Source organism: Antechinus flavipes, chromosome 4 (assembly GCF_016432865.1).
Source record: "Antechinus flavipes isolate AdamAnt ecotype Samford, QLD, Australia chromosome 4, AdamAnt_v2, whole genome shotgun sequence".
In the NCBI taxonomy this organism is placed as follows: domain Eukaryota; kingdom Metazoa; phylum Chordata; class Mammalia; order Dasyuromorphia; family Dasyuridae; genus Antechinus; species Antechinus flavipes.
This window is the reverse complement of record NC_067401.1, coordinates 77,443,103-77,731,460: the sequence shown is the minus strand read 5'-3', so window position 1 is coordinate 77,731,460 and position 288,358 is coordinate 77,443,103. Positions and strand designations below refer to the sequence as shown.

General features: G+C 36.3%; 2 protein-coding genes and 1 non-coding gene across 7 annotated transcripts; 1 reads left to right on the top strand and 2 right to left on the bottom strand.

Annotated features, from left to right (window-relative positions):
• Window positions 1-33,619: 33,619 nt before the first annotated feature.
• On the bottom strand, window positions 33,620-35,786 carry CCDC185 (coiled-coil domain containing 185). The gene has a single exon (XM_051999469.1). The coding sequence runs from the start codon at window positions 35,651-35,653 to the stop codon at window positions 33,755-33,757; it is 1,899 nt and encodes a 632-aa protein (XP_051855429.1). The 5' UTR covers window positions 35,654-35,786; the 3' UTR covers window positions 33,620-33,754.
• A 30,646-nt stretch (window positions 35,787-66,432) lies between these two features.
• On the top strand, window positions 66,433-286,898 carry SUSD4 (sushi domain containing 4). Of its 5 annotated transcripts, none has more exons than XM_051993369.1 (10): window positions 66,433-66,690; window positions 67,626-67,829; window positions 176,871-177,083; window positions 205,821-206,000; window positions 221,143-221,331; window positions 274,482-274,673; window positions 275,704-275,848; window positions 281,061-281,443; window positions 282,204-282,411; window positions 285,949-286,898. In XM_051993369.1, exons 2-9 carry the CDS (start codon window positions 67,661-67,663, stop codon window positions 282,386-282,388), a joined length of 1,656 nt encoding a protein of 551 aa, XP_051849329.1. In that variant the 5' UTR covers window positions 66,433-66,690; window positions 67,626-67,660; the 3' UTR covers window positions 282,389-282,411; window positions 285,949-286,898. The 5 variants fall into 5 exon arrangements, with proteins under 5 accessions (XP_051849329.1, XP_051849332.1, XP_051849333.1 ...); XM_051993370.1 differs by lacking the exon at window positions 66,433-66,690 and adding an exon at window positions 66,933-67,021; XM_051993371.1 differs by lacking the exon at window positions 66,433-66,690 and adding an exon at window positions 67,255-67,454.
• On the bottom strand, window positions 205,189-205,295 carry LOC127563553 (U6 spliceosomal RNA). Its single transcript, XR_007954007.1, has one exon. It is a non-coding gene; the product is annotated as a U6 spliceosomal RNA (small nuclear RNA).
• Window positions 286,899-288,358: the final 1,460 nt, after the last annotated feature.

Here is a 288,358-nt window from a genome sequence, read left to right as displayed (position 1 = left end):
ATTAAGACTTTTATGCTGAAGTTAAAACATTGGAATATGCTATTAATTGAATTTAGAAAATAATTGCTGGGGTTTCAAGTTATTTTAGAGAGGAAAGAATTGGTATTGGTGGAAATTTTTATGAGAGAAATGAGAGAGGAGCTTAAGGACTGATTAAACAAACACATAGAACCAGAGGATTTTGGAGGGCTAATCAACTTGAATATACAGCTCAATGGAGGTGCAGAAGAGGTACTTCAGTTTATTTTAATTTTTATTAATTGTTTAATTTTTTGGTTATACACGTACATTAATTTTTTAAATAAACATTTCTATATGAGTCACATTAGGAGAGAAAAATCAGAACAGGGAAAAACCATGAGAGAAAAATAAGCCAAAAAAAAAATGAACATAGCATGTGTTGATTTATATTTAATATCCATAGTTCTCTTTTTGGGTGCATATGGTATTTTCTATCCAAAGTTTATTGGGATTCATTTGGATCACTGAACTGCTGAGAAGAACCATCGTGGTACTTCAGTTTTGTGTAAGAAATCATAAAGCAGACAGGAAAAAAAGTAGGAAAGTTGAGAGGTGATTAAAGATGTCCATTACCTAGGTGGTAAGAATATGGAAGAAGGCACAAGCTTTGTTCATGAAGTGAGGAAACAAATCACCAGGATGAGTACTACAAGCAGAGCCACTTTAGATGAGAATGGTACAGAGGGAATGATACTAAAATTCTTGGCTAGGGAGACAGAGCTCACCAAAAATCAAGAGGGGAATCCAAGTTGATTGAGCAACTTACCTACTATGTTTACCCCCAGGAGAAAAATGCTTTGAAGCTCCAGGAAAAGTCAAAGTAAAAATATCCACAAAGTTTTGATAAACTCTGCAACACTGGTGAAAGAGAAAACAAAGCGTATTCTACCATCAAAAGACAGTATAAGAATGTATTATCATCATGGAAGACAGACCTTTGGTGGAAGGAATATAAGGACAAAAATCCATTACACCTGGCAAGCAAAAAGAAGTCAAGGACAAATAATTTGGACAGTCATTGATATTTAGGTGATTAGGCTAGTATTTGGGCTACCATGATTATCATAAACTAAAATTTCAAACTAAATAAATTGCTTAAATTTCCCTGGGCAGGAATACCTCTGTCCAAATAGGAACCTACCAGGAATCTTTCCCTATGGGTGTTAGCTACAATGAAGAATAAAAAGACCCAGAATATTGGAATTTGCTAGCTGTATTTGGTAAAGACAAAGTAGATATTTTGCTTCTCTGCCAGAAATATTATTGATTGTCCTGTATATTTCTTTTTTAGGATGTCATCACTTTATGGGTGTGGTTTCATATTTTAAATGACTAATGTAATATAGGTATATAGTCTGGCAAGATATCAAGGAGTAGATTATCTAACCATTTTAATTGCCACTGAGTGTCTATTTTATTTGTTTTTTTAGAAGAGTGGAGGTGCAATCATATACTAGTAAATGAAGTTGATATGAATCTATTGCTTATTACCACTTATTTCTGACATCTTAGAAAGAATGTAGGTGTGTCATATTTGCATAAAACTAGCTTTGTAAAGGATTTATAATCTTATGATCATTCAGATTTGGGGTAATGAGACATAATTTCACTTGCCTCATGAAGGTAAGCCCATGGGACTCTTTTTGGACACTATGAATACTGGGTTATAACCTTTAGGCTAACTAGGGCTTGTAGAAATGAGGCTATTTCTAAAGAGGCATAAAAAACTTTTAGAGTAGAAGGGAAGATAAAGTAGTTAGGGGAGCCACTTAAACTTTTTTTGTCACTGGAATTGGCTCAAAGAGAGAAAAACATACACTCTCAGTTTGATATAGAAATCTATTTTATCCTATAGGAAAATAGGAAGTGAAGAGAAAATAGGAAGAGAAAGGGGGGAGACTGATAGAAGAAAGGGTGAATTAGGGGAGGCAAAACATTTTTGAAAATGGGTAGGGTGAAAGGAGAGAATAGGATAGAATCCAAGAAAATCAGATGGAGGGGAAAACACAGTAATCATAATTGAAAAAAAATTTGCAGCAAGTTTTTCTGATAAAGATCTCATTTCTCAAATATATAGAAAATAGGCAAATTTGTAATACAAGTCATTTTCCAATTGATAAATGATCAAAGGATATAAACGGGCAATTTTCAGATGAAGTAATCAAAGTCATTTATTATTGATTAGATGAAAAATGCTCTAAATAACTACTGATTAGAGAAATATAAATTTAAAAAATTCAGAGATACCATCCTACACCTATCAGATGGCTAATATAACAGAAAATAAAAATGACAGATTTCGGAAGAGATGGGGGAAAATTGAGGTATTAATGCATTGTTGGTAGAGTAGTAAACTGATTCAACCTTTCTGGAGAGCAATTTGGAACTATGTCCAAAGGGCTTTTAAACTGTGCATAATCCTTGACCCAGCAATATCCCTAGTATGTCTATATTCCAGAGAGATAAAACAATAAAAAAGGAAAAGGCCCTATATATACAAAAATATTTATAGCAACTCTGTAAATGGTGGTAAAGATTTGGAAATTGAGTGAATGCTCATCAATTGGGAAATGGCTAAACAAGTTGTGGCATATGATTGTGGTAGAATACTATTGTGCTCTAAGAAATGATAAGCAGGGTAGTCTTAGAAAAACCTGGAAAGACTTGAACTGATGAAAATTGAAGTGAACAGAGCCAGGAGAATATTGTACATAATAATAGCAACATTGGATGATGAAGAACTATGAATGACTTAGCTATTCTCAGTAATACAATGATCCAAGATAATTCTGAAAGATTGGTGATGAAAAAAATGCTATCCAATTATCTACCTTCAGAGAAAGAACTGATGGAATTCAAATATAGATTGAGATACACTTTTCCCCATTTTTTCTTGTTTGTTTTGGTATGTGTTTTCTTTCACAACATGGCTAACAGAAAAATGTTGATTGCACATGAACTGCCTATATAAAATTGTCATCTCAGAGAAGGGGAAGGAAAGTGGGAGAGAATTTGGAACTCAAAAATCTAAAAACAAATGTTAAAAATTGTTTTTACATGCAATTGGGAAAAATAAAATGTTTTTAAATAATAAGGTTATTTCTGGCTTTCTGGATCAATCTGTTGTAGCTGACCTGGATGCCATTTTGATATTTTTACACCATAAGCAAGAATAAGTCTTCCACCTCAGGGTAGTTTTCAGCCAGATGTAGCACTATGATTTATACAGCAAATTAGAGAAATAAGCCCTTCCACCAGCCCCAGGTAACTTTCCTGATATTCTTTTTAGTGCCAGATAAATTACAAATGCATGTAGAATATATACAGGACATATGAACTTGTATAGCATCCCCTGAAGTGAAACTCTTGTAGCTCTTCCTGGGAACTATTCACTTTTGACTGATAAAGGATAAAAGGAAACTGGAGTACTCACAATGACTTGAAGTCCCTGTCATTAATGATGAACCTGTGCTAAATTGCCCTGGGGTCTAGAAGCTTTCTAGACCCTGGAAAGCCATTAATAAGCCCCCAGTTCTTCTGGAATACACCTTTAAGTGAATCTTTACTATGGGGACAGATACACTGGGGCTGACCCTTTGTACAACTTTAATGCAGCTTTGAGAGAACAGAAGGTTCTAAATCTGGGGGCCATACCTCCTATTTGCTTAGGCTAACCGCTGAAGAAAGAAAGCATACTGTAATTAAGGTTGAATTCCTAGTAATAAAAGTGGCCTTTAATGGCAACAGTGTTTGGATGGGGTTCAGTATCTGGTAATTATGTTCAGAATAATTTAAAAAACAACATGTATTAAGGAATCATCCATCCTGTCTGGGTATTATGCACAACAGAAATTTTTATTCTCTGGATATTTCATGTATTAGAGTTAAACAATACCCCAGCAAACATATTCTCTGGAATTCTGACTTTCAGAACTCCTAACTCACTTCAAGGGTCAGTGTAAGACCCTTCCTGGTTTTGCATTTGTTAGGATTTTCCGCTTCTTTCCCACATTTACCTTCTCTATGCCTCATATTTATTTTCTATTTATTGTTCTATGTACAGGTCATTTCTCCCCAGTAGAATGTAAAATTTTGAGGTCAGGGACTGTTTGGTTTTTGTCTTTGCATTTCCAGTGTCTAGCATAATGCCTAGCTCACAATAAGATAAGAAAAAAGCTCACAAAAGATAATAAAAAAAAAGATAATAAAAGTTTGTTAAATTGAATTGAATGGTTGACCACTTGCTGGGTATATTATGGTGAGGATTCTTTCCTATATGAGTTCAATTAGATGATTTTGAATTCTATGATTCTGTGAAAAAGATTGGATATAGAAGATTCTATGGAACAGAAAAAGGTAAAAGCAATCTCTGTATTAGGGATTACTTCTCCCACATAGTTGTAAAACCATCTGTAAAGCTGAAGCTATGATTTTGCAAAGGGCAGGTCTCAGAAGAGGTCGTATGGATTCATCATGTTGTCTTGTTAGTAGCTTATCATTGGGAAAACCAAACAAGAGAATCAACTCTCTATAACTCCTGAGGGCCACATTCTGGGCTATGTGAAAGATAGTAACATATGCTGTCAGATCAACGGAGCCTCAAAAAACTTTCTCCTCCTCCTCCTCCTCCTCCTCCTCCTCCTCCTCCTTTTCCTCTTTCTCTTTTTCCTCTTCCTCCTCCTCTTCTTCCTCCTCCTCGTTCTTTTCTTCTACCTTCTCTTCCTTCACCTCTTCTTTCTCCTCCTCCTCCTTTTTTTTTCCCCTTCTCTTTCACCTTCTCTTATTCCTCCTTCTCCCTGTGGAACATCACTTTTATTTCCTGCAACATGGGAACCTTTTTCCCCAAAGTGAGTATTGTAGCTGACTTGGATGCCATTTTGGTATCCCAGCTTTATACTCTATGGAATGGGCTACAAACTTCCTTCTCCTTGATGAAACAGAAGGTAAAGAGGCAGAGTTCTCTCTCTAGGGAGTTCTTATCCTTTTTTTTTTTTTTGTGCCATAGATCCTCTGGAAGTCTGCTGAAACTTTTGGATCCTTTCTTAGAATAATGTTTTTAAATGCATAAAATGAAACATGGAGGATTAAAAAGTAAACCAATTGTACTGAAATACAGTTAACAACATATTTAAAAAATGTTCATAGAACCAAGATTAAAAAACTTTGCTCTAGAATCTAGGCTCTTTACCATTTTCTCTAATAAGGAGCCCAACTTGTATTTGGTCCACATATTACTTGCTACTAACAGAAACTAATAAAACATAATCTTTACATATTTGTCTTACATCTCTTTTACCCTTCAAACTTGATGAAACAGAGAATCTCAGTTTTCCACTGCTCTTGTTGCCAAATCTTTTTGTTAAATGCTATGGACTGCTGCTTATTTGTTATATCTCTTCAAACACTTGTCAATTTACCAGGGGCTCTATTTCCATGGAGCTTCTTAGAAAGTGAGTGTGTTTTTTAAGATATACATTCCTGCCTTTTTCTGTCTCTTCCTCCTCCTCTTCTTCCTCCTCCTCCTTCTCCTCCTTTTCCTCCTTCTCCTTCTCCTCCTCTTCCTTTTTCTTCTCCTCCTTTTCCTCCTCTCCCTTCTCCTCTTCCTCCTCCTCTTCCTCCTTTTCCTCCTTCTCTTCCTCCTCCTCTTTCCCCTCCTTTTCTTCCCCCTCCTTTTTCTCCTTTTCCTCCTCCTCCTCCTTCTCCTCCTCCTCCTCCTCCTCTTTCTCTTCCTTCTCCTTTCTTCTTTTTTTTTCCTTGATTCCTGAAAACCTCTTAATGCGCCTTAGCATTTTTGGAATGCTCCTTAATTGTTTTAGAGAAGGAATCCAACTTCCAGCCACCTCTTACATGTTTTTTCCTTTCTTTTCTCTTTTGATGAGAGTTCCATCTTTAGAATGCAAAGAACACTAAAGAAATATGTCACACAAGAGCCATTCCTCAACAGATTAGTAATAAAAGGACATGAAAAAGCAATTTTATAAGAATGGTATTGTGCTATCAAAAATCATGCAAAAAACGCTCCAAATCACTAATAAGAAGAGAAATGCCAACTGAAACAATTCTGAGGTTCTACTTAATACTTTATTGGTAAAGATGATAAAAGAGTTGAAAAGTGAATTATTGGAAGGACTATGGGAGTCCAAGTCCACTAATGCACTGTTGTTAGAACTAGGAATTGGACCTAGTATTTTGCAAACAATTTGTAACTATACCCCAAAAGCCACTAACTTTTTATGCTTTTTGATTCAGAGATACCATTATTAGGAATATATCTAAAGAAGCCAGAGAAAAAGAAAGGGACATAAACACACACACAAAAAAAATGTAGAGCAGCACTTTTTGTTGTAGCAAAAAAACCAAACAAACAAAAAGGAAATAAAGTGGGTGCCTATCAGTACGGAATAATAGTGGTATTTAAATGTAAAGGAATATTATTGCTTCATAAGAAATAATAATAGCAGATTTAGAGAAATATGAGAAGAATTGTATGAATTGATAAAGAATAATATGAGTAGAAACTCATGAGTAGAGAATAACATGAGTAGCCAATTAACATGGTTATCACAATAATGTAAGAGGAAACAATTTTGAAAGGTTGTAGAATTCTGCCTTTTTTCATAAGAATTACGTAAGATACACTGTCAAAAGTTTTCCTAACATCAAAATCATATCCACAGAATTCTTTTTTTTCTCTTGGTGTTTTAGTGATCTTAGTAAAAATGGAAATGAAGTCAGCCTAGCATGACCTGTTCATTGCTTTCCTTTCTAAATGTTAATCAACTAACCCTTTAATGATCCGTTTTAGAATTTTCCCAGGAATCCAAGTCTAACTCATTGGTTTATAATTTAAACACTATTTTATTCCTCTTTCTGAAAATTGAGATAACAGTTGCCCTTCTCCAATCTTAAGTGTTTCCTCAGCTATTTTCCATGACCTTTCAAATATCACTAATAATGGTCCTATAGTCAGATCTTCCACTTCCTTTAAGACACAGGAATTAATTTTCCTTCAGGCCAGGTGTTTTGAATTTACCAAGGTCACTTAGATTTTCTCTTTTTTTATCTTGGATAATAACTCCCTCTTAGTCATTTTTGTTCTATCATTTTCAGTATAAAGTTTGTTTTGCTTTGCAGAGGGAACAAAAAAATTGTTGTTAATTAACTGATGAATAAAAATAAAATCTTAACCTAAGTCTATGTGAGAACCCAATAATGGCAGGGTTAGTGCTTAGTGGTTTTCTGAGAAATCAGCGCTGACATTATTTTAAACATCTTGTTCCACTTAAAGAGAACCCCATATAACCAGCTGCAATAGCTTTTGATGGAGATCAAGGGCCCTGGGAAATGTTCCAAGAGACAGAGTTAATTAGCTTGCAGCAAATGGAACAGGAGGCTCATTTCTTGGGCTGCTGAGAGCCAGGCCTCTCAAAGCACAAAGTTAAGAAATCATGACTCCAGGCCATTTCAGGGCTGTGTTGATCAGACAGGGGGGCAAACCACAAGCCAGCCCAATTCTTGCCTGCTCATCTGCCAGCTAGTGGACTGCTTTATCAGCCCAACCATGAGATGAACACGCAACTCGTTTCAGGCCTGAGCTGATGGAACCAAATCATCTTGTGTGAACCTATAGATGGAGCTTCCACAAAGGGCTCACTTCTGATAATTAGACAATCCCCAAAAGTGAATGCTTGATTCTCAACTCTGAAACTTAAGGAAATCTCTCCCAACAGGTCCATATCAACTCTGTACTTGCCAGCAACCTGGTCAAAATGTATCAAAGGAAAATTTTATTTAAAAAAGGAAACCAGAAGCATTATATAATGTGGGGATTAAAATTATCCCACCTATAATAAAAGAAACTGAGGCAGAACCACATAGATTTGTGGTGAAGAAAGTGCTTTTTTGGATGATAAAACACTATAAACATGAGAAATCACATGTAAACTCCAAGTTGTGAAAGTTCCCACTATTAAGTATTTCCCAGGATTTCTTACAATTTCAAGATGTTAATTCACCTCTCTTATAATGTTCTCCCTGAGTTGCTCTCAAAAAATCTACTAGGTTGAAGTCTACTATGCTTCTTTGCTGAAGAGCTAACTGATGAGGTTTAGATTTAGGGAACCAAAATGAAATTAGGGATTCTAGTGGAGAGGGAGTTAAATAAGGTCTAGTGGCAGGTTCAGGGTTCCGGGAACCGAATGGAGAGGTTTGGCTCTTTTGCAACCCCTTGGGATTTGTTACAAGGATAGGGAGTTTTGGGGACTTCCTTCTAGCGGCGTGAAGGTTCTCTGTAAAAGAATTTACAAACCCGAAAACCTAGATTGATAAAAGGGTTTATTATTGGGATAGGGAGTAATGTTAGAAATCCTGACAGAGAGGCATAAAGTCTGATTAGGGAAATAGGTGAGGATAAAGAGAGGATGGCACTGGAAAGAGTATTCCAGTGGACAGAGGCTCTTGGCATACCATGGCATGTTTGGAACCTCTGCAAAGAGAGGGTTTAGTTTGGCTCTTTTATAATGAGAGATTTAGCTAAAGGGGGCAATGGATGGAGTCCCAAGCTGGCTTCTTTTGTGTGTATATTATAACTTATTTTTTTTATTATAACTTTTTATTGACAGTATATATGCATGGATAATTTTTTTTACCACATTATCCCTTGTACTCACTTCTGTTCCGATTTTTCCCTTCCCTCCCTCCACCCCTTCCCCTAGATGGCAGGCAGTCTTATACATGTTAAATATATTATAGTATATCCTAGATACAATATATGGGTGCAGAACCAAACAGTTCTCTCGTTGCATAGGAAGAATTGGATTCAGAAGGCAAAAATAACCTGGGAAGAAAAACAAAAATGCAAACAATTTATACTCATTTCCCAGTGTTCCTTTTCTGGGTGTAGCTGCTTCTGTCCATCATTGATCAATTGGAACTGAATTAGATCTTCTCTTTGTCAAAGATATCTACTTTCATCAGAATACATCCTCATATAGTATCGTTGTTGAAATATATAATGATCTCCTGGCTCTGCTCATTTCACTTAGCATCAGTTCATGTAGGTCTCTCCAGTCCTCTCTGTATTCATCCTGCTGGTCATTTCTTACAGAACAATAATATAACATAACATTCATATACCACAATTTACCCAACCATTCTCCAATTGATGGGCATCCATTCATTTTCCAGTTTCTAACCACTACAAACAGGGCTGCCACAAACATTTTGGCACATACATGTCCCTTTCCCTTCTTTAGTATTTCTTTGGGATATAAGCCTAGTAGTAGCACTGCTGGATCAAAGGGTATGCACAGATTGATAACTTTTTGGGCATAATTCCAGATTGGTGATGTATAAAAATGCTCAGGATTTATGTGGATTTATTTTGTATCCTGCAACTTTGCTAAAGTTGTGAATTATTTCTAATAGCTTGTGTAGTAGAATCTCTGGGGTTCTCTAAGTATACCATCACATCATCTGCAAAGAATGATAATTTGCTTTCCTCATTACCTACTCTAATTCCTTTATTCTCTTTCTCGACTAATTGCTGAGGCTAGCATTTCTAATACAATATTGAATAATAATGGTGACAGTGGACAACCTTGTTTTACTCCTGATCTTATGGGGAAAGGTTCTAATTTATCCCCATTACATATGATGCTTACTGATGGTTTTAAATAGATGCTCATAACTATTTTAAGAAAAAGTCCATTTAGTCCTATACTCTCAAGTGTTTTTTATTAGGAATGGATGTTGGATTTTATCAAATTCTTTTTCTGCATTGATTGAGATGACCATATGGTTTTGTTAATTTGGTTATTGATATAGTCAATTATGCTAATAGTTTTCCTAATATTGAACCAGCCCTGCATTCCTGGTATAAATTCTACTTGGTCATAGTGTATTATCCTGGGGATTATTTTCTGTAATCTTTTTGCTAATATTTTATTTAAAATTTTAGCATCAATATTCATTAGGGAGATTGGTCTATAATTTTCTTTCTCTGTTTTCAACCTAACTGATTTAGGTATCAAGTACCATGTCTGTGTCATAAAAGGAATTTGGTAGGACTCCTTCAATCCCTATTTTTTATTTTTTTGTTGTTTTTGTTTTTGTTTTATTTTATTTTTAATTTTAATAGCTTTTTATTTACAAGTTATATGCATGGGTAATTTTACAGCATTGACAATTGCCAGACCTTTTGTTCCAATTTTTCCCCTCCTTCCCTCCACCCCCTCTGCCTGGTGTGCTGTCACTTTCTGCCCTCAGCCTGTGCCCAATCTGACTGTCCCCACATGTGAGCAAAAACAGACCTTTTCTGGAGAATTTCAAGGATGTCTTCTCTTGGTAATTATTTATGTTTTTTTTTTCAGTCAAGCACTAATTCCAAAGCCTTATCATGAAATAAATTCTGAGAGCAAAGGCGGAGATTAAGTAGATGTGTCTGTGTCCTCTCTGCCATCTTGGCCAGAAGTCCCCCAAGTTGTCTTCTTGCTGGATTTCAGCTTGAGCTAGAATTTGAATTGAATTCAATGAGTTTCAGGACTAAGCTGACCCTACTCAGATAAGGATGAAATTGTTTGTCCTTTGGGGTAGGGTCCCTCACTGAGGTAGAGTTGAAGGAGATTTTCTCCTTTTAGAATTTTCAGAGTTTTGGGGTTCCCTCTTCACTATAGTATTTTTTAAAAATAGAAACTTCCTATTACTCTTACATAGGTGACAATAATAAAAATTACAACAATTGACACTTATATAAAGCTTTATTGTTTACAAAATACTTTCCTCACTTAAATCCAAATGTTTCCCTCCATTTTATAGATGAGGAAACTGAGATTGTGAGTTTAAGTGATTTGCATCATATTCTTCAGCTTAATGCATAAGGGGAATAAGGATTACTCACAATTCTAGCATTTTATCATTCAAAAAAGCACTTTCTTCATTATAAACCTATATGGCAAGTTGTACCAATAATATTATTCTTATTTGCAATTAAGAAACAGGGAGAAGGAGTAGCTGTATCACATAATTCTGGAGGTGAATTGTTGAGAAGGAATTTTGTTCCATTTGCACTTCATCAAGGACTTTCTCTTCAATGCAACAAAAAGGTGATCATCCAGCTTTTGTTTGCAAACCTATAGTAGAGGAGAACCTGCTGTATCCTAAAACAGCTCATCCCACTTGCAGCCAGCTTTAAGTGTTAAGAACCATAATTTTTGCCTCTGAACCACCTATTACTTCAAGTTTTGCCTTCAGGAACCAAGCAAATCCTTATTTAGGTTATTTAGGTTAGGAACTAATTTAACCCTTATTTTTCAGGACAGCTCTGCAATACTTAAAACCAATTATTTTCTCTTGTGCTAAATTTTTTTTTTTTATCCACCCTAAACATCCCTAGTGCCTTCAACTGATTTCATATAGCATGTTCTCCAAGACTATCACCAATCCTGGTTTCATCTTCTAGATTTGTTGAGGTTTATATTTGGGGTACCTAAATGAAATTAGGGTTTAGTTGAGGTCTAGTAGCAGGTTTGGGGTACAGGAAGTCAAGCAAAGCTCTCCTGCAAACCCCCTTGGATTCGGTGCAAGGATATGGTGGTAAATGAGGTCTAGTAGCAGCACGAGTCCCCAATAAAGGCATTTATTGGCCTGAGAGCTAGATTGATAAAAGAGGTTTATTATTAAGCATAATTACATTAACTGGGGGGGGGTTGGGAATCAAAGATAGGAATCTTTCCCACATCAGATTCTAAAATGTAGTCCTAGAACTAGATGTTGTATTCTGAGAAGTTGCTATAGTCATGACAGAGTACAGTCAGTCTGTTAAGTACCGACTATGTGTCAGGTAAAAACACCACAAGAAATTACATTCTAATGAGAAAAACAACATATAAACCATTATCTATATAAGGGATTCGTACAGAATAAATGAAAGATAATCTCAGAAAGAAGGCAATATCTTCAATATTATTTTTTATTTATTCTTTGTATAGTTTGCTTTATGTGTTGTTTCCCCTGTTAGATTGTAAGTTTCTTGAGAGCTTTTGCCTTTCTATATATTTCTAGCACTTAGTACAGTACCTGGTATATAGTAGGTACTTAAAAAATATTTATTGATTGTGTGGGAGTGTGGAAGTGGGGAGGTGAAGGAGAGATCTGGAAAAGGCCTCTTGCAGAAGACAGCATTTAAATCAAGTCTTAAATGAGACCAAAGAAGCTTGGAAGTGGATGTGAAGACAGGAAATATTCTAAGCATGAGGGGACAGTCAATGAAAAGTCAGAGATAAAATGAGAATTTAGTAGTTCTTCCCTTCCTCTATCCATTTTTATAATTCCATCCACTCCAAGCAGCAGTTTTACCCTTTCTTTAAAGCTCTTCTTTTTTCTGATATAGAGCCAAACCTCCCATTTGGGTTCTCCTTAACTTTCTTTGCCAGACACAGTACTGTCTGAGCTTAGCTTTCCTACTCTGGTTTTTACAGGACAAGGTCATACTTTGTATTCATCCTCAGCTAACTTACCTTTCTTCCATCTTCTGTAGAGGTTTTTAAATTTTAAATTGAATTCCTTGCCCATTCACATTCATTCATTCATTTATTTAAACACTGGGAATTGATCTCTTGATCTTATGCTTCAGCCACACAGTTTCCTATATATCTGTGTTCTCATCAGTGGTGAAATTGTGGTGGTATACCCCAGTTTTATGGAGACAAAATTTTTTTTCTTGCTACATTTCTATTTCATTAAAATGTTTTGCTTTGAGTTAATTGAATTCTTTGGCTCACTATGATTGATCACTTTGATATCTTTGGACAGCTCCTGAATTGTTTACTCTCTCGTTTTCACAGTTTCATTCTTGAAAGTTTCCCTAGGATTCTTTTGGACTGACTTCGCTTTTACAATTATAGTCCGTGGAAATCCTATCTATTCCTTTTCTGAATCTTTTGAAATCTCCTCTCAATATCTAGGATTTGTGTCTGACTATCCCTTTTTTCTCTTTTTTCTAACATTAATTCTAAGGTGGTCACTTCCCTCCATCCAAAAGTTTCCATTGTTTCTTTAAGAATAATCAATTCTTCCTTGTTAACTAGCTTGCTCAGGGTCACATAGATTGTAAATGGTAGAGTCAAGATTTGATCCCAGAACTATTAACTCCATTTTAGTTCTCATTCCCCTCCATTGCACTGCCTCCAACTCCTCACAGAGTCAGCCCCTAGAGTAATTCATTCATTCTCCATGGTCTAGTTTGGATGTCAGGAAAATCAGCAGCACTGACTTTGCAGGAAGAATACTCAAAATTCCACCCCTCTTCTGATGTGGTTTTTACTTCTCTTCAGAAAGGCCTGAGTGTTCCAGGGTGCTCCAAAAATCACCACTTCTGGTTTCTAACGGTTCTAAGGAAACTGAATTGTTTCCCAATTTAGTCTCTTTAGGCACTTGGGTGGATTAGTTGAATTAAACTAATAAAGTCCTTTTTGATAGTATTATTTAATCCCCAAGCTACATCCCAGGTAATGATAAAGCAGGAGTTGTATCTTACCTTTCTTTGTATCTCCAGTGCCTAGTACATGATAGGTACTAAATAAATGTTTATTAATGGAAGGAACCTTAGAGATTATCTGGTTCTATCTTCTCCCCCACCCTGACATTTTACAGATGAGGAAACTGAAGCCTCATCTTCAGTAAGTAAAGTAAAACAACTGACCCAAATTTGTAGTGTGGCAGAATATTTCTGAAATTTCCTAAAGTTCACATATCATGCAATTCCACTTGAGGAAAAGTCAGAGCACAAATTAATATATATTATATTATTAATTGATTGATTCATTCATAAAGCAAATATTCATTGTGTACTATGTTAAAGATAAGGGAGCATCACTCAGCTTTGTTACCAGTATGACCCTGGGCAACTCAGCCTCCTGGAATTGAAGGTCTTCATCTAAAAACTGAGGAAGTTGGACTAGTTCTTCTCTAAGGTCCTTTTGTAGGAAAATCCTGTCATTCAGTTTAATTCAACATAGACTCTGCTTTCAAGGCGTTTACAATGTAAGGGGAAAGGCAAAAGAGTGATTGTACAAAGGCAGAAAGAGATAAACGAAAAGAAATCCAGATAAAGTGACTGCATATTGAGTTAAACTTATTGAGAAACACAAGAAAGTCCTATCCCTTTCTACCCTAGAGGCAAAATAGTTTTTGTGATATATGCAGTAGAGTCCTAGAGTCTGAGAATGTTTGTTGAGAAGGAACTTTAGAGGTCAATTAGCCCAACTTCTCTATTTTTCATATAGTGAATAGTTATGACAAGTTGCATTGTAAAATAGGGTACATGAAAGACATCCTCCTGAGTTTAAATCTAGCTCAAGTACTTATTAGCTGTGTGACCCTGGGCAAGTCACTTACTTTAGTTTGCCTCAGTTTCCTCATCTGTAAAATGAGCTGGAAAATGGCAAACCACTTAATATCTTTGCCAAGAAAATCCCAAATGGTGTCATGAAGAATTGGATACAACTTTACAGTGACAACTGAACCTGAGGTTTAGAGAGAGGAAATCACATGCTCTAGGTGGCAATAACAATAATAAGAAGAACAATAGCATTTACTTAGGTTTACCATGTGCTTTGCATGTTATCTCAATTGTTCTTCATGCCCGTCCTATAAGGTAGATGTTAATATAACTCCTATTTTGTAGAAGAGCAAACTGAGGCAAATTAAGTGACTTGTCCAGGGTCACACAGCTAGTAAGAGTTTAAGGCAGATTTAAACACTAGATTTCCAAATTCCAGATGCTGTAAGTGGTGTTCTATCCTGAACCACCTCACTGCCCAAAATGCCTACTTAGAAACTGGAATTAGAATCCAAGACTTTTTGCTTCTACTTCAGTAAATCTTAGTTTCTTCTGTTTCCAGAAAATAATGGGATCTTCTTAGGCTATTTATGAGAAGAACATCCTATAAAGCAACTCTTTTGGAGGTGTGATGATATAAAAATCCCATCTAATTACAAAATGGAGGTTCTGACTGTATCATATGTATCATATAGGGATAGGAGAAATTAAATTGGTATTAATTCCATCAGAAGGCATTTGAAACTGAATAGGTAGATAAGTGTTCATTATATTAAAATCTTTTAGGCATATACATAGTTTTTTGTCTATCATGTAGAAGTATTAAGCTCCTAGGTCTAATAATAGCTGGCATTTATATGCATTTCCTCCAACCAAAAGCACCTTCCTGGGCCTCGTTGACTTACCTGTTTAAAAAAAAAAAAAGGCTGTATCTGTTGATAAAGCCTCTCCAGTTTTAAATCTTATGAGCCAATACTTGTCTGTGCATTTTCAAAGCCTGTGATTATTTACACAAATTTCCTTTAAAAGAAGACCTACTACATTATGAAGTATAAAGATCAGAGGACAGTCTCATAGGTTAAGAATCAATGAAGCAAAATAATACACTCTAGTACCAGCTGAAACAAGGAACTGGCTTAAGAAACCTCTCTTTAGGTTCTATAAACCTTTGTAGAAGAGGAAACTGAGGCAAATTAAGTGACTTGTCCAGGGTCATACAGCTAGTAAGAGTTTAAGGCAGATTTAAACACTAGATTTCCAAATTCCAGATGCTGTAAGTGGTGTTCTATCCACTGAACCACCTCACTGCCCAAAATGCCTACTTAGAAACTGGCATAGTGGGAATTAGAATCCAAGACTTTTTGTTTCTACTTCAGTAAATCTTAGTTTCTTTTGTTTCCAGAAAATAATGGGATCTTCTTAGGCTATTTATGAGAAGAACATCCTACAAAGCAACTCTTTTGGAGGTGTGATGATATAAAAATCCCATCTAATTACAAAATGGAGGGTTCTGACTGTATCATATGTATCATATAGGGATAGGAGATCCCCTTGAGCAGGGCCAAGAGTCCCCTAATTCTATACCTACAAAAGCATCTACTCTCAAGAGATGTTGGGGATAGGTTGGAACCTATTCAAAGTGATCTTGACTTGCTTTGAAATTTACCAGAGGTACCTGGTCTGCATTGAAAAACTAGAATTATTACTAGAATATGATATGGCAATCTCCAGTCTACAACACTGCAAAAACCTCTTCCACAAGGGCATTTAACAGGAGAGCAAGCTAAAAGGAGGAGGAAGCAGACATAACCTCATGCAGACCCTGAATGCAGGATCCAAGGAAACTCATGCCTTCAGGGGTATATTTTTTTTAGCCTAATCCGACTTTAGAAGATTACTCAGCTTTCATAAAAAACAAAGAACAGAAAATGGAAAGGTTTTCTGTGATGCCAAATGTCAGCAGACACTCCAGCAATTTACAATTTGTAATGCATGTTTCAAGTTCTGTGGAAGGATGGGGTCACCCCTTTCCTTTGTTCCTTTGTCCAGGTTCTGTACAAAGTTCTGATTGCTTCTTGCTGCCTTTAGTTCACTGTCCTGTTAAGCTTCCTTCTTGAAGAAGTGGATGCTACAGGATAGAGTTTGCCATAGCATATGTTCACCATTGGAGACTAAGCGTAGTGATATATTGCAGAGCAGGAGAAGGTTGTTTTTTGGTAGACTCCAACTTCTCCAAAAGCCAGAGAAGAATAGACGCTGAAACTCAAGCTATAGATGAGAAATCTTGCTTTTATCCAACCTCAACTCCAAATTATAGTCAGGGGAAACTGGAACTACCTATAATGAAGACTAGAGAGGAGACCCAAATTGGGTTCCCTAAAGAGGGCTGGTTTCAGATGACATGAAAGACAGTGAAGGATTCTTTCCTAGGTCACTAACAAGGGGAAAGATTTTAAAATAAGTTCTATCTCAAAGCCAGAATAGAAATGAAGGATAAATGTGAAATTGAATGGCTAGATAAGAAGTTAGGGATTAGACTATGCTAGACAGTTAATCAAAGGGAAAAAAAATGAGAGTAGTGAAAAGCATGCATAAAGAATGCTGAGGAAATCTGGAAAAGACTGGAAAAGAGATATTTTTGAGTGGGGGAGAAGAAAGAAGAATAATGGAAACACAGAAGATGCAGATAGATATACATATATATAACTATATATATGTAAAGCATACATATCTGTCTGTATGAAGAGAAAGATAGATAGAAATAGACAGAAGGGTAGATGAATCCATATATGTGATAGGGGTAAACCCTGAAACTGTCCCCTTTGACTTTTGGGGGGAAGCAATGGGGGTGAACTTTGAAACTCTCCTCTGACAGAAACCCACCCTTCAGGGTAGTTAAGTGGTTTCTCTGTGTTGGAAATCTTGGCGGGGACTAGTTGCACCCTCAAGTGAATTGAAAATTAGCTCAGGACCATTCCCAGTAGCTCAAACTTAAGTGGTCTCATTCAGTTGGAGATCTGAGCCTAATATTCCTATTGAGTGGCTTGAAACTCCAAGATAAGTACTCTCTTTTCTTTTTTTTTTCTTTTTTTTTTATTATAGCTTTTTATTTACAAGTTATATGCATGGGTAATTTTACAGCATTGACAATTGCCAAACCTTTTGTTCCAATTTTTCCCCTCCTTCCTCCCATCCCCTTCCTGCAATGGCAGGTTGACCAATACATGTTAAATATGTTAAAGTATAAATTAAATACAATATAAGTATACATGTCCTAATACTTATTTTGCTAATACTCTCTTTTCAACTGGAAATTTAGGCCTGGGGGCGCTGAATAGAAGCCCCAGACTCAGACTTCTTATAAAAAGACACTTTTGAATTCCAGATGTCTGCAGGAGTCCGAAGTAGGATTATGCTTTGCCAAGGGACCTCTCTTCTTGGCATAGTTGCCTGCCAAGATTCTTGCCCACTGTAAAGATACCCTCTTCTCAGTGATAACCTTTTGGTATTTTTCTGACAGGATCTTGCCACTGAGGAGTCTGTCTTCCTAGCAATGCTAATTGCTAGTGCAATAAAAATGTCTTTTGCCATTCAGACTTTTTGTGTTTGAGAATTCTTTTACATTGGATCTGTGTACAACCAGAGGGGATACTCACATCTCAATTCTCTACCACTAGATCTGCATCATATGGATATAGCATTTATTAATTACTTATTGTTTGTCAAGTACTATCCTATGGACAAAAAATATACAAGAAAATAAAGTAGACTCTGTTTTCAAGAAGCTTGTATTCTAATGAGGGAAGAGAGCACATAAAGAAGACCCGGAAGAGTAGTCAGTGGAGTGTGGCATAAAAGAAAAGCCAAGACCTACCAGAGTAGAAGGATCTTGGGCTTGTTTGGGTTACATGAAAGTAGAAGATGGAGGTCATGTGGAAGCCTGAGTATGCAAGATAAGCAAAAGAGAGTAGAGATAAAGAAAAAAGAAGAGTTTGAGGTATAAATGTGAGAGGACAAGAAGAAAAGATGAAAGGATTTAAGAAAAGAAGAAAAGCAAATTTTTGGGGAAAGTATTCTGGAGTCATTACAAGTTAAGGAAAAGTGGGGGGAGAGAGAGAGACAGAGAGAGAAAGAGAGAAATAGAGACAGAGAGAGAGAGACAAAGACAGAGAAACAGACAGACAGAGACAGAGACAGACAGAGACAGAGATAAACAATTGGGGGGGTGGGGAGAAGAGAAATCGAAGTGACTTAGGGCAGAATGAAGAAAGGAAGAAATGAAAGTAATTGTATCTAAGAACAACTGCAAAAGTCAGACATGAGGACATAGTTAAAAGGGTAGTGCTGAAAGCATCAATCAATAAGCATTTATAAAGCACCTATTATATACCAGGGGTAATGTTAAGTCACAGGGATACAAAAAAAAAAAATGGAGGAAGGAGCAGAGTTCACACATAAGGAATCTCTTCTCATTTTCAAAAGCTTGAGCTATGCCATACCGCATTTTTTGGTGGGGACTTTTGGGAAATAAAACCACTAATATTAGGCAGGAAGGATCATATCTCTAAAAACAGGTTGGGAATTCTAATTGTGGACTTTCATTTGGGCCTGGAGATTTGATCATTTTGGTGTTCCATTTTGCCAAGTTAGTTAAGGACTAGTTTTCTTGACCCAGTTTTCTCATTCCTTGCTTTTTAGCAGTATCTCGCTTAACCTGTGTAACATACCCTGAAAGTCTTCCAACATTCTCTCAGCATCCCCAAAGAGAAGGTGCTGTATTAGGTGCTTAAACACAGAGATTAAGAAATTGAAAGATTTTTAAGGGACAGTTTTGACAATAAAAAATATGGATGTATTTTTCCTCTACTACCCCCTAGGAATATATCCATTCATATCTTTCATTTAATTTAAGAATGAAATATTATCTTTGGCATTTGATAAAAGGGATCATAAGGAAAGTTATAGTGGTAGTAATTTATCACTGACAAGTAGCTAGCTTGAGAAAGTATGGCACCACACTTCAGCAGTATTTGGGTATCAAATCAAATCACATTTGTTTCCAAGATGGAAGAACTAACATACTAAGAAAGCTTGATTTGAAATGCTTGATGCATTTTGCATTGTCTGCTTTCCTATTTTTCATTTGAAAGTTGCCAATGGTACAGTGTTTTCTATTACACAGTCTATACCAAAGTATCAAAAGCTGCCAGTTTCCAAATACTGACTGGAGATTCTCTTCCAAACTGTTACTTTTTAAATGATTTTGTTGATACTTTAAATAAATCTATCTAGGCTATGTTCTATTAGTGGAAAGGTTGGATCTTCCCTAGAGGGTTGCAAAGTCCTTGGTTTGATATCTTATATGGTGTATTTTTGTGCTTCTACAAGGTAGAGAAGGAACTAACTGCTGGGTGGGGCCTATTACTCCTGAAAAATTCCCAGTGGTTTAGCAGCTTGCTGAACTCTTAGATGGGATTTCATTCTGAAAAGCCTGTTATATAAAAAGAGCTGTAAGGACCAGTGGAAGGCTTCTTGTAACAGGGTAGGGAAGCCTTCCCATCAACTTAGCCTATGTTGATATTACATATTCTGTATTCCAGAATTTGCTGTTCCTTACACATGATATTCCATTTTCTACATCTGTATCCTTGAACAAGCTGTACCCCATTGATGGTGATGAAATCATTTTGGATTTGTTCTGAGTTCTTCATATACACTTATATGTATGTATGTGGTTTTCTCCATTAGAAAGTAAGCTTATTGAAAGGAAGAAGCCTTTTAAACTTGTCAATTGCAGAGCAAATACCTTCCTGCAATATAGTAGAGGAAGTTTCCTGATCTGGGAATTTGTTATTAGCATTGAAATCACAGGTCTTCTCTCAGTCATTATCTTCAGTATCTAACAAAGTGCCTGGCAAGCAGTAAATACTCAAAAGTTTTTTGAATGCATAAGGGGTACCATCTGGATTGCAGCACATTTGAAAATTGAAAGAAGAAAAAGATATGGAAATTAGTGGGAAAAGTCCATTCAGATGTAAAGGAAGCACTATACACCTCAGAAAGGTTCTACAGTTTCAATGTCTCTAAGGCCAGGAGATACAATAATCTGGCCCGTAGGACCATATACTCTCTCCCTTGTCACCATTCATTTGTAATAAGATTGGAATATGGGATGGCTAATATAATTAAAGGTAAGTGAGAAGCATGGTTCTCTGAGCCAGCCCCAGACCTTTCCTATTTGCTGCCTGGAGGTTAATAAACCTCAGAGCTAAGGTACTGAGGAAGTCAAAAACACCAATCCCAGGCTATCGGTTATTACTTTTGCTAAAAATAGTACTGTAATATTAAGTCTAAAAAGAAACAGTAACACTCAGACAAGTCTTTAAAACCATTTTAGAGTTAATTAGGTATGAAATAATTACATTCAATTAGAGAAATAATAATAATTCAGCGCTTAACATATGTTAATTTCATTTTGGTCTTCACAACTGTAGGAGGTGGGTATCTTTATTATTTTTCTCCTTACTGATTAGGAAACTTGAGCAAATAAAAATAATACAACTTACTTATGATTACACTACTAATCAATTTCTGCAACCAGAACATAATTTAAATTTCCCTAAATTTTTTTAGAATTAAAAAAAAATCTCTATTAAGGAACCTGATCTGAGATGATATTGTTGTGATATTGTTGGATCAAAGGTATGTACAGTTGCACAGTACACACTGGACATATTTCCAAATTGTTCTCCAGAATGGCTGAATCAGTTCACAACTCCTTCACTAATGTATTATTTTCTTAATTTTCACACATCTCTAATATTTGTAATTTTCCTTTTCTGTCATATTAGCCAATCTGATAGGATATGAGGTGGAAGTAATTTCCATTTCTCTAATAAATAGCGATTTAGGGTATTTTTTCATATGGCTTTAGACAGCTTTGATTACTTCCTCTGAAAATTGTCTGTTAATATTCTTTCACCATTTATGAATTGGGAACAGTTTTTATTTTTACAAATTTGACTCAATTCTCTATATAACTGAAAAAGCAGGCTTTTATGTGAGGAATAAAGATGTGGGAGTTCAAATGTGGTGAGCTTTTTCTTCTCAAAACGCAACCAGTTTAGCTTAGAGCCCTCCAAGTGTCTCCACATCCAAAGGTTCTGTCCTTCAGCCTCTGCCTCTGCTTTCTTCAGCCTCCAACCAGCACAAAGATGGAATGAATCTCTTGTCTCCTTCACTTGGGGCTCGGCTAGCTTTCTGGTGAGTCTTTCAGACCAGCTTGGTCTCAGTGCGGGAGGTGCAGGAGCCCAGCCACCAACTACAGTGGTGTGAGATGAAGATGAATCTGGTTGTCCACTGAACTCTCCACTCGTAGCTTTTTCCTCTGAAAACGTCCCTGTTCGGGAGCCAAAATGTGGTGATTTTCTTCCCAAATGCAGCCAGGTGATAAAAGTTCAGATCTTTTATTATCTCCAATATAGCCCGGTTAGCTTAGAGATCTATCTCTTTGCTTGGTTCCAAGAGCTCCCTCCGAATGTCGCCAAATCCAAAGGTTTTGTCCTTCAGCCAAAGGTTAATGGGGAGAGGGAGAGGTGCTCTGACCTGGGAGAATTATAAGAAATCTTTGATTTGAACACTCTTTTCTCTTTTCAAGGAAGGGTTATTAGCAAGAGGTGTCAATAAAGTGCAAGTACCGTTTACCTATTTCCCCCTCCCTCTTCATTTTGGGATTACCACCAAACTAGCTATCTTCCTTCATTGTCCTAAAACAATGAGGTTATGAATCTTGCTATTTACTTTTAAAACTTTTAGATTTAATTCTCATTTTTCTTAAAACTCTTCAGAGTGGTACCTCAAAAGTTACTAAGATATTTCAGAAGGGAATGAGTTCCTGGAATTACCCCAAATCTCAGAAATTCTCTCCTTCAATCTTAAAAATGATAAATCTTCAAACATTCAAATATGCTAAAATGTTTTAGCAACTCAATAAACTGAATATCTGACTTTTTGGTAATCTCAGCATAACCAAACCTGAAATGACAAGGGGAAAATGCCTTGTGGGGTTTTTTTCTTCATAATCTGATCTCCCTTGGAAAGTCTAAAGTGAGAATTAGCCCTACTTACTGGGACCATTGCTTCAAATATGAAAGTTCATTAATCTTTCCCAGTGTTCTAAACTCTGGCAACAGCCCTTAGAAAAATTTCCTGGCTGCTTATATTTTAAATCTTTCTAGTTCACAACATAAACATGACACAGATATTTTACATTTTACAAAGAGAGACAGACAAAATGATAAGACAGATACAAACAGACTGAAGTAGTTTTTAACAAAGAATGCAATTACAATTCTAATTTTACAGAAACTAATTAAGGGAGGGTGGGTAATGCTTACTGTTTTTTGTTTCTTGGATTTGTGTATCGGTGCTTTGAAATTTCTAATAAATGTTCCTTTCTTTCTTCATTCAGTTATTGAGTTGTTCAGTATAAAAACAGCAGAATCATACAGTTGCAATTTTACAGAGACATGCAGTTTAAAAAGAGCAGAGGCATTCAGAAAAGCCAATTAACAGAGATGTGCTGTTTAATAAAGAATATCCTTACCAGAATGATCCAAGATGAATCAGGCCACCATAAGGGCTTTGGAGTTTTCCTTACAAAAAATGATGAACTCACCAAGGTGGGAGCTCAAAGGATTGGAACAGGGACAAGGGCAGAAGACTTGCCAGATGAGGGATGCCAGACACTAGAGAAATAAATCTCTGGTAGTACCTGGTCCATTCCTGTTAATGCTGAAGAGTTCAATGGGCCAGTTGCATGTCCCAATCCTACTCCAGATATCAATTAATGTCAACTAGATAGAAGTGACTTCTAACCTATGGACAGCCAAAGCCTAACAAAACAGGAAAGAAACGGGAAAATCAGGAATCAAATTTAATTTCCAAGTGAGAGAAATAGTTTGGAAACAGTTGCAGATCCAATTTATATGTATGTATCTGTGGGAAAAATTGCTCCTGGCTGATGCAACCCTGACTGCCAAATTTCCTTTAAAGAAAAACTCTAGCAGCAGCTAGAGAAATATTGGGATTGAATTTTATAGGCTAAAAAGAAGTAGTTTGTATCCCTTGGTTACTGTTTCTATACATCTCAGTGATTTTGATCAATGTCTCTATTCTGGAGTCCATCCTATTTAGGAAAACTATTTGTAATGAATGTCATTTGTAGACTGTGTGACTGGAAGGGGAGGAGAGGTCAAGGTGAAGAGTACAATTTATTAGCACATTAATACCTCATCATGACTGGGATTACCCAGATAGTCAAATATCTATTGACTATATTAACTGACCTGGGATAAGAGGATCACATCTCTTCCCTTCCCTCTCCTATCCCATTACCACCCCATCCCTATACCTTACAAGGTCATTGGTGCTAGTTTGGGTGCTGGCAAATGTTTTCTAAGAACCTAAGATTAATATCAGAAGAGATAATATCCAATACGATATGATAATTCTACTATGCTTTCCTAGTGAGAACTCTCCTAGAATACTGTGTTTACTTCTAGATGCGATATTATGGGAAGGTCATTAAAAAGAGGAAGTTGGGTAAGATGTAAAAGACTCCAAGATTATACTTTATAAGGACTGACTGCAGGAACTAAAGATGTTTATTCTAGAGAAGAGAACTCTGGGATAAGGGGCAGTTATAACTATCTTCAAGTATTTGAAGGGTTGTCATGTGGGAAGATCCAAGTTAAATCCAGTCTCAGATACTTATTAGCTGTGTGAGCCAAAGAAAGTGCTACAGTGAATGAATGAATGAAGAAAGAAAGGAACATTTATTAGAAATTTCAAAGTGCCAATACACAAATCCAGGAAACAAAAACCAGTAAGTGTTATCCACCCTTCCTTAAAAAAGCTCATAGTCAAGAAGCAGTTTGGTGGCTCAATGGATAAGGTTCATGTCTAGAGTCAAGAAGTTTTGAGTTTAAATCTTACTTCAGATATTTCTTAATATTTGTGTGATCCTGGGCAAGCCACTTCACCTCTATTTAACTCAGTTTTTTTATCTGTAAAATGAGGATAGTAATAATCTTCACCTCCTAGCCTGTTTTGAGTATATGATGAAATAATATTGTAAAGTTCTTTGCACATCTTAAAATCTTAGTTATTATCATTAAGAGAGCTTCAACTTATCTTACTTGATTCTAAAGATCTGGACAAAGAAGTAGATGGAAGTTGCAAAGAAATTCAAAATTAAGGAAAAACTTCCCAACAATTAGAACTATACAAAAGAGGAATAAGCTACTTCAGTAATTAGTGGATTTCTCTTGTTTACTGAAAGTCTTCACATAAAGACAAGATCATTGTCAGATATATGAGAGGGTTGTTTGCTTTTGGTGGAATCTGGGATGCTTTCCAACTCCAAGATCCTGTGACTTCACATTTTTATTGCATTTGATATTCATGTTTTCCTCAAGATTACCCTTTGAGGAAAAATGTAAAAATGTACAAGTGGGATCATTCCCATTTTACAAAGAGATGGAAAATTAGGTGATATTCTCACAATAGCACAATTAATGAACATGGGGGAAAGATCCTAAATTCTAAATTTAGGGTTCTTGTCACTAAATCATATCATTTCTCTCTGATTAGATAGGAGTGTTGTTGTTTGTTGTTCAGCTGATTTCACTTATGTCTGATTCTGCCTAACTCCATTTGGAGCATTTTTTTTTTTTTTTTTTTTTTTTGCTAAAGATACTGCAGTGCTTTGCCATTTCTTTCTTCAGCTCATTTTATAGTTAAAGAAACTGAGGCAATTAGGGTTAAGTGATTTTCTAAGGGTCACACAACTAGTAAATATCTGAGACTGGATTTGAACTCAGGAAAATTAATCTTCCTGATTCTTAGCCGGGTACCCCATCCACAATGCCATCTAGTTGACTGGATGGAATTGTATCATGATCCAGAATCAGATTAAAGCTTCAAAATTTACCACGTTTTCATCTCAGTTTAATCTAAAAGGTCTCATTTCTGAAACAATCTAGATATGGTCCAGGGCTTATAGTGGATATAAGCAAGACAAATATACCACTTTAGATAGTGAAAGTATCTTAGTTCAAAGAAAATTTTGAAATCTTCTCAGCAAATACACCATTAAAAACAACAAGGCTTAGGATAAGTTTAACTTTTCCTTGTGCTTTTTTGCATATCTATTTGCATAAACCTACTCTGTTCGAAAAGGAAATTTGAGCTTCTTCAAACCACAAGAATCATTTCTGCTGGAAATTGCTGTCTGAGAAGAATCTAGCAACTAAAGTGCTCTAGAATTAATGGGCTGTACAATGTCTTTAACCCGGGGAGGAAATAGGATAACTTTCCTTCTGTTCTGTCTAGTTGGTTTTTTGTGGTTTATGTAGGATCTTCCTTCTCTTTCCTCCTTCTCTCCCTCTCCCCCTCTTCTTTCAATTTATTTCATGAAATGGAGAAGGCTTGAATATTATTAGTGAATCACTTTTAGGGAAACAAAAAAATCTTCTGGAAATAAGGCAAATTCTTTATCTGCAAAGAGGGCTACTAGGCTAGAATCCGTAGATCATTCTCAGGCCCTCACATTCACTTGGCACTTCTTTCTGTGCATATGTGTGTATGTGTATATTTTCCCCCTCAATTATAGTGTCTTGCTAATAAAACTCAATTATCACTAATTGGTAAAACTATACTGATGCCTAGTTATTTGTGCTGATGGCTCAGTCCCAGATGTAGAAGCATTGCTGATCTTTTTGCCCTCTTTCTATCTCTTGTATTTGCAGTCCAATTAATATTCATCATATTTCAGGAGGTCCAATGCATTGTTTTAGTTTGCAAGTTTTATGCTTAAGACCCATCAAAAGCAACGTTCATCAAATCCTGCTCCTGTACCCAACAGGAAGACAAGAGCTATAGGATGAAAAATCTATAGCTGATGTTTTTATACAAAGCAGGAAGTGGAAGCACAAACAGTGTTCTATTCTTGTAGTGATCAATTTCTGCACACACAAACACACACACACACACACACACATACAAAGAAGAAAATATATATTTTCTGGAATGCTTTAAAAGAAAGTATGTTCTTTTAAGGCCCATTTCAAATGACACCTTTTTCATGAAACCTTTCTTGATTACCCCAGATAGATATAATCTCTTCTTTAAATAGCAAGTTTTTATTAGAATTTTTCTTAAGATATCACCTTTTGCTTTATACTATTGCTTTATTGTGCTTTTCTTGTCTTTTGTATTAGATTGTAAACTTCCTGAGAATAAGGGTGTCTTATTTTTGTTTGACCCAGAAAAGACACAAGCACAAAGTAGATACTGAAGCAACATTTTTTAAAACCCAATTTTCCAATGTGACAGTAAAATCTAAAAATATCTAAAAATGAGGACCAACAGTAATATTTGTTTTGTCTTCGCTAAGAGCAATTCACATTTTCATAGGATTTTAAAGTTTAAAAAGTACTTTCTTCACAACTTTGTGAAGATGTGGTATATGCCCAGAAACTATGAAAGGAATGGGTTAATTATGTGCAGGATAGCCAAGGATGATGATGTGGCAATTGAAGTTATGATAAATGGTGACTTTTAAAGCACTATGAAAAGCAGATGGAATATCTGCCAAAGGGATACCTTACTGAAAGTATTTCAATTGGGGGCAAGGTTAATAGCTTCTTTTTGTCTTATTGTATTTACAGGACTTCTCTTTTTCCCTAGAACTGAATCTCTGGTCTCCTGCACTTTACAAAGCAACTATCATCTCATTCTCTAGTTAACTTCTCAACAGCCACCTTGAAACGAACCAGAAACCATAACCTGTAGGAATTAAACTTCCTTCCCACCCAACACTTGCTCTGGGGTCCAATGTTATGATTGGTCATGGTGATTCCCTCATGTAAGCCATTATCATCTAGGTCCAAGAATTCAGTTTACTACCTAGCCATCTTCTTATTAGTTTTCCCAGTTTACTCAAACCTGCTCTCCCCAAGCAATTCAAATTCCGGGTCCATAATCAAATTGATTGTCATTGCTCAAGGAAGAGATATTCCAATCTATTTTCTTAGAGCTTTATTCATTTAGAGTAGTTCAATAATTTTCCAAATTTAAATAGCCTTCCTTAGCCACTAATCTCCTTTATATATTCTCTTCTATTAGAGTATAAGCTCCTTTAGGGCCAGAACTCTTTTCCTCTTTGTATTTGTGTTGCCAGAAAATGGTATTGTTGCTTTGCATATTAAAAGGTCATTCATTCCAAAATGAGATCATTGTCATAATCACCAATCTATATAGTAATATTTAATATCTACATAGAATACTATTGGGCACTAGGAGCCCAATACTGAAAGATAGTTCCCATCCTTTAGGAGCTTGTAATAGAATCTACAAACTACAACCCAGTGAGTTTGACTTTGATTCTTGTGAAAATTGCAGAATATGCAGAACAACTTCAAGATTTTACATCCCTCAAATTGGCAATATTAATAAAAGGTAGAAATAGTTTGTGAAGTGTATGTATGTATATATGTATGTGTATATAAAATAGATGCTCACATGCTACTGACAGAATTGTCAATTGATCTAATTCTTCTGGGAATAATTCTATAGTATTTGAGAAAAGTCATTAAATTGTTCATATCATTTGAACAAGAATCCCCAATCTCTTTGCATGCATGCTCAGGATGTCAAAGACAAAAAGGAAAAAAATGCAAAAATTAAAATATTTAAAACAGAATTTTTGTAGCAGGAAAACATAAGAAACAGAGTAGGTATGATTGATTCAGGAATGATTCAACAAACTGTGGTATAGGAATACACCCCAACAAGTAACAAATATAAGGAATTTAAAGAAACAATGGTAGATTTATATGAGTTAATGCAAAGCAAGGAAGCAGAATCAAGAAACCAATATATGTATAATAACCAAAACAACGTAAGTGAAATAACACTTATATTAATACATATAATCCTGATTGATGAAATGGGTGAAAATTCACCTAGACTATTTTATCTAGTAGATACCAGATGTAAGGACAAGGAGTAGCATCTTGCCATTTGCCTCACTGCCAAAAATCTCCTGTCTGCACCACCACACATACTACTTCTTGCTCTGGGAATATTAATCAAATCAAAAGAACTGAAACTCCTTCCCTAACCCACTATTCCCCTACATGTTGTCCCCCAACTAGAATGTAAGATAATTGAAAATTAACACTATGTCAATTTGTTTTTGTAACCCCAGAATCTAACACAGTGCCTGGCACTTTTTCATTCATCAATTCCATAAGCTCTCTTTCAACAGGAGATCTATCCAAAATGCTGGAGTATTTCCTCTAATTGTTTTAATATTCCAAGGACATTGATGTAACTCGTGGCTTTTTCTTCATTTTATTTCAACACATGTGCACCTATAATTATTGTCTTTTAATTACTCTTTGGTTATTTCATATATCAGTATCTTGTCTTTTCAAGTACCTTTTAAAATCCTTAACTTCAAAGTCTTAGTGTTCTCTCTGCCTACCTTATTATTTTTTTTTAAATCAATGCTGAGCACAGACGAGATGCTTAAGAAATAGATGACATATCCTGGAAGGACCATATTCAAATTTCTGTGAAAGAAATTAGTTGAATCAGTCCTACACTAATAATAAGCTTTAGAAAAAAATGTCCTATTAGGTCTGCTAATGGTGTGGGGCTGACCTAATAGCTCCTCTCAACCATTTTAAACACTGTTGACTGAACCACAGTACCTCTCAAACTTTAAAGAAAAACACCTCAGAATAGTCAGGAGAGCTGACCTAAAAGTCAGGAACACCTGGGTTCAAGCCCCATCTATAATAAATATTATGTGACCTAATCAAGTCATTTTAATCTCTCCAAGCCTCAGTTTCCTTAGCTACAGAATGAGGGGATTCCATGGCCTCTACATTTCTATAATTTGATTTCTCAGCACTCTTGGCAATTCTCTGGGATTATATCTAGCATAGAGGGTACCAATATATATTGGTAGAAGGAAATTTCCTTATGCAGTACCACCTTATACCAATGAAATCACATCTAGTTCTTGCCTATCACAAAAGAGAAAGAAAAATCCCTGCTTCCAGTGATTCAGAACATCTGTGAAGGACATTATATCTTGGATCCTGACAGATTAGATACCAAATAGAAAAAATTCTAAACTCTGAGTATCATTTGCTTTTGAGAACAGACCAACCTTTATTTAACCTCAAAAAAAATCATAAATTTATATCAAAGTTCATTTGATATAGAACTTCTGCCATATCAAAGCAAAACAATAACTGTATTTGGATTTCAGAAAAAACTGGAAACAGCTATTTGGGCTCAAAGTATAATTAGAAATTGAAACTGGGTCTGAATCTAACTAGATAGGAAGGTAAGAAATGCTCTGATATTTTTAAAGGCTCAAATGGTTAAACTTAAGTTTTTAAAATAATCAGAAATACCCTTTGTTGAAAGACTTGATTCAAGATGGATAATAGATGGATGGAAATAGTAAATGAATCAATGAATTTGCACCTTTGAGGTTTTTTGGTTTGTTTGGGAGTTTTTGTTTAGTGCAAAATTTCACACTGGAACATTTGCTAACTATTTGGCAAAGGATAAAAATAGAATAAACATAATCAATGAATGAGAAAACATTTCAATATTGCTAGAGGTCAGTGAAAAATAGCTTACTTTAAAACTTTCAGTTGGGAGAGGGTTGCCTGAATAAATAGTGACTAGGATTATTCTCAGGTGTAAATTGAACCCAGTCTAACCAAAATATTTTCCCCACAGAGTAATAAACAGGATCATAAATTATATACTTCCTCCATCAGATCACATCTTTATTCATTGTTCTTAAATCCTAAGCCTTCACAACTATCATACATTCTCCTGAAAACTAAAGCATTTCCAAATTACCTGGCCCACCTATTTGTGTTCCTACAGGTGTTAGATTTTGTGATCTGACATAATCAACAACCAACATTTCCTGAGTACTACCTACTTGTCCTGGTATGGTGGCATATATCATCTTGGGCACAAAGAAATCTAAGTTATAGTTCTGACCATTAAGGGCCTTGAAATTTAGTTAAAGTTATGAGATTAACATGCAAGAATAAATAATATAAAGGTACCAGGTCATAATACAAGATATCAAAATTAGAAATCAAAACTTGATTTCAAGTCCTGTCTTTGATAGATATATCCTATATATATAGATATATCCTATATATTGACTCCAGTCAATTCTCTAAGACCAAATGGTACAGATAAATTTCCATACAAAGTATTCTCTACACTGACAAAATCACATGTCCAGATCAAGACAGCATATATTAAGTGCAGAATGAGTAGTATAATCAGTTTCACAGGAACTCAAAAAAAGATTACTAAAGGCAAATGCTGTCTAAGGAAGTCTCACAAAGGAGATAGAACTTCAGTTGAGCCTGGAAAAGATAAAATTTAGAAAGGATGAAGACAGATATTCCAGGCAGATCAAATGAATCCCATTAGGAATGTAGGATACTGAGACAACTAGATGGCATGGTGGATATAACACTGGCTCTGGATTCAGGAGAATGTGTGTTCAAATCTGGAATGACACAACACTTAAGTGTATGATACTGGCCAAGTCACTTACCCCCAATTACCATACATGCAAAAATGGAATATATGATACTTTCAAATAGATTGATCTGGAACAAGAGAGTTAAAGGCTTTATGTGAGACTAGATCTAGAAATAAAAGTGGAAACAAGGAGAGGCTAAACTGTGGAAATCCTTAAATGCCAAGAAAGGGAATTTGAACTTCTTTCTGGGGAAGTTGGTAAAGATTTTTTGACCAAGAGAATAAACAAGAGAGATCGATTAAATAAGATTTACCTGTCTCTTAAGTCCTTTCTAATTCTTTGTTTATGATTTGATATTCTAGCAAGGTTGTATTTTATGTATTTAAAAAGGGAAGAAATTAGAGCCAAGGAGACCAATTAGGAGACTACTTCCATTAGAAGCATGGAGATAGGTTTTAACTAGAGTATTCAAGCATTATAGGGATTTCTCTATTATACTTCACTGCTATATTTGATTAGGAAAAAAACTTAAAAACCTTGATATCACAACAAACTTCCAATCTAATTCACTTTTATTTTTTCAATATCTCTTGAAGCACACTGTAATGCTGCCTTTGGGATGAAATGTTTATTTTTCTTGTACCATATTAATGGTATTTTTGATAAGTTAACTTGGATTTACATGTATTGTCTATATCATAAAATAGTCTGGCTTCTAATATAGAGAAGGAGCCTGCTGAATCATGCTTAAGACGGTCTCAGTGGATTAATTAGAAGCAGTAGGGGCAGACACAATGCTATTATATGCCTCTTTTATGAAGTCAGAAGAGAACTAGAGATGAGGGAATGCTGCTCCAGAAAACAGGGCAAAGAAGAATAAAGGCATCTGACTCTCCTGAGAAATAACCTGAAATTAAAAGAGATAGTTGAGACATCAAGGTTCAAACATACTGTATCTAGCAAAGTATTGCCAATGGACTAGTTATCTACTAAAACCATAAGATAAGCTAGAGCAAGCTGAACCAGTTAAAGGACTGACAGAACCATAGAGGAAAGTTGTTAAGACTCATAGAATCATGTGGTGCTAGATATGAGAATATAGTTCAGGTCAGGTTCCAAATCTTTTTGCAAATTGTCTGCCTTTTATCAAAAAATGGCTTTTGAATCCAATTCAACCAACAAATTATCATGTGATGACAGTTAGATACTAAGAATAAAAAGATGAAGTGACACCTGCAGCTGAGAAATCTAGTTTGTTGAGGGGAGTAAAACATGTACATAGATATGTAGATCCAATGCAGGTGATAAGAAGAATTGAGACAGTAGAAACTTCAAATCCATTTAGTAGGATATTACAATAATAAAGGTGAGAGAAGTGATTAGTGTCTGATTTAGGGACAATGGCTATGTGAGTCGACCAAAAGGAACAGATTTAAGAGATGTAGAGGTGGGGTTTGTTTCATCTCTCTCTCTCTCTTCTTTCTCTCTCTCTCTCTCTCTCTCTCTCTCTCTCTCTCTCTCTCTCTCTCTCTCTCTCTCTTTCTCTCTCTTTCTCCCTCCCCCCCCCGACCCCTCTCTCTGTCTTTCTCCCTCTCTCCCTCTCTCTCTTTCTCCTTCTCTCTCTCTAAGAGACAAACATTGGCAAATGATTGAATGTGGGAATGAGAGAGAATAAAAGATGATTGAAACAAATCTGTGTGACTAAGACTATCTTTGCCCTGGACAAGGTTAGGAAGTTTGGAGGAGATAGTTTTAAGTTTTGAAGTTATTTGCCTGTTACATCAGGAGCTGATGAGATTACAAAGGGTGTTTACGAATGGAATATAAAGGTCTAAAGATAAAGCTTTGAAGGACACCAATGCTGGGAGTTTAGAAGTAGAGATGAATGTTGAAAAAGCAAAGGAAACTGGTCAGATGGTAGAAAGAAAACAGAGAGAGAGAAGAGAGAGAGAGAGAAGAGAGAGAGAGAGAGAGAGAGAGAGAGAGAGAGAGAGAGAGAGAGAGAGAGAGAGAGAGAGAGAATGATGATGGAAGCCAAGGGAGAAAAGGGTTTTGTGGCCAAGGGTGGTTCAATGGTATCAAAATCAAAATATATATACATAAAAATGAGAATTATTTTCTCAGATTTACCAGGTAGAAGCCTGGATAGAGCAATTTCAGTAAATATAGGTCTGCAGCCAGATTGCAAGGAAGGGGTGGAGAAGTGAGTAAATAGTAAAGAAATGGAAATGATGAGTGCAAGTGACTCTTTCTACAAGTCTACTTGTGAAAGGGAGGAAAAGAATACATTTGAAGAAGTAGCAAGACCAGTGAAAGGTTTGTTGTTCGTTTGTGGTTTTAAGATTGGGTTTTAAGTTTTAAGAACTAGGTGTGCTGAGTAGAAGCTGGGAAGGAATAAGTAGAAAGGGAGAAAATGAATATGAGAGGGAAGCAGGAAATGACAGCTTAGACAACTAGAAAACACGAGGAAACTTAATCAGTGTTTTTCTATTCGAAATAAGGGTTATGTGAGACTAGATCTAGAAATAAAAGTGGGAAAAAATAAGGAGAGGCTAAACTGTGGAAATATAAAATATAAGATTAAATTTCCCCAAACTCTCCTTTGTCCCAACCTTTAAAAAGCTAATTTAAGTAGAATTTAAGAAAAGAAATCATAGTTAGAGGTTAAAAACCACTTTATATCAATGCCAGGTTATAGGCAGATTATAAAATGAATGCGTTACATTTTCACATCTTTTTTTTTTCTTTTTCTTTTTTTGCATATAGATTGTGAGGTCTTTCTTGCTAAAGGCTCAGTGAATCCCTCCATGCAGACTCGCACTTAGCTGAGCTTCCCAGGCCATGCGGTCAAAAGAAACTTGAAGGGCTTTCACTTTCTCCCTCATCTGCAAAGAGGCTTGAGCAATCTTTCGGGATTCTTCAATAGTGGCGTCTTTCTCTCTGGAGAGCTGGTTCATCTTCTGTTCCTTCCTCTTGATGGCTTCTTTGATTCCTTCAATGTGGCACTTGGCCTCTTCGTCAGCTTTCTGCTTTAGAAAGTAGTGGTTTTTCTCCCGAAGAAAGTTAAATTCCCTGATCCTGTCTGCCTTGTCTTTGATATTTTTGTGCACATTATCTCTAGCCTGCTGGATCTTCAGGTCCCCCAGCTCCACTAACATTTTTTTATGCAATTTTTTCTGCTCATCTGTCTCTTCAGCTCTCCACTTGGCCAACAAAAGATGTTCCTCCTCTTTCTGGGCCTTTTCTTTCATCTCTCTGTGTCTCTCCTCAATGAGGCGCTGGTGGATCTCCTGGGACCTCTGAGATCTTTGCTCCAGGGACAATCTCCTCAGGATTTCCTCGGCCTTGTTCTGGCTATCTAGCAGGACCTTTCGAAACTGGTGATTGGCTGAGGAAGCGAGGTTGTTCTCCTGAAGTTTTTTCCTGCCTTCCAAGTTCTTGAGTTGCCTCTTGTAGCAGGCCTGCACCATCTTCTCCTGCAGCTGCTGAATGTTCTGCTCCCGAAGGTCCTTCTGCATCACCTCCTTTTCTTTCAGCATCTGCTCCTGGCAATGCTTTCGGTACTCCGCTTGCTCCCGAGCCCTCTCCAACTTTTCCTTGCGCTGGCTCTCCCGTTCCTGGACCTGTCGCTTCCACTTGCTGTCTCTCAAGGCCATCTCCTTCTCCCAAGTCTCCAGCCGTTCCTGCTGTTCCTTGCTGAGGCGGGCCCGTCGCTCCTCTTTCTGCCGCTCCCACTGCTCCTTGCTGTGTGACAGCTGCTGCTGGCGCTCCCTCTCCATCATCATCTGGAACCTCTGATTGCAGCGCTTCACCTCCTCCCAGGCCTCGGCCGCCTGGTGCTGCAGCTCCTGTATCCTCCTGGCCTTCTTCAGCCGCTCTAGCATGAGGTTGACGATCTTCTTGTCCCGGGCGGGGATCATGGCCTCCGAATGCTTGTCCTTCAGGTTTTGGAAGGGCTCCAAGTCGGACTCCTTGTTACTCTCCGGACTTTGGGAGTACTGGGCGCCACGTTCCATCAGCGGGCTCATGGCCTTGCCACGCAGCTCCCCGGAGGAGGTTCGGACTCTGTGCTCTTTCGAGGGCAAGGCTGACTTCTCCAAAGAGGTGGAGGATGGGACCCAGTGACCCATGCTCCTGCGCACAGTCGTGGCCCATTGGTCTCCGCTGGGTTCCCGCTCCAGAGTCAGGGTCCCGCGCGGGGAGGTGTAATCCCCGCGGGGGGTGGGCGCGGGAGTGTCCTTTTTCCCCGAGTGGGGCCGCCTCTCTGGCGGGGGCTGCTGCCAGGCCAAGGTGTAACTACCGGCTCTGCCGTGCCGCAGAGACCTGGCGGCCGACTCGCGGTCGTCGTCGGGACGGCGGCTACGGGGTAGCTGCCTTCGCGCGCGGTCCGGGGGTCTCCGGCTCACGTCGGTCAGACTGCGGCTTTCCCGCGGTGAGTTGGGAAAGAGGCGCCGCTGCGGCTGTGGCGTCGGGGGGTGGTGCGCCTGCTGAGCGGCCGCCGCCACCGCCCCGCGGGCCTGGCAGCCAGGCCGGCCGGCCACGTCTTTGCCCGGCATCTGGCCCTCTCCCTTGAAGCCGCCCGGGCTGCCGTGGGGCCCCGCGAGGGACAGCGGCGTGGGTTCCCGGCCCAGCGGCTCGTGGTCGTAGACATCCAGGTGGGGCAGCGGCGAGAAGCGGCCCGTGCCCTCCATCCCTCGGGCGGCACCCCGGCCCTCTGCAGAGCTGCTCTCTTGGCCTCGTCTGGGGGTTCTGGCGGAGGCGCTGAGGAGCCTCCTGACCGTCCAGCAGGTCCTTTATGAATCCCGGTCACGCCCCGGTCAGGCCTCTGACCCCACCCCCACCCCCGGGGGCAAGCTGCGCCGCCTGTGACGCCCAGGCCACTTCACAATGGTCCTGCGTCAGCACCTGCAGCTCTGCCGCACATTCTGGGCAAGACCTTCTCCGCCCTGAACTCAAACGCCTCCTCTGCGAAGGGTGTCACATTGTGGCAGGTCCGAGCCCTCCCCGGAGGGCTGGTGCAGTCATGGTGGCTTCACTCTTAAGTGGCAGCAAATGTCGTCTAAATCCGGGTTCAATCACCCTCTCAGGAAACGTTTATTAAGCATCTGTTAGGCACTGTGCTAAACTTTGGGGGTGCGAAAGGAGGCACCTTCGCACCTTCGAAGAGCCTACCATGTAATAATTATTTGGTTGATAGCCTAGAATTAAAGTGATGGAGAAAAGGTCAGTAAACGTTTTTTAAAGCTCCCGATATGTGCCAAGCACTGTGTAAGCACTGAGGTTGCAAAAGGCAAAAGACGGTTCCTGTCCTGTAGGAGCGCAACTATCTAATTAATTATTTGGTTGATTGTCTAGACTTGAGAAAGTAAAGGAGAAAAAAATGTGAATTTTGCAGATTAAATTGAAAAGTCTGCTCTGTGTTTTGTTGTCATTTAAGTGATAGAGAAATGTTTATAATACAGATTAAAATGCGGCATTTATCACACCCCTGGGCATACAAGAGATGGGTAAAAACGAACACTTTGTTATAATGACTGAAGTGACTTGAGTCTGAAGTTAAGGAAAAGCTTCCTAACAATTAGAACTATCTACAAATGGAATGGATTTCTTTGGAAGCTATATGGGCTTCTCTTCACCTGAATAAAGTCTTCAAGTAAAGTTGGTTTAAAAACATTTATAGTGCCTTATGGGCCCAGGTGCTGTACCAAGTCAACTCTGGGAATACAAAGGGAAACAAAAACTTTTCCCTTGCCTTAGAATAGAATTACTATTCTAATAAGGGAGATGACAGACAAATAATTATGTATTATATATACGAAGTAGATGGAAGATAATCTTAGTAAAGGACATGTAGCTAAGTGTTGGATGTTGTGAACATAGTAATATGTTAGGGTCCAATGACATGGGTTTAAATTCTTAAGTCAATCCATGAATTCCAAAGATCTGGGAGCAGCTTATTTGATGTTAAAAACACTCCTACCTCTAATTGTGGTGGACACAGGCTTAGAGACTTGCACTACCCCTGTTTCTCGGCTTCCTGAGGTTTGTGTTGGATATACAGAGTATCTAGCACTAAATCTCAATAAAATTTGCATGCATGGGTTTTGTATATGGACTTTTCCTCTTTTCCCTTCCTTAGCATAGGTAGTGAGTTATTATCTTTCATCTGAAGTGATTAGAAAGTCAGACTGGTCCTGTGATTTTATTGGCATAGAGAACTCCCAGAGGAGGAAACTTCATCTCAGTGCAGGTGAGTATTTTCTTTGCAACTTATGTAGTCTTTGAAAAATGCCTACACTGATGGAGTTTGAATACAGATTAAAACATACTATTTTTTACTTTCTTTCTTCCTTTCTTTTTTTGGTTCCAGTTTTCTTCCACAAAATGACTAATATGGAAATATGTTTCACATGATTGCACATGAATAACCTATTTCAGATTTCTTACCATCTCAGGGTGGGGGGAGAAAGACATTTAACATTCAAAATTTTCTAAAGAAAAATGCTAGAAATTGTTTTAACATGTTATTGGAAAAAGAAATTTCTTTTTCCAATAAACCAAAAATATTGTTCAAAAAAAAAGAAAAGAAAATTACCTAGACTGTGGACTCGATAAATGATCTGCTTAGGAGTCACAGTCAGTTTGTGTCAGGGACAAGATTTGAAGCCAAATCTTCTTGACTTTCAGGTTCTATCCAATATGGCATCCTACCTCTAAAGAGGAATTTGCTATCGAATGTAGGAATTGCAATGGGTAGATCTTGATCAATTTTTTTGTTGTTATTCATTTCATGGAAGAAATCTAAAATTTTAGAGATACAGCACTAATTCAAATTGGTATCCGAAATGTGATTAATTCACACATCTTGATGCTATTCTGGGATGGCAGGAAAGTAATAGTACAACTGCAGATTAAACAGAAAGGGCAAAGTGTATCTTGGAAATATGATTTGAGAGTTCAGCCTGAATAAACTATCAACCAATCAAGAAGCAAACTAATTTCCAAGATGGATCCCTAAGGAAGGCCTGGGTTCCCAACCTGTAGATAGGGAGAGCAAGAGGGACAAAGGACACATACATTATTGAGATTCTCTCCTAAATTTTTCCTCTTTGACTTTTCAAGACTTGCCATTTATTGAACTGAAATTCAATGAAATGTCCATATTGAAATGAAATTCTTTACAGACTACTGCCAACTTTGGACATTTAGGTATATTCCCTGCTCACTGATAGCATAGAGCCCAAGTCTGACAGGAGAAATTAAAAGAAAGCATGTAGGCCAATGTTTTTCAAGGCCAGGTTCTCTGAATCTACTTGGTCAAATATTTCTCCATTGTGAAAACAATCAATTCCTTATCTCAGAGCAGGGGTTTTTAACTTGGAGTTCCCTTAGGCATATATGAATGAACTGGGGATAGTGCTGGATCCTTGAACTTGGAAAAAAAATACATCTTAATTTTCATTAAGGAAATGTAGCATTTTGTTCAATTAATGATCAAATGAAATAATATTTATAAAGCACTTATAATTCACGACACACATAAATGTTAGCTATTGTTATTGTGATTAATTATGTATTTTTAAAAATACCATTATTCTGAGGAGAGGTTCATAGGCTTCATTAAACTTCCACAGGGGTCCATGAACCACAAATAAATATATATATAAAATAAGAATCTTTTTTTTTTTTTTTTAAGAGGGAGAATACCTTCTGAATGTGAATATTTTTTTCCTGCTCTTCTTCAAACTGGAAATTATTTTCACCTCTAAATCAGCCACATAGAAAATTTGAAATTTCAATATGCACTCTTGAAAGGCAAACATGCTTACAAATACGTCTATTAATTGCTTACTTAAGAAAATGAAAATGGTTCAAAGTAGAACTGTTTAACTGTAAAGGAAGGAGTCCTAAAAAGGGGCCCTAATCAGGCTTCTCAAGTCTACAGATAATCATTCTTAATGTTGTAGATAAGATCTACTTGTGTATTGTACCTAGTGTCAGAAAGCTGTGGATTCCAAACTTGCCTCAGAAATTTCTTACCTTGGTAACTCTTAGTCATTAATCCTCTTTTTAGTCTCAGTTTCCTCTTCTGAAAATGGGGACAATACATAACACTTGTGGTATCTAATTCCCAGGGTTGTTTCAATGATCAAATAGGACTCTGTGTACAGGTCAAGCATTTTGAAACTGTCAAGCAATGTAAGAATGGCCTATGTAGTTATTAAGGCAATGGATTCTTCTCTGTGGTGTAGGCAAAATTAACTTGGTCATGTCCTCCATAGGAGTTTATGAAGAAAAAAGCAATGTTATTAACAAATATACACAACTGGGATATATAGCATTAGTTGGTTTTTTTTTTTTAATTACACCTCTGAGCTGACTGTGAATAGATTTCGATGGTAGAAACAAAATTTTCTAGAAAGTTATGACCAAAATGCAAATCTGGGGTTGTAACACAAATGACACTGTAGCACAGCTATAGCAACCGTTGCCATCCAGAAGAATTCCATCTCTCAGCAATGGATAGAATCTCATTTGCAGTAGTTAACATGTCTCTATTGGAAAAGGAAAAGAGGTTTCCACCCCAAATTTCTATTTGCAGTCACTTGTATCATTGTTGGAGATTATTTCTTGATGTGATAGCAATCCATTCTTGGAGGCTAGGGGAAATCAAACTAAATTTGAATGGTTTAACTGTAGTATCTAGACCATGAATACAGCAGTGATGACAGTTACAAATTATGTAGCACCTTTCAAGGTATTTTATAAAAGTGTTTTGACCTGGATTTTGGAATTGTAAAATCCTGGTTCAAATCCAAGCTCTGTTACTTACTACTTGTGTCACTTTGGACAAGTAATTTAATCTCAGTTTCCTCATCTGTAAAATGAGAGAGATGCATTAGGTGACTACTAATATACTTTCCAGTTCTATAACTATATAACTATAACTATAACTATCATATTGTCCAGATGTAACCTGACATTGCAGGCTTTGCATAAATTTATCTGAGACAAGTCATAATTGCTCTGGGCTTACATTTCCTCACTGGGTCCCTTTGTAACTCCAAGTTCTATGACCTTATGACTGAGTTTAATTATCCTAAATATCCCCATAACTTCTGAATATTAAATTACTTACATGGAAGAAATGACCTCCTGAAAGCTATTTAGGGCAAAGTACCTTAAACTGTGGGTTGCAGTGCCATATGGGATTATGTAACTGAATGTGGGGATCATGAAAAATTTGGCAACAATAAAAGACATCAAGTATTATGCCAAAATTTAATTTTTTATATGAAAGTAAATAAGCATATCTATCTCTTTAGTATGCAAATTTTCTTTTGTTTTTAATAAATGATACAATCATATGTCTATCAAAGAATTATTTTAAAATAAATTACTTTATGATTTATTATCAGGAAAGTTTAGTTTGCCTACCTATTTTATATTCTTATATAACCAGAGTCATGTGAAAATTTCTTGGGCAAAAGGGTCATGAATGGAAAAAGTTTGAGAAGCCTGGTCTAGAGCACTGACATTCATTAGTTATTTTAGATGCTTTAAAGTTCCATTTAGTGAAACATACTAGCAGAGCACCATAGGCAATTATATGTAGAAGAAACTGGACATTAAAGGAGATTACCCTCATTAGATGGCTACTGAACTACCTTCCTTCTCTAAATCTATGTATGTTCCTATGATAAATGTTCTAGTCCCATCCCTGTCACTGATTCACTGTCCTGATTTTGGCCAATCATTTAAGCAGCATTTTTGCCCAATCATTTATGCAGCATTATTAACTATTAACATTATTAACTATTAATAACATTAAATGTTTTCCCACCCATTTTATATGATTATTATGAGGATCAGAAGAGATTTGGAAGTACTTTGGAATAATAAGTACTTTGGAAGTAATTTGGAAATACTTTGAAAAATATAAAACTAGAAAAACAGGGAACTGAAAAAATTTTTGCAGTGAGTTTTTCTGATAAAGGTCTTATTCATATATAAAATTACACTTTTTAGCTGACTGTGAATCAATTTTGGTGGGGGAAGCAAATTTTCTACAAAGTTATGACCAAAAATTCAGAAAACTGATTCAAATGACCAAAAATTTAGAAACTAATTCAAATTTGTAAGACTAAGAGCCTTTCCCCATTAGATAAATGGTCAAAAATATGAACAGTTAATTTTCAAAGGAAGAAATCATATCAACAATCATATAAATCATATAAAATCATATAAAATACTATAAGTCACTATTAATCAGAGAGATGTGAATTAAAGCAGCTTTGAGGTTCAATTGAACACTTATCAGATCATCATAGAAATATAGGAGGGGATGAGGGAGAACAGGTACACTATTGGTGGAACTTTGGATTAGTCCAGTCATTCTTGGAAGCAATTCGCAACTTTGCCCCAAAACGTACCAGATTGTGATCATCGTTTGACCCAGTTATGCCATTACTATACCTAAACTCCTAAAGAAATTACAGAAAGATGAAAAAATATATGCACAAAAATATTTACAGCAGAATTTTTTTGTATAATAGTCAAAAATAGGAAGCTATAAGATTATCTTCCTATAAGGAGGGGTGGCTAAATATTATGGCATATGAATGTATTGGAATATTACTGTGCCAAAAGAAATAATGAAAATAGATACTTTCTGAACAAATTGAGGAGACTCCTATGAACTGAAAAGTAAATTGAAAATAGAAAAATTTATATAATGATAACAAGGCAGCTAGATGGTACAGTGTTTACAATCCAGACCTGGGATCAAAGGACCCTCTCTTCCTGAGTTCAAATCCAGCCTGAAATACTTATTATCTGGGTAACCCTGGGTAAGTTACTTAACCCTGTTTGTTTCTATTTTTCATCTGTAAAATGAGCTGGAGAAGGAAATGGAAAACTTCTTTAGTACCTTTGCCAAGAAAATCCCAAATGATGGTGTCAAGAAGAATTGAATATGACTGAATGACAATATTTCTGATCAACCCAATGATAAATAAGGAAGAATGAAGATGAAAAAAATCCACTCACCTCCTGGCCTTGAGGTGATGAATTGAAAATACAGATACACTCTTTCAGATATGCTTATTATGTAAATTCTTTTGCCAGACTATGTAGCTCTGTATCAAAGGCTTTATTTTTTATTTTTTGCTCACTAAAGGGGAGTAGGAGGTAAAGATTGACATTATAAATCCTTATTAACTGAAAAAATAAAACTATCAAACTATATGTATATTACATATATATTTAAAAGTATAAAATCTTTTGCAAATGTACGATGTCATTCTTATTTACATTATTATGGAGCAAGCAGGGCATGTAGCTAGATAATTACATTATTATTATTATAGCTAGTCTTCTCTAGTGTTTTAAGATTTGCAATGTGTTTTACAAATGTTATTTTATTATGATTCAAACAAAGGATAAACTATATTATCCGATGAACAAACCATGTATTGTGTCCCTTTGGCAACTACACAATGTGAAGCGATCAATAGAAAGGTCTTGGGCACATTGTATGGGCGCTCTATGAAGGATTTACAGGTAGACATGAATGAGTCACAAAGTATAATAAGACTGAATTCTGCTACCTTCAAAGACCCTACTGATGAAGTAATAGATTACCATTGCTGATTTCATCATCCAAAGGTATTTGAGTTCTCAGTTTGTATATGATACTCTGTGGTCATAAGTGGAATATTTGAAATCATAAATTCTAACCACTTTGTTTTGCAGATGAGGAAAGTGAGAGAGGTCACTGTCCAAAGACACAAAAATTCACAGCCTGTGATGTCAGCTCACTTTTGTGAAGAAAATACAGATAAAGAATAGATAAAGAGCTGGTACTTTAAAGGTCATTTCATTTTACAAATGAAGAAACTGGGACCCAGAGAGATTAAAAAGACAGGGTTTACTCAAGAATAATATTGGTAGTAAAGGATTCAAACTTAGATTGTGGGATTCCAGATTCAGTATTTTTTCCCCTCCTTTTACACATTCTGCCTATCACAAACAAAAAAAATTTACATGAACTTTGCCCTCAGAGATTCTAATTTTAAGTCAGATAAGACTGATGGATAGATCATGATGGCCAAGCATTTTTATTAAGTACCTTTATGTACCAGGTGCTGAGCTAAGCCAACAGGGATGCAAAGATGGATAAAAGTCAATTCCTGCTCTCAAGGAATTCACTAACTGAGGAGAAAACAAGATATATAGGACAAATAGGAAATGATCAACAGAGGGAAGGTGGCATTAAGGGAAATCTAGAAAGACATCTTGCAAAAGATGGGATTTTGACAAAAACTTGAAGGAAGCCAGCAGAATTGAGAATCAGAGATGAGGATGAAGAGAGCTCCAATTATGGGACAGACAGAGAAAATGCATTGAGTTGAAAGATGGAGTAGTTGTCTATCAAAAGTATAGGAAAGTCAATGTCACTGGCTTGCAGAATACATGGGAGTGGGATAGTTAGGAGTAATACATAAACAATAACATTTTAAATTGTAAAATGAATACAAAATCATATAATATTCATTATACATATGTGTACACATACAATAATGAAGGGATTATTTTGGAGCAGTAAGGACTATGGGAAAAACTCTATCAAGCAGGATGGGGAAGGGAGGGACCAGGTGTTTTCTGATAAATCTCCAGAAGCTCTGTGGAATTGGCTTACCCAAAAATAAGAATGGAAGTGTCATTGAAATTGGTAGTATAAAATGAGCACAATATCGCAACAGTAAACCCTATGCTGTCTCTGCCAGCAGGGTGATTACACTTACCAAAAAACCCAAAACAACAAAAACAACCATCACCAAGAGCAACAAAAATGACTTGTCTCTTTTGAGTTCCTTATAACTGAAATTCTTCTTCCAACAGCCAAACATTTAAAGAGATAGTAGAAGTTTTTGTATTTTATCTGTATCTTTGGGAAATCCATAATCAATTATTGATAAAAGTTGATACTAATATGGTACTTCCTGTATAGATGAATATACTTCATTTTTCAGGTGAGCTTCATTAGAAACCTCAAAATTGGTACTACAGTTACATTTTATGTACTAACTCCAACTCCCCCTCCCCCCCAAACAGATTGATGATCACTTAGCTAGTCAATGTCAGAGGCAGGATTGGAAACCAAATTTTCTGATGCCCAGGTGTAGCACTATTTCTACTGTTCTATTCCTCCACTCAACTGAGAAATGTGACTGGATGGACAACAATTATGGATTTATAGTTAGACGACCTGGGTTTGAATCCTTAGACCAGTGGTTCTCAAAGTCTGGTCCAGAGCATCCTGGGAATCTCTGAAATCCTTTCAGAGAGCCTACAAGTTCATAATTAGTTTTTATTTTTAATGTGATCAATATCTATAACCATAAACCACATAAACAAAAACTCTTTGGACAGATCCTCAATAATTTTTAATAGGATAAAGATATTGAGAACAAAAGTTTGAGGACCACTGCCTTAGACTGTATTTCTATAATACTTTTCTGACTTTGAAAAGTCAGCATAACCTCTCTAAGGCCTCAGTTTCCTCATCTGTAAGATGGGGGGAGGAGAGGGCACCGAATGATCTCTAAATTCCTTTCCAATTCTAGACATACTGTCTTATCTAGGACAACCATGAATGCAGTGCTCCATATTTTACTACCCTTAGCTTAACTCATCAACTTTCCTATGGAAAAAAGAAAGGATATGTTGGCAAATAATAAGCTAAGTGGCATTCTCTTGCTACTGATAGGAACTGCCTCTTTTGGAGGGACAGAGAGCTTAATGTATATCCACAGATGCTGAATGATGTGGGCTATATGCCAAGTGAAGACTGGGAGATTTTGTGAAACTTGGGAAAGGAAGTTAAATATTTTTGAACCCTTAAATGCAAATCCATCCATCATAAAACTCAATGCCCTATCACTGACTCACTGCTTTGTTTCAGCAGATGATGACTGAGAGACTCAATGATCTGCATAATCTAATTAAAAAAACAAAAAAAAAAAAACAATGATTTAGTTAGTTTTCATCACTATTCCACTTACATTTTCTTTGAGATGGAATTTGGGTAAAAATTGTTTTCTTTATTTCTGAATTTTAGGGTAAGTTTTGAACTTCTACAATTCATTTTTGAAATATATTTTAAAATGAGATTTCTCTTCTTTCTTTCCTTTTTCCCCTTTTCTAACTATGAAGGAAAACATATGGCTCTAAGTAGCATGTCTGAGAATATAGAAAAGAACATGTTTCTACATCTGCATCATATATGGGAACTCATTTAAAGTATCTGGCTTGTCAGAAAGAAAAATAAGAGGAATACCCAAGGCATTGAATATAAGCCTTATGTTAATGCAGTATGGAAAATGAAAAATATAAACCACTTTTTTTGGGGGGGAATTAAACTAAATGAAAGAAGAACAAGGAAATATGAAAGTTGAGGTTTCCATAGTAACTAACAGTCATTCAGTCACAATGCAAATACTGTATGTGTATGAGAAATCATATATGTGTGTGTCTAATTATAACTGAAGAATACTACGTCTGAACAAGTTAATTTGATAGTTCCATGAGAAACCTTAGCTTTTATATCTTTCAATTTTTATGTGACTACATTTGTAACCTGACTCAATTTTCTAAAGGGTTGATTTATTTAGAAGAGAGTTATTTGGAAATGGGAATGAACATTGGGTTCCTCTTTCCAGTGAAATAACAGGACCAAATGGTAGTTTGTTCAATTATTTGATAATAATGGTAAAGGACAGAGTTAACTAATAATGATATTCTTGTTTTTGAAACTAGTATCATCATGAAAATTGTGTAATACCAGCTCTTTATATTATTTGTACAGGAACCATTTAAAAATTTCTTAGTATCTAGAGCACCTCAGTTCCATCTCTAGTGCCTCTTCATGGGAAAGAGGTGACCCTATCCCAATTAAATGTAAGCCTATACACTTGTAAAGACTTCTAAGCATAGCCCATAGTCTTCAAGTCTTTGAGAATCAGCCTGGTTAAGGTAAGAAAGACTTGTCACAAGAATTCAGCCATGAAGTCAGTTATTCTCATCACAGAAACTCATTAAGACTATCTATTAAGGCAGAGAGCCATTGTTAACATCTTTTAATGTGTATGTACCCATAAAACATACTTAAATATTCAACTTCTTCAGTACAAATGTGAAAAATTAGTTACAGTTTTAAAAGTTAAACATTTTGGAGATAACTCCCTTGTAAAATGTGAACTTGAAGACAAAGACTACTGATCTTTATCTTTATTTGCCCAACTTCTATTACTGTGCTTGATAAATAAGAGATTTTTTTTGTTTGTTTTTGGAGGCAATCTGAATTAGGTGACTTGCATAAGGTCATGTAGCTATGAGTATCTGAGGTGATAGTTTAGCTCAAGTCATGCTGACTCAAGAACTAATGCTCTATCCACTGTTCCACTTGGCTCCCCAAAGTATAATAGATTTTTACAAATGTTGCCGATTCATTGATTAAAAATATACATAAAATACTTGAAAATAGTCCTTTTCATTTCCTCCAAAATTATACATGTATTACAAATCACATGTATACTTTTAAAAAAAGTCTAAGCCTTCTTTGTCTAAACTTTTTTACAATTACATTTAATGCCAAAAAACCCCTACCCATTATTATATGAATAAACATTTCTCAAAAGAAAGGTTGCTAACTAATAATAATCATATGTGAGAAGGGCAATCAACATAACCCTGAGGTTTATACTCAGCAAATTGGCAACGAAGACATAGGATGAGAATAACATGTATTGAAGGAGTTTGGAAAGAGTGCTAACTAATGTTTTTGGTGGAAGTATGACTAAATCAGTACAACAGCTATGGAAAGCAGTCTGGAACTGTGCAAATGAAGTGGCTAAAATGCCCTCTCTTTCAACCAGAAATTCTGTTGCTAGGCATATTTTCTAGGAAGGTCACTGAAAAATAAGAGCTCGTATACAACGGAATATTTATAGTAGTACTTTTTGTGGTAGCAAAGATCTGGAAACAAAACAGGCATCCATTGAATCAGTAAATCAATCAATCAGTGTGAACAGGGCCTCTACAGATCCTCAAATCAATCAGCATCAGAGATTTGATCAGTCCTAAGAACTTTATATAAAAGAGAAGAATTATCACAGAATCAGAAAGAAATTCCCTGAGTCTGGAAGTAAAAAGAAGTGGGATTATGAGGGCTAAGCCAAGAACTGAAACCCCTAGGACAATTAGTGGAAGGCAGGCTTGATCTGTGGTAGAGAGAGGAAAAGGGAGGAAGGGAGAGAGAGGCAGAGAGACAGAATAACAGAGACAAAGAAACAGAGAGAAAGAGACAGAGATAGAGACAGAGAGACAGAGACAGAGAGATTAAGAAAAAGTCATTCACTCTATAGGAATCTCAAAGCAAAAAACCCAAGTTGAAGCCACTAGTTTATTCATACACAGGAACTGAAGATTTCTGAAAAAAAGGTCTGCATTTACCTTTCCATCCTTTCCCAGGACCTGTCAGTATATAGACACTATAATATAATCTGCTACTCTGTTATTCAAACATTTTTAATAACCTGAATTTAGCCTAATGGAAATTAAGACAACTCTGAGATACCACTACACACCTGTCAGATTGGCTAGAATGACAGGGAAAGATAATGGGGAATGTTGGAGGGGATGTGGGAAAACAGGGACACTGATACATTGTTGGTGGAATTGTGAACACATCCAGCCATTCTGGAGAGCAATTTGGAACTATGCTCAAAAAGTTATCAAACTGTGCATATCCTTTGATCCAGCAGTGTTTCTACTGGGCTTATACCCCAAAGAGATACTAAAGAAAGGAAAGGGACCTGTATGTGCCAAAATGTTTGTGGTAGCCCTGTTTGTAGTGGCTAGAAGCTGGAAAATGAATGGATGCCCATCAATTGGAGAATGGTTGAGTAAATTGTGGTATATGAACGTTATGGAATATTATTGTTCTGTAAGGAATGACCAGCAGGATGAATACAGAGAGGACTGGCGAGACTTACATGAACTGATGCTGAGTGAAATGAGCAGAACCAGGAGATTGTTATATACCTCAACAACTATACTCTTCGATAAAGAGAGCCTTAATTGATCAAAGATGGACAGAAGCAGCTACACCCAGAGAAAGAACACTGGGAAATGAATATAAACTGCTTGCATTTTTGTTTTTCTTCCCGGGTTATTTATACCTTCTGAATTCAATTCTCCCTGTACAACAAGAAAACCGTCCGGTTCTGCACAAATATATTGTATCCAGGATATACTGTAACCTATTCAACATGTAAAGGACTGCTTGCCATCTGGGGGAAAGGGTGGAGGGAGGGAGGGGGAAAATCAGAACAGAAATGAATGCAAGGGATAATGCCGTAAAAAATTATCCTGGCATGCATTCTATCAATAAAAAGATATTAAAAGTAAAAAAAAAAAATTAGCCTCAGCCATAAAGAAACCGGTGAGATATAAATTTAGGCAGAGAGACCTCTGTCTAAATTTTAGAAATTTTCCTAATTGATGATATAAAGTGAATGATATAGAACTAAGAACTTTTTTTTTTCTAGAATTAACTCTCTAAAACATTAGAAAAATGAACTAAGTAGAATTTAGGGACTGTCATCATGCCTTTAGGCATAATGTGAGCTGATTATTGTAACTAAGAGTTACATAGTTAACAAGTGATTAAGTAAATTGAGTGAAATGACAAAGAATGAACATGTTGATTGAAGTTAATAATAATAGTTATTTGATTGACCAAATTATTGTTTCTTATCTTTTAAGGGCATGTTTTAATTTTGACTGATTAAAAAAAAAACAAAATTGCATGAATATATTTGTTCTTAAGAAGTCAATAAAAAAACCCTAGAGAAGCTTAATGGAGGCAACCACTTCTTGAATGGAGGCCATCACTGAAATTATCCAGCAGCCTATTCCATACTTATCTTTATTGAGCTTTGTTCATCTGCAACTTTGGTTCTTCAGAGGCAGTGGTGTTCCAAGATTCATATCCACATAGTATTGCCAAAAGAACATTTGTGTTGAAAAGATGGGTCTTTGTTCCAGTGAGTAGCTTGAGATTATTAAAAGCACCACACAATTTTCCAAATGCAATCCAGCCTGCTCTTCACTTACTGGGAGTAAGTGGGAGCCCAACTTATTGTCCATCTTCAATACCTATACTAAATATATGTACAGATTTGCTGATGCAATGAACTATCCACCGGAATGTCAAAATCTGAACAAGAGACATTTTTCATCAATTTGTTTTTGCCAAATAGATTTTTAAAAGATTATCATGTATCTTATTAAAGAGCAGTTCTGTAATGATCTAAGTTCTAATTACTCCCAGAGAGATATTAGGGGATTCATGAATTTAGACAGAAGAATATTCCTTTTCAGTCCCATAATTTTATTTTGTGGATTTGAAAACACTTCTGTATATTATTTCATAATATACAAAAAAGATTAAGATTTAATGGGAACAATATCATCTATAAATAGTAACATCAGGAGGCCCTTACCATCAATAGAGAATCCTTTTTCTATTTGGAGTCTTGTAAGATATTTTCCATGACTGCAGGAATCATTTTTGAAAATTCTATCTCTTGTTTTATGTCTCACTTGATAATGATAATCAAAGGGCTGGATAATATGTTTGCACTTATGAATTCATATGTGATCTGAACATACGCATGTAGGAGGACTTTAGACTTCATATTGTTTTACCAAGTCAAATGCATTTTGGTAATCAAACAATAAATACCCCTGGATCTTGTGCTCCCCATATTCCCACATACTTTATAAACTCTAAAAATGTAGAACTCTTTAGATTAATTTGTGAAAGACTACTTGTCTCTGTCTTATTTTCATCAAGGATACCCTTGATGTGAACATAGATCATTCATTTAAAGCTTTCAGAATATGAGGAAGTAGATATATATTTATTGCTATAGTTGGTAATTTTCCCACTTTAATTTTTTTATACTTCCCCCTTTCTGATCTGTTTTCAAAAGTGATCATTCAACATTTTAAAGATTGTATCACATCCCACATAAAGCACTTAGTGTATACTTGCCATGTCCAGTCATTCCTCCTGACTTTGTCTTCCTTTGTGCCATTTCTACTCTTTTTGAGTACCACATTGTAAAATGAGTAGAAAAAAATAGATCTATTCTAGGGATTGATGAAAAGAAATAATTTCAGATATAGTAACAGATTTGTTTCATTTTGTGTTTATTGTTGCCTTTTTGCCATTTTGACCCATAAACACAAACTTTCCATATGCTTGTTTTTGCTTCCACTACCTTTATTCTACTTTCAAAGGTGATACTACTCATAATTTTCTGCCATCCTCCTCCACAGTATTTTACAAATGCATTTGTATTCTAAGCTAGTGTTACCCTTGTGCTGATGTCTTTCGTTGCTTTTAAAAAAGACCAAACATTGCATGAGGAAGTGGTTTCCTGGCTCTTTGGGCCTCCTCAGTGTGATGTGTTATGTCAATTAACTTTTTTGGGAAATTGTAATTTGACTATAATAACATAATTACATTTAATTATTTCATTATATTTAATTACACTCAATATTGATTTTTTCCTTTTTTCCATTTCTCATTGGGGGGTCACTAATGATCTGTTTGAGTAGTTCTGATCAAGCACATACAGGCATAAATTATTATGCCACTATATACATATATATATATATATGAATATATGCATTCGTGTTTAGTATATACGTATATATATCTTGTTCAGTTTACAGAAAATATGTTTACTAATTATACTGAGCCATTTTTCAAGTGGTTGGGTCTACTATGAATTAGCAAATTCTTCACAGTAACTCCAGTGGCCCCCAGGAGGCAGAAGTCCACAGGTTGGGAACCAGTGTTCTACTTGTGTACTTATTTATATATTTTTTTATTTTTTTGAAATTTTAATAATGTGCCCTTCTCCCTTATTGAAAATGTAAGTTCATTCAGGGTACGGAGGAACCATACATAATAATCATTCCCCACAGATTTTTCCATTTAGTTAAGCTGTAGGATTGTTGTGGTTGTTTAGTCATTTTTAAGTTGGCTCTGACTCTGACCACTTTTGGGGTTTTCTTGGAAAAAATACTGCAATGGTCTGTCATTTCCTTCCGCAGTTCATTTTACAGATGAGGAAACTGAGGCAAACAGGTTTAAATGACTTGCCCAGGATCACACCACTGTCTGATTTCCATTTTATCACCTAGCTCTCCTGAAACTGTAGGATTAGGCTATAGAGTTTCAGAGATAGAAGGAATTTTAGAGACAATTTAGTTCAACCTTTTTCATTTTAAGGAAAAGAACTCTGAGATTCAGACAAGTGAAGTGAGGCCATTCTAACAGTAAGTAGTAGAGCCAGAATTTGAAATGAGATCTTTTTGGCTCCAAATCCAGTGCTTTCCCCACTACCCCCCACACTGCCCTTTTCCTCATATTGTGGAATTAAGTTCACAATATTTAGTACACAGTATGATCATTGATGGACCACTCTCTCTTGAAAACAAATATACATGAAAAAGCCTTATGTAGCTCTTGCAAAAATCAGCAAGACAAAATTCAGCCAGAAATAAAAAATGCAGTTAAGCTTGATGAATCTCGTGCTTTAGGGATTCAGCATTCTTGGCAGCAAGACCATAGATTTAGAGTCTCTTGTGTCCAACCTCTCATTTTATAGAGGAGGAAACTGAGGCTGAAAGAGATTAAATGAATTCCCTAGGATCATACAACCAATAAGTGTTTGAGGTAGAATTTGAACTCATTTTTCTTTAACTCCTAATCTAGCACTCTATCTATCCACTGAGACACCCTGAAGCAGTCTGGTGGGTTCCTCATGTGCTGATAGATTTACACCTGGCACAGCTACAACTAGTTTAAATCATGTCTCTGCAAAATTATGGGTAGTATTGAGATATATGATGACTTTTGCCATTTAAGAAAACATTGTGGAACCATTAGAAAGTGAAACAAGGAAGCCAAGTTGGCACAGGAGAAGGTAAAGCTATTCAAGAAAACATGAATATTTCCTTGTCAAGTCATATCATATAATAGGCTAAACAATAGACATTCTAAATTTACTTGGTCTATTGTAAATAGTTCAGATGGATTCTTGAGTGATTATGTCAATAAACATTTATTAAGCACCTATTATCTGCCAGTCACAGTGCAAAAGATACAAAGAAAGGCTCTTGGGGAGCTTACAGTTTAATGAGGGAGACAATATGCAAACAATTCTGGACAAACAAGCTATATAGAGGATAAGTTGGAGATAACCAACATAGAGAAAGCACTAGAATTAAAGATCTCATTTAGGAAGCTCTGCAGTACTTCAAGGATTAATGATCCCCGAAGTGAGGTCATTTGAATAGTAAGTCATTCACAAACAGAAGCATCTGTAGGGCATCACCAACTCTAAGAAATCCTTTATCCCATCAGAATCTTTACTGTGATCCTCCATGAAGACAGGAAAAAAAAACTTTTTTTCAAACATATATAAACCCCAAGAGTTGGTCTATTAAGTGAATAGACACTTTGCATGGATGGTGAACTGGTTCCCAAATTGGAGAGGATGAAAAAGAGTTGTGCATTTAGGAAATTGAATTGTGCTTTTAATTACTCCAAACATCTTCCCCCAAAACCTCTCTTTTCCTCTCCTCATCCCCCTTTTCCCCTCCCCTCTCTTCCTTTCTCCCCTTCTTCCCTTCCCTCCTTTCTTTTTCCCTGTTCTTCCCTCCTTCCCCCTTCCTTTCCCTTCCCCTCTTCTCCCTTCTTTTTCCCTTTCCCTCCCCTCTTTTCTATCTTTTCCCTTCCCCTCCTTTTTCTTTCCTTCCTTCCCTTCCCTTTTCTTTTCTCTCTTCCTTTTTCTTTCTCTTTCCCCTTCTTCTCCTCTCCCCTCTCTCCTCTTCTTTCTCCTCTCTAGTCTCTCCCTTTTAAACAAAACTCTTTGTGTGGTGCTATATTGATGCAAAGCATGTAATACAACAGTCTAGATAGTTAAAGTTGTGAAACATTCAAAAGACAATGGAAAGATCCATAGTAGGTGTTATTAAGCTAGAAAGAATGTGCTAGCCAGCAAGTGCTCAAGTGAAGAAGCATAAAGGAAGTGGTATAATCCAGCTAGGTGTGCAGTGGATAGAATTTGAGGTCAGGAAGACCTAAATTCAAATCTGCCTGATACTTACTAGCTATGTGACTCTGAGCAAGTCACTTAACTCTGTTTGCCTCAGTTTCCTCATCTGTAAAATGAGGTGGAGAAGGAAATAACAAACCATTCACTTCACTAAGAAAATCCCAAATGGGATCATGAAGAGTTGGACATAACTGAACAACTGTACCAACATAATCCAGTGGAAAGAGCCACTGGCTCTTGGATTAAATGACTTGGGTTCAGATTCTGCCTCTATTATTACTCATGTGTGACTTTAGGCAAATCACAATTTCCCTGGGTTTCAATTTCCTCCTCTTTACACAAGATTTGAAATCAATGACCTCTGAGGTCCTTTACAGTTGCAAAGCTTTGTCTCTATGCCCCTGAAGCACATGGGGCTGAGGGGAAGAATAACCCATGAATAGCCTGTGTGTTCTATTTGCTTTTACATATTGCCAAGAGAAATTGAGGAAAGCTCCTTTCATATTTGGTAGAACTGTTTTCAGATGATATGGACAAAGATTTCATAGTCTGTGACTGTATGCAAGGTGAATTACAGTAATGAGATACAGCATAGATGAAATCATGGATCCATTGATGTATCAATGTCATATAATTTTCATTTTAATTAACCACTGAAAATATAACAAAGTATTAGTTTATCTTTTACTTGCAAAACAACTGAAGTGGGAAGGTTGAGTAAAGGAGGTGTTATTACTGAGCCTGCTTGCTCAGAAGGTTGTTTGATTATCTCTGAACCAAATATTGTTACTCAGAGGCAAGGGCTTAAAGTTAATAAAAAATGTATCAAATTCATAATTAAATGGAAATGCTAAGAGCTCAGAATATGTTCTTTTGTTAGGCTCTTTTTTTTTTCTTCCCATGCCCCAAATTCAACCAACTGGAATTATTTCCTCAGCACCAGATATTTGCTTTGGGCTCTGAATTGACAGATATCTTTGCATATCAGATTTACTCTGTGGTGGGTTTAATGAGAAAAAGCAGTCAGTCAGCAACATATATTAAACACCCACTGTGTGCAAAGAACTATAAGTAAGTGATATTGTATAAAGGACAGAGAACATTATAGTTCCCCTTAAAAGAGGTAGGTATTTATTCACGTGGTGAAGAAGATGATATTGCAAGATGAAAACCTTTAAAAAATACCAAGAAAACAGAAATAAATACAGTTTGATGTAGTTTAGACAATTTAAAAAGTACATATCAGCTCTGAAGTCCATTTGTGGTGTTTCCACCTTTCAGTATAGTGATCTCTAAATTTTTTTGGTCCATGTATCCCATCACAACATTTTGAAAATATTTCAAAATGTGTATGTCTACTTCTATGAGAGGAAATGTAATAAAGAAAACAGAGTCAACTTTGAAATCATGACAACTTTGTTTATATTCAGTCTCTGCCATGCACTGGTTATGTGACCCAGATCTTCATCACCTGGGAGAGGAAGTACAAAGTGCTTTCTCTCCTCTCAATTTCAGCAGTGATGTTTAGAAGAAAAGCTCTTCCATAATACCTCATCCAATAGGAGGGAAGAAAATAAGCATTTGATAAATACCTACTATAGGCCAGGCATTGTGCTAAGTGCTTTATAAATATTATCTCATTTTTATCCTAACAATAATCCTAGGGGGAAGATGCTATGGTTATTCTCTTCTTATAATTGAGAAAACTGAAATAGACAAAAGATTAAGGGATTTTCCTCAGTATCACATAGCTATTAGATGTCTGAGGTCACATTTGAATTTGGGTCTTCCTGATTCCAGGCCCAGTGCTTTATCCACTGTTTCACCTAGCTGCCCACAAACTCAGTGAAGAGAGTTTGAGACATGTTGTAATTGTTGTGAAGATATTGCAATTATATCCAATTTTGTGAGATTATTTAGGGCTTTCTTGGCAAAGATACCAAAGCAATTTGTCATTTCCTTCTCTGGCTCATTTTACAGATACGGAAACTGAGGCAGAGTTAATTGATTCATCCAGGGTCACACAGCTAGTAAGTGTCTGTGACTGGATTCAAATTCAGATTCTCTTGACTTCAGGACTTGTATTCTATGTACTGTAGAACCTAGCTGAGATAAGTATAAGAAAAACAATCTGGCAATAATATAATTAATAATAACAATATCATTAATAATAATATAGTTACCATTTAATAATAACAGGTATTATTATTAATAATAATAGCTACCACTTATTTAGTACTTTAAGGCTTGCAAAGTTCTTTATAAATATTAATTCCTCTTATCCTTATAATAATCTTGAGAAATACATGCTATTATTATGCCCATTTTACAGATAAGAAAACAGAGGCAGAGAAAGACTAATTATTTGCCAGGGTCACAGATTTAGCAAATGTCTGAAACAGGATTTAAACTCAGATTTTCCTGACTGCAGGCCCAGTCTTCTAGCCTCTATATCATCTAACTGTCTCTCCATGGTACAGAAGGGTTCAAGAGTTCTTTATTATTTTATGGTGTCCTACCTGCAGATCATTTTCAACTGCCAAGGCCTTGAATATATAGTCATTTCTCTCTCTACTTTTCTGCCAAGGATCATAAAAAGGATCATGATCCTTAAAGATACTTCTATCCTCAAAGGAATACTTTTCTGAAACTGTCTTTTTGCCTCTGATCCCTACCTTCTTCAATTGTCCCCCCTCTCTATTAAGTCCTTTATTTTTTCCCCTTTCCCCCCCTACTTCCCTGTAGGGTAAGATACATTTCTATACACCACTAAATAGCTATGTTATTTCCTCTTTGAGCCAAATCCAATGAGAGTGAGATTCAAACAATGCTCACCCCCTCCCTTCCTATCCTCTACTGTCTCAATAGGTAATGGTGTCTTTTTGGAGGTATGTGTGTCTCTCTCCACCCTCAACTGTGCTTTAAATTCTCTCTCACTGATTCTCTTGTTGTTGGATGGAGTATCTCCTGCTGGCCAAGCAACTTCACTAACTACCATGAATGAGGGGGACGAAAAGAAAGAAAAATCCCTTCTCCTACCGAGAGCTGAAGAACTGAGTTTTTCCTTACTGCTGGCTTTTTTTTCTATCTACTCCAAACTGCCGGACTGACTTCAGGATCCATGACATTGCTTCTTCTGAGTTAGAGTTAGAGAAAGAGATATTCATATTTTCTAAAGGGGTGTTACCATGCTTTGTTAACATATTAATATTTCATCATTGAGGATGGATGGAAACTCAATCATCTCTTAGCCCATAGACAAGTAGTATTGTATTAATAATAATTAAGTACACCATAAAACTTACACAGAAATATAATTAGAAAAGGATGAAGTAATGATGAAATAATAATTGAAACTAGAATCAACAGGGAATCAGTGGGGGTTACTAATTAAGGAAGTGACATGATTGAGACTTATATTAAGGAAAATAACTGCCAGCTATATGGAGACTGGATTAGAGATAGGTAGGTAGGTAGATATGCAGATAGATAGATAGATAGATAGATAGATAGGTAGATAGATAGGTCATTCACTAAAATTTTAATGTACTAGGCACTGTGCTAAGATCTGGTCATAAAAGCAAATAAGGAAGTCCCTATCCTCAAAGAGCTTACATTCTACTGAGAGAAGATGGCACATAATGGGGAGCTGGAAAGATGACCTGACAAAGGGGTAAAGTACCCACATATGGGCAAGGTAGTTTTTGTTTTAGAGAGTAGGGCTGAAAGTAAGAAAGAGGGAGACACTTGAGGTAAAGAGTCCAATTACAAGGCTATTGTAATAGCCCAGGTGAGAGGTGATGAGGGCCTTAGCTAGGGTAGTGACTTTGTGAGTAGAAAGAAGGGGTAGATATAGACAGTATTATGAAGGGAGAAATGACAGTTGACAGTTGATTAGCTATATCTAATCAAAGCAAATCTAAAGATTTGAATCTGGCTCACTGGAATGATGATGGTCCGCTCACCAATTATAGAGAAGTTCAGAAGAGGGACTGGTTTAGGGGAAGACAATATAAAATCTTTGAAGTAGATGGCAGCATCACTATGCTTATCCTGTACAACTCTGTCTCTCCCAAGATTAAATAACAGGAGTGAAGCTCTTATTCACTGGTCACAGGGGGCAGACCCCTTAATCTAATGGATTTCTGTTCCAACAACATGATCTGGGTATGGATGATGGGGAGTGAATTGGTATGTTGGTGAGAATATTTCCCAATGGCACCTGCATAGCTACTGTTTTAAATGTCTGGGTGGCAAGTAAATTATAATTGTCCTGAGGAACAAAAGGGAAGTTTGGGAAGTTGATATATAAGTATGGATCATAAAGGTAGGTAGGTATGGGCATTGCAGTCAAGTCCTATGATTATTAATCTTAGAGAAGGGTGGCTCTTAAGCCATCTTCCCATAGTCTAACTTGTTGATCACACACCTCTTAAGATTATGGCATGACTACTATTTGGAGCCCACTGTTCTAATATCTTTCTCATCTCTAACATCTACTATAAAGTTACTAAAATTATCTTTCTAACAATCTAGTGATCGAATTTGTAAACTGTACTTTGAATTGTGTTCTTCTATAGTATTCTAAGTAGGGTGAATACGGATTATTTTTTAAAATTTCCAATGATGATATTTTTCCCTTCTAAAATCTTTAAAATATAATGATGCAGGTATCAAAAACACTATGTATGGCCTTTTAAGAACATATGACAACAAGCTGAATTTCCTATAACTGATGTGAGCATTCTCTCACCAGTGAAAATAGAGGCTCCTCCAGGGCATGGAAGGACATGACTCATATTTGTGTTGTAAGACCTATAGTAGTTAGACCATTGAAAAGGGCTCAATAAATACATATTGGGTTATTTAATTAGTCGCTGTACCTTTTATCTTACATTCATCATCTTCCTCTCCAAACCTGGGAAACTTGTACAACTCTGCCTCACTTAAATACAATTCACAAGCAAGTCAAAACATAATCCATGATGTTATTGGTCCTCTGAAAACAAACGACAAACAATAACAGCAACAACAATCTCCCTAAATTCTGTTTCTTTTAATGGTATTACCGTTCTCTGAGTTACCCAGGATTGGAAAATCTGGAATAATTTTATTTTTAAAAAAAGTTTTACTAATGGATTTTGTTTTGCATCAACCCAATCAAAAGAACTCTTTTATGATAGAAAGCAAAAGTAACACAGTACATCTAACAGTATATATAATAGTCTTCATCCCTAGCATTTCATCCCTAGATTTTGTCTCCCTCACTCCCCACATGAGGTCATTTGTTAAGTACTATCATGTCTATCTCCATAACACCTTGCTTCTGTTCACTCCTCTCCACTCATTTATGAAATTTATCATGAAATTTATACTTTTATGATTTTGTTAACAGTCTGGTCTCCTTTAATTTCAATCTCTAACATCCACTACACAGTTACTAAAATTATCTTTCTGATTCACAACTCTTACCATGTTGCTCTATTAAAAAACTTTAGTGGCTTCCCACTGTCAAGAAGATACAATAAAAATGTTAAAAATAAATGAATTTAAAATTAAAATATAAAATAAATTTATAAAAATAAAATTATATTTGTACATGTACATAAAAGAGTAAACAATATGAACTCTTTGGTCCATCATTGCCCTTCACAATTTGGCTTCAATCTGCCTTTCCAACCTTTCATTCTACTTCTCTTCACAAAATCTCGTCTAACTAAACTGGACCATGATCTATTTTTTTATCTTATTTTATGGTTTTCTGCCACTAGGTGCTATTCATGCAAGATCTCCTTGATGCTTGGAAGACCAGTCCCTTCTCATCTCTGTTTGCTAGAATTTTTCTCTTCCTTTACTGCCTTTCCTAATCCGTCTGGATCAAAGCTTAAGAGCTGCAAGTCCTTAGAGATCATCTAGTCCAACTTTACTCCTTTACAGATAAGGAAACTGAAGACCCAATATCTTTCTTTCCCATTTCGTATAGCAAGTTGTTTAGACATCTTCTCTGCCTTTATCCATTTTACTTACATTTGTTTACCTGGTCTATATGTCCTATTGGATCCAAGCTTCTATAATAGCAAGGACTATATCATTTATAAATTTTGCAATCCTTAGTAGACAGCACAGTGCCTCGAATGTGACAGACATTTAAGAAATGTTGGGTTTTTTTCAGTTGAAATGCACAACTGAATAAGCCAGAGACCAAATTAATTCACTCTTTAATGAAGCCCTTTTCTGTTTCTATTTTTAAACTGTTTTTATTTTTAAAATTTATTTAGTATTTTATTCTCCCTCAATTACATGTAAAACAATTTTTAATATTAATTCTTAAATATTTGAGTTGCAAATTCCTCCCTTCTTCCCTCCCCTTCTCTCCCCCCCCCAAACAATTTGATACAGGTTATACATGTGTGGTTGTGTAAAACATATTTCCATATTGGTCATGTTAAAGAAAACACAGACCATAAAAATTTCAAGAAAAACAAAGAAAGTTTAAAAAGTATGTTTCAATTTATATTCAGAGACCATCAGTTCTTTCTCTGGGGATAGATAACTTTTTTTATTGTTAGTCCTTCAGAGTTGTCTTGGATCACTGTATTGCTGGGAATACATAAATGATTCACAGCTAATCATCACAGTTTACTTTATATACTTTGACTTTGTATCAGTTTGGGTAAATGTTTCCAGGGTTTTCTGAGAGCATCCTGCTCGCCATTTCTTATAGCACAATAGTATTACATCACGAGCATATAGCACAATTTGTTTAGCCATTCCCTGAATGATGGGCACTGCCTTTAAAATAGCTGTAAATATTTTTGTACATATAGGTTCTTTTCCTTGTTTTTTTCTTTTTTGTTTTGTCTTTTGAGGTATAGAACTAGTAATAAAAGGTATGCATGGTTTTATAGCTCTTTGAGAAGAGATCCAAATTGTTCTAAGAATGCCTGAATCAGTTCACAACTTAATGTTTAATTTTCTCCCACATCCCCTCCAATATTTATCCTTTGCCTTTTCTGTTCCATCAGCCAACATAATAGATGTGATGTAATACCTCAGAATTGTTTTAATTTTCATTTCTCAAATCAGTAGTGAGTTGCAGTATTTTTTTTAATATGGCTATAGTTAGCTTTGATCATTTTATCTGAAAACTGTTCATATCTTTTGATTATTTATCATTTGGGGAATGACTCTTATTTTCATAAATTTGACTCAGTTTTCATTTGAGAAATGAGATCTTTATCAGAGAAAATTGCTTCAAAAATTTTACAGTTACTATTGATAACTGTATTTTTCTCCATCCCTACTCCCCACATTTATTCTATTCTCTCTTTCTGTTCACTCTATCTCTCCTCAAAAGTGTTTTTCTTCTGACTATTACTCCTCCAAGTTGCCCTTCCTTTTATCCCCCTGCTTCCCTTATTCCATTCCCCTCCTACTTTCCTGTAACAGAAGACTGATTTCTGTACCCAATTGATTGTATAAGTTATTTCCATTTTGATCTAACTCTGATGAGAGTATGGTTTACTCACCTTTCAAATCCTCCAGCTTTCCCTCTGTAAAAGCTTTTTCCTGTCTCTTTCTCAGTTCATTCATCTTTCTCCCTTCTTAATTTTATTTTTTCTTAGACATCTTCCCTTCGTATTCAATTAACACCTGCGTCTTCTTTCTCTATATATTCTTCTATCTGCCCTAATAAATGAGAAAGTTCTTACAAGTTACACATATCATCTTCCCACACAGGAATGTAAGTATAAGACCCGTATAGTTTCCCTTTCCTATTTGCCTTTCTATGCTTTTCTTGAATTTTGCATCTACAGTCAAATTTTTGATTCAACCCTGGTCTTTTCATTAAGAATACTTGAAAATTCTTTATATCATTTAATGACCATTTTCCCCCTGAAAGATTATACTCAGTTTTTCTGTATAGGTGATTCTTGGTTGTAATCCTAGCTCCTTTGCCCTCTGGAATATCATATTCTAAGCCTTCTGATCCTTTAATGTAGAAGCTGATAAAATCTGGTGTTATCCTCATTGTGGTTTCACCATACTTGAATCATTTCTTTCTGGTTACTTGCAATATTTTCTCCTTGATCTGGAAGCTATAGAATTTGGCTACAATATTCCTGGGAGTTTTCATTTTGGGATTTCTTTTATTATGTGATCTGTGATTTCTTTAAATTCCTTTTTACTCTCTAGTTCTAGAATATTAGGGCAGTTTTCCTTGATAATTTCTTTAAAGATGATGTCTAGCCTTTTTTTTTTTTTTTGATCATGTCTTTCAAGTTGTCCAACAACTTTAAAATGATCTCTCCTGGATTTATTTTCCAAATCAGTTGCATTTCCAAATAGATATTTCACATTGTCTTTTTTGGCTTTTGATTGATTTTGCTTTGTGGTATTTTGATTTCTCATAAAGTTATCAGCTTCCATTTGCTAAATTTAATTTTTAAGGAATTTTCTTCAGTGAGCCTTTTACCTCCTTTTCCATTTGGTCAATTCTACTTTTCAAGGAATTTCTTTTTCCAATAAATTTTTATGCCCCTTTTCCCCTTTGACCAATTGCAATTTTCAGGGTATTCTTCTCCTCATTGGTTTTTTTGCTCCTCTTTTTTTTTTTAATTATAACTTTTTATTGACAGAACCCATGCCTGGGTAATTTTTTTTACAACATCATCCCTTGCACTCACTTCTGTTCTGACTTTTCTCCTCCCTCCCTCCATCCCCTCCCCCAGATGGCAAGCAGTCCTATACATATTAACTATGTCACAGTATATCCTAGGTACAATATATGTGTGTGCAGAACCGAACAGTTCTCTTGTTGCATGGGAAGAATTGGATTCAGAAGGTAAAAATAACCCGGAAAGAAAAACAAAAATGGAAATAGTTTACATTCATTTCCCAGTGTTCTTTCTTTGGGTGTAGCTGCTTCAGTCCATCTTCGATCAATTTAAACTGAGTTAGATCTTCTTTTTGTTGAAGAAATCCACTTCCATCAGAATACATCCTCATACAGTATTGTTGTTAAGGTATAATGATCTCCTGGTCCTGCTCATTTCACTTAGCATCAGTTCATGTAAGTCTCTCCAAGCCTCTCTGTATTCCTCCTGCTGGTCATTTCTTATAGAACAATAATATTCCATAACATCCATATACCACAATTTACTCAACCATTCTCCAATTGATGGGCATCCATTCATTTTCCAGCTTCTAGCCACTACAAACAGGGCTGCCACAAACATTTTGGCACATACAGGTCCCTTTCCCTTCTTTAGAATCTCTTTGGGATATAAGCCCAGTAATATTTTGCTCCTCTTTTACTGTTACTCTTTTATTTTTTAAGGTGTTATTTTCTTCAGTGTTACAAAGCTGAGGACATATTTTTTTCATGATTTTCTTGCATCACTCTCATTTCTCCTCCCAATTTTTCCTCAGCTTCTTTTACTTGATTTTCAAAATCCTTTTTAAGCTCTTTCATGATCTGAGGCCAATCCATATTTTTCTTGGAAGCTTTGAATATTGAATCTTTGACTCTGTTATCTTCTTTTGAGTGTGCATTTTGATCTTTTTTTTGTCATCGTAGTTACTTTCTATGGTTAGAATTGGTTTTGTGTGTGTGTGTGTGTGTGTGTTGTTTGCTAATTTTTCATTCTTTTTCTTGGCTTTTAACTTTTTGTTAAAGTGATACTCTGTTTCCATAGAGGAAGGCCCATTGTCCCAAACTTCAGGGTTTTTTTGCAACTGTTTTCAGAGAGACTTCTAGGAACCTGTATGTTATCATTTTTTCTAGGTGGTATAATTTAAGGAGAGAGGTATTTACTACTTTCCTGGCCTGTACTCTGGTTTGAGAGTGACCACAAGCACTCTTTTTGGCCCTGGAATTGTGATGAAGCTACTGCTCCAATGCAGTAGTAAGCTATAGTGTGCTAGTGTTCCTCTTCACCCTGGGATTGCCAAGCAGAACTTTGACACAGATCTCATTATGGGCAAAGCAACCGAGTCCTGCCTCGGTGCTAGCAAAGAGAACCCTGTACTATTGACCAGTTGTTCAATCCCTTTGCTTTCTGTGGGTCGAGAACTCCAGAAGCAATCACTGTCACTGCTGATTCAATGGCTTTCAAGACCTATTGGTTTGCTGGGATCTGGTCTAGGTTAGCTCAGTCTGTTCTGTGTTCTATGCACAATGCACTCTTACCCAGGTGTGACACACCTTTCCTACTGACCTTCTACATTGTCTTTGTCTGGAAACTTATTTCATCCTATTCTTCTGTGGGTTCTGTTGCTCCAATTTTAAAGGGTAGATCACTGCCTTTTCCCACTCTCTTAATGAAGCATTTCCCCAGGAATTGAGTGACATTGATGTTTTCTTTTTCTATAGATTATGAACTAGTAGTGTTCCATTGTAAAGATCACTAAAGATCAAAGAATTATGTATTTTGAGCTATAAGGGACCTTAAAACCTACTTGAATCAAACTCTCTCATTTTACAGATGAAAAAACTGAGGTAGAGTAGTAAAATTATTTGACCAGGGTTACAAGGTAGTATTTGAACCCAGACATACAAGTCCAATGTCCTATTTACTACACTACTCTGGAATTTCTCTTGATATATGAGGGCTGCTTTTAATGACACAGTTCAAGATATCAGATTAGCTTAAGTGTAAGTTTTAGGGAATAAGAAGTAGGAGAATGAAAGGAAATACCAACACTGATTCCTCAAGATGAGGAAAGAATTGGGACAAATGAAAATTTTATAGTACAATATATTTGTTGATGACTGTTTAAGTCTTATTAACCAGAGGACTCAGCAGGAACAGGTGCTGTGAAAAGCTCTTCTCCCTAATCTTCCTGCCAATGCTTCTTTGTTTCCCCCTCCTAGCTAGATGCCACATCCTGGATTCCTCTCCTCCCTTAATGATAATCCTTTTCTTTTTCCTACTCCCAAAAGGACAAAATGTTGTCCAGGCTGCTTGATCAAACAAGAATTCCAATAACAAAGCTTCTAGTAAGATGACTTTGCCTTGCCACAGTGTCTTAAGGACCATGGTTTTACTATATGTCTGGCTTCTTTGTTCTCCAAACCTCCAGATTTTGCCATTTGACTTGCTGTAGAACATTCCAAGTGAGTTATCTCTCCCAATTAGAACAAGAGTTCTTTTGACAGCAAAGGTTGTCTTCCATTTGTTTCCCTAGGTCTGAACACAATAGCTTGACACATAATAAACCCTTACTGCATGCTTTTCCATTTATTTTTTTGCGTGCATGCTAAACCTAACCATGGCCAAGGAGATTCTAGTGGAGTTGGATTTGTTCTTTATGAGTCATCATTTTTGCCTTCTTTTATTCAAAAGTATTAAATCTACTTTGTAATAACAAAAAAAGTCTGGTAGGATTAACAAGCTACATTATACATTGTAGAATTTCTAAAAAGGTAAAATATTTTGAAGAAGCTCTTAAAATTATTCTTAGTCCATATCCAGACTGGTTGACAAACAAGATTTGAAGTAGGAAAATTGTAATTTTTGTAAATATCAAGAGACTTTATAACACTTCATAGAGGCAAAATAATCATTTAGTTACACTGATAGTATGTTTCATTTATTCAACAGTTTTCTACTTATAAAAAGGCAAAGTAACCTAAAACAATAAAACCTAAAACCTCTATCCTGTTGTCCTAGGTCTGTATAAGCACACTGCTTTGGGCAGAGCTGAGTTAAAGAAATGTTTGTTGAAATGATCACTTCAAATTTTGCCATTGTAACACTTTTTCCTGCAAAAAAAGATTATGGCTCCCTCTAAACCATATTGTATTTCCAAATTGAGGCTAGAGGGTAGAAAGAAAAGTCCTTAGAATTTTCGATGGAAGATAGTGTTGCAAGGGATAATAAAGACCAGTGAGTCCAAACTTCTCATTTTACAAATGAGGCAACTGAGGCTTGCCTAGGAACACAACAGCTTTGAAATACATTAGGCAAAATTTGAACCCAGATTTGATCTTCGGAGTAAGGGCTGGCAGTATCCACTGGAAGGTGCTATATCCACAGGGAAGATGGTGTGAATGAAATGAGCAAGGGTGACCATAATGACACTAATTGAAGCTTCAAGTATTCACTAGCTGTCTTGGTGATGAGTTGGGGAAAAGAGCATGAAGTCTGTGACATCCAGAGCCCTGAGGCCAGCCCTTTTCCATTAGGTACTCTGTCCAGAAGCTTTACTTATTACTCCTCCCGTTCCCCCTCCCTCCCAATCCCCCTCCTTCCCCCCCAACCCCCCCCCCCCCCCCCCCCCCCCCCCCCGCCCCGGACCTTTGGAAAAAGCCTTCTTGCAAATTCTCCATTTCAGACCTGCAGAGTAAGTAGATCTTCAGTCCATGGCCCAGAGGACGTCACTACTTTCTCTTCCTCTCTCTCGGTACTCAGAATTCAGCACTCCTCTTCTCTTATCCAGAGTAGTTAGTTGGAGTAGCTACTGATGGAATGAGGAAGTCAGAACTAGGGTAAGAGAAATTATTGTGGAAAGTACCCCCGCTCCACCCCATTCCCCTGGCAGTTTAGGTCACATCCATCAGGGAGGTGCGCTAACCGTGCAGTTCTCCCCCTTCCTCGCCCTCCGTTCCCAACCCGGTGTATTTTATTTCTGGTTGTTTGCTAAGGTTACGGAATGAGACAGGACAGACAGACACACATACACACATACAGATAGACATACACAGAGAGACAGACAGAAAAAGAGACAAACAGAAACAGAGACAGACACAGAGACATATAGAGACAACGAGAGACAGAGGCGGGGGTGGGGGAGAGACAGAGAGACAGAGAGAAAGAAAGACAGACAGAGACAGAGAGACAGAGACAGAGAAACAGAGACAGACAGAGAGACACAGACAGACAGAGACAGAGATAGAGAGACAGAGAGCAGACAGCATTCGGGTATATTTTTCTTCCCCCTTTCTCTTCTCCCCCCCCTCCCCCTTTCATTTAAAGAAGTTAACCGGGTTGAGAGTAAGGCTCCACTGGAATGGGCATAGGGAAGGAGGGAGAGAGTTTGATACAGCAAAGCCAACCACCACGGTTTGGAGAAGTGGAAGAAGAAATCTCCCTCCCTCCAGAACTGTGCACTGGGGGCACCAGAGTACGCTAGGTAGTGGCAGCGGCTGCACCCGCGGCTGGCACTTAAGCACGCGCGCAGCCAGGGGCGGGGAAGAGGGAGAGGATGGGTGGGGGGAGTGGAGGCAGCACACGTGTGTGGGAGCGGCGGAAAAGCGGCGAGTGCACAGGACAGGTGCAGGCGCGCAGCCTTCCCATTGGTCCCGGGCTGCGACCCTCCCGCCCCTGCTGCAGCTCCAGCTCCAGCTCCAGCTCCAGTTCCGTCTGTGGGTACGTGTGCACGCGCCCGAGCCGGGGAGGGGAAGAGGGGGCAGGAGGACGGCGCGTGTCCGTCCTCCTCCGGTTCCAACTCCCCCGCCCCTCTGCCCCAGACCCTGTACATCTTCCTCTGCTTCTGCTGCCGCCGCGCGCTCGCGGACACAGGTATGGGGGAGCGCGAGCGCCTCGGGCGCGCGCTGTATTTGCAATTCCTTCTTGAGCCGGCTTGGGGAAAGCGGGGAGGGAAATAAAAAGGGGGGGGGGGAGGTTGGAGCTATTGCTGCTACTGCTGCTGCTACTGCTGCTGCGGCTTTCGTCTTGCTCGCGCAGCAGCAGAGGTCGTGCACAGATGCGGGTTAAGCTTAGGGGGGAGGAGGAAGAGGAGGAGGAGGAGGAGGAGGAGGAAGAAGAAGAGAAAAAGGAGAAGGAGGAGGAGGAGGAGAAATAGAAGGAAGAGGAGGAGGGGGGAAGGAAACTGTATGCACAAAACCCACAGGTAAGATTTCCAGGCAGAAAAGGACATCCCTATCCGGGAGAAGGGGCGTGCGGAGAGAGAGAGAGTCGATGTTTTAGTACCCCCCTCCCCCGCCCCGGCTGAATGTGACAGCGCGGGGGTTATCTCCTGAAGACTGTGCTATAGGACACATTCTGATCCCAGAGAGGGAAATAAACTGAGAACTACCTGAAGGAACCCAGTGCCATACTGGGGGGTATTCTTAAGAGTGAAATATATAGGCCTAAAAGGGGAAGAAAAAAAGTATCTTCTTAGCTATGAGATCTGAGAGGCTTCATACTTTCCTGGCATGGTCATAACTGCTGAATTGCAGGGACGGGTGCAACACAGATTTGCATTAAATCCCTGCCCTCCCACACCTCCATTACTCTTGCGCTAGAAGAGCATCCCAGAGATTGGCACTCTCCGGACCTCAGTGAGTGTCGTTATTGCACAATGGGAAGAGGGGGTGAGATAGAATGAAGTGGGAAGGAGGAGGGCCCAGGGTGCGGAGCAGGGAAAGAGGGCGCTCCGGCTTAGTGGGAGCTGGAAAGGAGAGTGCCCCGAATGAGCTCGGGGTATTTTTATATTCTGCCTCTTGTTACAGACTCTTGCAAGCCGGATGCCCTCTGTGGATAAAAGATGTATCATGGAATGAACCCGAGCAGTGGAGATGCATTTCTAGAGCAGCAGCAGCAGCAGCAGCCCCAGCAGCAGCAGCAGCCCCAGCATCAGTTCCCCCCGAGACTCTTCGCAGTGGTTTTGTGGTTTCAGCTAGCGCTGTGCTTTGGCCCTGCACAGCTTACGGGTGGTGAGTGACTTCTTCATGTGACAGTGTAAAGGGAGCCGGGACAGCAGAAGGAGAGTCCCTGACAGGGTTGATGAGCCCTCCCTACCCTCCCTTTCAACCTCTGGGGAGTACTACTGAAAGACCCTTCTCTCTTGCGCCCTTCCTTTCATACACTTAGAAAAGAAAGCCTCCAGCATAAAAGCCAGGGACCGTCCTCCTTCAAACACATATTCCAGCTTGCTTAAAAAATCTTTTACTTACTACCTGACACAAATACACATACTCACAATGATACAGCAACACCCCAGCTCTTCTGAAGAACCAAACTGAATCTCCCCCTCCCAAGAAGATCCCAATCAATTCAACAGACATCCATTGTTAGTTCACTTTCCTTAGGGGTTGGGGAAGGGAGGAAAGTGTTGGGTAGCTTATGAATGACTATGGATCTCTTGGTTACCAGTGGCAGCTTTCAGCCGAGGGAGCTCCAACATTTCATCACTGGAGATTTAGGCAAGTGCTTTTATGGTCACTCAAAGGGGGCAAGTTGGAAATTAGGTTCAAAACATATGCCATTATTGCCCAACAATCATCTCTGAAGAAAAGTTAGGCTTTCTTTGCTTTATTTTTCTTCAGGTTTGAAAGGACTGTGTGTACAGAGATATGTCTAATCAAACTGCTTTGCCATGATTTCTCATTTTTGATTTTCAGTGAAAGAAAACATAACAAGTAAAGAGCCCTTCAGTGAGGTAGAAATTATATTAATAACCTCAGTTTCATGTTTCTAATCTAAGGCATATTTGGTTTTTGAAGTGAAAACATCTTTTGGTTGAATTTGCAGAAGACAGAAAAAAAGTAGTTTTTAGAATTTTAGAATTTTGAGTGTCTTAACTTGCCTATCATTACAGTTTGTCAAACATTTACTCTACAGGCTTTTTGATTTGGAAAGTTAAGGTGGAAGAAAGTAGGGAAATGTGTTTCTTTAGTTTAAATGCTGTTAACATTGATAAATTACTGTTGGTTAGGAAAAGTCTTGATTGCAATAAGCATACCTTGAAAAAAAAAAACTTTTCAACAATATAAACTTATCCAGAATCCTATGTTATAAACTCAGAAGATTTATAGTGAAAGAAAACATAGCAAGCCAAGAACCCCTATGTGATGTAGAAATAAGTGGAAATTACATTATTAATTTGTTTTATATGTTTCTAATCTAAGACATATTTAGTTCTTGAAGAGGGAACATCTTTTAGTTGTATTAGAAGACAGAAAGTCCTTGCTAGAATTCTAGATATTTCTGAGGTTCTTACCTTATCCATTATTGCTGTTCATCCAATATTTACTCTATAAGTTTTTTGATATGGATAATTAAAATGGGAAAAGTAGATTTAAAAAACACCTAAATACCATCAATATTAGTCAATTGCTATTGGTTAGGAAGAATCTTGACTACAATAAGCAAATCTTTAAAATTACTTTCCAACCATATAATCTCAGTAGAGTTTACAGTTGGGAACAAAAGAATTGGTGGCAATAAAACTCTTCCCATTCTACCTTCCTGAAAGGAAGGGAAAAAATGGGGGAAGAAGAAGAGGAAGATAACAGATGGAGTTATTATCAGAAAATCAAAAATTCAGATATTGCATTTGGGATCCTAAGTTGTGAGTGTAAAGAAACTTGCTATGAATTTGCATATCTGGTTATATTTGACTATCATATATACATTGCATTGATTTCCAAGCTGTGCCATTTCATTATCAATAAGTATCAGTGTCAACCTTTCTTCATTCTTGGTGGAAAAACTTTGTGAGGAAAGTGTGTGTGTGTGTGTGTGTGTATGTGTGTGATTTTGTTTCCATAACAATTCTTTAGGTGAGGATAGACCTCCTACTTATGTTGAGCAAGGTCAGAATTTCACAATGGTAGATCATGGGGATAGGGCATGGTCATAGAATATACAATTAAAATTCCTTTTGGATCAAAACACCTCTTTATAGTCCAAATATATAATATTGTTTTGTGAGTAAAAAGCAGGTGGTTTGAGCTGGGCTTTGAATGATAAAAGATTTTTCACTTTCCTTATCAGTTTATCTCTTTTTTTTCCTTCCTTCAGCAGTCTCCCTCCTTACATTCCCTTCTTCCAAATGAAACACTCTCCCTTCCTGGTAGTCCATTTCTGTCTCACAGTAAATGTGGAGTGCTAGATTTGAGATCAGGTGACTTGATTTCGATAAAACTATGATTCTTGATGGATTTTTTTTTTAGTACTTTAAATTGAGAACAAGATGAATTGTTGTTCCTTTCAAGCATTAAGTTTTTATTATACTGTCTCTGACACTAGTTGTGTGATTATGCACCTTAATCTCTGAGGTGAAAGAGGACATTTCTTATAAGTTTAAGGAAAATTCTTTGTTCACTTCAATGCACCATATAAATATGAGTTAGAATCAATGTAGATGTGTATTAATAAAACTAAAGCCAACTTTCAATTCTAGGATTATCCTCTTCATAAGATGAGAAATTTAAGAAAAGAGACCTTTAAGGTTCAAAGGCAGAAGTTTTTGTTTAGTTCTAATTCTTTGTGACCTCGATTAGGGTTTTCTTGGCAAAGATGCTAAAGTGATTTGTCATTTCCTTCTTCAGCTCATTTTTACAGATGAAGAAACTGAAGCAAATGGTTCAGTGGTTTGTCCATGTGACCTAGCTAGTAAATTCTTGAGGCCAGATTTGAACTTACAAAGATGGGTCTTCTTTATCCTAAGAATAATTTTCTAATCCATTGCACCACCTAGCTGCCCTCAAAGGTAGAAAACCCATATAGTATTATTGCCAAAGCATCTATTTGATGGATTTCATAGAATTTGGAGTGAATTCAATTCTGGGCTGTATTAAAAAGGTGATAACTTCCAAGAATAAGGAATATTCTTGGAATAATGGAAATTATAATCCTATTGTTTGCTGTCATTATGAGACTTTTGGACACTGCAGTTTAAGAAGGTCCTTTATAAGCTGTAGAAAATGCAGGAAAAAGCAACCAGGAGTTGCAAGAACTTGAGATCCTATCATAAGAAGAATGGGTTGAAGTCCTTGAACATGATTACTCTGGAAAAGAGAAGGGGGAATTATAGCTGGCTTCAAGTGTTGGAAATGTTGTCATATGAATTGATTAGATTTATTCTCTGTGGCCCAGAAAGTAGAACCACGGGCAATGGGAGTCAGTTTCAAAGAAACCAATTTAGGATTGGTGTTAGAAAAAACTTCCTAACAATTGGAACTGTCCACACGTACCTTGAGCTGTTTTGAGAGCTGATAGCTTTCCTTCCTTGGAGGTCTTCAAACAGAAGTCTTGAAACAATTGTTCCATCTAATTTTGTGGTAATTCCTTGGATCTATTTCATTTGTATATGGGTTGTAGATCATTGCTGCAGGTCCTTTCAGCTTTCAAAAGTCTTTGATTCCAAATCCAATCCAAGGCTTCTTAAACTATGGGTTTCAATCCTATATGGGATTGTGTAACTGAATATAGGAGGCAAAAATTATGATTTATTATCAGTGTTTGTATACCTATTTTATATAATTATACGCCTGGGATCATATAAAAATTTCTTGAGTGAAAAGGGGTTGCTGGTAGAAAAAGTTTAAGAAGGCTTGTTCCAGTCCAGTCTACTTGTTTGAAAGATGCAGAAACTAAGGCTCAGAAGTTAAATAACTTGCCCCCAAGGTAATAAATAGCAGAGCCAGAATTCAAAACCAGTCCCCTTCAAGGTTTTTAAGGTACTACTGAGCGTGTTATCTTAGCTCTAATGTTAAACATCTTTGAAATCGTAAAGCTGTTTTATCTCTGTATTCCCACTGAGGTTTGTATTAAAAGAAAATATCCAGAAACTTTAAAAGAATGCAATAGTATGTCACCTCCCATTTTTACATTCTCGTTTAAGAGAACTTCTTTTGGTCTGTTCACTTTAGAGGAGCAGCTTCAGCTCTTGTGCAGACTGAGAATGTCATTACTGGTAACATAGTCATTATAATTGAGTTCTCCTTCAAGCCAAGAATTGGGGTGCTCCTGTTGAGATCATTCTTTCCTATCATATCTGACAAACTAAGACTTAGAGAAGAAAGTTTGTAACTGGTTCCAATATTATAAAAATAATTCCTAATTTTTTGTGAACAAAGAACCAGGGGCAAATTTGCTTTCAGGAACCCCTTTTTGATCCCAGTATTTCTGATATCATGTTGCTCCATTACCAAACTCAATCTAAATGGAAAACAGACACTGAACCTGAAGCACAGTTAAGGCTGGAGTCGGGAGATAGCTTCCTACAACAAAGGACAAGAGGAGCAACACAACAAGGAATACTCGTAATGACTTTTTTTTTTTTTTTTTAGAAATGCACATTTTTATGTCAGAATATTATGCTTTCCATGATACATACATATTTATTTTGTTTTGTGTGTTTATGGTAAAGGCTCAGGACTTCCAGAATGCTTCAGTACACAGGGGGAACAGTTTTCAAATGCAAGAATCTGGTGGGGAAGAATATTAAAACTCTGTCTGGGACATAGAAATACCTTATTGTGGTTTGGACTTGAAGAAGTTTGGCTGGTGTCCACAGTGGAGGTGATTCACAAAACTGTGTACTGTACACCAGGTTCCAACAGACTCTTAGATTTTCTCTCATTCACCAAAAGGTGCAAATTTAATAGACAATCTATTTTTAAACTGGGAATTTTATTTTTGATTGCTTGCTGGAATAAAAAAAGCTCAACAATAGTGGATGTACAATAGCTTCATCCAGGAAAAAAAGGTCAAATGCTCAAATACTATAGCAAAATTTTGAATCAGAGAGGGAGAAATAAAGAATCAAACCAAAAGGAAAAGAAAGTTTTCCCTAAGATCCATAGATTTCAATATTAGGGTAATTTTTTTTTATCAACCTGACTCTTCATGTGGGTAGATTTCTCCAAGTTTTCTTTGTTAAGTGAGGAGCTAGTTTAAAAATAATAATCAGCATTTACACAATCACAGTAACTAGCATGTATAGATTGCTTTAAGGTTTACATGGCTATTTACACATTATTTTGTTTGATTCTTATAATAACCCTAGGATATAGGCACTATATTTATTCCCATTTTACAGATAAGGAAACTGAGCCAGACACAGACTAAGTAATTTGTTCAGGATCCCACCTCTAATAAGTATCTGAAGCTCATTTTGAACTCAGCTTTCATTGATTCTAAATCTAGCACTCTATTCACTGGCCCTTCCTAGTGGCAACTGTTGTGCTTTAAGAATTGCATAATATGTCAGCACAGAGGTGATTACAGACACTCCTGAGTACATTGAAATTAGATTAAAATGTAATTGGAAAATGTTGAACAAAATAAATAAAAATACATGCAACATAGATAATGATGATTTGTGATTTGTAAGTCAGTGTGTGACTACAGGGATTCGTTTCCATTTAAGTTTGACAGCACTGCCTCTAATTTTTACAACGTTGTAAGATAGGTCTTCAGTCTTTTTTTTTTTTTTTTTAATTCCTATTTTAGAGCTGAGGAAACGGTGTCTTAGAGAGATTAAGCAATGTACCCATAGATACATGACTAACACATCTCAGACAATATTTGAACCTTGGTATTCTGGATTCTGAAGTTAACACCCTATTCATTAAGCCAAAATTTAAGAACTTAAGAGGTTGTGTCACACTAAAAGTAAACCATTTCTCAGAATGGCATAGAATGACTGTTAGAATCTTTACTATCTTTAAATCCAAGAATGTCATCTAGCCTTTGCCTGAGTCTCAGAGGAGTAATCTCAATCATTTTGGAGGGGTGAACAAAAAACTTGGCCACAAGTAGAGCCAATGGAAGAAACTGCTGAAAACTCATTAGCATAACTTGGGTTGTATGTTATCCATTTGTCCCCCATCTCTTTTGGATTTTATTACAGTCCCAGGAAGATAAAACACTGGTTCAATAAATAGTGCTGATAAAAAAAAAAATATAGTGTGAAGAAGAGCAGTCTTAAAAGCAGGAAGAGATAGTTTCAAGTCTTGCTCCAGCATATCCTGGCTCTATGACCCTGGGCAAGTCACATAACCTATCAATGAATAGGTAGCTCTCTAAGACTACAGGTTGTAGAGAAAGTATCAACTATATGCAAGGAAGTGTTTTTCTCATTTGGAAATTCCCCCAGCTAGTGAACTCACAGGTCTAGGCTCTATCCCTTTGGCAAGTAAACCAGATGAATAGTTGATCAGGTGATTGGATCTTTTAGCTAGATCCATATTTCATTTGAAGGAGAATGCCATAAATAGAACATATCTATACTTCAAGAGATTCTTTGAAAAGTGTTTCATTCTATCATTGTGAACAAGAGGAGATACATGCAGTGGATATTAATAGTACCATTAAGTCAAATGAGTTCAGATCTGGTTGAGACATCAGACTAATAAAAAATAATTGATCCATGAAACCCTAAAGCAGGGGTTTCTAGTGAGTTGCTACAAATATTTTTGTACAAATAGATTTTTCCTCCTTTTTTGATGTCTTTGGGATACAATCCTAGCAATGGTGTTGTTGAATCAAAGAACAACCACAGTTTTATAGCCCTTTGGGCATAATTCCAAATTGCTCTCCAGAATGGTTGGATCAGTTCGTAACTCTATCAACAATGCATTAGTATCCCAGTTTTCCCACATCCCTTTAAAATCTAACATTTTCCTTTTTAGTCATATTAGCCACTTGGATAGGTATTAGGGGTACCTTAAGATTGATTTAATTGCATTTCTCTGATCAATAGTTTTAAAAAAAGAGCCATTTTTTCATATGATGATAGATTTGATTTCTTTGTCTAGAAACTGCCTGTTAATATACTTTGGCATTTATCAATTGGGAAATGATTTATATATTTATAAATTTGACTCAGTTCTCTATATATTTGAGAAAAGAGGTCTTTATCAGGGATGCCTGTTATCAGAGATACCCAGTCTAAAATTTTCCTTCAGTTTTCTGCTTTCCTTATAATTTCTGTTGCATTGATTTTGTTTGTGCAAAAACCTTTAATTTTATATAATTAAGACTATCTATTTTATATTTTGTAATGCTCTGTATGTCTTTTTTGGTTCTAAATTCTTTCCTTTTCCATAAATCTGATAAACTATTCCATGATCTCTCAATTTGCTGAAGCTATCACCTTTTATGTGTAAATGAGATACCCATGTTGACTTTAACTTAGTATATAGTGTGAGATGTTGATCTAAACCTAGTTTCTGCCATGATGTTTTCCTCTTTTTCCCAGCAGTTTTTGTCAAATAATGAGTTTTTGCTTCAAAAACTTGGGTCTTTGGGTTTATCATATTTTAGATTACGTCACTTACTATAATGTAATTTGTACCTAATCTGTTCCATTGATCTACTACTCATTTCTTAGCCAGTATCAGATTGTTTTGATAATTACCATTTTATAATACAGTTGGAAATTTAGTATAGTTAAACTACCTTCTTTCATCTTTTTTCATTGATTCCCTTGTTATCTTTGAACTTTTGTTCTTCCATATGGGTGTAATTTTCCAAGCTCTTTAAAATATATTTTTTGATAATTTGATTGGTATGACATTGAATAAATAGATTAAGTTGGGTAGAACTTTTTTAAAATTTTATTTTGGCCAGACAATTGGGGTTAAGTGATTTGCCCAGGGTTGCATAGCTAAGAAGTGTTAAATGTCTGAGGTTGGATTTGAACTCAGGTCTTCCTGACTCCAGATCCAGTGCTCTATCTACTGAGCCATTTAGCTGCTGCAGAATTGTTATTTTTATTTTATTGGCTCAGCCTATCCATGAGCAATTACTTTTCCCAATTGTTTTGATCAGACTAATTTTTTATCCCCACAAATATCTCTGTGGAGAAAATCTCCTTTTATATTCTCAATTTTAAGGCACATTAGGAAATTCTGAAAAAAAGGCCAAGATGTTGTAATCCTTTCATGAGCCAAATTTCCATTGTAACCTAGTGAAGACATGGGTTCCAAACCTCCCTCTGACATTTGTTATTTGTGTAACCTTGGAAGAATTACTTGATTTCCCTAGGATTCCATTTCTTCCTTGTGAAAATGAGGAGGTTGGTCCCTGATGTTTCATCTAGTTCTAATCTATGATCCCAGTGCCTTCCATATATAGTATAAAATTAATTCGTTGTAGGGTTTGGGGACTTTTGAGTTCTGTTTTTACCAGAATTCATATCTTGCTTTTGCTTGTGGCCAAAACATTCTTCCATGAAAGCCCACTGATCTAGGCTAAAGATTCCTTTTAAAAATCAAATTCTGATCTGATTTTTGGGTTTTACTATTATATTATACATTGTATTGTATGTATTGTGTATTATATAACAAAAATATATTATCTATGCAAATGAGAAATGTTGAAGAAACAATGAGAAAAGAGATGCTCTAGGTGCACTTTTCTTTCCTCACCCCCATATTTATTTGTACATCTTGCAAAAAGATGAACTCATATGCAAATGACACCCCCAAATGAATTGCAGAATGAGTGACTAGATTTGTTTATATGAATTGGGTAGACACAAAGAGAATAACAAAAGGCTGAGGGCTTTCTCTTTCATGGTTTAGAAATACATGAAAGAAGAATCATGAGTATACTTGATAAAATACTGACAAAATACACACAGAGACACACACTGCTTAGATACAACTTCTTAAATCAATTAAAATAAATAAAGAAAAATAACTTCCTATGATGGCCCTAAATATTTGAAGGTGCATCCTATTGAGGAAAAGGCTGCTTATTAGAAAACTCCCTCAGAATTATCATTTCTTCAGACAATGTTGCTAACCACAAAAAGATTGTGGGGGAAATGGGAACAATTTTTAATCTGTCACCATCTTAGAAATTGTTGTAAGTTTTAAAATAAAAGTAAAGTTATGCAGAGGCAAATAAAGAATCTGTAATATGATTTGCCATTATTAGGAATATAAAAATCATAACATCATAGAGTTTTAGAGTTTGAAGGAACCTCAAAGACAGTGCACTTTCATCCACTCTTTGCTTCAGGAGTTTTAGTGACATAAATCCACTGTCTCTGGAGGCAGTTTGTTCTACTTTTGGAATCCTGTAATTGTTGCGTCAAAACAGTGTAGAGAAGAGGGAGCTAAGCTTTGAAACCAGGAAGGCCTAGTTTCAAGTCCTACCTTGGATACATTAATTGTGTGACTCTGGGTAAAACCATAATTTCTCAGTGCTCTAGGCTAGTCATATCATATTCAAAAAGAAATAGGGCTACTGATCCAGACAGGAGCATCTCCATGGCTCAGTGAATGAAGTGCAAGGATGGGGTCAAGAAGATTTCAAATCTGACCCTGGACACGGTATAGCTATATGATCCTGGACAAGTCACTTAACTCTGTTTACTTTAATTTCCTCATTTGTAAAATGATCTGGAAAAGGAAATGGCAAACTACTCCAGTATCTTTGCCAAGAAAATCTCTAATGGGTCATGGAGAGTTGGACGTGACTGAAAATGATTGAACAACAACATCCATAATATAGATCTTTACCAGCCATATGTTGACTTTGTTTTATTGTATTTTTAAAATTTTGTTTACTATTTCACAATTATATTTTCATCTGGTTGGGGCTTTAGTTGGGAGTATTTGGGACTGTGTTTGACACTTTTGCTTTAGGCAAGTCTCTTAAGATTAGAAATTACAGAGAAGTTGCTGACCTGAATTGGTAAAGGAAGTTTTCTCACAAAAGTTTTTTATATCAATAAAATCACTAGACCAGTCCCTATGACCTTTACTTATTTTTTTCTAATATGTCTTTTTATTTTATCCCAATCTCAACCTTGATCCTTAGTTTTCCATAAAAAGTTAGTTATCTGTAAAATGAGGATGATCCATTTACCTCATGGAACTGTTGTGAGGATCAAATGAGAAACTATGCAAAGTGATAAAGAAACAAAGAAATGCCAACTTTCATTTTATACTTCTTCAGATGTAGGTGCTTCCTTCTTGATGTAGATCACAACCTATTTAAGCTCATCCTTGGCAATTCTAATCCATGTTTTTCCATAAATATTCATAACTAGTTCATCTAATGTGCTGGGGATCTTCTTTTAGATCAGGAATTTATAATTTTTTTGATGTCATGGCAATCAGTAATTCTTATGGAAGGAAACTTCTTCAAATAGTATTTTTTAAAGCATAAACATAAAGACATAAGGTTACAAAGGAAATCAGTCATTTAATTCAGTTATCAAAATATGAGAATCAAAACCAGGAACAAAGTTCATGATCCCCAGATTAAGAACTATCTCGAGTCCTTCTGATCTTATGTATAGAGCTGTAGAGCTTTGAAGTTTTCCATTATTTGTCCCCATGTGACTAACCTGTCTTTCTATGGGGCAACAAATGAAGTCAAAAGAATATTGGGTTAAAGAGATTAGCCTTTATTCCTGGGAGCTTTGCTAACTAACTAAAAATATCAAACAAGTCTTAAAACAGGAAGACATGCTTGTCAAAAATGTTTGTCACTGTCATGGCGGATGTACAGAATAGAATCCAAGTGAAGGAGGGATTCCCTCTAGATGATATTTCAGAGACATCTGTTTTCAGATGAACATTGTACCTCTTAATTCTGGAATATTATAGAGTCTCCTAGATGAGATCCATGTATGCTCAAATAGTCTAATTATTCATCCTGGAAAAGGATAGACTAGTTCTATAGGCTATTTATTTATCTAGATGGTATAATATCTTAGACAGATTCTTTAGATGGATAATGAATTAGGCCCAGAATTCAATAAGATAATGAAGTATATTACATTTGTGGAATGACCACAAGGTTTTCCTTAAAAAAAAAAAGGCCCAGCTGATTTAATAATAATTAATAATATTTTGAATCTATGAATCTATCCATGTACACAAACCACTCAAACCAAAATAGTATACAATGCCAGAAATTTAAGGAAATAAATAGAAGAAAATGATAAGAGGATCACTTGATGTATCAGACACTTGTTCTTCTGGGGAAAAGGAAATGGAAGCTGAATATCTCATAATTCCATCTCTCCCTTACTCTAAGAGTAAGTGCATTACTGAAAAATGGTCAGTCTCTAGATGACCTTCTACAACCCCATGATACATTTCCTACTCCTTCATTCTCTATGATCCCTTAATGTCCATGGCACACAATTTTATAACATGGGTTCAAATTGATTTGTGTTCTCATAAATTTTATGAAAAAGGTAGGCCAATTGTTAAATTAATGTTTCCACAACATTTATGCTGTAACTGATATCTTAATTTCAAAAAGGTGTCTTATTAATCTTATTAATAGATAGGAATTAACAAGCATCAAAAGCTAAAAGAGAAAAATTATAAAAGAGACGTATTTTACTTAAATTTGGTATAAGTCCTCAGAGTGGGTGCAGATTCCCCCCCCAATAGTTAATTTTTCAGCAACAATATGTGTTTCAGTGAGTTGTGTGGAGGCAAGAAACTTTAGTATCTTGGTTTATAGTTTAGTTTTGCTGGGTATGAATGGCATTGATTTAAGCTGTGTTGTTTAGAGAAAAATTTCCCCAGTGTTTTTCCTTCTTTAAGACAAGCCTGCTGTGGTGCTGAGAGAGAAGAAATTATTCACTCAAGAAGAAAAACAAATAGTAATAATTAAGTGTGTTACACATGAACTAGAATTAAAAGTGCATTTTAAAATAGCTTCTTAATTGAGAGTATTATAATTGCTTTATTAATCTTAAATAAGGTAAACTGTATGCAACAGAGAAGTAAAATAATTCTTAAAATTATTTGGAAGTGACAATAAATTTAGGAATGTACTAACTAGATAAATCCCACATTAATTTATTCCAAAAGAAGCAGCAATGATCCTAACCCAATTTCTGGAAGACATCATAAAGATACAGTCATAGCAGCTGCATTTGTCTGTTTATGTTGAATAAGTAAGTACATACCCCAGGAAGGAAAGATTTTTAGAAGAAAAAGAAGAAACCCCAAATCTCAGTCATCTGTATCAATAATGCATTACAAATCCATCATGCAGTAAATTTAACTTTTTAATAAAGAGGATGAGGAAGAGCAAATTTTGTTTGGAAATGATCATTTGACTTGGTGTCTCATGTTTCTATTTGGGAATGAGTGCTCTTAGATCTCTGTGAATCACTAGCGTGGGAGTTAAAGAACCAGTAGGTTGGTAGTATACTAGTCTATTCCATTTTCCACATTAGACTTGCAAAGAAAAGAAGACTTCATTTCTTTGGAAAAAATTTCACTTGAAAAAAGAAATATGTCTCTGAATTGGATGCAATGGTGAGAAATTCTTTAAAAAAAAAAGAAAATGAAATAAAAATGCATATTAAAAGTAGACATAATTAAATGGAATTTGAATACTTTTGATCAGATTTCCAATAAATATGAAGTGAGACACTAAGTTCTCTAAGCCCATGAATACAGAAAAATCTCATAGAGCTTTCAGGCTGCGGGAGTGAGGAGTGACAGAAGAACCTTTTTTTTTTTTTTTTTTTTTTTTTTTTAAACAATATGTTATGTTGCGGAGGAGTATCTATCTTTAAATCAATTTTGTAATTGTTATTGTCAAAGGCAACTTAATATCAGGTTTTGGCTTTTTTTTTTTTGTCTAGACCTTCTTTTTCACTGTTGTCAAGATCTATTTGAGTGTGGGAATGGAAAGGGAGAACCCCTTTACTGATATAGATTGACAACTATTGTGCAATTGATGATTTTAGTATTAGAGGTACTGAAAAGTCAAGTTCTCATTTAGAATAATCTCACTGAGTGAATACTATATCACACTGCACTTTTGTTGTTTTGTTATTAAAAGAAAATCTAATTTCAGATCTGCTTTCAGCTATTGCTTTATCAGTTCCATCCTCAGAGTCCATTTTCAAGTTTGGATCAGAACAGTTAGAGTTGGGTATTAGGAATGAATTTTTAAGTTGTAATGACTACTATTTAAAGTTGTACTGGGAAGTTCCTATTTCTGGAGAGTCACCCTTCATCTGATTAGAAAAATAGTCCTAAGTATACATAAGAGATTTAAACAAGTGTGTCATTTTCACAGACATTGTCAGGGCTGTTAAAAAGTTGAACATGTAGACTAGTTTGTCTTATGCACCTCTCTCTCTCTCTCTCTCTCTCTCTCTCTCTCTCTCTCTCTCTCTCTCTCTCTCTCTCTGCCTCCCTTCCGCTTCGTTCCTCTCTCTGTCTCTCTCCCTCCCTCCCTTCCTCCCTCTTCCTCTTCCTCCTCCTCCTCCTTCTTTCTCTTCTTCATTTTCTTCTTCATCTCTTCCTTCTCTTTCTTCTGTCTCCTCCATCTTCTTCATCATCATCTTCTTCTTCTTCTTCTTCTTCCTCCTCCTCCTCCTCCTCCTTCTCCTCCTCCTTCTTTTTCTCCTTCTCCTTCTCCTTCTCCTTCTCCTTCTCCTTCTCCTTCTCCTTCTCCTTCCTCCTCTTCCTCTTCCTCCTCTTCCTCCTCCTCCTCCTCCTCTCTCTCTCTCTCTCTCTGTTTTTGTTTTTGTCTCTGTCTTCCCCTCCATCTATCATCTTACTTAGACTTGTCTAGTTCTGTGCATAAGAAGGACAATCAATTATTTTTAGATTATGACTCTGTCATCTACATTTGCATATACCCCATAGCACATAGTGCAGTGCCTTTGGATACTTGCTACTCAATAAATGTCTATGGAACAAATGAATTATATTGGAGATGCTTTGATTTCATGTCAGGGCTAATCTGGAGCAGAGGGCTGATGAAGGATATGCTCTAAGGGAAAATGCACAAGGCCTGGAAGCCAGGATACTTTAATTTCAGTCCCTGCTCACTAACTTTCTGTGTGATCTGAATCTAATCTGTGACTCTGTTTCTTCTTCTGCAAAATTGGAATTAAGTTGTTTGGAGGAAGTAGTGAGATAATAGACTTTAAAGTATTTTTTTCCCCTGAAATGCCACATAAAATGTATTAGGTGCTAGGTAGTGTGGTGAATAGAGTTTCAGGCCTAAAGTGTGGAAAACCTGAGTTCAAATTCAGCCTCAGACATTTACTAGCTATGTGACTTTGGGCAAGACACTTTACCCTGTTTGCTCAGTAAAATGAGTGGAGAAGGAAATAGCAAACCACTTCACCATCTCTGCCAAAAAAAAAAAAAAAAAACCCAAAACAAAACAAACCCAAATGAGGTCATGAAGAATTAAGACTAGACTGAAAATGACTGAACAGGAACATAAAAAGCAAAGTGGGATTATCATTATCAACAAACCTTTATGAATATTTTAGATACTTGAATTTTCTGAGATTATAAGGATGAATAATATCTAAAGGATTTTAAAATACAAGACTTGACTCATACCCAAAAGAAAGAATAGGAAGTATGGTAGGCTAAGTGCCAAATTAATGATAATAAGTGCAGTAATAAAGTCATAGGAAAGAGAGATCAGCTAAATATATTCTACTCTTATTCATTCATTAATTCAGTTATTCAACAAACATTATTAAATGTCTAATGTTTGCAAAGCACTGGTCTAGGGATATACAACATGCATTTAAAAATATTAATATATTTTGTTTTTACATTATCTTCATTTCTTTCAAAGGCACATACCCCAAGGAATAAAAAAAGGAGAACCCAAGTTGAATGGTATATATAGTGTTGCCTACACATACTCCCCTTCCCCACAAAAGAGGAAGGGAGGTACATTTTCCTATCTCTTTTTGGGGGTGTAGTTGATCACTATAATTTCACAACATTCAGCTTAGATTTTTTGTTCTTTTTTCCCCTCTATTGTACATTGTTGCAATTATTGTTTGTATTGTTTTCCTAGTTCTGCTTAATTCACTTTTCACCACTTCATATACATTTTCCCAAGCTTCCTTGTAGTCTTCACCGTTTCTTATAGCAGTGGTATCTGATTTCTGTTTAATTGCTAAGCACATACTTTGTTTCAAGTTCTTTTCTACCACAAAACTACTGCTATGAATATTTAGTATATATGAACTTTTCTTTGTATTTTTGACCTCTTTATGGTATATGTCTAGTAGTGGGATCTCTACATCAGAGAGCTAACTACTGATAATTCATACTGCTCTCATGAAGATAACAATCTAATAGGGAGGCCTGTGTTAATGAATAGGAACAGTGGTAACAATGATGAAAAATTATTAATTTAACTTTTGTGTATATAATGTCATATTTTTTACCTATGGAACTTATGGTCACTTTCATGCCAATGAAGCAGTAGCATGTTAATAATCCTATTAGCAGAATGGTGTTTTGAAAACCCTGAGTTCTTAACAACCATAGTGGCAAATAACAAAATCTGGGAGGCTAGGAGGCAGCTAAATATGGTCAGGAAGATGATTTTAGAAAGATTTAAGTTCCAATTCAGCCTTAGACACTTATTTAGTCGTGTGACCCTGTACAAATCACTGTATCTCTCTCAGCCCAAATTTCTTATTCTGTAAAATGGTAATAATAACTAATTCACAAGATTGTTGAGAGCATCAAATGAGTTAACATATGTAGAGTACTTTGTAAACCTTAAGGAGTTATATGAGTACTAGCTATCATGATTATAATTGAGCCAGGAAAACTTTGAGTACAGGCCTAATGACAGACTGTATTCCTGTTTGATCCTCACTGCAAGTTGAGAAGCTTGTTAACAGATTGACTATAGGATAATGAATTTGTCAGCTATACCAATTCTTTAAAATTATTGTTTATTTAGTTTTTAATTCTGTCTGTTTTGAAAATTGTTTCAGACAATTATTAGATGAAAAAATTAATTTCTAGGCATATGAAAAAATACTCTAACGCACTATTGATTAGAGAAATGCAAATTAAGACAACACTGAGATGCCATTTTACACCTCTCAGATTAGCTAAGAACAAAAAAAAATGATAAATGTTGGAGAAGATGTGAGAAAACTGGATCAGTACTACATTATTGGTGGAGTTGTGAACTGATCATACCATTCTGGAGAGCAATTTGGAACTATGTACAAAGGGCTATCAAACTGTCACACCTTTTGATTCAATAGTGTTTTTCCGGGCTTGTATCCCAGAGATCATTAAAAGGGAAAAGGACTCACATATGCAAAAGTGTTTATAGCAGCCCTTTTTGTAGTGTCAATAAACTAGAAACTGAGTGGATGCCCATCACTTGGAGAATGGCTGGATAAGTTATGGCATATAAATGGAATGGAATGTTATTTTTTTCTGTGAGAAATGATCAGCAGGCTGATTTCAGAAAGACCTGGGGAGACTTACATGAATGAATGCTAAACAAAGTGAATAGAACCAAGAGAATTGTACATAGCAACTACAAGATTGTGTGATGATTAACTGGGATGGACTTGGCTCTTTTCAACAATGAGGCCAATTCAAACATACTTGTGATGGGAAGAACCATTTGCATCCAGAAAGAGGACAGTGGGAACTGAATGTGGATCACAACACAGTATTTTCACCTTTTTTGTTGTTTTTATTTGTTTCTTGTTTTTTTAAAGCATAATTTTCTGCATTAGCTTTTTGTATTTCTTTTCCTAATTTTTTCTCTTTCTCTTACTTGATTTTCAAAATCCCTTTTGGGGTCTTCTATGATCTGAGCCCAATTTTTATTTTTCTTGGAAGCGTGGATGTAATAGCTTTGACTTTTTCATCTTCTAAGTGTTTGTTTTGATCTTCCTTGTCACCATAATAACTTTCTTTTCTTCTTTTTTTCCTAGTAAATTTATTCATTTTTAATACACATTGCTTTATGAATCATGTTGGGAGAGAAAATTCAGAGCAAAAGGAAAAATCATGGGAGAGAGAAAAAAAAACAGAAAAAAGAAGTGAACACAGCATGTATTGATTTATATTTAGTCTCCCTAGTTCTTTTTCTGAATGCAGATGGCATTTTCTGTCCAAGGCCTATTGGGATTGCTTTGGATCACTGAACCACTGAGAAGAACCTTTCATACTTGATCCATAATAACTTTTAATGGTCAAAAACTTTTTTTGTTGTCTGATCATTTCCCTACCCTATTACTTGGCTTTTAACTCTTTGTTAAAGTAGGGTTCTATTTCCAAGGTGGAGGATGCACTATCCCAACCTTCAGGGATTCTGTGCAGCTGTTCTCAGAGATCCTTCTAGGGACCTGATCAAAAACATTCTTTTCTGCCCTGGAACTCCACTCCTGGAGTGGAGTGTCTCTGCCCTACTGTAGCAGTAAAGTCTAGTGTGCTGAATCAGCGGAGTTCTACTTTTTGATGCTTGGGCCCTGGGATTAGGGTTGGGATTGTACTGGGACTATATTGAACGGCACACTGGACTCCCACCCTGTTGCCACAGATCCTCTCCACTGACCTACTTCGTCCTACCTGGTGGTTCAAGAGGTCCAGAAGTCTTTAGCATTACTGCTGATTCAGAGGTCTCACCTCACTGACACTGGGGTCAAGAGAAAACTGGGATTAGGGAGCTGGACTGGACCATGCCAGAGGCTATGTTGGTGTAGTCTGTGCTTCCAACCTGGTTCCACAAATCTTTTCTGCTGACCTTCCAGATACAATTTGGTGTCCCCAGGCTGAGAAGTAACCAATACTGCCTTTGATTCAGAGATTGAGCTGGGGTCAGGCTGGGGCTGGGCTGGGGTTGGGTCCAGGGATGCAGCTGCACAGGGACTACATACTGGACTGCTACCCTGTTGTCACAGACCTTTCCTGCTATCTTTCTAAATTCTTTTCAGCTGGGAAATATTCTAGTCTATCTTTTGGTGTATGATGATGCTCTAAAATTTGTTTAGAATTATTATTTAAAGGAATTTGGAGACATTTAGGGGAGAGGTTGAGTGAGTTCCTGCTTTTACTCCATCATCATGGCTCTGCCTATTGCTTGTTTTTTTTCCTTTCTTATTTTCCCCCTTCTGATCTGATTTTTTTCTTGTTCAGTATGATAAAAGTGGGATATGTTTAGAAGAATTGGACATGTTTAACCTATATCTAGGGAAAGGGGAAGGTGGGAAGAGATGAAGAAAAATTTGGAACACAAGGTTTTGCAAGGATGAATGTTGAAAATTATCTTTGCATGTATTTTGATGAATAAAAAAGTTATTAATATAAAAAAATTAAGTTCCAAATTCTTACCCTTTCTCTTGTCCTTCTCACATCCACTGAGAAGTCAAGCAATATGATATTAATTATACAAGTGAAATCATATAAAATACATTTTCATATTAGTCATATTATGCAAAAAAAAAGAAAAAAAAGAAAGTGAGAGAAGACTACTTTAATCTGCACCCAGAGTCTATCAGATCTCTCTCTGGAAGTGGATAGAATTTTTTTTTTTCATAAGTTCTTTGAAATTTTTTTGGATCAGGATATTAATCAGAGTAGCCAAATCTCTCACAATCATCATTACAATATTGCTATTAGTATGTACAATGATCTCTTGGTTCTGCTTACTTCACTCTGTATTATTTCATATAGATTTTCTTGTGTTTTTCTGAAACCACTCCCTTTGTTATTTCTTGTAGCACAATAGCATTCCATCACAATTATATACTAAAACTTGTTCAGCCATTCCCCAGTTAATGGGCATCCATTCCCTCGACTTCTGATTCTTGTCATCATGAAGAGTTGCTATAAATTGTACCAACTCTTAAAAATTGTTCATTCATGAAGAGATTACTTTCTTTGTTGTCTCTGGGAGGGAGTTTCTATATAAGCAAAGTCATAGCTCCTAGAATCTTGTATATATTTGAAATACATACATACATATATATATATATATACACATAAATATCCATATATATGTGTGTGTTTATGTGATTACACATACTCATATATCTATGTATATTATATATGTGTATATGCATATATGTGTGTTTATATGTACGTGTGTGTGTGTGTGTGTGTGTGTGTGTGTGTGTGTGTAATTTGGTAGTGGATCTTACCAAAGATCCACTTTGGTAATTTTAGCTTGTGGATCTTAAAGCAGAAACTTGGTAGCCATTTGCTGTGGAGGTCCTTCTAATTCTCAAAGTCTGTATTTCTGTGTCCTTACAATATTATTCCCCATGAATTAATGTAGCAGTTGATTTGAATTCACTTGTGCACTAGTTATTTGGGTGACAGGAAGAGAGTCCATCAGAAGGAAGGAAGTAGTTCTAGGCATAGCTATAGGTATAATATTATTCTGAATCCCACATACATATATCTGGATATTTGTGTGTATGTTACATATTACATTTCACCCCTCCCCCAGGGTTCTTCAGTACTTTAAAGAGATTTGGGGGAGAGGTGTTTCAAGCTCCCCATGATTGTGTTTCTATAAGTTTACTAGTCTAAGCAACCCAGTTCATTTCATCCCCTTAAGAGTCATATGATCTTTTACAAAATACATTTTCTTCAAAGGTATAGCCAGAACAAGTGCATAAGCATCCATCCTGAGGAAAGGAAGGAAATTAGACTTGTAGCTTAACTCAGTTCCTGTCTGTTAGCAGTCCCACCTAGTTCAAGTTCAAAAACCACTCTGTGCTTGTCCCCTCCCAATTATTTTTTTGAAATAATTATAACTTTTTATTGACAGTACATATGCATGGGTAATTTTTTTTTTTTTTACAACATTGTCACTTGCACTCACTTCTGTTCTGACTTTTCCCTTCCCTCCCTCCATCCCCTCCCTTAGATGGCAGGCAGTCTTATACATGTTAAATATGTTATAGTACATCCTAGATACAATATATGTGTGCAGAATGGAACAATTCTCTTGTTGCACAGGAAGAATTGGATTCAGAAGGTAAAAATAACCCGGGAAGAAAAACAAAAATGCAAACAGTTGACACTCATTTCCCAGTGTTCCTTCTCTAGGTGTAGCTGCTTCTGTCCATCATTGATCAATGGAACTGAATTAGATCTTCTCTTTGTCAAAGATATACATTTCCATCAGAATACATCCTCATACAGTATTGTTGTTGAAGTATATAATGATCTCCTGGTTCTGCTCATTTTACTCAGCACCAAGTTCATGTAAGTCTCTCCAAGCCTCTCTGTATTCCTCTTGCTGGTCATTTCTTACAAAACAGTAATATTCCATAACATTTATATACCACAATTTACCTAACCATTCTCCATTTTATGGGCATTCATTCATTTTCCAGTTTCTAAGGGCTCTGGTTTTTTAAGAATTCCTACTGGGTGGGTTAGAACATCCATCTGGAATCCTTCCTCTGATGTCCCCATGACTTGAACTCCTGAGTCCTGGGGACTTTACCATCAGCACCTAGCACTGAAGAGGATTAATGAAACAAGATTAAAAAGCCAAGTCCATTCCTAGGTACTACATGGCCCAAAGGAAGGGAAAGGTACTTTTCCAGCACCCGTTTAATGCATGATATGCAGCTACTGTTGGTATCGCATCTGGATACCACTGTAAAGAAAAAGATAATGTCTCAATCTGGGTGTGTAAACCAATTCTGACCATGAAATTAATGAAGAGTCTACTCCCACATAGAGGACAACTGAATACATAATATATTCTCCCAGATGCAGGTTCCTGGCATCTCCCACATGGATGCCTCCATTCCTAGATGATTTGGGGATGTATCAAAGCCTCATTACAATGGGAATACAAATAGAGAAGCAAGGTTATCACTTAAGGCTCATGTGATTTTTGGCACTGATTGAATTCATCTGCATAGAATCTGTCATGAAATGTGCTCTATCTCTTTGATACATAAATGTAATTATTGGTGCATTACACTCTAGTAAAGGAATATTACCCTAAGGAGGATAGGTTGACCAGGAAAGGGTATTTTGGATCATTTTGTATTTCTTTGTATCCTCAGCACTTAGCACAGTGCCTAGCACAAACAGGCACTTAATAAATGCTTATTGACTGGTACAAAAGTCACTGAGACAATCAGCAACGTCATAGAGCAGTCAAATAACAAATATTTTTCAGAAATAATGTAAATATGTATTTGATTATCATTAGATGGCTTCCTTGGCTTGGAATTAGAAAGACACAAGTTCAAAACCTGCCTTAGTTGCTTTTCAGTTTGTATGTCCCCGAATATCATATAATCTCTTTTAGTCTCAGTTTCCTCAGATGTAAAATGGGGATAATCATATTAACCTCTTCATGTTGTTGTGAGGATAAAAGTAAATAATATAAAGTGTTATGTATACCTTAAAGCACTATAAGTTCTAGCTATTGTTGTTTTTACTGTTATTCTTAGAACAAGTGGTAGAACTGGGTATGGGATTGAGGGAAGGAGAACATGACACCTGGGTGAATTTGAAGGAGATGGATGAGAGAGATAGTCAGATGAAATATGAACCATGGTGTGAGATCTGAACCAGTTAGATCTAGTAGTCTTGTGCATTTTCATGGGCTGATTTCCAGTCAGGATACCATAACCTTAAAGTGTTGATTAAAGTAATATTAAGTTCTAAAATGATATTAAGTCATCTAGGGGATGGTTTAGTAGGTCCAGTGGTCTGGTTGGAGCAAAAGCTCATTCTGAATACTATGATAGCCTGGATAGATATACTTCATTGGGACATGAAACCCAGGATCAAAAAATGATTCTAAATAGCTTATTTGAAGAGAAAATAATTTTCATCCAAATGGTTGAAAGTTGACCAGACAATTTGAACACTTTCTATGTATCTTTCTGCATGCCCATAAAAGAAAAGGAAAAAAGAGCCTTAGTGGGAGAGGGGAGGAGGCCACATTTAAAATGATGTATTGCCCATCCTGAAAATCTTGGAAGGAGCAGCATAGGGAAGAGAGTGTCAGCATTGGAGTCAGTTCAAATTTGTCTTAGACACTTACTAGCGGTGTGACCCTGGGTAAGTCATTTAACCCAGTTTACCTCAGTTTCTGAGCTGAGCTGAGAAGGAAATGGCAAACCACTCTAGTATCTTTGCAAAGAATGGGGTGAGGGTCATGGAAAATCAGACAAGACTGAAAGAGCAAAATGGGAAAGTTTGGACATCCTATGACTTTATCTTCTACTTAGTACAATATGTTTGTCCTACCCCAAGTAGTTAATAGCCTGTCCATTAAGTCCTACATATGGCAGAATAAGGCAAAATGATACATGAAGTTCAAGTTTCCCAGACTGTCAGTAAATCCCAAAGGATGTGGTTGGGAGAGAATGACTCCTCTATCTCCCTTACTTCTCTTCTTGAACTGTGGCCAAGTCACAGCTTCTGCTCCTGCATATCAGGTCCAATACTGCTCACTTTTGGCTACTTCATCTGGAAAAGGAGGGAGAGAGATAACAGAGACATTGTCAGATGACAATGCATTTTATTAACATATATTTATGTGATCGCCTGTTTGGAAGGAAAAGTTCCTGTGCCGTGCTTTGGGCTATTCTTGCTTCTTGCCTCCCTCTGTACCAAATGAGGCTAAGGATTTTCTCCACAGCATGTAAATGACACCCCACATGTGGGTCCTGATCTTTATGAAAGCTTAATTTGTGCAAAGTGTGATGTTAGGCAGCTGGGAGAACTGCTCTGCTACAGAACACACTGTGCCAATCTGCTCTCACTCCCTGTTCTTGGGTGCTCAGTGAATGCCTGTGTCTAAAGATGGAGAAGGTCCTTGTTTGGTTGAGAGGAACTTCTCAATAGCTGTTTGGCCCAAGCCCAGTTAGCTTCTTTTGTGTGTGAACAGAAATCCTGAAAAGGGAAGTTAAGCAGATGAGGCAGGCTAGAAATTTATTTTAGATGCTGTGGAGGTACATGACTCTATTAGGAATTTTCAAGCACACAAAATTGCTGAAGTATTGCCTCCTCCCTCCCGACTTTACCTGACTTGGTAGGATTTTTCAGGCATGATTGGAGACATCTTTGCCTCTGAATGAATGAGAAGGTGACGAGTGCACAGAGCTAGAATTGGAAGGGATTTCTGAGGTCATGAAGGCCAGCAGATAAGGAAGCTGAAGCTGAGGAAGCTTCTGTGACTTGCCTATGGTCATGAGGCAAGCAAGCATCAGATATGGGATTGTAACTCAGATCCTTGGATTTCAGGTCCAGGATTCCTCTCATTGTACCATGCTGTCTGTGCCTAAACAGTAATCATGATGATGATATCTCACATCTGAGAGTGCTCTATAAAGCATCTGAGGAGATAGATAGAGGTAGAAGACCAGAAATTTTTATGAATGGATTTAGAGCTAGATGAGCTTTTAAAGAACATTTAGACCAAACTATTCATATTATAGATGATCAAAATTTGGTCCAGGGAGACTAAATAAACAAATTTAAGCCCAGGACCTCAGATAACAAATCCAGTAATTTTTCTAATATACCACACTGCTTCATTAAATGTATCATATTGTCAGATTTTAATATTTGTATTGTAACAAGGGGCTCTTTAGCCACTTTCACATGTTATTATATTGTGAATTGTAGTGTTCTTCTCTAAGATATAATGTACTCTGGGGGCAGGTTTCTTGGGGGGCTTCCAGAGGCAGCCTTCGTTTTAGTTCAAAGTAATAATCACATCAAATTCAACCAGGAGTTAAAGTCCAAATCCTTTATTGTTTCCTTTTAAGTCTTGTCTCCTTCCTTGGGCCCGGTTAGTTTTCTTAGAGGTCTATCTCTCTTCTTGGTTCCTGCCACTAGTCCTTTGCCTCTGCCAGCATCAGCCTCTAGCTCCCTCTGAACCTCCAGCCAGCACAAAGTTGGAATATGGAATATGGAGTCTGACTCCGCCTCTGAGAGTGGGCTTGTGTCTTAATGAGCTTGTCCTTTAGTGGGCTCTCCTTATATATGTTCTCTTAAAGGTGTGAATCTTGTGGAATTCTAATAAGTACTAAGTACATTAGTAAACTAGAGAACTGTTAAGTACCAAGCTAAATTAGATAATTATTGTCTCTAGTGTTCCAGTGACTTAGCACTTTGTAAGAATCCTAACAGTGAACATCCTATATTCCATTTTCTTGACAATCTGATGAAGAAGATAGATAACCTCATGAGCTAAGCAGAGCAGGTATGGATTTCCCCTTTTTAGAGATAAGGAAACTGGAATCCAATGAATAATAGAGAACAAATATGGGTGCAGCAGCCCAGAAGATTTGAGTTCATATTCTGCCTTAGACACTTACTAGATGTATGACCCTGGATGAGTCCCTTGATCTCTCTGCTTCAGTTTCCCTATAGAGATAATAATAGCTTCTATCTCACAGGGTTGTTGTGAAGATAAAGTGAGGCTCTTTGTAAGCCTAAAAGTTCTACATGTACATTCTGGTTATCGTTATTATATTGACCTTTTATTCAAATCCAGAGATAACTTAGGGATTCTTAACTCCAAAGTGCTTTTGCTCTCATGGCCAGTGATGTATTTTATGTATTTGGGCTTAATAATTTGGCAATAGAAAGACTTCCAAGAATTAATGTTGGTCTTGTTCATTATGTAGCCAGTCAGTATTTGGAGTCAGGTTATCAAATCTACCTCTCTCATTTAACACTGAGCCTTGTCCTAAGTTTTGTTGAAGAGTTTATGTGCATCTAATCCCTCATGTCTCTTCTCTTCTCTAATGTTTGTTATCTTCTTAAACAGTTTACCCATTGAATGAGATGCTACCAAACTAGATGATATTATTGGGCATTTAGAGTAACTTCAAGTACGTCAGACTTATTTATTAACCTGAGATGGACTTCAAGTTGGACGGGATCTCAACTGTCACCTAATCCAACCTCTACCTAAACCCTGAATCCCATATATGACATTCATGATGAGTGTTTGTCCTGCCTCTTTCTGAAGACCTCAAGGGACACACAACTCACTCCTCTCCTCTCCATAGCCCATTCCACTATAAAAAAAGCTCTAATGATAATTTTTTCCACGTGTTGAATCAAATCAGTCTCTCTGTGTAAATCCTGGTGCGTTGTTCCAAGTACAGTTGAAGAGCCAAATGATACATTAAGGAAAGCAGAATTAACAAGAATTTAGCATTAGATGATAGGAGTTAAGATCCTGATTCTGATACTTTCTGCCTATGTGAAACTGATAAAGTCATTTTTTGAGAAAATCAAAGAAAAGAATGCATAAGAAAAACTATTAAATTGTACACGATAACAAAAAGATTATATGATGATCAACTGTGAAGGACTTGGATCTTTTTGACAATGAGGCGATTCAAGGTAATTCCAATAGACTTGTGATAGAGCATGCCATCTGCACCCAGAGAGAAAACTATGGAGACTAATGTGAATCAAAGCATAGTATTTTCATCTTTTAAAAAAATTTCTCATATTTTCCCCTTTTGATCCAATTTTTCTCATGCAGCATGAAGATATGGAAATATGCTTTAGAAGAATTGTACATGCTTAACCTATTTTGCATTGCTTGCTGTCTTGGGGAGGTGAAAGAGAAGGGGTAAAATTTGTAATACAAGGTTTTGCAAAGGTGAATGTTGAAAACTATCTTTAAATGTATTTAGCAAAATAAAATACTATTAAAAGAGAAAAAATGTTAAGCAATATTCAAACAAAAGCTATGATTACCATTGTATCTATTAATTACAAAGCCATTTGGCATATTCTTCTATAACAGAAAAAACACAGGAGGTTGATGAGCTCTGCAGAAGGAAAGCAAAACCCAAAATGCTGGAAGTTCAGCTCCATCTATATTTTTATGAATGCCAGGGACAACTTTTATTGTATAACTTCTTGAAACTGTACTTTTCCCTTTGCCATTTCTACATGGCCTTATCTCTCCCTATTTCTCTATTCTCAATAATAATTAAAAGAAAAACTTTCATTGAAGCCTCAAAGAAGCTGTGTGTTTAGAAATAGGAAGTTAGGAGGGGAAAACTTCTTTCTTGCTCTGTAGAGATAAGGGGAGAAATGAGACTGGGTAGAAGCAATGAATTTAGGAAGGGAAATACATTTTCTAGATCTTTTGTGGGTAGGTGGGGAAAGTGAATTTTATATGGGCAGGAATCCCTAGACCATCACAAGGAAAAACCAAAAGAAAGAGAGAAAGCAAGAGAAAGAGAAACTACTAAGAATACCAAGCATTTTCTTTCCCATACATAATTTAACCAATCTGGGATCTTTCATTAGAGCCCTTTCCAGCTTCTCATTTCTTAGCTTGCTAATATTTTGAAAACATTGACCCAATAGCACAGTACTTGGCAAATCCCTGTTCCCTTTACCCAGAAATCCTAGCTCCAGGGCAGAGGCAGTAGGACTTATTACTAGATCGTGCTTTCCTATAGAACCAGGAGTTAAATTTTTATTATGAGCATTCATGCCTCAGAAATTAACAATGCTACCAATCAAGGGTTGATTTATTGTTTTGTTGATTGCCTAGACTTCAGAAGATAGAGAAAATGTTTATAAATGCAGATTAAACTTTTAAAATCTGTTGGTAATTTTTTTTTCTGGAGAGTTAGTTATTAAACATGTATTTAACCCATCTATGTTGACTTTGTGTTAAATAATGGTTAAGATCTAATGGTTAGGGTCAAATACTTATCAATTGGTTGTTGATTTAGATTAGACGAGAAAATCCCTTGCCAGTAAAAATACCATACCAGTTTAGTGTATTTATGGAGTCAAGGCATTTTGTTTTTTTCACACATAATCTTCTCTTCCTACTGTTTCTGCCACCTGGCAACCACTGTGGCAGTTCTGGCAGGAGGAGGGAGCCTTAATACAGCTATGTGATAACTCCTGCTGGTTGCTTCTTGGGTGACAGGGCTTTGGGAAAATTATTTACTTTAATGTAGGTTATTTGTTGAGAACTAATGGTCCTCAGTTTCTTTATTTGTTAAAATGCGGGGCTTGGATTAGATGGTTTCAAAGTTTTCTTCTGAAATTTAATAAATAGCCATTAAAATCAGTCTATTTCCAAATTTCTTATAGAATTAAATTCCTTTAGAATTCCTACAGAATTTAAATTAATAAATTTGAATTTGAATTGCAGGTGCCCCCCCCCAAGTCACTCAGTGAGATCATGCTAGTTTAGGTAATTAAATAGTGAATCCAAAGGGAGAGGTACAGTGAGAAATCAGACTTATCCTTAGGATAATAGCCCATCTCAAGACTGGTTTAGAAAATCATTTAACTTTACCTTTTGGAGAAATCCTGGTTTATAATTTTGGATTCTTCCTTTCCTTTACTGCTTTACCCCCGCCTCCACCCCCAATTTCACTATATACAGAGTAAAACAAGATTACTTTGTTCACATAATTTTCCCTCTTATTTCTGTTCTTTTCTATCCAAAATGGAGATAAGGAGTTATATGAGTCTATAAGTCCTAGTGTGCTGCCTCCTTAATAATGATAACCCACATTTATGTGCTATTTTAAGGTTTATACATTATCTCATGTAAACCTCAGATCATAGAGGTTAAGAAATTTGCCCATAGAAGTTAATGAGCTGGTGGATTTTGAAGGTAGATGTGAACCCATTTGAGAGTATGGTACAGTGGAAAGAACATCCACTGACTTCATTGTCTGAAAGACTGGGCATATCACTAACAACTCTGGGCCTCAGTTGCCTATCTTATAAAATGAAAGATTAGAATTGGCAGACCTCTAAGATCCCTTCCAGCCCTAAATCTAGGATTTTATATCCATGGTGCCAGGATATCTACCTTTCCTTAGACTACATTTATCATTAAAATTTTATCCACCCCACATCCATTTATTTAGAAAGAGTGGCTTAGCAATCAGCTATTAAGTCAATCACTCTTTCTCCCAATTACGCATTGCTTATAACCAAACAAATAAAACCCTGCTTTCTCTGAGGAAGGAAAGGTAGATAATGTACAAATAGTTGCTTTTGAGGAGGGAAAGGTAGATAATATATTAATGGTTGCTTTTGAGGAAGGAAAAGTAGATAATGTATAAATGGTTGCTTTTGAGGAGGGAAAGGTGGATAATGTATAAATGGTTGAAAAGTGGTGCTTGTAGTAGGCTTTGAGTCCAAAACAATCCAGGTTAATCTCCCAAACTAGTTTGTAGGCTCTCTAGGTCCTGATTTTTCATCTTTAGTGATAATAATGTTTAGAGGATGTATCCTTCAGAGTTGTGATGAAAACACATTGTAAATCTTTTAAATATCTATATAAATGTAAGATCATCATCATTACAACTACCACCACCACCACCACCACCATCAGCAGCAGCAGCAGCAGCATCTCTCTTCAACTTGGGGACTTAAATACCATTAGTCTAGGAAGAGAAGAACCAATTGGCCATTGCCAGAATAAGTTAATTTAGAGCTTATATTTCCCTGCACAATTGGAAATACATTTAAGAAAACCTATTTTTTTACTCTTCACTCTGGGATGATTTGCAGACAAGTTCCTGACTCTCATTCCCAATCAATTATACTTGCACTGCCAAAGACACAATATAAAGTTGAAAATTTTTTTCTATGCACAAAATTGCTGTTTCAAAGCAGGAAAACAAGTGTGGGCCTGCTGAGCACATACCTGGTATATTTGCATTGGAGAAGAGGGTGTTTATAAGGAGAAAACATTTTTCTTTTCTTTTTCCCTAAAAATATGGATTGAATGAGAAACATTAAAGTAAATAAATAAGAACCTAGCTTTTGTCTCAGTTATCTGAGTAATTTAGTGTGCTGATGGGACATTTTTATCACAGTGATTATGATAATATTACCTGACTTATAAGCTGATACTTTAGTTGGCCGTGAAGAGAGTTTTCTACCATAAAGAATGTCAGAACTATGAGACACACATACACAAGGTTAAACCTATGAACTTTTTGGTTAATTCAACTGAATTCAATAAACATGAATGCCTACAGTACATACTGTGCTGGGGGCTGGAGATACTAAGACAAGAATGAAACAGTCCTCACGGATCTTAACTCTGATAGACATAGGAAGAGTCATTTGGTGGGAGAGCATGCTGTGCCCTATCAAAGAATGGGTGGTGTTTTATGAACTAGAATTGTAGTTGCTTAACAAAAATGTGATATGTGCAAATTTAGATTCATCAACCATGTCTCTTATTTAAATTACTCCCAGCCTTGGACAATCTATTCAAAGAATTTATCACCAAATATGGGTAGAGCATAGTAGCTGCTGTACCTGAATGAGGTCTGGATAGAGGAGAAGGTTAGCTCAACTTTTAGACACTGTGGTTTTGGAATGAAGATAAAAGAAAATAAGGAAAATCAGAATCTTCTCAAATCATTAGTTATTAATAATCATTTCTCATATTCAGGTTTTCCTGGTATTCTATTCTTTTCCTTCCTTTCTCTCTGCTTCCTTCTACCACTATTTAACTGCCTCTACTAAGTAATAGGATGTTATTTCCCTTAGTGGAAGAGCTGATTTCTTTATGAAAATGTAGATTTTTTTTTTTTGCTATGGATTGATCATTCATTAGTTTTTACTGAATGGATTTTTATTTTCAGCCTGCACCACCTATTTGGGAATGTATTTTACAGACTTGCTATTCACCAGGTCATATAGAATTTTGTTTGCCCTTTTCTTTTATTTGATTCAGCAAAATTTTAAAATGCCATCTTATAGCTATTTTATAATACAGTATTTTTCTAATGTATTTTTTTGGGATGAGCTAATTAGGGTTAAGTGACTTGCTCAGGATCACACAACTAGTAAGTGTTAAGTATCTGAGGCTGGATTTAATCTTAGGTCCTCCTGACCCCAAGACTGTTACTCTATCCATTGTGCCATCTAACTGTCCCAATAAAATATCTTCTATATTCAATACATATATGAAGATCATCGGAGACTCACTGGAGAGAAGAACAAAAGAAATAGCTATCTTCTATGTCCTTCTGATAAGAAATGTCTGATGAAGCTTAAATAAGGTAGGGAAATGTCTGTTCAGTAAAGGTGTTCTTACTGTGATGGAGCAAGTCCAGTGTAGAGAATAGGCTAAGTAACAATATCCTTTGGATGGCAAATTCTTTGAGAATTTGTGTGCATCTGTTTGTGTGCTATCAGTATCAAGCCCTAGAACATTCTTGAGACTCCTGACAGAGATCTGTAATCACTCAAAGGAATTTGGCTTATTTTTATGATGTGGTCAAGATAGCAATACTTAGTTCAAAATAAACATGTGACAAATTCACAATGACCATTCTCTTTGGCAAAAGGCAGGTTTATTTAGGGGAATAGGTTATAGACAAAATGAAGGAGTAAAACAGGCCTTAGAGGTGGCAAATATGAAATAGAGTTGGGAGAACATAGAGTTAGCAAGGAAAAAGACAAGGTCCTCCAGGGGAACTGACAATTAACCAGAGAAAGGAAATACTCCATGAAGTTGGAGTAAGTCATTGGCTAGCAGATTAGACTAACCAGAGTTAGCTAGAATAAGGACAAAGGCATCATTAAAAGGGGGACACTATGAAGGAGAGAGAGAGAACTAAGGAATGACCCTGAATAAATCACTTTACTTCTGAATTTGTTTCTTTATCTGTAAAATGAAGCATTTAGACTAGATGATTTCTAAGGTTTCTTCCAGTACTGACATTTTAAAAAATCAATTTTTGAAACTTTGATATTATATCATCCAAATATTCAATACTTCTTTTTTTTCCTTCCCCTAAAAGAAACATTTCTTTATATGAAAAAACACAATAAAAGAAATAGGGGGAAAGTTAAGCAAAACTAACCAATCCATTAAAAATTTCTAACATCATATGTAGTGTTCTATACCCTAAGTATTTTTTTTTTACCTCTGCTAAGAATGGGAAAAATGCTTTTTTCATATTTCTTATTTGCTGCCAAACTTATTCATTATAATTTCTTAGTATTCAATTTTGGTCATTTTATTCTTCTTTCCATTTCTATTATCAGTATTGTTCCATATATTACTTATCTGGTTCTTATACTTTGTATCAGTTAACAGTTCTTTCTATGCTTTTCTATGTTCTTCATAGTAGTCTTTGTTTCTTAGAGTGATTTCAGTGGCTTTCTTGTATAGCAGTGTTTTAACTATTCCCCAAATTAGTGAATGTCTACTTTGTTTCCAGTTCTTTGCTGCTACAAGAAAAGCAGTATTGATACTCTGATTCTATTTGCAAAATAACTATCAAACAAAATTATATGCCAGAGTACTATAGTGTGGCTCTTTACAAACCTTTATATACTATAAAAATTTGGGATGTTATTATTACTAATTTAAACACTAATAGGAATTCAGAAGAGAAGGAAATCCCTTTTTGCTAAAAGGAACCAAAGAATTATGGAATCTCAGAATCAGAAGGGACTTTCAAATCACAAAAGAACAAGGATCTCCTCTGTAACATAGCTCACAAGTGGCCATCCAGCCTCCTATTACAGGCAAGTCCATCAGTGATGGAGAGTTTATTATCTCTCAGAGCAGCCCATTCCACTTTAAAAAAGCTCTTTTTGTGGGGAAGTTTTTCCTTATATCAGCTCAAAATCAATCTTTCTGTACTTTTCACTTATTGTTCCTAGTTTTGCCTTCTAGGCTTAAGTGGAATAAGATTAAAACCTTATCTATGTGACATCCCTTCAAATATTTTCATTTTCTTTTAGGACTAAGCATCCCCAGTTCATTCAGTCTGATATCATTGTTTTATTCTCCCATCTCACTTAATAGTATTTATTTCAATCATGTGTAAAGATTTTTAACATTTATTTTCATTCATTTATTTATTTTTGCTGAGGCAATTAGGATAAAATAACTTGTGCAGGGTCACATAGCTAGGAAGTGTTAAATTTCTGAGGTTAGATTTGAACTCAGGTCCTTCTGACTTCAGGGCTGGTGCTCTATTCACTGCACCACCTAGCTGCCCCAACATTTATTTTTAAAAATTTTCATTTCTAATGTTTTTCTTCCTATCTCTTCTTCCCCCTCCCCCAGATAACAAGCAATGTGAAATAGGTTATATATGTATAATCAGAATAAATACATTTACATATTAGTCATGTTGTGAAAGAAGAATCAGAACAAAAGAGAAAAGCCATAAAAAAGGGGGGGGGGGGAAGTGAAAGTTGTATGCTTTGATCTGCATTCAGACTCTATAGCTTTTTCTCTGGATATAAATATTCTCCATCATGAGTCTTTGGGAATTGCCTTAGATCATTGTATTGTTGAGGAAAGCTAAGTTTATCAAAGTTGATCATTGCACCATGTTGCCATTTTTGTGTACAATGTTTTCCTTGTTCTTCTCACTTCACTCAGCATCCATTCATGTAAGTCTTTCCAAAATTTTTTGAAATTTGCCTGTTCATCATTTCTTATAGAAAATAGTATTCCAGGGGGCAGCTAGGTGGCACAGTGGATAGAGCACTAACCCTGAAGTCAGAAGGACCTAGGTTCAGATCTGACCTCAGAGACTTAACATTTCCTAGTTGTATGACCCTGGGCAAGTCACTTTACCCCAATTGCCTCAGCAAAAAAAAAATAGTATTCCATTACATTTATATATCATAATTTGTTTAGCTATTCCTCCATTGATGGGCATCCCCTCAATTTCCAACTTTTTGCCACTACAAAAAACAGTTGCTATAAACTTTTTTGTGCATTTGGGTTCTTTCCCCCTTTTTATGGTCTCTTTGGGATACAGACCTAGTAGTGGTATTGCTGTATCAAAGAGTATGCACATATGTCACTGTTTCAAATCCCTTCAGTGTTATGACTATAGATTTTATATTAGGCCACATTAACAGAAGCATAGAATCCAGAACAAGGAAAGTTATATATATAATTTTGGGTATTTTGCCCTGTTTAGACTACAACTGTATAAGTCAGACTGTTTGGTCAGTGTAAAAATCAGTGTATCCTTTGGAAAAATTCTATACTATGTAACTAGAATTGGGATTATCTCCCATTTAAAATGTATGTCTTATTTTTCAATTCATTAGTCTTCCTCATTAGTCTGTGTGCTCTTTGAGTGCAGAGATGGTGTTTTTTTGCCTTTGTATCTTCAGCACCTGGCCCAAATAATAAGCACTTAATAAATGCTTGTTGACTGACTGATACAGTTATAGTCTAAGCAGAGTAAGGATACAAGATTATGTATAACTTCCCTCATTTTGGACACTGTGCTTCTGTTAATATGGGTTTAATATAAATTAATTTTTATTTTTGGTTGCCATGCCACACTGTTGACCCATTATTGATGTATCGTCCATTATAATTCAAAGTATTTTTCAAGTGAATTGTAGTTTAGTCATGTCTGTCCCATACTGTATTTGTGCAATTGATGAAAAAAAAATCTTTAAGTGAAAGACTTCATAATTATTCTTATATTCTCATTGTTCTAGTTTCAATTTTGCCCTGCGATGTGTTAGTTGTGTTACCTACTTTTGAGTCATTTGAAAGTTTGAGCCATATTTAGTCTCCATAGTTCTTTTTCTAGATGCAGATGGTATTTGTTGATTAAAAAAAACACTGAACCAAGGCCAAGAACCATGCTGGGGCACTCTAATGGAGACTTTCTACTATAACAACCCCTTTAAGGCTTCTTTCCTAATTCTCATTCACCTTTGAAATCTGAGTCCCCTCCTTTTCCTCTCAAGGTTCTAGAGGTAACCCCATTACTAGTACTGCCCAGACTCTGAGGCCAGCCTAACTTCCATGAGTTTTTAATAAAGGGTATTTACTAAGTAAAAAAATAACAACAGTTGGCATAAAATATTGCCCCCAAAGTCAACCCATGCAGAAAGTGAGCTCTAGTTGCAGAGCACAATGATAAAAAGAACACAAGCTTCTTCTTAAGTATGTAGTTAGCATTCTTCTCCAGTGCAAGGGAGATCATACTCCTTGAAACTCCTTTCCTCTGGATCTTTTTATACTCCATATTTGTATGTATTTTTTGTTGTATTTCTCTCTGCTCTATTTGCTTATGTTGTCTCCTATTAGTCCTTTCTCTCCAGCAATATGGTTAATGGAAAGCAGGGGGGAAGAAAGATCAGAAGAAACTTTTTCCTACTGAGAACAGTTCCCTCTCAGGACTTTGTCACGAACTGGAATTCTCAATTCCATAATTGCAAGCTTTTCTTATTTGTGCTGGAGCTCTCTAGATTGAAGTCATTAATGGATTAACTGATATTTTATACCCAGATCCCATGGGCTTGACATATTCTCCTCTAATCACATCATTTTCTTTCTTGATTCCAAGTGATTCACAGTTTCTAACCAGATCAGTGGGTATAAACCATGGTTTTTGGTATGCAAATCCTTATCAAACTGTTGGTTGGAATGGGTGGGAACTCTACCCTTATAGCTTCATTAAAACATCTAATTCTGAATTCAACCATATCATAATTGATAAAAGATATCAACCATATCTCTCTATCTTATCCACAGAGATATTGTGGCAGATATTTTATTTCTCTGAGCACTTAATAAACAATTTCTAGTCAATGCTTAGCACAGTGCCTGGCACACAAGGTGCTTAATAAATGTTTATTGACTGTGTCCCTTATGTCATCTTTGATACCCTATACCATTGTGTTGGAATTATGAAAATTAGTCTGCTTACTTCAGAAAGCAGCACAGCTTTCCTTCTGTTTTTAATTGTTGAAGCCTCAGTGAACTAGCAGAGCTCCCTTTGCCATTGTGTTTACCAGAAGGAGGGAAACATCTGGAAAAAGATGATGCAGAGGGAAATGTATTCCAATCAAATGAGGGTCAAGGGATCTGGAGAATGGGTACCATGGTCTTCAATTTTCAAAGGAGTCTCATAAAGAATTTTAAATCTTACTTCAGGCAGATTGAGTTTACTGATCAACTGAAAAACAAAGCTGATGCTAACCTTGGCAGCCTCTCAAGGGCAATCTTTATTTAGGAAGGAACAGTTCTTGAGCAATTCCTCCAAACATATTAGGCACAAACCAGTTCTTCTCTTACCATAAAATCAGCAGGCTAGTTTCATTCTGTAGGAAACATTTTGAACAAAAAGTTAAAGCTTTTTGGTATTGCTGGTGAATTTTATCTATCTGAACATTGAACCCTTACTTTAGGATGTTATTTTTTTGGCCAAGGCCCTAATATGGAAACTAGAAAGCTTAAAATTTATTTCTGATTCCATAATGACTTGCTTGAATCTGTTTTCTCATGTATAATAATGGCTAATATCTTTTCCTTATCTTCCTTATGTAGAGTATTATAAAGATGCATGGAATAATCATAGCCATTCAATTCAGCTAGCTATCTATAGCTATTATACAGTAGAGTCATAGAATGTTAGGCACCTTAGAGATCATCTATCCCGGAGTTTCTTAACCTTTTTTTTTTTGTGACATGATATATTTTGGAAGTCTGGTGAAGCTTACAGATTCTTCTTGGGAGAATAATTAACACATAAAGTAAAATATATGGATTTGCAAAGGAAATCAAAAATAGTGATAATAAAGAAATAAAATTTTTCCCCAGTTCACAAGCCTCCTGACATCTATCTATCACCCATCTATGTCCCTCTGTACCATTTATTTCCCATGCCTGAAAGACTGTCTTCCAGCTTCTAATTCTTAGAATCTTTGCTTCATTTAAGACTCAGTTCAACTGTCATCTTCTTCAGGAGATCTTTCCTGATTCCCTCCCCCCTTCTTCTTATATCTTCCCCTCTAAGATAATCTTTCATTGATTTGTATTTATCTGGTGTGTTCTGATATATCTCTATCTATAATATATGAACATATATTATATATAATATACAATAAACCTTATATAAAATAAATAGCATTATATATTCTAGAAGTAGAGACTATATATACATATATATTATATACACACACTTGAATGAAAGTTCCTTGAAGGCAGGTATTAGTGCTTAACATTGAGCACAGTGATTGATATATAATATTTAATAAATACTTCTTGATTGATTAGAATGACATCTGTACTACTTGGTCATCTTCTCTCTCTTTACAATGAACATAGAAGAGGGATTGCTCCCAGCTTCTGATTTTTAGAAGCCATTTCTTGAGTACATACCTGACAGTCTGTGGCTCAAAGGGGATCATGCTCCTTGAAGCTGTTTCCTCCATGATCTATGTCTCATGTTGATGTTGCTCTACCCATCTGCTAATTGCTTCCCCCTCCCAACTTTTGAAACACTTTTTAAGTTCCTTACTTTGTAGGGACTCCTCACCAACCATACATAGTTCTCTTCTAGTGATATTGCCATAGTATTATCTCATGCATAACTTATATGTTTTATTTTTCTTATATAACTACACATACACCCCCCCCCCAGTCAAAACAAAACAAAATGAAACTGAACAAGGATTTTTGTTTAACTCATCATGACAAGGAAAGCCAGATGAGCAATCATTTATTGTGTTTAGTATTTGCTAGGTACTGTGCTAAATCCTGGGGATTCAAAGAAATAATGGTCTCTGTCCTCAAGGAGTTCACAATCTAATGGAGACAAAATGCAAACAACTATATATGGACAGGATATTTACATGTTGAACTAAAGATAATTATAAAAGGAAGGCATTAGCATTAATGGGGGCAGGGAAAGGGTTCTTACAGAAGGTAAGATTTTAGCTGAGAGTCAGAAAAGCAGGTAAATAGAGATAAGAAAGGACTGAATTCCAGGCAAAGGAATTAACTAATGAAAATACATGGGATTGGGAAGAGAAGGTGTGTCTTGCTTGAAAAAACAGCAGGGAGATAAAAAACACGAGGACATAAAATATGTGAAGGTGAATATTAACGGCTTCTTTGGGGAACATCTATGCATACTGCAGTGTTATTGCCATTGTGTTTAGGATAATGATCAAAATGTTGTTTTTGTGGATTTGCTGTGTGTGTGTGTGTGTGTGTGTGTGTATGTGTGTGTGTGTGTATCCAATTGAAGGAAATCTTTAACCTTCTGGACACTTTGATGCTATCATGGGTAACTCAATCATTGCCATACTATTCAATGACCCCTACTTCTTTGTTGGTTTACTTAGGAGAACTACACATTTTATCTCTTGTTCTCCACATGGGAAAATTTAATCATAAGTTTCAGTGCTCTTCTACACTCCCACTCCCCCACCTCATCCCTTTGCAGCTGGCACCCTGATGCTTGGGAGGGCAGAGGGTGAGTGGGTGGCCCGGATGCTTTTCAAACATCCCTAGTGACAGCTGGAATGCCTTGGCATGTGGAGATCCGGCTAAGGAAATTCAGCCACAGCTTTGCTATTTTTAAGCTGTCCGCTATGCTCTGGTGGCGACTGCCTCGGCTTGGATGCTGAATCATGATCTAACTTGCTAATTGCGGCAGGGCCTGTGACTATCAAGCACCTGAGCACGGCATTCTGGCTGCATCCTTTGAGTCCCCTTGATATTTGGGGGTAGAGGGTGACAGGATACAGCTTCCCTGACAGAAGTACTAGCTGGCTTTGATACCATCAGTTATTTTCACAAACCACAGACTTTAATAAACAGTTTTTTTTTTAATGTGTTGGAGCAAGTCATATTTCCCCGAAGAATTCTACTGCATTAAAATACCTGCTTCAGAATAAGCGAAATGTTTTTTGGGTTTTTGCATATTAAGAGGCTTGTGTATTATAGTCATTAAAGCAACACTTTTTCTCTCCCTCTTGCAAAAGCAGCTCCACTTTCTAAGTCTTATTAAGGAGATTACTGTATATGTGCTATGAAGCCAAAGTTGTCCTTTTTTTTTTTTATTATTCGTTTATTTCATGTCAGAGAAGGGAATGTGTGTTTGTGTATGTGTATACACACCTAATTGATGAAGATTAAACACATATTTAAAGAGATATTAGAAGCTTTTAGCTTTTTGAACCAAAAGAGAGATGTATCATCTCCCTTTGCAATGGAAAACTTAAATGTTTAAAAACAGAGGTCTTATGTTCTATTCCCATCTAAACCTTCTCTCTTCCTAGTAGGAAATCTTTAGGAGCCACTGTTCTGCTCTTCTTGAACTGCCGAGGAAGGATGTATACTATATCAAGAGAGTGGGGGACGAGTCAGCTAGATGGTGTAGTGGATAGAGCAGCCCTGCAGTCAGGTGGACCTGAGTTCAGATCTTACCTCAGACACTTAACACTATCTGTGTGAACCTGGCCAAGTCATTTAACCCCAATTGCCTTGCCACAAGAAAAAATATTCCCTACCCCCCCACCAAAAAAAAAAAAAAAGAAATCTGGGAAGAAGCTTTGGATTTGCTTTCTTCATATATTCATTCAGCAAACATTTATTAAATTCCTACTAAACACCATACACTGCTATGTGTTAAGGTTGTAAAGACAAAAATAAACAGTTTCCATCCTGAAGGAGCTTTTATTGAGGGGGAGGTGATGAAGCTTGAACACAGATAAGTAAAGGCAAAAGTATAAACAAAGCATTTTCTGATGAAAAGAAACAAGCATTTATTAAAGACATCACATTTCAGGCACTGTGTTAAGTGATTTATAAATGCTATCTCATTTGACAAAATAACCCTGGGAAACAGGTATCATTATTTCTCCCATTTTACCGTTGAGAAAATGGAAGCAGACAGAAGATAAGTGACTGTTTTAGGTCACAAGTTAATAAGTATCTGATACTAGATTTGAATTCAGGTCTAAATGATTCCATCCCCAACACTCTATTCACTATTCTAACTCCTCAATTATGGGAAGGAGCGAGGAAGACAGGGATGATGCTTGCAACTGGAGGAAGTGGGAGAAGTTTTGTGTAGAAGGTGGCACTTGAGCTGAGCTATGGAGGATCCAAGATTCTGAGATAGATATGTAGTCTTGTGAGACAGTTATGCTAGAATGTGGAGATGGAAAATAGGATTTCATGTACGAAGAACAGTAAATCAGACAGTTTGGGTGAATTGTAGCATTCATGAAGGGGAGAGCAATATGCAATAAAACTAGAAAGTTAATGTGAATCAGATTATGACGAAGCTTTAAACACCAAACAGAGGAGTTTGTAATTTGATTTTAGAGGCAATAGGGAACTGCTGGAGTGCCTTGATTAGAGATTGTTGAACAAATTTGTTGAACATAACATTGTTGAACCCATGTTTTAGGATTATCAATTCATCAGTCATGTGGAGGGTGAAGACTGGATAGAGAAAGACAGAAGAATAATTATGAGGCTGCAGTAATAGTCCAGGCATAAAGTGAGGAATGCCTAAAGAAGAAAAGGACAGATTTGAGAGACTGAAGATAAAATTGCTAAGACTTAGCAATTAATTGGACATGGCAGGGAGGGAGCTGATAGTGCTTGAGAGAGTGAAGAGTCAAGGATGACTGAGGCTGAGAACATGAATGACTAGAAGAATGACAGTATCTTTAATAGAAATTGGCATTTGGGGGAGAAAGCTAAAGAGCCCTATTTTGGGCTGGGTCATTTTAAGATACCTGCAGGAAATTTAGAAGGAAATATACGATATGAATATGAAAGTAGACCTTAGGATAGAAATAAGGGATAGAAGTCATTTCAATAGAAATGATATTTGAACTGTGAGGTCTGATAAAAATCATACAGTAGATTTTCAAGGACCAAAGATTGGTAGCCTTAAGCCTTACCTTCTGAAAATGATATGTTAGTTTTTATATATTTTAATGCACAGGGATTTTTCTTCCTTATTTACTCTATTACATAATATTATAATTAATATGATATATATATATATAATATGTTACACATAATATAATTGGGAAGTTGCAGGTATATACTGTGACCTCATTACTCTAAAACCCTAAGTGAACAGCTTCTTTTGGTCCAAAGATGCCTCTTGTCTTTGGAGCTATCCATATACTTTCCTTGCTTTCTTTTAAAGCTGGCACAGAGTAAATTTGACAATGCACTGCCTCTTCTGGAGCTTCAGAGATCCTGGATTTCTGTCAATTTCCTGTCTGGGGGTAAAGTGTAAGGAAAATATATTTATAGCCTGATGGTCATTATGTTCTGTGGAACCACAGTCCTGTTGCATAAGTGTTTCATCTCAGGCAAGCTGGACAAGCTTCGACCTCCAGGGTTGTTTCCTCAGCATGCTGCCTAAAGAATTCTGCCTATATTACATTCAGGGCATTGCTTTCTTTTAGTCTTTTGGAATATGAAGCTCAATTTAGGGGACCTGAATTGAACCTCAATATAGCTATAGTTTTTGTTTGTCATTTGGTTGGTAACAAAGTCCCCATCAGTCGACAAGTATCTAATAAAGTCCTGATACGTACCAGGAATTGTGCCAGATTCCAAAAGTGAAAGACGCAGAGAAAAGTGAAACAATCACTGCCTTCAAAGTGTCTGCATTTCATTAATATTATATTCTTTTAGCATATATACATATATATATATAATATATATATATATATATATATATATATATATATATATATATATATAAATTGTAGACACAAAGTGACTTGGGGAAAAAGTAGGACTTTATTATGAGTATATTTTAATTTATATAAGGGTGAAAATTAGATTATAGATTCTTTGAGAGCAGGTACTATGTTTGTTTTGCCAGTCTTGGTATCTATAAGTTTAATATTGTATGTAGCACAGAATATGTACTTAATAAATGTTAATGACTGCCTGACCTAAAGAGAAGGAAGGATAAAATAGACTCTTGGGGTCTTGGTGGAAGTCAATAAAGGAAGAAACAGAAGTGATTTTGTTATTCACATTTACTACAGATCACCAGTACTAAAAGCAGAAATAGATGATGAACTTAGAAATCAAATTGTTGGACAAAGGCATGATATGATAATGATGGGGGACTTCAGCTATCTGGACATCTGTTACATTTCTCTTGGCCACAAAGCAGAGTGACCATCCCAAGGTGGATGGGATGGAATGGTGATGGATGGTGACACATGAAGATCAATTGAAAGAGCAGGAGAAGTTTAGCCTGGAGAAGAGGAGACTGAGGGAGGATATGATAGCTTTCTGCAGGTATTTTATAGGGCTATAAAAAGTAATAACAGACCCAGAAGGCAGAGTCAAGAAAAATGGATAAAGTTATAAAGAAGCAAATATAGGCTTAATGTATAGGAAACATCCTAAAAATTAAGGCTGTTCAAAAATGTAATTGACGGTCTCCCATCATTCTCTCTCCCCAATTTTCTGAGATCTTTAAGCAGAGACTGAAGAACCACTTATTGGGTATGTTATAGTAAGAAGTCTTTTGGATATGGGACCAACTCGATGACTCCTAAAATCTCTTCCAATTCTCAATTTCTGGAATTCATTGAGTAAATGTTAATCTACAACATCTCCAAAACAAGATATCAAACACATATTTTGCTCTTCTTTCTGCTCCCTTATATGCATTATGGCAAAATTTGGTTGCTTAGAAAAGATCATCAGTATTATAGTCCAGTTTCACAATGGTGTGCTTGCATAGGCAGTAGATAATGACTGATACTCTTAATTTTTCCAAGTCAGCAGTGGAGTGAATTAGGGTTATGTGCTTGCTCTCATGCTTTTTAACTTGATATTCTCATCAATGTCTTCAAAAAGGGTTTGAAAAACAGTTTCAAAGTCAGCTATTATTATACTGACAGCAAATTTAACTTGCAAAGGCTACAAGCCAAGACTAAAATAGAGGGGAATGTGATATCTGTTGGACAATTGAATAGAAAGTGCAAAGTGATGGATCTGCTTAGGTTATTTAGTTGAGATGGCAGAAGTTAAAAAGATTGTTGAGGGGAAAGGATTGGGAAAAAAAGAATGGCAAAGGGAAACTGGAATTTTATCTGTGGGTCTAATAAACAGGGATCAGCATTATGAAATCAAAAGCCAATCTTTTCTCTAAGTGGAGGATGTCTAGGCTTATATTGGGACCCTTGAATGCTCTATTCCAATGAAGAAAGAGGATTGTCTATACAATCAGACCAGGTCCAGAATGTTGTGGCCCTCATTTATCTTATAAGCACTTGACTTTGTTTCTTAAGACTTTCAATTTGCTTTAAAACCAAATATGTTTTCAATTTCTTTTTGTTGTTGTTGTCTTCTGAGATCATATGAAAAAAAAAACAGGCTTGTTTCTTGCAAAAAACCAGAGTGATGGCATTGTAAACTAATGCTGTAGCAGCTTTCCAGCTGGCACGTATATGGGAGGGGAAAATGTGGCCTGACAGTCTTGCACACGATGAGCAGATCAAAACATGTGGACGTGGGCTTGGAGTCTGTGGTGTGCTAATTGCTGTCTTTTGAACAGATAACTTGTGCTGTTATTATTAAGGTTGTAACATAGCTTTCATTGTTAACATCAAGTTGCATCAGGAGCTTCCAATACGAACAGTAGTTTTCAGCTGCTTATCTCTTAATGCTTAATAATATCTCTCCTCCTTTCTCCTTGTGTCACTCCTTTTCATCCCACTCCCACTTAAGTTCACTTGTGTCTTTTCATAGAGGTGGCTAGGTAGTGCAGAGAATAGTGTTGGACTTAAGTTTGAATCCTGCTGCAGTCACTTATGAGCTGGGCAAGTCACTTAACTTACCTCAGTCATAAAATGGGAATGATGATGTAAAGTAATTTTTGAATCTTAAATTGCTATACAAATGTAAGACATTAATATTTTAATGAAAGCTCTAGAAGGCATATTGTCTTAGTATGATCTCAGGGTACTAACCCTTACCAAGGTTTGGAGTTCTAGGCTGATTGTTCCTTGTACCAGGCAGAATAAAACAGTCCCAGATTTCTGCCTTCACTTGGTAGATCAGGATCAGACTTTTATCCTACTTCCATTCTGGTGTCAATTTCCAGCTTTGCTCTTCAGTATTAGCCTGATGAAAAATGAATGCATTGTTTCCTAAGGGATCACTTTAGCAATATCATTTATTTTCAAACAATAAATGCATTAATTATAAATCATTTTATCTAATTGTTAAAGCATTAAGGAAATATATATTTCAGTGTCTTCTTTTCTATAGATAAAATGTCTAAATTGTTTGGTCATTCAGTTATATTCAGTGCTTCCTGATCCCATACATCATTGGTATATCAGGCCCTTCTCACTTCCACTATCTCTTGAAGTCTTTTCAAGGTGATTTTCATTGTTTCCATGACACTATCTATCCATTTCATGCTCTGTCATACACTTTTCCTTTTCCCTTCAATTTTCCCCAATATCAGAGTCTTTTTCAATGAATCCCATCTTCTCATTATGTGGCCAAAATATCTAAGCTTTAGCTTTCATATTTGACCTGAATTAAATTCTTTAAGAATTGATGGATTTGACCTTCTTGCTGTTTAAGAAATTTTCAAAAGTCTTCTTTGAAGGCTTGTATTCTGTGATGCTCAACTATTATTATACTGACAGCAAATTTAACTTGCAAAGGCTACAAGCCAAGACTAAAATGGAGGGAGAGTTGATGGGTGACTTTTTGTTTGCAGATAACTATGCACTCCATGCAGCCTCTGAGGATGAAATGCAAAGGAATATGGATCTATTCTCTGCTGCTTGGGTTAATTTTGGTCTAATAATTAACACCAAGAAAACAGAGATTCCCCATCCATATGTGGTACTACTGATTACAGCAAATTAAGAGATTTTGAATTCTGGGATAAGATCACTTATCTTGGAAAGATACTTTCCAGGAATGTACACATAGATGATGAGATATTTGCATGCATTGTTAGAACTAGCCCATTGTTTGTAAGGTTCTGAAGGAAAGTGTGGGGAAAAAAAGAGGTATTAGGCTGCCAATCAAACTGAAAGTCTACATAGTTATTGTGCTGACCTCACTATTGTATGCTTGTGAAACCTGGTTTGTGTAACAGTGCCATTCCAAGAAATTGAATTGCTTTCATTTGAATTCTTTTAGGAAGAATCTGAAGATCACCTGGTAAGATAACATACTAGACACTAAAGTCCTTTGTGAGCTGAACTGCCAGACATTCAAACTCTACAGTAAAGAGTACAATTGTGATGGATTAGCCACATTGTTTGAACGTCAAACATAAGTTTGTCCAAAAGGGAAAGTGCTTATACAGAAGTAAAAAAAAAGCAATGCAAGGTCTCAAGGTCCTTTCTAAGAACTTTGGTATAGATTCTGAGAAATGGGAGAGACTGGCATAGGACTGCCCACATGGCATGTCCTCATCAGAAAAGATGCTGTGCTTTCTGAGGAAAGCAGAATTTCAGTAGTTCCAAAAAACATGATGTGCAAACTTATAGATCTCTTCACTCCAAATGTTCAAATAGACTACTTGTGTCTGATCCATAATAGAGTTTTTTGAGCTCTTCTTGGTCTGATCAGCCACAAGTGAATATACTATAACTTGATCTGGACATAATGATGTCATTCTTCAAGCATGATGGACAACCACATATTATCTTTTATTATTAGAATATAAGCTTCTTGAGGACAGCAACTGTATTGCTTGCTTATGCAATAATCCCAGCACAGTGACTGGCTAAGTTCTCTGTTCCTGTCTCTCTTTCTTGCCTTTTTGTCCATCTCTTGTCTTTGTCTCTCAGGATTAATGACAGAAGCAGTCACCTGGGGTTCTGGGATATTCAAATTAAGTAGAACTCTGACCACTTGTCTTAGTTGCTAGGGAAAGCCTGATATCTATTCTTCACACTAGGACAGCTTGGAGATAAGGTCAGGACTCTTGGTTTTTACGGTTTCACAGCACCATTATTGAAGGAAGATAGCAAGAGCAGACCTTAGTCCTTCAAGGTTCAATAGGGATGCTATTGCCTTCCGAGAAGATAGAGAAGCTGGAGAAACAACTTGTGAGGAATGTGATATCTGTTGGACAATTGAATAGAAAGTGCAAAGTGATGGATCTGCTTAGGTTATTTAGTTGAGATGGCAGAAGTTAAAAAGATTGTTGAGGGGAAAGGATTGGGAAAAAAAGAATGGCAAAGGGAAACTGGAATTTTATCTGTGGGTCTAATAAACAAGGATCAGCATTATGAAATCAAAAGCCAATCTTTTCTCTAAGTGGAGGATGTCTAGGCTTATATTGGGACCCTTGAATGCTCTATTCCAATGAAGAAAGAGGATTGTCTATACAATCAGACCAGGTCCAGAATGTTGTGGCCCTCATTTATCTTATAAGCACTTGACTTTGTTTCTTAAGACTTTCAATTTGCTTTAAAACCAAATATGTTTTCAATTTCTTTTTGTTGTTGTTGTCTTCTGAGATCATATGAAAAAAAAAAAACAGGCTTGTTTCTTGCAAAAAACCAGAGTGATCGCATTGTAAACTAATGCTGTAGCAGCTTTCCAGCTGGCACGTATATGGGAGGAGAAAATGTGGCCTGACAGTCTTGCACACGATGAGCAGATCAAAACATGTGGACGTGGGCTTGGAGTCTGTGGTGTGCTAATTGCTGTCTTTTGAACAGATAACTTGTGCTGTTATTATTAAGGTTGTAACATAGCTTTCATTGTTAACATCAAGTTGCATCAGGAGCTTCCAATACGAACAGTAGTTTTCAGCTGCTTATCTCTTAATGCTTAATAATATCTCTCCTCCTTTCTCCTTGTGTCACTCCTTTTCATCCCACTCAAGTTCACTTGTGTCTTTTCATAGAGGTGGCTAGGTAGTGCAGAGAATAGTGTTGGACTTAAGTTTGAATCCTGCTGCAGTCACTTATGAGCTGGGCAAGTCACTTAACTTACCTCAGTCATAAAATGGGAATGATGATGTAAAGTAATTTTTGAATCTTAAATTGCTATACAAATGTAAGACATTAATATTTTAATGAAAGCTCTAGAAGGCATATTGTCTTAGTATGACCTCAGGGTACTAACCCTTACCAAGGTTTGGAGTTCTAGGCTGATTGTTCCTTGTACCAGGCAGAATAAAACAGTCCCAGATTTCTGCCTTCACTTGGTAGATCAGGATCAGACTTTTATCCTACTTCCATTCTGGTGTCAATTTCCAGCTTTGCTCTTCAGTATTAGCCTGATGAAAAATGAATGCATTGTTTCCTAAGGGATCACTTTAGCAATATCATTTATTTTCAAACAATAAATGCATTAATTATAAATCATTTTATCTAATTGTTAAAGCATTAAGGAAATATATATTTCAGTGTCTTCTTTTCTATAGATAAAATGTCTAAATTGTTTGGTCATTCAGTTATATTCAGTGCTTCCTGATCCCATACATCATTGGTATATCAGGCCCTTCTCACTTCCACTATCTCTTGAAGTCTTTTCAAGGTGATTTTCATTGTTTCCATGACACTATCTATCCATTTCATGCTCTGTCATACACTTTTCCTTTTCCCTTCAATTTTCCCCAATATCAGAGTCTTTTTCAATGAATCCCATCTTCTCATTATGTGGCCAAAATATCTAAGCTTTAGCTTTCATATTTGACCTGAATTAAATTCTTTAAGAATTGATGGATTTGACCTTCTTGCTGTTTAAGAAATTTTCAAAAGTCTTCTTTGAAGGCTTGTATTCTGTGATGCTCAACTTTTCTTATAGTCAAACTCTCACAGCCATACATTGCTACTGGAAAACCATAGCTTTGAGTACACAGACCTTTGTTGGCAAGATAATGTCTCTCCTTTTTTAGTAAGTTGCCCAGATTTGTCATAGTTTTTTCTAAGGAGCAAAAGTCAATGTGTGTACTTTAACATAATGAAATGACATTTTATTTTTAAAGTTCTAAAAGTGAGATTTTATTAAGCACACTGATCTCATGTTAGTCATGTAACAAATATTATTCAGTGATAAGAGCCCTGAGATGAGTATTAGAAGTCTGGATGCAAATGCTTTATCTGATTCTCACCACTTGTAGCTTCTGGAAAACCTTTTCTTGACCTCAGTGTTCTCTCATCTGTTAAATGATTTGGGTTGGATTAAATAGCCTCTGAGTTTCCTCTTAACTCTGTATCTATGATCCTATAGTTTATTAGATATATTATGATTATAGATATTTATTTAATTTGTTGTTGTGTCAGTGTCCAGTTCTTAATGACCCCATTTGGTTTTCTTAGTAAAGATACTGGAGTAGTTTGCCATTTCCTTTTCCAGTTCATTTTACAGATGAGGAAACTGAGGCATATAGGGTTAAGTGACTTGCTCAAACTCCTCCTGACTTTAGGCCTTTATCTACTTTACCACCTAGAGGCCCCATTTTAAACAAGAGTCTTGCAGATTGGCATAGATCCAAAAGGCCAGGGTTTGAACATAAAGAAGTTAAGGCAAGTCAGAGCATGAATGAATACAGAAAGGAGTTTTATGATTGTACTACCATTTTCACTATATCATTCTGACTCAAGAAAATGTTGGTAGATTTGTGAAAATGTTGATCAGATGAAAAGTTCAAGCAAAGCCATAGGACTACTTTAAAGGCATGTTATACTGTCTGACTCATCATACCGAATTCAAACCCTGCACACATTTCTTCAATTTCAAGCATCCATGATTTTATTGATACAGGTGCTCATTCCAGTAGCACAGATCACAACCTCCCCAATAATTTATGAGATGGACACTGAGAGTTGTTAAGACTGGAAGATTCATCATCTTACAGTCAACTTCATGGTGGTCAATTTTAGAGAATAATCTTCTAACAAATAGACTCAGGATCTGTCACCAGACTTATATTCAAATTCTTTCTAGCATAGTAGGACCTTCTAGAGCTTATACAGTTTGAAGAGCCTTCAAGACCTCAGACTCAATTACAAGGCATTTTACAGCATCAGAGAAGGACTTTAGGAGACCCTGCATGAATAAAGGACAAAGTCTTCCTTACCCTGGGATTTTATATCCCAACCTACTGGTCTAGAGTTTGAATCCATTGTGCTTGATTTAGGACCACTTACTAGTGGGAAGTTGTGGGAGGATGTTTTATGAGATGGATTTGGGGCACAGTTGTCTTCAGAAAGACATCTGAAATTATAGTTGGTGAAAATGATAGTAAAGAATGTGCAATTTTTGTTTGCTAAAGTACCAGAGAGAGGGGAGAGGAGGAGACCTGGTTCAGAGGAGAATATTTGGCAGATCAAGAGGCTCAGAAAAAGAGGTGTGGAAGCAACCATTTTCCTGGGAAGACATAGTCCTCCCTCTCCTCCTATACCTATGCATATCTCATAGGTACTATAACAAGTATCTGACGGGGACTCCAGGAGCTCAGAGTCCATCTAACAGTGAGGCAAAAAGCATTTAAATAAATAAATGTTAGGTCCATTTCCCCTACCTAGTGATCCTTTGGTAATTTGTGCTAGTCACCCACTCCCAATTATTATTATTATTTGTTATTTTTAATAATATTTTATTTTTTCCAAAAACATGCAAAGATAGCTCTCAACATTCACCTTTGCAGAAGCTTGTATTCCAAACACCCTCCCTGTTATTGCAGAAGGATCAATATCAGTGTCTTCTAGACAAATTCAAGACTAATGATACTTGTGGTAGCCCCACAGAGATTCACCTCAATAGAACCCTAAGATGTTGCTGTAATTGGATGGAGGTGGGAGGAGGGGGAAGAGAAGCCTGAAATGGCTATCCATTGTTAGAGGTACTATATTACTTCTAAGTTTTATTATCATGGCTTTCCTATTTCAGGATCCATGCAGCCATTTCCCCAGATTTATCTTTGCTGGGTCATCGTTTGGGTGTCCTCCATCCCATAGGACACATTGATCTTTTAAAGAATCCTGTCATTAAAGCAAGACTTTTAAATCTTTTTTGTACATTGAATCCCTTTAGCCATCTGGTGAAACCTCAGGAGCCCTGTTCAGAATAAAAATTCTTGCTAGAAGTTCACAGTTGAAAAATATTACTTACATAGAATTGTAATAGCACGATACCCATCTTAAAGTGAGAGAAAAAAATCTTTTTGTGATAGTTCCCAAAGAAAGCAGCAAAGATACTCACTTAATACAACAGATCTGTAATCTCTTTAATTTGGGTGTTCACTCCAGCAATGCAGATCTTAGCCCATCTTATCCTGCTTACTCAGATGACTCTTGTTCATGTCTTCACATAGGTTTTCCAGTGTCTGGGATTTCTTTATTTTTTCTAAGATTAATGGAAAACTTCACTCTTAAATTTTGCCTTGGATGGGTTCTGCCTGTTTCCTGCTTCCAGAAATCTAGATCAGCTGTCTTAAATGTCAAGACTTGGATTTTACCTCTCCCATGTTGCCTAAAGTTCCAATAGTTGGGCATTTCTTTAGGTGAATAAGTGAATACTTCTGGGTGGAATAAAGTACAGAATTGGTAGGAAGTCATATTAATTATTAGGAATGTGATGTGATGGTGCTAGTACATAAACAAGGGATGGAACTGGGTAACTTCCTGGGTTTCCTTTAAATCATATTACTCAGTCCTAGAGCTTTGCTGATCACTTTGGAATATAGGTTATTGGTGTATTCTTTAAGAGAAGTAAAAAGACTTGGGTTCTGCTGATTTACAGATTTAGGGGTTTAAATGGGTATATCAATATAATTTTTCATTTTTCATCTACCTTCAGTACAATTGACCCCTGAAATTATGCTATTCATTTTTGTTGCTTTTTCTTTAAACCTTTGATATTTAGGGCAGAGTTATCAAAATGCTGTTCATGATACTCCTGAATACAGGAGTTAATCCTCAACACAGGATTAAAATGTAATTGGAAAATATTTACCAAAATAAATAAAAATGCAGTAAAACATAGATAATGTTAATATGTGGTTTTCTAAGACAGTATTCATTGGCAGGGATCTTTATATATGGTTTATTGGTCCTTATTTCTATCTGAATTCAACACTACTAGTACAGGGAACTCTTCAAAGTTTATTTCATCCAATTATTTGATCAATAGAGAAATCATTTTTATAATGTCAGAATATTAGGAATAACCATAAAATGAGGTATCAGAATAGAAAACAACGTCTAGGGCATAATCAGGTGATTGTACCAGTATTTCCCTGTTTGTTACCTGTCAATTTTAAGAAAAAAGCATTGAAATCTGGTTTTTCTTATTCAGCATTATAAATATGGAAATATGTTTAGAAGAATTGCACAGGTCTAAGCTACATCAGATTGCTTGTTGTCTTGGGGAGGGAATGGGTAAGAAAGGGAGAAAAATTTGAAACACAAAGTTTTGCCAATTTGAATGTTGAAAACTATCTTTGCATGTATTTGGAAAAATACAATACTATTAATTTTAAAAAATGAAAGAAGCATTGAAGGAACTTCTGGGGCATATTGTTTGGTTGAGTAGCAGTTTTTTTGGTTGTTGATGGACTGTGTACAAGGATGAAAGAGAGGAAGGAAGAGCCAGATAGGATGTCAGATATGGCTGAACAGTGGGATTTGGTGTTTCATGTTTCCTGGGCATATTTCTTTCATCTACAGTTTTCTGTCCTGTTGATCTTACCCTGTAGGAGTAAAAATCAAGAACACAGGGCATATTTTCCCCAGCATCTCCTTAGTATATGGCTATGGTTTTGCTATTTCTAAAACATGTAACTTATACCTGGAAAAGTGGCCTTTGATGACCCATATCTTAAATTCAGAAAATATTGCACTGTGTATATTCAAAAATCTTTGTCCTGTCCCTGGTAGGTTACCTTGCAGGGAGTCAATTCACTTAAAGTCTTTCTGACTCAGTTTCCTCAACTGTAAAATGGGAATAATAGTACTTACTTTTCAGAGTTGTTATGAGGATCAAAAGAGATAATATTTGTAAAATGCTAGCATAGTGACTAGCACATAGTAGGTACTAAAAATACATATTTCCTTTCTTCCTTTTAATAAAGGGATCAGAGTGGTAACATTAGTCAGAAAGACTTCCTAGAATAAATTGGAATCTATGGTTTCTAAGATAAAAATTATATGATTATAAATGAGTCTTGAATAGACTGTTGAAGGAAAAGAGGGCCAACTGGTGAAAATGGCTTGGGCAAAAGCATGGCTAAAATGACCATTATTTCACCACAGTGGATATGTAATTGTTGTTTGCCCAGTTCTTTTTAAGTTGTATACAATTTTTCATGATCCCATTTAGGGTTTTCTTGGCAAAGATATTGGAGTGGTTTGACATTTCCTTCTCTAGCTCATTTTACAATTGAGGAAACCGAGGCAAACGGGATTTGCCCAAGGTTATATAGCAAATTAGTATCTGTGGCTATATTTGAACTCATTTCCTGACCTGGTACCCTATCCACTGTTCTGTTATGAAAGTAGCATCATGAATTGTATAAAGCTCTGACTCTGAAGTTGTGAAGAGCTACCTCAGATAATTACTAACTGTGTGACTTTAACTCTCTGAGCCTCAATTTCCTCATCTATAAAATGGGGGTTAAAATAGCACCTTCTTCACAGGATTGTAGTCAGGGTCAAATGAGAGATAATATATGTAAAGCGTTTTGTAGTGCTTTGCTACACTTATAGCAACTGCACTTAACGGGCTATATAAATGTCAGCTATTAATTATTTTTATTGGCATGTAGGTTTGCTTATTCACACTAGATAGTCTGTGTTGAAGAGTAATAAAAAAGATTAATGATAGTGTTGGGGACATTTGGTACCAACGCTCAAAACTCAAGCTGTGGCGTTCACAGAGATTGAATTCCTCTGACCTTCTACCTTTCCACCAACATCTCAAGAATCAACTCAAGGAAAACATTTCAGTTGTGTTTGCTAGATTCCCTTTTGTGAGCCTTTATATTAGCTCTCTCGGTCAATGTGCCTGGGCCTTCTGATCATCAACTTCCCTAAAGTTGCCTTTACCTTGCCTACCTACAAATTAGCCACAATGACAAAAGTGGCATCTTTGATCTCAAGGGATAAAGGTTTCTTGGAATTTGACAGTGCCCTTCTCTTAAATAAGGGCATCCAGCCTATGATTAAAGGTAAACATTTAGAAGAGTATTTCCACTTCTTCCTTCTTATCCTGGATGCCAAATGCCAAATAATAATGAAAAACAGAATGATTCAGTACAGTATGGCCAGGTTCTCATGACTCAAAATTTCAGTATTTAAAAATGATTAGTGACTCAATTGAATTTAAGTGGACAGATCCTAACAAATGTTATGACTTAACTGTGCATTGAAACAGGAAAACAGATGGTAGGCAATATATTGTCTCAGGATATTATCACAGGATCAGTGGACAGTAAATGCCCAATTTTAGCCAGAAAGCTCCTGGAAGTAATTCACTCCCATTGATACTTATTGGAATTCAGATACCTTGCCTGAATATAGACATGTCATTTTTAAGTGTACTGTCATATTTTTCTGCAGATATGTGTATATATGATCACATATAAAACAAGTTGCTTTGAGGCAGTCTTGCCTTGCTTCCTAATAGCATACTCCAAATATTTTATGAATCATATTTTTAGTATTTTATGGCCACATATAGCATTGCTGACACATCATCCTGAATGCCTGTTTAAGTCAACAAGGGAGTCTTGAGTATTTGGCATTTTGACCAAAAGGATTGCCACTTGGATATTAGAGAAAACACTCTACCTTGTACCTTATACTTATTTTGACATTAAAGTCTTCAATTGCTCAGCACATTGTCAGTTCACAATGAAATTTTAAACTGGTAAGAGGTTCAGGAAGCATAAGAGTGTGTGTGTGTGTGTGTGTGTGTGTGTGTGTGTGTGTGTGTGTGTAAGTGTAAAGCCATGGGGAGGGGGGGGCAAAGGGTGCTTGAGATCAGAGTCAAAAAATCTGTTTTCATTCTGCTATTGACTAGCTCTATGAGTCTGGGTGAGTCATATCATCACAGGATTTAGAGCAGGGAAGGAACTTAGATCGTAACTATTCTCTTCCTCTCTTTTTATAGATGAGTTTCTTTGAGTTTCAGTTTCCTTCAAATGAGCATAATAGGTATGCTACCGACTGATTTTATAGGGATAAATGTATTAAAGTATAAATATAAACTTGAAAAAAAAGACAGTGGTGGTCCTCTGTAGTTGGTAAGTATTATGTAGTGCAGACTGGTGACCCATCACTAGCTTATAGTGTTACAGAGCTGCTTATGACACTGAGAGGTCCATGGAATTATGTACAGTCATATGTGGCAAAGACAGGATGTGAAGGCAGATCTTCCTGACTCCATATCATTTTACTATTTTAAACTCAAATTATCAATGAGAAAATAGTCCTCTAATGTTTTATATAGTTGTTTAATATCTCTATATATTTATGTTTATATATCTCTATATATTTATGTTTATATAGTTTTTTAGGTCATATCTGATTCTTTTTGACCCCCCTTTGGGATATTCTTTGCAAAGATACTGGAATATTTTGACCTTTCTCCAGTTTATTTTGCATATGAAGAAAATCTTTCTAGCTTTTTCATATTCATTTGTTATTGTTCAGTCCTGTCAAATTCTTCATGACCCCATTTGGGGTTTTCTTGGCAGAGATACTGCCATTTCCTTCTCTGGTTCATTTTACAGATGATGAACCTGAGGCAAACAGTAACTTGTCCAGAGTCACACAGCTTATAAGTATCTGAGATCAGATTTGAACTCAGGAAGATGAGTGGTCCTAACTCCAGGCTCAGCACACTATCCACTCTGCCACCCAGTTACCCTTAAGGTTTAATGTAAGATTTTGATAAATATAATATGATTTTTTTCTACAAATAGAACAAAAGCTTTTTGAGGGCAAGGACTATTTTACTTTTGCTTCTGTTTCTCTAATGCCTATTATATATAGTGGGCACTTACTAAATGCTTATTGATTGGTTAGTTCACTCTGCCTTGTTGGTAGGTAGCGGTTTTGCTTCTTTCAGAATTGCTTTTTTAAGATGCAGCCTGGATATTGCACCAAGTGGTGCTTTGATGTTTCCCACATGGCTTCCTAGTGAAGAGCAAACAAGGCCATATGGTATCCTTGGCACCCCTTGGTCAGAGACATTAGACCATAGCTAGTGTTCCTTAGTTCGCTTGCGCTAGGGCTTTGATTACAGAAGCAGATGACTTGGTCGTAATGTTTCCAGCCTGGTTAAAATAAAGACATGAGAGTTCATGTGAACTGGCTGCTTTGAGAACAGGCAGATTTTTTTCCCCTTAATATAATCTCAAGCCTCAACAATCTTGCTTTATGCCCTATACAGAAAGGGTCAGGGAGTTGGGAAATAAATTAAGTGCTTTTAGGTAAATGGATGGTACAAAATGACTCACTTCCAGGGCATGTTGGAAGTTGCTTTCTTTGATCTAACAAGTATTTTAGATTCTACCTTCCATATTCAAGACACTAAATTGTCTGCCAAGATCACAGAAACAAAAGAAAAAACAGTCCCTGCCTGACTTTCAGGAGTTTACTTTTGGACGACTCAAGGATATAGTATATATTGACAAAGAAGTATCTCCATGAGCATTAGAGAAGAGAGCATGATAGGCTTCTTGTAGGAAGTAATACCTTAGATAAGCCTTGAATGACATTAGGGATTCTAAAAGATAAAGATCTCCTATTTTTACAGATTGAATAGATCTTTGCATTCTCATTGCATCATTATCTTCTTCTGCCTCTCTGATTGGAAGGGAGAGTCATGGCCTCCAGGGCCTCCATATGAGAAGGGGAACTATCAGGCACAAACTGTTTTTGATTTCTCCATCTTGCTCTGTTGTGGGTATCTTGCTCCCCTCATCTCTCCATTCTTATCTTTTTTTTTTTTTTTTTTTTTTTTTTTACTTCCTTATTGTCTTCCCCCATAGAGGACAAAAGGCTGCCTTAAAAAAATAAAAAATAAAAAATTTGTATTTGTATTCTCACCACTTAATGTAGTCCCTAACACATAGTAGGTGCTTGATAAATGCTTACTGATTATTTTTGACTAGTTGAGGAGGTAATATACAAAAGAATGGAGGTGGATGATGGAATCTTCAAGTCAGGAATTAAGAGCTATTCATTCTCTGGCTTCTCACCTTCTATAAAAAGCTTTTCCCACTCTTCTTTAATATTCATGTCTTCCCTCTGTTGAATATCTCCAATTTATCCTGTATATTACTTGTTTGTACATAGCTGTTTGCATGTTGTCTCCCCCAATTAGACTCTGATTTTGAGATAAGAAATGATTTTTTTACTTTTCTTTGTATTTCCAGCACTTAGCCCAGACCTGTCAGTAATAGACACTTAATAAATGCTTGTTGACCGGCTAACAGTTGACTGACTGGCTACATTGTAGAGTATATTCTGAACTTTTTTTTAGTGGTATCTCATCCCAGCTGTGTATAACAAGAAATCTGGGAAGGATGGGGGGGAATTTTTATGTTTTTGGTTTCTTCAGAATTACTTTATAACCAGTTTTAAAAGAGAAGAAGAAAAGGCAAAGAAATGCTTCTATTTATTTGTAGCTGGAAGTTGTGAAGACAAAATGAGACAATATTTGGAAAGCTCTTTGCAAAGCTTAAAGCGCTATTTAAATGATAGTTATTATTATAGAGGAGTCACTTTCTACATCTATATTACAAGTTACAGCTGAGCTAACAGCATTTTAAGTTTTGCAGAAAGCATTATAAATATTGTCTCCTTTGGTCCTCATAACAACTCTGTGAGGTATTCCCCTTCTCAGATTCAGAACCAGGGTCAAGAAAGGTTAAATGATTTTTCAGAATCATACTGCTAATACAAGGCTAAATTTGAACCTGTTTTCCTGACTGCAGATCCAGGGAGTGCTCCATCCAGTGCATCACATAATTGGCTCTTTTTGATGTCTGTGTCGCTTCAGTCTAGGGCTGTGGATTTAGACTTAAAAGAGTTCTTAGAGGTCATTAGGTGCTTATTTTGTGAATGTTGAAATTGTACCAGATAAATTAAAGCACTTTCCCAACCTCACACAGGTAAATAAGTAGCAGAGACAGAATTTGAATTTGTTTCTCTGACTGTAAATCTTATATATTTTTTCATTTATTAATGATAATTGATATGGGCTGTCATCAAGCAAAGGGCAACTTGGTAGCTGGAGAGCTCAGCGGATAGAATCCTGAACCTGGAGTTAGGAAAATCTGAGTTCAAATTCATCCTCAGACACTTACTAGACCCTAAGTAAATCACTTAATCCTATTTGCCTCAGTTTCCTCATCTGTAAAATGAATTGGAGAAGGAAATGGCAAACTTTTCCAGTATCTTTGCCAAGAAGACCCCGAGTGGGGTCATGAAAAGTCAGAACTTACTGAAAATGATTGAACAGGTGGTGCAGGAGGTAGAACACTATGGCCTGATGTCAGGAATATCTGAGTTCAAGTTAGGCCCCAGACATTTACTAGCTATGTGACTTAGGAAAGTAATTTAAACCCTAATTGCTTTCATTCCTCCTCATTTGTAAAATGGGGATGCACTGGAGAAGGAAATGGCCAACAATTCCAGTATCTTTGTCAAGAAAACATAATGGATAATGACCATGGGTCTTGTAGAGCCAGACACAACTAAAGAACTGAACAACAACAGCAACAGTGATTGAGTAAGCAAGCATTTATAGAGTACCTACTGTGTGCAGATGCCATACTAAGCACTGGGGTTACAAAAACAACTGAAATGTCAACATGCACACATATAGGGAAATCCAAAGCAGACTTGTGCATCCAACCTTTATTAAAAATCTACTAGGCCTTGTGGTGATCCTGGAACCCTGCACACAAAAATTTATAGGATATAGGAGGTTATAATTTAATGGTGGAAAAGATATAATTAAATGATATGAGACAAAGGAGGGGAAAAGAAGTGGAGGCTAAATACTGTGAAAAACTTGAGGAGGAGATCTCTTTTGGATTTGATTGAGAGAAGGTCAGGGAAGACTTCTGTAGAAGAAACGGGTGAATTTATTGGGGTTCAGGGGCTCCCAAAATATTGGGATTCCAGACTGGTGATGCAGGTGTCCTAAAAGAATTTGGAGGTTTAGACTATCTCCAAGTCAAGAGGCATAATTTTATTATAATTATGATGCTAATTAAAGTGGGCTAAATTCTAAGAGAGGAAGACAGCCAAGAGCAAGGAACAAACATAAATATATAGGGAAAACTGTTAGAGGTGGAGTTGGGGAGTACAGAACAAAAAACAAAGCAGGGTAAATTACATCATGGAATTGGATTGGTGAGAAGTATGGTAATGGGAGCTAAAAATGACCCTCTTTCTTTTCTCATGAAACTAAGAAGTGCTCATTGTTTGAGTCCAGATATGACATAGCAGCCCAGACTTTTGGATGACAAATCAGATGTCCTTGAAGGATAGTTTAATGGATTATAGATAGTGGGCTCAACTCCCTTTCTTTCACACATATCACTTTCAATAGTCACATTCTTAAGTTGATTACATCATTTTCCAGGTCAGGGTCTCCACTGTTATTGGGGTTTTTTAGTACATCAAGTTAAAGTATTAGAAGTGAACTTATGAAGTGTCAGAAAAAGATGAAATTCTGGGCACGAGTGCACCTTTGGAATGACATGCACCACAAGTCATCAGTGGAAGTGGTGGGGTGCCTTGATGTAGTCTGGTAAAGTCTTAAAGTGATAGTTGAAAAACTTTTGCTCTGCTTTGGGTCATCAACTAGTGATATTGAGTGGGTTTTCAAGCCTCCCTGGGCCTCAGTTTCCCCATTTGCAAAATGAAGGTATTGGGATAAAAGATACCTAAAGTCCCCCTTCAGCTCCACTGTTCTATGATTCTATATGAATAAATGGGGAAAATAGCTAGCCACTATTTAGCAACATTCACCATCCTATATCCTTCTTCTTTTACCTTTCCCTGTTCATGCATAGATATTAGCAGGTCGATCCTCTTGTTGATATGTAGGGACTTGGTTGCATGGGAGTGCCTCAGAACAATTTATAGGATTTTTATATTGGAAGAGCTTCATTAGAAATCATTCCGGAAAAATGTGTCCCTCCTTTAATTATTATCATTATTATTATTTTTTTTTTTTACCAGATGAGAGAACTGAGATCCAAAAGATTTGTCCATTTTTTCTCCTCCTTTCTACATGGCTACTACCAGCTACAGTGATTGTAAATGCTAGATTCAATTGTATCTAGTCTGTTTGTTTGAATTTGTTCTCAGTCTACTTGAACTCTGTGTCTACCATTGCCTGGGGTGCTGACTGTATATAGGCTGCTGGAAGCTGGGGACATGCAATTTTATTTCACTTAATGCCAGGAGAGAGAAAGTTAAGAACAGTAACTAAAACAAATGTGACTTTTTATTGGCAGATATTTCTTTCGCCTTTGACTAACCTATTTTCTTTTTCTTGGTATGAAGTTTATTTTCTTGTTTTCTGTTTTCTGAATCCATGTCTGTGTTCTCTGCTTAAAATTAATAGTGGTGGTGGTAGGGGACGCATCAATTTGAGACTTAGGAAAGAGTGAAGATCTTTCAGAAGAACTAGAAAAGCATAATAAGCCACTGAAAGAATGCCTAAAGAATCTTACAGCCAAAGAAACATTTCTTTATTAAAAATAAAATTAAAGTAGTAACATCTGGTCTTATTTTTAATCTGAAATCTAACCTCCCTCCCCCAAAAGGCTAATATAATTTTAACTTAATGATAGATATAGAAAAATAACAAAATTTCAAAATTAGTAGTGTGCAAAGGAGTTAGATGAGTGTGATACTGAGGGGAACAGTTGTTTAAAAAACAACAGAAAAGGAGACAAGTATATCCTGGTAGTATATCCTGTAAGAAAGAGAAAAAATATTTCTTTCCTGAGAGTTGTGAGGCACAGGACTTTGGAGATAAAAGTCATAACTAGTTTAGGGAGTTTCTAATAATGCATGTTAAAATTGTGAAGGGGGAAAGGGGAAAAGACAAGGATGAACTACAGTCTATATAAATGAAGGATCCAAATAATGCATCCCCCTCCCCCAACTCTTCTGGATATGAATATCAAAATCCTCCATCAGAACTTTGAGAAGAATCACTGAAGATTTATTTACTTAACTTCCACTTAGTTCTCTTCTTTCCTTTTGGGAAAAAAGCTAATGTGATTTCCCAAAGCTCAGTTCTAACACATCACTCTCCTGTTCATAAAGCTCTAAAGGCTCTCTCTTGCCTCTAGGATAAAATCCCTCTACTTGATCCTTAAAGTCTAATTTTCCAGACCTGCTCCATATTACTCTCCTTCAAAAGCTTTCCAGTCCAAACAAACTGATCTACTTGCCACTTCTCACAAAGAAGATTACTGTTTCTTTGCCCTTGCAAAGACTATATATTTCATGCCTGGAATGCTCTTACTCTCATGTTTGCCTTTTAGAATAGCCAATTTCTTTCAAAGCTCATGTCAGATGCTATTTCCTACATAAGAGCTTCCTAGCTGCCTTCTTTCTTATTTATAATAGAATGGAAGCTTGTTGAGGGCAGAGATTGTTTCATTTTTGTCTTTGGGTCCTCAGTGCCTAGCATAATACCTGGCACATGGTGAGTATTTAATATTTGTAGATTGACTGGAGAGAAATAACTATTACTTATGGCAATAGATGAGAAGGGAGAAGAGGAAAAAGAATTGGTAGAGAAGGACAAAATTGGGACCATTAACTCTTGAATCACCAAGAGTTGTAGTTCAAGCAGTATAGAATGGCATGTGCTTTTGGGTAGAATATTGTCATTTGACAGATCAATTGATAAGGACTTTACAAAGTCTAGTGGGCCATATTGTACAAGTATATCATCTAACTCCAGACCAATATTTCAATATTTTTCCTAGAATAGTGGCAATGTCCAGAAACTTAGATCCTCCATGGAGTCTTAGATTGCTATCTTTAGAAGTTTCCTCAGCACTTAAAACATTATAATCATCAACGAGTGGCAATATAAAATGCCTGATAAGGTCTTGAAGAGCATGTGAATTTAGTAGTATAATGTGGGTGTAGTACCTCTCTTGATCTCTCATGGTGGCAAATAGAAGTGGTTCCTTAAAGGGGAGGCCATGGTGCTATAACTCTTTTATTTATTTTTTTAATTAAAGCTTTTTATTTTCAAAACATATGCATGGATAATTTTTCAACACTGATCCTTGCAAAGCCTTGTTTTCCAAAATCTTCCCCCTTTTCCCTCTACCCCGTCCCCTAGATGGCAAATAATGCAATGTATGTATAACTCCCTTATGGAGAAACTATACAACTACTACTCATAACTATAGTCCTTATGCCCCTACCATTGAATTAATTGCATTAATACTTCAACCAAGAAGATACTACTAATTCTTAATCACGAAACATTTTTATAATAATAATAAAAGTTATATAGCACTTATGTGCCAGCCATGATGCTGTGCTTTACAATTATTATATCATTTGCTTTTCACAACATCCTATAAAACTGAGTCACATTCTCCCACTAATGCACATAATGTCCATGGGGAAGAGTAGGCACAAACTTATAAAATCCTATCAGGGAAGCACTTGAATAAAAAAATCCATGTGAAAAGAATAACAATTAATGGACAATTAATAGGCTTAATTCATCTTGAATATTACACATTACCTGTTGGGTGGGGCCTGTCCGTCAGTCAGCAAGCATTTTTAAAGTGCTTACTGTGTGTTAGACACTATATTAAATACGAATATACAGAAAGTAAAAGTTCTACTTTCTTTGTGGGGTATGGCCAATTCTATGCTAGTTTTTACTCTAGGGCCACTGAAGCATTGATAAACTCTTTTGATGAAGGCAAAGAAAGACCCTAATTCTAGAATCTACGAAACTATTCAGGTCAGTTTCCTTGACCAAACTTTGAGGCAAGGTTAGCTCTCTCTCAGAAAAACTGTTCCTCTAAGTCTGGAGTTCATAAAGCTATTCAAATCTGGTTAGTTATCCCCTTCTCAAGTCATAGGCAGCATTTAAAAGCAAGATGTACCTCTGAGAGATTTCCAATTTTTAAGTTGTAGTAGCATTAAAGGAGAAGGCAGTCTAACCTTTCCTTTCCCCAATCATTTCTTTAAATGACAGAGGATTCTGCTTTCCTTCAATTAGTTTTTTTAAACAAGAGGGTTTTCCTTCAATTAGTTCTTTTAAATAAGAGGGCTTTCTTTCATTTAGTTCTTTTTAACCAAGGCTTTCCTTCAATTAGTTCTTTTAAATGGGAATGTTTTCCTTCAGTCAGAGTAACTCCCATCAGCAGCTGTAAAACCTACTTCCTTACACTTAGCAAGTCTTAGCTAGACTTAGCTTGAATCAGCTGTTCTTCTCATCTCCCTTCTCTGTTTTGCTTCAAACCACTGTGTTGTTATACTTAGATTTTATTGCTAACTTTGGTTGCGAACTGACCCTTACCTCTAAGTCAAGGTCTCCATATGTGAAGTGATTCATCTCTATCTTAAGTGAGAATAAAAAATTTTTATTGTTGTTGTTAAATTCCTCACAAATAGACAATGTACAATTGTCCCATAATTACCAAAAATGCTTAGTTGTCAGAGTTTCTCAATTGTCTTCTTCAAATCATATGTAGATGAGAACAAGACACTTTGTCATCTTTACCATCAGTAAATCCTTTTTTCTCTGAGTGGCTGTTTCGCTCAGGTTTCCTTTCTGCCTAACTACTGAAAGTCAGTTTTCTCAGAGGTTTCTCACAAAATGTCTTTCCTCCACTATCCCTTTCAATAAGTAAAAATTTCCAAATAAAAAGAGGGTTCAGTTTTATACCAAGAGAATAACAATTCTCACTTTAACACAACTTCTGGTGTGTGCTGTGTAGGGATTTGCATGTCGCAGGATTTAGGATATAATACAGAAATTTTCTCATTAACTAATTGCTGATACTTCTTTATCCACCTTCTTCCCAATAGTTCAAAGTATAAAATAGTGCATCTGCCTAAATGTCCTCTTAATATTTCAACCTCATGGCACAAGGAATTGCTATGATTTGACTTGAACCTTTGATACAAGTCAACAGGTCAAAGGAAACCCATTATGTCCTCCAGTACTATGGTCCTTGATACTACCGTGAGAGATGGAAAATACTCAGCTGGGTAGATCATAAATCTGACCTGGGATAATAGTTCTAAGGTGGAGAAACTAAGCTGGAGCAGACACCCTAAGGATCTGATGAAGTGTAATTTCAAATTGATGTGGTCTGGTTATAAAACAGTGAGAGAAAACAATGGCAAACAGATTGACTGATGTGTAGCCATCCAGAGACATGTCGTGCATTCTGAACAGACTGAGCTTGAAAGATAATAGTTACCAAGGTACGAGCTTGGTATGAATAATGAATTGGACTTTCTTGTAACTCAAATGGTGGCTATAGCTGCAGACTTTGTATGTGTGTGTTCAGCATGGCAAGGACCTCTGGTAACATCTAATTATCCCAGTCACACCTGAACTTTGGATAGTTTCCACCATCAGTCAGATTCTCTGTGGGGTGGGAAATCATGGTGAAAGTTAGTACTGTTGATTCTATTAGAGGAAATGTAATGGTTAGAATGCGGGTTCTGAAGACTGTGGTCAGATGTGGCTGTGTGACATTGGGCTTCTGCCTCAGTTTCCCCATCCATAAAATGGGAATAATAGCAGCATCTGCTTCCCAGCATTATTGTGAGGATTGAATGAGATGTTTTTTTTATAAAACATTTAGGAAATTGCTTGGCATGTAGTTAGCCTTATATAAATGTTAGGTGTTATTATTATTATTATTATTATTATTATTTAGCGAGGGTAGGCTTTGAAAGTCATTGATGAAGATCGTGAGACTGTCTGAATCCAGATTTTCAGGAGGAGAGATGGCTTGTGGATTTAAAACAGATTGGTGGTATCTTGCCTGGGTGTTCAAATTCAGGATTTTCCTCTAAGGTCCGCCTCAGGAGCCACCTTCTTTATGAAGAGTGTCCTGATTCCTCCTTCTTCCTATTCCCAGCCCCAGGGGCAAATGCTTTCTCCAGCATCCTCAGATTTTCCTAGAGCACTTTGTCTGGCTCTCTCCCTTGCTTTAAAAGTATCTTCCTGTGTAGCACCCTTATTAGTATACATATCTATCCCTGCTAAACAGACTTTTAGAGGGCAGGGATTGTTTGGATTTTCATTTGTTTATCCTTGACTCCTAGCATGATGCTTTGTACGTTAAATGCTTACTAATTTGAATGACCAATAGAGAAGTCTCTTCTAACCCTGTGAGTCTGGGATTGTTTTGTTTAGTAGTGTGATTAAGAGCCGTGGACCTCCCAAACAGAAACTTCAGAGAGGGCTTATTTATTCATTACAAATTGAGTTTATCTTCTTATTCTCTCCTTAGTATCACAGGGAGAAATATTTACTCCCATGTTTGTCCTTCCTTCTTGAAGAGGATCAATGACATCACTAGGGTGATTTCTTGACTTATGAGTGAATTGAATTTAAGTGAATCAGACCTATACAAGTCTTCAACTTCATTCTCTTCTCTTATGGAGGGAGATAAAAAAGGAAACTCTTTTAGTGGACATTGTCATCTTGCTTTGAAAAATTACTTCCCCTCAACAAACCTACTAACTCATATTCAGTATGAGATATTTTCTGCAACTTTAAAGTGCTTATAGTATTATAAGTTCATTCTTTTTATGCATTCTTGGAGAATATGACTCCCCTCTTTAGGCACCCCTGGCCATCCACAGCTTGTCACCATGCCCTGACTGGCATATGTTGGCCCATCATTCTGTTTGCTATTTCTGTCAATTTGCATCCTTGAGTTGGGGTCCCAGAGGGCATCTGATACTCTCAGGTCTTGGTGGGATATTCTGTAGGTCTTGACCTCCTCATATTATCATTCACAAGCCTCCATCAATGAACTTACCTTTAATGGCAAGTGAATACAATCAATTCAAAGCAATGACATTTATTATAATTACACAGAGACAAGAGTACTATATTTACAAAACATTCACTCCATAAACCTGGGGTACAGTCTCCCCCAAATATAGCATATATAGCCACGGGCAATCTTTTCCAGGCCAGTGACCAGACTCCACTTTCTATTAAGGAAAAACTAACTCTTTCACACTTTGTTAAAGGATGACAAGATGTTAACACTTTTTTGAACTTTTATATGTTAACATCTCACTTTTGATTATATCAATGAGGGGAGTATATGGGAGGCCCAAATTCCCTCTTGCATATACACATAGACACATATATGTGGTTATGAGAAAAGTCCTGAGTTTGAGTATTCTCTCAAATATTGACCCTTTGAATCTAGGTACGAATCTTAGCTACTCACTGCCTTGGGCAATCTTCCAAGTCCACAAGTTAAAGTATAGACTTGTGATTTCATTGGTAGAGAGATCTCCCAGATGAAGAAATTCCTTATAGCACCATTTTCAGACTTAAACTCTTAAAACTCATATGAAGACCTCACTAAGGAACTTTTGTCTATGTGAATTATTGTTATGAAGGTTCAATCTATCAGTATTCATCATAGTAGAAATTAAAATGGCATAGTATTATTTTGAAAACAGTTTCGATCTTGTTAACCAACTCCTGAGAAGTTTGAGAACTTTTCTTATGCCAACAGACACTTGCTCTGATATTAGTGATAATCCCCTGTCCTCCAACATCCACCTTCCACTCAACTCATATTCTCATACAGAATCTGAGAATTGATAGGGACCTCAATGGCTATCTAGTCCAACCCACTAACCAAAATATTCCTCAATATAAAATGTTTGATAAATGGACATACATTCTGTATTTTAATATAAATATGTATACATATAAACATATGTTATATATATGTAATATATGTGAAATATTATTTGCATTAAAATTCATGTATATTTCTACTTATATGTTATATAAATAAAAATTATGTATTGATATATATTCATAATTATGAAACTAGACGTATGATATATCTAATTATATATCATATAATTATATATATTGCATAAACCTTAGTAATTTATATTTGTATATAAATATATTATATCTATATATGCACATATTTTACCATATACATGCATATAGGATATTTATATATAAATACTTAAAATTGTATCTATATACAATTACAATACATGTAATGTAATATATGTTAATGCATATTTATATTCATGAATTATGTTTTTACATGTAAATATATTTATACCTACCCCCATATATCTTACTATACCATCATAAATGAGAGGCAGTATAAAACTGCTTCAGAAGCAAGAGACCTGGACTAAAAGTCCTTCCTCTGGAAACATACTGCCTGTGTGATCCTGGGCAAGTTACTGAATTTCTGAGCACCTCAGTATTCATTTCTGGAAATGGGGATAATAATAGTATGTACCTCCTAAGACTGTTGTAAGGACAAAAAAACTTTACAAACCTTTACATGACATATATATGCTAGCTAGCTAGTAGTTGTAGTAGTATTGTAATTGTTATTAGTCTTTTCCAAGTTGTTTTCCTAAACACATCTTATATTTTTCAACCTGCAAACTTTCAAACTGCTTAGGTTAGTTTAGCAGACAGCTACATACCTGGTGTCATGTAGATCTGACATTCATATCCAGCCTCAGACATATTTAGCTGTATGATCATCAGTAAATAACTTACTGTTTGACTCAGTTTCCTCAACTGTAAAATCAGGATAATAGCATCTATCTCTCAGGGTTCTTGTGAGACTCAGATGAGACAATACCTGCATATAATAGGCACTTAATATTTATTCTATTTTATCCCTACACATGCACATATAGATCTTATTTAATTAGCGGAATCTTTGGGAAGATGGCACTGTGGAGCAATCTTATAACAACCCCCTCTATGACACTGGAGACATGATGATATAGTGAAAAGAACACTGGATTCACTCCCAACACTGACCTGAGTTGACATCCCACCTCCACCCCTTCCTGGCTTTGTGATCTTGAACAAATTCCTTTATTTGTCAGATCCTCAATTTCCTTCCCTGTAAAATAGGTATAATCTTGTCTGTACTGGTTATTGCAAATGGTTGTTGTGAAGATCAAATGAGATAACACGTACAAAGCACTTTGTAAACCTTGAAATCATTATATAAATGTCGGCTATTATCCTTATCAGTTTATGAATTATTTTTCTATAACCTTCATGGTGATTTGATTGGAAAGCAGCTATAGCTATGCTTGTATCAATCTGCTATAGACAAGACCTCACTAAGACCTCATCATGAAATAGGAAAACTCTTTTCTCTGTTTAGCTTGTTCTCTCTAGTGAATGGGTGAAATTATATGATGAGTTAAAAATGATTTACAAGAAATTGTGCACACTGGTATGAGCTTGGCATGGATAATGAATGGTACTTCCTGGGAACTCTGTAGATGTACTATAATTTTTAAAATAAATTTCCCCCTGTCATTTACAATATATTTCTGTTAGACTCATGACTTTCCTGGGCTTCATCTCTCTCACAGCCAAATTAAATCAAATAACTGCATCATTGGGGATTTGTTTGTTTGTTTAAAAAATACAATGATTTCAGCAGAGTGGGAGATTTTCCAGCTCTTTTGAGGGGAAAACAGGATAGAAGACAAGCTCCATATGGAAAATTCTGCTTTTCATAGCAGCCTTGTCACTGTTTTTCATGAATAACATACTTTGGACCATGGCTTTGTTTACCTCAGTTTTCCCTTCTGAAAAATGAAAATGGAGAATTAGTTTGCTTGAATATTTGTGGAACTACAAGCCCCCTAGCTACAAAGTGATCCATAATGGTAGTAAAAGAGTTTGGGGTTGAGATTAAAAGGAGAGGTCTGTTGTCACAAACAGCCAGTGTCATAGGAGTAGACAAGGCTCATGGTTCTGCAGAGGAGAGAGAGAAGAAAGAAGAGAAAAGGGAACAGGGAGGGGTAGAGGAGAGAAAGAGAGAAGGAGGAAGTAAGGGGAGAAAGAGAGAGAAAGAGAGACAGACACAAAGATAGAAAGAGAGAGAGAAAGAGAGAGGGAGAGAAGGAGGGAGGGAGAGAAGAAGGGAGGAAGATGTTGATTTAGTTAGCTAATAACTTTTATATACACTTAGTTTCAACAGCCGATCAAAAGACTTTCCTATGGGCCCTCCCCTCCACTTTTCCATGGACTTCCAGAAACATGGTCACCCAACATGTATAGAAGACACTACATCAGGTGGAAGTAAGTCTCTATTGGCCACACACTCATTACACCTACGTAGCTAAGATTCATAATAAGATCACTGTTTTAGACCTTCAAGACCAACTGGTCCCACCTCATTACTCTACATATGAGGAAACATACCTAGGAGGGTTAAGTGGGTTAAGTGATTTTCCCAGTGTCACCAAGTAGTAAGTGAGTGAGGGGAGGTTTAAATCCATGTCCTCTGACTTCTCCTGCCACTGTAGAACTTTTTAATGCATCTCTTTAAACAGTGAAACTTTTGAAATGTTCACTATTTTAGATGAAAATCTTTCTAACGTGTATTATGCACTCCCTTGCCATCTTAAACATAGGAAACTTAATATAATTTAAGTTCTCTGAAAAAAAAATTAACGTCATCATTTTGAACACCCATTATTGTACCATGTTGTAATGCAATTTAGCTTTCAGGAGTTACTGAAGTATCTAAGACTATCTTCCTATAGACTAAGTGGTCCCAAACGAGCCTGTTTCTAGTTTTCCTCTTTCTTACTTTCTTGTTACTCAGTCATGGCTGATTCTTTGTGACTCTGTGAACTATACTGTCTATGGGGTTTTCTTGGCAAAGATACTGGAGTGGTTTACCAAGGCTACAGAGATTAAGTGTCCTGCCTAGGTTATAAATCAATCTAATCCAGATTTGTTTTCTATCTACTGCTATCTAGCTACCATCTCTCCCACACAACTAAATAATAGTTAGCACTTTTATAGTACTTTTATAGTACTTACTATGTTCTAGATGCATAAACAATTTTACAAGTATTGTTAATTATTATTTTGCAAAGCAATTGATTTATTAGCAATTACAACTAGTAAATGAGGTTGTATTTGAACTCATGTCCTCCTGAGTCCAGGGCCAATGCCCTAATCATTAGGCAATCTAGCTGCCCCAAGTATTATTTGATCTTCAAAACCACCCTGGGAGGTAGGTACCATTATTATCTCTATTTTACTATTGAGGAAACAAAGGTAAATAGATGTTAAATGACTTCTTGAAAATCACAGTTAATATCTGTGGCTGGAAATGAACCTATCAGCTTTTCTTGATTTCCAGGCCCACTACTTACTCCACCTATTCTCCTTTCTTGTTGTCAATCAATCAATAAACATTTATTAAGTACTGTCTGCTGAGCCATGAGTATAAATAAATAGCAGTGAAACAAGTCTTACCCTCAAGTAACTTGCATTCTATCCCTCAGTTGTAAATTTTCAGTCATTGTACCTGTTGCACCTCTAGCGTACCTCTTCCCCAAGTCTCTCCTATACGTGCATATATATTTGTTGTTTGTTTGTTTGTTGTTTTTTAACTAGATAATGAAGATTGAAGGTTTAAATAAGTGGTTCCCTCTAGGAAGGGATGAGCTAGAGCCAGTTTGAAGGAGTTCCCAAGAGGTTGATTGTTAATTTTTGAGAGACTATTTACACCTTAGAAATTAGCTAACAGTGCAAATGAGGGCTTAATTTATTGTTTTGTTGATCATCTAGCCTTAACATAGCTCAATAGAAAAAATGCTTATAATACAGATTAAATTTAAAAATATTGTGTGCCATCATTTTTCTCCCTAGAGAGCTGGTTGTTAAATATTTAGCAGCATCTTTCTCTCTGGAGGTATAGTCTCTGGATTCCACTGTCATGAGTGTTTATATTATTATTAAAAGCACAATTAGTATTTTTATTATGATACTTTATCATAGGAAGAAAGAAGGCAGGCAGGTAGATAGATAAAAGGGGGATACGCCTTTGTTGGATTTTCAACTTCCTCTTACAATGTGTTTAGTGTTATATTCCTTCCATGGAAGAAGGAAAAGTATAACAGAATTAGAAATAAGCCTAGAGAAGTGCAACTAAATATCAAGAACAAAGGGCGCATTGGGGAGAAGTAAAGGCTTAAGATGATGGTTAAACCCTTTGAAATTTGAGCAATGGCAGTCTAGGGCAAATCTTATCCAATATGGTCTACTTAAAGCAGTCTTCCAGTTCAAGATATTCCTTGCGTTAACATATGTTTAAATCCACCTGAGCTCCCATTTATTATTCACTTTTATTGGGCTAAACCAGAATACACATTAAGCAAAAAAGGCATTTAATTAAGCTGAGCATCAAGATAAGCAATAATAAAGGGCAGCAACCTTCCTTCCCCTATATAGTCACAGGATTCTAAGAGGTGGAATTCAGTCGGTCAACAATCATTTATTAAGGCCTACTATATATCAGATGCTGTGCTAATCTGGTAATACAAATATAAATGGAAAAAATTAAAAGGACAGTCCCTGTTCTTAAGGAGCTTACATTTTATTGGTGAAGAAGATAATATATATATTGTATCTAGGATATACTGCAACATATCCAACATATAAAGGACTGCTTGCCATCTAGGGGAGGGGGTGGAGGGAGGGAGGGAAAAAAAATCGGAACAGAAACGAGTGTCAATATAAAGTAATTATTAAATAAAAATTAAAAAAAAAGAAGATAATATATAAAAGAAAGCTGAAAATGGGAAGGGAAAGGGGAGGTGATAGAAAGGTAGCCAGAGCATGGAACATGGCAGAGGAAATCTGGAGAGAAGCCTGGAAAGGAATGAGATATGACTAATCTGGATACCTCCCTTACATGGAGGTTCTGGAAAGAGCCATCCAATTAGAGACCAGAGGGACAAAGGATAATTCCAATGCATGAATTCCAGGGCTGGTGAGGAGGGAGAGTCTTCTAGAAAGAGATCGGAAACTTGGACTATCATCATAGAAGAGTCCCCCAGGAAGAATAATCTGATGAAAGTTTGGAAAGCTAAATTGGGGCCAAAATGAAAGGCTTTGATGCCAAATGAAGTCATTTTTATTTTCTCTTAGGGACATTATAGCACTAATAGAACTTGAGCTAGGGGATCATGTAGTCACTGTTTTAGGGCTGTCACTGGAGAATAGATAAAAGAAGGAAGCTTGAAGAGACAGGGAGACAATTGTTTCAACAAGTCAGGTAAGAAATGATGAAGGCTTTCATCAAGGTAGGATGGGATTAGGTCTAGAGAAAGGGACAGATAATCGGGATAGAGATGTAGTGAATTTAGAAGCAATAAGTCTTGGCAACTAATTGAACCAAGTTGGTTTTTTTGTTGTTATTGCTTTTAGTAGGAAGCGTAAATTGATTCAATCAGGGTTTAAATATATATAACAAACAGCAGAACTATAAATGAATACCAAGAGAAGCTGGGTCAAGGTTGGCATCTGGAAGAACCTTCCAGTGGGGCTTGTCACTTGAGGCAGCTCTTGGCAACAGTTTACTAGGTTAGCACAACTCTTTTGGCCTGACCTTGTGGCAATGCCTTTGTTCTTATTATAGCAGAATTTATTAGCAAATGCTTCTGGAATGAAAAGCAACTCTTTCTTATAAGAGTGGACCAGTACTCCCTGAGGCAGATTCTTTGTGACCAATGAAGTGTCTTTCATTGCCCAATTTACAGGGCCCAGAGACTAAAAGAAAGCTGTTTTTGAATGCTTTCCTATTTGAAAAATGTTTAGTAAGTCCCCCAGCACATCTCTTGCTTCATTGCCCCTGTGCTTTTGCAGGGAAATGTTTATCTTTAGCAAGGAAATATAACCAAATTGGGACACCCACATTCTCTTGGCTCAGATGATTTTGTAGGGCCTCAATGCAACCCCACTGGTAACCAGAATGCCTTCTCAGCTTCCTGGCAGTGTCCCTGGAACCCCTGGCATATGAATAGGGAACATTTGCTAGGGTGAGAGAGAGCACTCAGCTCTGTGCTGGAGCCCTTGAGGTCTGGCCAAGAGGGAGTTCCTGAACTATCCAGGGATTATTCAGAGCTGAATGAGGAGCACACCTCGGCTCCTGGTTGGTCTGATGTAAGTGGTGTTATTAGCCTGGGTTTTTCTTTTATCACAGCTTCCCTTAATCTTTTAATCATGATTCCCTATGAACAGCCCAGAACTTCCTTCCCAGAGGAAGGGTTTAAAAACAGAATAGAAAGAACATGGAGGGGGAAAGGAGAAACAACATGAGTCATTTTTTTTTTTTAAGTTTTAATGTTGATTGTGTTAAGTGGTGATAAGGAATGGGAAGTCCTTTTTTTCCTAGTTTTCCCCCCACTTTGGGAAGCTATTCTGATTCTCCCCATATTGTCTTATACTTCTCCTATCTCAAGATATTTAGGAACAACCACTCTATCCTCCCTTGCTCTTTTCATCCCTTTCACATCCAAGATGGGAACTGAAGTCTTGGAAAAGGTTTACCATTTTTCAAAGGGAATTTTTCCCAGGGCTAGCATAAATCAGACAGTAAAACATTTGTTTTTATAAACTCTGGATTATTGTGTTTTTAGCATCCTGAGTACTTTAACTATGTCAAATAGGCATGAAGTTTTCGCTTAAATGTGCTTATTATATAGGAACCTGTTATAAGACTCTCTGCTCCCACTCCATTTTTCTTGCCATTTGATTTAGGGACAAGATGAGAAAAATCTCACCTCCTTAAACTGAGAAAAAGACAAAGACTGGCTCTAGGATTTAATTGGTATAGGGAGCTCCTAGGTAAGAGAGGTTCTCTATGAGTACAGGTCACCATCTTTCCTGAAACTTAGTCTTAGTTACCTTAATCATAAGTTAAATGATCAAACCAGGAAAAATGGACAGAATTTGCCAAACACAAACCCAAATTTAGATTTCCTTGGCTTCAAAGCCAACTCTCTAATCACTATGATTACCTTTCAGGACTGGCTGAGGAATCCACATGTCCTACTTTGAAATGGGTTAGTTAGTTCCCTACTAGCTGCCAGATCTCTGAGATTGGAAGAAACACCAACCTTCTTAAATTCCATCTCAATCCTTAATTCTATACCCTGAGCTGAGCTGAGATCTTAAGTCCATTCCTTGAGTCATGAATCAGAATATCAGAGCTCCTCCAGAATTCTGACATTTGTATATTATTATTGATCCCACCAGATTTTGGAGGTTCTTAACTGATTTTGTGTCATAGAATACTTCAGGATTTTCAGGAATCTTATGGACCCCTTCTTGGAATATAATTAAATGTATAAAACAAAACAGTAGTACCAAGGAAATCAATTATACTGAAAGAGGTTTTAAAAAGTTTATGGACCCTAAATTAAGATTCTCTGAATTAGAGCAATTAGTTAAATATCATATGGGTGCCTGGTATACTCTGAAATAATAGCATTTAGCATTCTGTCCTTCAGAATATGAGCAAAATATCAGGGTAGTATGGGACTCCTTACTGAGTGGTTTTTCAATGCCACTTTGTAATTAAATTTCATTCGATCCTCATAACAAACATGTTATATACTGATAACAGTACATAGGTACTACTAGTGTTTTAATTCCCATTTTAAAGATAAGGAAACTAAATTCAGAAATTAAATGATTTGGCCAAAGTTGCACTAGTTACTTTTTTCTTTTTAACCTGCAAGAGACTAGATTGAATTCAATGCAACAAGCATTTCATAATTTGTTTTGGCTGAGGTACAAAGAAAAAAAAACACAAAGCAGTTCCATTATCAAGAAGTTTAGCTATGTAACATATTTTTATTATTAACCTTCATTTTTCTAGATTCACAATTTAGTGTAGAATCTTGTATACTGTAACACTTAATATGTACTTGTTGAATATCACAACTTTAGAATGGCTTGTTGGCCAAGGGAATGCCCAACCAGAAGAGACAAGTGACTGCTGGATACAGTTACAATATATCAATTTCACAGGAAGGTTGTTGGATCCATCCTAAGTAAGTGGAATAAGATTTATAGTCTCATGTAGATAAAGCAAAATCTGACCATGTTACTTCCTTGCTCAATAAATTTCAAAGGCTGTGACTATAGAATAAAAGGCTAACTCTTTTGTATTCAAAGCTTTTTACAAGCTGGGTCCATCCTATTTTTCCATTCTTGTTGCTTATAATTGTCCCTTTAACCTATTTGTTGTTCCCAACACTTGGTGCCAGTGTCTATATCTTTGCCCAGGCTTTCTTTCATGCCTGCAGTGCATTCTATTTTGACTTTTGCCTACCTTCCTCCAAGACTCAGGTGATGATGTCCTGCTGTGAGCTTTTCCTGCTGCTCTAAATTATCAGTGCTTATTCCTTCCTTCCCGTTATATACAGTCTTAACTGACCTCCCCATAGAATGTTAGCTCCTTGAAGACAGGGATTATGTTCTTTGTTTTCTTTCCACATCTCCATCAGCCAGCATAGTGCCTTGAACATGGAGATACTTAATTAATGCTTGTTGCATTGAATTGGATGCCTACCATTTTGCGGCTATTTGTGGAATCAGGGCACCACCTGTGATCCCAGGGACATAGCCAAGTTAAAATGGGTCATGGTGCATGGGATTCATGATTTCATGAAAAATATTGATTAATTTTATTTTTCTAAAAAAAAGAAAAGAAAGAAATTCATTCTTCTAGAAGCATCCTTTCAGAGGTATTGGAGAAATATGAGTTGTTGCCAAAGAATGTTTACCTGAGGTTACCCAAGGGTTTCCTGAGAGATTAAATGTTATTTAGAAATAAAATCTTTCCAGAACCTGATTGAGATCTGGGAAGTACAAGAGGTCCTTTTGGAGCATCTGCAATATGGAATTAGTAACCAGGTCTTTCCTGGTTTTTTTTTAAACATCATTTTCCCCAAAAGCTTGTAATAATGATAGAATTTACAACATAAAGAAATGGAAAAGGTAATATAGATATGTATGATAAGATTAAGGAAGGAATAAAGGAATACATTCGGGGAAACTTTGGCTTATCTCTAGTAGCCTCAGGTGTTGTTATGTCTAAAGTTAGCTAGGACACATGGGGAATCAGTTTGGCATAATTGATTATTGATCCCAGTCTTTTCTCAAATACTTGCTATGTGATTGTAGATCAGTTAGTTAAATTCCAATCAGTCCGTTGTTAAATATTTATTAAGTTTCTACTATGTGCCAGAGATTGTGCTAAGTATTAAGGATACAAAAAAGAGTCAAAAAGACAGTCCCTGACCAAAATGAATTTACAATCTAATTTAAACAAATATATATGAAGCCTCCAACGTCATTATCTGGAGCATGAAAAGAATAGTACATATTTCATAGAGTTGTTGGGAGGCTCATATGATATTGTATATTGTCAACTTTCTGCCCATATTAAAGCTTTATGTAAATATGAGTTATTATTATTATTCCGTCTGCTGTTTAGCCACAGTGAGAAGACCCTGCCTGACCCCACAATAAGACAAATTCTTATCTTTTGGGATTCTGAATTGAGGAGTAGAAGCCAGGACTGCAGATATAATATGGAGCTGTGTTTATAATGAAGCTTTGAAGTCTGTCTGTGACTCTGAAGGATTCAGTGCCAACAATTCTTGGCACCTATAGAATTCTTCCCAACCCCCAAACCATAGAATTATAGATTCTCAGAGTTAAAAGCATCCTCAGATGCCATCTAATACCTGTGCAGGAATCACTTCCATAGCATCTTTAACAATTTGTCATCAGGCTTCCACTTAAAACCTTCTAGCAATAGGAAACTCATTAACTTTTGAGAAAACCCATTCCTCTTTTCAACTCATATAATTGTAAGGAAATTGTTCTTTTAAATCTGCCAGAAACCTGGCTCTATACCTTCAACCCACTGTTCTTTATTCTGCTCTGTGGGGCCAAGGAGAATAAATCGAATCCCTTTTGTATATGATATCCTTTCCAATACTTGAAAATTATATATTACATTTTCCATCTTAGTTTTCTCAGCTTTGAGTTCCAATTTCCCAGCTCTCTCAGCCTCTCTCCATTTGGCAGGGTTTTTGAGCCCCTTTCACTGTCCTGGAAGCTGTTCCTGAACATATTTAATCATATTGATTAAGGACATACTATGTGCAAGTTAGTGCACTAGGCTTTTCTAGCTTGCTAGTGATGTGAACTAAGAGAACACAGAGAACTAAGATTCTAATCAGCATCCTTCCAGAACAGAATACAAACCTGCCTCATCATCTTGCCAGATGAATGGAAAAAATAGTGGAAAGGGCTTCATAAACCAATATAAGTACCCACTCTTCATAAAACTATGTAAGTTACAATTCTTCCTCCTTTGAATATTATGCTTCTTTTAATATAGTCTGAGAACACAATAGAGGCAAAATGCCATACTAGATAGAGAGTTGACCCTTGGGTCAGGGAGTTTTACATTCAAGGACAGCTGGTTATACATTCTAGCCATGTGACCTTGGACAAATGTCCACTCAGTCCTTCCAGGCAGCTAAGCACTTGCCAGTTGCAGGAGGTGTTTCTTTACTGGTAGTTACCCCTACTAGTGAAATCACAAGTCTTGTCCAAAACCAGATCATTTTATTTTTGTTGACTGCCATATTGTAGAGTTGAATCATATTGAGTATGCCTGTAATTCAAGTGGATGCTATTCTAATTTTTGTTGTTCAGTTGTATTTCAGCCATGTCCAACCCTTTGTGACCCCATTTTGAGTTTTCTTGGCAAAGATACTGGATTGCCATTTTCTTCTCCAGCTCATTTTACAGATGATGAAACTCAGGCAAATAATGTTGAGTGATCTGTTTACTCATAATTAGGAAGTGTCTGAGGTCCAATTTGAACTCAGTCTCTTCCTGACTTCAGACCCAATGCTTTATTTGGTGTTGTTTGTCCTTTGTTCTTGAAGAGGACCATGATATCAGTGAATTGGATGTAAGAGAGGATAGGCCATGCAAGATCACCTGCCTCACTTTTCTTTCCAGAGCTATCTAGGTCCAGTGGTCAGAGATAGATCAGGATGATTAGAGATGACCCTGGATGAAATGGAAACCCTTGGCCTTTTTAAGCTAAGGTCTTTAACAGGTTTCAGTTCTATTGAGCCATTAGCTGTCTTCATATTCTATTTATCTCTAATAAATTCATCCTGTTAGGCTCATTCTGATCCATTGAAATCTTCTTATCTCAGGTCTGTCCTCCAATATAATAGCTATTCTAGTTGCAGACCATTCACAGATGTATTGGGCACATTATTTGTGCTTTCATTGAAGCCATCAGAGGAAATGTGACATAGTCTATTTGAAGTCAGAGCCCCTGGGTTTGAATTTCATCTCAACTAACATAGAAACACAGAATCTCAAGAGGTGAAAAGGACTTTCACAGCCATCTATTTCAACCCATCCTAATTTAGAATCCACTCTACAACATACACCTTGCCTTGGATTGAAGGTCTCAATAAAAGAGAACTTTCATTACACTTTCAGGATAGCTCTAATTGTTAGAAAGTTTTTCCTTTTATAGTATCTCTTTTGGGCTACTTCTCTAATTCCCATTTATTTTGGACAGTTAAGTTCCCAAAGGAAGGCTGATCGATATTCTCCTAGGGTTCTGAGAGTAACTCTGATGGTCACTAGGGCTTTTAATACTATTGGTCATAAGGCCCCATTAAAGTGCTCCCCATTGATTATTAATCAGAGTTAGTTTTCAGAAAACATATCTATTAAACAGTTATAGCAAGGAGGGATGTTATAGAACTATACCTCCAAACTGGAAACATACTCTCCTTTTACATTGTTCAGTGCATCATATCACTGCTATGATATATAGAGTGCTGAGTTCAAATCCAATCTCAGACACTTGCTGTGTGTCCCCAGAGAGCATCTATCTATCTATCTATCTATCTATCTATCTCTATCTATCTATCTATCTATCTTTTTTTTAATATTTTAAAAAAATTAACTTTTTATTGACAGAACCCATGTCAAGATAATTTTTTACAACATTATCCCTTCCACTCACTTCTGTTCCATTTTTTCCCCTCCCTCCCTCCACCCCCTCCCCTAGATGGCAAGCAGTCCTATATATGTTAAATAAATTGCAGTATATCCTAGATACAATATATGTGTGCAGAACCGAACAGCTCTCTTGTTGCACAGGGAGAATTGAATTCAGAAGGTATAAATAACCCGGGAAGAAAAACAAAAATGCAAACAGTTTACATTCATTTCCCAGTGTTCTTTTTTTGGGTGTAACTGCTTCTGTCCATCGTTAATCAATAGAAACTGAGTTAGGTCTCTTTGTCAAAGAAATCCACTTCCATCAGAATACATCCTCATACAGTATCGTTGTTGAAGAATATAATGCTCTCCTGGTTCTGCTCATTTCACTTAGCATCAGTTCATGTAAGTCTTTCCAAGCCTCTCTATGTCTGTCTGTCTGTCTGTCTCTCTTTCTCTCTCTCTCTCTCTCTCTCTCTCTCTCTCTCTCTCTCTCTCTCTCTCTGAGCCTTTTCTCCTCTGTGCTGTATTCCTGAAGTTCCCCTTAAGTCTGGCTCTTTGCTGGGCTCTGAGAATCAGTGCCCTTACAGAGAGTTCTTTTTTACCCCCTTTAGACTAAATCTCTCTTTCTTGCACAATTTGGAAGTATGATGTTCTGAGAGTCTTTTGACTTTCAGGACTCTTGGATTTTACCTGCCTATTGATGGCAGTTAGTGATAGTGTTGGCCAGGAAAGTAGTCACCTTTTCCATAGGAAGCTTCCCCCAAATTATAACTTCAATGGCTGAGGTGGGTACAGGACCAGAGATCTATGGGGTACTGCTATCCCCAAGGTGCTTAAACCCAAGTGTTCCAATGAGTTCTAAGGAGAGGTGTAGGGTTGAGGTGGTAATGGTGGTGATGTGCCTGGCATTTGCTAGCTCCCCTCTCTCCTATTGGTTTCTTTTGGTTTCAATAATTTTAGGTGAGAAACAGCCACAACAACTAGGACCAGAAAGGCATTCTCATAGGAGACAGCATACAAATTGAGTCTTAAATAAAGCTAAGGATCCTAAGAGACAGAGGTAAGGAGGAGGTTTATTGATCCACTGATTTTTGGATTCAGTCATTCCACCAGTTCTCATCCCAATAGCAATGCCATCTAGTTTACAACTTTTCCTTCTGTCTGCAAAGATATGGAAGACTACACAATGCTTGGCTGAAATCCACATATAGCAAGTCTATACACCCCCCTGGTAAGAAAGTAGTTAGTCTGGAATGACTTGTTCATAATGAAACTATGCTGCCTTGTACTGATCATGAGTTCTCTCCTTAAGTGCTCCTAAACTATTTCTTAAATGGAGCACTCTGGAATTTTGCCAGTATCACAGTAAAGCTTACTGGTCTAAAGTTTGAATAATTCACCTCCTTTACCTCTTTGAAAATTGGGACATTTGCCTTTCTCTAATCATGTACCTCTCCCGTTTGCCACAGTTTTCATATTTCATTGACATCAGCTCAGCATTGACATCCACAATGTCTTTCAGTCCCTGGAGTATAGTTCATTTGGGCCAGATGCCTAAAATGCATTGAGGGTAGCTACATGCTCTTTTATTACCTTCCCAATCTTCCTGGGTTTCATTTCACTGCTAATTATTTGTGTTCTACTTTCCTGGTCTGAAGATTATTCTTCAGGTAGAGGAATGGGAGCAAAATTGGCACTAAATAGCTCTCCCTTCTAACTATGGTCTTATTTTCATCGACTCTTCTATCCCAGGCAACAATCTTAATCCATCTTTTATCATTCTTTTGTCTTCGACATAGTTTTTTTTTTAAAGGGCCTTCTTTATTATCCTTAGCACTTATTATTATCTTTAGCGGTTAATCAATCAATTAGTAAACATTTTATTAAGTACCAGCTATGTGTCAGGCACGATAAGTGCAAGTGATACAAAAAAGAGGCAAAAAACCCCCCAAAAACCAAAACCAATTTCTATCCTTTAATGGGAGGAGATAACATACAAACAAATATACACAAAGCAAACTATATATATGATAAAAAGCAAATGATTAACAGAGGGAAGGTACTAGACTTAAGAGAAGAGAGAGAGATTTATTGCAATAACAGAATGGACTTTAGTTGGGATTTGTCACTGTTTATCCTTCATTTTCAAAGAGGTCCATGACAGTGGGGAGAAGATGGAATGAGGAGCAAGTGAAGTGGATTCAAGCGAGGATGGACTATGCAAGGTCACCGGCCTCATTTTCCCCTCGAGTCATAAGGGTCCAGGGGCCAGATATAGATCAGGATGACTGGAGAGGGCTCTTGGTTTCCTATTACCTTCAAGGGAGCAATACAAAATACTGTGTTTGGCATTCAAAGATTTGGATAATCCAGCCTCTATCTACTTAACTCTCAAATCTTCTCACACCTTACTCCCTGACACATGATCTTTGATTGGCCTCCTGACTGATTTCACAAACAAGACACTCCATCTCTCAGATCCTGGCATTTTCTTTGGCCATCCCATATGCCTGAAATGTTCTCTTTTTTTTTTCTTAGTACTGACCTCCTTGACTTCCTCTAAATCCCAGTTAAAATTCCGCTTTCTACAGGAAATTTTCTCTAACCCCCTTTTAATTCCAAAATTTTTTCTGTTAATTTAGCTCCTATTGTCCTGTACGTAGCTTGCTTCATGTATATTTGTTTACTATCTGTTTGCTCCCCTACTAGATTTAAGATCCCCAAAGTCAAGGACTTTATATTGCCTTTTTTGTGTATCCCCAACTCTTAGCACACTCCACAGTCCTTAGCAAATAGTAGGAGTATAATAAATGTTTATTGCTTAGTTAAACCTGGCCCTGGTACAAAGTTCCAATTTAGTAATTAAAGATGACCAATTCAAAGAAGAATCCCAACCAACATTAAAACAATTATAGAGCTGGAGATTCCCCCTCCCCCCCCCAAAAAAAAGAAGGAACAAGTAGCTCCAAAAAAAATGCAATCAGTGACTCAAAGAAGAAGAAAAAAATATTTTCCATATTTAATACCTACAACACAATTATCTTGTAGAAATGAAAAGAGAAATTTTCAAAATTGAATTAAAAGCTCTGCCCTTGATAGAACCTTCTTGGCAGTTTTCTCTTAATCTGATCTGGATGAGTTCCTGGCACAACCCCATCATTTTCCAGACCAGGGATTTTTAACTTTTTTCTGTCATGGACCCCTTTGGCAGTGTGGCAAAATCTGTGAACTCTTTCTCAGGATAATATTTTAAATGCATGAAATAAAATACATAGGGATTAAAAAGGAAACCAAAGGTTAGTGAAAATAAAGACATCATTTTTTCCAATTCAAATTTATAAATCTACATGGACTTAAGGTTAAGAACGCCTATTCTAGACATTTCTCTTTTTTTTATTGTTCATTGGAACAATTTATACTTATTAGAATTCTATTCTTAAGAATCTTGCATTCTTTTTGAATGACCTCAGATGTTGACTATAGGAAGAACTATGAAAAGAAGTCTATCCTTATCATCACTTTCCCATGCTTCTGATATACTGTCCCTCTCCAATATGTTATTATTATGAATAATTACTATATTAATTACCAAACTATTAGTGCATTTGTAAGAAGCAGCATGACCTACCATCCCCTTCTGTTGATTTATCTCCTACATTACTTAGCTAACTAGAGACCATCTCTGGAGGAACTTCTGCCTTGTTGTCCTGATTGGTGACTACTTCTGAACTATCATTTTAGGAGAACTACAGTCACTCTTTCTCACTTTACTCCATACTCTCTGGCTATGCCCTCCTCATCAAATTCCTTGCAGTCACACAGGTGTGCCTTTCCATTCTTTCCCACATCTTTTCATCTCAACCCGAATGTCTATTTTTTAATACCATGAACCAATGAATTGTGATCAAATCAATTCTGCTATTCCTCCTAGATGTGAGTGTATAAATCTATACAAATAAATAATCTTCCTCCCCCAACACCAAGCTCAGTACCTGAAACAGTAAGTTCCTAAACTATGTTGCCTTAAATTTAAAGGAGGCAGCTCATTTCCAATTTAAGTACTTATTGGTAAGAGAAATTTAAATATGAATCACCATTCATTCTCCCTTCCCCCACATCCTGAACTAGGACCTAGGTTGCTTCTATTTCCAATCCTCTCCTTTCTGGCAGTTAATGAGATGAATTGTGGGCTCCATACAAAATTTAATAGCAGCTGCTTCTTTCTCTGCCTACTGTACTTTGAATGATGATGGTCTTATTTGCACAGCAGCCTGAGGTATGAAAATATGGAATGGCAGGAGCCAGAAGTCTTTAAATTTAACCAGAATCATATGGTTTTTCAGATTGGCTTTTATAAAAAAAAAAATTGTGAGCACCACCTCTCATGCACTTAACGATTAGCACTGCAAATGGATAAATGATTGCTGTTCAACCTGTTGGCTGTTAATTAATAATACCTCACAGGTGTGGGTGCTACTAGAGGCTTTGTGTTGAATTAATGTTAAAGGGATGAAATTACAAAATGAAACAAGCATATAGAAAACCAGTGAATGGTTGAGATTCAGAACTAAAATACCTAAATTCAGTTCTAGACAAAAAAGAAATGGAAAATATGGATCTTGTTGATTTCAAAGCTCCAAGCTTAAAATTTTATATTTTTCCTGGCCAGTTATGATATTATTAATTCAGATAGTTGTAAAGAGAACATCTGCTTTCTTTTTTATTGGATCATATAAGAGAGAGAGAAAAACCCTAAGCTTGAATCTAACCTGAACAGGAGCCTTTGCTAAACAGACAAATATTTAGATCTTCAGGGATTTCTATCAGAGCAGCTTCTCTGTATGCTCGCATCTGGTCTCTATGATTTTGGGGGTAGTAGTGTTTGAAAATGTCAAGGCTTTCTGGCAAGTCTTTAGAGGTCACCTCTGTGCAACTTAGCAAGATTGGACCTTGGGTAACAACACCAGGGTCACCCTTAAAAGCTTGACAGGATCTGCCAAAGCATGTCCTACAGTGATGTGATCAAGAATCCAGATTCACCTCCAGGTATCCAAAGATTATTTTAATGATCTGTCAATCAATCAGCAAGCACTTATTAAGTGCCTACTATATCCTTGACTTTATTCTAGGTACTGAGGATTCAGACAAAAATGACAATCCTTGTTTTCAAAGAAATTCACATTTCTATCAGAAGAGACAATTTGTGCAAATAAAGATATTTACAAAATATAATCATAATAAACAAGAGGTAATTGGGAGGGGATATACCCACTTATAGCTGGAAGAAGTATGAGAGCTCTCATCTGGAAGGTGGTATTTGAATGGAGTTTTGAAGGAAAAGTAGATTCTAAGAGGAGTAAGTGCATTCCAGGCATAGGGAATAATTTTTATTGTTGTTTTATCATTTTCAGTCATGTCTGATTCTTTGTGATCCAATTTGGGATTTTCTTGGCTAAGACACTATAGAGGTTTCCCATTTTCTTCTTGATGAGGCAAACAGGATTAAGTGATTTACCTAGTGACCACTCAGCTAGTAAGTGTCTGAGGCCAGATTTGAACTCTTGAAGATGAGTCTTCCTGAGTCCTAGGCCTGGTGCTCTATGTACCACTTCATTGCCACCGGAGAATAATAGATTGTGCAAAAACACTGAGAGAGTTGTGTGAAGTCCATCAAGAAAGTCCATTTGCCTGGAATGTAATTGTAGATATAAGAAGGGAATCAGGTTATAAAGATGATTAGGTGCAAGCCAGAGGTCTGTATATCATTTTAGAGAAAATAGGGAGTCAGTAGAGTTTATTTAGCAGGAGAGGGACATGGTGAGACCTGTAGTTTAGGATAATTACTGTGACCTTTGAGTGCATTGTAAACTGGAAAAGGCAAGAAAATCAGTTAGAAAGTCATTGAAATAGTGCAGGCAAGAGGTGATGAGAGCCTGAACTAAGTTTATAGCTATATGAATGGAGAAGAAGAGAGGGGGGTGGTGCAAAAGAGTTCAGATTTGAAGCCAGAGAACCTGCTTTCACAACCCAGTTTTATCACTTACTTTCTATACATAAATCATTTAATCTTATTGGATCTCAATTTTTTATCTATAAAATGAGAGACAGATTCAGATGACTTCCAAAATTCCTTCTAGATTCTGAAGCAACTGTAACACAGTAGGAAGTTCATTAGATTTAGAATGAGAGGAACTTAAGTCTTAGTCCAAATAGATGGCTTTTGAAATAGAGATAGACATGTGGTCTTAGTACAGGAAAGACTCAAATGAGGAAATTTCCTCTACCAATATTCATTGGTACCTTCTGAGTAAAATATAGTAGGAAAATAGTTTTAAAAATTTAAGAGGCTAAGCACCTTTCCGGTAGTCACCCAGACAACTGTAGTAGGCAGTCAAGAAATATTTATTAAGCGTTATGCATCTGGCACGAGGAAATATAGGAAAGACCTTTTGAGGTGGAGAATAGTCAAGAAATATTCAAATATTGAAAAGACCCTTTGAGTGAAGAACAGTCAAGAAATGTTCAAATATAGGAAAGATCTTTGAAGTGGAGAATAGTCAAGAAACAGTCAAGAAAAGGAAAGACCTTTTGAGATGGAGAAGTCATTTCTCAGTCATTTATTAATCACTTTAAATGTGACCGACATTGTGCTAAGCAATGGAAATAACAAATACCAGAAAGAAATATAATCCTTACCTAAAGATAATTTATTCTAATTGGGCAAAATAACATTTAAAAAGGGGCTGGAAGTGGAGAGGAGGGCAAAGCTGGTGGGGAAGAAGGAAGAAAAGATCAGAGAGTTGAGAATTAGACTTGAACCCTAGACTTCTTGTTTTGAGACTAGCTCTCAAATTACATGAAGCTGACTTTATGAAATACCTTTTGAAAACAATTCTGTTTCCAATTCAAACTCCTTTCTTCTTTTATCCATTTGACTGCATATAGCCACACTGACTTCATTATTACAATAAGCTGTCATTTTTAATGAGCCTTCCAAAGCAGTAAATAAGAATGGAAACCTGCGGGTTGAAAAAGCTTCTGCTTAGGTGCCCTCAGTGAAGAGAGCTTTCTGAAGAAAAGCTTGTCATCATCCGTGCAGGGCTGCCTGAAAAAATTCTCACGTCATTAGTGGCATTTTCCTTTATCCTCTAGGTAGTTCTCAGACTCAGAGAAGGAGACATTTTCAAGGAGACTGACAACATTTTGTCAAACTACTTCTGATTCTCATCTCATCACAAACTGAATGACTCCAGCGACAGCATATTTATAACAGCATTTCTGAGATTCAATCATTTGGTAATGGCTTATAATGAACCTCAGACAGACCTTAGCATTTTCAGGAACCTTCTGTTTTGTTTCTTTATTATTCTCATGGACCCTCTTCACTCGTCCCCCTGATTGTTTTCTGTGTGTGATGGTCCCACTTGTGCAGGAAAGCAATAAGCTAAAACCAGAAGCATTCTCGATGTTACGGTCTACCTAAGGTAACATCTAAGATGTTAATTATGAGACACTCCAAGATGAACAGCAGTGTGCTCTTTGGAACTATCGTTCCATTGCAATGCATCCTGCAGCTTCTTTTTCCAGATCTGGCTTGCTTTTTACCTTTCTTGTGTGTGCAAAGAAATAAGGAGGACTTGGAATCAGGACAATTTGAGGTCGAATTCCATCTTAGGTACTTACCATGTGACCCTGTGCAAGTTAAAATCTCTCTAAGACTTGATTTCCTCATCTGTGAAATGAACATAATAACAACTACTTTACAGGATTTTTGCAAGGATCAAATGAGATAATATGTATAGAAGGCTTTGCAAGCTAAAAGTTAGCTAAATTAAAATACAAATAAGAGCAGTAGATGAAATGCTCAATAGAGTCTTAGACTTGGAATCAAGAAGCCCTGAATTCTAATTCAACTTCAGAAATTTACTACCTATATGTGATCGTGGGAAAATCACTTAACCTCTTTCTGCCTCAGTTTTTTTTTTTTTATTTGTAAAATGAGGATAATAATATCTATCTCTCAAGATTGTCATGAAGATTAAATGAGAGAGCATTTATAAAATGCTTTGCAAATTTTAAAGTGGTATATAAATGCTTAAAATAGAAAAGTTCAAACATATATAGTGATTACTGGCTTAGAACATTAGTTCCTTATTTTTGTTTTTTCTTTGCATCCCTAGCACCCAGTATAGGGCCTGGCACAGAGGTATTTCTCAGTAAATGTTTATTGATTAATACAAGAGCATTTTCCTTAAATAGCCTTGTAAAGTCCATAGTGTATTATTAATTCCCATTTTGCAAATGAGGAAACTAAGGTTCAGTGTGATTAAGTGATTTGAAGGTTAGGTAGAACCATAGGGCATAGAGCTTTGGGCCTGGAGCCAAGAAAACTTATCTTCCTGAGTTCAAATCCAACCTCAGACATTAACCACCCATGTGATGCTGGGTAAGTCACTTAACCTTGGTTGCCTCAGTTCCCTCACCTGATCTGGAAAAGAAAATAGCAAACCATCCCATTATTGTAACCCAAATGAGGTCACAAAGAGTCAGATTTGAATGCAATAACTCAACAACAATAACTATCCATGATCACAAATATTAATTGCCTGAACCATAGCTTAACTGAGGTATTTAAACAATAAACTCTAAATCTCTTTCTATTACCAGATTGTATCATCAACATGGATTTCTCTAATAAGTAAAAGAGAGAAAACATATTTGTGTAGCTTGCTTTTAGTATTAGATGGGCCTATGATGATGATGTATCTCCATTTCTTGCTTTAGTTCCTAATTGCTTTGTATATATCTTATTTAATATTCATAGTAGATTTTGGAGGTCTGTTATTACTATCTTTTTTTTTGTTTGTTCTTATTTTTACCGATAACAACACAATACATTTCTTATTGACAAGTATTGCGTCCTATTAAATCAGGTCAACTTTAAGGAAGTATAAATCCACTTTTTTGTGTAATTTAATCTTTTTATTTTCCTCCCTATTTTTTTTTATCATTTTTATTTAAAGTTTTGAGTTCCAAATTCTATCTCTCACTTTCACCCTACCCCACCTCTTTCTCTGAGACAGTAAGCAATCAGATATAGATTATACATGTGCAATTATGTAAAATATTTCTGTATTTGTCATTTTATACAAGAAGATTTGAGTAAAGAAAAAAATGAAAGTGAAAAATAGCATGCTTCAGTCTGGATTCAATCAATATCAGTTCTTTCTTTAGACATGAATAGTATGCTTTTTCATTAGACCTTTGGAATTTTCTTGGATCATTGTATTGCTGAGAATAGCTAAATAAGTCATAGTTGATCATTGCACAATGTTGCTGTAACTTGTACATATTCTCCTGGTTCAGTTCACTTCACTATGCATCAGTTCATTTAAATCTTTTCAAGTTTTTCTGAAGTCATTCTGCTAGTCATTTTGCATATCCCAGTTAAATTTCATTACAATCATAGACTACTGCTTATTTAGCCTTTTCCCAATGGATGGGCATCCCTTTGATTTCTAATTCTTAACTATCACAAAAAGCACTGCTTTAAATATTTTTAAATAAGTTCTTTTCCCTGTTTTTTATATCTTTGGGGTACAGACCTTACAGTGGTATTGCTGGTTTAAATGGTATACACAATTTAGCCCTTTGGGCATAATTTCAAATTGCTCTCTAGAATGGTTGGATCAGATCACAACTCCATCTTTAGTGCATTAATGTCCCATTTTTCCTCTATCCCTTCCAACATCCATCATTTTCATTTTTTGTCATATTAGCCACTCTGATAGACATGAAATGGTACCACAGATGTTTTAATGTTTTAATATGCATTTCTCTGATCAATAGTGATTGTCACTATAAAATAATCATTTTTTTTTGTGACTATAAATAGTTTTGATTTCTTTGTTTGGAAACTGCCTATTCATATCCTTTGTCCATTTATTAATTAGGGAATGACTTGTATTTTTATAAATATGATGCAAGTCTCTAAATATTTGAAAAATAAGGCCTTTATCAGAAATATGCATTACAAAATTTCCCCCCAGTTTTCTATTTTCCTTATTAATTTTGGTTGTATTGATTTTGTTTGTGTAAAACCTTTCAACTTTATATACTCAAAATTATCTATTTTACATTTTGTAATGCTCTCTATATTTTCTTTGGTTCTAAATTCTTCTTTTATCTGCAAATATGAGAGACAAATTATTCTGTGCTCTTTAAATATGTCAATGGTGTCATTCTTTATGTGTAAGTCATATACCTATTTTGACCTTATCTTGGTATATAGTCATCTTTCTTCAAGAAAAGAGCATAAAAATGTTGGATATAACCAGCACCAAACAATATCACACAAAAATTGAACTTAATTCTTTCTTAATAGATAAGAAATAATTATTGACATTAATTACTGACTGTGTGATCTTGAACTAGTCATTTTACTGCTTATATCCTAGGTCAAACATTGCAATATAAATAGGAAAGTTTAAAAGAGAGTTTAGATGCTAGTGGCAATTCCCTCCCCCTATGCCTTCAATATATTCTGTTTTCAATTTAATTTTATTATATTTCTTCATACCAGTATGGCTAGGACCCTGAGTTCTCAAAAGCTATGCCAGAAAAACATAAGCTCTTACAGATCCCACCAAGCTGGAACAGCTTTGGATTGCGTCCTAGTGACACATTAGGCCCGCCCAGAGTCTGAGGACCAGTCTGGCTAAGCATGTCACTAGAACACTAACAACTGTGGATTGAATGGCTTTGGAAAGCTATGAGCCAATTTAAAAAAATACAAAATAGTGCCCAGTCTTTCAGTGATAGTGGCAGAATAGTAGAAAAAAGAAAAAAGAATACTAAAAAATTATAGGATTTCTATCTAATCTATGACTAGATTTAATTTTTGGTACTATGAGAATGTTTTTTAAAAAACAGAACAATGAATTATATTATTCTGATAATAATGTGTTTAGCTTTTAAAGCTTTTGCCATCTGCCTCAGGTCTGCCTTTCCAGATTTGTTCCTCGTTCTGTCTCTGAGGTCCAGCCAAACTGACCCATGTATTGTCACTTCTCAGTGACTATTTCCAAGCTTTCCCTTGCACCTGGAATGCACTTCCTCTCTATCTCTGCTTATTAAAATTAATCCCCTTCTTCAGCACTCAGCTCCAGTGGCTGCTCCTGTATAAGACTGTTTCAGCACTCCCAGGTGCTAGTGCCTCCCTCCCTGAAACTACCTATGTTTCCTTGTATATATTTTGCTTCTACTTCCATATGTACACATGCTTATAAGCAACTTCAAGGCAGGGATTATTTCATTTCTGTCTTAGTGTCTGTAGCAACTAGCACAATGCCTCACATATATAAATACTTAATAAGGGTTTGCTGATCTATCAACAAATGCTGCTGGATTGACATTTGTATTAGTGAAACCAGAGGACATTGCAACTAACCAAAAGGATAGCTCACAGGTCCTCCTTAGAGAGGGCACAAAGAAGTTGGCAGTTAGTTTCATTATGTGCCCAAAGGCCGCAAGAAACAATTTTCAGCTATGTCACCTTTTGGTGCTCATGATGAATATAAAAGAATGCCATGAGGATAATAGCAGCTTATGTTTCCAACATCTGCTTCAGAAAGCTGGGGAGATAGAGAAATTCTCTGAAGAGCTTGGCAAGATACTCTCAAGAAAGACAACACACACATTCTTCCTCAATAACTTCAATATGAAAATACTCCCAGAACAAATAGATTGAAAAAAGTTGGAAAATAGAAATCAAGATTCAGAAGAAAAAGATACTCGAAGACTTGTAGAATAATTAATAATTTTATAACTCAAGTTCTTGAATTATTTTTTGTTGTTGTGGCAGTTGGGGTTAAGTGACTTGCCCAGGATCACACAGCGAGGAAGTGTTAAGTGTCTGAGACCAGATTTGAACTCAGGTCCTCCTGACTTCAGGACTGGTGCTCTATCCACTGAGCCTCTTAAATTCTTTTTTTAAAGAGAAGAGTAGAAAGGCATTGGACAGAATCAGACGCAAATAATATCACACAAAAAATTAATTTAATTGTCTCTTTAATAGATAACAGGTACTGATATGAATTTTTGGCTGAGTGAGCTTGGGCTAGATACTTAACTGCTAAGTGCCGTGGGAAACCCTGTAAAATTAGAAGTTGCTTAGATCTGCATTGGTAGAGGAAATTATCTCACTGGGAGTTATTCACATAGATGAAATCGTAAGTCCTACCCAGATTCTGTGTATGTATGGGTGTGTGTGTGTGTGTGTGTGTGTGTGTGTGAATTGGCAGTAAATAACTAGTTACTAATGTGACAGGAATTTTCATATCAGCTATCTGTGTCCAGCCAATTTATCTATTTATTAGACCAAAGGTCAGGATGGATCAAATTAAGAGAAGTGATGAAAAAATATATATATATATACATACACCCTGACCTATTCTGATGACCCTCAGTTGAGGAACTGAGACTGGGGAAGGCTAAGAGTCTCACAGCTTGTAAAAATGTTTGGAGCAAGGTTTGAACTTGCATCCTCCTGACTCTAAGTCCAACACTTTTTCTTCTTTTTTTCCTTTTTAAAAAATCAAAATCTTTTATGTTCAAAACATATGCAAAATTTTCTTTCTTTCTTTTTTTTTTGCAAAAGAAATGGGGGTTAAGTGACTTGCCCATAATTATAATGACCCATAGATGTAGAAAAATGAGAATTGTATAAAAGAAGAAAAAGACAGCTAGGTGGCTCAGTGGATACAGTATGGAAACTAGAGTCAGAAAGACTCTTTTTCATGATTTTAAATCCAGATCAGACACTTACTAGCTATGTGATCCTGGACAAGTCACATAACCTATGCTGACCTCAGTTTCCTCACCTGTAAAATGGACTGGAGTAGAAAATAGCAAACCACTGCAGAATCTTTACCAAGAAGATTCCAAAAAGGGCCACAGAAATTCAGACACGAATGAAAAATGACTGAACAAAGACATAAAAGAAACATCAGTACTATTATCATTTCCTATAAAAGTTTAACTAGTTAAAAGCAGTTGCTATGAACAGGAAGCCAAATAAATTCAGAAGCCAATTCAGACAGAGGTATATTAGGGCCAGCTTCTACCAGCTCATAAGAATTGATGATTAAATTTTTAGTGTGAGCATTTACACCTCAGAAATTCTACAAATCAGACTTTGATTTATTGTTTTGATGATTCATCTCGACTTAAGAAAGTGATAGAGAAAATATTAATAATGCAGATTAATTTAATAGTATATCATTTATATATTCTTCTTCAGAAAGCTGGTTGTTCAATTACCAGCAAGTTCCTAGCTTCAGCCAGCTATACTTCATTTACTTGCTAAGTATAAGAATTTGGGAACCAAGGGCAATAGTAGTCTGTAGGCAGGTTGGTGTGAGACTCAACTAAAACCAGGTCATTGCAAGAATATTTATGGATGAAATGAGGAGGACAAATCTCTCTTTTCTCCAATTCATCCTCCAAGCAGCTTCAAAATGGTATTTCCAAAGCAAAGGTGTGAACAATAGTCATAGATATCATGTCAGAGCTAGAAAGGTCTTGAGACTATCTGGATCAGTGCCTTCATTTTCATTTCAATTCAATTCACCACCAACAACAAAATTCCATTAGATCATATCTTTTAAAAATATATTATATATACATAATAATTTTCAATATGAAAATAATAATATTTAATATTTTAAAACATTTTAAGGTTTACAAAGCACTTTATATTTGTTATTTCATTTAAGGTGTTATTATTATTTCTGTTTTAAAGTTGAGGGAACTGAGACTGGGGAAGGTTAAGAGTCTCACAGCTTGTAAAAATGTTTGGAGCAAGGTTTGAACTTGCATCCTCCTGACTCTAAGTCCAACACTTTTTCTTCTTTTTTCCTTTTAAAAAAATCAAAATCTTTTATTTTCAAAACATATGCATAGTTTTCTTTCTTTCTTTCTTTCTTTTTTGCAAAAGAAATTGGGATTAAGTGACTTGCCCAGGGTTACACAGCTAGGACATGTTAAGTGTCTGAGGTCAAATTTGAACTCAGGTCCCTCTGACTTCAGGGCTGGTACTCTATCCACTGTGCCATCTAGCTGCCCCCATAGGTAATTTTCAACATTCACCCTCGCAAAATCTTGTGTCCCAATTTTTTTCCCTCCATTTCTCCCATACCTCCCCTAGATGGCAAGTAATCCAATATATGTTAAACATGTGCAATTCTTCTATGCATATAGAAGACATGTCCACATTTATCATGCTGCACAAGAAAAATCAGATCAAAAAAGGAAAAAAAAAGTTAGAAAGAAAACAAAATGCAAGCAAACAACAACAAAAAGAGTGTAAATAATATGTTGTGATCTACACTCAGTTCCCACAGTCCTCTGTCTGGGTGCAGATGGCTCTCTTTTTTACAAGAACATTGGAACTGGCCTAAATCATCTCATTGTTGAAAAGAGCCACGTCCGTCAGAATTGATCATCGTGTAATCTTGCTGTTGCCATGTGTGACCTCCTGATTCTGTTCATTTCACTCAGCATCAGTTCATGTAAGTCTCCCCAGGCCTTTCTGAAATCATCCTGCTGGTCATTTCTTACAGAACAAAAATACTCCATTACTTTCATATACCATAACTTATTCAGCCATTCTCCAACTGATGGGCATCCATTCAGTTTCTAGCTTCTTTCCACTACACAAAGAGATGTTATAAACATTTTTGCACATGTGAGTTATTTTCCCTTTTTTATGATCTCTTTGGATACAGATCCAGGAGAGACACTGCTAGATCAAAGGATATGCAAAGTTTTATAATTCCTTTAAGCATAGTCCCAGATTACTCTCCAGAATGGTTGAATCAGTTCACAACTCCACCAACAATGTATTAATTTCCCAGTTTTCTCCTCCAACATTCATCATTATCTTTTCCTATCATTTTAGCCAATCTGAGAGGGCTGTAGTGTTACCTCAGAGGCCAATATCTTTTTTATTGCATTGCCTATTTTTTATTCTTTTGAAAAATTCCTTTTATACCTTTTTTAGGGGTACACTAGAGCCAGCTTGTATTTACTGGGGAGAGCCAATAGTTAAATTTTCAGTGCAATATCTCAGAAATTTGGAAATACTACAAATAAGGACTTGATTTATTTTTTTTGATGAGGTTTAAGAAAGTGGTGGAAAAAATGTTAATAATGCAGATTAAAATTAAGAAATATGTCCCTTGCAATCTCCCCTTGCCCCAAGAGCCGGTTGTAAAACATTTGATAATACACGGGTTGCCTTTCCCCCAGAGTCACAGTTTATGAGTTCTTTCAGTTTATTTTAAGCCCCCAATTGTTCTACAGCCAAATATATTTGAGAAACATTGCCTTAAAGGAATAACCTTTTAAAAAACAATGGCAGCAAAGTCTAAATTGAGTAAAGAGTCTTACAGATGGGAAAGAAAACTCATAGTCCTAATTAATTTTTTAATTTAAGGTTTCCTCCCATATTACATAAAACTAAGATCAAAGTCCTTTGTTTATATATAATTAGCCATAATTTATGGTACCTTAATACTAAAAGAATAGTAAATTTTCTCCCTGCTACTCTCCTTGGGCTCTCAAAGATGTATTTTCTATCCTTTTATTTCAGGACATCCAAAAAAATTAAAGGAAAATATTTATAGATATTGAGACTAGTAAAAACTTTCAGAGAGTGATTCAGTTATATGACCACAGAGCAGAGATCTTGCTCTAATCCTGATTTTATTTAGTGCAAGTCTTAGCCCAGGGGTGGTGGAAGTGAGGAATTAGGAAGTATTATAGGAGGAAAAAAAGAATCATAGTTATAGGATTTGAAGCTGGAAGGGACTTTAGGGATTCTCTAAGCTACCCTGCTTATTTTACAGATTCAGATTCTGAGACCCAGAAGGGTCAGGTAATTTTACCAAATTTCTAAGAAGTAGAAAAACAGGAATTTGGACCCAGGTATGGAGCATTTAGAAGTTTATTGAAAGTTGCCACTTTAGCATTTGAAAAATTTTAATATCATGAATATATTGGCTTTTGTATTTGTTGATATGAAGCTGTAAGCCATAGGTGAAAATATAGAAGTGACCTGTTTGCAAAAAAAAAAAAAGAAAGAAAGAAAAAGGAAGAAAGAGAGAGAGGTAAAGGAAGGAAGGAAAGAAGGGAGGGAGGGAGAAAGAAAGAAAGAAAGAGAGAGGAAGAAAGGAAGGAAGGAAGGAGGAAAGGGAGAGAGAGAGAGAGAGAGAGAAAGAAAGAGAGAGGGAGGGAGGGAGAAGGGAAGGAAGAGAAAGAAAAAATCCAGGCTGATTCATTTTAATTTTACATGTCTCAAATCATTTAAAATCACTCAAGAATTTTTCATTCAATGCTTTGAAGACAAGAAAAGATTTAGCAGCTTCTAGAATGTCTGAAATCATCTTTCAGATTTAGGGAGACTGGGAAAACAGTTATAAAAATTATAGAATATCAACATTTGAAGAAACTAAAGAGACCACCCAGCTCTGCCATTAAGAAGTTTATATTCGTTATGAAGATATACAACATGTAAAAAGAAAAGAAGGTATGTATGTATTTCAAGTTATTCAAGGTAGTTTAAAGAGGGAGATATTTAAAAACTGAAGTAACTATAGAAGACCTCATGTAGAAAGTGATAGCTCACCCGAGTTTTGAAGGCAGCTAAAGATTCTAAAAGGTGAAAGTAAGGAAAGAATATATTCCAGATATAGGATAGCATCTGTGCAAAGGGACAGAGATGAGAGAGGGAATGTCCCATGTGGTTGTTTGTTTGTTGTTCTTTGTTCTCAAAAAGGATCAAAATGATAGTACTATGTTGGAGTCAAAGTACTAACTGTAGGCTGGCCAGTCCAGTATGAGTTCTGAAAGCTCCACCACAGACTCACACAAATGATCCACGTGAAAATTGGAGGAGAGATGTCCCTAAAATTGTGCATCTCACGTGTCTTTTGAGTTATGCAATTCTGCTTTGCTTTATTCATAGAGGATAGAGCTTTCTTTGATGTGGACATGCAATGCTGGACAGTCCTTTCCAGTGTCTCCCATGATATATAATTGATTCCAAAGTTCTTCAGAGAGACCTTGAGATTATCCTTGTATCATTTCTTCTGTAGCTAGCAGACCAGTTTGACTGGAATAGAAAGTGTGTGAAAGGATAAAGTAAAATAAGCTTGTGAAGGTAGGTGGTAGCCTTTATTGTGGAGGACTTCAAATACCAGACCAATGATTTTGTATTTTATCCTAGAGATAATAGGGAGTCATTTAAGGTTTTCAGTAGAGGAGGGATATGGTTAGATCTATGTTTCAGAATGTCAATTTAGCTACTATTGATGAATAGAACATCCATGGCAGCTAGGTGGGGTACAGTGGATAAAGTGCTGTGCCTGAAGTCAGGAAGATTTATCTCTCTAAATTCAAATCTGATGTTAGATACTTACTCTCTGATGCCCGGAAAATCATTTAATCTTGGTTTCCTCAGTTTCCCCATCTGTAAAATGTGGTGGAAAAGGAAACGACAAGCCATTCTACTTTCTTTGCTAACAAACTTCCAGATGGAGTCACAGAAAGACACGACTGAAAAAAAAGACTGAACAACAGAATAATATAGTAGAAGAAAGAGAAACTGAAAGAAGATGACCAATTAATAGGCTAGTACAATAATTCAGGTAAGAGCTAATGAAGTATCGAAGTAGGATAGAAGCTGTTTGAGTGGAGAAAAGTAGACATGTGAAAGGTGTGTTGTACAGGTAAAATTGACCAGATTTGACAAATGACTAGATTTTAAGGTTGAGTGAGAGAGAAAGTTTAAGCATGATTCTAAGGTTGCTAATTTGGATACTTGGAAGAATGGTTCCTGAAGTTTTTGATTATGCCCAGAGGGAGCTAGGGTTGGAGAATGACAAGGCAAGGTTTAACTATTTAAAATAAATAAAATTCAGATCCCTCCACCTATACTTATTATATAATTATATGAACTCTCATCAAGTCACTTCCTTTTTGTGATCTTCAGTTTCATCTGTAAAATGGAGATTATAATACTAGTATTGTCCTCCACAGTATTGTGAAGAAAGTGCTTTGTTAGTCTTGAAGTACCATGTTAAATGTGTTGGTGATGGTGGTGATGGTGGCACTAACTATGGTGCAAATATTTGCTGTGGGAAGTAGCTGATTTTTTTTAAAACTATGAAAAACAGGACAGGGTAGTTTGAATAATCTCATCCAGATGCCCTGAAGAAATCTAGGCACATGAAAAAGTAAATAAATAATAAAAGACATACCATCTAGAAGAAGGGGAGAGACAAATTACTACCAATTCACTATAAGCCATTTCAGATTAGGATACAAAGACCCCTGGAGAAATCTAGTGATGATTTTCCCACAGATATGTAAAGAAACACTCGTGTAGATAGGTCAGAAGCAATCTCCAGAAAACAAGAAATTTTGTCTTAAAAAGGACTATATTTGTGCTTGTTTCATTTCTAATTTGGATTTCTGTCATAATTCTGGCATAGCTGAATAGAACAGTATCACAAGACTAGTATTTTTTAAAAATCATGGTATGAATTACCACCTTTTCTAGTGTTATAAGAACTGAAGCCTAGTTTAAAAGATTTTAAAGTAGATGGGTAATCAAAATGGATTAAATAAAAATATGGAAAAAAGTTCCTCCTAAATGAGGAAGGCTGTGACTGCCACATCTGCAGTGTTTACACATTTTAATCATCTCTAATTTAGCTGTATTAAAAGGCTTAATTCCATCACCTATGCTTGCTCATACCAAGCAGATTTTTTTACATATATCTCTTGATGACTTCTAGAATGTCTAAATATTCCTATCAATTATGAAGGAAAGCTAAATTGATTACTGTCTAAATATTAAAAGTTACTCCTGAATTCATAACCCCCTATGTAGTATATGGCAATGATTCTGTAATGAAATCCATACACCAAGCCTTCAAATTATGTTGATGAACTTCTATTCCTATTTGTTGTTGTGTCTTCAAGAAAACTGGGACAAGTGATATTCTATTAGGATTTCTCACAATAAATTGTATATCATGTAGCGGAAATATTACTATAGTAAATTGCCTAGATTTTATTTCTGACATTCCTTTGCTAAATTTCCTGAGGGATATTTTTGTAGTATAAATTCCATTTAATGTAATGAATGTTAACAGTAATCAATTTTGTTTCCTTCAGACCACTGAAGTATGTTACTGATAGTACATAGATTTAAGAGTTAAACTAATGTTAAATCCATAAACAAAAACAAATTAAATTTGAAAGCCTCTGGTCTTAATCTATTGGGTTCATCGTTCATCTTGAACTTCTTATTTTTTACTCTGAGAGAGAGAGAGAGAGAAAGAGAGAGAGAGAGAGAGAAGATACAGAGAGACAGAGATAGAGAAAGACAGAGATATATTGTAAACTTTGAAGTACTGGATAACCTTTTTTCCTTGTCTTTTTCAGTCTATTAATGAATAAGGATTTGCTGAAATTATTGAGGAAACTGGTAAAAATTTTATACCTTAATCCAACTGAACTACAAGGGCAGAGAGAGTGGCTTATACTCAGGAGCTACTACTAAGTGTAAAAAAACACCCACTAAGCTTTGCTTTTCATATTAAAGGATAAGAGACTGGTTTTCCAGACTCACATAGGTTAGGGTGCTTAGCTTTATAATCTAACAGTTTTGCTTTGAAAGAGCCTCCCTTCAGGAAGCAACAAACTGGGAAAACATCTTCACAGTTAAAGGTTCTAATAAAGGCCTCATTTCCAAAATATATAGAGAACTGACTCAAATTTATAAGAAATCAAGCCATTCTCCAATTGATAAATGGTCAAAGGATATGAACAGACAATTTTCAGAGGATGAAATTGAAACTATTACCACTCATATGAAAGAATGTTCCAAATCATTATTGATCAGAGAAATGCAAATTAAGACAACTCTGAGATACCATTACACACCTGTCAGATTGGCTAAGATGACAGGAAAAAATAATGATGAATGTTGGAGAGGATGCGGGAAAACTGGGACACTGATGCATTGTTGGTGGAACTGTGAATAAATCCAACCATTCTGGAGAGCAATCTGGAATTATGCCCAAAAAGTTATCAAATTGTGCATACCCTTTGATCCATCAGTGTTACTTCTGGGCTTATATCCCAAAGAAATACTAAAGAAGGGAAAGGGACCTGTCTGTACCAAAATGTTTGTAGCAGCCCTGTTTGTAGTGGCTAGAAACTGGAAATTGAATGGATGCCCATCAATTGGAGAATGGCTGGGTAAATTGTGGTATATGAATGTTATGGAACATTATTGTTTTGTAAGAAATGACCAGCAGGATGAATACAGAGAGGCTTGGAGAGACTTACATGAACTGATGCTAAGTGAAATGAGCAGAACCAGGAGATCACTTTACACTTCGACAACGATATTGTATGAGGATGTGTTCTGATGGAAGTGGATTTCTTTGACAAAGACTCAGTTTCAATTGATAAATGATGAACAGAAGCAACTACACCCAAAGAAAGAACACTGGGAAACGAATGTGAACTATTTGCATTTTTGTTTTTCTTGCCGAGTTGTTTTTTACCTTCTGAATCCAATTCTCCCTACGCAACAAGAGAACTGCTCAGTTCTGCACACATATATTGTATCTAGGATATACTGCAACATATTTAACATATATAGGACTGCTTGCCATCTAGGGGAGGGGGTGGAGGGAGGGAGGGGAAAAATCGGAACAGAAGCGAGTGCAAGGGATAATGTAAAAAAAATTACCCCGGCATGGATTCTGTCAATATAAAGTTATTATAAAATAAAATATTAAAAAAAAAAGAAAGAGCCTCCCTTCAGAAGCATTCATCATGGCTAAGGAAAATGACTTCTTTTCAAAGACTTTTTAAGGACAGTTAGAGAAGAGAGTAGGTTTAAAACTTCAGGGTCTTGAATCAAGATGGTTCTAGAAAACAGAACCAGCCAACAATTTGGATAAAGAGATAAACTGATGTTCTATAGAGTATTTGTTGTTTAGATAAAGAGATATCACAATATCTATTAGATATGTCTATACCTGTTTATATTTCTATATTTGTCTATAGATATAGAAATATACAGACATAATCTAGATATATCTAGATATATAGACATATCTAGGTATGTCTATATATCACTATCTATATCTATATATATTACTAGTATTATTTTGTCTTTTTAGTGATCCCCTTTTTGTTATGCCTATTTTATTTATTTTTATTCATCCATTTATGTATTTGTTCAAAGCTAAGAGTTTAATTCTACAAGGAACTGAGATTAGTTAGATGGAGGAAATAATCAAGATGCCACTTTATAATGATGGTTTTCTAAGAACAGAAAAACCTCCTCTTGTGAACATAATTATATTCTGGAAATAGTTATTATAAAGCGACTTTCTGTTAAACAAATCATATTCATTTCCAATATAATTTCCAGGATTTGTGTAGAAATTTGTTTCTATGCTTGTTTTTAAGTAGATTTTGTGGTCTTCTTCATATCCATATAAATCAAGAATTTTTAACCTGAGGACATGAACTATTTTTTTTAACAATTGAATTTTAGTAAAATTGGTTTTCTTTGTAATCTTATGTATTTTGTTTTATGCATTTTAAAATGTTATTCTAAGTTGGTGGAGAAAGCTATCTGAGTTCTCTCCAGTTTCCCTCAGAAACAGTGTTAAATCAAGCCTCTAAAAGAATACTAGAGAATCTACAAAAAAAAAAAATTAAAACAATTTTATAGCCCAAGATAACTTAGAAGGACTTCAGGAAAAATCTTTCTCAGTGGGGCAAAATGAGAACTCAACCCAATGCAGGTTGAGAGCCAATTGAGAGCTAATACTTAACCAGTATGGATCAGCAACCAAGACCCTACAAGTTCTGACTCAGCAGGCCAGTGGCACAGCAGGCCAGATGTGAGCCCTCCAGCAACAGCACAGTAGGAAAGCTGCCAGCCCCAGGAACCTAGGGAAAATCTAGGGAACCAGGTGCAACCAGGCCAAGCCCAAGTGCAGTAGGCAAACCACAAGCCCCAGAGGCCCCAGTGCACTAAGTTATTGAACAGGCGTCTGGCCCTTGCTTCAAGAAGCTTAAGACAGTGCCCCTTGTACTCCAGGAACAGAAGTCAACTTTAAAAAATGAGTAAAAACCAAAAAAGAGTCCTGATCATAGAGATCTACTATGGCAACAGGGAAGATAAAAATACAATCTCAGAAAAGCACAACAATGTCAAAATGCCTACATGCCAAGTCTCAAAGGGGAATATGAATTTATCTTGAGTCCAAAAAGTCCTTTTGGAAAATCCCAAAAAGGATTTTAAAAATTAAGTGAGAGAGGTAGAAGAAAAAATGGGAAAAGAATTGAGAGTTATGCAAGAGAATTATGAAAAAAGTTAATACCTTAGAAAAGGAAACACAAAAATTGACTGAATAAAATGATTGCTTAAAAAAAATAGAATTGGTCAAATGGAAGAAAAAAACTCACTAAAGAAAATAATTCTCTTAAAGTAGAATTGGCCAAATTTAAAAGGAAGTGCAAAAGGCAACTGAAGAAAATAATTGCTTAAAAATTAGAATTGGATAAGTGGAAGCTAATGACTCTATGAGAAATTGATAATTTGTCAAACAAAATTAAAAGAATGAAAAAATAGAAGAAAATGTAAAACACTTCATTGGAAAAACAACTGACCTGGAAAATAGATCCAAGAGAAATAATTGAAGAATTATTGGACTAATTAAAAGCTGCAATTAAAAAAAAAGCCTGGGCAGCATCTTTCAAAGAAATTATAATGGAAAACTTTCCTGATATCCTAGAAGTAGATGGTAAAATAGTCATTAAGAAATCCAAGGATCACTTTCTGAAGATGATCTCAAAGCCACAGAATCACAAATCCAAGGAATATTGTAGCTGAATTCCAGAACTATCAAGGCAAGTAGCAAATACTCTGAGCACCCGCAAAGAATCAATTCAAGGAGCCACAGACTCTTTATATAAGACTTAGCAGCTTCTACATCAAAGGATTGGAGGGCTTAGAATAGGATATTTTGAAAGGCAAAAGAACTTGGTTTACAACCAAGAATCAACGGCCACCAAAAATGAGCATTATCTTTCAGGGGAAAATATGGACATTCAATGAAATAGGGAAATTTCAAGTTTTACAGATAAAACTGAACAAAAAATTTGATCTTCAAATACAAGGCTCAAGAGAAACATAAAATGGTAAATAGAAAAGAAAAAACCATGTAATTCAATAAGGTAAAACTGTTTATCTCCTTGAATGGAAAGGTAATACTTCTAACTCTTAAAAATTGTATCTCTATTAAAGCAGTTAGAGGGTGTGGGTATAAGTTGAGTTTGAAGTGATGATTTTAAAAAATTAATTAAGAGATGGGAAAAAAGATTGTACTGGGAGAAGAGGAAAGGGGGAGGCAAAATGAGGTAAATTATATCACATATAAAAGGGGGAAATAGAATGGAGGAAAATGCACTTTTAGTAATCATAAGTGTGAATGTGAATGGGATGAACTCTCCCGTAAAATAAAATCATATAGCAGAGTGGGTTAGAAACCAGAATTCTACAATATGTTGTTAAAAAGAAACACATCTTAAGCAGAAAGACACATAGAGAGTAAAGATAAATGGCTGGAGCAGGATATATTATGTTTTAGCTAAAGTTAAAAAAAATCAGTGGTAGCAAAACTGATCTCACACAAAGCAAAGCAAAAATAGATCTAATTAAAAGAGACAAGGAAGGAAACTACATCTTGCTAAAAAAAAAAGTACCATAGACATAAAGTAATACTAATAGTAAACATATATACATCAACTGATGTAGTATCCATATTCTTTGAGAAGTTAAATGAGTTACATGAAGAAATAGACAGCAAAACTATACTAGTGGGGGACCTCAACTTCCCCCTCTCAGAAATAAATAAATATAACCACAAAATACAAGAAAAAAGTTAAGGAGGTGAATAGAGTTTTAGAAAAGAGATGAGATATATCTCTGGAGAAAATAGAATGAGGAAAGAAAGGAATATGTCTCTTTATCAACAGTACAACTTTAAGATACCACCACACACTTATCAGATTGGCTAATATGACAGAAAAGGAAAATGATAAGTATTGGAGGTGTGGGAAAATTAGGACACAAATGTATCATTGGTGGAGTTATGAACTGGTCTAACCATTCTGGAGAGCAATTTAAAATTATGTCCAAAGACATACATTTTGATCTGGCAATACCACTTCCAAGTCTGTATTCCAAATTTGTATTATTTGTAATACAAATAAAAAAGAGGAAAGGACCTACATGTACAAAAATATTTGTAGCAACTCTTTTTGTGGTGAAGTAGAATTGGAAATTGAGGGAATGCTCATTAGATAATGGAACACTGTTGTGCTATAAGAAATGATGAGCAGGTGGATTTCAGAAAAACCTGGAAAGAGTTAAATTAACTGATGCTGAGTGAAATGAGCAGAACTAGGAGAACATTGTACATGGTAACATCAACATTGTGTGATGATTAACTATGACTGACATAGATCTTCTCAGCAATTCAATGATCCAAGACAATTCCAAAAGACTCATGATGAAAAATGCTATCCATATCCAGAGAAAGAACTATGGGGTCTGAATGCAGAACAAAGCATACTGTTTTCATTTGTTTTTTTGTGTGTGTGTGTCTTTTCTCTTTTGTTCTATTTCTCCTTTCACAACATGATTAATATAGAAATATGTTTGTATATCATATATATATCACAAGTAACCTATATCAGATTGCTTGCTGTCTTGGGAAGGGGAAATACAAGATATAGGGAGGGGGATTAAAACTTAAAATCTTTTTTTAACAAGAATGTTGAAAACTATCTTTACATGTAATTGGAAAAAATAAAATACTATTTACCAAAAATTTTAAAAAATATTCTGAGAAAGGGTTGATAGGGTTCACTAAACTAAAGAACTTCATAGAACATTTTACCTATCATTGCCATGAGCCAAACCTGCTGGATACCTTGAGGAGCTCAGATGCTGCCTGGGACATGCGACCTAGGTATGTGGGCCAAGGGTACTCTGCAGCATAATTATGTGCTTGGCTGAAAGATGGCAGAAATTTCTAATAGCCTATTTATCAGTTTAGTGACATGGAACCATTTTATACAAACTGAAATTACTTTTGGTTAAGGAGGATTTTATTTATGTAACTGTTGTTTAGTCAATTAGTCATATCCCACTCTTTGTGACCCCATTTCTTTGCAAAGATACTGAAGTGGTTTGCCATTTCCTTCTCCAGCTCATTTTACAGATAAGTAAACTGAGATAAAATTACTTGTCTAGGGTCACACAGCCGGTAACCAGTCTAATCACAGGTTCTGAAGGGAAATAGAAGGTCTAGTCCAGTGCCTTCAATTTTATAGATGAGATGGCTGAAGCAGTGAGTTGCCCAAAGTCACTTCTTTTATATTATCTTCATCGATGAGTCCTTATTAAAAATAAAGTGTGCTACTCTCAAAAAATATGAGCAAATGCACTGAATTGGCCAACTGATATCTAATATAGTCACTGATCCTTTATTCTTTGGAGCTAACCTATTTTTGAGATATTAATTGTAATAAAATAGGAAGTGGATTGAACTGAGGAATCAGCAGATGTCAGTTCTGGTTTCAGCTCTGCTACTGCCTCATTGTGAGATCTCCCTGGACAGAAATGATGAGGACCCTCCCCTCCCAGATTGATATTTCTGTGATAGTAAATCAGTCATCTTTTGTCTCAATTCTTACCTATCCCTTGGTCATTAAATAGGTGTTGCCTCAGATAAAGTGAGACTTGGGAAAGATCTTAATTTAGAAAGACCAAAGGCATCTGCTGCATCCTGGGCCGCCATTGCCAACCCTCTTGACTTTTGTCTTGCTGGACTTTGATGATCCTGGGGAGAATGCGAGTTGATGACTTTGCACTGCTCTGCTTTGCTTATGTCCAATTCTGGAGCAGGTTAAGACATCACCCTCATGATGTCATTAGGTTTTTTTCAAGAATGGATAACTAACAACACAGATATTTTTGGCCCTCTGTTGGCTCATTTGTAAACTCAGATTATTGGATTAAATTATTTATGTTGGAGATAGATGGCTGAGATTGGAATCAATAAGATTTGGGGTCAGATTCCCTCTTAGATATTTACCAGCTGGGTGACCTTGGATAATTTACATTCCCTTCCTCACTTTACCTCATCTGTAAAATGAGAGGGTTGAACCAATGGCCTCTAAAGTCCCTTCTAGCTCTAAATCTATGATCTATATTCAGCTTTTATGTTCTAACTCTTAGTGCTAGAGATTATAATTTTCAAAGGCAGGTCCTGAATCTTTTCTTTTATCAACTTTGTTCACGCTCAGGTGATTTTCTTGTTGAAGAACTTGGATCTGTGAATAGCTAGAATAATGAGTCAGGTTTTTTTGGTTTTTTTCTATCGTGTCTCTCAGACCATCATTTTGAGTTTGAATTCTGAAAGCATTTTTGGGGCCATGAAGAAACTTGTCATGTTCATTCAATATACATTTACTAAATGTTGTAGTAGGTACTGAAAAGGTTACAAAAGAATATAAAATGGGTTTCCTGGTCTCAAGGAGCTTCCAATGTCATTGCTGATGTAAGATGTACATCTGTACAAAATTATAAAGACAATACAGTTATTCCTTTTACACTGTGGGAACTAAGGGCACAGTGTTCCCGCTTACTAGAAAACCCTTGTAAAATTTTGGTTCTTCTTTTGTACTAGAGAAGAAATCTGCATTTTTTCTTTATCTTTTATGAGATGTTTACAGTAGCTTATTGTAAAATTTTGGTTATGTATGTGGTCATAGGCTTTATGTTGTCTGCTGGCCTTATCTGTGGCTTCCACAAAACTCCCCCAAGTTTCCCATTTAATTTTTTATGGTGACATGTGATATATTGGAAGCACAATGGGGAAACTGATAATATGGAAGGAATGAGTGTATCAACTAAGGATAATGGATAGCGGAAAGATCTTCACCTAATCTCAGCTTTGCCACCAAGAGCCTCTATGGCTTTTGGAAGACTATTTAACTTTATTATTACTCTTTCTTTCATGGAAAATATGAGGGCTAAATTAGTTTCTTTCCTTAATCCCTTTCGGCTTCAACTCACTCTGCTGAATATAGGGACAAATGATATATGTTATAGAAGTTCAAATGAGAAGTTCAGAGGAGCTTATGGTCCCTGTTAAAATTCCCAGCTCTGTTTAAACTTTAGCAGGCATGCTGCCTTCACTTTACCCTCTGACCCCCTCACCAGATAAATGGAGCAAAATTGATTCTTTGCCTGTATTCTGTTTCCTCCCTAAAGGCTCATCTAGCAATTTACAGAGGAATGGAAAGCCAGCCTTAGCCCTAAATTGATTTAACTACATTTGATACACTCTTCCTATCTTGAATAAGACTTTTCTGTTATAATAACCCAAAAGATTGCTTTTCACACCTTCTTCATTTTTATGATTTTTTTCAAAGGCTGCTAGTGTAGTTCACAGTAAAATTCTTTAGTTGGTTTTATCACACTCAAGAGTAACCAAAGCAGAGTGTCAAGTCCTCATAATGAGACTGAGGACTTACTACTCTTTTTTATATGACTTTCAAATGACTGCTACAAATACATTCATTGGGCAGAAGATGGTAAGAAGAAAGCGTCTGTACAGCAAAAGGAGAATGGACACTATTTTTCTGTATTCTTATAGGAAGCAGCAGATTCTCTTCTGTTCTCTGATATAATGTGTCATATATGTACTGGAATCCAGAGTTTGACTTCCAAGTCACCCAATAACTTGTCCCAAATTAGGAAATAAGAGCAAGAAATTAATAATAATAAAAAAAGCTGTCATTTACATAGCGCTTTAAAGTTTGCAAAGGACTTTACAAATATTATTCACAAAAACTCTGGGGGGGATAATATACTATTATTATCCTCATTTTATAGGTGAAGAAACTGAAGCACTCAAAGTGAAGATTAGGACCAATTTTGGGAAGCATACTGCCAATGCACGGATTGTTTTGTTTCATTCTGCATGTTTATAATAACAGATGTTGTTTTCCTGGCTTTCTCAGTAGAGATGGAGGCAGGTAGGAGGGAGAGAAGGTGGATATCTATTTGAAAAATAAATTTCATACAAATTTGAAAAATGAAAACTGTTTTAAAGATTATCAATTCTTAGGTTAGAGGATATAGCATATTATAATGAAACAAGTATTGGGGTGAGAAGCAGGAAGTCTGGTTTCTAGTCTAGTCTGGCCTTATCACTAATTAGCTATCTGATTTTAGGCAAGTCATTTAACATCTCTCAGTCTTGGTTTCTTCATCTGTAAAATGGGGGAATTGAATCTGATCATCCCAAAGGTTTCTTGCAGCTCAAACATGATTCTATGATATCCAGCAGATTGTTTTTCTTATTTTTTCTTTCCCCTTTTTCATGTCTAATAATAAAGAATTGTCATTTCATGTACATGTTATCTGATAGCCTAGTAGATATATTGGCTGATGATGGTAGTTATCATCTTCATAGGGCAACCCTTTACAAAAATGGCTTTATGAAAATCGATCCTGTTTGGCTATTGATCTGTACGGGGATAAGAAGGAAGATGGTCATTTCAGAATTGGTATTTGTGACCCTGACAATCCTGGGTGAAAATACTTATCTTGCTCAATAGAAGTAATTTCCCAAGAATAGTTCCTTCTTTTGTCAATACAGGCTTCACCCAGTCCTGCTCACATACTTCCTTCCTTTTCCCCTCCAGGGATTGCATCCCTAAATCCATATTTCTTTCTAATCACTGACATAGACACATCAAAAAGTCAAGGAAATTTGGTGCTGCAAGTGGACTGCCTTACAATACTTTGAAGCAGAAAAAATATAAGCTATACAAGTTTTCAGTCATAGTTTTATTTTTTCTATGTTGTTTGCATAAAGTATGTAGAATTGACTTTTAGGAAACTCTGCCACTCTTATGTTCTCCATTTCGTAAATTTCACATTTTTTATTTATGATGGTGGAACTCATTTATTTGATAGACTCCGAATCTTCCATTTTATAAGAAAACTATTTCTTTCTTCATGATGTAGATGAAAGGAATCACTGTAGCCAAGTGGTCTGTGCCTAAAATAGGATCATTGGGATCCATGCTGAGTTCAAGTTTTTGAAGAACAGGCAGGGGATGGGGTGGGGATGGAAGGATGCAGTTTCACTTTTCCTAGTTGAATCTCTAGCACAATCCTCTATTTTGTTCTTAGGGTCAGAGAGAGGGAAAAAGAGAGAAGCATTTGGGAAGATTAAGGAAGGAGAAGAAAAGGTAATTTATATGGATGGGGGAAAAGAGAAAAAGTTTCAAAGGATTTGAAAGAAAATGTGTTCATCACTGAATCATAGGCAGTCAGAACTGGAAAGGGTACTTGAAGATCATTCAATTCAGCTCCATCTTCATTTTATAGCTGAAAAAACTGAGACTCAGGTCAATTGGCTTGCCCAAGATGAATGAGCAACAAATCTAGGACCAGGACCCTGGTTTACCAATTCCTGATTCCTTTTGTGACAGTGTTTCACAGTCATAAAACTATATAAAATAAACAATGATGAGAGAGCTTCGAGCTAACCAGACCCTGAGCCAGTGTGAAAGATTCTGAATTTTGTGGCAGAGACTGTAGCTATTTTTATATTGGACATCAGACAAAGGCTGCATCATACCTTTTGCTAGCAAATAGGACCAAATAAATAAATAAATAAGTGTGGCAATGGCTATTAAGGATTCTGTATTTGCATGAGGTAAACTGCGATTCAACAATGAAACTTATTGCAATTAATTTTACTTTATGGATGACATAATGAACCTATGCTGAAGTTTCCACCGGTGCCATACCAGATCCCCCACTTTTTGTAGGCACTTCAAAAGAAATCATTGACATCCTTTGTGTAGGGAACATTTGCTGACCTGTAATACCTTGTTCCCAGAATGAAAACATAAAGCCACAGTTTGATGGCTTTCCAATATTTCTTGGGGCCCCCCTATGAGCATTAATTGCTTCACCACTGTGTGGGAAAGCAATTTGTACATTAACAGCACGGCAATAAACAGCCATCATGTATTGGGAGATGAGGCGAGAAGAAAAGAGAGAAAATTTCTTCTTTGAACAAGTGAAATCAGCTACATTTAGGCTCATTTTGATAAAATGCCAGACATTCTTCCATTTTTCAAGTGGCGGAATTTCTGATCTGGTTCAGAATTCGATATGGTCTATGTCTGTCCCTTCCAGTTTCTACCACCATGTCTGTCCTGGCACATTCCGGTATAAGTTTCTCCTGATATAAATATCTCCTATCTGAATACATGGAAAATCTGGAAAAATTCCAATTCCAGCTACAGATGACAAAGTTCCTTTTTTTACCATCTTTATTTTATAATCCAAGTAAGACTATGCTAGAGAAAAATAAAATGCTAGAGATTTTTCTCTAGATATCACCAAGAAGTCTATTAGATCCTCAGGGATCCTCAATTTTACATGGACTCTCTGTTCCTAAGACTGTTCTTTTTTAAAGTTCAGAAATGGATCATTAAGATTTTATAAGGGACATACACATTCATTACGACTACATAAAACATAACAACAACAAAATCTGATAATGGCGCAGATGAAAAGGATTGGAAGGAGAAGCATAACTAGTAATTTTTGCACCTAGGGTAAGCAGTATAACATGTACCCAGGGTAAATGGCCCAAAATATTTCTTCAAATATTGCTGTAAGACGGAGTCAGCTGAAGCAGGGGTAAATAACAGCCAGTGGGCAGAGATCCTGAGATATCATAAAGCTAGGGGGTAGGAAGGAACAGAGCAAGTCCAGGTGGGAAGGAGCTTACCTGGTGTGTGCCTTGCCAGGAGGAAGAAGGCACCATCTGGTAGCTTCCCATTTTAAGTAATTATCTCATTAACCAGAATCTAAACTCAGTTGTTTCTATGCTGCTGAAGAAATACAAGTAGTGTCAGTGCCCTCTAAAAGGCAGGACCTGTGAGCAAAGTCCTAGTTGTGCTACCTTAGTTATAGTTCTCAAAAGGAAACTCAGAACCAAATAAGACATTATTGTTATTATATATAATAAAAATGTGGACCCACAGGCATAATCCGCTTAGCAGACTATAATTTGGAATTTATGATTTTGTTATGCTCCTTTTTATTCCTTATTTTATTTATTTGATTTTTAATGACTTGATGGTTATTAAGTCTGTAATAAAAGACTATCTATAAAGAAAAAGATTGTATAAGGTAGCTTGGTTCATTCCCTCTCCCTCTGCCATGCAGAATGTTATCATGGCCTTGGAGATGGTCAGCTAACTCCAATGAACAGTCTCCACAACAGGAGGTTGATGAAGCAAGCTCCCCTGAGGTAGGGCAAGACACAACTTCAAGGACATGGTTTAAGTTTTGCAGCTATAGCTCATACATAAACACTCAGGAAATATTTGGCAAATTTCTGAGTGTCTGAATGACATAAACAGAGACATACCAGTTTGGTAGAATGTACACCAAAAAATAGCCTCCATGTCTAATTTATATAGCATGCTCCCTCTGTAAAATGGGAATATCAGACTTGGAAGTAGAACTTTCAGGTTGGGAGGAAAAGAATAGAGGGACATGTGAGGGGATGGTAGTACCTGTTGAGGGAACTCCTCTTCAACTCACTCCTGCTGTAAAGTAGATCTCAGGTTTTTCATCCCTTCTCTGTCAACCTGAACCTTGCTAGGAAATGATGAGCCTTCCTGAGTAAGTGATAGAATGCAGTATAGAACAGGGTTCGGCAATTCCAAAAGACTTGGGATAGAAAATGCCATCTACATCCAGACAAAGAACTATGGAGACTGGATATGGATTGAAGCATACTATTTTCATTTTTTTTATCATGATTTTTCCCTTTTGTTCTGATTTTTTTCTTTCACAACATGACTAATATGGAAATATGTATAATCTATATCAGATTGTTTGCTATCTTGGAAGGTAAGGAATGGAGGGGAAAATTTTGGAATTCAAAATCTTACAAAAATCAGTGTCAAAAACTATCTTTATAAGTAATTAGAAAAAATAAGAAACTATTAAGTTAAAAAAAAAAAGAACAGGATCTGGGATTACCTCCTTGAGCAATTTCATTTCACCGTGGATCCTGTGTGTTTGAAATTTCTAATTTTAAATCAAGGTTGGGTTCAGAAACTTCTCTGATTTATCATTCCAGGGTTTGATGATCTTCATGTTTGTGCTGACCCAGGAATCCCAGAGTATGGCTCTCGAACCCCTAGTGCAGGTGTTTTCTTTGAAGACTCTGTAGCTCGATTTCACTGCCAAGAAGGATACAAGCTTAGGGGCCCACCAAGAAGACTGTGTATGAAACACTTGAATGGTTCCTTAGGCTGGATACCGACTGATACACCGGCGTGCCTACCAGAAGGTAAGATATTTGACATTCTGTGAAAGATCCAGATTTAAGATAAGTTTGTATGTCTCCCGTGGTGTTTACTGAAGATTTTCAATGTTATGTGTGAGTCACAGATGGGTCAGAACCCTGCAATCTGATGGGTTTTCCAGTTGTTAAGAATCTTGTGCATGTTGATCAATGTGAGCATATAATGAGGTCTCGGGTAAAGGAAAACTTAACTACAGCAACTGAAGAAATACTGTGACTTCTTTATCCCAATTATAATTCTATTCATCACCATTTTTGTCAACTCTGAGATAGCATCCAGCTAACATTAGGGCTCTCTGTTATTAGGTTGCCAAATTTGTGGGCATTTCCATTTTAGTTAGAGAGAAGCTTGGCAAAAATATAGTTTGAATACTGTATACAATGATCTCAAAGATATATATGTTTCTCAGAGGATTACATCAATTATTCCTTATTAGTTCTATGCCAGGGGTAATTCATTTAAAGGAAGAAAGGAATGTGGCAAGCAGTGACAGATGAGCAAGATAAAGATTTATTTCTAGTCATTATGCCAAAACTTATTGCAAGAAACAACTTGATTTTTGCTGTATGAATACAGATTTGGAGTTTTAGAAATGTGTTTAGTTTAACTAATTGGAATGATAAACAGATCTTCATCTACCTCAATGGACTGACTAAAATAGTCCCATACTGATAAATCACAAACATTAAATTAGGCCTCAGATTTCAAGATGGCATAAAGCTTATATCCTACCAAGTAAATTAGAAATCAGAATTTTGGCTTCTAACAAGCACTGATTTTATTTCTTTTGACAAAGCTTTTATCATCACAAGTCACAAAAATGCCCACCAAATTTAGTGTGTGTTTCCCCCACGAAACCTTTTAAACAACATTTGGCCTGCAGAGAAGATAAGAGTTGACAGCTTTTTGGGGAATCTTGTATCTAACTTGAAGATAAACACACATGCTACTAGTATAGAAAAGCAATACAGAATTTATATTTTTTATACTAGGAAAAGAAACAAGTATTTATATGTACCTACCGTTTGCCAGGCACTATGCTTAACATTTTACAAATATTATTTCATTTATTTGATCCTTACAACCAAAATCTATCTTCCATGATATGATCACAACTACAAAACACTTTCCACACAAATAAAGTCAGATCTAATCAGTTGGAAAAATATTAAGTGCTCATGGGTAGGATGAGCGAATATAATAAAAAACAACAATACTACCTAAATTAATCTATTTATTTAATGCCAAACCAATCAAACTCCCAAGAAATTATTTTACAGATCTAGAAAAATGATTTTTACAACCATGAGTGATGGGTACTTTTATGATCCCCACTTTACAGTTGAGAAAATTGAGGCAGACAGAGATTGTGACATGTCCAGGGTCACACAATTGGTAAATGTCTGAGGCCCCTTTGAATTCAGGTCTTCCTGACTCCAGACTTTATCCACTGAGCTGCCTAGTTTCCCTTGGCTTCACTGTAAAGTGAAAATTTCTAAGGAAAGTCCTTGAATGGAATGGTTGTCCCCAGTTTCCAGGTACACAGTGAGGGGGATCAGATCTTTTTTCTCAAATCAGCAGTAGGAATAAGCCTATATATAGAATGTTTCCTTACATGTACTCAGAAATCAGGAAGCCCATGTTTAAAGTAGAACCTAAAAATTGAATTTTTAATAAAAAGAAAGATCCAGCCCATGTTTAAAGTAGGACCCACAATTGAATCTTTAATAAAAGGAAAGATCCAGCCCATGTTTAAACTAGGACCCACAATTGAATCTTTAATAAAAGGAAAGATATAATAACCTATTTTGTTAAATGATTTCTAATCATCAAACCCTTCCTACTTGTCCCAGTTAGAGACTTGAAGGGGTAGGGGTGAAGTCTGTGGATGTCTGAAATCTTTCTCCTATAAAGCTTTGCCAATGTTACTGTGACCCAGGAACTCCGCTCCCCAAACACTCTTGTATTGTTCATGTTAATGATTAGGCAGAATCATGATTAAGCAGCTAGGCAGGATGGTGCATTCCTTTAAACCTGGCTACTAGAGAAGGCTCGGGCTGTTGAGTCATTAGAGTTCTGGTGTTTGGATCTGTACTAGTCCTGTAGCCAATCAGGGGTCCACGCTAAATCTTGCCCCAATATGGCCCTGAATGGGGGAAAGGGAGACAGGAAGAAATCTCCAGGCTGCCTAAAAAAGAAGAACCAGTGGAATGATCAACAATAGGGTCAGCATTGCTCCCATCTGATTTGAGGATGCTCTGGGTACTTGGAATCAACCATGGTGGCTACCTCTGAGAAGACGTTGTCTGTGGGTACGAGGTAGCCAGGTGAGTTTCCTCAGCTCTTTTGGCTTTCTGGCGAGGTGGGTAATACTGGTGCCCAGTGGATACACTCAGTAGCCAATGGTTTCCATATTGTGATAGTATTGTCAATTTTGGGACTCTGTGACAGCTTCTGCTCTTGGGGCATTGAAATCCCCTGTTAACCATTTTCTCATTTGAGGACTTGACTGTTTCCAAACACAGCTATGTCACTGTGTCAAATAGAGAAACATGACCCCCAAATCCCTCCTCCAAAATAACCCAGCACTTAGCATAATACCTGGCCCAGAGTAAGCACTGATTAACTCTTAGTTGAAAGAGCCAGCATCCCCACTTGTCCTATGATTTGATCACCGTCATGAGAAGAGAGCCAGGATGTCCAAGCTAATGAAAGCAATCTCTTCCCATCAAAAAGTAGGGCGCCCAGGAAGCCTCTTAACACTAGATGCAACATGCTATTCTGATCGACCTAAGAAAACTAAGTATAGTTACAATTGTTGGAATTGTGTGATAGATGGCTGGATCATGTTCAGAGATTTTTGCAGGCAGCTAGGTGGTACAGTGGATAGAGGGCAGGACTTGGAATTAGGAAACCTGCATTTGAATCCTGCCTCAGATATTTAATAGCTGTATGACCCTGGGCAAGTCATGTACAGTTATCCCTTCCATATTGTAGGGGTTTGGGGTACAGTGCTCCCATGATCTAGAAAATTGTTGTAAAAAAAATTTGGTTCTCCTTTTGTACTGTTAAAGTCTGAGGTTTTCTTTTTCTTTTATGAGGTGTTTATCCGTGCTTTATTGTAAACTTTGAGTTAAAAATTTCTGAGTTTCTAAACTTTTTTGGTCATCTGTTGGTCTTTGCTTGTCATTTGTGTTTTCTGCAAAATTCCCCTCAAATTCCCATTTACAGTAATTTCTTATGTCAACCTGCAATATGTTAAATCGTGATGGGGAAAGGATGATGGTATAGTTACTCAGTCTCAGTTTTCTCATTTGCAAAATGGGGATAATTATCATACTTTCCTCACTGGGTTGTTGTATGGTTCAAATGAGCTAACATATGTAAAGGGCTTTGCAAACTCTAAGTATAAATACTAGCTATTATTATTATTATTATTATTATGATTATTAATTGTTAGTATAGTATAGTCCTTGGTATAGGAAGAAAACAGATGTTTTGGGTGTGAAAAGCTCAAGCAGCTTAATAGGTGTCTTCTCCTAATCTGTACATAGGACATCTGAAATTTCTTAAACTAAGAGGCAGCAGATGGCATAGGTTTGCCTGGTTGTAGTGAAAGAACCTTTCTCTTTCATAGGAGCTCATCCGGAGATACTACATGACCCTGGCAGTAAGCCAGCCTTGCTAGCTAACATATCCTCATGATTCATGGTCAGGAAGGTCTCTAAGACAAGACTTTATCCCCTATCATCCATTACAGCACTTTGTCCCCACAGGTTCAAAAATGATGTATACCATTCCCTCTGCTTCTCACCCAGGGAAGCTGCCATTGGGACAAAGAAGGACTGCCCAAGCTAAGGAGCAGCTCCCTCTCACGAAGCCATTATACCCCCAGGTCCCGGCCTTTCCCTTGCCAGGCTTTGCAATTCAACGTTTTTGTTATAAATGCCTAATAAATGCCAGGTCTTGTTAGATGCTCTTGATGGAAAGATATCAAAGAACGTACATTTCTACTGGTGTGTGTAATCAGTATGTTGATTTCATTTCTTAGGTATCTTGGAACAGAATGGCTTTTTCTGACATTAATTTTTGCAAAGCTATCTCTATTCTCTGATCCATATCTATATCTATATTTATGTGTCTATATCTATATCTCTGATTGTTGATACCAACTAATCAGTTACACTGTGGTGAATAATCAAATTTATAGGATCATACATAATTCAGAGCTTCAATGGACTTTTAATCTTGTCAACATGGATTCCTTGTAGATTTATATAATTTAAAATATGAAAGGGACTTTGGAGAGCATTTCATTGGGAAGTCTTTCCAACCGCAAGAAGTTAACCGGCTCATTTAATCACCCTAGTTAGTAGAAGAAGATCAACCAAGAATCTGACTTCCATACTTTCAAGCCAACCACACCATTGGGAAGTTCTTCCATTAAAGTGTATGTTTTTCTTCATTTTAATTCTCACATATCTACATATTTTGCTGTCTTTCATCCTTGTATAGTTTTCCATACTTTTCTTTGAATATCCTATTTATTTTAAGTAAACAATATATTAAATTTTGAACTTACAAAATAGTTAACTTAAGAAACCCTATGATTTGTAAAAGTCATTTTTTCTCCTTGGGTCCCAATTTCTTTGTTTAGGGGCTAGCTTAAGTAATGTGATTGATTCTTATTATGGGACTTTAAAAGCCTCCAGTGTTAATACATACCAGTGAATCACAATGAAATATACCATCGTTGGCAGGCTTTACTACTAGCTAATTATTGTTCTGTTATATCTGACTCTTCAAGAACCTATTTGGATTTTTTTTTTTTTTTTTTGGCAGAGGTACTGGGAGTGATTTTCCTTGTCCTTCTCCAACTCACTTTGCAGATGAGCAAGTTGAGACAAGCAGGGTGATTTGCCTAAGGTCACATAGCTAGCAAGTGTCTGGGGCTGGATTTGCAGGACTCTATTTACTTCACTCTCTAGCTGTTCGACTAGCTAACTAACTTGCATTTATTTAGCATTTTCTAAGATTTTCAAAGTATGATTTACATGTTATTCATCTGAACCTACCAAACATAATCCAGAAATTCTCTGGGAGAAAAAAAAAAGAAAGTGTGAGTCTGGAATCAGTAGAATCACATTAAAAAATACCTTTTTATGGCCTGAAGAGGATAGAAATGATAGCCAGGAATGAAAGGAAGATACCAATAATGTTAATGTCCAGTAGCGAAAAGGTAGTTTTCAAATTATTCCAAATAAGGCTTATTCTTCTGGTACATTGACAAACAAGATGCCAATAAACTGGACACCATGTTGGTGTCTCCCTCCCTGAAAACTGTATTAACTAGGGAAATTTCCTATAGCAGGAATGTCCTTCCAATATTATAATAATGATTTATGGAAAAATACCTTTCAATTTTCAAGCAACTTTTCTAGACTGTACCTTGTAAAATAAAATGAAAAATATTCATATCCCTTCCCCCTGCCAAAATAGATGAAGCAGACTGAAATGAAATCAACTTAGGATTCATTTTTACTCTGAACAAATGATGACTGAGCAAAAGTGAGTCTATTTCTAAACCAATTTTTAATTAATATTGTTGAAAGGATTTGCTTGCTTAACTACACTTTGATACAGCTATGAAACTAAATCCATACCAGGTATTAGGCTAGTAGTTACACTGGTTAAACACAAAAGTGTGGGTTGTTTTTGTTTTTCGGATTTTTTTTTTAATTAAAAACTAAATAATGGAGTAGTGCTCCTGTACAGGGTCATAGTGTTAATTAGATTTAGCAGACACTCTAAAGCACACTGTTTTCTCACTTTGGATTCTTTTTCAGGGAAGGGCATTAAAAAAAATTTTTTTTAAAGCAGAGTCCTTCTAGTGGCAGCCTGAGTTTCTACCTTTTGTGAATTAAGGGTGATACTTGAGAAGTTAGCTACAGGCTCTCTGGATGGGGGCTACTTGCTACTCAAAATCTATTTTTTTCTTTCTTCTTTATGGCTCCCATTGGAGTATGCTTAAATTAAAAGGAAAGAATAAGAAAGGGAGGAAGAGAGTGAAACTGTAGACTCTGAAATTTTTATGAAGTAGCATTTTAATATTTGAGGAGTTTGAGCCCAATTCTTCCTCAAAGTTTGGTAAAAGGCCTTTTCTTTTGGCTATTTTTATTTTCTAAATTTATTGATACTTTTAAAAGAGAAAACTTTTGGCTTTTATATCCTATTCAGTTCTGAATTACCCTTCTGGTACCCCATGTAGGCAGCCTTTCTTTGTAATAAAGATTTTAAAAAGAAAAAATAAAGTTCAGCTAAGTTAACCAACACATTGACCAACCTTAATCTTCCATCACTCCAATGAAAGGCCAAATTTACTAAGTATAATTATATAACATTCAGTTTTGCTGTGTTCTTTAGTATTCCTCTATTGCAAATAGTGCTAGCTTTAGATAGATACTTTAAATTATATTAAAATGGCCCTTCCACACCTTTGCTTTTTTGTATGTTATGTATAAATGACTTCTACTTTGTTAAAAGACTTACTTTTTTAATTTAAAAAAATCATTGATGTAATTTTGTTATTTGATGATTTTCTTTTTAATATGAATTATTTTGCTCATTGTTCTCCTAACATTCTTGTATCCCTGGTATAAAGCCAACTTAATAATAGTGAATGGTTTATTTTTTGGATATATTGTTGTGGTCCTTTTGCTAGGATTTCATTAAAAAAAATTTTGTATTAGTATTTACTAGTGAGATTAGGCTATAATTCTGTTTCCCTGTTTTATTTTTCTCTGGTTTAGGTATCCTTTCCATATTTGTCTCGTAAATAAAGTTCAACAGGAAGCTTTCTTTCTCAGTTTTTAAGACTAATTTTTATAGCAGAGTTATTAATCACACTTGAAAGAGTTGATAGAATCCATCTATAAATCTGTCTGGACTAGGGTTTTTGATAGTTCTCATGAGTCTTGTTCCATTTCATTTTCTGAAACCAAATTAAGATCTCTATTTCATGTTCTGTTTATTTGAGTATTTATGGGGGATTTTTTGGTTTGTTCTTTTTTTTGGGGGGGGTAAGCATTCATTCCTTTGGATTCTGGGTTTTGCTCACCTATAATTGTGAAAGCAGGTTATGATAATTGTTTTAATTTCTTTGCTATTATGATTACATCTTATTTACTTTTTATTTTGGTATATTGATTTTTTTCATTTCTGTCTTTTTCTGTCTCTATTTTCCTTTCTGGTATGCTATTAGTTTTGATTTTGTTAGTCTTTTAAAAGAATCAACTTTTAGTTTTATGATTTTTATAATAAATTTTATCTACTTCTCCATTTTTCAAGATGTCTTCATGTGTGCTTCATTTGTTGCTTTTTTTGTTTTTTAATCATATATCCCACAGATTACTTTTCTTTTTATTCAATACATACTCTTCAAGATATAATTTTCTTTTGTGTACTTCTTTAGCAGGATAGTCCAAAAAATTTGGTGTCTGAATGCCATTTTCTTTCAAGCAGTTCTATATTATTTCCATACTTCATTCTTTCACCCATTCATTATTCAGGATGTAATTAGTCAGGATGATTCATATCTTTTTCTTCTGTTTGATATATTAAATTACAATCTTACTACATTATATCCTTTAAAAATGTTTTTCATATTCTTACTTTTTACATTCATCCATGATTTTTCTATGCCCTAATAAATGGTCCATTTTTGTAGGTTGCATGTGATGCAAATCAAATGAATATTACATGTATAATATTTATAGTTGGAAGACAGCTTATCTTTTAACTAATAACTTATCCAGTTTGTCTAATTCTATAGTTTCCTTTTTGTTAATTTTTTTTGTTACATTGATGCAACTTTGAAAGAATAATATTAAATATAAGTAATTATAATATAATATGTCATATAATATAGTATAATTAATTAATATTAAATATATTAATAATGTAAAACCTCTGATAATTATTGTTATAATATATACTTTTTATCAAATTAACTTTTTCTTTACAAATGTTAATGTTATATCATTTAGTTTATATATGTTTAGCATTGAGATTGTTTCATTATCTTTAAAACTATTAAGCATAATGTAGTTTCTAAGTTTATCCATACTGACATTATAATTATTATTTTTGCTTTGTTTGATAGCATGATTAAATTTTTTTTCTTTTTAAATAGTAAATGTTTATTTCAGGTTTTAAAATTTTCAATCTTTATATAATTTTTAGATATTTTTACATGTAACAATTTGTATTTCTTTTTCATGTCCATTCTACCATTATTTTTCAGTTTTTGAATGGTTAATCAAATCATGTTTAAAGTTATAACTGTTAGGATTTTGACTTTTTTCCCATTTATTTCGTTTTTTACTGATTTTATATTCTTCTTCTTTTAACTCTTTTAACTTTCTTTGAGTTTAACTTTTCTTTATGCTATTTTCACACTCTTTGATTCCCATAGATTCTTTCCTACTGCTGTAACACACTCTTTACCTTCCCTATCCCAAATTTCTTTAATTTTACTACCTTGTGATTTATTTTATATTCAAGTACAGTTTCTTTTTTTTAATAGTACATAAGCATGAAAGAATTGTTTCATTGCCTACTTTTTTTTGGTATTGTGCTTAATTACTTCATGTTCCTTAGGGTATTTGAAGTTGAATATTATTTCACTTCTGCATTTTCTATTTGTTTTACAGAAATGCCTTAAAAGATCTATATTTTTTCATTACTGATTAGTCCTATAGGATAAGTTATTTTGTGTTATGATGTGTTGCTTTTTGAAATATATGATTACATTTTTTCTTTCATTTCTTGTCGCTGCTGAGTAATCTTGAGTTATTTGAATTGAGGTGAACTCCTTTCTTCAACACTTGCAAGATATATTGTTTTGTATTGATATTATGAATTTTTCTGTTTGGTTATGATCTAGAGATTTGCTTGATTAGTACTTTGTTGTTTGTATTAAAAAATCTTGGACACATGTGTTGTTTTATTTCCTAAGTATGGCATTCAAATTTTCATGGTATATAGTATTATTTTGGGAAGGCTTTGATTCTTACTTTTTTCTCTATACATCCTATTTTTTGTTTTGGTTATTTTGGCTCATGCACAATTCATGTGTTCTTTTAACTTGCCTCTTCATTTTCCTGTCAAATTTCCTTCCATCTTGTTTCTTTTTCTTTTTTCATTCTTTTAGGTCATTTTTTAAAGATCTCTCTTTCTTTGGAGAGATTCTCTGTTATGAGTCATGTCATTTTTCTACTTTACTATTTGCCTTCTTTAATTCTTCCTTGAAAAGAATTTCTAAACTAATTTCCATCCTCCATATAGTATGTTTTCAACATCCTCATATTGGAAGATATAGGAAGACCTACTAGCTCATAGATCAAGTACTCTCTATAGGTGAAGACTAACCCCATCTGGGTTTAGATTCCTCTTTCTTTCAAAAATAGTCTTCCTTAGAGAGATTCACCTCTAGTCATTCTGAATTGCCGTTGTCTCTCTACCCTGCCACTCATTGCTATATTTTGTCCCTTCCCATAGCTGGACACAATCAACATTTTCTACTTGTAGTATTTTGGTGTTTCACATTATGTTATTGCCATATAGAAACCCTCTCAGTCAGGTCCAGAAATATAAGTTCATGAGCTTAGAATAGAGAAAGTGAGTGAGAATATTGAAATTCATGAAACTCTTGCTTTGTGAAGTGTTTTCTATTCTATTTTATCTTGTAGGTTTAGTTTTAATTTTTTTTGTCTTTTTTAAAGTTTTAAAGTTGGAGCACTTTGGGAAAAAATTATTTTACTATCTTATCAATCACATACTACTAAGTGCCTTTTAAGTTTTTACACTTTAGTCATTCCCCATATACCTCCTCCTATAAATCCCTACATTAAAACCAAAAAAGTTAAGTAAAAGTAGCTGACACAACTATAACATAATTTTGCCTTCCTAGTAGTGTCCCTTATGTCTACTAAGATGAAAAAAGTATATTTCATTGTGTGTTTTTTCAGGAACAAGATTCCCTCTGCTCTTAATAGTCCTCCTTTTTTGGTTGTTGTTTATCCTTTGTTCTCGAAGAAGACTGTGACTATCAGGGAGATGATGCCATAACATGCAAGTGAATTGCACTTAAATGAGGGACAGCTGTGCAAAGTCACCAGCCTCATTTTTCCCTCTGGAGCCATCTGGGTCCAGTGGCAAGATATAAATCAGGATGCCTGGAGTGACCAAGACAGATGTTAGAATCTTATAGTAGTTATTTTAGTCCATGCACATTTCAGAAATGTTCATATTAAGCCATATTATATATATATAAATTGCACCAAATCAAAGTTTTTAATCACTTGAAAAACGATGTCACATTCCTTCTAAATCGTTGACCCGATGTATCTAACAAGAAATTTATGCAAGTGAGAGTTTTTCATGGCAAGTTATGGGAAGAATTGAAAGTCAATACTATCTTCTGCCTTACAGTCTTAAGCATGTTAAGAGAGCTTATGTGTATAAGAATCCTTTATGTAAAAATGAACTCCTTGACCAGAAACCTTTTTTTCAAGCATTTATCCTGCATCTCTATGATTAGTCAATTGATTCCTATGGAGCTAGGGGAAAGCAAAAATGCTAATTAGGGGACCAATGACCAAAGAATATTGCATGACTCTCACACTTAATGTTCTATCCTTTACATCCAACAATGATATTGTTGACTTGCCATCTGTAAATATAATATGTATTTTGAGTTGTTTTTTCCAGCACTGGGAATGGATTTATACCAATCTAACCATGTGCAATTATACCACCTCTCTCCAGTCCATTCCCTGCATTTCCAAGACAACTAGAAGGAGTTAACCATGCAGGTCAGGACCATGGAACACAGAATAAAGCTAAACATCCAAGATGGAGATCGAATTTAGTCTCATTAGCATTATATTATAACCAAGTGAAGCAAATTAACCCAGATACTTTAAATATAGTCTTTCCTGGACCAAGATGAATATAAGCATGGACTCTGATCTTTGGAAGTACCATGAGAGGCTGACTAATGACTCATACAGTGTGCTGGGAAGAGGGCACAAGGGGAGGAAAATTGATTGCCAGTTTGATTTAAAGAATTGATATACATATCTATAATGCCCCAACAAACACTATTTTTGAATAATGCTATAATATTTCATACCAACTCCAGTGTAATCTTGAGGTTTGTTAATCATTAAAGACATATTTTAATGGCCTAATTATACTTGAAAGGTATTATAGCATGGTAGATGGAGGAATTTGAAAAATCTATGTTCAAGGGCTATCTCTGACACAGAGATAGTAAAGCTAAAGTAAAGCTTTCTTTGAGATCAGAGAAGGCTACAGCAAAGATAAATAGGACAACATGCAGCTGGTGCTTTGAACTTCCTGGGAAAAGGCACCATATGAATTTAAATACTACCATGGCATTATAAATATTTTCTTTAAAAGATTCAGCTTGATTCATTAGCTAAAACTATCATTTTTAAAACAAACTTTACTCATTAACACTATGGCATGGGAGTGCTTTTCAACGGTAGAATGTCATATGTCTTTTTATAGTTATTCATAAATTAAGGTGAGCTGCCTCCCAGCTCAGAAAGCTCACCAAAAATAAGTGAAAAAACTTTTTATTTAGGGCGTTTTTCTTTCCCTATGCATTTCTTATTGTTTATGTTTCCTCGCTGCTTTTGGTGTAAGTTGTCATAAGGATCATCTTCTATCCACTAGGAAGGGTAATCATTTACAAAATTTCCTCCAAGGTTTCCTTTTTCATTTGCTAAATTTGTTTTCAACAAAACAGGAAAGAATAGATTGGAACCTCCTCCCTTCACCTGGGACACTTTTTTTCATTCAACTATATGCCTTAATTTTTCTCCTCATGGTCCTATCTCTGAATTTGAGACTGTTGGAGTTCCACAAATTCTGTCTTTTGTAGCATGTTTTTGTGTGTCTGTAATCATCCAGTTACACTCTCATGGGTCAAGACCTGAAAAATCTGAGCAAATGAGAGTAAGGTTAAATCACAGGGTAGGTGGAATGAGTAATAGAATCATAGTTTTGGAACAAGAAGGGACATTCGGGTCATCAGAGCCAACCCCCTTATTTCCCAGGGGAGGAAATGAAGGCCTACAGAAATTAAGTAGATTGCCCGTAGTCACACAGGCAGAAAGTAGAACAGAATCTGATCCCAGGTTCCTTGATGACACATCCAGCACCATTTCAATCAGAAATAGAGTAACAGAAATGATTGATCTTGGTTGCTGCACACACACACACACACACACACACACACACACACACACACACACCTACCTTGGCTGCTTCTAATCTTATTCACTTCCAAACGGTGTCATGACACCCTGCTTAAAACCTGTGGATTTTTTCATAAACAATTTTTTTTTCATAAAAAACACACAATGGTGATCTCTGATTTTTTTTTTTTTACCAAGAACATTGCAATCTTCTATGATTCCTTTTTGGGGCTAAAAGGATTATGAGGCAGCAGTGAGCTAGCTGTCTGAGCTGCAGAAAAAGGAGGCGAGTGGAAAGACACGCGTAGAGCTTTGTGTCTGATTGTATAAAGGTCACAAAATGATCATTAGCTTCTCTGAACACCAAGCTGGTTGAAGAGATTCCCCAGAAAGTATTTTTTCACAAGCGACCAACCGAGACTACACAGAATTAGGTTGGCAGCTTATGAAAAATGCAGTGCTACTCCCACAGGTCTCCTGCCAACCCCACTGCAAATTAAATTCATTTTTCTCATGCCAGTGTTCTGTGGCATTGAGGGCCGATTGAAAGCTTTGCCAGACCAAAGGAACAGAGAATCCAGATACTGATGATTTCCTATTACCTATTCAGACCACTTTCCAGGTGTTTAGCACAGGCTTGACATAAAGGGTGAAAACTCCTTGCTCAGAGGAGCCTTCAAAGATTGCTTCTTTATTTTAATCCTTAATATATAGGCCAGAAATATATGAAAATAATAATAATAATGGTGCTAATAACAATAATAGCATCTATATAGCACTTTAAGGTTTGCAAAGTGCTTTATATATGCCATATCATTTGATCCTCACAGCAACTCTTGAGATATAGGTGCTATTATTATCCCCATTCTAGAGACTGGGAATTTAAGGATAAAGAGTACAGACCTAGAAAATGTGTAGATTTGGAATATTTTGGCTACTTCCTTAGACCTAGTCAAAGCTTAGGACTGTAATTCCTTGTGGTCACTCATCCAGTGATATTTTATGACAAGGGAACATGGACCATTAAGTACATGGATCAGAGATGTGTGTACTGTTTTATTTTTTCCCCCTTTTTTTCTGGTAGGGGTGGATCTTAGGTTACAAAGTATAACACTGGGTTCTTTAAGTCAAATCAAAAAGCATTTATTAAATGCCTACTACATGCTAGACACTGTGCTTAGCATTGGGGACACAAACAATGTGTGTGTGTGGGTATGTGAAGAGAGAAAAAAAGAGACAGACAGACAGACAGACAGACAGATACCCTGAGACCAAGACCTTTCTCTCAAGGAATTCATAGTATAATGAGGGAGAAAATGTTCAGACTCTATCAACAATACATCATTAAAAAGGAGGAACTGATTTCCAGAAGGAACCTCAAAGTGAGTAGGTTTGCTATCTTCTCAGGGCCCCAAGCAACCCTTTAAGATTATTAGATGCAAAATAATTGTGGTTCTTTTGGTGCAACCAAATTGGTGGTGAATGGTCCAGACTAAAAGTTCCCTACATCAAGGGCGTCACAGATTCTAACCATAAAAAAGAAGAAATGACTTCTAGAGCAAGTTCTTTTGAACTAAGGATACTTACTCACTCCCCCTAGCTGTTTCCTTTCCCTCTGTAAATCTCCAGAGTCAGACTAAGAGTTTCAAAATTCTAGGCATTTGGAAGTGATAATTTAAATTTCAAATATGCCCCTGTAAGGTAGTACAGTTATATTGAACTTGGAGTCCAAAGTTCTGTTTTTGCCACTTATTGGCCTTGTGACCATGGGCAGATCATTTGATCTCCCTTGAGTTTTAGTTTTCTTATCTCTAAAATGGAATAATACCCACTAATTATTTAGATTGATGAGATCAAATGAGATAAAAATTGTGAAAAAATTTTATAAATTAAAAAGTGTTACATAAGTACATGATGATGTCATCATCATCATTGCCCCTCATTCTTTGTAACTTTGCCTCCTTCTGTCTGGTATCATCTATCCTTTTCAACTTTTACACAGACCTCTCTTAAATGATAGGTCATAGGATTTTCTATATTAGAAAAAGGAAATGCACTTGAATTCTTACTAATATTGGTTTAAGTACATCTGGGTAAGTTCTCAAATTATAGACAATATTTTTGAATAAACGCAGAGTTCCTATACCAAAAGACTATTCCATTATGCATGGGTTGTGTTTTTTTTTGTTTTTGTTTTTTTTGCATCTGAGTGCATATATGCATATCTTATGGGAAGTTAAAGCTAATAATAGCTCACATTTATATAGTACTATGTAGCACTTTAAGATTTACTAAATATTCTCTTCCCCCACCCCCACAACAACCCTATGAAGGAGGTAGTGCATACATAATTATCCCATATTTATAGATGAAGAAGCTGATGCTCTAGCAGGAGAATAGAAATCAAATTACAAGAGACTGACAAGAGTGTCTTGCCCAAAATCATATAATTGGTTGTCTTTTGTATTGAGGAAGACCATGAGATCAGGGAGGTGATAATCATGAATGCAAGTGAATGGGTTTTAGAAGGAAGGAAGGAAGGAAGGAAGGAAGGAGAAAAGGAAGGAAGGAAGGAAAGAAGAGAAGGAAGAGAAGGAAGGAAGGAAGAGAAGGAAGGAAAAGAAGGAAGGAAGGAAGGAAGGAAGAGAGGGAGGGGAAAAGGGAGGGAAGGAAAGAATGAAGGAAAAAAGAAAGAAAGGAAAGAAGGAAGAAAAGGAGGGAGGGAGATACAAGAAAGGAAAAGAAGGAAGAAGGGAGGAAATAAGGAAGGAAAAAAAAGAGGAGGAGAAGAAGGAAGGGGGAGGGAGGAAAAGGGATAAATGAAAGAAATAAAAAAGGAAAGAAACAAGCATTTATTGAGTAGCTAATATGTGCCAGTCATTGTGCTAAATGTTTTACAAATATTATTTTATTTGATCCTTACAACAATCCCGGACAGTAGGTGCTATTATTATCCACATTTTACAATTGAAATAATTGTAACTTGCCCAAGGTCAGAACTTGAAACCAAGACTTCTTAAAATATCTGAATGTGTGGGACGTGGAGGTTACCTGATCCATATATACTGTGTCCCAAGCAGATGTGACTGCTGGACCACTGCCTGTGATTTCTGAAAATATAATAATGTTAGAGGATTTGTATAGCCTTTAGCATAAATTACTTAATTTGCTCTTCAGTGAGCAAATTAATTATTAATTATTATCCTTGCTTTACAGAGAAGGAAACTGAGGCTGAAAGAGGTTAAAACACTAGCTTATGATCACATGTGGTAAACATCAAAAATGAAATTTAAATTCATTCTTTTCTGGCTCCAAATTTACCCTTTCATTCTTTACTTCAAGTTTAGCCCTTCTTTACATTATAAGAGGCAGCATGGAATATTTAGATAGCATTCAAGAAAGCCTGAGTTTGAATCTTGCTCCTGTATGACCTTGGATAAGTTACTAAACCCCTCTGAATCTAATTCTTCATCTTCAAAATGAGACTAATATTACTATTTGTGTATGGATAGGGGCTCAACATATTGAGTCCTTTATGAGCCTTAAAGTCCAACATCAATCAATTCACAAGCATTTATTTAACGTGCCTGGCCTTGTACTAGGGATTGGGATGAAACGATTCCTACCTGAAACAAATTTATATTCCGAGGGACACCAAAAATATGTGTATAATTATATAGAGTATAAATTCACTTTGTGCACATAGAAGCACATTAGGAAAAACTTCCTACCAAAAATATCACTTCAGCAGTATCTTGGAACAAGAAAGGGGGTCTTGATAAAGCCGAGATAAGGAGGGCATCTATTTCAGGCATGTGATGCCTGGTACAAAAGTAAAGAGATGGGAGATGGAACTAATGAACTAATAAATTTTGAAGACCTTTCATTCACAAGTTCATCTTTTTAAGAATTTGAAATATATTCAAAAATCTTAACTACTATAAAATAACAATATTGTTTAATAACATAATAGAGTTATATTAAGTACTATTGGGGGGAGAAACATGTAGATATATTAAAGATAGTTTTAAGATTGTAGATTGATGACAAACTCAGGTAAATCACCAAGTAAAAATGTGTGAGGAACAGGGAGAAGGGCTGTTTGGCTGGATCCCAAAGCTTGGGAGGGGGAGTCATGTCCAGTGAAGCTGGGAAGAAAGAGGGGGGCCAGTTATGAAAGGCTTTAAAAACGAAACAGAAGAGTTTATGTTTTATCTGGAAACAATAGGAAACTACTAAAGATGACTGAGTAGGGGAGTTACATAGGCAGATCTGTACTTAAGGAGAGTACTTGGGCAGCCTTGTGTGGGGTTGAACAGGAGTGAGGAGAGAAGCCAATTAGCTAGCTATCTAGGTGAGAGGTGGAGTGATGAGAGCTTGAACTAAGTTGGTATCTATGTGAATAGAGAGAGGGGGTTAGATATAAAAAAATGTTGTGAAGCTATAAATGGCAAAATTTGGCAACAGATTTAATATTTTCAGGGAGGAGTGGAGGATGATTCCAAGGTACCACGCCTGGGAGCTTGGGAGGAAGGCAAAGCTTTCAACAGAAACAGGGAAGTTTAGAAGAAGGGATCGTTTGAGGTGGGGAGAGATAATTATCATATAATTATGAGCTATTATTGTTATTACTATTACCCAATACTTCCTCAGAGAGATCTCAGAGATTCCAGAAATTTAGCAAGGTACTACTGGATTATAGAAAAGCAAATATTCAATTTTTTGTTTTTGTTTTTCTTTTTTTTGAGAAAAAGAATAGGGGAAAATGGAAAGAGGGAAAGGACTAGTGACGAGTGAATTTTACTTCCATTTATGGCAAAATTCTAGAACATGGTGTTAGAAATATTATTCAATGTTTAATGAAAGGCCTAGAAAATTAAATAGTAATGATAAAGAACCATCATGATTTAATAAAGAAGAGATCATATATTATAATAACTAATATTTATATAGTTTTTATTATATGCCAGGTACTGTATATTATTATCTTATTTGATTATCTTATTTGATTTTCATAGCAACCCTGAGAAATAAATGTTATTTTATTTCTATTTTACAGATAAGGAAATAAAAGTAAACAGTGTGTTAGGCCTGGAGTCAGGAAAGCTCATTTTCCTGAGTTAAAATCTGACCTCAGACACTTATTAGCTGTGTGACCCTGGATAAGTCACTTAACCATATTTACTTCAGATTTCTCCTCTATAAAATGGAGAAGAAAATGGATAAACCACTCCAATACCTCTGCCACAAAAACCCAAAATGAGATCACAAAGAGTCTGACACTACCTAAGAACAGCTGAACAATAAAGATTTTAGACAAGCATTTGACAAGACTTTTAATATATTTTTACATGTAGATTAGACAGTATAGTTGAAATAAATTCAGACCCCTTTGAATGGTTAGTTTCAAAGGGTGTATAATGACAGCTTGGAGAGAGTTTGACTTGTGTTATTTGGCAGTTTTATCAATGACTTGGCCAATGTTATAGATTGCCATGTTTTTCAGATTTACAGGTGATACAAAGCTGGGCATGGGAAATCGTGAACATACTGGGAAAAAGTCAAGAATTTAAAACACACATTAGGGAGAGAGAGAAAGGGAGAAAGAAAGAAAAAAGAGAGAGAAAGAAAGAAGGAAGAAAAGAAAGAAAGAAAAAGAAAAGGAAGGAAGGAAAGAAGAAAAAGAAAGAAAGAAAACATGAGGAAGAAACATTTTACCCTAGAAAAAATATAGGTTCTGGAATAAGAGAATCTGGATTCCAGTTCCATCTGTCAGTATCTGTGTGACCTTGATTCACTTCTCTGGGATCAGACTAGATAGCCTTTAAGGAACCCCATAGTTCTAAATCTTTGATCCTAAGATTAGGGCCATTGGGCCAGATTTAATAAAATGAAATATAATAAAATGAAAAATAAAAAATGAAGATATATGTTCCTGTGTTTAAAAATGAATTTTACAAACACAAGAGAGGTGAGATATGATAAGATAGAAGTTCCTCTAAAAAATAAATTAGAGATTTTAGTAGACCACAGGTTGCACTGGAGTCAATGGTATGATATAGCAACCAAGAACCAAGATCGTTACTGTGACCTTAAGCCAGATTGAGAGGCAATGTTGGGGGGGGGGGGTTTGAGAAGGGGAAGATCCTACTGTATGTAATGTAAAACTGATAGTAATCAGATAGGGCTATAGCAGTGAATGGGCGCAGAGTAAATAGTACTGAATAGGACACAGTTCTAAGGGACTTTTACCCTTAGTCTGATCTTCCTTCTTTGCTCTTTTCCAAATTTCACTAATGGCTTAATTAACCTCAACTGAAGAGCACTGACATATTTGCTTCCTGATCCTGCTTGGCTCCCTTAGTTCAGAGATATCTCTACTGATCACTGGTTTTGTGTCTAGAGTCCAGCCTATTCTCTGTTCTAATTCCTCCATCACTGCCTCCATTCTGACCATCCTTTTCATTCCTCTCCCATTAGAACCTTAACTTTTGCCCTTAAAGCCACTCTGGGCTCTGAGAAGTGAACCCTATTTTCTTACAAACCAGGTCTCTATGTCACTTCCTACCATTTCTAAATCATGTTGCTATATATGTTTGTTATTATCCTTTTTCCCTAGTTTTCTTTTATGTTCTGCTTTTTCCTGTTAGAATATAAGCTTCTTGGGGGCAGTTAGTTGGACCTAAGTTCAAATCTGGCCTCAGACACTTAACACTTTCAGACTATGTAACCCTGGGCAAGTCACTTAACCCCAATAGCCTCAGCAAAAAAATAAATTATAATAAAATAAAAGTAAGATTCTTGAAGGCAGGTTCCATCTTACTTGTATCTATCTCAGCTCTTGGCACAGTGGCTGGAAGATAGTAAGCTATCAATAAATGCTTTATGATTGGTTCATTCATGGACAAAATCCAAAGCACAAATTTGTATTTTCTAGTAATTTCTAATAATTTCTATTATTCATGAGAGAAATATTAGGTAAAATATATCACTGAAGAGATTTAAGACCAGAAGAGAAGTCTGGTCATGTTTTGAGGAGCAAAGAATAGCTGATGGAAATATAGTCCCTGGGTTCAATTGATGCCCCCACATATCAGGAGATTTAGGTGGAAGGTCTTAAAGAGAATTTTCTGGAGGTCATGGACAATAGCTGCAGAGAATGAGGAGGCATAAATGGATTTCAATCTATATCTTTGAAGGAAAGCCCCATATCAGGGAGAGCACAAATCTGCTGCAGTATCAAAGTATTCACAAGGTCAAAGAGCCATACGTGAAAATATCAAAAATAGGCTGGAAGGGAGCTAAAAACCCAAGTAAAAGAATATTCTTCAGCACAGACTAAGATAACCAATCATTTAGAATTGGTGAATGAATCCCCTCACATGATCATATCATTCAAATTAACAGCCTAATTTCTGTTGGGAATGGAACCAATAACCATCTTTTACATGATGATAGTTTCAAATAGTGCAGATTTGAATAGATATGACTGCTTCAAGGGGATTCATTTTTGCACTAATCCAGATTTAATTGTACCCAAACTTGCAAATATTTTTTAAGCTAGATCTAAGTCATCCTTATAGTTTAACTATTGTTATATTCATATACATATATATTGTATATATACATATATACAATATAACTATTGTATATATTTGTGTTTATTCACCTTATGTTTATTTTGTCTATGTTTCTATACTCAGCTCTTTCCCCACCAGAATGTAATCTCCTTGAATGTAGGGATTGTTCCATTCTCTGTCTTCATATTCCAGCACCCAACATAATTTTTGACGCATCATGGGCACTTAATAAATGCTTTTTGATTGATCGATTGCTAACCACATCATGGTCTTCTGTTTCTGTTCTTGTTTGCCAGAGAATGATGTCTTTCCTAATGGAAGGCCTGCCATTATACCAGTTTGGGATTTGGCCATTTAGGTGCTACCCACGCTAATCCTACTAGACAAACTTCTGGCTGCCCTGATTTTTTGGTATTCTACCGATGTTCTTAATAACTAAATCATCATGAAGCCGCTGGGTGATGCTATAAAGCACAGATCACTGGGCCTAGAGTCAGGAAAACTCATCTTCCTGAGTTCAAGTCTCACCTCCAACACTTATTATCTGTCTAAGCTTGAGCAAGTCATTTAACCCCTCTTTGTCTCAGTTTCTTCATCTGTAAAATGAAATGGAGAAGGAAATGGCAAACTATTCCAGTATTTTTTGCCAAAAAAAATCCTAAACGAGATTACAAAAAGCTGGACAATTGAAAAACAATTGAATGACAAACATGTACTTCTTACTCTTGGGGAGAGAGAAGAAGAAAAAAAATCTCAAAAAAAAAGTCTTCTTGGCTCCAAATCTAGCGTTTTATCCACTATTCTAAGATCACCATTCCTGTGGGTTGTATCTGAGAGCTAGATGGAACTTTAGAAGCCCCTAATTTTAATCCCCTACTACTGTAAGGGAGGAAAGAAAAGTTAATGTGATTTGTACAAGATCACACAGAAAGTTAGCATTAAAGGCAGGATTTGAATCAAACCTTCTCTCTTCAGTGCTATATTTGTGACTTTGATGTTTTGAATCCAAGCACAGGACTTTACATGTATCTCAGTTAAATTTCATTTTAGACCCAATGATCTAGCCTGTTAAGAATTTAAAAAATTTTTACTCTATAATTCATTTTTTTAGCTATATTTCCTTTTTCTTCCAGTTGATAATCTGCAAATTTGCCTTTATCCAAGTCATTGATTGGAAAAAATGATGTTAAAGTGTACAAGGCTGTATCCAGATCTTGGGACATATTAATGTCCTCCACAAAGTGACATAATAATGACTGTTCTTTGGGTCAAGCCATTCAATCAGTTCATAATTTATAAACTATCATCTACCCCATCTTCATTTTTAAATATTTATTTTTAAGTTTTTAATTTATGGACTAGAACAAGCATTTCCTTAGCATGGTGTAATAGTAGTAATAGTAGTAAAAGATGATCACACATGTAAAAATAGCATGAGATACCCTGACACATATGTGCTGTGCTAAACTAGGTCTGTGTCATCCCCTGCTCAGCCAGTCTGTTAGTCTGCAAGCATTACTCCTGATGAAGTTCTACTGGCTTTCTGCAATCACCACTTCCTATTTTAAATATTTAACAACTGTTCCTTTAAGAATATAGTCTAGAAATTCTGGCAGGAGTGGAAGCCCATCTTCTTGACCTAAAGTTTTCAGATTCCAGACTCATCAAGAGCAGCAAAATGCTCTCTGAAATATTTCCTTTCTTATAATTGAGATCATCTCCCTATCAGCCATTGTTTGGTCTCTCCTTTACAGTAGGAACATTAGTTTCCTTGACACAGAAAGTGGAAGCAAAATATAAGTTAAGCAACTCTTCTTTCTCTTACTGATTAAATAGGAAGATCCCATCTACTTCAAGCAGTGGATAGAGTTCTGGGTCTGGAGTCAGGAAGACCTGATTTCAAATACAGCCTTAGACAATATACTTAGGAGATAAGCCCCAAGCTGTAGCAAATCCATTATCCTACTATTGTAGGTGCCTATTGGTGAAGATACTTGTATGGAAAGCATGTAAGAAGAATATCCAAGATTTTTCTAAAGCTTCTTTAGAAATGTCTAATTTCCGATAACCTTTTAGTATTTATGTATTATAATTTTACTAATCAAATTATCTATCCAAAAGCTATTGCTATAGCAGATTTTCAAAATATCCCACTATATGTATACTAAGTATGCTCTTTGCATCATATGGATAAAAGGATATTGGAAAAACAAATAACTTTTTAAAAGAAAAAAAATCTAGCCTGAGCCACTTAATTAATTCTGGTTTGGGCAAATCACTTAACTTCTCTCTGCCTCTGTTTTTTCAACTATAAAATGAGGAAATAATAGCACCTACCTCCTAAGTTGTTATGGGGATTGAGTGAGATAATATTTGTGAAGGGCTTAGCACAGTTCCTGGCCCATAGTAGACACTTAATAAATGCTTATTGCCTTCCTATTCCTTCTGTGATTGCTTAATGAGGATGGTTTGTGCAGTGTTTTTCTTCTTTAAAATAATAATGGTTCTCTCTGGGAACAGGTTTCTCGGGGAGGTTTTCTGGAGGCAGCCTTAGTTTCAGTTAAAAGTAATAATCACCCCAAATGCAGCCAGGGATTAAAGTACAGTCTTTTATTGTCTCTTCTAAAATCTTATCTCCTTCATTTGGGGGCTCGGCTAGTTTTCTGGAGACTTTCTCTCTCCTGTTTCAAGAGCTCCCTCCGAATGTCTCCATATCCAAAGGTTTGTCCTTCAGCCTCCAGCCAGCACAAAGGTGGAAAATGGAACGGACTTTGAAAGTCTCCAGCCAGCACCAAGGTGAAAGTTGAAATGAATCTGTCTTGCCTCTGAGAGAGGGCTTCTGGCTCTCAATCTCCCAGAGTGCTCTCTGGCCCTAAGAACTTCTTGCTTATATGAGCTCTCTAAAGATGTGAACACAAGCATTGTTTCTATCAGTTCTACTTAGTACCTTGTTTCTTCTGGGCCATAACATCTCCATGTAAGATCAGATCAATCATACTGGACCATGCTAAATTAGATAATGATTGTCTCTATCGACTCTAATGACTTAACACTTTGTAAGGATTCCAAGAGTTTGTTTCTTCTTGGGTTATGCTTTTGCTTCAACTTTTATTAAGTGAATTTTCAGAGTAGTTAGCACAAAACAGATTTTAGGACTGAATGATCAAGAAGCTCCAGAGAAACACTGCAATAGATAGTGTATATGTGTGTGTATGCATGTATGTGTGTATATGTGCATGTACACATATATAATATCTATATCTAGCTATATTTGTAGACAATACAGTGAATTACCTTCTTTTTTGATTTGTCAATAATAATTTTAAAATATGATTTATATATGCTATATAATGTACATATCTACAGATAATAGATTTTATAGAAGTGTATATATAGATAGTATAGTATATATATACATCTACATATAATAGATTTTATAGAAATATATATATAATATACATGTATGTATAGATATGCTCATATATGTATACTCATATATACCCATACATAGACATAAATATGTGTATGTATGTATATTAGAAATAAATTATATTTTAAATTATTATTAACAAATTTTAAAAAGGCAATTCACTATATGGCCCACAAATAAGTAAAACAATACTGTAATGCAACGCACCCACGGAAAAAAAACTACTTCCCCACCCCCTAAAAAAATCTCCTAAATATAAGAAATACATTTGTTCTTGCTTATTATAATCATGGCAAGTCAGAGTTATAAAGGGATTTCAGAACTTATCTAGTCCAATCCCCTCATTTTATATATGAAAAAACAGGCCTCGAAAAAGCAGTAATTTGCCCATGTTCAATAAAAAAATAAATAATGCATCTTGAATTTAGACTCAAGCCCTCTGACATGAAAGCAAGGATTCTGTCCATGGCACCACACTGAAATAACTCTGGCTCGACTTTCCTGTTCACATCCCCTCTCCTCAGATATTTTTAAACAAAGTCCTATTAACAACCCTGTAAGACTGTCATTTGTTACTCTGCAAAGAGTACCAACAGGATCTTGAATACCCTGTTCTGCTGTTTCTTTGGGGTTCAAAACAGCTGGTTTCTTTTAGAGGACATAGCCTGAAGCAGTTCTTTCTCCTTTGGTTTTTCTTCTCTGAAACCAGACCTCCTTTTAAAGCTTCTTTCTGGAGCAGTTTTTTCCCTTCTGGTTGTCTCTCTGTAGCAAGTCTTTTTTCTGAACTAGAGAAAATTTTCTCCCCTGGGGTTTTTGGTCCCTTTGTGTAGTATACCTGAGGATTATTGTGTTGTCAAGTGGCTTGTACAATTTTCAATCTGGAAAGGACCTTAGAGATACCATCTAGCACAAACCCTTTATTTTTACACATGAGGAAACCAAAGTCTCAATATAAGTGGCTGCCCAAAGGTCATGAAAAATGGCAGAAATGGGATGCGAACCCATGTCCTTAGTCCCAGTCTAATGATTTTTCCTATAACCTCACACTGCTACCCCTTAACTAATTCCAATCTTCTCAAATGCTAACTTGACAATTTGGAATATAGATAACATATGTTAAAATAAAAATAATTCAACTCACAAAAAATCATTTAGATGAATATTGTTTTTCTTCATTTCCTGTCTTTGTTAGCCAGGTGCTTTCTACATTCTGATTTAATAAAAGAATTTGTGCATGGTTGCTAATGACTAACAGTGGTATAATGTACTCCCTTCCCAATAACATTGGCATTTTCATTCAGTGCATAAGTATCATAGGGATTTATTGGAAAGGAGCTTTGGCATTGGTCAAATAATACAGAGGTTACATTTGCTTTACCTAAATGTTATACTGTCCAGGAATGTTAACTCATTTCTACACAGGTGCCTAAAGTTTGAAGTGGGTTAAATTATTTTGACAGCCACAGACTTCCTTCTCTTGAATTGTTTTTTTTTTAATTATGAGTTTATTTTTAACATGTAAATAAGTGCATATGCAAAAAAGTCTTAATTTTATTAGGAATTCTAGAATTTCAAAAGATACAAGTTTATTTTCAGATAGGAAAAACAACCAAAATTCTCATTTGATTCTTACAACTATCTTGTAAGGAAAGTACTATTATTATCCCCATTTTACAGATGAGGAAACTGAGGCCAAATGAGATTAAGGCAGTTGCCAAGGGTCACACCATGAATAAATGTTTGAAACTATATTTAAATACTGGTCTTACTGATTCCTGTGCTCTATTCACTGAGTCCCCTAGCTGCTTCTTAGGTGTTTTATCAACATATTAAATTCTTGCATAAGGTCGATGTTCTGGGTTGTTTGTTTTTGTTTGTTTTGCTTTTTTGTTTTGTTTTTGCTAGGCAGTTGGAGGCAAATGACTTGCCTAGGGTCACACAACTAATAAGTAGTAAATGTCTGAGATCTCATTTGAACTCAGGTCCTCCTGACTTCAGGACTGGTGTGCTCTATCCACTATAACATCTCATTGCCCCTTATGTTCTGTTTTTCAGCATGAATATCATACTCTGGAATTATAGAACTACAAAATGCTGTATTGAGAATTCTATGAAAATTGCAAAGGACTGAATTTAGATTCAGGGAAAAAAAACTATGTTTAATCGTTTTGTCACTTACTATTTATGTGACAATGGACATGTCACCTGAAAATTTCTCTGTGCCTTAAAAGACAGAGCTGATGATATTTGTACTATCTACTTTTCAGGATTGTTGTGAAACTCAAATGGAATGATGCAGATAAGATTTGCAGAATCTAAAACGTTATATTGTTTTCATCTGTTATTAGTAGAGTTATTATAACAAGAGCCAGTGTTCAGAATGACTTAGTAAAAATTCTGCACATTAACCAATCCCGTCTGCCAAAAATTAACCATGGTTGGCCATTTGTGATACTGTCCAATTTCTCTCCTGAGTATACTAACTAATCAGGAGTATTTAATAGGTAGGTAAGAAGAAATATGCGTTCATTGCTATTTTATACATATGAATGATTATTTCCAATCAATCAATAAACATTTGTTAAGTACTTATTCTGTGCCAGGCACTATCCTAAGTGCTGGAGATATAAAAATAGACAAAAGTCAAGAACTTATAATAATGGAAGCAACATGCAAACAAATTTTTGCAAAGCAGGCTACATCAGAATAAATAGGAACTTACAAAGGAAAGGCTCTAGAATTAAAAGGGAAGGTTTTCTGTAGAAAATGAGGTTTTAGTGGAATGAATGGATTTATGACCATTCTTTTACAGATGGATACCTGGAAAGTTTACTTGTTCCCAGTTCCTTTTGTCAGCCATGTATTTCTTATATTGGTGATGGAAGAAAAGATAGTTCCCATTTCCTACAGACAAGTTTGACAAGGGTAAAGTAAAGCATAGAAAATCATGGAGCAATGTTGAAGGATGTCACTTCTTGGATGAATCTAAGCTGTACATCATATAGTCAACCCATCTGGCTTACTTCAGAACAACATGTTAGGGAATTCAGCCTCTCCTAGTAGATGAGCATTTTGGTTGAACATGGGCCATTTGGGAACCTCTTTCCATAGAATGAAATTTTACTTGGAAGTGAACTTGAAATCAGAATAAAACTTTCTAGTCTAGAACATCTCTAGAGAGTCAGTTTCACAGACAATAGGAAGAGCTGACAGTAGAATGTTGATGTAGAAATGTTATTCTATAGTAAAAGCACTGAGACCTAATTAAAAAAAGCTTAGTACTCAGGCTGAGGTTGAGGTAGTTTGCTCTAGGTAGACCATGGCACTGATTCAAAAGATCATTTTCAACAACAGTATTTACTGAGCACCTGCTATGTACGAAGTACTATTTTGTGCTTGTGGGGAGGAATTGTGGGAAGGAATTTCTCTCAAATTTACTATCTGCTCATGGGATCCAGACATTGTTCAGCTAACAAACACTCAGCTTACCAAAAAAAAAAAAAAAAAACAGATGTGGAATTGGCTGCTGCCCCTCAATTTGCCCTCAAAGACCTCCTTCATACTTAAAAACCCTCTAATCCCTGGACTTGCTCTTGCCACTGCTTCCTTCTTAATAAGTCTTCTCTTATTATTGTCATGGGGCACACCAGACAATTTCTTTTCACTACTGCCCATCACACCCATCTTGGAAAAAACAAACAGAATCCTTAAAACAGTTTGCATCGTCAAGCGAGACAAATTTTTGCATTGCCACATTCAAAAGAATATGTCTCAAGCTGCATCATACATTCATATATATGTGTATAAAACATATATTTCTCTTTTAGGAGGTGGGTCACATGTTTTATCATTGGTGCTATGGATGGTCATTGCATTGACCATAATTCTTAAGTCTTTTAAAGTTATTTGCTTTTATAATATTCTTTGTTATATTGTAAATGGCTTTTCTGGTTCTATTCACTTCACTTTCATCAGTTCACACAAGTATTCTCAGGTTTTTCTGAAACTATCCCTTTGTATAGTTTCGTATAATACAATAATATTTTAATCAGTTAGTCATTCAATAAATATTTATTAAGCACCTGCTAAGTAGCAGGCACTTTGTTAAATGTTGGGAATAAAAGGAAAGCAAAAGGCAGTCCCTGCACAGGAGGAACTCAAAATCTAATTACACACATGCACACACACACACACACACACACACACACATACATCCCACAAAATTAAACAGCTGGATTTCAGGTTGTGTTATTACTTAAATGAACTTCATAAACCACTGATTTGTTGCCATCCTCCAGGCAATAATATTGGAGCGAACGCATGGAAAATGACCAGTGACCAGGCCTTTAAAACTCTCTGTTTCATTCATCTTTTTTTTTCTTATCTCACAGATCTTTATCCATTTTATTTTACATAACTAAATTAATAAAGAAGCAGATATGTTTGTTAAGCTGTTCTTTAGTTGATAGGTATTCCCTTCATTTTCAATTTTTTGTTATCACAAAAAGCTATTATTAATAGTTTTTTTTACATATTTGGCAATATTTTGGTACATATTTAGTATTTGTAATAGTATTTTTGTATATCTGGAAAAGCGGTAAGCTTTGTACTTCTTGATTTCTTTGGAGGTGTATTCCTAATAGTGATATTACTGGGTGAGAGGGTTTTTACAGTTTTAGGAACTGGGGGTGAGAAAAAGAGGCATAGTTACAAACTGCTTTTCAGAATAGCTGGACCAATTCATAGCTCCACCAAAAATGAATGGATGTACCTGCTTTCCTGCTACCCGTCTAAAAATATGGAATGCTTCATGAATTTATGCGTCATCTTTGTGCTAAAGCCCTGCTAATCTTCTCTGTATTGTTCCCATTTTAGCCTATGTGTTGCTGAAGAGAGCAATCCACCTTTCTTTCTGAGACTGGACTGGAATGAGATGCTAATGGCAAGCTGTACCACAGACCTCATCCACCTGCTGTTCTGCAAAGCCTAGGAGCATATGTCCTTATCAGTCTCATGCACCACATTGCAGACACAGTGTGGATTGGGGGTGTAGTGAAGTGGCGATGGATGTTAATTAATCAAACTATATTTTGTGATGTGCATAGCATAAAGAGTAAATTTATAAAGGAAAAAAAGAGACATTAAACAGGTTGCCCCTAATTTCTGCCTTTCTCCATCTTTTCCCCAAAGCTTTTAAAAACCTACTTGTTCTTTGTGAAGTGTTTCAGGCAGAAAGCCCAGTCCTTTTGGTATATTCATTCTATCATCTCTCCTGTATCATCCCTTGGTGTGCCTTTAAATTGTGAGTCCTGGTAAACAGAGTCTGCTGTTCATTGCCAGAATAGTTTTTGCCCTGCAAAGCCACATATCCATACTGCTTTTGAATTTCCTGGTGTTTTTTTTCCTTGTTTTTGTTTTTTAAAGGCCCAGATTGCCGCCTTCCCTACATTGAAGATGCTGATATTGGTAATAAGACATACAAACATGGGGACAAGTTGATAATCAGCTGTCATGAAGGATTCAAAATCAGATACCCTGACTTGTACAACATGGTGTCCACATGTCGCAGTGATGGATCGTGGGATAATCTACCCATTTGTCAAGGTTTAGTATACAAAATGATTCCTTTTTATTGCTCCTAGTTCGACCTTACTGCTATTTCCGAATTTTTTACAACAATGCAAGATAGAGATGGTAAAAATGAAGTCTTTAACTCCAGAGAGGTCTAGTTGCACATTGGATATGATGAAGAAAACCTTTTTTCTCCAATTCCCAACAGTGACTATCTGCTTTCTGCATTCTAATTCTGCATCGCAGCATATTTTCATCTTGAAATATTTGAAAAAATACTTAATCTGTGGTTGAAAATTTGTAAGCGAAACAACTTCCTTTTTAGTCAGTTAGGTGCCTCATTCACTCTAAGAAATTGAACATCATTTAAAAATTAGGAAGCTTGTAACTGGGCTGTGAATGTAATGATGAACTATTGTATATTTAATGAAAATGTGAGAGTTCTAGAAAAGTACTAGGGCATTTATACTTATTACAGTTGTGTGAGAATATATTCAAAACCAATTTTACAGAGGCTATTATTTTCCTAATAATGTTATCCCCTTTTATAATGCATGAAGGGCTGGAAAATAATCAAATCCAAATTACATACAAACCACATAGTGAATATTTATCCTCTCCTAGTCCTTAAATTTGCGAATGCTAACATACACGGGCCCTATTCATGAAAACAAGCCCTTGAGTTCACATTAATTCTGATCTTATTTTTTGAAATGTGACTTGGGCCAAAGGACTAAGAATCCAATGCATAATTCATGATGAGAGCAAGAGAAAGGTCTTATTTGCACCAAAAGCACTGGCATGTTAAAGTTGAGACAAACACTAACTTTGTGCTTGGAAATCACAATTGGCAGGGTTCCATATTACCTTGCACTCCCCAGAGTTAAGAGTACACCATTTTTTGAGTGAGATCTTAAGAGCCAAGGAAGAAATTGCACCAAATTAGAATGGCAGAAGAATCTCTGACCTACAAAATACATACTTCTTTCTCTCTAGCATCTTATATGAATATGTACACATTTGTATATAGATACATATATGTGCGTTTTAAAGGATTATCCTTTATTGTTTTACAAGGAAATTGGGGTTAAGTGACTTGTTCATGTTGTGTCTGAGGCTAGATTTGAACTCAGGTCCTCTTGAGAGGGCTGTTATTCTATCCACTGCGCCACATATCTGCCTAGGAATAATTCTTTATTTTACACAAACAGGAATTGTCCACAAAATAAATACCAGATTTTAAGTTGGGCTAGTACTCAAATTAACTTTATAAATCACTGATTTATTGGTATCCTCTGGGTGCTATTGTAGTAAAGGCATGAAAAATGACCAGACTTTTAGACTTTGCTGTTTCTTGCATCCATCTTTTCTACTTATTTCCTAGATTTTGTCCCCCACCCCCATTTTAGTCTCTCTTAATTTTACATAAAATTACATTATATATTATTATATTATAAAATTATATACATACATAAATGTATGAATGGGCAAATAAATGAATAATAAATTAACAAATGGATGTATAAATGAATGAATAGATAAACAAATACCTAAGTGCACTTCTTTAGGAATCTCTACCTACCACCATTTTTTTTTTAAAACAGAAAGCTAAGCTTGTTGGAGAACATGTGCTTGGAAAATGATTTTATGGAGAACTCAAATATAAACTCTAGAGAGAAAATTTTAACTTTCAAGCGCATTTTACTTTTTGAAGAGGTCCTATGTTGTCAGCCTTAGAGATTAAGACCTCTTTGTTCACAGAACAAGATTTTATGCAGCAAGAAACATTTTTTTTCTTCATTACTCTCTCCTACTTATTGAGATCCAAGAAGCCATTTGAATGAAACTGGAAGAATCTGCTGCAGACGAGGGTAAAAAAAATACTTGTTCAAGTACCTATAAAAACAGAATAAACAAAATCTAATACAATTCAATGGGCATTTACTAAGTCTCTGTTACGTGCTAGGTCCTGGGGATAGAAACAGAAAAAGTAGAGTAATCCCTGCAATAAAACATAATACAAACTGTTAAATATATGCATGATGATTTGAAGAAAGAAGAAGCAAAATGACAGATTAAAAAAAAAAAAGCTCTTTAACCTTAGCAGAGCCTCAAAGGAAATTAGGCACTAGAAGAGGTAGGGGCTGGGGAAGAGGGAATGTTTGTTAAGCCTTTAGACTATCCTGTGCTATAAGAGATAGAGAGAACAAAAGTAGACCAGTTTGGTCAAATCATTGAATTATGTTATGGGGAATAACAGGGAATGAGTATAGAAAGATAATCTGGAGCCAGACTGTGAAGGATATAATTTTTTGCTAGAGACAATAGGGAACCATTAAAGACTCTTGAGCAGGGGAATGGCACAGTCAGATGTGTACTTTAGGGAAGACAATTTTGATGACTATAGAGAAGAGTTTTTGAAGAGGGAAAAGACTGGAAATAGGAAGTCCAATTAATATGCTGCTGAAATAGGCTAGGGAAAAAATAATGAGGGACTAGGGTGGTGACCAGGTGAAAGGAGAGATGAGGATGAATGCTAGAAATATTTTGGAAGAAGAATCAAGTTTTATGGAGAATAAGAGAGAAAAAAAAGCCTATGGCAATTTAAAGACTTAGGTGCTTGGAAAATGGTGATACCCTCAACTGAAATAAAAAGCCAGAGTGAGTTTAGCAAGATTATATTGTTTACTACACATTTGGTTTGAAATATTTACAAAATATTTAATTGAAGATGTCCAAGAAACAATTGAAGAGGTTAGACTGAATATGTAGTATGGATATCACATATATCAAAATAATAACTAAACTCATGAGAGCTGATTAGATCAATTATAGTAATAGTAGTAGTAGTAGTAGTAGTAGTAGTAGTAGTAGCAATAGTAGTAGTACTAGTAGTAGTAACAGCAGCAGCAGCAGCAGTAGCAGCAGTAGTAGTAATAGTAAGTAGGACTGAGGTAGAGTAGTAGTAGTAGTAGTAGTAGTAGTAGCAGCAGCAGCAATAGTAGCAGCCATAGCAGCAGTAGAAGGAGGAAGAAGAGGAGAAGAATGAGGAGGAGGAAGAGAAGGAAGAGAAGAAGGAGAAGAAGGAGAAGAAGAAGAAGAAGAAGAAGAAGAAGAAGAAGAAGAAGAAGAAGAAGAGAAGAGAGATGGTGGTTCTTGAATAGTAATCATAGTAGTAGCACTAGTAAATGTAATAGTATTAGTAGTGGGTTGTAGTAGTAATTGTACTAATAGTAGTAGTTGTAATAGTAGTATCTAGCATTTCTATAGGACTTTAAAGTTTGCAAAGTACTGAAAATGTTATCTCATTTGAACCTCAGAACAATCCTGGGAAGAAGGTACAATTATTATTATCATCCCTATTTTTACTACTGGGGAAACCGGCTGAGGGAGACTAAAGGACTTGGCCAAGGTCACACTATTAGTTAGTCTCTGAAGCAGGATTCGAACCTGTTTTTCTAATTCTATGGCCAGCTCTCTGTCCACTCCTAGCTGCCCATTAAGCCAGAGGGAGAGGGAGGAGAGGAGAAAAAGAGAAAGACAGAGAAACAAGAGAAAGGCTAAAGGTAAGGCAGTCTTAGAGTTATTATACCCAAGGGTACAGGGCAGGATATTGATGCTGATCCAGCAAGGTGAATGAGGAGAGACCAGACTAGAGGAGAATAATGTCAGAGAAACCCAGGGAGAGGTTTCCATTAGGAGGAGGTGGTTAGCATTGCAGAGAAGTCTAGAAAAATAAGGACACATAAAAGTACATTGGATTTAGAGATCCTCAGTCATTTTGGAGAGCATTCTTTTTCCATTCCCAAAGTTTATTATAGTGACTAGCTCCTAATAAGCATGTAATAAATAAGTGTTGACTGACTGACAGCAGTCACAGTTGAGTGGTGAGGTCAGAAGCCAGATTTCAGTGGGTAAGTAAATGAGTTGAGAAATGGAGGCCACTTCCCCTATAATTTCCCCTCACATCTATATGAAATTTTTGTCTCTGCACTTCAGGAAGGGCCCCCAATGGTACCTCTGATGAGGAAATAAAATATATTTTTTTTCTTATTTTTATATATATATGAAATAAAAAGAAAAATGTGAGTCTGATACTTTCCCCAGCCCAAAAGGAAAACATGATTGATCCTTGGGGCAATATTTTATCAAGAAACTCTGATTTATGACTCTAGAAGGAGGAGGCTGGGTGCTGAGGTGCTCTTTCTTTATTACCTGAAAGTTCAAATAGAAGTCATTTTGAGTTGAAGACTATTTTCATTTATATTAGGGATGGTTATTTTCAAGAAAGAACATACCCTAACTTTCTTGGTAGATAAAGGCTGAGATTTACAAAAAATGAAAACATTATCTCTCCTAGCCATTTCCCTCACATAGCTGTGTGAGTGTGTGTGTGTGTGTGTGTGTGTGTGTGTGTGTGTGTGTGTGTGTGTGACACAGAGATAGACTCAGGTTTCTTCTGTTATTGAATGTGTTAATGTTCATTTGTAGGGAAGCAGAGCTCTAAATGTGTGATTTATACAGTGATTCCAAAATGCAAATGACTGTCTTGGGGAGAGAAGGGTGAGGGGTGGGGCAATTATACATTGTTAATGGCATAATTTACTGCCTGCTGATCCCTCCCAGGACACCCACAGGATACTCATTGCTCTAAGGTATTCCATCTGCACGTGTTAATTTTGTAATCTTTGATGGGGGTTTGCTCAGAGCACTAATTATATCCATTTCTGACTTTCTCTTCTCACTTTTCCCATGAACATTGCCAGTTGATGGCCCAGCCATGTTATTCAGTACCACAGGGGCCGTTTAGACAATGGCTTTGATTCTGATCCTTCTCAAATAAGGCTATTCCTTAAAATCTGAGCACTGGCTTTGGAGAGGAGTTGATTATCTTGAGCTCCCCTGACACAGATCCATAGTCAACATATAGTTTGGTTTAAAAAGAAAAAAAAAAAAAGATTGTTTACTGAGCCATCTGTTGTAAACTCCCTTCCAGGTGCATATGATACCTATCCAGTCTGCACCTAAAGTCAGTCCTGGGATTTGTTGGTTCCCCTGATGCTGTACTTATGTCACAATCGAATCAACTCTCAATATTTAAAATAATCACATGATACCACTTGTGGGGGAAAACAGAGCCCTAGCATGGCAGTTTTTATGTATCAGGTTTCATATATTAAGAATTTATCATTTATAATTTTTGAGCTATTCAGACAGCAACATTTTATATGTGCATATATGTAATATACATATGTATATGCTCATAGAAAAATGCATGCTTCTGTACTTCAGGGATCCATGCTTTTGTCAGATTTCATCACTCCCTCCACAGACACAGATTGCACCCCTCTGCAGTAAAGTAGATGGTTTTTAACAGTTGCTCTGGCAGAAAAATTTATCACCATGTCACCAATCTGGTGATGAGCAATTTAGGCTGGTCCTCAGGAAATACATGTACAGTTTTACTATTTGTAAGTACCCAAAGCCTTTCCATCTTTATAGAGAATGCAAGTCTGCCCTCAGCTAACATAGCTTTCAGGAAGTCAAGGTCACCTATAATAGAATAAACAAATAAATCTCTGTAAGCACATACCATTATGTGTGTATATGTGTTTATATGTATGCATACATGTATTATGTTTCTGTAGATTTATATGCATGCATAAATAAATATTTATAAATTAAATGATCATATAATAGGTTATTTAATAGAAAAACATTAACTATATTAATATATTATGGTTATATAGCATTATATATAATATCCACAGAGGCAGTAAGGTGACTCAATGGATAGTATACTAGACCTGGAATCAGGAAAACCTGAGTTCAAATGCAACTTACAAGTTTTGTGATTTTTGGAAAGTTATTTAATCTCTGCCTTAATTTACTGAGAAGGAAATGACAAACCACTCCAGTATTTTTGCCAAGAAAACCCATAAACACTATTAGCATGATGTGGACCAGAGTGAAACAAAGAGTTATTTACATCCAAATCACTGAACAACAATAATATTAAATATTTATGTGTTCATATGTATACGTATATGCCCATTCCTCCACAGAGTTCCACACTGATGCTTCACTCTGTCCTGGAGGTGTTCCTTTATACTAGAAGGCCATCCTATCAGAGCTTGGACAGGTTCTACCTACTAGAAAGGCATGTGATATGACCCCAACAATAGACTGAGTCTGTTTTCTGAGGATCAACATAACTAACTATAAAAGAGCATGTTGCTAGGACGTGGCCATCTGGCGATGAATTTTTTTTTTCTCCCATGGTAACCTATGAAGAAAGAATAAAGATAAAATAGCCCTCAGTCTTATATAAACCATTCTTACTTCTACAATGACAATGACAGGGAAGTGAGAAAGGGAGCAAGGGTGCTAAGGACCACTATCTTTCTATAACATCAATAACTTTTCATTTGACTTAGTATTTTAAATGTGAAATCCTTGCCCCAATGACCAACAAGTGGACATATTGCTAGAGGCGCTGAATCATAACAATCTTGATATCCTTGCTATAAATGAAACTTGAAGAGAGAGGGAAGTTATTCTTAAATGGAAGTATAGTACTTCTTGGAGAGACAAAGATAAAAGTTGTTTGTTATCAAACACCCAATAGCTATAAGAAATATTATTTCATGGGCTGTTTGGTTATCACGTGCAATACGAATGATAAATATTTACCCAAAAAAATCACCATTAACATAATTGCATTTTATGCTGCAACATTAGTTACTGGTGAAGTGATTTTATGTAGAACTCAATAAGATGTCCCAAGTTAAAAACAATAACAACAGATGCTCAGATGCTTGATGACTTCAACAAAAAAAAATGAAAAAAATAGTGAGGATGGGGAGAAGTATATGGAAAAGCATGATTTTATGAAGAAGGAATAGATCAGACCAAACATTTATAGACTACACAGAAGTCTCACACCCATATACCATGGATACTTTCTTTTGAAAAAAAATTGCTTGGTGCTAGACATTGAGACTAAGCACTAAATAACACTCTGAAGAGTAATATTGATTTTTATTTTAACATACAGAAAAAGACTTCTTATTGATGTGGGAGTTATCTCTGAGTCAGATGAGTGTCTGCCATTCAGAATATCAAAACAAGAATAATGAGAAAAAATATGTAGTGTACAATTGAAATATCTTAACCCTGAACTATTTAAATAAATAATGTAAAATAAAAAATAGGAAACAGGCAAATTGGTCGACAAGCATTTATTAAGTATTTTCTATGTGCCAGGTATTTTGATTAGCACCGAGAATACAAAGAAAGGCAAAAATAGCTTTTAAATAGTTTTTCAAGAAGCTCACATTCTAATTGGAAATAACTAAGTACAAATAAGATGTATTAATGGTATATGGAAGGGCAGGTGGGTGGCACAGTGGATAGAGCACCAGCCCTGAAGTCAGGAGGACCTTGAGTTCAAATCTAGTCCCAGTTACTTAGTAGCTATGTAAACCTGGGCAAGTCACTTAGTCCTGATTGCCTCCCTCCCTGGAAATCAGGGGTAGATATAAGCAGTGAGGAACAGCCTCTTCCATAAGGAAGAATTTAACTCCAATACTGAAGACTAAAAATTATGAGATAAAGGCAAGGAAGCAAATCATTTCAGATATGGGAGCCAGGCAGGGTAAAGGTACAAAAATGGGAAATGGAACATTATGCATAAGAAGCACAAAATAGGCAGTGTCACTGTGTCCTAGAATACAGGAAGACTAAAGTGAGAGAATTGAAAAGTAGAAAAGGATCTGCTATGAATGGATTTAAATGTCAGACAGTTTATATTTGATCCTGTAACTATTAGGAAGCTACTGAAATTCATTGAGCAAATGAATAGAAATGAACTTAATAGCAATTCTGACAATTTATCCACAAGTTTAACCAACAAGAAGATCAGAAGAACCTGGAGATTTCCTTAATAAACAAACATGTAACCTACCTGTCAGAGAAAGATGATGCCAGGAGTAATGTCAAGAGAGATTATAAATTTGTTTTTAAAATCTTAAGAAGTAGGATGATAAATGATTATGACTCATACTATTTCATAAAGCAGAGAGAATTAGTGGAGGGTAAAACCAGTTTTAAGAAAGCTAGTCAAAATATTCATCTAAGCAAAGTCATCTCAAGGACATTCAAGGATGAAAATGGGAACAGAAAACAAATGGAAAATCTTTTATAAGTTTAAAGATAGTGGAACCAGAACTTAGTACAATGTCTGACACACAATAGGCATTTGATAAATGGATATTGACTCACTGGACCGCTCCACTTGAACTCTAACATCAAAATTCCAAATGTGCTTATAGAGGAGGTAGATATAGCTTTCAAGAGAACAAAGGTAGGAAGAACAGACTGATAGACTCAAATGTATATGGAAGTGATCCATGCTGGGTCAACATAATTGTGACAGTGTTTAAGGAACAACATGCAAGGTATCTAAAGTAGAGGAAGATATTAAAGGCATGTACAATTTTTAGACCAAAATTAATATGAAAAATGTGAACAAAAGAGTATCAGTAACTATTAACCTGTATCCCTACTCTCCTATCTACACAAAATCTTTATAAGAGGCATCAATCCAGGAATTTATGGCATCTCTGATAATGCTAATCATAGGGGAACAAGCAGGCATTCACAAGCAATATTGAACAATAGACCCCATCTTTGCCATTTCACAATTAATGAAAAGATGTAAGGAACACAGAATATTCTTCTATATTTATTGTTTATTGGTTAAGAAAAGGCATTTGATTCAATAAAATAAAACAGTTTTACAGTTTATGTTACTTACAATAACATGTCTCCATTCTATAAATCAAAATCAAGATTCCTTGACAAATGTAACAACTGAAATGACCCTATTGAGTGACCCTCAGTAGTGAATGTAGTAGCATGAAAAAGCAATTACTATGTGCCATGAGTTGTATTAAGCATTGGGAATGTAAATAGAAAAACTTGATGTTACATGTTCTTAAAGAACTCAAATTTTAATTGAAGAATACCAAACATAAAAGAGATTATGTGGAAGACCAATGGAAAGTCTCTCTGCGTCCATCAGTTGGAGCAGCTTGGCCACTAGCTTTTTGGTTGTATATTTGGGAAGGAAAGATCCTGGAGGAAATCTATATGATGAGGATTCAGGATCAGACCACGTGGGGAAGGAGTCTTATAGTGGTTCCATTGTCAAAGCCAGCTGTTGGTCTCTGCATGTGTGGATGGTTGAGGTAGGAAGATAGATATTTGAGGAATACTTAAATTAATGGTGGACCCCACTACCATGACAAAGGTAACCAGTGCAAAACAAGTCAAAGAGGAATTTCCTGTGAATAGTGAGGTCCTCCAAATGTTTCTCTTTACAGATGACATTTTATAGATGATACAGCATGAAACTCTTTCCCTAGTGGTCTGATCCTAAACTTTCACCATGAAGATCTTCCCAGAATCTCTCCTTCCCAACTACAACCTAAAATCCTTGGCTCTTATGGGTTCAGTTAATATTTCTATGCAAATGATTCTCAGAAATATATCTAGCCCTACTTTCTCTCCAAAGCCACAGTCCTGTATTGCAGGCTTTTAGATATCTCAAACTGGATGTTTCATCAAATTCAACATGTCTGAAATAACTCATTATCTTTTCTCCAAATCTTCCCCTCTTCCCAACATTTTCATTACTCTTACGGTCACCACCATCCTCTCAGTCACAGAGATCCACAAACTCAGTCATCTTTGACTCTTAAATTTGAGTCCCCTCATATGTTCTCCAATTCAATCCATTGATAAATCTTGTCATTTCTACATTCACAGTATCTGTCCTATGTTCTCTTTGCTACATTCAGCCAGCACTACCCCAGTTAAAACCCTTATCATTTCTTCTTTAATTTTTTTTTTCATTCAGCAAAAATCTGCCTCCTTTTCCTCCCATCCTAGGCTCCTTCTGATACCTGAAAAACAAAAGCACAAAATCCCAGCAAACACATATAATCAAGCAGAACAAATTTTCACATTGTATATATTCAAATTTATGTGTATAGGTGTATATATTTATATATATGTGTGTATGTATATATGTATGCACACACATATATGCTATACAATATACACATGTATGTGTACAAATATATATACATATGCATACACACATTTTTCATATAATTCTGCACTCTGAGTCTTTTCCCCCTCTATTAAAAGGTAGACTAATGAAATCATCATTAGTCGTCTGAATTCTTGTTGGTTATTATACTGATTACAGTTCTTACATCTTTCTAATATTTTTGTCTTTAAAATATTGTTGTCATTGTATACATTTTTCTCCTGGTTCTTTTCACTTTACTCTGCATCAGTTCAAATACATCTTCCCAGATTGTTGGGTTTGTTTTGGTTTTTTTGAAAGAATCCCATTCTTACTTTCTTATAGCATAATAGTATTCAAGCATACTTAGATACCATAATTTATTCATCCTTTCCCCATTTGAAGGGTATTCTCTCATTTTTTTAATGACCTCAAAAAGAGCTGCAGATATTTTTGCATATCGTTAGTTAGACCTTGTTTGGTTTTGGATTAATTCTTGCCTTAATTCCCTTTCCCTCTAATTCCCTCAATCTTTTTCTTTTCATTTCTCTGTTGAGTGAGATATATTCCTATACCTAACTATGTATATGTATATTCTTTCCTGAAATAATCTTCTAATTTCATTTCTCCCTACTTCAATCCACTCTCCACCCAGCTGTCAAAAAGATTTTTTAAAAATGTCTCACTATATCACTTCCCTGCTAAAGGAAAGTGGCTCCCTATTACCTCTAGGATTAAATATAAAATCTTCTGCTTGTCATTTAAAGCCCATTATAGTCTAATCTATTTTTACCTTTCCAGTCTCCTTACAGTTTACTGCCCCCATGCACTTTGAGATCCAGCTGTACTAGTCTGTGTGATGTTCCTCACACACAACAAAAACTCCATTTCCCATCTCTGCTTTGCATTAAATGGTTCTGAGGATAACATCCCTTTTCCCTCTGATTCTCAGTTTTCCTGATTTTCTTATGATCAAATATTGCATTTTGTAGGAGATCCTACCTGGTTTTCCCATCTGTTATTATCTATCCTTCTGACATTGCCTTTCATCTACTGCATACACCTTATGTGTATTTAGTTATTCTCACATTGTCTCCTGTATTTGAATGTTATCTCCTTGAGGACAATGGCTACTTTTGTATTTCTTTGTATCTCCACCACTTAGCATTAGTAAGCTCTTCATATATAATTTTCCCTAAGTGATTGGTAGAGGGAAAGGGGAAATGCAACCAATATAGAAAGAGTGACAACCCAGCAGCATTGAGTGATTTAATGGTGGACTGATAGTGTTGATGAAACTAAGTTTCAACTCTTTGTCCTTTCTGTTGAAGGAACTCTTCAGAGAAACAGAGCTAAACTGTTTTTTCCTGAACTCCTTTCTTCCTTACCTTCTTCCTTCCTTTCTTCCCTCCTTCTTTCCTACCTTTCTTTCTTTCTTTCCTCCTTTCTTCCCTCCTTCTTTCCCTTTTTCTTTCCCTTCTTCCTTCCTTCCTTCCTCTCTCCCTCTCTCTCTTCCTATCTCCCTTCCTCTCTCTCCCTCTCCCTCTTCTTCTCTCCTCCCCTTCTCTCCCCCCCCCCACCCGGTCTCTCTTTCTTTCTTTCTTACTATTTGGGGGAATGCGGCTAGGTTAGAAAGCTCAGATCCTCCTCATCATCCTCCAGATTTCTCTTTCCTCTCTTAGTTATTTCCACCTTCAAACAGAGGTCACTTTATTACTATGTATTTTTCTGGTCTTAGCATTTGTTAATATCTTCTGATTTAACTGGTTTCATTGAAATCACATGCCTTTACACAGAGTTTATGATCAGTGTTGACTGCTGTGTACTGTTGTCAAGCAGTCAGTCAATAAACATTCATAAAACATTTACTGTATTGCCAGTCACTGTGCTAAGTATTGGGAACACAAAAGTTAAAGACAGTCCTTACTTTCAGAAGCTCACAATCTAATTAGAGAGACATTATGCAAGCAACTTTTGTGGCTGTTGACTCGGTTCAGTCACATATGACTCTCTGTGACCTCATTTGGTTTTGTTTGGCAAAGATCTTGACCTATTTGCCATTTTCTTCTCTAGCTCATTTTACAAATGAGGAAACTGAGGCACACTGGGCTAAGTGAGTACTTACAAGCTATATTTAAGATAAATTGTAGATAATCAAAAGAGAGAAGGCACTAAAGTTAAGAAAAGACTTCCTTATATAAGGTAGGATTTTAGCTGGAACTTGAAGAAAGCCAGGCAATTTAGAATGTAGAGATGAGGAAGGGGAGCATTCCAATCCAGCCAATGAATATACCCTGTGTGGGCACGTTTGTATCTTAATTCTGTTTCAGGCAAAGGAGAATGAAGGATGACAGAGGCTATCTGGAAATACACAGAATTTAAGGAGGTCAAAGATCTAATTCTCTGTCAGATGTTGGGAGTTTTTTTTAACTGAGGCCTCAGCGAGCTATACATAAGATGATTTTATAGTTATGACTTTGTTTATAGCTTTCTAACCTAGCCGCATTCCCCCAAATAGTAAGAAAGAAAGAAAGAGAGGCAGGGGGGAAGAAGAGGAAGAAGAAGAGGGAGAGGGAGAGAGAGGAAGGGAGATAGGAAGAGAGGGAGGGAGAGAGGAAGGAAGGAAGAAGGTAAGGAAGAAAGAAGGAAGAAAGGAAAGAAAAAAGGAAGGAAGGAAGGAAGGAAGGAAGGAAGGAAGGAAGGAAGGAAGGAAGGAAGGAAAGAAGGAGGGAAGAAAGGAAGGAAGAAGGTAAGGAAGAAAGAAGGAAGAAAGGAAAGAAAAAAGGAAGGAAGGAAGGATGGAGGCAAAATTTTGCCTAACAACTAACTGCCTAACAACTAACCTATATACATATATTTAAATGAAGATATATACATACATACATATACATATGTATACATACATTTGTATATGCCTCTATGTCTGTATTTGGTTTGGACCCATTCTTTCATTGGCATTGGGAACTCCCTCTGCCAATGCAGATCTCAGCTATTCTGAAAAGTTTTAGAGAATTGCCTGAGGTTCTGAGTCTAATTGCCTCTAAGAGTGTCAGAGAAAGGACTTGAATCTAGGTTTTTTTCTACTCCAATGCCTGCTCTCTATCCATCATATATATAGTATTCTAAACCACCTTATCCAGAATTTTATTTCATCTGTCATCTTTCCTGATCTCCCCAGGGACTAGTGCCTTTCCTAGTTCCCCAAATTACTTTCTATGTATTTTAGCAGCTAAGTAGCATAATGAATAGAGTTCCGGGCCTAGCCAAGAAGAACTCAGTTCAAATGAAGCCTCAAATGCATGATCCTGGGCAAGTCAGTTAACCTCTGTTTTTTTATTTCCTCACTGGTTAATTGGGGATCATAATAGCACCTACCTCACAAGTTTGTTTATTGGGAAGATCAAATGAAATAATAATTTGTAAAATGCTAAGCACAGTACCTGGCACAGAGTAGGCATTTAATAAATGCTTTATTTAAAAAAAAAATCTGTATGCGTGTTATATCTCCCTGGCAGTCTCTGAGGGCTGGGGATATTTCATTTTATCTTTGTATCCTTAGCACCTTGCAGCATCTTGCTTAATAAATTCTTGTTGAATTGAATTAAATACACATACACCTTAGCTTTAAATTGCATAGGCAACATTTCCAGGGATATGTAGATGAAATATTGAAGGATGATTTTTGCAGCTGACCTTTTGCCACAATTGGACTTTATTTGGAGACTAGTTAATGTTTATTGAAATCTAATACTGAGTTGGGGCTGCACAGAGCAGATGGTTCTCCATTTTCTATACCCAATGGCCAGACAAGAAACAAGCAGATGGTTGAATCAGAATGTGCCCTGGTCATGTTTCAGGGGATAGCTCACAAATCTCTGATAGTCTAGACTAGAGAATCTCTCCAAAATGCAGCCAGAATTATGTTTCCCAAGTGTTACTATTTCTCTTAATTTCTCTGATCTCCACCCAAAGCATTCATAATCCTATTGCTCTGACTTTTAGACTACCACACTCAGTAACTGGCAACCTGGATTGTAGGTTCGTTACATATTGTATATCTTACATGAAATTGTTTCTCTTTAGGGTTCCCATCCCAACATCAAACTATTCCCTCCAGCAAAAGTATGGTTCTCAATAGCCAAGAACAATGTCCACACAAATTAGAATTCACTAATATCTAGTGTGATCTCCCACAGATGTGCAGTTATAGCCTTGGGGGAAAACATTACAAAGGGCAACAGTGAAAGATCTGAGTCTCATTTCTAAACTGATACATTAAAGAAAGATTCTACTGTTTATAGAATACTCTGTTATAACATTCATTTTAGAAAGTAGAGCATCCTGTTGCTTTTGTTGTTATTTCTGTCATGTCTGACTTTTTGTGATTCCATTTGGGGTTTTCTTGGCAAAGACACTGAAGTGATTTGCCATTTCCTTCTCTAGCTCATTTTACAGATGAGTAAACTGAGGCAAAAAGAGTTAAGTAACTTTACCAGGGTCACACAGCTAGTAAGTGTCTAAAGCTGGGTTTGAATTTAGGTATTCTTGATTCTAGATCTAGCATACTACTCAATGTACCACGTTGCTAACCTGAATTAGCCAACATCAATGAAACTATGATTCAGTACAAAAATTCAGTCTACTATTAACTTTTCAGGAACTTATCTGTTAAATGAAATATGAGAGAACTATACTTGAATTGACTTTCAGTGACATTTTTCTTTTGCTACCAATTACGCAAATCAAAAGTTTGGATGTCTCTTCTTCTTCTGGGATAGAGAATTGAAATATGCAATCCTAGAGTCACAGGATCATTCCCTACTTACCTACTTTTGTTTATTTATACATTTGACTTTCTACAAATTAGGTACCATTTGAAAATGAATAGCCAAATTTTCTCATTAAAAAGAAAGAAAGAGGTGTGATACCTAGACAAAGAAACCAAATTTTTATTAAGTACTTATTCTTTTTCCTAAGTTACAATGTTGTAGTAATATCTGGTGTTTTATATTCTAGCCAGACAACTGAAGAAAATTCTTCCTAATAAAAGACTCCTACTTCTTTTATTTTAATTTGCAGGTTGCCTGAGACCTCTGGCTTCTGCTAATGGTTACGTCAACATGTCTGAGTACCAATCCAACTTCCCCGTGGGAGCAGTGATTGCCTACCACTGCTTCCCAGGATTCAAACTAGAGGGGTCAGAGTATCTCGAGTGCTTATATAACCTTATCTGGTCATATAGTCCACCCAGGTGCCTTGCTTTAGAAGGTAACATATCTTATTATCTTCGGTGTTTTATTGAGGTCTATTAAACATGTACATTTGAATGAGTTGGAGAAAAGCTCAGAGGAAAGTCTTGGTAATACATTTGGAACAGGAATGTATCATGCTCTGCTCTAGTCTTGAATCCATCAAGTTATTTATAATATTTTTCATGAGATCTTGTTGTCAGTTGACCAAGAAATAAAATTCATTTCCCCCATTTTTCTGTTTTAAACAGGGGAGTGGGAGAGAGGAAGAAAGAGTGAAAGTTTCAAGCATCAAAGGCTAAGCTGAAATATCTATGTTAAATGAATTGTCTTATAAAATTAATTTTTCCACAACAAATGAAAACAGACTGTATTATAGCATCATATATCTCATTCTTTTTTTTTTTTTTTTCATTGTTATGTCGATGCTTCCACTGTATTTTCATGTACTTTATAGCTGGGTTGTAAATGTTTTCCTGCAAGTGTGAATGAGATAGCCTGAAAGCAAAAGCTTTATTTCTTTTAGTTATATATGCATATATGTGCACAGACTTGCAATTATTTTAGGAGGCAGTAAATACTTGAGAGGACTGACCAACAGTATAAGACAAAGAAGGAGAAGGGATGGAAATTGTTGTAAAAAAGGGAGGGCCCATAGGGAGAGAATTCATAAGAAATTTTGATAGAGAACATGTATACCTTCTCTCTCATTGTTTTTCAGGGACAACTACCATAAACAAAGATTCCCATTGGGTTGGGTTTTGCTCTCACTTCATCTGTGAAACAAGAGAATTGAACCGGATGATTATTACGGGTTTTTACAGCTATAAATGCTATGGTGTAGAGAGAGGAGAAGCTAATATACTTTTGTTTCCTATCATTTCTAGCTCACAGTGAAACACTGTTCATTAAACAACAAAGTGCTATGGGTAGAAAAGGGAGAGACAACTAAAACAAAAGAGCTAGGAGATAGGGTCTCTTTCTTCAAGGAGCTTCCAGCAGAATTTACACTTTACTTGAGAACACCAAGCTCGAAAGAAAATAAGAGAATGGTGACCCATCAGCAATACAACAAAATCACAGAGCTGCAGAGTAAGGAGGTACTCAGAAGTCATTTGTCCCAATCTGTACCTAAATAGGAATGACTTCCACAATAGCCTCAATAAATAGTCACCTGGCTTCCTCTTAAATACTTCCAGTCTTTGTGGAGAATTGATTATGTCATGAGGAGGTGCTCATTCTATTTTCTGGACAGTACTAGCTGTTAGGAAGTTTTTCTTTATATTAAACTGAAATCTTATGACTTCATATTTATTATCCCTTCCATGTTGCATGTGTCCCTGAGATCTGGAAAATCAGTGTAAAAATTTTTAGCCCTCCCTTTTTACCAAAGAATTCTGATTTTTTTTTTCCTTTATAAGATGTTTATAGTACCTTACTGTAAAATTTAGGTATATTTATGGTATTAAAAGATCAAATGTGATGATATTATACAATATTATATACATACACACACACACACACACACACACATTTCTGGTTTTTAAACTTGTGTCATCTGCTGGTCTTTCCATGTGATCTGCAGCTTCTGCAAAACTCCCCAAAATTCCCATTTAATTTTTTATGTTGATCTGCTATATATCAAAACCATGTTGGAAAAAGTTGCAATATGGAAAGGATAACTGTGCTATGACTTCATTCTGTTCTTTAGAACTAATCAATCAATCAATGTAAACTCCTTGCAAGTAGGGATTGTTTTATTCTTAATATCTGTGGCCAAAGTGCTTAGCACAGTGTCCAATATATTCAGTTGTTCCATCCAACTCTTTATGATCCTATATGGGATTTTCTTGGCCAAGATACTGGAATGATTAGTCATTGCCTTCCCCAGTGGATTAAGGCAAGCAGAAGATGAATGACTTGGCCAGTTATACAACTAATAAGTGTCTAAAGCCAAATTTGAACTCAGATCTTCCTGACTGCAGGCCCAGTACTATATCTACCAAAGCATCTAAGCTGCCTTAATATATGTTTGGCACATAGCAAACACTTAATAAATACTTGCTGATTGGTTGATCAGTAAGTCTTTGTTCCAAAGCAATGCACTACATGCTGGAGATGGAAATACAAAGAATAAAGTAATCCCAATTCTCACGAAGATTAGGCAGCAATGTATACATATTTAAGTATATATAGCATAAATATATAGAATAAGTATGAACAAAATAAATACAAGGTCCTTAAATACAAGAAAGGCAGGGAAGGCTCTAGCAGTTGGATATAATCTTCATCTTAAAGGAAGAAAAGGATGTTATGAAGTCAAAGGGAGAAGGAAGTGCATTTCAGGTAGGGGGATAAAATGCCTGGTGGAGGAATAGAGAGAACAGTTATAATCCAGACTAGATTATAAAGTTTGGGAAGGGGCTTAATATATATTGAGGCTGAAAAGCAGTTTTGTAAGTCTCTAAAAAACCAAAAGAGGAATTCATATTTTTCTTCTAGAGACAATAGAGATATTGATATTGATATTTGTTGAGCAGAAGAGTGACATAGTGTACTTAAGGAAAATCATTTTAGTTGCACCATGGAGGATGGACTAGAGCAATACAAGATTTTTGAGACAGGGAAATCAATAAGTAGAACATTGCAGTAGTCCAGGTAAAAGAATACAAGAGTCTGATCTGATTTGGTGGCTGAGTAAGTAAAGAGATGGAGCCACATTAAGGGAAACATGTAAGTAGAAATGACAAGATCTGATTACTGATTGGCTATATAGAAAAAGTATAAGTGAGAAGTTGAGATTATGAACTAAGCGAATATAAGAATGGTAAAGCTTTTGGCAGAAACGTGGAAGTTTGGAAGAAATATATGAGGAAGAGATAATGAGATCTGGTTTTGATATATTAATTTTGAGATGTCTCTAGGACATCTAGTTGGAAACATCCAGTAGACATTTGGTAATGTGGCTTAGGAAAGGCTGGAGCTAATTTATATTTCTGTGAAGTATCAATTTAGAGATGCCCAGTAAACAGGTGGGAGATAAATTCACTACAAGAGAGTGTACAGTGAGAAGAAGATCCTGGATAGTGAACAACCACAGATAGGGTTCATGATAAAGATGAGAAACTAGCAAAGGAGAAGGAGAAATAGAAGGTTAGGAGAACTAGGAGGGAGTTCTGATCAAGAATACCTGAAGAGGAGAGAATATCCAGAAGGAGAAAATACTTTGCAGGATCCAATGCAGCAGATAGACATAAAAAAAAGAGGACTTAGAAAAAACTATCAGATTCATCAATGAATGGATCATTGGTGAATGAAGAAAGGAATTTCATTTGATTGATGGGATCAAAAGCCAGATTACAAAGTACTGAATAGGAAGCAGCAAGCATAGATAGCTTTTTCCAGGAGTTTTATTGAAAAACAGAAAAGAGATAAAGGATGATAGCTTGGGAGGAGTTTTAGAGAAAGTTTTTTTAAGGTTATAGGAGACTTAGATGTGTTTGAAGGAAATAGGAAAGGAATCAGTAAATAGGGAGAGGATTTGAGACAAAGGAGGGCATAATTTAGGATGCAATCTCAAATCAACAAGCATTTATTAAGCACCTACTATTTGCCAGGTATTGTGCTAAATGATAGAAAAAGTAGGAAAGAAGAAAGAAAAGAAGGAAGGAAGGAAGGGAGGGAGGGAGGAAGGAAAGAAGGAAAGCCATTTCTGCCTGCTCTCAAGAAGCTCACAGTCTAATGTGATGAAACAACATAGAAACAATTATGTAAAAAAATATGTTCAAAATAAAATGAAGATAATCTTTAAGGAACTAGCATTAAAAGAATCAGGAACATCTTCTTGCAGAAGGTGAGATTTTAACTAGAAGAAAAATGAGGCAAACCAGAAGATGGAGATGAGGAAGGAGAGAATTCCAGACAGAGGGGACAACCAGGGAAAATGTGCAAAGGCTGGAAATGTTTGAGGAGCAGTAAGGAGACCTGTGTCACAGAGTACCAGGAGGAGAATAAGATATGTGAGAAGACTGGAAAGGAAGAAAGGGGCCTATTATGAAGGATTTGTTGAAAGAAACTGCTGGGGAACAGAGAAATGGATAACATCAAGAGTACATGTAGAAGGGTTGGCTTTGGCAAGGACAAGGGCCATTTCTTTGTTAGGGAATGAGGAAGAGGAGAAAAAAGATAAGGGGTTATGTCAAAAGGTTTTGAGATAAAGAGAAAAGGAGAAGAGGGAGCTATGGCTAATGGCCCTTTTCTCAGAAAAGTAAGAGATGGATAAGATATTTGACTTTATAAGATAGGGGGAGAAGGGAAAGTGGGTGAGTATAGAGGAAGAGAAAGTTTGAAATAGCTCCTGTAGGGAGTGAAAGTAAAAAAATCAACCAGGGAGAAATAAAATAATAAGTTAATATTCACATAATATTTAATACTATATGTTATTCATAAAATATTTCAATTATATTAATATTTTAATATCATATTACTTGTATGAGATTTTAATTATATTAGTAATTTTAATATATTACTTGTAGGATATTTTAATTATATTAATATAATTATTAATAATTAATACATTGATTTCTAAAGCATTTTATATACATTCCATGTTATTTGATCTATACAACAACCCTATGAAATAGGTACTATTATTATCCCCATCTTACATATGAGAAAATTGAGGCTAAGAGAAGTAAATGAATTGTCTATAGTCACACAGATAGTAAGTGTCTAAAGCAGAATTCAGACTTAGGTTGTCCTGATTATGGCACTTAGTCTATTCACCACCTAGCTTCCTTTATATAGTGAAGCTCAGTTGAAGTTTGATAAACCCTATTTGTAATGTCCCCTGTTAGTACAATTGTGGAACTTCTTTAGCTCTGTTCAGTAGTCCATGAGTAGGAGTGGAGAAAGCAGATGGTAGATCAAGCTAATTTCTTTTCCACATGGTTCTGTCTCAAATACTAGAATTGAAGCTAACTAGAATTAAAATCTATCCAGGTTAAAAATTCACAGATTTTTTTCAGCTGTTTTCAAGCCCCTCACTGTTCAGATTAGCTTCTTTTGGATGTACCCAAGAAGGATGTCAGTATCCTTCCTAAAGATGTACCCAAATTGAAGGAAATACGTGATCTGTAGTGTGGATAGGACAGAGGACAGAAGCAGGACTAATAGGGCCATCATTCTGGATACAGCATTTCTAGTGTTAAAGGAGCTCAAATTACATTAGCTTTTGTAACTTATTTTATACTACTGACTCACATTGAATGTTCAGGCTCACTTCCCACTACAAAAAAAAAAAAAAAAAAAAAGTAGTTTTTTTTTTTGTTTGTTTGTTTTATTAATGTGAACTGTTGTCCAGAAACATTTTTGTAAAGCTTATTTTTTTTTCTGGATTAATGAAGAATTTGCATTTGTCTTGCCATGAATTATCTTAAGAAGAAAGTCAGAAGTTACCAAAGTCACCAAACATGACCAGCATACAACAGCACAGAGAGAAATAAAATTTATTACATCTTAATAGAAGGGGACCTAGATGGTACAGTGAATAGAGCACTAGCCCTGGAGTCAGGAGGACCTGAATTCAAACTTGGTCTCAGAAACTTAAAACTTGTATGACCTTGGACATCACTTAACCCCAGTTGCTGAAAAAATAAAAAAGGAAATGATTTGTTACTAATGTAATATTCAATTTCAGATCAGCTTAATTGTGTATAGTTAGAACAACTATTTAAAGCAGAGCTCAAAATCAAAATCATTATTAAATAAAAGGAAAATTAAAGATAAGAAGACATCTCATATCATGATAGCAGCTCCAATTCAACCTGTCTAAATATTGTTAACAGCAAAGAAGAAAACACAAGAGGGGAAGAAAGGAAAGGAAGACAAGAGAAGGAATAAGAATGGGAGTAAAAAGAAGGGGATTAAAGGAGAGAAGAAGAAATAAGAGATAAAAAGTCTAAAGACATTGTTAACATTTCCTGAAGAGAGTTAATTGATACAAAATAGAGTAGGAATTCAGATTATGGGGGATTTAAAATGTCAGGCAAAGAAATCTTAACTCTAATTAAGTGGTAATAGGGAGGCATTGAAGATTTTTGACTAGAAGACTGACATAATAACTAGTTAGTGACCTTCTCTAAGTCTTACTTTACTTATCTGTAAAATGGAGATAATATTCTAGGGATAAAACTTATATTATATTATATGAAAAATATTTTTATATACTGGCAAATCACCATCTAAAGTTAAACTGTTGCTGTCATAAATGTTCTGCAGCGGACCTCAGTCATCTCCTTTCTTTCTGAGTAGCACTGTTTATGATAGAACAAAGCTAAAATTGCAAAATCTTAAACAAGAAAATCAGGACTTTAAAAAAAACATGGGGAACCTGGAAGGATCTATTCATCTCTGTTACATTCATAATCATATATCCAAGGCATATTTGGAAGAGCCAAATTTTTTCTGGAGAAATGTTTTCAATTTCTCAATTTCCCCATTTCTCATTCCTGAGAATTTAATTTAGAAGGAATCACCAGTACTTCTTGACTACTTTCTTAGTACAGTGCTTGGCACATGGTAGGTACTTAATATATGTTGATTTACTGACCAGCTTACCAGTGATTAGCAGGTATCATCCCCCACGGAGCTACAAAGAGAGTTTAAGCTCATGATCCCTAATTTGGAAGAATTTGTAGTCTAAGAATTAAGACAAAAAAAAAAACCTAATGAAAAATCATTCTTGATAGCATCTATATGGATCTCTCAATATAGATAAACCTATATATTTATTCATTTGGAAGAGGAGAGCAATTTTAACCATCTTTTGTCAATCAGGTCGTCAAGTGTCTACTATGTGTCCAGCTAGATGCTAAGCAGGTAGTGAAGTACTATTGACCTTACAATGTTACAGTATTAGAAAAAGAAATGATAATTAGAGATTTGCTCCTTTTTTGGATTTAAAGCTGGCGCCTCAGAGGCTGTTGAGTCCAATCCCTTCATTTCCCAAATAAAGGACATGGAGCCCCAGAATCACACAGGTCATGTAGGAGGTGAATGAATCCAGAACTCAGACTCTAAACAATTTCTTTTTCATACTTCCTCCCTTTCACATTTCCCCCCACTGAATGTCAGTTTAAACACATGTTGTTTTTAACCCAAGGTTAGAGCCAAAGTTTCCCCATCTGACTAACCTGGGTGGGTGGCTCAGCCTTTATTATTCCTGCTGTTTGCATGTTGTAAGTGTCTCCCTTAGAAAGGACTGTGTGTTCTGAGAAGCTTATTTGTGAAAAATGAAGCTACTTACTTTGTGTGAGGTACAGAGGCAGCGTAGACTCGTGTTAATAGTCTGAAAGGTGGGAAAATAGGAGAAATATTGAAGGTTGTAAAAATAAATAAATGAAACCACAATGCAGTAAACCGTTTCTGAAGAAATGTCAAGAGAGATGCATGCAGAGGCGGTCTTGGGAGAAGAGGTAATAAAAACACACTTAGAATCTATTAAGCACCCAGTTCCATTTAGACTGGTGCTGTGCTCACTAACAATGTGTGACTGTGGAAGAGAGGAGTTACCTTTCCTTCATGGTGGAGAGTCTTTCAAAAGTCACGGAGTGTTTGGAGCTTTCAGCTACCATTCTAACTCAAATAGCTGGAACTACTCAGGTATCCAAGTACAAAACCAGAGTTAGATTTAAAGCTAAATCTAACCTCTCCTCAATAGACAGGGTAATTATATGATGTTAGAGCCAGGGTAATGAGAGGCAGAAGGAAAAATATCAAGAGTTTGGAGGCTCTCTATTTGTCACATACAGTGTGGTTGCAGCGGTGTTCAGTGAGCTTTCTTAGGCTGCTTCATTTAGCATTTTTGTTCAGTAGTTTCTGGTTCTTTGTGACTCCTATTTGGGGTTTTCTTGGCAAAGAGACAGGAGTGGTTTGCCATTTCCTTCTTTAGAGCATTTTCACAGATGAAGAAAAGAAGCAAACAGGGTTAAGTGACTTGTGCAAGATCACACAACTAGTAAATGTCTGAGCCTAGATTTGAAGATGAATATTCCTATAATTCTTAATCCCAGCATCCTTTCCACAGCTATATCTCTAGTTACCTCAGGATGTCATTTGCCTAGTTTCTAAATAAAGATAATAGTTTGTTTTTGTTTTTGTTTTTTTAACCAAAAGTCTTTTCCCCACTGGATCACTAAGAAAAAAACATGAAATCAAAACTAGAAAAAAAAAACAGTCTTATTATTAGGAATAAAGGGTAAGAAGGAAGCATTCAAACTCAGAAATCTACACTGCTTTGTATAAGATAAGGCAGGGCATCTTAAACTTTTCCCACTCGAGACCCCTATTACACAAGAAACTTTTACGTGACCCCAGACATAAAATAGGTTTACAAATCAAATATTTACTGATAATAAATCATAAAGAAATTTATTTTAAAACAATTCATTGGTATACATGAAATTTTACCATTCATTAAAAATGAAAGCAAATTTGCATAGTAATGAGATGGATGTGCTTATTTATTTTTACATAAATAATTCAGTCTTGATGGAATATTTCACACTGAAGGATGAGCAATCAGAAACATTTTATTATTGCCAAATTTTTCACAACCCTCACATTCAGTTACGTGACTCCCATATGGGTCCCACAGTTTAAGAAACTTTGGTATAAAAGATTATCATAATTGGCATGTCTCATCCACTTCAACTGAAATCCTCTTACATGCAGCCAGATCACTTTATGTGTCCCTTATTCCCTAGAGTTAAATAGAATAGTTAGAATGGATACATTAACTTTTGGGAATATTTCAAAGCTTTTGCAGTGAAATATCTGTAGCATTAAAAGAGTTAGGGAGGGTTAGGATGATAAAGCCTTTCCTTTATTTTATCTGCTACTTCCTAAATCTAATACGAAGTTACAATTTAGAAGGAGGGATGGATTCCAGGAAAGCTTCAAATGAGGTCACCAAAGGCTTGGAGTATGAGTTAGTTGCCTTGTTTGTTTATTTGTTTTCTCTAATAGGGGAATAAATGACTCCAAGGACTACAATTTTTAAAAGGTTTCATTTATAATGATTTAGGCAATGACTTCTCCAGTGTTGACATTTTCAATGGGCTTTTTCTGCCTATGTTTCTGGCATTTCTCCCAGGAACAAGGGGACCTGACCTCATTAGAAACAGAACATCTCAAACTTTTTTGGTTGTTTTTATATTTCACCAAATACAGAGGGCAGAATGTCCCAAGTGATTTTTTTCCTTCCCCTGTTGACTTCAAAGCTCACATGGACTGAGAGAAAAGTTTAATCAGACAGTTTCTGATTCAATTACATGGAATACAGCAGTGTTATTTCATAAGAGCCTTATAGTGTCCAGGGAGCCTTTTAAGTCTATGTCTTTTTATAAGAGGGAAAAAAAATAAGAAACTGAAAAACCTGTTTGGCCAAATGTAAAATAACTTGAAAGGTTCCCATTTGGGTTCAAAACTCAAGGCCCATGTAGTTTTTGCAGGTTCTAAGTTCTTGTCCTAGATTTTTCACGGACTTTTTTCATCAGTAAAAACACACCTAGATAAAAAAAGACCTGTCACAATTTCTCCTACCAGGAATCCCCCCTTAACTCAAAGGATTCCTCCAGACTTCAAAGGGAATTCTGAGTAAGGGACGGGATTTTAACAACAGAGAAATCTGGCCTTTAACCCTTAGAAAGATCAGTGATTTATTGTTTCTGGCCTTGGCTCCAGTGATTCAAGCTGAATCCTTTCCAAATCATTCTAGGGATGATTATTACTAGACGACAAAACGTTTACTATCAATAGGTTCTTTAAGAAATTAAGCCTATAAACTGAAAACTAGCTCCTCCCAACATCCTGTTCTTCCCTCTCTAATCTATTTCTCCCTAGGTCCAGAACACCTGTACTCTGGGAGTACAGGGGAGCAAGAGAGAGCCATTGTGTGAGTTTGTGCAGAATAGAGAGATCCATAAGGACAATTTACATACCTACTCCTCATTATACCTCATTTCCCATTCTTTAGCTATCAGTCTTCTGCAATGATAATTACAGATCTTCTGCAAGTATTGTCATTAGACCCACTTATAAAGAAGGAAGCAGGAAACACTGAAGACAGGCCAATTGGAATTGTAGCTGCTTCACATTACCAAGAGGGCCCTTAACACCACAGATAATAATGAGATGTGATTTTGTCATTTTAATCCACCCTTCCTGACCCCCCTCCATAAATGCAAAATTAAGGATTATATCCAAACATTTATTATTACCTGGCCATCTCCCTTCCCATATACCGATTCCAGGCAAAAATATAATGGAACCAATTACAAATAATGGATTTAACATCTCCCATTCAAACTGTATTGTCCTCATTGTCCATTGTTATTACAACAGTTCTAACCTTCAACTTGAAGACTTGAGGGGAAGAGAGCTCCGTGAAAAAAAGCAGAGAGAGCTACTATTGTAGCTATTGTTCCAGGAAATATGTCTGGCCTTAGAATCACAGAATATTTGTGCTAGAAAGCCTAAACAGTGAGGTGTCTTGTCCAAGGTCACACTGCTATATCTCCCTCCACCTTCCCTACCCCTAGTCTCCATTACATAGCTATATTATAAATAGCTTGCACTAGCAGAAATCTCAGTGGATCTTATATATCTCATTTCTTTCTTCCTTTTTTTGTTCTCTTAGGAGAAATCTGTTCTTTCTAGAACTGAAGGAAAATTGGCAATGCTAAGCTTCCATTTCCCCCTTCCAGTCTCTCATGATGCATGTAAGCCTTGTCTAAAACAATATGGAGGCTGCTTTGTAAACAGAAAATGTATTCTGAGATATTGGCATATATATTCTTGCTCAACAGCTTCCACTGCCATGTTTTCTCTCTGGCAACCAAAATCCCTCTATCTGACATAATTTGCATCACAGCCACCTTGTCCGTGACCCTGGCAGAGTTTTTCATTAGAGAGAAATGCAAAATAGCAAACAAACCTGTTAATTTATCATTCTCAAGCAAGAGTAAATTATTCTAATGACATTTCCTCTTCTGTTCCTACATTACTAGAAAATCACAGCCTACAAGTCTTACTAGTATTTCATAGGTATTGCAGGACTTATTAATTAAAAAAAAAACCAACAGCAATAAGTGATTAACATTGGAATGTCTTCCCCTTCTGAGTCAGGTAACATTCTTCTTCTCAGGAGTAGATTGTGCTATAATATCAACTGATTTTATCATCGTCAACTTCATCTTCATCATCATGTTAAATCCTGAAGTGTCAGTGATCCTTAGTATGTCAAAAGAACAGAAAAGGGCCTTTTTTTCTGTTTTTAAACAAATAGAAAAATATTTTCTTGTCCCCCTTTCTTGCATTGTAGAAGCATAGGATAATAGGAATTAAAGCAAGAAAGAAACTTAGAGACCCTCTAATATAACCCTCCTCCTATTTCAAGGATGAAGAGACTGAGTCCATAATGATTGTGACTTATCAAGCATCAGCTGTCTGGGGAGTCTCCAAATCTCTTCTACTAAACTATATCTCTCCCCTCTCCTTTTGAACGGTATTATTTGTGGTTGACCCAGTAATCTGGAATTGTTCCTCATCTTTGCGCCTTTGGGGAGAGTTGCACCAACACAGAATGTATGATTTCTAAAGTTTCAGACAAGAGGAAGGGAATGTTTTCTTTTCACTAGCCCTGCCCTTCTTGAATGCCACATGTCTCAGACCCTTTCTTCCCTTACTCTTCTAGAATATGGCTCTCATTGGACCTGAGTCACAATCCCATAGAAAATCTGTTTCCCACTCTGTATGGTATAATGCCTATCACTTACATCTAGGTATCTTATACCCATCACTTACATAAGGGATTTAGTTCTGACTTTGTGGCAGAGGAAGCGATAGGGATGATTATTCTTACCTTTCCCAACATTGAAGGGTAATCCCAAAAAAGGAATATTTGGTTGTGATTTAAAGTAGTGATATCAAACTCAGATAGAATTGGGAGACTCTAAAGTGTACACATAAGGATCGTTGCAAGAACATAATGACTTAGAAAACCACATATTAACATTTTTTATGCTTTATTGGGTTTTTATTTATTTTGTTAAATATTTTCCAATTATATTTTTATCTGGTTCCCTGCTGTGCAATAATGTAGGCATACTTTTGACACCTCTGTTTTAAAGAATTGGTAGAATGAAATAAAAATACCCAGAGAAGGACTAGAATAGTTTGGGGAAAAAAATCAGCTAGTGCAAGAGGGGTTCTCAAGCCCTATTTATACTTTTTTGCTTCTATCTATATAAAACAGGTTCTCAATGTATGGACAGTTTTCTTCATTGAACTTAAGGAGACTAGCAGTGGAGTGAAGTGGAAAGGATATTGGATCTGGGGTCAGAAGCCCTGGGTTTGAATTCTGTTTCTGTTACATTTGCTATATTACTGATGTGACCTTGTGCAAAGGCATAAAATTTCTAGAATTTCAGTGTCTTCATAGGTCAAACAGGAATCCTAAATTAAATTTCTCTGAGAAAAAATTAAATACTTTTGGTGCTATAGGAACTGTGCTAGGTGCTGGACATTTAAGTCAATCCTTCCCTATGCTAGTATCTTCCCTCTGAGATTACATTCCATCTACTCTATACATGGGCAGCTAGGTAGCACCACAGAACACAGAGAGCCAGGTCTGATGTCAGGAATTCTTTTCTTCCTGAGTTCAAATCCAGCTTCAGACACATACTATCTGTATGATCCTGAACAAGTCATGTAACCCAGTTTGCTTCAGTTTCCTCATCTGTAAAATGGGTTAGAGAAGGAAAAGGCAAACTGTTCCAGTATCATTGACAAGAAAAACCCCAAAATGGGATCACAAAGAGTTGGTCTTGACTGAAACAACTAACAACAACAAGGAATTCTATAAACTGTAGGCAAGAAAGAAATATCTTCCATGACAGAGGCCTGCCCAAGTGAGGAAGGATGAGATAGGGAGAATAGTATGTTCAGGGATAGAAGCAGATGAAAAGTTGAGTATGGGTGACAGCAAGTAGACAAGTTTGGCTAGAACATTAATTTCATGAAAGAAAATAATATTCGATAAGCCTGGAAAGATAGGTAATATGCCATATGTATGCAATATGCATTGAGAATCATATTTGCACAGTGACAATCATCAGTTTTTCTTTATGTGATTAATCATTCCAAATTCCAAACAATAAGAATACTTTTACTTCCTCCCCTGTGATGGCGTTGATAAAGTATAATAACAAGTACCCACTTGAAAATTATTTTCTTAGATAGGAGTCAGCTTAGTTTGGGACCAGGTTTTATGAATTATAATGATCTCTTTTAATCTGTCTCTTGTGGAGACAGAAACAGAATAACAGATTCCTTACCAAGGTCTCCTGCCCTCCTAAGGAACACACAGACAAGACATTGCTTTCCAGACCCAAATGGACCATATTCTGAAGGACGTACACTGACCTACACAAAGCAGAGCTCGGAGCACTGTAAGAAAGAAGGTCCTTATTTTAAAGGAACCTTGGTTGCCAGCATTCCACTTGTGAAGGCCAACAACAGCTCTCCGGGAGAAATTCCCCTGTGTTGAATTAGATGCCAGCTCAGATCACCAGCATCGGGCTCAGCCCACCATTGATCTTTACAGGCTATTTATTGCTTTGGGGAGGAGGGGGAAGAATAACATGATGAGAACATTTTTTTTTCAACTTTGCAACTCCCACAGTTTTTCTTTTCCCAAGCATCAGGGTGGACAGATATGTCAGCCATGCTGCTTGATTCTGAATCTCAGCATTCCTCATGAGCTCTTTTACCTCCTGCAAAGAGTCAGCTAGTGGGTGATAGATCCTGGAAGCCTCTCTCAGTTTTTCTGTATGTGTGTGTGTGTATATGTTCTTCTATTTTTATGTGCTTCATTAATCTGACCAAAAATCTCTTCATGTTTTTGAAAATCCATAGAAAAGTGAAATCTTTATTTTGTGATGTTTAAATGAGTCAGGTCACTGAAATTCATCTAGAACTGGGAAAGGATGAAATCCACAAGTGGGAAAAATACAAAATCTGTTGATCTGCACTTTCCAGTTCATACTAAGTGAATGACTTCCTCATGCTTAGAGAATAACCAGAATCTTCAGTCTGAACATCTTAATACATTTCTTTAAATTCCTAAATAGTTCTTTACCACTTTTTAAAATAGAATTTATCTTCCTTCATTTTTGGGAGTAGAACAGTTTCTACTTTGGAGTAACAACATTTCCTTCTCTGAGGATGACATTGTGCTGATTTTATCAAGGTCAAATATTATAGAGCTTCCTAAATGAGATTCATGATCTTTCAAAAGATGTGGTCCATGAGGCAGCTACATGATACCAGTTATGGAGGAAGGAAAAGTTGAATTCAAATCTGTCCTCAGACACTTAGTAGCTATATGATCCTGGGCAAGTCACTTAATTCTGATTGCCTCCCCCCCCAAAAAAATATGTGTGTATATATATATATATATATATCTATATACACACAGTTTAAGAATATGGCCCAAGTATCCACAATATATGTATTCTTCTTTCAATCCACGTTCATATGGATTTTTCATTCTCCTATTTCCTAGACTGTGATGGGAAAGCCCAGTGCTGGCATTTCAGTACATATTTTTTAGACAGACATTGCAAATGGATCATGAATTAGGCAGAACTAGAATTCAATAGAAGGAGGAGAGTGAGCTGAGTTGCCTTTGTAAAACTACAGTGCTTTTAATGATACAAAGCTTTTCCTTGAAACAAAAGTTCATATTTGTTATCAGTGTTCTTCCTGTGATGTTGTGTGCTTGGAATCGTAAAATAATATAGTATCTAAAGAATTAAAGTTTCAGGTCATGAAAAAGGCAAAACCAGCTAAAACATAGCCCAATAGATAATGGGCAGGAGAAGGAGGGAATGAAGGGGAATACCAAGGGAATAGGACTGATTAATAAGAGAAGATAGTCTGATTGTGTAGCAGGAGTGAGGGACCATCAATGGCCATTTTTTCTCCATTTATATCCACACAATACCAGCAAATATAGAATATTCTCCAATTGGGTAGCTTCCCTTTGGAGGATTTATGGGAGAACATAGATAAAAATAAAAAGAATTGTGATCTAGTAGATACATAACTGCCTCAAGTCCAGCCATAATGACTAAGGCCCAGACATAATGACTTTATCAAATATAACCCTTTGTTTGGCATTCAAAGCTCTTCATAACTTGGCCCCTTCCTACTTTTCCAGTCTTCTTATACTTTATTCCCCTTCACACTCTCTACAATCCAGTGGTACTGATCCTTAAAAAGACACTCCAATTCCTGACTGTGTCTGGGGCAGTTATCTGGCACAGAGGATAAAGCACTCTGCTTGGAATCAGAAAGATTCATTTTCCTGAGTTCAAATCTAGACTCAGACACTTACTAGTTCTGTGACCCTGGCCGAGTCACTTAGCCCTGATTGTCTCAGTTTCCTTATCTGTAAAATAAGCTGGAGAAAGAAATGGCAAGCCCCTCCAGGATCTTTGCCAAGAAAACCCAAATGGGGTCAATGAAGAATCAGATAAGACTGAAGTGATTCAATAGTAAAAACTCCCATACTTGGAATTTCCTCCCTCCTTATCTCTAGCTGCTACCTCTGCTGGACTTCAAGTTCTAGCTAAAATGCTACCTTCTGTAAGAAGCCTTTCCCAATTACCTTCAATCCTAGTACTTTCCCTCTGTTCATTGTGTATTAATTTATCCTGTCTATAGCTTGTTTGTATATAGTAGTTTGTATGCTATTGTTCCCATTAGACTGTGATTTCCTTGAGAGCAGGGACTGATTCTGCCTTTATTTTTATCTCCAGTGTTTAGCACAGTATGGTAGGTACTTAAGAAATGCTTGTGTGCTCCTTAACCTTTCTAAGACTTTTAAGATGATGCAAAACAGTTGCCAGTCTACAGTGGCAGGGGGGATTTCTTCCTCAGGTATTCCCTAGATAAATGAAATCTCAGATCTAAAAACCAGATTTCTCTCTGCCACCAAATAAACAAGAGATTATTGCAGGATGCAGTTTGGTTGTACAATGTTATGTATGTTAGAGAGCAATACTCACATCAGTGAGGGTTTCATTTCTCTTCAACAACCAGGTATAATACACCAGCTAATAATTATTTTAAGCCAGTAATATGGATCGAGCTGTTCCTAGTTGCCATCTTGGAAATCACTCAGGATTCTTTAGTTGAAGAGTTTTAGGGCACTCGACTTCTGGGATTTCTTACCTTCTCTCCCAGGATAACTTTTTGGGAAGAACAAGGTAGAAAATGCTTGCATTTCCTGTTCCTTCTGACATCTTGTATCATTTGCACTTTTATAGAGCATCTATAACACTAAAAATCCTGCATTCAAAATTCTTTGATCCTTCTGTGGGGGATATGATTCTTTACAATAAGATGATGTTGGATTGTAAATCATTTCCAGATTTCTATCAAGTTAGGGTCCTTGGAGACAACTCTGCACTTTCTCTGATAACTCATCTTTCTCTCAGTAATAGTTGCTTTTGAAGAAAGGTCCAGGTCTTCATCCTCCTATTCTGGCCAATTCATTCAATATAGGATGAAAATATAATGCATTTTTATCCCCATCTTTTCTGCTGATGAAAGAGGGTTTAAGAGGCTCAGGTGCCACAGGGGAAAGAGTTGAGGGAAATAGTTTGATGAAAAAGAAAAGAAAGCCCTGTGTATTGGAATTTAGCTTTTAAAAAATTAGTTTTTGAGCAGAGCTACTCCAACTATTGTCCTTGTTTTCAGACATAAAACAGTTTAGTTTTGGGGGGTTTTTTACTTTAAGATGGAAAATAGTTTATCTGAAGGAAAGTGTTTTCTAAGAGATAGGAAAGTTATTTTTGTGGAATAGTAGGAATCGTAAAGTTTCAGAATTCTGTCTCTGAAAACATCTATCCCAACATCTACTCAAAGTATATAGCCCCCCCTTTTTTTCAGCAAATCTCCCAAATTTCAGTAAAAGAAGCCAGATAGACATCACTTAAAAACTTCCAAGTGATTCATAACTCACTATCTACCAAGGCATCCATTCTATTTTGGAAATATCTCTAATTGTCAGAAAGTTTTTCCTTCTTATTGTTTAATCATTCTAGTTACATCCAACTCTTTGTGGCCCCATTGGGGGTTTTCTTGTTTTTTTTTTGTTTTTTGTTTTTTTTTTTGGGGGGGGGTGTTGGTTTTTTTGTCATTTCCTTTTCCGGCTCCTTTTACAGATAAGGAAACTGAAATAAACAGGATTGAGTGATTTTTCCTACAGTCACTGAAGCTGGATTTGAACTCATCTACATGAGTCTTTCTAATTTCAAGCCTAGTATTCTATCTATCATGCCTCCCAGCTGCCCCTTGTCCTTATGTGGGATCAAAATCTAACTTCCTTATGCTCAAGTCTAATCTCTCTCACATGATAGTCCTGAAAATAATTGAAAACTGCTATGATTTCTTTCCCAGGCTAAATCTCACAAATTTGTCCAATTGGTCTTTGATGGACATAGTTTCTAGTCCCCTCATCATTCTGGTATCACTCAAAGCATTCTAGAATCTCAAAATTAGAAGGGACCTCAGGAGGAGTCTACTTTAAGCTGTACCTGAGCAATATTCTTTTAAAATGTGGTTCTCAGACATAAAACTCCAGATGCTGTAATTCCTTTTATTTAATATATTATCCTAGTGTAGCAAGGATGGGATTTATACTAATTATAAGGTCTGAGTCTTGAGGCAGCCTTACCCATAAAGTGGAGACAGTATGAAAGAGCTGATGAGCCAGTGCTCTACAGGGGTCAGACAGAGCATAAGATACTGCCAAGTGGATATTTGAAAAATCACGCTTCCCAGGAAGAATATTTTTCTGGGTCTATACCTGTCTCCACTGCTTCACCAGTGATGAACATGCCTCAGAGAGAATAGCTGTGCTTGAAATAATAGCTAATAATAACAGTCAGTGTGTATATAACACATTAAGATTTTCAGGATTCTTAATAAATATTATCTCAATTTACCAACACAACCTTGGGAAGTATTTGTTATTATCATCCCCATTTTTCAGATAGAGATACTGAGGCAGACAATTTAAGTGACTTGCCCAACTACTAATTATCTGGGGGCTAGATTTATACTCAGGTCTCCCTTGACACTCTAGAGGAGGAATAAAGAGAATTAGTGAATGAAAAAGCAGCATCATTGATTGCTCATCTCAGTTCATGAGTTTCCCATGACTAGAATTTGATCCTCTGGGATACCATGAATATGAAAGCAGGAGTTTTGGTAGCTCCCAGTGGGACTGGCTGAGTCTGATCACCCAAACTTGCTCTAGAAACTCCTGGCTTTGGTGTGTGCTCATTGATCAGTTAAGACTCATCTGGATCTGAAGATTGCCATAATCACAAGGCCTGTACAATTATTATTTAATTATATTTGATTTATTCCTTTTGCTTCTGAGGTCATGAGTAAAGACTTTATAATTAAGCCATACCTTTTTGCTTGGCTCCATTTTGCCATGTTTCTAAGTATCGATTGAAATCTAGCACAAATGAAAAAGGGTAGAATCTAGGTAGCACCATAGTGCACCAAGTGCTGGACTTGGAGTCAAGAAGACTCTTCTGAAGTTCAAATCTGGCCTCAGATACTAACTAGCTGTTGACTGGGCAAGTCACTTCACCCTATTTGCCTCAGTTTACTTCATCTGTAAAATGAACTAGAGAAGGAAATAGCAATCTTCTCAGTAATTTTGCCACAAAAACTCCAAATAGATCATGAAGAATTGGACACAATGGAATAACAACAACTAAAAGGGTTTTTCTAATGAGGGTAAAGATTAGAAGGTGGAGCTGAGAAACAATTAATTAACAAATAACCTGATACGTTCCAGGACTGTTCTAAGCACTGGGTTACAAAAAGAGGCAAAAGATTGTCCCTTCCTGCAAGGAATCCATGATGAAATGGGAGACACAACACACAGAACAAGCTATATTCAGGATAAATAGATAATTGTTATCAGAAGAAAGGTATTAGAATTAAGAGGGGTGGGAAAAGGCTTCTTGTAGAAGATGGGATTTTAATTGGGACTTAAAGGAATCTAAGGAAGTTGATAGATCAGGAGAGGCAGGCCATTTCTTGGAGCATGGCCAAAGAAAACAAGCAAAAAGTGATATTTTCCCTTGGACATCTTTTGATGTTCAGTGGAGCACATGGCTCCCAAGTTAAGTGTTAAGTAAGCACTTTCATTAATAGCTAGAGACCAACTCCTTATGGGATAAATTAGTATTATATACTTGCACCTAAGTGGATTTGTAATCTCATCAATGTAGGCACTCTTCCCAATGATATTGAGAACAATCTGTCTATGCTTGCTCATCCAATGTAACTTTTGTCCACATCCTCCTATTAGTTCCCCACCACCTCCCAGAAGAATCTACTCACTCACTGTATGGAGGCCTTTGTTCTCCTGACCTTGCATAGACCCTAACGAAGCTTATAGGTTGTCATAAAATTACAAATTTAGAGTTAGAGCCCTTTTTGTAGTGGCAAAGAATTGGAATTGGGTGGATGTCCTCCAGTTGGGAAATGACTGAATAAGTTATAGGATATGAATATTATGGAATATTATTGTTCCATAAGAAATGATGAGCAGGATGATTTCAGAAAAGCCTGGAAAGACTTACATGAACTGATGCTGAATGAATTGGGGAGAACCAAGAGAACACTGTACACAATAACAAGATTGTGTGATGATCAACTATGATACACTTACCTCTTCTCAGCTATTCAACGATCCCTTCCAATAGACTTGTGATGGAAAGTGCCATCTGTATTCAGGAAGAGAACTATGGAAACTGAATGAGGATCAAAGCATACTATTTTCACTTTTTGTTGTTTGCTTGTTTTTTTTTTCTTTTGATCTGATTTCTTTTGTACAGCATGACAAATATGGGAATATGTTTAGAAGAATTGCACATATTTAAACTATATAGGGTTGCTTACTATCTTAGGGAGGGAGGGAGCAAGAGGACAAGGAAAAAAATTGGAACACAAGGTTTGCAAATGTTAAGGTTGAAAACTATCTTTGCATGTATTTGGAAAAATAAAATACTATCAAAATTTAAAAAAACAAATTTAGAACTAAAAAAGTTATCTGTCTAATCTTTCATCTGTAAACAGATGAAGAGTTTTTAAGTCACTTGTTCAAAGTTACACAGATAGCTAGTAGGTGGCTGAACAAAGATTTGAACTTAGATACTATGACTTCAGAACCAGATTTCTCTTTCACTGTATCATTCTATCTCCTTCCATCAATTGTCCTTGGCTCTTGTCACAGACCAGCCCACTGTTATTTCTAGTTATACATTTCTCTGATTTACTCTTATCACAGCTCCTTGTAATGGCAACCTGTAAAAGGATTAAGTATAAATATAATAAGCATAATAAGAATCAAATTATCTTTTTGGCTGCAGCCTCTCAGATATAGCACTCCAGGGATTTCTCTTCAGATTGATAGCACTCTATTAAATAATACTATTTTCTGTGGTCCCTGTCAATTTAGAAAGAAGGCAACTTCAGGGCTCTGTCTTAGGCCTGTCTTGGGTGAAATCCATTGTTAAATTTTCATAGAAATGTCTTTTGTCATCACTTTCAATCATTAGTCAATCTCTAATAAGTAGCTTCTGGTTTTATTCTCTCCCAGTTTTATTATTCCTGACTTTTTAGAGTTATTGTCCTTTCTCACTGGTTACCCAGCTTCCACTAAGACTGGCCTGTGTTTTTGAGATAGATTGGGTCCTGAAGTAGCAAAATCCTTCTCTATTTGAGCTCCAGCTAAAGTCACTTCACTTCACATTGAAACTATTCTCTTTATAGAATTCTGAACTAGTTCCAATATCCCTTGAACTCTACCCACATACATTTTCTTTTCTAACCTTGCTTCTACTCTAGGAACACAGTTTTCTAATAAATTCTTATGAGCTGAGTCCATGACCACATTCTGGGTTCTTCCTACTTCTCCTTCCTCTTGTCATACATAGAATCTCAGAATTTGAAGGCAACTGAAGCCAAAATCTAGAAGCATCAAGTTCTCGCTAATATTTCTAACAAGTAGTTATTCAGCTATTACTTGAAGACATTCAGTGATAGGAAACTCATTATCTGCCATGGCAGGTTGCTGTAAAAATTAAGGCTTTTAAACAGGTTTCCTTCCATATGGCTTTACAGAGCTCATAGTCCATATGTGCACAACATGTTAAAGAAATCCTCTTTTACCTGCTATCCTAACCCTAGAATTGCAGTCCCAGAGTTGGACATTCCCTTAGAAAAATAACCCTAAATTAAAACCCTAAATTTAAATTTTCTCATACTTCCCCACCACACTAATATCAAACTTCAATGATACTGTAGAAAGATATTAACATTTTATATTTCTCTTCTCTTCCCCTCCTCCTCTCATTCATTATTTTTTTCTCTCTTTTCTTTCAGTTTCTTTTTTTCTTTTTCTTTCTCTCATGTTCTCTCTCTCTCTTTCTCTTTCTCTCTCTCTCTCCCCCTTCTTTCCTTCCTTCCTCCCTTTTCATTCTTCCTTATTCAGTTCTTGTAATTCCCCTTTCCATTTTCTTCCTCTCTTGATCCCAGGAGCACCTATGGGAATTGCTCAGCCCCACTCTAATATAAAGAGACTGCTGAGTCCTAGGCTAGACTGAAAAAAGGAAATCCTAAACATTTAACCTAAATTACTACTAGCTTGCTCCGTGCTCTATAGGGAAATTTACTTCCTATTCATTTTCTGTGTCCAATTTTCCACTTTTAGGAAAACCAAGGTGCTCGACTTTCCAATAGGTAAATCTGGATTGCCAGGATTGAAAGGTTCAGCCTATTGCTACCATTTTGTAGAGGATTCATGGTAGACTTCTGAAAATTGCGCTTGATTTACCTGGTGGCATTCTTATCACTTCAAGGAAAAATGAAAAAATCTAATCAGCATCCACAGTGATTTGTCAGCTTTTTATTTTGATATCAGCTTTTTTTTTTTGAGCTCTCAATAGGACTGTTAGAATAAATCACAGTTTTATACCTGCTCTGTCACCTGGGTTCTCTACAGTGGCTTCATGGAGCCTCCAAACAGACCAAAGATTTCTTATGTGAAGCCATAATTTTTGGCACTAAAGTTTCTCCGTTGTCAACAGATGTATGTTGCATTTCTTGTGGGGTGTCCAAATGTGCTAAGGATGAGATGGAGAGTAGATCAAACCTTTCCCTCAGGGTTGCCTTGTCATATAGATCTTAAATTTAATCTGTCAGCACACCTCCCAGCAAATAAGTTCAATAGAGTAGCATACCAGGAAGAAAAAGAGAACACCTGAGTTTCTCCATTATTTCCTTCATCTTGGTTCCAGCAAATCAAAAGAGCTGAATTGTCTGTTGCTTTAGATTTTTCTGGGTTTTTTTGCCTAAGTTAAACCCCAAACTCTAGCCACTTCCACATGATGATGGGGAAAGAGTGCTATATTTAGAACTGGAAGCTAGCAATGTGGTCTTGGGCAGTGTGGCCTTCAGTGGAGATGCGTGGTTTGACAACTTGTGTTGTAGGAGGGATATACCTGTTTAGGTATAAATTGGAATAGATGGCCTCCAAAAATCTCATTCAGTTTTAATATTTTGTGACTTACCCCGCCTTTGAGAACATTCCTTCCCTTCTCTATAAAGTGAAAACTGGATTTATATTCAAGTGGCTCTGTCATTTGCTACTTAGAAGACACTGAACAAAGCATCTACCTATTCTGGGCTTTGGTTTCTTTGTTTTTCAGATGATAGGGTCAAACTAGATAACTTCTGGGGTCTCTTCTAGCTGTAAAGAAAAGTTTTACTACCTGCCTAAGAAGACAAAATGAAATAGTGCATGTAAAGCACTTTTTAACCCTAAATGTGGGTTGTCATTATCACAACAATGTATATCTCCTTTTTCCTGACTGTCCTCTATGCCCATAATTATCTGCCTCTCAGCATCCCTGACTTCTTTCAAGACTCAAATCTCCCTTTGTTCAAGAGGCTTTTCCCAATCCCTCCACTTCTAATGACTTTTCCCCTGGATTATCTCCCATTTACAAGATATATATTGAATGTACATAGTTGTTTACATGTTATCTCCCTCTCAACCCCTTAGATTGTAAGGTTCTTGAGGAAAGGTACCATATTTTTTACTTTCTTTGTAGCCTTAGTATTTAACACAATTCCTGGCACAAAGTAGGTGCCCAACAAATGTTTGCTAATTGATTGATTGACATACAAAACTTCACCTGGATTTTGTTTTTGTTTTGTTGTTATTACAAATCATCTGAATTGAAATAAGGAATTTGGAAAGGACTTGTGAAAACTAGAGAGCACAATGTTGGTTGATCCAAAACCAAGTGAGAGCCAAAGGGCCGGACTTAAAATCCTTCTGCAATGGCTGGTAATAGCAGGTTATTTGTGTTTTTTTCCCTAAATCCTAGAGTAATATCATTGAATCACATGATCTAATTGTAGCATTTAGAATAGAGAAGCTAATGTGGCTTTGGTAAATGGTAATGATAAATCCAGTGATCATCTATTGATGTAAGAGAATGACAATAGACACTACCACCACCATTACCAACAACAACAACAATAGCAACAACAAACCATTGTTGTGTGCTACAATATTGAGTGACAACCCATTTAGCCAGTGACAGAGAGCAAGTACCATGGAGCATGAGAAATGGATTCTCCATTTTTCTAATTCAATGGCAGGCCTGACTAGCACTAAATGAGAATGAAATGAGTGATAATGCCTTAGAAATGTCAGAGCAAGAGAGGACACTGGAAATCTAAGCTGATGTAATGGAAAGGACAAATTAACAAATATTAAGTACTTACCTTAAGGTACAATTATAAACTGTGCAATTATAAATAGCATATACAAGCAACAAGAAAGCCAGTCTCTGCCCTCAGGGGGCTTAAATTCTAATGCAATGTGTTATTTTATAATCCTTAAAAAGGAACTGAAAGGGGCAAGAGTAAAAGAAGGTCTCCACAAAGTTAGAGTGCAAAACCTGGAGAGTTAGGAGTTGGAGGATGGCTGTCTTAGGCACAAACTCAAAATGGAGGCTCTGGGAAAAGGAACAATAGAAAGAGGAAGCAATAGGGGCAGAGAGAGTAGAATCTGGGATTTATATCCAAGTGGCTCTGCCACTTAGTACTTAGAAGACCTTGAACAAAGCACCTACATTCTCTTCATTTCCTCTTTTGTCAAATGATAGGATCAAGCTAGATGACCTCTGTGGTCCCTCTTAGCTCTAATTTGTCCCAAGAGACCTTAAGAAGGACTCAGGAAAGATAATTTGAAGTATTTCCCACTGTCAAGGCCAGAGGATTTAATGGCTTTTTAATTGTCATATAAATAGATCAGAACACTATCCCCAGAATGAGAAATTTCTCTTGGAAATCCCTTCCCCACCCCTCTATCAAACATAGACCAAACCAAGCACTTCCTCTCTCCCATTGGCAATCCCATGGACTCTGACACTCAGTGATGGCTGCTTCCTTGCTGTTCCTTTTTGCAAGACCCAAAGCTCTCCTTCCTCATCTCTGTCTCCTGACTTTCTTGGCTTCCTTTAAGTCCCAGCTAAAATCTCATCTTCCAAGAGAAGCCTTTCCTGACGCACTTTAATTCTTATGCTTTTCTCTATTAATTATCACCAATTTATCTTTTATATATCTTATTTATATGTAATTGTTTACATGTGGCATCTGCCATCACAATGTGAACTCCTTGAGTTCTTTTACCTTCTTTTACACCCCCAGCTCTTATCATACTGTCTGGCACACAATAGGCACTTAATAAATGCTAGTTGATTCACTGGTGTCTCCATATCATCCAGGATATTTATCTTCAGACCTAAATTTGCATTCAGGAAGTAGAGAGAGCTCTTCTTCCCTCTCCAATCTATGAACTTGGCAGCAAGATTCTGTGGGCATGGTGACTGGACCCTGGAAGGGATACCAAGACAACCAAATTCTAAGGTTGACTTTACCCCCAAGCTCCCTGAAAGTATTCATGCCATAGAGATTAGGTGGTGAAGAGAGAGGAATTTCTAGCCCATGTCTCTCTGTAGCTGCTATCCAGACCCTTGGGTCATGGGCTACAGTAGACACATTTAGAATGCAGACATCACACGTGCTTAACATCATAATCATGAACAGCCAGGGCGGGCAGGCAGACCCACTTCTGTAGCCACAATACATGCTGACAACTCTATAGGCACTCAATGAATATTACATTAATAAGAATAAGAATTGAAGAGTAGATTATCAGAGTGCCTGTGGAAGAATACGCAAAAATATGAAACTAGGACTGTGATTCATTGGGACATCAGAAATCCAGAGGACCCAAGTGATAATTCCAACTTCATTCCCTCTCCAGATATAGATTTTTGTTGCATCACACTAGATGAATCTCACAACCATTCTGTACCTCCTTTTCTACATTTGTAAAATGAAAGTTAGTCAACGAGAATATATTATTTAATTCAAGTGGCGAGAGATTATGGCACAGGATGTCATATACACAAATGTATGGATCAAATGTGACTTTTTTTTTCACTGAGAGCAAATTATATTCTTCCTGAGTATGGTCAAATTATGTATTTCAGAGGTAGGAAGTAGGAGAACTCACAGCACTGATAATCCAAACACTGAAAATTTAGAGATCATTTTTAACAGCTTTTGAATGCCATGCTTAATTTCTTTTGTAGCAGACTTGCCTTTCCAAACATATTTTGCTTCAACTTTTATGATGGGAAACATTTTAAGTATTTACTTTGTATAAAGTATTATGTTAAGAAGTAGAGATACAAAGAAATAATCCCTAACATCTGGGAGTTTACATTCTATTAATAAGGATACAATATTTAGACAAATAAGTAAATACAAAATAATTTGAATTGTAAGACAGCACTAGTTTTCTAGTCCTGTCTAATGGAATCAGGACCAGGTTCTTATTGCAGATGGATCTTGGAAAAACATTCTGAGACTTCTAAGAATTAGAGATGCATTCTGGGCATGTAGATGGAAAGTCTTGGAAAGGGGGGATGGCATACTGAGACTAGGAAATAGCAAATAGACCTGTTGACTAGAGAACAGAATATGAAAAGGGAGAAGTCTTGGAAGGTAAGCTCAAGCCAACCTCAGAAGAGTTTGGAGGCCAAGTTGAAGAGTTTGTATTTTTTCTTAGAGGTAAAGAAACCTTAAGTTATTGGTGTAGTGGAAAGAATATTAAAATTGTTCTCAAAGGACCTGATTTTGAGTGCTGGTGCTTCGCCTGTAAGATTCAGGAAGTTACTAAAGATTCTTCAACAAGAAAAGGTAGCACCATCAAGTTGTTATGTTTCATGAAGACTGTTGTAGCAGCTGGGGAATGAAAAATTGATTAGAGAGGGGAAAAGATTGGAAATTTGGAGATTAGATAGGAGGCTGCTTCAATAGTTCAGATGATGAATGATAAGGACTATTTGAATTAAGAGAAGTGCATGGTATTATTATAGTACCTTTCATACAAAGATATATCAAATGGTTTGGGGATGAAGGAATGTGGAAAAGTGGTCATTTTTACCTCTTTGGTGATCAAAAGCAAAAATTCTGCTTGATGCTTCAGCAGTTATATCATCATTTCTCAAGTATTTCATTTTAAATTGGCTTTACAGAAAATAAATAAAAATGGAAAGCAAAATAAAAATAGAGAAGGAAATAGATCTGGGAGATGTTGTGAAAGTAAAACTGAAAAGAAGTGACCGCAGATCGGATATAGGGAATGAAGAAGAGTAAAGAATTGAGAATATGTCCCAGGTTTCAAAGCTGGAGTAGCTAGGAAGGGGGGGTATCCACAACAGATAGAGGTAAGTATAGATGTTTTAAGGAAGACAATTTTGAGCATTTTAATTGCAGACCATGAAGTGCTATATAAACATCAACTATTCTCACTGTTGCAAGCAAAAGAGAAGATGGGAACCAAGTATATATTGGGTAGCAAGGGGAAAAAGGAGTCTATGACTGAAAAGTTAACATTGACTGCATATTTATAATAGAGAGGTGACTGTATACTGTTTATACCACTGAAAAGTCCATCACACATAAGTTAGCCTTAGCAGTTCAGCCTCTATACTAAGGCCATTTCCCTCCCCACCTCTGTTTTACACTCTTGCAGAATACACAGGTACCTCTCCTATTCCGATGAGAAAAAAGAAAAAGTGTTGGGAAGATTAAAAAAAAATAATTATTTCAACTCATTTGAAAATTGTTTTTGTTTAGTTGTTTTCAGTTGTATTCATTTCTCTAACTGTTTTTCAAGTTTTCTTGCCAAAAATTCTAAAGTGGTTTGCCTTTTCCTTTTCCATCTCATTTTGCAAATGAGGCAAACAGGGTTAAATACCTTACTCGTATCATATTACAAATAACCGTCTAATGCTGAATTTGAATTCAGATATTCCTTAGTCCAGGTCTGGCACCGTATCTATTGTGCCACTTAACTATTCCAGATTTAGAAATAAGAGGGGACAATCTTCCACCTCCTCTATATGGAAGAGGAACGAGAATCCTGGTAGCCCCCGTGGTAATCAGGGAAGCCTGAACATATTAGAGAAATTCTGCGCCTGGCCTGCAGAAAAAGCCTTCCAGGATCCCAATGGCAAGTTAGAAGCCTTGCAAAAGCTTGTGCAGGAAATGTGGCATTATTTCATTAAGCCTGTTAGGTTTGTTAGCATTACAGGCCCCCGGATGCAAGGAAGCATATGTTCCCAGGCGAGGCTTCTTTGGAGCCTTCCCCCAAGATGAAATGAGTAGTGATCATCTGTTCATGTTAGGAATCTATGTGCAAACCACTTTATTCTACAATTACCATCTGCTTCGCTGTAGCCACAAACAGAGTCTGGCTCGGGGTGGTGATGAGAAAGGATGTGATGCCCTTGAATCAGGATCTCATGCCATCTTAACAAATGTGGGAAATGGGATTATGTGGCTGGAACATGGCTAAGCCCTGAAGAATCAGCAGACAAGCTCTTACGATATACCAGGCACTGTGATAAATAAAGGCTGGAGATTACCCCCCCAAAAAATGCCCCAAAGTTCCTGCATTCAAGGAGCTCACCATCTAATAATAGAAAAAAAATAGTTATTTATATGCAGAATATATACAGAATGGGCAGAAGGAAATCTCTGAGGGGAAAGCATTAGCAGCTTCTACAGAAGGTGTTTTATGTGGTTCAATCGTGTCCATCTATTTGTGATTTGTATTTTCTTGGGAAAAATACTGGAATGAATTGCCATTTCCTTCTCTAGCTCATTTTACTGAGGCAAAAAAGGACTAAATGATGTGCTCAGTTACACAGCTAGTATGTATCTGAGGCTAGATTTGAACTCAGGGAGTGAATCTTCCTTACTCTGTACTCTATTCATTGTGTTACCTAGCTTCCTCTCTACGTGAGTTAAATCTTAAAGAAAACCAAGTTGTAAAGAATATCAGGTTAGCTTTCAGTTATTGTGTCTCTTTGTCTGTGTTCGACTTAATTATAGCCCTGTATGTGTCAGGCAGGGGAGCAAAGGGGTCAGGAGAGGTTCTTAGCGGATATGGGTACAGATGTAAGAGACACAAACAAGTATGCCAGAGTAATGGAGAGTGAGGTGTGCCGCAAAGCATGTAAATGTTTTCACCTAATGTTTCTCTGCAGTGGCTTTTACTTGCCGTCATCTGAAATCCAACCCCTTAGAAACAACCCACATCTAAAAACTAGAACCCATCAATTACACACCAGGGATAAAGATGAGGGACAGAGATCATAAGCTTTAAATTCTAATCCTTATTCTTCTAGATATACTAGTTTACTAGGTGATACGGGGAAAAAAACCTTTCAGCAAAGTATTTGTTAAGGGATCACGGAATTCTTGTGAATAAGATATGGGCTTGGTGGTGGAATAGATCTAGGACTGTTGAATGATCAGACCAAATAAATATAACAAAAATAACAATCCTCATCCTTCTCCATCACTTATTTAAAATTTTGTTTGCATATATCATTTCATTTGATCCTCCCAACAACAACTATGTAAAGTTGTTACTATCAGTGGTATTATCCTCATTTTACAGAGGTGAAATAATTTGCCCAATACCACTCAGCTTTGAGTGCCAGAGACAGGATTCAAACACAGGCTTCTACGAATTCTAAGCCCAGTGTTTTTTTCCATTTTACTTCTGCTGTCTCCTATTATCATTAAAGGCTTGTCATTTGGAGGAAAAGTCTGTCTTAGTGACTGTCCTTAAGTCTGATCAGATATTCAAATACTCTTTCTTTTCATTTTGCAAGAATAGCAGTAGAAAAGCCTGCCTGTTTCTTACTTTAAAAAAAAAAAGAGAGAGAGAGAGTTAAAACAATGCCTTTTGTCATTACATGCCAGTCATTTCTGGGATGGAAAAAATAAACCTCTTCCCTCCAGATGAAATTTCCCCTTGTAACAAAAACAACTAAGGAAAAGCATCCAATAGTGACCACATATGACAATGTATATCATTCTGCCCATTTAGGGGTAGAATGCTTTTCTTCTTGAGGGAAGTGATGGATTTCATTACCTCTTTCCCAAGATCATCTATTTTTTGGGGGATTCTTGAAATTTGGTTTCCATTTAGTCATCTTTTCATTTACATGGTATAAGTTTTAGTAATAGTGGTGGTGGTAGCAGTAACAGTATTATTGGTTGTACTAGTGATAGTATTAGTGATCCTACTAGTGATGGTGGTAGTGGTGGTAGTGAAGATGTATTCTCACAACAACTCTGGGAGATAGGTGCTACTATTATCCCCATTTTACAGATCGTGAAATGAGGGCAAACAACATTTAAGTGAGTTGCCCAACGTTGCACATCCAGTAAGTGTTCAAGTATAGATCTGAACTCAGATTTTCCTGACTCCATCTTCAGCATTCTGTTCAATACATTGTGTATAATGATCTTTTGGTTCTGCTTATTTCACTCTACATGAGTTCTTGCAAATCTTCCCATAGTTCACTGAATTCCTTATATTTGTCATTTCTTCCTGCACAATAATATTCAGTTACATTCATATGTAACAGACTTTGTAACCATCCCTTAATTGATGCATACCCACTTCATTTCCCAATTTTTGTCAGTTCCCTTGTAACATACTCATCGAGGATGCCCTTGAAATATGTTCAGATTCTCGTAAAAATTTTATGTAAATGGAAAAATAGGCATATAGGCCAGTAATTATTCATGTCCTTTTAGGTGCTTTTTTTGGTAATAATAAAATATATTCCCCTCCCCCATCCTTCTGGTATTTTCCTTTATTCAGATACCTTGATGCCCCCACAATTGTTCCATCTCTAGCATAGACCTCTTTTTTTGTACATTTGATTTGGTCCAGCTGCTTTTCCTATCTTTGTTCTTTTCAATGCCATTTCTATCTCTTTTATAAGCCCATCTGGGACTGTGATATTAGAATCCAAATGTATTAGTTCTATTGTCCTCACTAGTTTATTGTTAAAAATTTATTTTTTGCAGATCATTTTCATCTTGTATATGTGTCTGTTGTCTCTCTAGCTTCCTTCTTAAATGTCCTCAAGATAACTTGGCTTACTTGGATCTCTCATTAAACTCTTTTGAAATCTGTTTAACCCTCTGCTGTTTTGATTTATTAGGTGATACTACTTATAATTTTCTGTGTGGTTCTCTGTAAGATTTTACAATTCGTATTTTAAATCAATGTTGCCTGTCTTGCTTTATCTCTCTGCATCTTATTTGGAAAGTAAGTCAAGTGTTTACTGACTAAGGTGTTGTTTAGGCCCTTTTTGCTTTCATTGCTATGGCAATTGATTTGTACTCATTAAAGTTTTGTTTGAAATTATTGTAATTGGCAATAACGTTCTTTCCTCTGGTCATATTCCATTTTCCAGCATCAATAGCTTGACAAAATAGATTAAATTGGAATTGTTTTAACTGCATACTATATCTTTTTTCATTTGTATTATTCTAGCTTTGCATTAATTTTGTTTTTGTTCTAATAAGCTGGAAGCTGATTCAGAAATGAATCCCTTATCAGTAATGAGTTGCTTCTTGTCTGTTAAAATATAATCAATTTCTTTTTTGTGTGGTATCATCTGACTCTGTCTAGTACTTTCTAATTCTTTTATTGAAAAAAAAATATCTATTTGTGATGCATAGGCATTTGTGTGTTGTCTACAAACATGTCTTTGGTCTCTCTCATTCCTTATTCCTGATCCATATATTCCATTTTTAAGCCATTCTTTCCTTTTTTCATTGAAGTCACCAAATATCAAAGTTATATTCATTTAATTTAGAGGATCCTATTGGGTTCTTTTTAGAATTTCTCTGCTTCTTTTTCCTTTGTCCCAGATTTTGATGCACTATCTGAAATGATTTGTATGGTAGTCTTTTAGAAATATGTATCATAAATCCTGTAATATGGGATGATCAGATGGTCCACAAAGCAATGTTACTTGTTGTTTTTGATATACAATATAAACAACTTTAGTAACTCCTTTCTTTACTTCTCCAAGGAGAACCCGTAAACCATTCCATTTAGCTTCAGCTTTGTCTTTTGTTTTCACTTTTGGTGATACTGTCAATATTGATATAATTCTCTTCCTCCAAGAATATGCTCTCTTACTCATTGCTAGATAAGAATCTCAAACTATTAAGAATACTTACAGTTAAGTTAATATTTATAGATGGTCGAAAAAATGAATGATGCTTAGTACTGATCGTCCTTTCTACTTTGAGGCTGCCAGTATAATTCCCATTAAGGGAATTATACTAAAAGAAATATTGTAATGTTTTATTCCATGGATTGTCATGGACAAAGATTTCATCAGCAAATGGCCAGCAATCAACCAGCATATATATTTGTGTATTATATATATATATATATATATATATATCACCAACTGTGTAAAACACACTGTGTTAGGTGTTGATGATAAAGTTCAAAGTATGAAACAATCCTTATTCATAAGAAGCTTACATTCTAGAAAGAAAGTGGGAGGAAGGGAAGAAAAAGGGAAGGAAGGAAGGAAAGAAGGGAGGGAGGAAAGAAGGAGGAAGGGAGAGAAGAAAGGGAAAAAAGGAAAGGAGGCAGGAAAGAAGGAAGGGAGAAAAAAAGGCAGAAAGTTCATAATAAGGATGCTAGTTTGAGTCTCTCTATTCTTAGCTAGGCTGTCCCTTGGAAGGTAGACATAGAAGTGCCTGGGAATTAATTCAAATTATTCCATCTTTATTAAGCTTTCCAGAGCTTGTGCTCTGGGGGCCTAGCCTTCAAGAACTCAAGAATTGACAAAGCATCATAATAGAAACATGTGGCTACTCTGTGATAATTAACATTTGGATCAATGGCATTGATGAATGAACTATGAAAGTACAACAGTCACACCTCTCAAATTTGCAGAAGACACAAATCTGTTGGCAAAGATTTTGTCAGGCTGGAATGATAGGCTAAATTTAATAAGATGAAATTCAATAACAGTAATAGTAAATTTAGCATTCTGGTTTTTAAAAATCAACTTTAAGAGTTTCTGGTTTATCTTTATTTCCATATGCTCCTCTGTAAAATGAAAATAGCAAAGTTGTTTCCAGATTATTGGAATAATTAACAACAGTAGAGCAAGAATAGGAAATGAACTAGTGAATTAATCTATGTGCCAGGCACTGTGCTAAGCACTGGGAACAAATGGAAATAAAAAGCAAATAGTTCTGCCCCCAAGAAGCTTACATTTTGTACAGGGAAAACAGTGTTTAAAAAGGAGCTAAAAAGAGTTAGATAAATAAGGTTGAGGGATATAGTGATGAAATCTGGAGAGTAGGAAGCAGAGATGAAAGAGAAAGGAAAGATGGGTAGGCTCTTTCTCCATAAAGCCCCCAGAAAGGACTAATTGTTATTTTACTTTTGAACTAATGCCAAAACACAAAGATAGACTTAGTGAATTGTTTCTTATTTTCAGACCTGGGAGAATTCTTCAAAAATGCAGCCTTTTTGACCAGTAGCCTTCCATAGATCCAGTATCCTATTGGAAATCTCAAAGAATATGTGTATCACAACCCAGAAAAGATGAGGTGTGAAGGGGAAAAATGGAAAGAAGCTGTTACTATTGATCTGATGCCATCAGTATTAAAAACAAAACATTGATAGTTTCAAATTAACAGTAAATAGCTTCTTTACATTAAAAAAAATTATTCTACTTCCTTAGGAAGACCTGGGATTTTTTTAACCCTCTGCCCTAATACCTACTTCATTTTTCACACCTCAGATTGGCAACTGTTGTTTTTATATTTTTGTCTTTGATTCTTCCCCACATTTCTCACCACTACTTCGATATTCTAAATGTTGCTGGGATTCAATTAAAGGAGTTTTTCATTAAAAATTCCAATTTTATCACACCTTATTGTACCAAGATCTGCACGGTCCCGGGAATAATTGTCATTCATCAGCTGCATTTGTGAAGAAAGAATTAAATAGCTTTGTTTTGAAAGTGTTAAGAACAGTGCCTTATTTTTTCTGTTAGGAATCTCAGAGATGGGACAGACTAAGTCCTGACTTTCCCCATTAAAAATAAGCATAAACATTATTGTGCTGTATCAACATGGGGAATGAAGAAACTTTGCTGAAATCATTATCACATTGATCTTTCTTTAGAGAAAAAAATGAATAATTTTCATTAACAATACTGAGTTAACATAGGATGAAAATTGGAATTGGGACCCTATGGGAATTGTGCAATGTAGGGAATATTCTTGTTTATTGTGAACTCATCAGAGTCTATTTGTTCAGCACCAACTAATGTGCAATAGGTGAGAGTTACATCTAATAATTGTCCCCCAAACATGGGAATCCCCTAAGGCTTCATCCCTACTTCTCTCTCTTTTGAAGATTCTCATTTTATTATTATTATTATAGCTTTTTATTTACAAGATATATGCATGGGCAATTTTTTCAGCATTGACCCTTGCAAAACCTTCTGTTCCAGCTTTTCCCCTCCTTCCCTCCACCCCCTCCCCCAGATGGCAGGTAGACCATTATATGTTAAATATGTTAAAGTATATGTTAAATACAATATATGTATACCTATCCATACAGTTATTTTGCTACACAAGAAGAATTGGACTTTGAAATAATGTAAAATTAACCTGAGAAGGAAATCAAAAATGCAAGCGGACAAAAACAGAGGGATTGGAAATGCTTTGTAGTGGTTCACACTCATTTCCCAGAGTTCTTTTGCTGAGCTGGTTCTATTCATTATTTAACAAATGGAACTGATTTGGTTCATGTCATTGTTGAAGAAAGCCATGTCCATTAGAATTAATCATCATCATATTGTTGTTGAAGTATATAATGATCTCCTAGTCCTGCTCATTTCACTCAGCATCAGTTCATGTAAGCCTCGCCAGTCCTCTCTGTATTCATCCTGCTGGTCATTTCTTACAGAACAATAATATTCCATGACATTCATATACCACAATTTATTCAGCCATTCTCCAATTGATGGGCATCCACTCAGTTTCCAGTTTCTGGCCACTACAAACAGGGCTGCCACAAACATTGTTGCACATACAGGTCCCTTTCCTTTCTTTAGTATCTCTTTGGGATATAAGCCCAGTACTAACACTGCTGGATCAAAGGGTATGCACAGTTTGATAACTTTTTGAGCATAGTTCCAAATCACTCTCCAGAATGGCTGGATATATTCACAATTCCTCCAACAATGTATCAGTGTCCCAGTTTTCCCACATCCCCTCCAACATTCAGCGTTATCTCACTAATCTGAGAGGTATGTAGTGGCATCTCAGAGTTGTCTTAATTTGCATTTCTCTGATTAATAATGACTTGGAGCATCTTTTCATATGGCTAGAAATAGTTTCATTTTCTTCATCTGAAAATTGTCTGTTCATATCCTTTGACCATTTATCAATTGGAGAATGGCTTGATTTCTTATAAATTAGAGTCAATTCTCTATGTATTTTGGAAATGAGGCCTTTATCAGAAACTTTAACTGTAAAAATGTTTTCCCAGTTTATTGTTTTTCTTCTAATTTTATCTGCATTAGTTTTGTTTGTATAAAAGCTTTTTAATTTGATATAATCAAAAATTTCTATTTTGTGATTAATAATGATCTCTGGTTCTTCTTTGGTCACAAATTCCTTCCTTCTCCACAGGTTTGAGAGGTAGACTATCCTATGTTCTTCTAATTTATTTATAATCTCATTCTTTATGCCTAGATCATGAACCCATTTTGACCTTATCATGGTGTATGGTGTTAAGAATGGATCAATGCCTAGTTTCTGCCATACTAATTTTCAATTTTCCCAGCAATTATTGTCAAACAGTGAATTCTTATCCCAAAAGCTGGGGTCTTTGGGTTTGTCAAACACTAGATTATTAAAGTTATTGACTATTTTGTCTTGTGAACCTAGTCTATTCCACTGATCAACTAGTCTATTTCTTAGCCAATACCAAATGATTTTGGTGACCGCTGCTTTATAATATAGTTTTAGATCTAGTACAGCTAGGCCATCTTCATTTGATTTTTTTTCATTAGTTCCCTTGAAAGTCTTGACCTTTTTTTGAAGATTCCCTTTTGAAGATTTCATTTGATCTCCTTGATTCAATCATCATCCTTGTGCAGATATGTACTAAATAAATAAATACTACTTGTTGAGTCATTTTTGGTCAGTGTCTATTTGCGACCCCATTTGGGGTTTTCTTGGCAAAGATATTGGAATGGTTTATAATTACTTTCTTTCTAACTCGTTTTACAGATGAAGAAACTGAGGCAGTTAAGTGACTTGGACAACATCACACAGTAAATATCTGAAGTTAGAGTTGAACTAAAGTCTTCCTAATTCCATGCCCCATGCTCTACTTACTGAGCTGCCCAGCTGCCCAAATTAAATATATTCATTCTTCTATTTATTTAGTACTGATCATCTAACTAGCTGCATATATAAATATGTATATATATATGCATAATATAAAGATATATAGTAAGATTTTTGGCACACCCTACATAGACACACATATAAGACATACATATTAAATATGTAAAATATAAATCTCCAGCCCTAATTTGTCTCCTAAACTCTAATTCTCCATCACTCCTACTGGGTGCTTCTACCTAGTCATCCCATTAGCATCTCAAATTCAACATATATGAAATAAAACTCATTTTTTCCATCCTTAAACCTACCCCCTCCTTTAAACTTTGCTAATTCTGTTTAGAGAACCACCATTCTCCCTTTCCCTCATCACCCAGATTCGTTGTTTCACCCTCCTCCTTGCCTCATCACTTTCCCTCATGTTATCCCATAGCCAGTTGGTGGCTAAGACCTGTTGATTCTACCTCCACTTTCTTTAAATTCTTTAAGTTTTCCCTTTCTCCATTATTCACACAATTCTTTTTAGAGACCTAGAATACTGTAATAATTACCTAATTGGTCTCCTTCCATTCAGCCTCTAATTCCACCCAACCCCTACCCCCAATCTATCCTCCATATGCTCCTCAAAACTTTTTCAGTGGCTCCCTATTGCCTCTAGGATAAAATTTAAATTCTTCAGTTTGACATTTAAAGCCAACCATCCTTTAGCATTCACCTACCTTCCTAGCTATATTTCACATTTTTTAAAAATCATCTAAACAAAGACTAAATTAGACTACTGATCATTTCCCAAATTTTTGCATTTAAGGAAGCCTTTGCTTTACTTCCCCCCTCTTTCCTATTTCTGCCAAGTTGTAGAGAGTTGGACAGTTAATAGCTGTGCTGTGTGGCCATTTGGATTATTGAATACCATTCAGTTCCAATCAGGTATCAACAGTTTTAATACAATCAGGAGATTGCAAGTATTAGAATTGCTTTCATTTCAATTTATTATTGACTGAGCATCAGCTGTGTCTTTGCTTGGATACTGCCAGTATCAGTGAATACCCACATTTTTGAGCCTCATAAAATCCATGACTGTTGCAAATATTTCCTATATTTGCAGGAATCATGAAAGAGAGGATGTCATGTCTACTTTTTTTGCTATCTTTACCCAGATGCTATTCTGTGCATAATAGCACTGATGAGCTCTGAGGCACAGGCTGGAACTGAAGGGGTCATAAAGAAGAATCCACCTAACCTTTTCTAACTCAAGTGCCCAGGAATATAGCTTATCTTCTAAATACTCTAGTTATGGGTATTTGGGGTTGAAGTGGGGAAGCATTGGGTATTGGGGAGAGAATGGAGAAAATGTAAAGAGGCTTTTAAAATACAGAGATCCCCCCCCCAATCCCTCAATTAAAAGCATTTTTTAAAATGACTTTAGCTCTTAGAGTTGAGGATAAGTGCCAAGAATGAGGATGGAAGTTAGAACTAAAATGAGAAGAGCTAAGTACCCGAAAAATGTGTAAATGGACAGAGGTAGGGCTGAAGAATTAAATCTCTAATAAGTTCAGTAACAGAATGGCTCTGCTTTAAGAGTTTGAGTCAAAATGGCCCCATTTACAGGAATTTTACTGATTTCATGACAGCTACAAAATCTACTGCTAAAAATCCATGTGTACTCCTCCATCCTGTTCTTTTCTACCCATGATTCAACCATGTTAGTCAAATCTCAGTTAAAACACAAGAACATTTTTTTAAAAATTGGTTTAGAAGCAAAGAACATCTCTAACTAAAGATTTGAGGACAGAACTTGAAATTTTTTGAACTATTTCTTCCAATACTGTGCCAACCTTTGATAATCTCTTCCTTTTCCAAATTCCCTAGATACTTATGAGGATATGTTATATAATAGTAAGAATAGCTAATATTTATATGTCTTACTATGTGACAGTTACTATGCTAAGCTCTTACAATTGTTATCTCATTTGATCCTCATAACAACCTCACAAAATAGGTGCTCTTATTATCCCCATTTTTCAGATGAAGAAACTGGGGCAAAGAGAGGTTGAGTTGCCCACATCACACTGTTAGGAAGAATCTGAGGCTGGATTTGAACCCACATCTTTCTGACTCCATTTACATTCTTCCATAATTCCTAGACTAGTCCTAACTTTTTTCTAAGCTCATTATATATTATTCTCCATCTTGAAGGCTACAATCAAGCCTTCTCTCTATTTCTAACATATAACATGTCACCATTCACCATTCTCTGAACCCTTTGCACCAATAGTCCTCTATGCTTGAAATGTACTGTGTCCTCACCACTGCCTCATATGAAGCCTTTCCTAATCCTTCCAACTGATGTTTATTGATTGATTTATTCAATGGCTTGCCTGTATTTATATAGCTAATGTGAGGCAGAATTCAAAACTAATTATGTCCTGACTCCAAGTTCAATGATTTTTCTTTTTTTAAATTATGTTTTATTATTATTAATATTGAAATGTTTTACATGATTGCATGTGTTTTACCTAGATTAGATTGCTTGTTCTTGGGGGAAAGGCAAAGGAAGGCAGAATTTAGAACTCAAAACTTTTTTTGAAAAATAGCAAATATTAAAACCTAGTTTTACATGTGACTGGGGAAAAATAGAATATTATTTTAAAAAATTCTTTGTTATATTTTTAAATGAGCAAAAATTGGCATTCTTTCCCTTCTACCCATCCCAACCCTATTGAGAATGAAAGAAAAACAAACAAAACCAAATTTTTGTTATAAGCACGTATAATTAAGCAAAGCAAATGTCCACATTGACCATGTCCAAAACAACAATAACAACTCTCATTTTGCACTCTTAAAGTCTTTAACCTTTTTATCTGGAAGAGGGTAGGATTTTTTTCAGCTTGAATCTTTTGGACTCATAATTGATTCTGGTTAGAGTTCTTGTCTTTCAAAGTTGTTTGTCTTTACCATGTTGCTGTCACTTATATGTATATAATTTTCCTGGTTCTGTTCACTCTCATTTCTGTTCATACAGATCTTCCCAAGTATCTCTAAAACTATAATTTCCTTCAGCATCATAATATTTCATCACTTTTATATTCTATTATTTGTTTAACCATTCTCCAATTTCAGAGTACCCTTTCAGATTTTCCATTCTTTGTCACCTCCAAAAAGAGCCATAAATGTTTTTTTTAAGTTTTTTTAGAGAATATTTTTTCTAATTATATATAAAGACAATTTTTAACATTCACTTTAAAAATAAAATTTAAGATTCAAATTTTCTCCTTCCCAAAGTCAGTTAATAATTTGATATAGGTTAAATGTGTGCAATCATGTAAAATATATTTCCATATTAGTCATGTTGTAAAAGAAGAAACAGAACAAAAGACAAAAAAAAAAAACTGAACAAAAAGAAAGTGAAAATAGCATGCTTCAGTGTGCATTTAAACTGTATCTTTCTCTGGGGGTAGATAACATTTTCTATGATGAGTCCTTTAGAATTGTCTTAAGATCGTTGTATTTCTGAGAAGAGTTAAGTCAAGCATAGTTGATCATTACACAATATATTCTTACTGTGTACAATATTCTCCTGGTTCAAGACCTATAAATATTTTTGTACATTCTTATGGTTTATTTTGCTTAATGTTAATCCCTTCCTTAAACTATCATCTCACAAATTTCCACTTCTCCCATTTCTCTATCAAATGGCATGTATTTTTCCATGTGTGTGTATGTTCTTTCTACTTTTTATCAGTTCAGATGAGAATAAGATTCAAGCTGCTCTCTCCATCATCTCTTCTTTTTAGTGAGATTATGAGTTAATTTTCATTAGCTTTCCTTTACACTCTTCATCTAGTATATTTCCCCCCCCCCTCTTTTTCCATCATTCTCTTAAGATCATCCAGACATAACAGAATCACTCCCAAGATTTCTGTCTAATTAGATTACTGTTATGAAACCTGATGATGATAAGGTTCAACCAGAATACATGTATCATCTTCTTATATTAGAATATAAGCAATTCATATTTTTTAATCCTTTATTATTTTTCACTCATATTTACCTTTTTGTATTTCTCTGAGTCTCTAAGTTTCTACATAGCTCTGGTCCTTTCCTCAGGAATCCTTGACAGTTCTCTATTTCATTAAAGATCCATTTCCTCGCTTTAGTATTATATTCACATTTGCTGGGTAAGTTATTCTATATGTCAGCCTATATCCTTTGCCTTCTGGAATGTAATTTGCCAAGTTCTCTACTCCTTAGTGGTGAAGACTGCTAAATCATGTGTAATCCTGACTATGGCTCCTCGTACATTAATTCTTTCTTTCTGGCTATTTGCAGTATTATTTTTCTTTGACCTGAAAGCTCTGGACTTTGGCTACAATGTTCCTAGAAATTTTAATTTGGGAGTATCTTTCAGAAACTGACCTATGGATTCATTCTGGTTCTACTTTGCCCTCTAGTTCTAAGAGCACTAGGTGGTTTTCTTCTAAGATATTTTAAAATAGGATGCTGAGGCTCTTTTTTGTTCATGATATTCATATATATCCAATAATTCTTCAATTTTTCTCCTATGTTTTCCAAGTCAATTATTTTTGCTGTGAGATACCTTAGATTTTCTTCATTTTTTTTCAGTATTTTGACTTTGTTTTCTATTTCTTGTTGTCTCATGGAGTCATTTAATCCTATTTGGTCCAATCTAACTTTTGGAGAGTTTGTTGATTGGGCAAGATTCTGTGCCTCTTGTGCCAAACTATTAAGTCTCATTTCTTTCTTCCATAGCTCTAAATTCTTTTTCAGTTTTTCCTCTAGTACTTTCATCTCATTGACAAAAACATTTTAAAATTTCTTCTCTTTTTAAACTTTTGCTTTATTTCTTCCAAGAATCTTAGTTGACTTTGTGACCACACCATTTTTCTTTGGGTCTTTGTAGAGTTTTTAGAGTCATTCTCTTCTTCTGGGTTGTGTTTTGAACATGGCTATCATCATAATAGTTTTTGTACAGAAGGAGTCTTTTTTTCATTTACTCATTATCCCAGCCTAGTTCTTGATTTCAAACTTGATATTAGGGTCAGGCTCTCTCAAGGGAGCTTGCCATGCCTCTCTTTTCCTAGAGTGTTAAGGATTGTCTTGTTCTAGGACCTCAGGGATAGCTTAAGTCAGAGACCTGAAAGTTAATCCCAAAATAACCTGATCCAAGGTAAAATCTGATTGCTGTCTCCCTGACTTGAGTTTAGGTCTGAGCAACAGTAGGTTGCTAGATTCAGTCATTATCAGTCAGCTGGACAACTCTGCTGATTATGAGACATGGCTTTTCTTTGGCCTAGGATTCCTAGAATGGTTATTTCTCTGAAGGCTTCAGAACCACACCTGAATCTGCTTCTCCAAGGGCCTCCTAGGTCCCCTTGCTGTTCATCCTGGATCTGTAATCCAGAATTGGCTAGTGAGAAATAAAAAGACAAAGTACCAGCTGTCCCCATCAAGCTGTCCTTGGTATACGTCTAGAGATGTTCTAGTAAGGGTCTGGGACTGCTATTTGTTCTGATGGACAGCTTCTCCTGGCACCACACCAGAGTGTTCTAGGCACAGTATTGCTGACCAGACCACATTCCCGGCATCCCCAGACTCATTCTCTCTCTCTCTCTCTCTCTCTCTCTCTCAACTCGGGCTGGAAAAAGCACTCAGTGTGACTTGTCTTGGATTTCCCCATCAGGATTTGGTCTGGATGTTTTTTTTATTAATCTGTTTGGAGAAGTTTGGGGGAGAAGCTCACTCTACTATTTCCTTCTATTCCACCATCTTGGCTCTACCATTTTACTTTCCACTTAACCACATTGCCTATAATCTTCTTCTATTTCTGGCCCAGAAGAGCAGACACAATGAGACCCTAACTCTGATCTTGTCTCTTGAACTGCCATTTTTCCATCCCATTTGAGGTCACAGCTGGAAGTGTAATATAGAATGGTTCAGAATTTCTAGAAGAAAAAGATTGGTGTAGGTTGAAATATATTGTGGATGATCTGATGACAGCATCAGTTTCAGAGTTGGAAGAGATCTTCCAAAGCCATCTAGTCCAACCTGTATACCATCAGGCATGTGCTTTGCAACTTGCCTGACAAATGGCCATCTGGTCTGTGCTTCCTATGTTGGAAAGCCTCCAGTGGTGGGAAGCTTAGCTATCTCCCCAGGCAGCTGACTCTACTGTTTGGAAAGCCCTGTTTGTTTTATAATTTCTTCCCTTATTTTGAGCTGAAATCTTTTCTGCAAATTCTATCTCATTCTTCTAAATACTGCCCTTTGCATCTGAATAAATCAAATATAATCTCTCTTCTATATGATACTCTTAAATAAAAAGCTCTATCTTTTTATCCCTATTGAATTTCACCTTATTATATTCCACCTAATGCTCTCCCTGTAAAGATCTCTCTGTCTTTCATTGGGTTAGCCATCCCTCCCAGCTTTGTGACATCTCAAAAATAAATATTCTATTCATGCTTTTAACCAAGTTTTTTTTTAGGTTTTTTTTTTTTTTTTTTTTTTTGTAAAAAATAGTAAACAGCACAAGGCTCAACCCAGATCCTTGGGGAGCTCCATTAGAGATCTCCTTCCAAGCTTACATCATACCCTTATTGATAATTTTTTAATCCAGACATTCAAGTATTATTGAATGAAGCCACTTGATTGTACTAGCATCTAACCAACATCTCACCATATTTTCCACAAGAAGACCATGAAATACTATATCAAAAGATTTGCTAAAACTTAGGTAAACTCAGTACTCTTCTAATCTACTACTTTTAAGAATCCTATAAGAAAGGAAATCTCTCATTCTTTAGAGATTTATAGTTGATAAAGCTGTGTGCTCAGTTATTATATGGTTATGATAAGGTTCCTTACTTATCTGGATATTCACTAACTATAGCTTTAAAAATGGATTATAAAATTTCTCCAAGAATCAAAATCAAGCCTCTGATCTGCATCGTTTGAAGTTCTATTCTTTTTCCTTTTTTAAAAAATATCAGAATAAAATATGCCCTTTTCCAGTCCTATAACAACAACAACAAAAATAATAAGAAGAATTTCTAATTTAATCACTTTACAAATATTATCTCATTTTATCTCAACAATGCTGGGAAGTAGATGTTATTATTACCTCCATTTTACCCCTGGGGAAACTGAGGCAGACAATAGCTAAGTAGCTTACCCACAGTTACATAGCTATTAAGTGTCTGAGGATGAATTTGAACTTAGTTTTCTTAATTCTTGAAGAAGAGAATAGCTTCTAGTACTTTTGCCAAGAAAACCTCAAATGGGATTATGAATAGTCAGACATGAATGAAAGGACTAAAGAACCAATTCTTAACTCTAGATCCAGTGCTCCATCCACTGTACCATCTAGTTGCCTCTCCTATTCTCCTTTGACTGTGAACTAAATATGTTCCTCCATAACTTAAATTAATCAAGAAAGTTAATTGCTTTCTTACTGTCTCCTTATTTTGAGAACTGGTCTTTATTTAGGGAAACTTAAGTTCTTATCTTGCCTCAGACTAACTGTGTTACTCTGAGCGAATGACTTTTAATCTCTCTCAATCTTAATTTCTTTATCCATAAAATGGGTATTTACCTTCAGAGTTGCTGTGAGGAACAAACAGAATAATATATGTGAAATGCTTTGCAAAACAAATAGCTACATAGTATTATTGTTGGGAAGATTAGATCCTTAGGCTATTTTTGCTTTCATTTTTTCCAGTAGAAATAGCCTTTTCCTTGGAGAATAAAACTAAATCAAAATGTGAATTCAATAGCCCTGCCCTCTCTTTTTTGTCTTTTATTATTGTCCTCTCAGTTCATAGCTTCAGTCTGATGTCTTCCTTGGTCCTTCTCTTTTTGCCCATCAAGGTAAAAACCAAGTCTTTTGGTCTCCTACTTTTTCCTGCCAGCCTAAGCTTATTTTGAGTTTTATGTCTCCTCAGCAAATAGATCCATTGAATTTATTCCTCAAGTTAAATGTTGCTTTACTATCTTTAATCTCACTAAAAAAAATCTAGCTTCCAATTGGTTTGTTTTCTCAGTCTGTCAGACATACATATTATATTAGTGTTTGTGTTATCAATTTATTTTTATAGGTACTTGACATGCTTTTGTATTCATTTTTTGCCTCTTTCCTTTCCTTCTATCTCTAGTACATATTCTTTTAAAATCACAATTGATTGAGTTCTTTTAGCATCCATATTGGTTCTTTTTTTATTCTTCAGAAAATTTTCCCCATTTATTGGAATTATTTCTTCTATGTGTCTTTATATTTTTATTACCAAGAATCTCTTGTCTCTCCTTAGCCTACTTATCCTGAAGAATGTCAATCCATAGGCTCCTACTCATCTTTCCCCTGTTCTCCTAAAATCTAAGGTGTATGCCAGACTATGCACAGCTTTTTGTATCACAAATTTTGTCCTATCATGTTTTACCCAACCTCCTCACCCCCCACCAAGATTCCTACTGTCCCTCCTTATGATGGGATGCACTTACAGGATAGAATTCCCCTTTGATGACTTGTTCCATCTTCTCCAGGAATCCGAACACATTTTTGTTGTTGTCATAACGTTTTTTTTTTTAATTTGTGGAGTCCTTTGTGACTCCATTTGGAATTTTCTTGGTAAAAATACAAAAGCGATTTGTCATTTCCTTTTCCACCTCATTTCACAGATAGGGAAACTGAGGCAAATAGCAAAAAAAAATTAGTTTCTCTGGGTCACACAGCCACTCAGTATCTAAGATTGGATTTGAACTCAGAAAAATAAGGCTTTCTAATTCCAGGCATGGTACCCTAATTTCTGCACTACCTACTTGTTCAGCACTTAGTAGGTGTTTAATAAATGCTGGTGGATTTAATAAACAGATCATCCTTTGAAAGATACAGTTATCATTAAGGCAAATGTAAACTGTGAAAGTCCTGAGTTGGGGTTGGGTAGTAGGGAATACCATGGCAACAGAGACCCACAATGTAGGATAGTAAAAAGAATTTCATCAAAACAATGGAAAAGATAAGGGAAGGAGAACTTACCCTTCTAACAGCAGGGGGGGTGGCCCTGACATGTTGGCAGGATAGATCAATTATATGGGGTGCACCCAGCATTATGAGTTTGACTGCAGCAGAAACCTCATTGGAACTAAGCCAACATGGTCCTTTTATATGAAATTGAATTCTTTGTCAGGGACACAGCTTACAATTGAATCTTGCAGAATAGCTGTCACTCATTAGCGTACAGCTTAGGTGTTACAGAACACATAAAGACAAATAAAGGGATTCCAGTGGCTAGATTGAGGCAGAGATCACAACAAGTCCGAAAACAAAAGAGGCATTTTGTTCCATCTGTCTTTACATAAATAAACTCTTAAGCAGCATTCCTCGCCAGGCACAGCTGGTCAAGACGTTATTAGCTGCTCTTCAAGTAGCCAAGAGAGAGACCTCCAGCAAATAGCTGGATAATAGAAGTCCCCCATCAGTGTGTTCCTGTGGCAGGCTTGAGATGTTTACCAAACTCCCCATCTAGTTCCTCTTTCTATCCAGGTGGTCTGTAGTATACACTCTAATGACAATACTTCAATATCCCCCTCCATTGATCATCCAAGTGGTCTCTGACCATGAATCCCACCCCCCCACACACACACACTTCTTGGATTCCTCACACTGGGAAAAAAGGACCCCTTTCATAATTTCCTTTGCAACATAATTTGACAACACCTGTTTGGAATATTTCAACATGCTCCCTCCCTGACCTTCCCTTAGCTAAGATATAATAGAAGTAATGACTTTATAGTCTAATTACAGAAATACGATGCAACACCTCCCTTCTGTTACTTATTTTGTTCCTCTAGAACAAGGCACAGTGAGGTCCTGAATAGTACAATGAAAGAATCCTGTGAAGTGGTTGTTTTATTTAAATTCAGAAGCGCAGCCATGTTCCATGGGAAAAATTAAACTACCAGCCAGGGGTATGCTAAAATCAGCTCCTACTCGCTCATGAGAGCTGACTGCTAAATTTCCAGGGTGAGCAGTTGCATCTTGGTAAGTGCTACAAATCAAGGCTGGATTGATTGTTTAAACTAAGGAAAATGATGGAGAAAATGTCAATAATGCAGATAAAACTTAAAAGCACATCCATCTTTTTGGAGAGTCAGTTGTTAAACACTATTGATATCAGAGCAGCATCTAGGAAATCCCTGTAGCCCATGAAGCTGTCATTACCCTCCAAGAGTGAGCATAAAGCTGTCTGGGCAATAAAGCCACTTGTTTGAATTAAGCAAAAATCCTCAGAGTCTCTAATCACTTTTTGATTCCAGCCCCAGTCACCCCTCAGATAATTGAGGTGCTTCCCAATCTGAGTTTTCTATATATCCCAGTCCCAGATTGTGTTCCTTGCTGTCTCTCCAGGGAGAAAACATCTTTCATTTTCATCTTCTATACATTCCACTGAGTAAGAGAACATTCTGAATTTTTAGAGTTTTTGTATTTAATTAGTCACTCTTCCTGGGGGAGATGGAAAGTGAAAGAGCCCAGTATAACCATCTCGATAGGCAACGTCTGGGAGCCTTTTGTTGTTTTTGTTGTTATTTCCAAGCTAAAGAAAGGGGTGGGGGACATAGTTACCAAAGATCAAATTCTTGCCAGAGAAGATTTCCCTTGAAGCCAGGCTAACAGTCTGTCAGGTGTCACCTGAAGAAAATTAGGAGGTGTGAAGACAAATGTTTCTGCTGTTGAGCTTGGGGTAAAAATACATCTCCATTACAAGCAGGTTATGACAGCCTCATAATTAAGCCCTCTGCAGTGGGTGGTTTTTACCTCACTATTGAGAAAACTTGGTGATCAGACTGGTGTTCTGTCTCCAGATGCTCTGGGGGCCAGCCCCAATCTGGCTGTCTCCTGATGTCATGCAGAGACTTGGAATTTCCAGCTCTGAGAATGACAGCAGGTAGATGTCTAGCTGCTTGGACATTTGCTTTGTTGAATGGCTGATCTGAGAGCTAAAGGGGTTGTTTTGCTTGTCACACATCCTCCCTCTCCTCCTCATTTGGTCCCCGGTTGATGAGGTTCCAGTAGTTTGTCTCAGGATACTGACAGAAGCTCAGATAGGTCAGGCAGAGGGAGCGAAATTACCCCCTAGTAACCCAGTTGGGTGCATTTCTGGGGAATAGTCCAATCTGTCAGGGTATTATCTTGGTTTTGATAAACAACCTTGCTAATTCCTTGTTTTCCTGCCCTCTATTCAGTTTGAGAGAATTGACTTAGCTTGAGAAAAAACAGGCAAATTCTGAATGCCCCTTTAGGCTTCAAAAAGATTGCCCTGTCTGTTTTCCCCCAGTGACTATGTTGAGCATTGACTGAATAGTCTTCATCTTGCTATTCTTCATCTCCTCATTTTTTGGTCTAAGTTGTCAGAAAAATAGGTTCCTGGGAATATAAACAGAACCCTGGTTCTCTGGGGATTGGGGAACAAGCCTTGTTGCACATTATGACCAGCCTCCTAGGAATGCATATTGGATTGTTATGTTTCTCGTATCTGTTTTCCCCCTCCTTCACCTTGCTTCTTCTTAATTTTTATGCTGTGCCCACTGGGACTTTCAGTTAAAAAAAATAATGAAGATCACGGGTTACAAAAGAACTCAAACATAAATTGTTCAAATTCTATCAAAATTATCTGCATCTATTTACTTCAGTTGCTTCCCCAACAAGACAGTTCAGATACAGAACTCCAAGCTGAGAATGACCTAGGTCCCAAGTCAGCATTTCTTTATTTATTATTATTAAAGTTTTTTTTTTTCAAAACATATGCATGGATAATTTTTCAACATTAACCCTTGCAAAACCTTGTGTTCCAGTCCCCCCCTTCTCACTGCCTCTTTTTCTAGATGGCAAGTAACCCAATATATGTTAAACATGATTTATACAATTATCTTTCTGCACAAGAAAAATCAAATCAAAAAAGAAAAAAAAGGAAAAATGCAAGGAAACAACAACAACAAGAGTGAAAATACTATGTTGTAATGCATACTCAGTTCCCACAGTCCTCTCGCTGGGTGTAGGTGGCTCTCGTCATCACAAGACCATTGGAATTGGTCTGAATCATCTCACTGTTGAAAAGAGCCACATCCATCAGAATTGTTCATCATATAATCTTGTTGTTGCCATGCACAATGATGCTCCTGGTTTTACTCAGCATCAGTTCATGTAAGTTCCTCCAGGCATCTCTGAAATCATCCTGCTGATCATTTCTTATGGAACAATAATATTCCATAACATTCATATGCCATAATTTATTCAGCCATTTTCTAGTTGATGATCCACTCTGTTTCCAGTTTCTTGCCACTACAAAAAGAGCTGCCACAAATGTTTTTGCACATGTGGGTCCTTTTCCCTCCTTTAAGATCTCCTTGGGAAATAGACCCAATAGAAACACTGTTGGATCAAAGGGTATATACATTTCGATAGCCCTTTGGGCATAGTTCCAAATTGCAGAGCAGCATTTCTGATTGGATTTTTTTTTTTTTTTTTTGGTCAGTCCATCCTGAACCAGATACATCAAAAGCCTGAAAGTGGGCCTTGGCTGACAATTTGTGATAAATTAGTCAGTAAACTTAATCCTTCATATGTGTATGTTTGTGAATGATTGTGCTCACTGCCAAGCACTGGCTTAAAATATTTAATTATGCCAAGTGAAGGACTTGAAAGTAGTCTTTCTTTCTGTGAACTTCCTGGCAGGATCCCTTAGTGGTTCAAGGTATGGGTTTGAAGATATCCACAGCAGCAGCTGTATTGGATTATTTAGAGGTATAAAGGTATAGAAAGTAGAGTTCGAAAGAACCTTTGAGATCATCTGGCCCAGCTTCCTCTTATCTTACTGATGAGGAAACTGAGATGAAGGGAGTTGAAGGAACTGCCAAGGTTTACTCCATGCATTTTGTGGCAGATCCAGGAAGAAGGACCTTTGTCTCTTGACTTCAAAATCACTTCTTTTCACTATACTACACTGTTTCCAAACAGTGGCATATGCATAAAAAGGGAGAAATAAGGAAGAGAGGAGAAAGGAGGGAGTAAAGGAAGGAGGGAGTGAAGGAAGGAAGGAAGGAAGGAAGGAAGAAAGGAAAGAAGGAAGAAAGGAAGGGAGGAAGGAAGAAAGGAAGGAAGAAAGGGAGGAAGGAAGAAAGGAAGGGAGGAAGGAAGAAAGGGAGGAAGAAAGGGAGGAAGGAAGGAAGAAGGAAGGAAGAAAGGAAGGAAGAAAGGAAGGAAGAAAGGGAGGAAGGAAGGAAGAGAGGGAGGGAGACAAGGAGGAAGGGAAAGAGGATCAGAGGGAAGGAGACAGGAAGAAGGAAGGGAGGAAGGAAAGAAGAAATAAAAAGAGAGACAGAGACAAAAACCAAGACAGAGAGATTAGATATTTACTGTATATCAGGTAGTGTGCTAAAAATTAGAGACACAATTAAAAAAATAAAAAATAAAAATCTCCATTGAGGGAGATAAGACATTTTGAAGAGTCCAGCCTTAAGGTGGATGAGCAGACCTAGTGATTCTTTGGAGTCAGCAGCAAGAGAGATGATAATTCTCATTGTCTAGCAAAGTCCAGCCCGGATCTGATACTATTTCATCTTATTGAAAGGATTGTGGATAGTTACTTCTTTCTCCTAGAAACTATATGAAAGGCCATTTCTGTCTCACAACCAGAAAAGTTTCTACTGCAGTTAGAAAGAAGCTGGCTTCTTCTAATAAGAAAGAGTTGGGAGATTGGCATCCAGCTGAGAAAGGGAAAAGGAAAAGGGTCATGATCAGGAAAGCAGCAGGAAGAAGAGATTACAGTGGTAAATGGGCAGAGAGTGAGTTGGAGCAAATGGAAAGACATGTGCACATGGGGTCTTCTTATATAATGCATCTACTTAAGGGCAAAAATTTGTATCAGTTTTGTCTATGTATTCCCAATGGATAGCACAATGCCCAGCACGTTGCAGGTGCTTAATAAATACTTTTTTGATCAATTGATTGGAAGATGAATTAGAGACAGGAGATCCTAGACATAAGAAAATCAATCAACAGCAAGCGTTTAATAAGCTCCTACTATATGTTATGCATTGTGCAAAGAAATGGGGATATAAAAACAAAAACAGTTGTTGTCTCCAAAAAGGTTATATTCTAGAGCAGTCAGTAGGACTAACACTGGCCTGATGTCAACAGTAACATTTGAAGTGAGCTAGTTTATGTCAAACCTTCCTGGCTTTGAGATCAATTCATGGCGCTTGCATAGCATATGTTGGTAGCAGTGTAAGATACTACATGATGTAGACAGGATACTAGGTTCAAATGCTATCTTCAGTACTTGTATTACTTAACCAACAAGTTATACACCAGCAAATGATTTAGTTTTTCTTTGCCTTGTCTCGGTAAGATGAGCTTTTAGATTGTATGGCTTAGAAGGTTACTCTCAGTTCAAGATATATGATCCTCTATCTGGAGAAGGGAAATACTTGGGACAAGAACACTAATTAAGAGAGTTTTGGGGGCAGTTTAAGTGGCGCAGTGGATAGAGCACCAGTCCTGAAGTCAGGAGGACCTGAGTTCAAATCTGGCTTCAGACACTTAGCACGTTCTAGCTGTGTGACCTTGGGCAAGTCACTTAACCTCAATTGCCTCAATCAAAAAAAAATTTAAAAAGACAGAGAGAGTTTTGTAGTAACCCAGGTGAGAATTGATGAAGTCTTGAATTTATGAAGTAAGAGAAAGGGATAGGTATGAGAGGTTGGAAAAAAAAAAACCAAACCAAGATCAAGTATCTGAGGTAAGGAAGTGTGGAAGATGACTCCATGGAACTGAAGCTAGGTGATTAAAAGAATAATGGCAACTCTGAACAGAAACAGGAAAGTTTGGATTTTTGAGGGAAAGATGAGTTTTGGGGGAACCACATTGAAGTTGAGATACTTTTAGGACCTTCAATTCAAAATGCTCCAAGGCAACATGAGCTGCACTCCTGCCCAAGAAATTATCAGTGAATCTTCATTAACTTTAGAACCAAATACGAACTCATCTGGCAATGAAATCCTTCAGATCTGCCTCCAGCCTCTCTCTCTAGGCTGATTGCATATTACTCTCACCACAAACACTGTACTCCAAGCCCAGTGAGCCCACTTACCCCCTCCTGTATGTGATATTCTATGCCTTTGCACCTGGAATACTCTTCCTTCTCCCCACCAAAAAAAGCTAAAGGTAGAGACCTTCAAGGTATGATTCATAGGCCACCTCCTCCTAGAAGCCTTTCCTGATGTTCACAAGCAAAAATCAAAATGAGACACGATGTATTTATTTTCCATAAATCTCCTATGTTTATTTTTCTGTGAACACAACAGTTCTGCCCCTTTCCCCTCTTGTTCTTAGGACAAGGCTTGTCCAAACTGTGGTATTTGTTTCTCCAGCCCCTCAAAGGATTCCTGACACAAAGCCTTTATGACCTGCCCCTCCTCCTGCCTTTTTGGTCTTACGCCTTACTCACAACCACATATCGCTTTTTCTAGTGCATTGGTCCCTTTGCGAGTTTATGCACAGGACTCTCCTTTTCTCTCCTTGGTGCATTTTCACTGTCTCCCTCTCTGAAATGCCCTCCCTCCTCATCAGCCCCTCCTGGCTTCCCTGGCTTTCTTCAAACCCCAGCTAAGAGCCCACATGCTATAAGAGTCCTTTCCCAATCCCTTTGACTTCTAGTGCCTTCTCTCTGCTGATTAACTATAGCTTGTTTGCTGCCACATTGTTCCCTCTATCCCCTACTTTGGTCTGTTTGAACTCTTTTACGTCAAGAAATGTCTTTTGCCTTTTTCTGTATCTTCAGGACTTAGCACCGTCCCTGGTATGCAACAGACATTTAATACATGTTTATTAACTAAGTGACTGACTGGCCCATAGCAAGCCCTGTTTAGTAAAGCCAATTCTCTGTATCGTACAACATAAAGCTACCAATCACCATTAAGACAATGACAAGTGTTTGGAGTGCTTTTTTTCCTCTGGCCATTTTACTATTATTAATTATAAAATAGATAATATTTATATAGTACGTTAGAGTTTAAATACACATACTTTTAATTGCAAATGTGTCATTTCACTTGATCCTTACTGTTTTCTATTTTCCACACATTTTTCAGAGAAGGAAGCTGAGGCTGAGAAAAATTTAGTGATTTGTCCAGAGTTACATACCTAATATGTATTCGAGGCAGGATTTGAGTTCAGCCTTTTCTGACTCCAAGACCAATACCCTGTCTCCTTCATCACCTATTTATGAAATTCTTCCTCTTTGCAATCCAAGACACCTTAAACTAGAGAATTGTGGAGGTTGTTCAGTTGTATTTCAGTTTTGTCTAGTTTTTCGTGATCCCATTTGGGGTTTTCTTGGCAAAGATTTTGGAATGGTTTGTCATTTCCTTCTCCAGTTCATTTTCCAGATGAGGAAACTGAGGCAGATAGAGTTAAGAACTTGCTCAGGATCACCCTGCTTGTAAGTGTCTGAGGCCAGATTCATTCTCTCCACTGTACCAGCTAGCTGCCTTAAACCAGAGAATTGGGAATGTCTTTTTTTCTCCCTTTCCTTTTTTCATGGTCATGCTTTGAGACAGATCCATAAGCCCAGACAGATGAGAGCTCAGTAGCTGACCACCAATAAAACACTTGTGATTAGGCATTTGGGTGAAAACATGAGGACCACAGTGTTGTGATATTAGATGGCCCCGTCTGTCTCATAGCTATAGCAGCAGGGTTTAGGATATTTCCCTCCTTCTGTATTACTTATGCATACCTTAACATTATTTACTAGGTTGCCTAGCATACATAACATGCATTATTAATAGAGCCACTTGATGTCGTCTATTTAATAGGTATATCCTCTGCATTGTAAGAAGAATCTCTTTTATGATTTGCCTCTTGACATTACATGACAGCAGTGCGTGCTCAGAATATTTTAGTGTGCTTCCCATCTGACCTTCCATTGACTAAACTGGAGAAGTAATGACTCTGTAATCTGATAACTAATTTGGAAGAGTATCTTTAATTAATTGCAAGCTCTCAGGCCGACGTGGCCTTACATGGGTCAAGAGCACAGATACTGACCGTTTTGTTCTTTCCTTCTGCCCAAGTATGTCCACTTCCACCTATCGTGAGTCATGGAGACTACATCTGTCACCCAAGGCCTTGTGACCGATTCAATCATGGGACTGTAATTGAGTTCTATTGTGATCCTGGTTACAGCCTCACCAGTGACTACAAGTACATCACCTGCCAGTATGGAGAATGGTTTCCTTCCTATCAAGTCTTCTGCATAAAATCAGGTAAAAAGGAGTTTATTGTTGCTGGCGATTTTTAATCATTCAATCAAGAAACTTTTCTGTGTACCTACTATGTACCAGGAACTCTATTAAGCATTAAGAATGCCCTCAAGTAGCTTATGTTCTACTGGGGAATTATGAATATGTTCTTCAAACTGAGTCCCAAGGGAGTGATTCTGTGGTTGGCTGTTCATATTTGAAGAGGACTGGTCCCATCATGGGGTCATGTCTTGACTTGAGTGGAATTGGATTTAAGTGAGGCAAAGTTACACAAAGTTATCAGACTTTCTTCTAGAGTCAGGGAAGTCCATCAGTGGCAAGGCAAACATCAGGATGACTAGCAATGGCTTGGGATGGTACAAGTAGAATAATTCTGAAAGGCCCATGAAGAAAGAGTATAACATTTGGAGTTAGAGAACCTGGGTTCCAACAGCCATCCTGCCACTTACTGTCTGTGTGATTTTAGCAAAGTCACTTAACCTTCCATAAAATGAGGATGTAAGACTAGATATTCTCCAAGAAAGGCCAATTTCACCTTTAAATCTACAATCTTATAATTGGCCTTTACTTACATGTTTCTGGAAGTGAAGGGAACCCTGCATAACCTTTATTAAGAATAGATTTCCTTGAAATAAATGGGGAATATTTTCTTGTTCTGTAAGTAAAGTCCCAGAGAATTAGAAGCAGCTTGGATGAAAGAGGATATAAGACTATATTCCTATTCAGAGTTATCTAGAATAGAAGTACAATGTTGTTGCTTTCTGTCAGAGTTCTGGGCAAATCTCACTTAGTAGATTCATTTTAAAATGTTATGTAGCACCTAATGTGGTGTAATATGTGCTGGATGGTTGTCAGCCATTATCTCTGCAGAACCCAAAGGGGTGCAGTAGACTTGCCGTGAGCTTTTCAGTTTGTCCAATAAATCTAGCAAATGAGTACAAAGGGAACCTTTACAAACCAGCTTGTCTGTGATAGCTTTCCTGCAAATGTAGAAGGAAGTTTTACTGTATTGCTGTGTTCTCTTCTGTAACAGAGCAAATCTGGCCCAATCCCCACGAGACCCTACTGACAACATGGAAAATAGTGGCATTCACAGCAACCAGCGTCCTTCTGGTGCTTCTGTTGGTCATTCTGGCCAGGATGTTCCAGACCAAATTCAAGACACATTTCCTTCCCAGGTCAGTACCATTCAACTTTCCATAGATCATAAAGTGTCCCTGCTAGGTGCTCATTTGCCCTGCTACCTTGAGCCAGAAAAAGAAAAAGTAATTGGCTAAGTCTTTGAATAGTGCAGAATGGAGGTTCTGAGCAGGTAGCATGGGGAAGATAGCATGGTACTTAGAGAAATGCTGGCTATGAAATCAGAGTTCAAATGCTGCTTGGGACACTCACTTCCTCTTACACCATTGAAAAGGGATTTAATCTCCCTGGGCTTCATTTCCTCACCTATAAAATAAAAGGGTTAAACAAGATGCTTTCCAATGTCTCTTCCAGCTCTAAACCTATGAATTCTAGGAATGATATTGACTCACAAACTTGGAAATCATATCACATTTGGGAGTTTAGACATCCAAGGCAAAAGATACTTTCTTTATCTTTTCTATTCCTGTTTTGATTTCATACAAAGAAAGGGAGTTTTCTTTGGTTAACATCACTGTCAAATAGATTTAATTTCTTACAACTGTATAATGGGCTCAAGCATTGTAAAAAATGGGTCAAGCATGCACAGTCCCTTAATTTACAGATAAAAATGGACATAGCACAATTAGAAAGGTTCAAGAGAGAAAGTTTTTCAGCAATTTAATCATTTTATTAATAGGGTCAGCAGGTTATTAATAGAAGGATGGTTATTTGGCCATCTCTCTTACATCAAAGACAATGATGGTAGAAAATTCAGTTTATATACCCTTTGATAGAGTAAGGAATCCTTTTTTTTGCTTATTTTTTCTTTCTCATGTTTCTTAAGTTTTTCTCCTTTTGGTCTGATTTTTCTTGACAACATAACAAATATGGAAATATGTTTGAAAGTATTGTACATGTGTAATCTATATCAGATTACTTGCTGTTTGGGGAGGGGAGCTAAAGAAGTGAGGGAGAAAAATTTGAAACACAAAGTTTTACAGAAATGAAGATTGAAAACTATTTTTACATATATTTGGGAAAATACTATTGAGAAAAAAAGAAAGGAACTGAGGAAACTAAGGACCATAAGTGTCTTAGAAATCAGGTTATAAGGTCATAGATTTAGAGATGAAAAGGACCTCATAGACCCTTATAAACAGGGTCTCTAGTCATATGTTCCAACTCTCCATTTTACAAATAAGGAAACTGATGTCTCAACCAAGATCACACAAGTAGTAAGGATTTCACCAGAAGTTCTTTGATTATAAATCCAATACTCTTTCCACTAAGTCCTTTTTAAATATTTGAACACCTAGGACATAAACTATTTCTTTATGCATATGTATATAAATAAAGAAGGGAGGAAGAAGGAAAGGGAACTTGCAAAGAGAGAGAAGAGAATTAAAAGTAGAGGATAGAAGAGACAACCATCTATTCTCTTATATCTTCTCAAAAAAGAGTTTTCCCCCTCTAAGCTTTGGCCTGATCCTCTTACAAGTCTTAAAAATGACTCTACAGAGCTTCCCAGTGACCACAGACCTCATTCTTAACTTCAAAGATTTGGATTTCTTAGGGATTAGAGATAGAAGAGGCCAATTAGTAGGAGGCTGTTCCTTCACTCTGTTAAGCCTGAGGCTTTGTCCTTTACAAGATGGTACAAAAATGTCATCCCTCTCAAAGTGAAATATCTCAAGCACTGTGACCACTGTGGTCAATCCTGGCTTATTTAGAGACTAGTTATCTAGCTGCCTTTTTATCTCTTCTTCCCTGCTACTCCCTGACCTTCTGGCTACTTCACTGATCACTGATTTTCCTGAGAGAATGAAGAATAGAAATAGAAAGAACTAAAAGTCAAATAACTTTTTATTGATTAGCAATTCTGAGTGTGGTGTGTGTGTGTGTGTGTGTGTGTGTGTGTGTGTGTGTGTGACACGCAGATGGACAGAGACAGAAGAGTATGTGAAAGAGACAGAGAAAGAGAGACAAAGAGAGAAAGTGAGAGAGAGAGACAGAGATAGATGGAGAAAGAGAGACAGAAAAATATTTGAAGTTGTTTAGATGGTTTTGGTTTTTTAGTAGAGGTAGAGGAAAATTTTACAATTCTACTATTTGTAGCTAAAGAACTGATAGAGGACAAAAAAAAAAAAAACAGAATCAATAAACATTTATTAAACAGCTGCTACATACTAGGCGCTGTCCTAAGTGCTGGAGATACAAAAAAAAAGTAAAATAGTCTCTGTACTCAGAATCTCACTAGGAGGAGATAGAACAGAATTATGGATCCCAGTCAGAGGAGTATGAAAGGAACAATTATTGAGGAATGGCCAACAGGGATGAGCTCTGATTAGGTAGCACTTTCTCAGCCTGGAAGGCTAAAGAAACAGAGATTGTTCTACTGATTGGGTGGGATCTTGTATGCTGACCCTACCACCTGACTGGTAAACAGGTCAAACTACAAGTGAGGATGGAGGGATTGGGGTCCACTAAGTGTGACTGTCATGTGAACATACATGCTACTGCATTGTCTCAGAACTTGTAGGTCTGACCACATTGTAAATGCTTGAAACAATTGCACATGTTAACTCTGCTGTCTGCCATTAAGATCATGCTGTTATTTAGTTGTTCCAGTCACATATGACTTTTCATGACCCCACTTAAGGTTTTCTTGGCAGAGATACTGGAGAGATTTGCCATTTCCTTCCCCATTTCATTTTATGGACAAGGAAACTGAGGCAAACAGGGTGAAGTGACTTTTGCCTTGGGTCACCCAGCTAGTAAGTTTCTGAGGCCAGATTTGAACTCAATGAAGATGAGTCTTCCTGACTTTAGAACTGGAACTCTATACTGAGCTCACTCTACTGTTCTTTTAAGACCATGTGACATTCTATGTCTCTGCCATTAAAAGGTTCCTACCAATAGTAATCCAGGGCTTGAGTCTATATCAGAACTTTCTATATGTGTGGAAATCCAGTTGGAATTACATTTTATTAGATTGTAAGAAGCTCCTCAAGGGCAGAAACTGTCTTTTGCCTCTTTGTGGATCCCTAGCACTTAGCACATATAGTCAGCATTTAATAAAAGTTTATTGATTGATTTAGTATTAGCAATTTTTCGCCTTCAGGGGCAAGATCAAGATGTTTCAACCTCGGACCCATGGCTACAATATATTTCTCAAAGGGCATACATACACTATTCAAAAAACAATAGCAATAGCAACAGAATGAAACTTGGTAGGGATGAATGTTAAGTCTCACATTTAAGTTCAGAAATCACTTTCACAAGAAAATGATGTCTAACTTGGGATTGACAAAAAGGAAAGATTTCTTAACAGAACTATAGCAAAATAAAATGGGCTGCTTCAAGGGTAGTAAGATTTTTCCTAGAGGCTTTCATGGAAAGCAGGATGATCACTTTTTCATATAATAGAGGGACTCTTTTTTCAGGTATGAATTAGATTAAATAGTTTTGGAGATCCCTTCTAACTCTGATTCTGTGATTCTCTAACAAATTAAATATTTTTTTATTATCCATGGATAGAGATTTTCTATAATAACTGTCTCCCCTAATACCAGAAAAAAATGAAAAGCTCATACTATAGAAACCCCCTTCTTTTTGCCCTAATATGTTCCTGAAAACCATATTTAAAAAAAACAATAAAAGAGAAGAGAATGGAGGTATGTTATCATTTTGATGGAAATCTACAAAATTAGCTTAAAACTTGTAGTTACTAATTGAGCCACCAGAGGGCAAACCAACATAATTGGTAAAGGGAAATGCTGCCTAAATTGCCTCAGACTTGTTTTTGAGACCTACTGGAGGTTGGCAAATTAGTGGATTGCTCATTTGCCAACATAATTTTGATTAAATATCAAAATTAAAAGTAACAAAAATAGGAAAACTATCTGCATTTCCCTTTAAGTGGAGTCCCATATACTGTCATTATAAAATTTAGAACTGGAAGAGACCTTAATTTTATAGGGGAGGAAACCAAGACTTGCTCAGAATCACACAGTAAATAGCAGAGACAGGATTCAAATTCATGTTCTCAGACTCTAACACCAGTGTTCTTTCCACTACATCATACACACATTTACGCACATTTAGATCTTCTCCATTTGAGACAAAAAAGAACTAAGCAAGAAGCAAGCATGGAGAGCTCAGTGGATCTTAAAAGGAATAGGGAAAAGACCAAAAGAAATTACTTGTGTGAGATAGGATAGCCAATGAGAGGAATAATTTAATTATATTTCCTTCTTGGAAGGCAACAGATAGATGACACCATCTGCATCTGGGGAAATTATTTTTATTTTGCTTCAATAAACAACAGACATTTATTTTAACACCTACAAGGTCCAAGACACTGGCTGTTTTAAGCATTAGGGAAACAAAATAAAAAATGAAACAGTTCTTGCCTAAGTTGAGTTTTCATTCTTTGGGGAGAGACAATATTTGACAAAGCAGCTAAGAGACACAGTGGGTAGAATACCAGGTCTAGAGTCAGGAAGACTTATCTCTCTGAGTTCAAATCTGGCTTCAGAGCTTATGAGCAATTTCACTTAGTGCTATTTAATTAACTTTCCTCCTCTGTAAACTGAGCTGGAGAAGGAAATGGCAAAAATAACTCCAAGATCTTTGCCAAGAAAATCCCGGATGAGGTCATGAACAGTCCAACATGACTAAGCGACAACAAATTTTGAGAAATGTGTTTTTGTCATTTGTTTTAGACCTAAGAAATTCTTTGGAATTTTAGCTTAACAGATTTTCACTGACTTGTGAATAGGCAATATTGCAAATCATATCATTGGATCATAGAATTGAGTTGGAAGGAATCTTAGAAAGCATCAAGTCCAACCATCAGTTTTTTAAATTAGGAAATTGATGATAATACATCTCAGGGAGACTGAAAACAGGCAGCCTGATGAAAGAGTTATGGCTCATATTTATGTAGCCCTTTAAGACTTACAAATCATTTTACTTCCCTAATTTTATTTGATCCCTGTAATAACATCTTATGAGAGATATGACAGGCTACTATTTCCATTTGTATAGATAGGATAACTAAAGCTCAGTCATAATCCCATCCCCATAGTTCTAAAATTAATGATGAGATACTAATGAAACTAAATGAGATGAACATATATAAAGTGTTTTGCAAAAAGAACTATATAAATACAAGTTATTATCAAGGGTAGGACTTGAATTCGTCTCTGGGATTTCTTCCACGTGGGATTTTAGGGTCAGTCACTAATCTGTTTCTCTTTGATCTAGGGGCCTCTCAGGGAGCTCCAGCAGTGACCCTGACTTTGTGGTGGTGGATGGGGTACCCGTCATGTTGCCTTCCTACGATGAAGCTGTGAGCAGCAGCTTGAACGCTTTAGCCCCGGGATACTTGTCTTCTGTAGGCCAGGGCTGCCCCATGCCAGCAGAGGACCAGAGCCCGCCAGCCTACCCTGGTTCAGGGGACATAGACACATTGCCAGGGGAGGGTGAGACTTGTGACAGCGTGTCAGGCTCCTCAGAGCTGCTCCAGCGTTTGTATTCACCATCGATGTGCCAAGCAGGAGCACGGCCTGTTTCAGAAAGAACCGATGCAGTGGACACCACCACTGCAGAGGAAGTGTCCACCAGCCCAAGAGTCGATATTGCCGATGGTAAACTTTTTCTCTGTAGTATAAGTCAGTCTTACAGAATTCAACCCATCTCAAAAAAAAAAAAAAAAAAACCAAAACACCATTTTTTCCTTGCATAGCTTACCTTGCCCCAAAGTGCATTACCCCAAATCAGGCTGCTTCCCACTCACTCAGAACAAATTGCTTCTCTCTGAGTACGGTGGAAAGACTAATTATGATGATGAATGATTCTCATCACCTCACAAATAAGGCAATTAGCTAAGTTTTCAGGAGCTATGAAAGACCACCAAATAGTTCCAGGCAGAAGCTTTGGAGTTGGGACTATTCAGTCTGTGTTAAAAAAAAAAAAAACCTAGATTATCATATTTTTTTATTTCTAAAAACTTCATTAAAATATTGTTTGGGAAAAGAATAGTATGCCTTTGTTTCACAGGAGAGGAAAACACAATAGTATATTATGACTATATAATGGGTATGTATCTATTATATTTCTATGGAAAAGGGGTAGCAACAGGGACTGGACCTGTGATTGCATTGGTTTAGGGATATCCCAGAGTTCTGTGTCTGGTGCAGTGGATTACTCAGAGCCTAAGGGTTCAAATGAGCAATCCTTTTAATAAAGATATGTTTGAATATCCCTTCCCTTAGGTACAATCATTTTCCAAGGCAATCAAAATGAAGTTCAAGAAGATAAAGGCAGATAAAAGCCAAGAGGTTCCTTGGGGTCTCAGTGCTCTTGCCAACATTCTAAAAACTGCTTTCATATTCTTCTTGCCCATAGGGCCCACAGCTGGGTCCCAGATCAACCCACTTGGGGCAAAGTTAACTCCAACTGCCCCACGTCCTCGCCATAGCTTCTTTGCTCACGACAGTTCCAGCTGGCAATGTGGGAATGTGGGGTGTTTAATTCATGCCTCTCCCCAGTTCCACCGGTATCCTGGCGGACCACAAGGGAGCTCCCAGTGAGAAAACTTCCCCTACCAATGCAGGTCAGCACCTTCTCTGAAACTTATAGTCTTAGAGAGTTGCCCAGGGTCATAGGGCCACTATGTGTCAACTATGGGAACCCAGATCTTCCAGGCTGGCTCACTACCCACTAGACTCAACTGTGTCTCTCGTGAAGCTGTTTTACATTTCACAGAATATGAAGAACAATTTAAAGCCATATATACTCATGCCATGGCTAAAGATTGAGCATTGGTTAATAGTAAAAGCAAAGCAATATAATGAATATATTCATAGACTTTTCTAATTTTAGAGCTGAAAAGAATATTAGGAACCATCTTGTCCAATTCTTATAGAATGATAGATGTAGAGCTAGGTAGCATCATCTAATTCAGTGGGTCACACAATTAGAAAAATATCTCTGCCTTATATTGACTTAGAAAACCACAAATTAACATTATCTCTGTTATATTTTATTTTTATTATTTTATTAAATGTCTCAAAAAACAAATAAACATAAAACACTGGAGAATTTTGCTGCCAGGGCCAACTATGAGTGTGACACCTCTGATCTAATCCAATCTCTTTATTTTGTAGATGATACAGTTAAATAACTAAGAAATTACGTGACTTGCTGAGGTCACATAGCAAATTTTATGATATAGAAGGAAATAGAACTCTGGTCTCTCAACTCTGGGCCCCTTGGTTTTTTTCCACTGCACTGTATTGAATAATCATCCATCAAATATTATTTGCTTATTTTAAGATGTCTTTCCATGCCTCACTAAAGTCCTATTCTGATGCTTTATGATGATGTGACTGTAAACCTAGACAATCAAAAACTCTGGCAGGTCATAATAAGCTAGGAAGGCTTCTGTAATGGATAAAGCCAAGTTTAATGAAGTACATCACTAGGAGGCTGGCTACTAGATAACTAGTTCACTTATTTATTTTTGGTTGCAGAAAAATGTCAGGAAAATCTGATCTCTGTTGAGACAAGAGAACACTTCTATCAATGAAATTTTAGATATTTAAAATAATAGGTCCTCTCAAAATGAAAATCAACAGTTGTTAAGTCAATCAGTTAACACATATTTATTAAACCAATGAAAATGGATCTCCATCTCCCAAGTATGTTTGAATTATATTTCCTAGCAAGGAACTGGGCCAACACTTTTTATGGGCTGCCATATGCTATCAAAGCATAGGTAATAAAGCCAACAGGTGATTACTCTTCACAATAGAAAAATAAACAGAGCCTCAATTTATAACATAAATAATCAGTTGTCACCTCTATTGGACCTGATCTGCTCCTTGTAAACAAGGCCAACCAGATAAAGTTATATCACAATATATATTTTCCTAGTTTAACAAGACTGGGGATGGAGAAAGAAGTAAATAACCAGGATGTGGAAAAGGAAGGGACAGGAAAAAAAAAGATTTGTCATTATCTGGGGAAGGAGAAAGCACAAATGGAAAAGGTATACAATATTTGCTTATAACTTTTGGGAAAAGTTACCTTGCCTGCTTTTTATACTTCTAAATGAGTGGGGAAAGAACTGTATCATATGGAATCCTAGATTTAAAGGGTGGTAGAGACTTTAGAAATAATATTATCCAACCTCCCTCCTCTTAATTTACAAATATAGAAGATGAGATCACATGAGTTATCCAAGGTCACATAGCTAATCAGTAGCTTAGCTAAGACCTGAAATGCGGTCCTCTCACTCAAAATTCAGGGGGCTTCTTACTGGACCACAATACCTTTCAGTTCTTCAGGGATCATTAATTCATCCCCTCAGACAGTACAGATTCCATGCCTGCAAATAAATAATTCAAGAAACGTTGAGTAATTACCTAAAATGTGCAATGTATTGGGCTAAGTACTAAGGTTAGAAAGACATCAAAATTAAATAGTCCCTGCCCTCAACAAGCTTACATTCTATTGGCCCCACAGCATTTATACAGATGAGTAAATAAAATAATTTGAGGAAGAAAATGGGAGAATAAGGGATGCTTCTCAGTAGGAGGTGATTTAGATGAGTTTCCAAGGAAGATTAGGATCCTATTAGGAAGAGACTAGGGATTAGGGATAGGGAAAAACCATACAAAGCATGGAATAAGAGATTGAATGCCAAATTCAGGAATACCAACAAGGCCACTTGGTTAAAACGTGGAATGTGTAAAGGGAAATAATGTAAAATAAATCTAGAAAAGTGGACTGGAGCCAGATTACCATTATCTTAGTAGATGATTGATTCTTCATTAATCACTGTAGCCAAATAATTTGTTCTACCATGGTCAGACCTTGATATCTTCAAAATCACATTAGCCTTGTTCTCAGAAGAAAAACATGGAGTTTGTGAGTTCATTCGTCCACTGGGCCTGTATTCGGACCTTCTAGTTTGATGGATATTGTTGAGATGGCCTTTAAGAGCATAGAGTAATTTCCATACCTCGATAAAGCATCAGAGTAGGGCTTAAGTAGAAAACGAAAGGGCCTTTTTCTTTTCCTTTCTTTGTAAAGGAGGTCTAGGTCTATGATTTCATGGTTATATCCCTCCGCTGGTGCAGATAAATGACTTTTCCACAATTTAAAGCTTTAGAGAGTTGCCCAGGATACTCAGAAGTTGAGTACCTTACCCATGGCCATGTGAATAATGTGTGTCAGAGGTAGCAGGTGAACCTGGGTCCTCCTGACCCTAAGACAAGCCTGCCAGTCACTAAACTCCACTGTCTCTCTAAGAGAAGGGAGGAGTTATTATTCTTATAAAAACCTCTTTTACTCTTATCTTCTTCTTATGAATCATTTAACATCATAAGATATAACTCTATTCTACAAATTGAGGTAATTGAATAAAGTGGCTTATCCAAAGTCACCTTGCTGAATAAGCCAAGAAACTTCATTGGCAGACCTCTCTCCCACTAATATCTTTATATGGCATTCTTGGTGGATAGATATTTTGAATAAAATATCCTCAAGCTAGACATCTTTCAGTTCAGTTGACTACTTGGGCAGATGGCAAAATGTAATGAATTTTTCAGGTGAATGAATAGCTTGAAAGGTAACAATTGTTTCTCTGGGTAGAAGAACTTGAGTGTTCCTTTTCAGCTCTAAAATTCCATGATAGGATTGGTCTAGGTCAAGGGTTCTTAGCTGTTTTTATATGGGGTTCCCCCTCTGACTGTATGTTAAGGTCTACAGACCCCTTGTTAGAATAATGTTAAACTCGTAAAATGAAATGCTTAGGATTGTAAAGAAAACAACTTATATTGAAATACAATTTTTAAAAATATTTTTCTACCCAATTTCATGAACTCTCTGGAATCTATCCATAGATCCCTTAGGGATCCATGGACCTCAAGTTAAGAACCCCTAGTTTAGTTAGACACACATTAACATAATATATCATTTGTGGTTTAAAAATGACAAATAAGGGAGAAGGGAGGAAGGGGATTCCAATATCCATTGTTACTAAAATTCATCTTAAATAATAGATGTTTTAGTGGTTTTAATAATTGCTGATTTATTGTGCCATTTTTAACTGCACTACTCTGTATGTTTTGTTTTGTTTTTGCAGAAATCCCACTGATGGAAGAAGACCCTTAGCCTGATGAAAATGTTTCTTATTCAATTGCATCTTTGGGAGAGGAAACCATGCACTCTAGAGGGTGGGAGTGTAAATGAAGAGATTTGGGGGATGGGGAGAGGTCTTTGTTTTTCCTATTTATCCTCAAGGCAACAGCACCTGACTTTGTGCACCAAGGATACCGCAGGTGGTTCTTTCACATGAGACTTGGGGATTTTGCCAATGCCAATAGTTCAAGCTGGGAAGGGGGAACCCTTGCAAGTTCTTGGATTAAGATAATCGATATATCTCCATATTGAAGGAAGTTGAACAATTCCATACAAATCCTATTGAATTACACATCCCATTGAGTTATTGTTATGAGTAATACCTGCCTCCTCTGAAAGCATGTCATACTATGTAAATTTGCTTCTAAAACCTGCTTTGTACAATCTCTGGATTCCAGTTTAGGCTGAATCAGTCTAAGGAAAAAGAAGCTGTGTTGGGCTACTGAACGTGGAACTGATCCCCTTTCCACATTCAGAAAGAAATGGGTTTCCAAAGGGACTATCTTTCCTTGGTTCTTGGAAAGTTTTCTTCACTGTGGATAATATCTGTCCCAAATAAGGCTGAAGACAAAAGATATTTGGTCATTTGGATGTGGCAAATTAATAACCAGCCACTCCAAACTCTTAAAAGAAAGACTCACAGCCAGACTCAGTTCTCTGGAGATTTCTTCATTCTGTAGGTGAAGTAGGCCTTCTGTCCTATAGACCATCCAAGATGAAGTGTTGGTATTTATATTTATGGACCACTAATATGAATCCATTGCATTTGCTAAACCCTGTTATTTTCCAGATGGCCAAAAAAGTATTAGAATACCAGTCTCATGATGGAGGAAGTATTCGAAAGGATGCTTTGTTGCAACATTTTTTAAAGAAAAAAAAATACCTTTACCTGTTGTTTGTTTGTATTTCTGTGAGTCACTACATTATCTCCTGATGAACATCACATTACTTAATAGTTTGCACTTCCCATTGTCTCACTTGCCACAGCCTCATTTCCTAAAACAGGAATGATCTAAAGAGAAGGAAGATAATTCCTGTGTTGAAGGGCATTTTTCTTAATACCTATATACAAAATGATGACCTGCAAATCCATCCCACAGCAAAATGTTGGAATTTTCTGGTTCTCGGCAAAACATCTGCAAGATGGTCTGCTTGGCCCTGTATTGCTGCTCTGGGGAGCCTCCATTCTTGAAGCTGAAGATGCCTGTCGTGTGTACTAATCCTTGTGTTGCTCCAATGCATGTTTTAAAAATAAGGAGTGATAAAAACAGATCTATAAGTTCTACAGTATCTCATCAAGTACAAGATGACAGGGAATAGGGGAAGAGAGTGAAGGAACGGGGCTGATTTGTTTTTCTCTTCTGAGTTCCAGACAAATTAAAACTGAAATCCAATCCCTGAAGGAACTGCTTCAGTGGAGCAAAGATAGCAAGAAATTTTGACAAAATCCTAGGGTTTTATTAAGTAGTCTGATTAAATAATAAAACAGCAATGCTTTGAGGACTCTCATAGAAAAATGGTGTAGGGGGAAGAGGGAGAGAGTGCCAGGATATAAAAGCAAGGTTTAAGAATTAAAGACATTTTTGATTGAATATAATCTCTTCCCTTTCCCCTCTTGTGGTTTAGTGTCAAACTCTATAACTAGTATCTCAGAAAGCACTAGATAATCCCAGGAACAGACCCCTTCATCCCACCAACCACAGCCTTTTTTTTCCCCCAGAAGTTCCCATGAGAGGAATATAGTTTTTGAGTTTGCCAGAATATGGGATATGAAGCATCACTGGTTATAATCAGATTTGCCAGGCAAAATCAGTGTGTGGCTGGAAGCTCCACTGACAAAGCCAGGGAAATCTGGGCAATGGCAAGCCACCAAGCAAAGCTCCCAGAATAGCAAGCCAGCACTTCTCTCCCATCCCCATTCTCCTTTAACCTTAGGGCACCATTTGTTATCCCAAAAACTACTGGGAAAATAAATATGTTCACCTGTTAAAGCAATCCCATAAAGGTTATGCTCTCCTGTACCTAAAGGAATTTCCTTCCTGTAGGATTATCCTTTCAGAGCTTGAAAATATTAGAGAAACACAGAAACTTCATTTTAAGGTAAGAAAACTGGTTCCTCAGGGCCAAAGTTATATAGCTAAATAACAGAAACAGGATTTGAACCCAAGATTCCTGAGGCTTAAGAAATCCAGTGTTATTTTTACTCTATCACCAGAACAGTCAGATATGAGCACATCTTATTACAACTATTTTAAGGATGTCAGCCTGGGGACAGCTAGGTGGTACCATGCATGGATAGAGCACCATTTCTGAATATATCTTTTTCCCTTCCCTACCCATTTAGGAAAAGGAAA

Bases quoted from the DNA above. Each gene is read 5' to 3' on its own strand.
- CCDC185 (XM_051999469.1), bottom strand. From the start codon at position 35,653: ATGGAGGGCACGGGCCGCTTCTCGCCGCTGCCCCACCTGGATGTCTAC.
- SUSD4 (XM_051993369.1), top strand. From the start codon at position 67,661: ATGTATCATGGAATGAACCCGAGCAGTGGAGATGCATTTCTAGAGCAG. The intron at 206,001-221,142 runs GTTTAGTATACA...TTTAATTTGCAG, and splicing joins TAATCTACCCATTTGTCAAG to GTTGCCTGAGACCTCTGGCT. The intron at 221,332-274,481 runs GTAACATATCTT...CTTCTGCCCAAG, and splicing joins CAGGTGCCTTGCTTTAGAAG to TATGTCCACTTCCACCTATC.